This window comes from Oncorhynchus kisutch, unplaced genomic scaffold, assembly GCF_002021735.2.
Source record: "Oncorhynchus kisutch isolate 150728-3 unplaced genomic scaffold, Okis_V2 Okis01b-Okis20b_hom, whole genome shotgun sequence".
NCBI lineage: Eukaryota > Metazoa > Chordata > Actinopteri > Salmoniformes > Salmonidae > Oncorhynchus > Oncorhynchus kisutch.
Genome location: NW_022261978.1, coordinates 10100875 through 10380206, shown reverse-complemented (window position 1 = coordinate 10380206; position 279332 = coordinate 10100875). Strand labels below are relative to the sequence as shown.

At 42.6% G+C, this 279332-nt stretch overlaps 8 protein-coding genes, 109 non-coding genes and 1 pseudogene across 122 annotated transcripts; 71 read left to right on the top strand and 47 right to left on the bottom strand.

The window, feature by feature from the left end:
- Nucleotides 1–883: 883 nt before the first annotated feature.
- LOC116358940 (zinc finger protein 239-like) lies at nucleotides 884–4423 on the bottom strand. Its single transcript, XM_031811384.1, has 2 exons — nucleotides 3579–4423; nucleotides 884–1751 (listed from the first exon to the last, which is right to left on the bottom strand). The coding sequence occupies exons 1-2, from the start codon at nucleotides 4018–4020 to the stop codon at nucleotides 1030–1032; spliced, it is 1164 nt and encodes a 387-aa protein (XP_031667244.1). The 5' UTR covers nucleotides 4021–4423; the 3' UTR covers nucleotides 884–1029.
- A 2379-nt stretch (nucleotides 4424–6802) lies between these two features.
- On the bottom strand, nucleotides 6803–27725 carry LOC116358858 (zinc finger protein 260-like). 2 transcript variants are annotated; one of them, XM_031811109.1, is made up of 4 exons: nucleotides 26800–27725; nucleotides 25962–26209; nucleotides 25544–25697; nucleotides 6803–8162 (listed from the first exon to the last, which is right to left on the bottom strand). In XM_031811109.1, exons 1-4 carry the CDS (start codon nucleotides 27134–27136, stop codon nucleotides 7348–7350), a joined length of 1554 nt encoding a protein of 517 aa, XP_031666969.1. In that variant the 5' UTR covers nucleotides 27137–27725; the 3' UTR covers nucleotides 6803–7347. The 2 variants fall into 2 exon arrangements, with proteins under 2 accessions (XP_031666969.1, XP_031666968.1); XM_031811108.1 differs by having other exon boundaries at nucleotides 6803–8165; nucleotides 26800–27722.
- A 19351-nt stretch (nucleotides 27726–47076) lies between these two features.
- Nucleotides 47077–59637, bottom strand: LOC116358859 (zinc finger protein 2-like). Its single transcript, XM_031811110.1, has 2 exons — nucleotides 59458–59637; nucleotides 47077–49395 (listed from the first exon to the last, which is right to left on the bottom strand). Exons 1-2 carry the CDS (start codon nucleotides 59606–59608, stop codon nucleotides 48077–48079), a joined length of 1470 nt encoding a protein of 489 aa, XP_031666970.1. The 5' UTR covers nucleotides 59609–59637; the 3' UTR covers nucleotides 47077–48076.
- A 5568-nt stretch (nucleotides 59638–65205) lies between these two features.
- LOC116358856 (gastrula zinc finger protein XlCGF57.1-like) lies at nucleotides 65206–85608 on the top strand. The gene is made up of 4 exons (XM_031811106.1): nucleotides 65206–66006; nucleotides 66500–66747; nucleotides 67190–67349; nucleotides 84122–85608. The coding sequence occupies exons 1-4, from the start codon at nucleotides 65685–65687 to the stop codon at nucleotides 85096–85098; spliced, it is 1707 nt and encodes a 568-aa protein (XP_031666966.1). The 5' UTR covers nucleotides 65206–65684; the 3' UTR covers nucleotides 85099–85608.
- Nucleotides 85609–91790: 6182 nt separating this feature from the next.
- On the top strand, nucleotides 91791–131677 carry LOC109887566 (zinc finger protein 239-like). Of its 5 annotated transcripts, none has more exons than XM_031811118.1 (3): nucleotides 91802–92411; nucleotides 97909–98007; nucleotides 102577–102681. In XM_031811118.1, coding segments are annotated over exons 1-3 (489 nt in total). In that variant the 5' UTR covers nucleotides 91802–92023; the 3' UTR covers nucleotides 102579–102681. The 5 variants fall into 5 exon arrangements, with proteins under 5 accessions (XP_031666976.1, XP_031666978.1, XP_031666974.1 ...); XM_031811117.1 differs by lacking the exons at nucleotides 91802–92411; nucleotides 97909–98007; nucleotides 102577–102681 and adding exons at nucleotides 115080–115695; nucleotides 128938–129392; nucleotides 131099–131677; XM_031811116.1 differs by lacking the exon at nucleotides 97909–98007 and having other exon boundaries at nucleotides 91791–92411; nucleotides 102577–103781.
- Nucleotides 131678–134906: 3229 nt separating this feature from the next.
- Nucleotides 134907–143919, top strand: LOC109886050 (zinc finger protein 239-like). Its single transcript, XM_020477806.2, has 2 exons — nucleotides 134907–135454; nucleotides 141944–143919. The coding sequence occupies exons 1-2, from the start codon at nucleotides 135124–135126 to the stop codon at nucleotides 142765–142767; spliced, it is 1155 nt and encodes a 384-aa protein (XP_020333395.2). The 5' UTR covers nucleotides 134907–135123; the 3' UTR covers nucleotides 142768–143919.
- A 263-nt stretch (nucleotides 143920–144182) lies between these two features.
- LOC116358835 (zinc finger protein 501-like) lies at nucleotides 144183–149133 on the top strand. Its single transcript, XM_031811077.1, has 2 exons — nucleotides 144183–144212; nucleotides 146279–149133. Exons 1-2 carry the CDS (start codon nucleotides 144183–144185, stop codon nucleotides 147539–147541), a joined length of 1293 nt encoding a protein of 430 aa, XP_031666937.1. The 3' UTR covers nucleotides 147542–149133.
- Nucleotides 149134–152895: 3762 nt separating this feature from the next.
- On the top strand, nucleotides 152896–163030 carry LOC116358867 (gastrula zinc finger protein XlCGF17.1-like; annotated as a pseudogene).
- Nucleotides 163031–169011: 5981 nt separating this feature from the next.
- On the top strand, nucleotides 169012–181448 carry LOC109885787 (zinc finger protein 239-like). The gene is made up of 2 exons (XM_031811120.1): nucleotides 169012–169494; nucleotides 179146–181448. Exons 1-2 carry the CDS (start codon nucleotides 169137–169139, stop codon nucleotides 179916–179918), a joined length of 1131 nt encoding a protein of 376 aa, XP_031666980.1. The 5' UTR covers nucleotides 169012–169136; the 3' UTR covers nucleotides 179919–181448.
- A 3541-nt stretch (nucleotides 181449–184989) lies between these two features.
- Nucleotides 184990–185071, bottom strand: trnal-aag (transfer RNA leucine (anticodon AAG)). The gene has a single exon. It is a non-coding gene; the product is annotated as a tRNA-Leu (tRNA).
- Nucleotides 185072–185582: 511 nt separating this feature from the next.
- Nucleotides 185583–185664, top strand: trnal-uag (transfer RNA leucine (anticodon UAG)). Its single transcript has one exon. It is a non-coding gene; the product is annotated as a tRNA-Leu (tRNA).
- A 736-nt stretch (nucleotides 185665–186400) lies between these two features.
- trnal-aag (transfer RNA leucine (anticodon AAG)) lies at nucleotides 186401–186482 on the top strand. Its single transcript has one exon. It is a non-coding gene; the product is annotated as a tRNA-Leu (tRNA).
- A 738-nt stretch (nucleotides 186483–187220) lies between these two features.
- On the top strand, nucleotides 187221–187302 carry trnal-aag (transfer RNA leucine (anticodon AAG)). Its single transcript has one exon. It is a non-coding gene; the product is annotated as a tRNA-Leu (tRNA).
- Nucleotides 187303–188039: 737 nt separating this feature from the next.
- trnal-aag (transfer RNA leucine (anticodon AAG)) lies at nucleotides 188040–188121 on the top strand. The gene has a single exon. It is a non-coding gene; the product is annotated as a tRNA-Leu (tRNA).
- A 735-nt stretch (nucleotides 188122–188856) lies between these two features.
- trnal-aag (transfer RNA leucine (anticodon AAG)) lies at nucleotides 188857–188938 on the top strand. Its single transcript has one exon. It is a non-coding gene; the product is annotated as a tRNA-Leu (tRNA).
- Nucleotides 188939–189674: 736 nt separating this feature from the next.
- trnal-aag (transfer RNA leucine (anticodon AAG)) lies at nucleotides 189675–189756 on the top strand. Its single transcript has one exon. It is a non-coding gene; the product is annotated as a tRNA-Leu (tRNA).
- A 737-nt stretch (nucleotides 189757–190493) lies between these two features.
- Nucleotides 190494–190575, top strand: trnal-aag (transfer RNA leucine (anticodon AAG)). Its single transcript has one exon. It is a non-coding gene; the product is annotated as a tRNA-Leu (tRNA).
- A 734-nt stretch (nucleotides 190576–191309) lies between these two features.
- On the top strand, nucleotides 191310–191391 carry trnal-aag (transfer RNA leucine (anticodon AAG)). The gene has a single exon. It is a non-coding gene; the product is annotated as a tRNA-Leu (tRNA).
- Nucleotides 191392–192128: 737 nt separating this feature from the next.
- Nucleotides 192129–192210, top strand: trnal-aag (transfer RNA leucine (anticodon AAG)). The gene has a single exon. It is a non-coding gene; the product is annotated as a tRNA-Leu (tRNA).
- Nucleotides 192211–192945: 735 nt separating this feature from the next.
- trnal-aag (transfer RNA leucine (anticodon AAG)) lies at nucleotides 192946–193027 on the top strand. Its single transcript has one exon. It is a non-coding gene; the product is annotated as a tRNA-Leu (tRNA).
- Nucleotides 193028–193762: 735 nt separating this feature from the next.
- trnal-aag (transfer RNA leucine (anticodon AAG)) lies at nucleotides 193763–193844 on the top strand. The gene has a single exon. It is a non-coding gene; the product is annotated as a tRNA-Leu (tRNA).
- A 513-nt stretch (nucleotides 193845–194357) lies between these two features.
- Nucleotides 194358–194439, bottom strand: trnal-aag (transfer RNA leucine (anticodon AAG)). Its single transcript has one exon. It is a non-coding gene; the product is annotated as a tRNA-Leu (tRNA).
- A 736-nt stretch (nucleotides 194440–195175) lies between these two features.
- trnal-aag (transfer RNA leucine (anticodon AAG)) lies at nucleotides 195176–195257 on the bottom strand. Its single transcript has one exon. It is a non-coding gene; the product is annotated as a tRNA-Leu (tRNA).
- A 736-nt stretch (nucleotides 195258–195993) lies between these two features.
- Nucleotides 195994–196075, bottom strand: trnal-aag (transfer RNA leucine (anticodon AAG)). Its single transcript has one exon. It is a non-coding gene; the product is annotated as a tRNA-Leu (tRNA).
- A 736-nt stretch (nucleotides 196076–196811) lies between these two features.
- On the bottom strand, nucleotides 196812–196893 carry trnal-aag (transfer RNA leucine (anticodon AAG)). The gene has a single exon. It is a non-coding gene; the product is annotated as a tRNA-Leu (tRNA).
- A 736-nt stretch (nucleotides 196894–197629) lies between these two features.
- trnal-aag (transfer RNA leucine (anticodon AAG)) lies at nucleotides 197630–197711 on the bottom strand. The gene has a single exon. It is a non-coding gene; the product is annotated as a tRNA-Leu (tRNA).
- A 736-nt stretch (nucleotides 197712–198447) lies between these two features.
- Nucleotides 198448–198529, bottom strand: trnal-aag (transfer RNA leucine (anticodon AAG)). Its single transcript has one exon. It is a non-coding gene; the product is annotated as a tRNA-Leu (tRNA).
- A 736-nt stretch (nucleotides 198530–199265) lies between these two features.
- On the bottom strand, nucleotides 199266–199347 carry trnal-aag (transfer RNA leucine (anticodon AAG)). Its single transcript has one exon. It is a non-coding gene; the product is annotated as a tRNA-Leu (tRNA).
- A 736-nt stretch (nucleotides 199348–200083) lies between these two features.
- trnal-aag (transfer RNA leucine (anticodon AAG)) lies at nucleotides 200084–200165 on the bottom strand. The gene has a single exon. It is a non-coding gene; the product is annotated as a tRNA-Leu (tRNA).
- Nucleotides 200166–200901: 736 nt separating this feature from the next.
- trnal-aag (transfer RNA leucine (anticodon AAG)) lies at nucleotides 200902–200983 on the bottom strand. The gene has a single exon. It is a non-coding gene; the product is annotated as a tRNA-Leu (tRNA).
- A 736-nt stretch (nucleotides 200984–201719) lies between these two features.
- Nucleotides 201720–201801, bottom strand: trnal-aag (transfer RNA leucine (anticodon AAG)). The gene has a single exon. It is a non-coding gene; the product is annotated as a tRNA-Leu (tRNA).
- A 736-nt stretch (nucleotides 201802–202537) lies between these two features.
- On the bottom strand, nucleotides 202538–202619 carry trnal-aag (transfer RNA leucine (anticodon AAG)). Its single transcript has one exon. It is a non-coding gene; the product is annotated as a tRNA-Leu (tRNA).
- A 736-nt stretch (nucleotides 202620–203355) lies between these two features.
- On the bottom strand, nucleotides 203356–203437 carry trnal-aag (transfer RNA leucine (anticodon AAG)). The gene has a single exon. It is a non-coding gene; the product is annotated as a tRNA-Leu (tRNA).
- Nucleotides 203438–204173: 736 nt separating this feature from the next.
- On the bottom strand, nucleotides 204174–204255 carry trnal-aag (transfer RNA leucine (anticodon AAG)). The gene has a single exon. It is a non-coding gene; the product is annotated as a tRNA-Leu (tRNA).
- Nucleotides 204256–204990: 735 nt separating this feature from the next.
- trnal-aag (transfer RNA leucine (anticodon AAG)) lies at nucleotides 204991–205072 on the bottom strand. Its single transcript has one exon. It is a non-coding gene; the product is annotated as a tRNA-Leu (tRNA).
- Nucleotides 205073–205808: 736 nt separating this feature from the next.
- trnal-aag (transfer RNA leucine (anticodon AAG)) lies at nucleotides 205809–205890 on the bottom strand. Its single transcript has one exon. It is a non-coding gene; the product is annotated as a tRNA-Leu (tRNA).
- Nucleotides 205891–206626: 736 nt separating this feature from the next.
- Nucleotides 206627–206708, bottom strand: trnal-aag (transfer RNA leucine (anticodon AAG)). Its single transcript has one exon. It is a non-coding gene; the product is annotated as a tRNA-Leu (tRNA).
- A 735-nt stretch (nucleotides 206709–207443) lies between these two features.
- On the bottom strand, nucleotides 207444–207525 carry trnal-aag (transfer RNA leucine (anticodon AAG)). The gene has a single exon. It is a non-coding gene; the product is annotated as a tRNA-Leu (tRNA).
- A 735-nt stretch (nucleotides 207526–208260) lies between these two features.
- On the bottom strand, nucleotides 208261–208342 carry trnal-aag (transfer RNA leucine (anticodon AAG)). Its single transcript has one exon. It is a non-coding gene; the product is annotated as a tRNA-Leu (tRNA).
- Nucleotides 208343–209078: 736 nt separating this feature from the next.
- trnal-aag (transfer RNA leucine (anticodon AAG)) lies at nucleotides 209079–209160 on the bottom strand. Its single transcript has one exon. It is a non-coding gene; the product is annotated as a tRNA-Leu (tRNA).
- Nucleotides 209161–209896: 736 nt separating this feature from the next.
- On the bottom strand, nucleotides 209897–209978 carry trnal-aag (transfer RNA leucine (anticodon AAG)). The gene has a single exon. It is a non-coding gene; the product is annotated as a tRNA-Leu (tRNA).
- A 735-nt stretch (nucleotides 209979–210713) lies between these two features.
- trnal-aag (transfer RNA leucine (anticodon AAG)) lies at nucleotides 210714–210795 on the bottom strand. The gene has a single exon. It is a non-coding gene; the product is annotated as a tRNA-Leu (tRNA).
- Nucleotides 210796–211530: 735 nt separating this feature from the next.
- Nucleotides 211531–211612, bottom strand: trnal-aag (transfer RNA leucine (anticodon AAG)). The gene has a single exon. It is a non-coding gene; the product is annotated as a tRNA-Leu (tRNA).
- Nucleotides 211613–212349: 737 nt separating this feature from the next.
- Nucleotides 212350–212431, bottom strand: trnal-aag (transfer RNA leucine (anticodon AAG)). The gene has a single exon. It is a non-coding gene; the product is annotated as a tRNA-Leu (tRNA).
- A 735-nt stretch (nucleotides 212432–213166) lies between these two features.
- On the bottom strand, nucleotides 213167–213248 carry trnal-aag (transfer RNA leucine (anticodon AAG)). Its single transcript has one exon. It is a non-coding gene; the product is annotated as a tRNA-Leu (tRNA).
- A 736-nt stretch (nucleotides 213249–213984) lies between these two features.
- On the bottom strand, nucleotides 213985–214066 carry trnal-aag (transfer RNA leucine (anticodon AAG)). The gene has a single exon. It is a non-coding gene; the product is annotated as a tRNA-Leu (tRNA).
- A 735-nt stretch (nucleotides 214067–214801) lies between these two features.
- On the bottom strand, nucleotides 214802–214883 carry trnal-aag (transfer RNA leucine (anticodon AAG)). Its single transcript has one exon. It is a non-coding gene; the product is annotated as a tRNA-Leu (tRNA).
- Nucleotides 214884–215618: 735 nt separating this feature from the next.
- On the bottom strand, nucleotides 215619–215700 carry trnal-aag (transfer RNA leucine (anticodon AAG)). Its single transcript has one exon. It is a non-coding gene; the product is annotated as a tRNA-Leu (tRNA).
- A 735-nt stretch (nucleotides 215701–216435) lies between these two features.
- On the bottom strand, nucleotides 216436–216517 carry trnal-aag (transfer RNA leucine (anticodon AAG)). Its single transcript has one exon. It is a non-coding gene; the product is annotated as a tRNA-Leu (tRNA).
- Nucleotides 216518–217253: 736 nt separating this feature from the next.
- trnal-aag (transfer RNA leucine (anticodon AAG)) lies at nucleotides 217254–217335 on the bottom strand. The gene has a single exon. It is a non-coding gene; the product is annotated as a tRNA-Leu (tRNA).
- A 735-nt stretch (nucleotides 217336–218070) lies between these two features.
- Nucleotides 218071–218152, bottom strand: trnal-aag (transfer RNA leucine (anticodon AAG)). Its single transcript has one exon. It is a non-coding gene; the product is annotated as a tRNA-Leu (tRNA).
- Nucleotides 218153–218889: 737 nt separating this feature from the next.
- Nucleotides 218890–218971, bottom strand: trnal-aag (transfer RNA leucine (anticodon AAG)). The gene has a single exon. It is a non-coding gene; the product is annotated as a tRNA-Leu (tRNA).
- A 736-nt stretch (nucleotides 218972–219707) lies between these two features.
- On the bottom strand, nucleotides 219708–219789 carry trnal-aag (transfer RNA leucine (anticodon AAG)). The gene has a single exon. It is a non-coding gene; the product is annotated as a tRNA-Leu (tRNA).
- A 736-nt stretch (nucleotides 219790–220525) lies between these two features.
- On the bottom strand, nucleotides 220526–220607 carry trnal-aag (transfer RNA leucine (anticodon AAG)). The gene has a single exon. It is a non-coding gene; the product is annotated as a tRNA-Leu (tRNA).
- Nucleotides 220608–221343: 736 nt separating this feature from the next.
- On the bottom strand, nucleotides 221344–221425 carry trnal-uag (transfer RNA leucine (anticodon UAG)). Its single transcript has one exon. It is a non-coding gene; the product is annotated as a tRNA-Leu (tRNA).
- Nucleotides 221426–222160: 735 nt separating this feature from the next.
- trnal-uag (transfer RNA leucine (anticodon UAG)) lies at nucleotides 222161–222242 on the bottom strand. The gene has a single exon. It is a non-coding gene; the product is annotated as a tRNA-Leu (tRNA).
- A 1551-nt stretch (nucleotides 222243–223793) lies between these two features.
- Nucleotides 223794–223875, bottom strand: trnal-uag (transfer RNA leucine (anticodon UAG)). Its single transcript has one exon. It is a non-coding gene; the product is annotated as a tRNA-Leu (tRNA).
- Nucleotides 223876–224609: 734 nt separating this feature from the next.
- Nucleotides 224610–224691, bottom strand: trnal-uag (transfer RNA leucine (anticodon UAG)). The gene has a single exon. It is a non-coding gene; the product is annotated as a tRNA-Leu (tRNA).
- A 735-nt stretch (nucleotides 224692–225426) lies between these two features.
- trnal-uag (transfer RNA leucine (anticodon UAG)) lies at nucleotides 225427–225508 on the bottom strand. Its single transcript has one exon. It is a non-coding gene; the product is annotated as a tRNA-Leu (tRNA).
- A 735-nt stretch (nucleotides 225509–226243) lies between these two features.
- trnal-uag (transfer RNA leucine (anticodon UAG)) lies at nucleotides 226244–226325 on the bottom strand. The gene has a single exon. It is a non-coding gene; the product is annotated as a tRNA-Leu (tRNA).
- A 735-nt stretch (nucleotides 226326–227060) lies between these two features.
- On the bottom strand, nucleotides 227061–227142 carry trnal-uag (transfer RNA leucine (anticodon UAG)). Its single transcript has one exon. It is a non-coding gene; the product is annotated as a tRNA-Leu (tRNA).
- A 734-nt stretch (nucleotides 227143–227876) lies between these two features.
- trnal-uag (transfer RNA leucine (anticodon UAG)) lies at nucleotides 227877–227958 on the bottom strand. Its single transcript has one exon. It is a non-coding gene; the product is annotated as a tRNA-Leu (tRNA).
- Nucleotides 227959–228692: 734 nt separating this feature from the next.
- On the bottom strand, nucleotides 228693–228774 carry trnal-uag (transfer RNA leucine (anticodon UAG)). The gene has a single exon. It is a non-coding gene; the product is annotated as a tRNA-Leu (tRNA).
- A 734-nt stretch (nucleotides 228775–229508) lies between these two features.
- trnal-uag (transfer RNA leucine (anticodon UAG)) lies at nucleotides 229509–229592 on the bottom strand. The gene has a single exon. It is a non-coding gene; the product is annotated as a tRNA-Leu (tRNA).
- Nucleotides 229593–230357: 765 nt separating this feature from the next.
- Nucleotides 230358–230439, top strand: trnal-uag (transfer RNA leucine (anticodon UAG)). The gene has a single exon. It is a non-coding gene; the product is annotated as a tRNA-Leu (tRNA).
- A 735-nt stretch (nucleotides 230440–231174) lies between these two features.
- Nucleotides 231175–231256, top strand: trnal-uag (transfer RNA leucine (anticodon UAG)). The gene has a single exon. It is a non-coding gene; the product is annotated as a tRNA-Leu (tRNA).
- Nucleotides 231257–231991: 735 nt separating this feature from the next.
- Nucleotides 231992–232073, top strand: trnal-uag (transfer RNA leucine (anticodon UAG)). The gene has a single exon. It is a non-coding gene; the product is annotated as a tRNA-Leu (tRNA).
- Nucleotides 232074–232806: 733 nt separating this feature from the next.
- On the top strand, nucleotides 232807–232888 carry trnal-uag (transfer RNA leucine (anticodon UAG)). Its single transcript has one exon. It is a non-coding gene; the product is annotated as a tRNA-Leu (tRNA).
- Nucleotides 232889–233622: 734 nt separating this feature from the next.
- Nucleotides 233623–233704, top strand: trnal-uag (transfer RNA leucine (anticodon UAG)). The gene has a single exon. It is a non-coding gene; the product is annotated as a tRNA-Leu (tRNA).
- A 732-nt stretch (nucleotides 233705–234436) lies between these two features.
- Nucleotides 234437–234518, top strand: trnal-uag (transfer RNA leucine (anticodon UAG)). Its single transcript has one exon. It is a non-coding gene; the product is annotated as a tRNA-Leu (tRNA).
- A 732-nt stretch (nucleotides 234519–235250) lies between these two features.
- trnal-uag (transfer RNA leucine (anticodon UAG)) lies at nucleotides 235251–235332 on the top strand. The gene has a single exon. It is a non-coding gene; the product is annotated as a tRNA-Leu (tRNA).
- A 731-nt stretch (nucleotides 235333–236063) lies between these two features.
- On the top strand, nucleotides 236064–236145 carry trnal-uag (transfer RNA leucine (anticodon UAG)). Its single transcript has one exon. It is a non-coding gene; the product is annotated as a tRNA-Leu (tRNA).
- Nucleotides 236146–236879: 734 nt separating this feature from the next.
- On the top strand, nucleotides 236880–236961 carry trnal-uag (transfer RNA leucine (anticodon UAG)). Its single transcript has one exon. It is a non-coding gene; the product is annotated as a tRNA-Leu (tRNA).
- Nucleotides 236962–238509: 1548 nt separating this feature from the next.
- Nucleotides 238510–238591, top strand: trnal-uag (transfer RNA leucine (anticodon UAG)). Its single transcript has one exon. It is a non-coding gene; the product is annotated as a tRNA-Leu (tRNA).
- A 1550-nt stretch (nucleotides 238592–240141) lies between these two features.
- trnal-aag (transfer RNA leucine (anticodon AAG)) lies at nucleotides 240142–240223 on the top strand. Its single transcript has one exon. It is a non-coding gene; the product is annotated as a tRNA-Leu (tRNA).
- A 735-nt stretch (nucleotides 240224–240958) lies between these two features.
- trnal-uag (transfer RNA leucine (anticodon UAG)) lies at nucleotides 240959–241040 on the top strand. Its single transcript has one exon. It is a non-coding gene; the product is annotated as a tRNA-Leu (tRNA).
- A 735-nt stretch (nucleotides 241041–241775) lies between these two features.
- trnal-uag (transfer RNA leucine (anticodon UAG)) lies at nucleotides 241776–241857 on the top strand. The gene has a single exon. It is a non-coding gene; the product is annotated as a tRNA-Leu (tRNA).
- A 735-nt stretch (nucleotides 241858–242592) lies between these two features.
- Nucleotides 242593–242674, top strand: trnal-uag (transfer RNA leucine (anticodon UAG)). The gene has a single exon. It is a non-coding gene; the product is annotated as a tRNA-Leu (tRNA).
- Nucleotides 242675–243409: 735 nt separating this feature from the next.
- trnal-uag (transfer RNA leucine (anticodon UAG)) lies at nucleotides 243410–243491 on the top strand. Its single transcript has one exon. It is a non-coding gene; the product is annotated as a tRNA-Leu (tRNA).
- A 734-nt stretch (nucleotides 243492–244225) lies between these two features.
- trnal-uag (transfer RNA leucine (anticodon UAG)) lies at nucleotides 244226–244307 on the top strand. The gene has a single exon. It is a non-coding gene; the product is annotated as a tRNA-Leu (tRNA).
- Nucleotides 244308–245041: 734 nt separating this feature from the next.
- Nucleotides 245042–245123, top strand: trnal-uag (transfer RNA leucine (anticodon UAG)). Its single transcript has one exon. It is a non-coding gene; the product is annotated as a tRNA-Leu (tRNA).
- A 735-nt stretch (nucleotides 245124–245858) lies between these two features.
- Nucleotides 245859–245940, top strand: trnal-uag (transfer RNA leucine (anticodon UAG)). The gene has a single exon. It is a non-coding gene; the product is annotated as a tRNA-Leu (tRNA).
- Nucleotides 245941–247491: 1551 nt separating this feature from the next.
- trnal-uag (transfer RNA leucine (anticodon UAG)) lies at nucleotides 247492–247573 on the top strand. Its single transcript has one exon. It is a non-coding gene; the product is annotated as a tRNA-Leu (tRNA).
- Nucleotides 247574–248308: 735 nt separating this feature from the next.
- Nucleotides 248309–248390, top strand: trnal-uag (transfer RNA leucine (anticodon UAG)). The gene has a single exon. It is a non-coding gene; the product is annotated as a tRNA-Leu (tRNA).
- Nucleotides 248391–249125: 735 nt separating this feature from the next.
- Nucleotides 249126–249207, top strand: trnal-uag (transfer RNA leucine (anticodon UAG)). The gene has a single exon. It is a non-coding gene; the product is annotated as a tRNA-Leu (tRNA).
- Nucleotides 249208–249943: 736 nt separating this feature from the next.
- Nucleotides 249944–250025, top strand: trnal-uag (transfer RNA leucine (anticodon UAG)). The gene has a single exon. It is a non-coding gene; the product is annotated as a tRNA-Leu (tRNA).
- Nucleotides 250026–250760: 735 nt separating this feature from the next.
- On the top strand, nucleotides 250761–250842 carry trnal-uag (transfer RNA leucine (anticodon UAG)). Its single transcript has one exon. It is a non-coding gene; the product is annotated as a tRNA-Leu (tRNA).
- A 735-nt stretch (nucleotides 250843–251577) lies between these two features.
- On the top strand, nucleotides 251578–251659 carry trnal-uag (transfer RNA leucine (anticodon UAG)). Its single transcript has one exon. It is a non-coding gene; the product is annotated as a tRNA-Leu (tRNA).
- Nucleotides 251660–252394: 735 nt separating this feature from the next.
- trnal-uag (transfer RNA leucine (anticodon UAG)) lies at nucleotides 252395–252476 on the top strand. The gene has a single exon. It is a non-coding gene; the product is annotated as a tRNA-Leu (tRNA).
- Nucleotides 252477–253211: 735 nt separating this feature from the next.
- trnal-uag (transfer RNA leucine (anticodon UAG)) lies at nucleotides 253212–253293 on the top strand. Its single transcript has one exon. It is a non-coding gene; the product is annotated as a tRNA-Leu (tRNA).
- Nucleotides 253294–254028: 735 nt separating this feature from the next.
- trnal-uag (transfer RNA leucine (anticodon UAG)) lies at nucleotides 254029–254110 on the top strand. Its single transcript has one exon. It is a non-coding gene; the product is annotated as a tRNA-Leu (tRNA).
- Nucleotides 254111–254845: 735 nt separating this feature from the next.
- On the top strand, nucleotides 254846–254927 carry trnal-uag (transfer RNA leucine (anticodon UAG)). The gene has a single exon. It is a non-coding gene; the product is annotated as a tRNA-Leu (tRNA).
- A 734-nt stretch (nucleotides 254928–255661) lies between these two features.
- Nucleotides 255662–255743, top strand: trnal-uag (transfer RNA leucine (anticodon UAG)). The gene has a single exon. It is a non-coding gene; the product is annotated as a tRNA-Leu (tRNA).
- A 735-nt stretch (nucleotides 255744–256478) lies between these two features.
- On the top strand, nucleotides 256479–256560 carry trnal-uag (transfer RNA leucine (anticodon UAG)). Its single transcript has one exon. It is a non-coding gene; the product is annotated as a tRNA-Leu (tRNA).
- Nucleotides 256561–257295: 735 nt separating this feature from the next.
- Nucleotides 257296–257377, top strand: trnal-uag (transfer RNA leucine (anticodon UAG)). The gene has a single exon. It is a non-coding gene; the product is annotated as a tRNA-Leu (tRNA).
- A 735-nt stretch (nucleotides 257378–258112) lies between these two features.
- trnal-uag (transfer RNA leucine (anticodon UAG)) lies at nucleotides 258113–258194 on the top strand. Its single transcript has one exon. It is a non-coding gene; the product is annotated as a tRNA-Leu (tRNA).
- A 735-nt stretch (nucleotides 258195–258929) lies between these two features.
- Nucleotides 258930–259011, top strand: trnal-uag (transfer RNA leucine (anticodon UAG)). The gene has a single exon. It is a non-coding gene; the product is annotated as a tRNA-Leu (tRNA).
- A 735-nt stretch (nucleotides 259012–259746) lies between these two features.
- Nucleotides 259747–259828, top strand: trnal-uag (transfer RNA leucine (anticodon UAG)). The gene has a single exon. It is a non-coding gene; the product is annotated as a tRNA-Leu (tRNA).
- Nucleotides 259829–260563: 735 nt separating this feature from the next.
- trnal-uag (transfer RNA leucine (anticodon UAG)) lies at nucleotides 260564–260645 on the top strand. Its single transcript has one exon. It is a non-coding gene; the product is annotated as a tRNA-Leu (tRNA).
- Nucleotides 260646–261380: 735 nt separating this feature from the next.
- On the top strand, nucleotides 261381–261462 carry trnal-uag (transfer RNA leucine (anticodon UAG)). The gene has a single exon. It is a non-coding gene; the product is annotated as a tRNA-Leu (tRNA).
- Nucleotides 261463–262197: 735 nt separating this feature from the next.
- Nucleotides 262198–262279, top strand: trnal-uag (transfer RNA leucine (anticodon UAG)). Its single transcript has one exon. It is a non-coding gene; the product is annotated as a tRNA-Leu (tRNA).
- Nucleotides 262280–263013: 734 nt separating this feature from the next.
- trnal-uag (transfer RNA leucine (anticodon UAG)) lies at nucleotides 263014–263095 on the top strand. Its single transcript has one exon. It is a non-coding gene; the product is annotated as a tRNA-Leu (tRNA).
- Nucleotides 263096–263829: 734 nt separating this feature from the next.
- Nucleotides 263830–263911, top strand: trnal-uag (transfer RNA leucine (anticodon UAG)). Its single transcript has one exon. It is a non-coding gene; the product is annotated as a tRNA-Leu (tRNA).
- Nucleotides 263912–266278: 2367 nt separating this feature from the next.
- Nucleotides 266279–266360, top strand: trnal-aag (transfer RNA leucine (anticodon AAG)). The gene has a single exon. It is a non-coding gene; the product is annotated as a tRNA-Leu (tRNA).
- A 733-nt stretch (nucleotides 266361–267093) lies between these two features.
- On the top strand, nucleotides 267094–267175 carry trnal-aag (transfer RNA leucine (anticodon AAG)). Its single transcript has one exon. It is a non-coding gene; the product is annotated as a tRNA-Leu (tRNA).
- A 1551-nt stretch (nucleotides 267176–268726) lies between these two features.
- On the top strand, nucleotides 268727–268808 carry trnal-aag (transfer RNA leucine (anticodon AAG)). Its single transcript has one exon. It is a non-coding gene; the product is annotated as a tRNA-Leu (tRNA).
- Nucleotides 268809–269544: 736 nt separating this feature from the next.
- trnal-aag (transfer RNA leucine (anticodon AAG)) lies at nucleotides 269545–269626 on the top strand. The gene has a single exon. It is a non-coding gene; the product is annotated as a tRNA-Leu (tRNA).
- Nucleotides 269627–270362: 736 nt separating this feature from the next.
- trnal-aag (transfer RNA leucine (anticodon AAG)) lies at nucleotides 270363–270444 on the top strand. The gene has a single exon. It is a non-coding gene; the product is annotated as a tRNA-Leu (tRNA).
- A 734-nt stretch (nucleotides 270445–271178) lies between these two features.
- Nucleotides 271179–271260, top strand: trnal-aag (transfer RNA leucine (anticodon AAG)). The gene has a single exon. It is a non-coding gene; the product is annotated as a tRNA-Leu (tRNA).
- A 734-nt stretch (nucleotides 271261–271994) lies between these two features.
- On the top strand, nucleotides 271995–272076 carry trnal-aag (transfer RNA leucine (anticodon AAG)). Its single transcript has one exon. It is a non-coding gene; the product is annotated as a tRNA-Leu (tRNA).
- Nucleotides 272077–272813: 737 nt separating this feature from the next.
- Nucleotides 272814–272895, top strand: trnal-aag (transfer RNA leucine (anticodon AAG)). The gene has a single exon. It is a non-coding gene; the product is annotated as a tRNA-Leu (tRNA).
- A 737-nt stretch (nucleotides 272896–273632) lies between these two features.
- trnal-aag (transfer RNA leucine (anticodon AAG)) lies at nucleotides 273633–273714 on the top strand. The gene has a single exon. It is a non-coding gene; the product is annotated as a tRNA-Leu (tRNA).
- A 734-nt stretch (nucleotides 273715–274448) lies between these two features.
- On the top strand, nucleotides 274449–274530 carry trnal-aag (transfer RNA leucine (anticodon AAG)). Its single transcript has one exon. It is a non-coding gene; the product is annotated as a tRNA-Leu (tRNA).
- A 737-nt stretch (nucleotides 274531–275267) lies between these two features.
- Nucleotides 275268–275349, top strand: trnal-aag (transfer RNA leucine (anticodon AAG)). The gene has a single exon. It is a non-coding gene; the product is annotated as a tRNA-Leu (tRNA).
- Nucleotides 275350–276086: 737 nt separating this feature from the next.
- trnal-aag (transfer RNA leucine (anticodon AAG)) lies at nucleotides 276087–276168 on the top strand. Its single transcript has one exon. It is a non-coding gene; the product is annotated as a tRNA-Leu (tRNA).
- Nucleotides 276169–276902: 734 nt separating this feature from the next.
- On the top strand, nucleotides 276903–276984 carry trnal-aag (transfer RNA leucine (anticodon AAG)). Its single transcript has one exon. It is a non-coding gene; the product is annotated as a tRNA-Leu (tRNA).
- Nucleotides 276985–277718: 734 nt separating this feature from the next.
- On the top strand, nucleotides 277719–277800 carry trnal-aag (transfer RNA leucine (anticodon AAG)). The gene has a single exon. It is a non-coding gene; the product is annotated as a tRNA-Leu (tRNA).
- Nucleotides 277801–278537: 737 nt separating this feature from the next.
- trnal-aag (transfer RNA leucine (anticodon AAG)) lies at nucleotides 278538–278619 on the top strand. Its single transcript has one exon. It is a non-coding gene; the product is annotated as a tRNA-Leu (tRNA).
- Nucleotides 278620–279332: the final 713 nt, after the last annotated feature.

Genomic DNA, 279332 nt, shown 5'->3' with positions numbered 1-279332 from the left:
ATGTGTAGTGTGTTCTATGTGTTCTATGTGTAGTGTGTTCTATGTGTAGTGTATTCTATGTGTAGTGTGTTCTATGTGTAGTGTGTTCTATGTGTAGTGTGTTCTATGTGTTCTATGTGTAGTGTGTTCTATGTGTAGTGTGTTCTATGTGTTCTATGTGTAGTGTGTTCTATGTGTAGTGTGTTCTATGTGTAGTGTGTTCTATGTGTTCTATGTGTAGTGTGTTCTATGTGTAGTGTGTTCTATGTGTAGTGTGTTCTATGTGTTCTATGTGTAGTGTGTTCTATGTGTAGTGTGTTCTATGTGTAGTGTGTTCTATGTGTAGTGTGTTCTATGTGTTGTGTGTTCTATGTGTTCTATGTGTAGTGTGTTCTATGTGTAGTGTGTTCTATGTGTTCTATGTGTAGTGTGTTCTATGTGTAGTGTGTTCTATGTGTAGTGTGTTCTATGTGTTCTATGTGTAGTGTGTTCTATGTGTAGTGTGTTCTATGTGTAGTGTGTTCTATGTGTTGTGTGTTTAATGGGTTGTGTGTGTTCTGTTACCTGGTTAAATAAAGGTGAAATAAAAAAATAAAAACGTGTTAAATCCACTTCAATCAGTTTATATGATATGGAGGACACAGGTTAACGAAAACCTTTTAAACCTGGATTGTGTGTATGCTCCATTCAGAGGGCGAATGGGCAAGACAAAAGATGTAATTGCCTTTGAACTGGGTATAGTAGTAGGTGCCAGGCTGGGTTTTTCAAGCTCAACAGTATCCCATGCGTATCAAGAATGGCCCACTACCTAAAGTGCAGACATCCAGCCAACTTGACACAACTATGGGAAGCATTGGAGTCAACATAGGCCAGCATCCCTGTAGAAGGCTTTCAACACCGTTTAGTCCATGCCCCGATGAATGGAGGCTGTTCTGAGGGCAAAATGTGTGTGGGGGGGTGCAACTCAATATTAGGAAGGTGATACTAATGTTTGGTGTACTCAGTGTACAATATGATTTCATGTGGCTTGAAGAAAAAACACATTCTAAGTCAAAAACTCAAGTCGGAACACAGTCTCTCTATTCTCTCATGTGATTTCAGGTCCTCTGACCGGGAAAATGTCTTTCCGCAATGAGAGCAGTGGTATGTCTTCTCCTCCTCTTCCTTCCCCTCCTGTGTATTAGTATGTTTATCTCGATGTATTCTCACATGCAATTTCAGGTTCTTTGAACCAGTAAATCTCTTTCCACACTGGGAGCACTGGAAGGGCTTTTCTCCCGTGTGTATTCTCTCATGTGATTTCAGGTTCCCTAACTGGTTATAAGTCATTCCACATTGGGAGCATTGGTAAGGCTTCTCTCCGGAGTGTATTCTCTTGTGTGTTTTCAGGTACCCTAACGTAGTAAATCTCTTTCCACACTGAGAGCATTGGCAGGTCTTCCTCCCTGCTGTATGTATTTCTTCATGCTTATTCAGGTACCTTAACCAGGTAAAACTCTTTCCACACTTGGAACATTTAAACGGCCTTTCTGCAGTGTGTGTCCTCTCATGCTGTTTCAGGTTCCCTAACATGGTAAATCTCTTTCCACACTGGGAGCATGGGTAGGGCTTCTCCCCTGTGTGTGTTCTCTTATGGTGTCTAAGGTGCCCTAACCACCAAAAACTCTTTCCACATTGGGAGCAGTGATGTTGTCTCGCTGGTTTGGACGTCTCTGTGTCCGGTGACACTGAAGGACTCTTCCCGCTGTCAGAGTGAGAATCTGGTCTCTCTCCTGCCAAAGACAAACAGAGTATTTAGCTAAATACTAATCAGAGACCTGAATAAGACCTCCACATGATAAAACGGTCTTCCTATGAGGTTTAATCTAGACTAGATCCCTCAATAAAATACTGAGTATTTAGTTAAACAGAGACCTGAATGAAACCTCCACATGATAAAACTGTCTTCATATGAGGTTTAATCCAGACTGGTGAGGGCAGTTTTATTTATTTTTTAAAACTTGGTGGCCTATAAAATACAAATAATAACACCATTCTAGAACCTAGAATGGCCGATTGACCTTTGACCTCTGTTCTAGGACCACTACCCATGTTTTAGTACTTAGAAATGAAACTATTGTGAACCCGAAAACATTACTATATTGAAATTGTTACACGACTTGTCATTTAGAAGACTCTCTTATCAAAGATCAATTAGGGTTAAGTACCTTGCTCAAGGGCACATTGATATATTTTTCACCTAGTTGTCTTGGGGATTCGAACCAGCAACCTTTTGGTTACTAGCCCAACGCTCTTAACCTGAAGCGAATGATGGACAAGACTCTGTCCAGGACTCTATATTTAATGCTCCACTCCATCCACAGCGACTGATGGACAAGACTCTATCCAGGACTCTATATTTAATGCTCCACTCCATCCACAGCAACTGATGGACAAGACTCTATCCAGGACTCTATATTTAATGTTCCACTCCATCCACAGCAACTGATGGACAAGACTCTATCCAGGACTCTATATTTAATGCTCCACTCCATCCACAGCAACTGATGGACAAGACTCTATCCAGGACTCTATATTTAATGTTCCCCTCCATCCACAGCAACTGATGGACAAGACTCTATCCAGGACTCTATATTTAATGCTCCACTCCATCCACAGCAACTGATGGACAAGACTCTGTCCAGGACTCTACATGTATCAAACCCATTTTCCTGGTGGCCCCCCACTCGTTGCATCTTTAATAATCTCTACAGTTCCATCAATACTTTAACAATCTCTACAGTTCCATCAATACTTTAAACTATTTATTTGAAGTTTTTCTATACAGTTTAATATTTGTAGCTACTTCAGTAAATACCTGCAGTCAACTTGCGCAATGTTAGGAGATAAAACAGAACGCGTATCTCATGTCACCAGTCACATTATTTAACATTCTGAATCTTTAGCGTAGTTCCCCAGAACAGTTGAGCCGGTCACATTATTTTACATTCTGAATCTTTAGCGTAGTTCCCCAGAACAGTTGAGCCGGTCACATTATTTTACATTCTGAATCTTTAGCGTGCTGTGTATTGACAGGGGTCCCGTTTTATATATAGAATGATCAGGGACGTGCAACTATAGTGCAACACATTTGGTGGAAAAATAGCTTAATTTCTATCAGATGACAAAAGAAGTTCAATGCTATTTGGCTGGCAGCCACACAAGTAAATGAGCCTACACCTGCATTGCTTGCTGTTTGGGGTTTTAGGCTGGGTTTCTGTACAGCACTTTGCGATATCAGCTGATGTACGAAGGGCTATATAAATACATTTGATTTGGTTTAATAGATGAAACAACAGGGTCGTTCCATATGAATGAAGTGAGAACCAGTTTAATAGATTAAACAACAGGGTCGTTCCATATGAATGGGGTGAGAACCAGTTACATAGACTAAACAGCTGGGTCGTTCAGTAGAATGCCTGCCCCTTTAGGGTCGTTCCATATGAATGGGGTGAGAACAAGTTAAATAGACTAAACAGCTGGGTCGTTCAGTAGAATGCCCCTTTAAAACTACACTTTAATTCAACAACTGCATAGTTTGTGCCCCTGTTTTTACTTACTGGTGTCAATCAGATGTTCAGTCTCCTCCTCCTCTCCCAAGACATCTTCCTCTTTTATTGAGATATCCTCCTCTTCCACTCTAAAAGGTTCTTCCTCTCCTTTCACTAGAACTTCTTCTTCTTTCAATGTAATAGCCTCCTCCTCTTCCTCTATTATTTTGAAATCTTCTTCCTCCTCTTCTTCTTCTTTCACTGTGACTTCCTCCTCCTTCACTCTGAACACTGCATCCTCTTCTTCCTCTCCTTTCACTCTAATATCCTCCTCTTCTTCACCTTCCTCTCCTTTCACTATAATATCCTCCTCTTCTTCACCTTCGTCTCCTTTCACTCTAACATCCTCCTCTTCTTCTTCTTCTTTTACGATGATGTTCAGCCCCAGAGCTTCTTTCTCCGTCCAGCAGACCACTTCTTTAGAAGTGGTGGAGTAGCTTAGTGAACTCATGGTCGGGGACGTTAACTAGGTAGATAGAATTAACCTTAGGTTAGTTGCTAATGCTAACTTAGGAAGCCACCTACCCGACAAAACAACGTAACAGCTTCCTCTTCCTTCTCCTCTTTCACGGGAGCTTCTTTCTCCGTCCAGCAGACCTCCTCTTTAGAAGGTGGGGGAGTAACTTAGTGAGCTCATGGTCGGGGATGTTAGCTAGCTAGATAGCATTAGCTGTTTAGCGTTAGCTAAAATAGCTAGCTAACTATGTGGAATAAAACAGGTTAACACGTAGACATGTGCGTCTGTTTAAAAAACAAACAGTGTCTAATATACACAGAACGTGTCTCGAATTCGACCATTTCTAGCAAGTTGCCCAAGTTCACCCTTACCAGGCTTGTTGTGAACAAAAGAAGCGTACCGTCCGTCCACTGGTTTATACGTCACACAGCATCCCCCGACATAAAATACACACGTTGCCATCTGCTGACTGGAGTGGGTAATGCATATTTATATATTCACTATTCAACCACATCAAAGAATACATAGATTCGACCCATTTCAAATAAGCAAATGTGCTTTCCAAACATGGCAGAAGGCAATCTAAAACAATGTAGTTAGAAGCTCTGGTTGTGTGCTATCAACTAGTGTCTGTGATGAACTGGTAGTCTCTTCTTCAAATCACAAGCAGTTTCCTTTACACACTTTCCCATCCTCTGGGAATATATTACATATTGTTTTATTAGGTTTTCACCCAAATAAATTCAATTCAATGCTGAGTGATGGCGAGGCATAAATGTTAGGTCCAGTGTACATTTATGAATGTATCTGCAACATACAGTATGTCGTATCATATTACCTTGGTCTACCTTTATAAACGTTAGGTTCAGTGTAGATTTATGAATGAAGCATGGTGGTGGCAGCATCATGCTGTGGGGGTGTTCAATCCATGGTGTAGTCACCCTTACCAAAAGGTATTGCAGTAAGAGTGTATTATAACTGCAGTATGCAGCAAATAATGTATCCAAAATAACACCGTGGACTGTAATTACTGCAGTTTCCAAACGGCAACCTTTGTCAGGGCAGAACCACGTATTTAATTTGTGCTGCAATCTAAATGAAGGAATAGTTATCTTGCAAACTCAGCAGGCTGGTGTGAAGTAGGCATCTCTATTTTATTACATTATTACTTGTCATTCATGTGATCTTTGGTGTGCTTTATCAATGCACAAGCACCTTTTTCACCAATACTATAGATAAAATAGTTATTTATTCATACTCAAGTTTTACTGTGTGTGAAAACATGTAATGTGATCAGTATTTTATATTTAGAAAATTAACACAATTTGATTTATTAATATCAATCTTCCTCAAATTAAATGGGACAAGGACGCAATCTTTGCGAGAGGGAGGAAAACTGATTTTCATTCGTCCTCAACTCGCAGCTCAGACACATGATTCAGGATAAGTGGAGTTAGTCCTGAGTTAGCCTGCCCCAGACCAGGTTAGTCCTGAGTTAGCCTGCCCCAGACCAGGTTAGTCCTGAGTTAGCCTGCCCCAGCCCAGGTTAGTTCTGAAGGATTCCTTACAATAGAAATGTACCTGGCTTAAAGGTGAGCCACATTCGTGTGACTGGTTATCCCGAGTTGAACTCAGAGTTAACCACTAAGTTACCTCGCTAACTCCTCAAACCTAATTCATAGTATAGAGTTCAGGACTAATAACGCCAATATAACTGCATGTTTTACAGAATATGTATTTATTTATATTTTTATCGATTGAGATATAGCTTATATGTCTAGCTACTTCTGAAGCACATGCTGTGCCCTAGAAACGAGTTGATTAAAAATACCAAAAATATTGAGACAAATTAGTCATTTGTGTAATATTAGGTTTTTACACGATGTAAAAGCACCATTTCCTATTGAGATGCGGAACATAGAACACGGTCTCTTTCAGAACGTTTGTGACGACCAAGAGATCTGTCATTCATTCATTGCTATGATCTCCCGCAGAAGCTATCCCGTTTCCAGTCTTTCTGTGCCCCCAAATGTTTGAATGTACTAATAATGTTAACAGGTTGTTATCTACCTGGCTAATGAGGTAACAAACATGACTGAACAACCAACATGTAAAAGAAAATGGTTAACAGCCCGCGAGGAGTTTTAGAACAGCAAGCGACGTGGTTTATGAATGGAAACTGCGCCCCCCAATACGTGATAGGAATAACATTTTAAAAATCCTGTTTGGTTTAGAAATTAGCAGTAGTAATGGTGCTAGCACGACGCTAACGAAACTGTACCCAGGAAACAACAGCACAGCGAAGCTTTATCATTACAAAAATAATTTATCTGGGTGATATTCTTTTATAGGCGCACTGGTGCTCCTGAATTAAAATGCCAGGTCGCACAGGACGATATTAAGGAGCATTTGCAACTGAAACGGGGGGGGGGGGGGGGGGGGGGGGTATTTATTGTCTCATCTAGGGTGGTGGAACGCCAGGATCTGTCCTGTTTTCCTCTAGGCAGACTTAGACCTGAGTGGTATACAACAACAGCAGGATCGATGAGTTAGCCAGCTACCTTTTATTATTTTGAAAAGGGACGCTAGAAATGGGCATGGTCTGAAAAACGCATATCAAAGTTGAGATTTTTGAATGAACCAGAAAATCCATAGTTATTTCTGGTTCTTTATCAAAGTTAGATGGCTAGTCCTTATTGATCCTGCCTTGCAGTACACCCCTCTCAATATTAACATGTACATTATGAATAAATACTGTTGGAATTAGATTCGTATGTTTTTCTCACTCTGTACATTTGTTTATTTTTTCCACACACACAATGCAAACACAAGAGGAAATATATCACATGTAAATAGATAGCACTTGATTAACACACAGAGAAAATACACAAAGACAGAGTTCTAAAAAGTTCTAATTGATTTAAAAAGCATTACAACTGACCTACTCTATACTGAAACAGATAGACTCTATGTCCAATTCATGTTAAAACACATTGAGCTCACTTTGTACAGTTTGATTTCGTGTGGCATAAACAGTCAGTCAAAAATATGAGACGAGAAGTGTTGGAGCACTGTATGTGTTCACTCATTAATTAACTGATGTATTATTGTTAAATCTCTCTTTCCACACTGGGAGCAGCGGTAAGGTGTTTCCCCTGCGTCTGTTACCATCAGTTAATTAATGAGTTACGTTAAATCTCTCTTTCCACACTGGGAGCAGTGGTAAGGTGTTTCCCCTGTGTCTGTTACCTCGTGGTCTTTCAGGTTCCCTAACTAGGTAAATATCTTTCCAATATATATTTCTCTGCAATGTGTATTCTTTCAAGGCTTCTCCGCGGAGTGTGTCCTCTCATGTTTTTTCAGGTATCTTGACTGTGTGAAACTCTTTCCACACTGGGAACAGGGGTGAGGCTTCTCTTTTATGTGTGTCCACTCATGTGTTTTCAGGCCCCATAACTGGATAAAACTCTTTCCACACAGGGAGCAGTGGAAATGCTTCTCTCCTTTGTGTAATATCTTATGTTTTGTCAGGCCCCCTAACTGAGTAAAACTCTTCCCACACAGGGAGCAGTCGAAGGGCTTTTCTCCTGTGTGAATTCTCTCGTGTGCTTTCAGGTGCCCCAACCGGGTAAAACGCTTTCCACAATGTGAGCAGTGGAAGGGCTTTTCTCCTCTGTGCATGCTCTCATGTCCTTTCAGGCTTCCTAAATGGGTAAAACGCTTTCCACAAAGTGAGCAGTGGAAGGGCTTTTCTCCTGTGTGCATTCTCTCATGTTCTTTCAGGCTCCCTAATTGGGTAAAACTCTTTCCACAATCGGAGCAGCGGAAAGGCTTCTCTCCTCTGTGCCTTCTCTCATCCATTTGCAGGTGCCATAAACGGGTAAAACTCTTTCCACACTGGGAGCAGTGGAAAGGCTTTTCTCCCGTGTGTATCATCTCATGTCTTTTCAGGCTAAATAACCTGGTAAAACTCTTTCCACACTGGGAGCAGTGGTAAGTCTCCTCTCCTGCGTGTATTCCTTCATGCCTTTTCAAGGACCCTAACCGGGTAAAACTCTTTCCACACTGGGAGCAGTGGTGTCGTCTTACTGGTTTGGATGTCTCTGGCTCTGGTTCCTCTGAGTCTGGTCCTTCACCTGCTAAAGAAAAACAGTATGTGTATTTAAAAGAGAGACCTGAATGAAATCTCCACATGAAACAACTGTCTTCCTATGAGGTTAAATCCTAACCACATCCCTCAATAACCTGAGGCCAGTTTTCAAACAATTCTTACATTTAAAAAAGTCTTATAGCAGAGCACTATAACATAGAAATTGAGGACTATAGTATTTAAATCAATGTCATAAGCTGCATTTGATCCATTGGTAATACTGTTTTGTTGTTGGCCCACTCTTGATGGTAAACACATCTTACAATGTGGCTTTAAACGGATACTGCGAGATTTCTGGCAACTCATGTTAGCGCAATGACTGAAAGTCTACAGGTATGCTAGCGGATGCTAGTTAGCATTGTCCTGTGAAACTACCTCTAACTTCCTTCATAGTGCACGGCAGTCTACAGGTATGCTAGCGGATGCTAGTTAGCATTGTCCTGTGAAACTACCTCTAACTTCCTTCATAGTGCACGGCAGTCTACAGGTATGCTAGCGGATGCTAGTTAGCATTGTCCTGTGAAACTACCTCTAACTTCCTTCATAGTGCACGGCAGAGACAGACAAAATGGATCCACGAGTTCATCTGACATTGGGTCCAGTGCCTTCAGAAAGTATTCATAGCCCTTGACTTGTTCCACATGTTGTTGTGTTACAGCCTGAATGCAAAATGAATTAAATAAAACATTCTAATACATCCACACACACAATACCCCGTAATGACATCATAATTCCCCATAATGACATCACAATACCCCATAATGACATCACAATAGCCCATAATGACATCACAATAGCCCATAATGACATCACAATACCCCATAATGACAAAGTAAAAACGTGTTTTTAGACATTTTTGCACATTGATTGATAATGAAATACAGGAAATATCTAAATTTACATCATATTTCCCACCCCCGAGGCAATACATGTTAAAATCACCTTTGACAGCGATTACACCTGTGAGTTTTTCTGGGTAAGTCGGTCAAGTTGGTTGTTGATCATTGCTAAACAGCCATTTTAAAGTCTTACAACAGATTTTCAATCCGATTTAAGTCATAACTGTAACTACGCCACTCAGGAAGATTCAATGTCGTCTTGGTAAGCAACTCCAGTGTAGATTTTCTGAATGCTGGAAACATTTGGCTACTCGGTTTTGTTGTTTTTGATTAAAAAAAAAACCTAAGTTAGATTATAAATACTGGACTTGTTTTTTTGCATGGATTCTGCAAATATTTATTGTTCCGGAATCCTGCTTAAAGGGGAAGTTGACCCACAAACTCTTGTGGGTCCTTTATAACACGTGGCTGTTTGTCAGGATCCCAGACAGTTTTTAGGTACATTGTTTGAGTATTTAGAGCGTAATAATAAATACACAATGAGTAACGATAACATGGCTGTAAACACAGAGTACCAGTACTGAGTTGATGTGTAGGGGTACTAGGTAACAACATGGCTGTATACACAGAGTACCAGTACTGAGTTGATGTGTAGGGGTACTAGGTAATAACATGGCTGTAAACACAGAGTACCAGTACTGAGTTGATGTGTAGGGGTACTAGGTAATAACATGGCTGTAAACACAGAGTACCAGTACTGAGTTGATGTGTAGGGGTACTAGGTAATAACATGGCTGTATACACAGAGTACCAGTACTGAGTTGATGTGTAGGGGTACTAGGTAATAACATGGCTGTAAACACAGAGTACCAGTACTGAGTTGATGTGTAGTGGTACTAGGTAATAACATGGCTGTATACACAGAGTACCAGTACTGAGTTGATGTGTAGGGGTACTAGGTAATAACATGGCTGTATACACAGAGTACCAGTACTGAGTTGATGTGTAGGGGTACTAGGTAATAACATGGCTGTATACACAGAGTACCAGTACTGAGTTGATGTGTAGGGGTACTAGGTAATAACATGGCTGTAAACACAGAGTACCAGTACTGAGTTGATGTGTAGGGGTACTAGGTAATAACATGGCTGTAAACACAGAGTACCAGTACTGAGTTGATGTGTAGGGGTACTAGGTAATAACATGGCTGTAAACACAGAGTACCAGTACTGAGTTGATGTGTAGGGGTACGAGGTAATAACATGGCTGTATACACAGAGTACCAGTACTGAGTTGATGTGTAGGGGTACGAGCTAATAACATGGCTGTATACACAGAGTACCAGTACTGAGTTGATGTGTAGGGGTACTAGGTAATAACATGGCTGTAAACACAGAGTACCAGTACTGAGTTGATGTGTAGGGGTACTAGGTAATAACATGGCTGTAAACACAGAGTACCAGTACTGAGTTGATGTGTAGGGGTACTAGGTAATAACATGGCTGTAAACACAGAGTACCAGTACTGAGTTGATGTGTAGGGGTACTAGGTAATAACATGGCTGTAAACACAGAGTACCAGTACTGAGTTGATGTGTAGGGGTACTAGGTAATAACATGGCTGTATACACAGAGTACCAGTACTGAGTTGATGTGTAGGGGTACTAGGTAATAACATGGCTGTATACACAGAGTACCAGTACTGAGTTGATGTGTAGGGGTACTAGGTAATAACATGGCTGTAAACACAGAGTACCAGTACTGAGTTGATGTGTAGTGGTACTAGGTAATAACATGGCTGTATACACAGAGTACCAGTACTGAGTTGATGTGTAGGGGTACTAGGTAATAACATGGCTGTATACACAGAGTACCAGTACTGAGTTGATGTGTAGGGGTACTAGGTAATAACATGGCTGTATACACAGAGTACCAGTACTGAGTTGATGTGTAGGGGTACTAGGTAATAACATGGCTGTAAACACAGAGTACCAGTACTGAGTTGATGTGTAGGGGTACTAGGTAATAACATGGCTGTAAACACAGGGGTACCAGTACTGAGTTGATGTGTAGGGGTACTAGGTAATAACATGGCTGTATACACAGAGTACCAGTACTGAGTTGATGTGTAGGGGTACTAGGTAATAACATGGCTGTATACACAGAGTACCAGTAGTGAGTTGATGTGTAGGGGTACTAGGTAATAACATGGCTGTATACACAGAGTACCAGTACTGAGTTGATGTGTAGGGGTACTAGGTAATAACATGGCTGTAAACACAGAGTACCAGTACTGAGTTGATGTGTAGGGGTACTAGGTAATAACATGGCTGTAAACACAGAGTACCAGTACTGAGTTGATGTGTAGGGGTACGAGGTAATAACATGGCTGTATACACAGAGTACCAGTACTGAGTTGATGTGTAGGGGTACGAGCTAATAACATGGCTGTATACACAGAGTACCAGTACTGAGTTGATGTGTAGGGGTACTAGGTAATAACATGGCTGTAAACACAGAGTACCAGTACTGAGTTGATGTGTAGGGGTACTAGGTAATAACATGGCTGTAAACACAGAGTACCAGTACTGAGTTGATGTGTAGGGGTACTAGGTAATAACATGGCTGTATACACAGAGTACCAGTACTGAGTTGATGTGTAGGGGTACTAGGTAATAACATGGCTGTAAACACAGAGTACCAGTACTGAGTTGATGTGTAGGGGTACTAGGTAATAACATGGCTGTAAACACAGAGTACCAGTACTGAGTTGATGTGTAGGGGTACTAGGTAATAACATGGCTGTAAACACAGAGTACCAGTACTGAGTTGATGTGTAGGGGTACTAGGTAATAACATGGCTGTAAACACAGAGTACCAGTACTGAGTTGATGTGTAGGGGTACTAGGTAATAACATGGCTGTAAACACAGAGTACCAGTACTGAGTTGATGTGTAGGGGTACTAGGTAATAACATGGCTGTATACACAGAGTACCAGTACTGAGTTGATGTGTAGGGGTACTAGGTAATAACATGGCTGTATACACAGAGTACCAGTACTGAGTTGATGTGTAGGGGTACTAGGTAATAACATGGCTGTAAACACAGAGTACCAGTACTGAGTTGATGTGTAGGGGTACTAGGTAATAACATGGCTGTAAACACAGAGTACCAGTACTGAGTTGATGTGTAGGGGTACTAGGTAATAACATGGCTGTAAACACAGAGTACCAGTACTGAGTTGATGTGTAGGGGTACTAGGTAATAACATGGCTGTAAACACAGAGTACCAGTACTGAGTTGATGTGTAGGGGTACTAGGTAATAACATGGCTGTAAACACAGAGTACCAGTACTGAGTTGATGTGTAGGGGTACTAGGTAATAACATGGCTGTATACACAGAGTACCAGTACTGAGTTGATGTGTAGTGGTACTAGGTAATAACATGGCTGTAAACACAGAGTACCAGTACTGAGTTGATGTGTAGGGGTACTAGGTAATAACATGGCTGTATACACAGAGTACCAGTACTGAGTTGATGTGTAGGGGTACTAGGTAATAACATGGCTGTAAACACAGAGTACCAGTACTGAGTTGATGTGTAGGGGTACTAGGTAATAACATGGCTGTATACACAGAGTACCAGTACTGAGTTGATGTGTAGTGGTACTAGGTAATAACATGGCTGTATACACAGAGTACCAGTACTGAGTTGATGTGTAGGGGTACTAGGTAATAACATGGCTGTATACACAGAGTACCAGTACTGAGTTGATGTGTAGGGGTACTAGGTAATAACATGGCTGTATACACAGAGTACCAGTACTGAGTTGATGTGTAGGGGTACGAGCTAATAACATGGCTGTATACACAGAGTACCAGTACTGAGTTGATGTGTAGGGGTACTAGGTAATAACATGGCTGTATACACAGAGTACCAGTACTGAGTTGATGTGTAGGGGTACGAGGTAATAACATGGCTGTATACAAAGAGTACCAGTACTGAGTTGATGTGTAGGGGTACTAGGTAATAACATGGCTGTATACACAGAGTACCAGTACTGAGTTGATGTGTAGGGATACTGGGTAATAACATGGCTGTATACACAGAGTACCAGTACTGAGTTGATGTGTAGGGGTACTAGGTAATAACATGGCTGTATACACAGAGTACCAGTACTGAGTTGATGTGTAGGGGTACTAGGTAATAACATGGCTGTATACACAGAGTACCAGTACTGAGTTGATGTGTAGGGGTACTAGGTAATAACATGGCTGTATACACAGAGTACCAGTACTGAGTTGATGTGTAGGGGTACTAGGTAATAACATGGCTGTATACACAGAGTACCAGTACTGAGTTGATGTGTAGGGGTACTAGGTAATAACATGGCTGTATACACAGAGTACCAGTACTGAGTTGATGTGTAGGGGTACTAGGTAATAACATGGCTGTATACACAGAGTACCAGTACTGAGTTGATGTGTAGGGGTACTAGGTAATAACATGGCTGTATACACAGAGTACCAGTACTGAGTTGATGTGTAGGGGTACTAGGTAATAACATGGCTGTATACACAGAGTACCAGTACTGAGTTGATGTGTAGGGGTACTAGGTAACAACATGGCTGTATACACAGAGTACCAGTACTGAGTTGATGTGTAGGGGTACTAGGTAACAACATGGCTGTATACACAGAGTACCAGTACTGAGTTGATGTGTAGGGGTACTAGGTAATAACATGGCTGTATACACAGAGTACCAGTACTGAGTTGATGTGTAGGGGTACTAGGTAATAACATGGCTGTATACACAGAGTACCAGTACTGAGTTGATGTGTAGGGGTACTAGGTAATAACATGGCTGTATACACAGAGTACCAGTACTGAGTTGATGTGTAGGGGTACTAGGTAATAACATGGCTGTATACACAGAGTACCAGTACTGAGTTGATGTGTAGGGGTACGAGGTAATAACATGGCTGTATACACAGAGTACCAGTACTGAGTTGATGTGTAGGGGTACTAGGTAATAACATGGCTGTATACACAGAGTACCAGTACTGAGTTGATGTGTAGGGGTACGAGGTAGTTGATGTGTAGGGGTACTAGGTAATAACATGGCTGTATACACAGAGTACCAGTACTGAGTTGATGTGTAGGGGTACGAGCTAATAACATGGCTGTATACACAGAGTACCAGTACTGAGTTGATGTGTAGGGGTACTAGGTAATAACATGGCTGTAAACACAGAGTACCAGTACTGAGTTGATGTGTAGGGGTACTAGGTAATAACATGACTGTTTACACAGAGTACCAGTACTGAGTTGATGTGTAGGGGTACTAGGTAATAACATGGCTGTATACATAGAGTACCAGTACTGAGTTGATGTGTAGGGGTACTAGGTAATAACATGGCTGTATACACAGAGTACCAGTACTGAGTTGATGTGTAGGGGTACTAGGTAATAACATGGCTGTATACACAGAGTACCAGTACTGAGTTGATGTGTAGGGGTACGAGGTAATAACATGGTTGTTTACACAGAGTACCAGTACTGAGTTGATGTGTAGGGGTACTAGGTAATAACATGGCTGTATACACAGAGTACCAGTACTGAGTCCATGGTCTAACTAATGCTGTGAGTTGCTTAGTAACAGTAATTGTTTTATGTTTAATAATAACATTAAATTGTTAATAAAACAATTTAACTACAATGTTATTTCTTGAAAATGTTATTCGTATAAGACGCTATGAGCCTCAGCTTCCTGGAATCCAATGTAGCTGCTGTTGTGGTCGGGGTAGTTAGATAGAACTGCTGCCACCAAAAGCTGGTATGACCAGTCGTTGGCCTTGACCTAGATGTTCTCCCTTCAACATCCACTCCAGGGTGAGACACGTCGTTGTCCTTGACCTAGATGTTCTCCCTTCAACATCCACTCCAGGGTGAGACACGTCGTTGGCCTTGACCTAGATGTTCTCCCTTCAACATCCACTCCAGGGTGAGACACGTCGTTGGCCTTGACCTAGATGTTCTCCCCTCAACATCCACTCCAGGGTGAGACACGTCGTTGGCCTTGACCTAGATGTTCTCCCCTCAACATCCACTCCAGGGTGAGACACGTCGTTGGCCTTGACCTAGATGTTCTCCCCTCAACATCCACTCCAGGGTGAGACACGTCGTTGGCCTTGACCTAGATGTTCTCCCCTCAACATCCACTCCAGGGTGAGGACCCATCGTTGGCCTTGACCTAGATGTTCTCCCCTCAACATCCACTCCAGGGTGAGACACGTCGTTGGCCTTGACCTAGATGTTCTCCCCTCAACATCCACTCCAGGTTGAGGACACGTCGTTGGCCTTGACCTAGATGTTCTCCCCTCAACATCCACTCCAGGGTGAGACACGTCGTTGGCCTTGACCTAGATGTTCTCCCCTCAACATCCACTCCAGGGTGAGGACCAGTCGTTGGCCTTGACCTTGATGTTCTCCCCTCAACATCCACTCCAGGGTGAGGACCCATCGTTGGCCTTGACCTAGATGTTCTCCCCTCAACATCCACTCCAGGGTGAGGATCTACTGTTGGCCTTGACCTAGATGTTCTCCCCTCAACATCCACTCCAGGGCGAGGACCCATCGTTGGCCTTGACCTAGATGTTCTCCCCTCAACATCCACTCCAGGGTGAGGACCTACTGTTGGCCTTGACCTAGATGTTCTCCCCTCAACATCCACTTCAGGGTGAGACCCATCGTTGGCCTTGACCTAGATGTTCTCCCCTCAACATCCACTCCAGCGTGAGGACCCATCGTTGGCCTTGACCTAGATGTTCTCCCCTCAACATCCACTCCAGGGTGAGGACCTACTGTTGGCCTTGACCTAGATGTTCTCCCCTCAGCATCCACTCCAGGGTGAGACCCGTCGTTGGCCTTGACCTAGATGTTCTCCCCTCAGCATCCACTCCAGGGTGAGGACCTACTGTTGGCCTTGACCTAGATGTTCTCCCCTCAACATCCACTCCAGGTTGAGGACCCGTCGTTGGCCTTGACCTAGATGTTCTCCCCTCAACATCCACTTCAGGGTGAGACCCATCGTTGGCCTTGACCTAGATGTTCTCCCCTCAACATCCACTCCAGCGTGAGGACCCATCGTTGGCCTTGACCTAGATGTTCTCCCCTCAACATCCACTCCAGGGTGAGGACCTACTGTTGGCCTTGACCTAGATGTTCTCCCCTCAGCATCCACTCCAGGGTGAGACCCGTCGTTGGCCTTGACCTAGATGTTCTCCCCTCAGCATCCACTCCAGGGTGAGGACCTACTGTTGGCCTTGACCTAGATGTTCTCCCCTCAACATCCACTCCAGGTTGAGGACCCGTCGTTGGCCTTGACCTAGATGTTCTCCCCTCAACATCCACTCCAGGGCGAGGACCCGTCGTCAGTCTGATGTTCGACCTCCTCCATTATCGGAATAAACTGGTCCCATTGTCAACAGCAGGGACTTTCACTGTCTTTTGGTAGAGGTAGGCATCTCACTCAACTACACCACCAGTCCCCATGCGTTCTGTGTGGAGTAAAGGTGGTCTAGAGTTTGTTTTCCTCTGGTTGCACATTTAGCATGCTGGTAGAAATGAGGTCAAACTGATTTAAGTTTCCCTGCATTAAAGTCCCAGGCCACTAGGAGCACCACTTCTGGATGAGCTTTTTCCTGGTTTCTTATGACCTCATACAGTTTGTTGAGTGCAGTCTTAGTTCCAGCATCAGTCTGTGGTGGTAAATAGACATTGTTTTGTTTTGTTTGTTTTTTAAACTTTTAGCTTTGTCCGAGACAGTTTTAGAATTTTAGCTAACCCTAATTCTACTAACCTACCACGTTAATTACCCTAATTCTACTAACCTACCACGTTAATTACCCCAATTCTACTAACCTACCACGTTAATTACCCTAATTCTACTAACCTACCACGTTAATTACCCCAATTCTACTAACCTACCACGTTAATTACCCAAATTCTACTAACCTACCACGTTAATTACCCTAATTCTACTAACCTACCACGTTAATTACCCTAATTCTACTAACCTACCACGTTAATTACCCTAATTCTACTAACCTACCACGTTAATTACCCTAATTCTACTAACCTACCACGTTAATTACCCTAATTCTACTAACCTACCACGTTAATTACCCTAATTATACTAACCTACCACGTTAATTACCCAAATTCTACTAACCTACCACGTTAATTACCCTAATTCTACTAACCTACCACGTTAATTACCCTAATTATACTAACCTACCACGTTAATTACCCTAATTCTAAAACCAAAAATTCTACTAACCTACCACGTTAATTACCCTAACCTTAACCTAATTCTACTAACCTACCACGTTAATTATCCTAACCTTAACCTAATTCTACTAACCTGCCACGTTAATTATCCTAACCTTAACCTAATTCTACTAACCTGCTACATTAATTATCCCAATTCCTATTTTAAAGGTCCCTGATTTGAAATCAGTATTTCTGTTAATAATTATATATTTTTTTATTAATTCTTATCCACATGTGGTATCGACATTGTTACCTTCCCACAAGACAAACTGAAAATGTCTCTCACAAACAGGTGAACTCACAAAGAAACTCCCTGGGACAACCAAAACCAAACAGGTAGGGTTGTAGAAGAGGTTCTGAAAGACATCCTTTAAAGTTGACATGTAACTAGGAAATGTGCCCTAAACGATTCCCACCATGGATGCCCACTAAGGAGAGCCAAATGAAAAGACAAGCCCACACCAACTTAAGACAGGGAGTCAACAGAAAGCAGAGCTATAGGAAACAGGGAAGACAGGGAGTCAACAGGAAGCAGAGCTATAGGAAACAGGGAAGACAGGGAGTCAACAGGAAGCAGAGCTATAGGAAACAGGGAAGACAGGGAGTCAACAGGAAGCAGAGCTATAGGAAACAGGGAAGACAGGGAGTCAACAGGAAGCAGAGCTATAGGAAACAGGGAAGACAGGGAGTCAACAGGAAGCAGAGCTATAGGAAACAGGGAAGACAGGGAGTCAACAGGAAGCAGAGCTATAGGAAACAGGGAAGACAGGGAGTCAACAGGAAGCAGAGCTATAGGAAACAGGGAAGACAGGGAGTCAACAGGAAGCAGAGCTATAGGAAACAGGGAAGACAGGGAGTCAACAGGAAGCAGAGCTATAGGAAACAGGGCAGACAGGGAGTCAACAGGAAGCAGAGCTATAGGAAACAGGGCAGACAGGGAGTCAACAGGAAGCAGAGCTATAGGAAACAGGGAAGACAGGGAGTCAACAGGAAGCAGAGCTATAGGAAACAGGGAAGACAGGGAGTCAACAGGAAGCAGAGCTATAGGAAACAGGGAAGACAGGGAGTCAACAGGAAGCAGAGCTATAGGAAACAGGGAAGACAGGGAGTCAACAGGAAGCAGAGCTATAGGAAACAGGGAAGACAGGGAGTCAACAGGAAGCAGAGCTATAGGAAACAGGGAAGACAGGGAGTCAACAGGAAGCAGAGCTATAGGAAACAGGGAAGACAGGGAGTCAACAGGAAGCAGAGCTATAGGAAACAGGGAAGACACCGGATAAAAGGCTTGGGTTCACACTTAAACAGGGAGAACCAACAAGTCATTACTCTCTCAACATCTATCATGCCAACTGATGAACATGCCAGCAGGTCTTAAGGATCACCTGGGGCAGTACAGGTGAAACGCCTTCTGACGAGAGATGACAAGCCAGCACGGGTGAAACACCTGACTAACACCATTCAGTGCACAATTACTTTAGCAAAAAGCAGCTCGAGTAGTTTCAGAACTAATGAGCTGCTCTACAACAGTGACCACAGAACTAATGAGCTGCTCTACAACAGTGACCACAGAACTAATGAGCTGCTCTACAACACTGACCACAGAACTAATGAGCTGCTCTACAACACTGACCACAGAACTAATGAGCTGCTCTACAACACTGACCACAGAACTAATGAGCTGCTCTACAACAGTGACCACAGAACTAATGAGCTGCTATACAACAGTGAATACACTGACCACAGAACTAATGAGCTGCTGTACAACAGTGAATACACTGACCACAGAACTAATGAGCTGCTCTACAACACTGACCACAGAACTAATGAGCTGCTCTACAACAGTGACCACAGAACTAATGAGCTGCTCTACAACAGTGAATACACTGACCACAGAACTAATGAGCTGCTCTACAACAGTGAACACACTGACCACAGAACTAATGAGCTGCTCTACAACAGTGAATACACTGACCACAGAACTAATGAGCTGCTCTACAACAGTGAATACACTGACCACAGAACTAATGAGCTGCTCTACAACAGTGAATACACTGACCACAGAACTAATGAGCTGCTGTACAACAGTGAATACACTGACCACAGAACTAATGAGCTGCTCTACAACAGTGACCACAGAACTAATGAGCTGCTGTACAACAGTGAATACACTGACCACAGAACTAATGAGCTGCTCTACAACAGTGACCACAGAACTAATGAGCTGCTCTACAACAGTGAATACACTGACCACAGAACTAATGAGCTGCTGTACAACAGTGAATACACTGACCACAGAACTAATGAGCTGCTCTACAACAGTGACCACAGAACTAATGAGCTGCTGTACAACAGTGAATACACTGACAACAGAACTAATGAGCTGCTCTACAACAGTGAATACACTGACCACAGAACTAATGAGCTGCTGTACAACACTGACCACAGAACTAATGAGCTGCTCTACAACACTGACCACACTGACCACAGAACTAATGAGCTGCTCTACAACAGTGAACACAGAACTAATGAGCTGCTCTACAACAGTGAATACACTGACCACAGAACTAATGAGCTGCTCTACAACAGTGAATACACTGACCACAGAACTAATGAGCTGCTCTACAACAGTGACCACAGAACTAATGAGCTGCTCTACAACAGTGAATACACTGACCACAGAACTAATGAGCTGCTCTACAACAGTGAATACACTGACCACAGAACTAATGAGCTGCTCTACAACAGTGAATACACTGACCACAGAACTAATGAGCTGCTATACAACAGTGAATACACTGACCACAGAACTAATGAGCTGCTCTACAACAGTGACCACAGAACTAATGAGCTGCTGTACAACAGTGAATACACTGACCACAGAACTAATGAGCTGCTCTACAACAGTGAATACACTGACCACAGAACTAATGAGCTGCTCTACAACAGTGAATACACTGACCACAGAACTAATGAGCTGCTCTACAACACTGACCACACTGACCACAGAACTAATGAGCTGCTCTACAACAGTGAACACAGAACTAATGAGCTGCTGTACAACAGTGACCACAGAACTAATGAGCTGCTGTACAACAGTGAATACACTGACCACAGAACTAATGAGCTGCTCTACAACAGTGAATACACTGACCACAGAACGAATGAGCTGCTCTACAACAGTGAACACAGAACTAATGAGCTGCTGTACAACAGTGACCACAGAACTAATGAGCTGCTGTACAACAGTGAATACACTGACCACAGAACTAATGAGCTGCTCTACAACAGTGAATACACTGACCACAGAACTAATGAGCTGCTCTACAACAGTGAATACACTGACCACAGAACTAATGAGCTGCTCTACAACAGTGAATACACTGACCACAGAACTAATGAGCTGCTCTACAACAGTGAATACACTGACCACAGAACTAATGAGCTGCTCTACAACACTGACCACACTGACCACAGAACTAATGAGCTGCTCTACAACAGTGAACACAGAACTAATGAGCTGCTGTACAACAGTGACCACAGAACTAATGAGCTGCTGTACAACAGTGAATACACTGACCACAGAACTAATGAGCTGCTCTACAACAGTGAATACACTGACCACAGAACGAATGAGCTGCTCTACAACAGTGAACACAGAACTAATGAGCTGCTGTACAACAGTGACCACAGAACTAATGAGCTGCTGTACAACAGTGAATACACTGACCACAGAACTAATGAGCTGCTCTACAACAGTGAATACACTGACCACAGAACTAATGAGCTGCTCTACAACAGTGAATACACTGACCACAGAACTAATGAGCTGCTATACAACAGTGACCACAGAACTAATGAGCTGCTCTACAACAGTGAATACACTGACCACAGAACTAATGAGCTGCTCTACAACAGTGAATACACTGACCACAGAACTAATGAGCTGCTCTACAACAGTGACCACAGAACTAATGAGCTGCTCTACAACAGTGAATACACAGAACTAATGAGCTACTCTACAACAGTGAATACACTGACCACAGAACTAATGAGCTGCTCTACAACAGTAAATACACTGACCACAGAACTAATGAGCTGCTCTACAACAGTGAATACACTGACCACAGAACTAATGAGCTGCTATACAACACTGACCACAGAACTAATGAGCTGCTATACAACAGTGACCACAGAACTAATGAGCTGCTCTACAACAGTGAATACACTGACCACAGAACTAATGAGCTCCTCTACAACAGTGAATACACTGACCACAGAACTAATGAGCTGCTATACAACAGTGAATACACTGACCACAGAACTAATGAGCTGCTCTACAACAGTGACCACAGAACTAATGAGCTGCTCTACAACAGTGAATACACTGCCCACAGAACTAATGAGCTGCTATACAACAGTGAATACACTGACCACAGAACTAATGAGCTGCTCTACAACAGTGAATACACTGACCACAGAACTAATGAGCTGCTCTACAACAGTGAATACACTGATCACAGAACTAATGAGCTGCTATACAACAGTGAATACACTGACCACAGAACTAATGAGCTGCTCTACAACAGTGACCACAGAACTAATGAGCTGCTGTACAACAGTGAATACACTGACCACAGAACTAATGAGCTGCTCTACAACAGTGACCACAGAACTAATGAGCTGCTCTACAACAGTGAATACACTGACCACAGAACTAATGAGCTGCTGTACAACAGTGAATACACTGACCACAGAACTAATGAGCTGCTCTACAACAGTGACCACAGAACTAATGAGCTGCTGTACAACAGTGAATACACTGACAACAGAACTAATGAGCTGCTCTACAACAGTGAATACACTGACCACAGAACTAATGAGCTGCTGTACAACACTGACCACAGAACTAATGAGCTGCTCTACAACACTGACCACACTGACCACAGAACTAATGAGCTGCTCTACAACAGTGAACACAGAACTAATGAGCTGCTCTACAACAGTGAATACACTGACCACAGAACTAATGAGCTGCTCTACAACAGTGACCACAGAACTAATGAGCTGCTCTACAACAGTGAATACACAGAACTAATGAGCTACTCTACAACAGTGAATACACTGACCACAGAACTAATGAGCTGCTCTACAACAGTAAATACACTGACCACAGAACTAATGAGCTGCTCTACAACAGTGAATACACTGACCACAGAACTAATGAGCTGCTATACAACACTGACCACAGAACTAATGAGCTGCTATACAACAGTGACCACAGAACTAATGAGCTGCTCTACAACAGTGAATACACTGACCACAGAACTAATGAGCTCCTCTACAACAGTGAATACACTGACCACAGAACTAATGAGCTGCTATACAACAGTGAATACACTGACCACAGAACTAATGAGCTGCTCTACAACAGTGACCACAGAACTAATGAGCTGCTCTACAACAGTGAATACACTGCCCACAGAACTAATGAGCTGCTATACAACAGTGAATACACTGACCACAGAACTAATGAGCTGCTCTACAACAGTGAATACACTGACCACAGAACTAATGAGCTGCTCTACAACAGTGAATACACTGATCACAGAACTAATGAGCTGCTATACAACAGTGAATACACTGACCACAGAACTAATGAGCTGCTCTACAACAGTGACCACAGAACTAATGAGCTGCTGTACAACAGTGAATACACTGACCACAGAACTAATGAGCTGCTCTACAACAGTGACCACAGAACTAATGAGCTGCTCTACAACAGTGAATACACTGACCACAGAACTAATGAGCTGCTGTACAACAGTGAATACACTGACCACAGAACTAATGAGCTGCTCTACAACAGTGACCACAGAACTAATGAGCTGCTGTACAACAGTGAATACACTGACAACAGAACTAATGAGCTGCTCTACAACAGTGAATACACTGACCACAGAACTAATGAGCTGCTGTACAACACTGACCACAGAACTAATGAGCTGCTCTACAACACTGACCACACTGACCACAGAACTAATGAGCTGCTCTACAACAGTGAACACAGAACTAATGAGCTGCTCTACAACAGTGAATACACTGACCACAGAACTAATGAGCTGCTCTACAACAGTGAATACACTGACCACAGAACTAATGAGCTGCTCTACAACAGTGACCACAGAACTAATGAGCTGCTCTACAACAGTGAATACACTGACCACAGAACTAATGAGCTGCTCTACAACAGTGAATACACTGACCACAGAACTAATGAGCTGCTCTACAACAGTGAATACACTGACCACAGAACTAATGAGCTGCTATACAACAGTGAATACACTGACCACAGAACTAATGAGCTGCTCTACAACAGTGACCACAGAACTAATGAGCTGCTGTACAACAGTGAATACACTGACCACAGAACTAATGAGCTGCTCTACAACAGTGAATACACTGACCACAGAACTAATGAGCTGCTCTACAACAGTGAATACACTGACCACAGAACTAATGAGCTGCTCTACAACACTGACCACACTGACCACAGAACTAATGAGCTGCTCTACAACAGTGAACACAGAACTAATGAGCTGCTGTACAACAGTGACCACAGAACTAATGAGCTGCTGTACAACAGTGAATACACTGACCACAGAACTAATGAGCTGCTCTACAACAGTGAATACACTGACCACAGAACGAATGAGCTGCTCTACAACAGTGAACACAGAACTAATGAGCTGCTGTACAACAGTGACCACAGAACTAATGAGCTGCTGTACAACAGTGAATACACTGACCACAGAACTAATGAGCTGCTCTACAACAGTGAATACACTGACCACAGAACTAATGAGCTGCTCTACAACAGTGAATACACTGACCACAGAACTAATGAGCTGCTCTACAACAGTGAATACACTGACCACAGAACTAATGAGCTGCTCTACAACAGTGAATACACTGACCACAGAACTAATGAGCTGCTCTACAACACTGACCACACTGACCACAGAACTAATGAGCTGCTCTACAACAGTGAACACAGAACTAATGAGCTGCTGTACAACAGTGACCACAGAACTAATGAGCTGCTGTACAACAGTGAATACACTGACCACAGAACTAATGAGCTGCTCTACAACAGTGAATACACTGACCACAGAACGAATGAGCTGCTCTACAACAGTGAACACAGAACTAATGAGCTGCTGTACAACAGTGACCACAGAACTAATGAGCTGCTGTACAACAGTGAATACACTGACCACAGAACTAATGAGCTGCTCTACAACAGTGAATACACTGACCACAGAACTAATGAGCTGCTCTACAACAGTGAATACACTGACCACAGAACTAATGAGCTGCTATACAACAGTGACCACAGAACTAATGAGCTGCTCTACAACAGTGAATACACTGACCACAGAACTAATGAGCTGCTCTACAACAGTGAATACACTGACCACAGAACTAATGAGCTGCTCTACAACAGTGACCACAGAACTAATGAGCTGCTCTACAACAGTGAATACACAGAACTAATGAGCTACTCTACAACAGTGAATACACTGACCACAGAACTAATGAGCTGCTCTACAACAGTGAATACACTGACCACAGAACTAATGAGCTGCTCTACAACAGTGAATACACTGACCACAGAACTAATGAGCTGCTATACAACACTGACCACAGAACTAATGAGCTGCTATACAACAGTGACCACAGAACTAATGAGCTGCTCTACAACAGTGAATACACTGACCACAGAACTAATGAGCTCCTCTACAACAGTGAATACACTGACCACAGAACTAATGAGCTGCTATACAACAGTGAATACACTGACCACAGAACTAATGAGCTGCTCTACAACAGTGACCACAGAACTAATGAGCTGCTCTACAACAGTGAATACACTGCCCACAGAACTAATGAGCTGCTATACAACAGTGAATACACTGACCACAGAACTAATGAGCTGCTCTACAACAGTGAATACACTGACCACAGAACTAATGAGCTGCTCTACAACAGTGAATACACTGATCACAGAACTAATGAGCTGCTATACAACAGTGAATACACTGACCACAGAACTAATGAGCTGCTCTACAACACTGACCACAGAACTGTAACAGAAGCAGATTGTAGTCTCATCCACACACCACTGTTCTTACTTGAATCTCCCTCTTCTTCTCCTCTCACAGTTCCACGCAGACCCGGTGTTTTCCTGCAGTCGACCAGCCGCACAGACACACTCTTCAGACCCCACAGTAAGGCAACATTGGGAGAGGCACGACCTGGGGACTCTGGGAGACGGAAAGACATGTCCTGGAAACCACAAAAATAAACAATCAATTTAGGGTGGGAAACTCTCTCCTACCTTGATTCCTCTCGTTCTCTGGACCTCCTGCTATAAATGTTGTGGAGGAGAAAGTCCAATCAGAATCATCTGTATTTGCCAAAAAACATTTCACATATCAGTATTTGGATGAACCTCAAATGTTCTCCTCCAATGGATTTATAGAAGGAGGTCCAGGAATTAAGGAAGGAATGTTGAGAACCAGAATCACTTTGTGACTGGGATGTACTCACACCACTCCCCCTCTGCTCTGGGGTGTGGCTCTCTGGAGCTGACTCCGCCTTCAGCCTGTTGCTAGGAAACCAATCCTTGTCTTTCACGTCGCATTCTTTGTCGCAGTGAATAGCATCGTCGTCATCCCCACCAAACTGTCTGGGACTCACTGGTGTCACATTAGATTCTTCCTGTATCTTTCTGATGTCCTCCTTCACTGTAGAGCCCTGGGAGGGCCAGGAAACTGCATATTGCCTCGTTTTTGGATCTGTAAAAGGGAAGAGAGTTTGACTACCGGTAAAAACATAGGTTGTAGCTTTCTCCCTCATCTGATTCCAAACATACTACCAGTAAAAACATAGGTTGTAGCTTTCTCCCTCATCTGATTCCAAACATACTATTGGTAAAAACATAGGTTATAGCTTGCTCCCTCCTCTGATTCCAAACATATCACTTATCATCCTAGGACCTTCGGTCGGAGAGCAATAGACGAGCGAACTCGGAATACAAACTAAAGGAAAATAAACAAATACACTTTTTAAAAAGTAGTATTTTTGATATGAGGTCATTAGAATAAGCCCAATAATGACAACAACAACAACACGTCTTAATACGCTGTGATTAAAATCTTAACTCTAGTTTTTTGCTCCTTTAAGATTGCACCGGAGACATGTATGTGGGGTGTATTGAATGTTATAATGATTCAATTGGAGTTGATGCTTTAAATCAATGTTTTTTACTGGTTATTCAGTGTACCGACACACGTATATATATATATATATTTTTTTTATAATTTAAAATCACACACCAGTTCAACAACTGCATAGTTCTCCCCCTGTTTTTAAGACAATTACTCACCAGTGTTAACCGGATCTTCTGTCTCCTCCTCCTCTTTCACCCCAAAAGGTTTCTCTTCTTTCAATGTTATTGACTCCTCCTTCACTCCAAAAGGCTCTTCTTTCAATGTGATAGAGGAAGCCATCTCCTTTTTTATTCTGAAAGCTTCTACCTCTTCTTCCACTGTGACAGACTCTATCCCCTCTTCCTCCGTTTTAATTCGACAAGCGTCTTCCGTTCCTATCACTGTAATATCCTCCTCTTCTTCTTTAATGACAATGTTCATCCCCAGAGCTGCTTTCTCCGTCCAGCAGATCTCCTCTTCATTAGCAGGAGGAGAGTACCTTAGTGAGCTCATTGTCAGGGATGTTAGCTAGTTAGCATTAGCGACTACCCTAATGCTAGGCTCGGTAACACATGTGCAAATTTAGCAATCTAATCACGTTTACTTGAACTAGTAGATACGTTAAATGAACTGTGTTTAAATCAGCGAGATTCGTGTAGCTACACAAAAATGGCCTACAGAGCTTCAGTGTTTGTATTTCATGTTGGCTAACAAGCTACAGAGATGGTGTTGTTGAAGACGCGTCCAACGCAGTCGGTCGTCACAAGTTACCACAACCACAAAGTCATAAACCCCACCCATTCCCACAATTTATCTTCTTAAAATTAGATTTCAACCTTAACTCTAACCACATTGCTATCCTTATGCCGAACCCTAAATTAACACCAAAAAGAAAATGTTTGTTTAAAAAAAAAAAAATGTTTTCATTAATCTTTCGATTGGCCAATTTTTGACATTGTGGCTGTGGTAACTAGTGGAAACCCGTGTGTCCACTACATTATACGTCACGTGAGAAGCATCACCTGAAAGACTTCGCCATCTGCTGACTGGAGTGGCTAACGCAGTTTCTAAAAAGATTCACTATATAGTTTTTTTTCTTCTGGCAAACGATGTCATTACATATAATTCCAAATAAGGAAATGTGTCTTCCTCTTTTTGAACCTGTTGGACTGTATATGTTGAGGGTTTCCTTCATGTGTTCATCTCCCAGGCACTTGTAAGGACACAGATGACAGACAGGTAGGATCCAGTTGAGGTCGTTTAACGCTGATTCACATAGAGCATGAACAGTGCAGTGTATGGGCTAAGGCACTGAGTTCGAGGTGCTAAAGGAAACTCGACCCCCCCAAAAAACATCCGTGTCAAATGGTTTAGACCCTTTCTTCTTTAAGGTTGCTGCCCCTATCATCACCAAGCCCTATCTCTGACCTTTTAAACCTGTCTCCCCTCTCTGGGGAGGTTCCCATTGACGGGAAGGCAGATACAGTGGGTCCTTTATTTAAAGAGGGAGATCAAGCTGATCCTAACTGTTTACAGGCCTATTTTTAAATTTGCCCCGTTTGTCAAAAGTGTTGGAACAACTTGTCAATAATCAATTGACTGTCTTTCTTGATGTCTATAGTTACTCTCTGGTATGGAATCTGGTTTCCTCTCAGGTTATAGATGTGTCACTACAACTTAAAGGTTCTAAATGATGTCACCATTGCACTTGATTCTAAGCAATGTTGTGCTGCTATTTTTATTGACTTGGCCAAAGCTTTTGACACGATAGACCATTCCATTCTTCTGGGCCGGCTAAGGTGTATTGGTGTCTCTGAGGGGTCTTTGGTCTGGTTTGCTAACTACCTCTCTCAAAGAGTGTGGTGTATAAAGTCAGAAAATCTGCTGTCTCAGCAACTGCCTGTCACCAAGGGAGTACCCCAAGGCTCAATCCTAACCCCCACACTCTTCTCAACTTACATCAACAACATAGCTCAGGCATTAGGAAGCTCTCATCCATCCATTTATATGCAGATGATACAGTCTTATACTCAGCTGGCCCCTCCCTGGATTTTGTGTTAAATGCTCTACAACAAAGCTTTCTTAGTGTCCAACAAGCTTAATTTTAACCTTGTTCTGAACACTTCAAAAACAAAGGTGCATGTTCATTAATTGTTTTTGGTTCATTGAACAAGCATGGGAAACAGTGTTTAAACCCTTTACAATGAAGATCTGTGAAGTTATTTGGATTTTTACAAATGATCTTTGAAAGACAGGGTCCTGAAAAAGGGACATTTCTTTTTTTTGCTGAGTTTAGTAACCAAAAAAGTGTTAATACAAATCTAAATATATTTTATATTTGAGATTCTTCAAAGTTGCCACCCTTTGCACACACTTGGCTTGTGGATGATTCCCCAGTAGCTTGTGGAGGATTCCTCAGTAGCTTGTGGATGATTCCCCAGTAGCTTGTGGATGATTCCCCAGTAGCTTGTGGAGGATTCCTCAGTAGCTTGTGGAGGATTCCTCAGTAGCTTGTGGATGATTCCTCAGTAGCTTGTGGAGGATTCCCCGGTAGCTTGTGGATGATTCCCCAGTAGCTTGTGGAGGATTCCTCAGTAGCTTATGGATGATTCCCCAGTAGCTTGTGGATGATTCCCCAGTAGCTTGTGGAGGATTCCTCAGTAGCTTGTGGAGGATTCCTCAGTAGCTTGTGGAGGATTCCTCAGTAGCTTGTGGAGGATTCCTCGGTAGCTTGTGGAGGATTCCTCGGTAGCTTGTGGATGATTCCCCAGTAGCTTGTGGAGGATTCCTCAGTAGCTTATGGATGATTCCCCAGTAGCTTGTGGATGATTCCCCAGTAGCTTGTGGATGATTCCCCAGTAGCTTGTGGATGATTCCCCAGTAGCTTGTGGAGGATTCCCCAGTAGCTTGTGGAGGATTCCTCAGTAGCTTGTGGAGGATTCCTCAGTAGCTTGTGGATGATTCCCCAGTAGCTTGTGGATGATTCCCCAGTAGCTTGTGGATGATTCCCCAGTAGCTTGTGGAGGATTCCTCAGTAGCTTGTGGATGATTCCTCAGTAGCTTGTGGAGGATTCCTCAGTAACTTGTGGATGATTCCCCAGTAGCTTGTGGAGGATTCCTCAGTAGCTTGTGGAGGATTCCCCAGTAGCTTGTGGAGGATTCCTCAGTAGCTTATGGATGATTCCCCAGTAGCTTGTGGATGATTCCCCAGTAGCTTGTGGAGGATTCCCCAGTAGCTTGTGGAGGATTCCCCAGTAGCTTGTGGAGGATTCCTCAGTAGCTTGTGGAGGATTCCCCAGTAGCTTGTGGAGGATTCCTCAGTAGCTTATGGATGATTCCCCAGTAGCTTGTGGAGGATTCCCCAGTAGCTTGTGGAGGATTCCCCAGTAGCTTGTGGAGGATTCCCCAGTAGCTTGTGGAGGATTCCCCAGTAGCTTGTGGAGGATTCCCCAGTAGCTTGTGGATGATTCCCCAGTAGCTTGTGGAGGATTCCTCAGTAGCTTGTGGAGGATTCCTCAGTAGCTTGTGGAGGATTCCCCAGTAGCTTGTGGAGGATTCCTCAGTAGCTTGTGGAGGATTCCCCAGTAGCTTGTGGAGGATTTCCCAGTAGCTTGTGGATGATTCCCCAGTAGCTTGTGGAGGATTCCCCAATAGCTTCTCTTCTCTCCCTCTCTCCATCTGTCTCTCTCTATTGTCGAGAACTTTTCTGTAATTCAATATGATTTTTGTTTGTCTATCTTTTGTGTCTTTATCTACATGTTGATTTATGTTTACAACAAGCAGGAAGACATCAGAACAGGGCCGTTGTCTTGGTCGACATGTTTATCTATGTTTACAACAAGCAGGAAGACATCAGAACAGGGCCGTTGTCTTGGTCGACATGTTTATCTATGTTTACAACAAGCAGGAAGACATCAGAACAGGGCCGTTGTCTTGGTCGACATGTTTATCTATGTTTACAACAAGCAGGAAGACATCAGAACAGGGCCGTTGGGGAATAATAACAATGTACGGGATACATTTGTACTGTAGCGAATCCGTCTCTATAGTAATGCAAGGTCTCTTTCATCATCATGTGAAACGTCAACGTTACCATGGAAATGCTGGGATGTGTTTTTCTATGATGTTGATACGACACGGATTACAATCATCATCCTGAATATTAAGGCTACACTCCATGTTACACACACACAGACACTCAACCATGCAAACTGGCTGGGTTATTCTTTATTTCAGACATCACACATTATAGTCTTACTCTAATCCAGACATCGTACACACACAGACACTCAACCATGACACTCAACCATGCAAACTGGCTGGGTTATTCTTTATTTCAGACATCACACATTATAGTCTTACTCTAATCCAGACATCGTACACACACTCACTAAATCACATCCACGATCATACACATCAACCTACTCAGATCTACTAGACACAATATCTTGACTACATTTTCTAACATCCGTGGCATTGGCTCACAGGCAAACAGAACCAAACAAATGGCATTAGAACCTGTTTCTAATGACATTTGAAATCTCTATTTTTGACTGTCATAATACCTCTTATGGCAGTAACTTTACAAGCACTAATCATGGTCCATTTAGACTGAGAACAGTGTCTAGTTACAGTAAGGGCTACAATAAGTATAGCCGGTTAGAATTGTAACGGCTTAAGACATTATAGGAAAAGATCAGTCTTTATGCGGCTGAAAGAAAAGGAATATAACATATATTATTTACAGGAAACTCGATCTACATCCTGAGATGAAGCTGCGTGGGAAAAGGAAATGGGGTTGGTGAAAAATTTCTGTCATGGACAAAGGAACTCAAAAGGTGTGATGATATTAATTACCAATTAATTAAAAAAAATAATATGGACTCATTAGAAATAGTGGATATTTAGAGAATAAAAACCCCTGAAAGAATGCGATCAGCCCATTGTCTAATTGACCTTCACATAATTCTTATAGAATTTGCATGTGGACGGGGATATTGGACATTTTAATCAAAGTTTACTGGAAGAAAATTTATTATTTATTAAAATTTACATTTTAAACATTTTAATCCAATACCAATATTTACTGGATGACAATTTAATCTTAACTAAGACAAAATCATTTATAACTGAATATTTCCAGTACAATATAGGTTCAGCAAATCCCCTTATTGTTTGGGAGACCTTTAACTGTACCTTCAGAGGTCATTCAATATTCATCAATAATAAAAAAGCAGTTCCTGTCCGAAGAGACAAGACCAACAAGGGAAATCCATGAACTAATAGTACAGGTAGATGCTATAAAAACTACAGAGATACATGAACTAATAGTACAGGTAGATGCTATAAAAACTACAGAGATACATGAACTAATAGTACAGGTAGATGCTATAAAAACTACAGAGATACATGAACTAATAGTACAGGTAGATGCTATAAAAACTACAGAGATACATGAACTAATAGTACAGGAAGATGCTATAAAAACTACAGAGATACATGAACTAATAGTACAGGTAGATGCTATAAAAACTACAGAGATACATGAACTAATAGTACAGGTAGATGCTATAAAAACTACAGAGATACATGAACTAATAGTACAGGTAGATGCTATAAAAACTACAGAGATACATGAACTAATAGTACAGGTAGATGCTATAAAAACTACAGAGATACATGAACTAATAGTACAGGTAGATGCTATAAAAACTACAGAGATACATGAACTAATAGTACAGGTAGATGCTATAAAAACTACAGAGATACATGAACTAATAGTACAGGTAGATGCTATAAAAACTACAGAGATACATGAACTAATAGTACAGGTAGATGCTATAAAAACTACAGAGATACATGAACTAATAGTACAGGTAGATGCTATAAAAACTACAGAGATACATGAACTAATAGTACAGGTAGATGCTATAAAAACTACAGAGATACATGAACTAATAGTACAGGTAGATGCTATAAAAACTACAGAGATACATGAACTAATAGTACAGGTAGATGCTATAAAAACTACAGAGATACATGAACTAATAGTACAGGAAGATGCTATAAAAACTACAGAGATACATGAACTAATAGTACAGGTAGATGCTATAAAAACTACAGAGATACATTAACTAATAGTACAGGTAGATGCTATAAAAACTACAGAGATACATGAACTAATAGTACAGGTAGATGCTATAAAAACTACAGAGATACATGAACTAATAGTACAGGTAGATGCTATAAAAACTACAGAGATACATGAACTAATAGTACAGGTAGATGCTATAAAAACTACAGAGATACATGAACTAATAGTACAGGTAGATGCTATAAAAACTACAGAGATACATGAACTAATAGTACAGGTAGATGCTATACAAACTACAGAGATACATGAACTAATAGTACAGGTAGATGCTATACAAACTACAGAGATACATGAACTAATAGTACAGGTAGATGCTATAAAAACTACAGAGATACATGAACTAATAGTACAGGTAGATGCTATAAAACTACAGAGATACATGAACTAATAGTACAGGTAGATGCTATAAAAACTACAGAGATACATGAACTAATAGTACAGGTAGATGCTATAAAAACTACAGAGATACATGAACTAATAGTACAGGTAGATGCTATAAAAACTACAGAGATACATGAACTAATAGTACAGGTAGATGCTATAAAAACTACAGAGATACATGAACTAATAGTACAGGTAGATGCTATAAAAACTACAGAGATACATGAACTAATAGTACAGGTAGATGCTATAAAAACTACAGAGATACATGAACTAATACTACAGGTAGATGCTATAAAAACTACAGAGATACATGAACTAATACTACAGGTAGATGCTATAAAAACTACAGAGATACATGAACTAATAGTACAGGTAGATGCTATAAAAACTACAGAGATACATGGACTAATAGTACAGGTAGATGCTATAAAAACTACAGAGATACATGAACTAATAGTACAGGTAGATGCTATAAAAACTACAGAGATACATGAACTAATAGTACAGGTAGATGCTATAAAAACTACAGAGATACATGAACTAATAGTACAGGTAGATGCTATAAAAACTACAGAGATACATGAACTAATAGTACAGGTAGATGCTATAAAAACTACAGAGATACATGAACTAATAGTACAGGTAGATGCTATAAAACTACAGAGATACATGAACTAATAGTACAGGTAGATGCTATAAAAACTACAGAGATACATGAACTAATAGTACAGGTAGATGCTATAAAACTACAGAGATACATGAACTAATAGTACAGGTAGATGCTATAAAACTACAGAGATACATGAACTAATAGTACAGGTAGATGCTATAAAAACTACAGAGATACATGAACTAATAGTACAGGTAGATGCTATAAAAACTACAGAGATACATGAACTAATAGTACAGGTAGATGCTATAAAAACTACAGAGATACATGAACTAATAGTACAGGTAGATGCTATAAAAACTACAGAGATACATGAACTAATAGTACAGGTAGATGCTATAAAAACTACAGAGATACATGAACTAATAGTACAGGTAGATGCTATAAAAACTACAGAGATACATGAACTAATAGTACAGGTAGATGCTATAAAAACTACAGAGATACATGAACTAATAGTACAGGTAGATGCTATAAAAACTACAGAGATACATGAACTAATAGTACAGGTAGATGCTATAAAAACTACAGAGATACATGAACTAATAGTACAGGTAGATGCTATAAAAACTACAGAGATACATGAACTAATAGTACAGGTAGATGCTATAAAACTACAGAGATACATGAACTAATAGTACAGGTAGATGCTATAAAACTACAGAGATACATGAACTAATAGTACAGGTAGATGCTATAAAAACTACAGAGATACATGAACTAATAGTACAGGTAGATGCTATAAAACTACAGAGATACATGAACTAATAGTACAGGTAGATGCTATAAAAACTACAGAGATACATGAACTAATAGTACAGGTAGATGCTATAAAAACTACAGAGATACATGAACTAATAGTACAGGTAGATGCTATAAAAACTACAGAGATACATGAACTAATAGTACAGGTAGATGCTATAAAAACTACAGAGATACATGAACTAATAGTACAGGTAGATGCTATAAAAACTACAGAGATACATGAACTAATAGTACAGGTAGATGCTATAAAAACTACAGAGATACATGAACTAATAGTACAGGTAGATGCTATAAAAACTACAGAGATACATGAACTATAGTACAGGTAGATGCTATAAAAAACTACAGAGATACATGAACTAATAGTACAGGTAGATGCTATAAAACTACAGAGATACATGAACTAATAGTACAGGTAGATGCTATAAAAACTACAGAGATACATGAACTAATAGTACAGGTAGATGCTATAAAAACTACAGAGATACATGAACTAATAGTACAGGTAGATGCTATAAAAACTACAGAGATACATGAACTAATAGTACAGGTAGATGCTATAAAAACTACAGAGATACATGAACTAATAGTACAGGTAGATGCTATAAAAACTACAGAGATACATGAACTAATAGTACAGGTAGATGCTATAAAAACTACAGAGATACATGAACTAATAGTACAGGTAGATGCTATAAAAACTACAGAGATACATGAACTAATAGTACAGGTAGATGCTATAAAAACTACAGAGATACATGAACTAATAGTACAGGTAGATGCTATAAAAACTACAGAGATACATGAACTAATAGTACAGGTAGATGCTATAAAAACTACAGAGATACATGAACTAATAGTACAGGTAGATGCTATAAAACTACAGAGATACATGAACTAATAGTACAGGTAGATGCTATAAAAACTACAGAGATACATGAACTAATAGTACAGGTAGATGCTATAAAAACTACAGAGATACATGAACTAATAGTACAGGTAGATGCTATAAAAACTACAGAGATACATGAACTAATAGTACAGGTAGATGCTATAAAAACTACAGAGATACATGAACTAATAGTACAGGTAGATGCTATAAAAACTACAGAGATACATGAACTAATAGTACAGGTAGATGCTATAAAACTACAGAGATACATGAACTAATAGTACAGGTAGATGCTATAAAAACTACAGAGATACATGAACTAATAGTACAGGTAGATGCTATAAAAACTACAGAGATACATGAACTAATAGTACAGGTAGATGCTATAAAAACTACAGAGATACATGAACTAATAGTACAGGTAGATGCTATAAAAACTACAGAGATACATGAACTAATAGTACAGGTAGATGCTATAAAAACTACAGAGATACATGAACTAATAGTACAGGTAGATGCTATAAAAACTACAGAGATACATGAACTAATAGTACAGGTAGATGCTATAAAAACTACAGAGATACATGAACTAATAGTACAGGTAGATGCTATAAAAACTACAGAGATACATGAACTAATAGTACAGGTAGATGCTATAAAAACTACAGAGATACATGAACTAATAGTACAGGTAGATGCTATAAAAACTACAGAGATACATGAACTAATAGTACAGGTAGATGCTATAAAAACTACAGAGATACATGAACTAATAGTACAGGTAGATGCTATAAAAACTACAGAGATACATGAACTAATAGTACAGGTAGATGCTATAAAAACTACAGAGATACATGAACTAATAGTACAGGTAGATGCTATAAAAACTACAGAGATACATGAACTAATAGTACAGGTAGATGCTATAAAAACTACAGAGATACATGAACTAATAGTACAGGTAGATGCTATAAAAACTACAGAGATACATGAACTAATAGTACAGGTAGATGCTATAAAAACTACAGAGATACATGAACTAATAGTACAGGTAGATGCTATAAAAACTACAGAGATACATGAACTAATAGTACAGGTAGATGCTATAAAAACTACAGAGATACATGAACTAATAGTACAGGTAGATGCTATAAAAACTACAGAGATACATGAACTAATAGTACAGGTAGATGCTATAAAAACTACAGAGATACATGAACTAATAGTACAGGTAGATGCTATAAAAACTACAGAGATACATGAACTAATAGTACAGGTAGATGCTATAAAAACTACAGAGATACATGAACTAATAGTACAGGTAGATGCTATAAAAACTACAGAGATACATGAACTAATAGTACAGGTAGATGCTATAAAAACTACAGAGATACATGAACTAATAGTACAGGTAGATGCTATAAAAACTACAGAGATACATGAACTAATAGTACAGGTAGATGCTATAAAAACTACAGAGATACATGAACTAATAGTACAGGTAGATGCTATAAAAACTACAGAGATACATGAACTAATAGTACAGGTAGATGCTATAAAAACTACAGAGATACATGAACTAATAGTACAGGTAGATGCTATAAAACTACAGAGATACATGAACTAATAGTACAGGTAGATGCTATAAAAACTACAGAGATACATGAACTAATAGTACAGGTAGATGCTATAAAAACTACAGAGATACATGAACTAATAGTACAGGTAGATGCTATAAAAACTACAGAGATACATGAACTAATAGTACAGGTAGATGCTATAAAAACTACAGAGATACATGAACTAATAGTACAGGTAGATGCTATAAAAACTACAGAGATACATGAACTAATAGTACAGGTAGATGCTATAAAAACTACAGAGATACATGAACTAATAGTACAGGTAGATGCTATAAAAACTACAGAGATACATGAACTAATAGTACAGGTAGATGCTATAAAAACTACAGAGATACATGAACTAATAGTACAGGTAGATGCTATAAAAACTACAGAGATACATGAACTAATAGTACAGGTAGATGCTATAAAAACTACAGAGATACATGAACTAATAGTACAGGTAGATGCTATAAAAACTACAGAGATACATGAACTAATAGTACAGGTAGATGCTATAAAAACTACAGAGATACATGAACTAATAGTACAGGTAGATGCTATAAAAACTACAGAGATACATGAACTAATAGTACAGGTAGATGCTATAAAACTACAGAGATACATGAACTAATAGTACAGGTAGATGCTATAAAAACTACAGAGATACATGAACTAATAGTACAGGTAGATGCTATAAAAACTACAGAGATACATGAACTAATAGTACAGGTAGATGCTATAAAAACTACAGAGATACATGAACTAATAGTACAGGTAGATGCTATAAAAACTACAGAGATACATGAACTAATAGTACAGGTAGATGCTATAAAAACTACAGAGATACATGAACTAATAGTACAGGTAGATGCTATAAAAACTACAGAGATACATGAACTAATAGTACAGGTAGATGCTATAAAACTACAGAGATACATGAACTAATAGTACAGGTAGATGCTATAAAACTACAGAGATACATGAACTAATAGTACAGGTAGATGCTATAAAAACTACAGAGATACATGAACTAATAGTACAGGTAGATGCTATAAAAACTACAGAGATACATGAACTAATAGTACAGGTAGATGCTATAAAAACTACAGAGATACATGAACTAATAGTACAGGTAGATGCTATAAAAACTACAGAGATACATGAACTAATAGTACAGGTAGATGCTATAAAAACTACAGAGATACATGAACTAATAGTACAGGTAGATGCTATAAAAACTACAGAGATACATGAACTAATAGTACAGGTAGATGCTATAAAAACTACAGAGATACATGAACTAATAGTACAGGTAGATGCTATAAAAACTACAGAGATACATGAACTAATAGTACAGGTAGATGCTATAAAAACTACAGAGATACATGAACTAATAGTACAGGTAGATGCTATAAAAACTACAGAGATACATGAACTAATAGTACAGGTAGATGCTATAAAAACTACAGAGATACATGAACTAATAGTACAGGTAGATGCTATAAAAACTACAGAGATACATGAACTAATAGTACAGGTAGATGCTATAAAAACTACAGAGATACATGAACTAATAGTACAGGTAGATGCTATAAAAACTACAGAGATACATGAACTAATAGTACAGGTAGATGCTATAAAAACTACAGAGATACATGAACTAATAGTACAGGTAGATGCTATAAAAACTACAGAGATACATGAACTAATAGTACAGGTAGATGCTATAAAAACTACAGAGATACATGAACTAATAGTACAGGTAGATGCTATAAAAACTACAGAGATACATGAACTAATAGTACAGGTAGATGCTATAAAAACTACAGAGATACATGAACTAATAGTACAGGTAGATGCTATAAAAACTACAGAGATACATGAACTAATAGTACAGGTAGATGCTATAAAAACTACAGAGATACATGAACTAATAGTACAGGTAGATGCTATAAAAACTACAGAGATACATGAACTAATAGTACAGGTAGATGCTATAAAAACTACAGAGATACATGAACTAATAGTACAGGTAGATGCTATAAAAACTACAGAGATACATGAACTAATAGTACAGGTAGATGCTATAAAAACTACAGAGATACATGAACTAATAGTACAGGTAGATGCTATAAAAACTACAGAGATACATGAACTAATAGTACAGGTAGATGCTATAAAAACTACAGAGATACATGAACTAATAGTACAGGTAGATGCTATAAAAACTACAGAGATACATGAACTAATAGTACAGGTAGATGCTATAAAAACTACAGAGATACATGAACTAATAGTACAGGTAGATGCTATAAAAACTACAGAGATACATGAACTAATAGTACAGGTAGATGCTATAAAAACTACAGAGATACATGAACTAATAGTACAGGTAGATGCTATAAAAACTACAGAGATACATGAACTAATAGTACAGGTAGATGCTATAAAAACTACAGAGATACATGAACTAATAGTACAGGTAGATGCTATAAAACTACAGAGATACATGAACTAATAGTACAGGTAGATGCTATAAAAACTACAGAGATACATGAACTAATAGTACAGGTAGATGCTATAAAAACTACAGAGATACATGAACTAATAGTACAGGTAGATGCTATAAAAACTACAGAGATACATGAACTAATAGTACAGGTAGATGCTATAAAAACTACAGAGATACATGAACTAATAGTACAGGTAGATGCTATAAAAACTACAGAGATACATGAACTAATAGTACAGGTAGATGCTATAAAAACTACAGAGATACATGAACTAATAGTACAGGTAGATGCTATAAAAACTACAGAGATACATGAACTAATAGTACAGGTAGATGCTATAAAAACTACAGAGATACATGAACTAATAGTACAGGTAGATGCTATAAAAACTACAGAGATACATGAACTAATAGTACAGGTAGATGCTATAAAAACTACAGAGATACATGAACTAATAGTACAGGTAGATGCTATAAAAACTACAGAGATACATGAACTAATAGTACAGGTAGATGCCTATAAAAACTACAGAGATACATGAACTAATAGTACAGGTAGATGCTATAAAAACTACAGAGATACATGAACTAATAGTACAGGTAGATGCTATAAAAACTACAGAGATACATGAACTAATAGTACAGGTAGATGCTATAAAAACTACAGAGATACATGAACTAATAGTACAGGTAGATGCTATAAAAACTACAGAGATACATGAACTAATAGTACAGGTAGATGCTATAAAAACTACAGAGATACATGAACTAATAGTACAGGTAGATGCTATAAAAACTACAGAGATACATGAACTAATAGTACAGGTAGATGCTATAAAAACTACAGAGATACATGAACTAATAGTACAGGTAGATGCTATAAAAACTACAGAGATACATGAACTAATAGTACAGGTAGATGCTATAAAAACTACAGAGATACATGAACTAATAGTACAGGTAGATGCTATAAAAACTACAGAGATACATGAACTAATAGACAGGTAGTATGCTATAAAACTACAGAGATACAGAGATACATGAACTAATAGTACAGGTAGATGCTATAAAAACTACAGAGATACATGAACTAATAGTACAGGTAGATGCTATAAAAACTACAGAGATACATGAACTAATAGTACAGGTAGATGCTATAAAAACTACAGAGATACATGAACTAATAGTACAGGTAGATGCTATAAAAACTACAGAGATACATGAACTAATAGTACAGGAAGATGCTATAAAAACTACAGAGATACATGAACTAATAGTACAGGTAGATGCTATAAAAACTACAGAGATACATGAACTAATAGTACAGGTAGATGCTATAAAACTACAGAGATACATGAACTAATAGTACAGGTAGATGCTATAAAAACTACAGAGATACATGAACTAATAGTACAGGTAGATGCTATAAAAACTACAGAGATACATGAACTAATAGTACAGGTAGATGCTATAAAAACTACAGAGATACATGAACTATAGTACAGGAAGATGCTATAAAAACTACAGAGATACATGAACTAATAGTACAGGTAGATGCTATAAAAAACTACAGAGATACATGAACTAATAGTACAGGAAGATGCTATAAAAACTACAGAGATACATGAACTAATAGTACAGGTAGATGCTATAAAAACTACAGAGATACATGAACTAATAGTACAGGTAGATGCTATAAAAACTACAGAGATACATGGACTAATAGTACAGGTAGATGCTATAAAAACTACAGAGATACATGAACTAATAGTACAGGTAGATGCTATAAAAACTACAGAGATACATGAACTAATAGTACAGGTAGATGCTATAAAAACTACAGAGATACATGAACTAATAGTACAGGTAGATGCTATAAAAACTACAGAGATACATGAACTAATAGTACAGGTAGATGCTATAAAAACTACAGAGATACATGAACTAATAGTACAGGTAGATGCTATAAAAACTACAGAGATACATGAACTAATAGTACAGGTAGATGCTATAAAAACTACAGAGATACATGAACTAATAGTACAGGTAGATGCTATAAAAACTACAGAGATACATGAACTAATAGTACAGGTAGATGCTATAAAAACTACAGAGATACATGAACTAATAGTACAGGTAGATGCTATAAAAACTACAGAGATACATGAACTAATAGTACAGGTAGATGCTATAAAAACTACAGAGATACATGAACTAATAGTACAGGTAGATGCTATAAAAACTACAGAGATACATGAACTAATAGTACAGGTAGATGCTATAAAAACTACAGAGATACATGAACTAATAGTACAGGTAGATGCTATAAAAACTACAGAGATACATGAACTAATAGTACAGGTAGATGCTATAAAAACTACAGAGATACATGAACTAATAGTACAGGTAGATGCTATAAAAACTACAGAGATACATGAACTAATAGTACAGGTAGATGCTATAAAAACTACAGAGATACATGAACTAATAGTACAGGTAGATGCTATAAAACTACAGAGATACATGAACTAATAGTACAGGTAGATGCTATAAAAAACTACAGAGATACATGAACTAATAGTACAGGTAGATGCTATAAAAACTACAGAGATACATGAACTAATAGTACAGGTAGATGCTATAAAAACTACAGAGATACATGAACTAATAGTACAGGTAGATGCTATAAAAACTACAGAGATACATGAACTAATAGTACAGGTAGATGCTATAAAAACTACAGAGATACATGAACTAATAGTACAGGTAGATGCTATAAAAACTACAGAGATACATGAACTAATAGTACAGGTAGATGCTATAAAAACTACAGAGATACATGAACTAATAGTACAGGTAGATGCTATAAAAACTACAGAGATACATGAACTAATAGTACAGGTAGATGCTATAAAAACTACAGAGATACATGAACTAATAGTACAGGTAGATGCTATAAAAACTACAGAGATACATGAACTAATAGTACAGGTAGATGCTATAAAAACTACAGAGATACATGAACTAATAGTACAGGTAGATGCTATAAAAACTACAGAGATACATGAACTAATAGTACAGGTAGATGCTATAAAAACTACAGAGATACATGAACTAATAGTACAGGTAGATGCTATAAAAACTACAGAGATACATGAACTAATAGTACAGGTAGATGCTATAAAAACTACAGAGATACATGAACTAATAGTACAGGTAGATGCTATAAAAACTACAGAGATACATGAACTAATAGTACAGGTAGATGCTATAAAACTACAGAGATACATGAACTATAGTACAGGTAGATGCTATAAACTACAGAGATACATGAACTAATAGTACAGGTAGATGCTATAAAAACTACAGAGATACATGAACTAATAGTACAGGTAGATGCTATAAAAACTACAGAGATACATGAACTAATAGTACAGGTAGATGCTATAAAAACTACAGAGATACATGAACTAATAGATGTGTTATGCTATAAAAACTACAGAGATACATGAACTAATAGTACAGGTAGATGCTATAAAAACTACAGAGATACATGAACTAATAGTACAGGTAGATGCTATAAAAACTACAGAGATACATGAACTAATAGTACAGGTAGATGCTATAAAAACTACAGAGATACATGAACTAATAGTACAGGTAGATGCTATAAAAACTACAGAGATACATGAACTAATAGTACAGGAAGATGCTATAAAAACTACAGAGATACATGAACTAATAGTACAGGTAGATGCTATAAAAACTACAGAGATACATGAACTAATAGTACAGGTAGATGCTATAAAAACTACAGAGATACATGAACTAATAGTACAGGTAGATGCTATAAAAACTACAGAGATACATGAACTAATAGTACAGGTAGATGCTATAAAAACTACAGAGATACATGAACTAATAGTACAGGTAGATGCTATAAAAACTACAGAGATACATGAACTAATAGTACAGGAAGATGCTATAAAAACTACAGAGATACATGAACTAATAGTACAGGTAGATGCTATAAAAACTACAGAGATACATGAACTAATAGTACAGGTAGATGCTATAAAAACTACAGAGATACATGAACTAATAGTACAGGTAGATGCTATAAAAACTACAGAGATACATGAACTAATAGATGTGTTATGCTATAAAAACTACAGAGATACATGAACTAATAGCCCAAGGACGCCAGAGGACAAAAATCAGTTAACCACCTAACTGAGGATCTCAATCTAACCTTGCGCAATACCCTAGATGCAGTTGCACCCCTAAAAACAAAAAAAATGTCTCATAAGAAACTAGCTCCCTGGTACACAGAAAATACCCGAGCTCTGAAGCAAGCTTCCAGAAAATTGGAACGGAAATGGCGCCACACCAAACTGGAAGTCTTCCGACTAGCTTGGAAGGACGGTACCGTGCAGTACCGTAGAGCCCTTACTGCTGCTCGATCATCCTATTTTTCTAACTTAATTGAGGAAAATAAGAACAATCCGAAATTCCTTTTTAATACTGTCGCAAAGCTAACTAAAAAGCAGCATTCCCCAAGAGAGGATGACTTTCACTTTAGCAGTGATAAATTCATGAACTTCTTTGAGGAAAAGATTATGATTATTAGAAAGCAAATTACGGACTCCTCTTTAAACCTGCGTATTCCTCCAAACCTCAGTTGTCCTGAGTCTGCACAACTCTGCCAGGACCTAGGATCAAGAGAGACGCTCAAGTGTTTTAGTACTATATCTCTTGACACAATGATGAAAATAATCATGGCCTCTAAACCTTCAAGCTGCATACTGGACCCTATTCCAACTAAACTACTGAAAGAGCTGCTTCCTGTGCTTGGCCCTCCTATGTTGAACATAATAAACGGCTCTCTATCCACTGGATGTGTACCAAACTCACTAAAAGTGGCAGTAATAAAGCCTCTCTTGAAAAAGCCAAACCTTGATCCAGAAAATATAAAAAACTATCGGCCTATATCGAATCTTCCATTCCTCTCAAAAATTTTAGAGAAGGCTGTTGCGCAGCAACTCACTGCCTTCCTGAAGACAAACAATGTATACGAAATGCTTCAGTCTGGTTTTAGACCCCATCATAGCACTGAGACGGCACTTGTGAAGGTGGTAAATGACATTTTAATGGCATCGGACCGAGGCTCTGCATCTGTCCTCGTGCTCCTAGACCTTAGTGCTGCTTTTGATACCATCGATCACCACATTCTTTTGGAGAGATTGGAAACCCAAATTGGTCTACACGGACATGTTCTGGCCTGGTTTAGATCTTATCTGTCGGAAAGATATCAGTTTGTCTCTGTGAATGGTTTGTCCTCTGACAAATCAACTGTAAATTTCGGTGTTCCTCAAGGTTCCGTTTTAGGACCACTATTGTTTTCACTATATATTTTACCTCTTGGGGATGTTATTCGAAAACATAATGTAAACTTTCACTGCTATGCGGATGACACACAGCTGTACATTTCAATGAAACATGGTGAAGCCCCAAAATTGCCCTCGCTAGAAGCATGTGTTTCAGACATAAGGAAGTGGATGGCTGCAAACTTTCTACTATTAAACTCGGACAAAACAGAGATGCTTGTTCTAGGTCCCAAGAAACAAAGAGATCTTCTGTTGAATCTGACAATTAATCTTAATGGTTGTACAGTCGTCTCAAATAAAACTGTGAAGGACCTCGGCGTTACTCTGGACCCTGATCTCTCTTTTGAAGAACATATCAAGACCATTTCGAGGACAGCTTTTTTCCATCTACGTAACATTGCAAAAATCAGAAACTTTCTGTCCAAAAATGATGCAGAAAAATTAATCCATGCTTTTGTCACTTCTAGGTTAGACTACTGCAATGCTCTATTTTCCGGCTACCCGGATAAAGCACTAAATAAACTTCAGTTAGTGCTAAATACGGCTGCTAGAATCCTGACTAGAACCAAAAAATTTGATCATATTACTCCAGTGCTAGCCTCTCTACACTGGCTTCCTGTCAAAGCAAGGGCTGATTTCAAGGTTTTACTGCTAACCTACAAAGCATTACATGGGCTTGCTCCTACCTATCTCTCTGATTTGGTCCTGCCGTACATACCTATACGTACGCTACGGTCACAAGACGCAGGCCTCCTAATTGTCTCTAGAATTTCTAAGCAAACAGCTGGAGGCAGGGCTTTCTCCTATAGAGCTCCATTTTTATGGAACGGTCTGCCTACCCATGTCAGAGACGCAGACTCGGTCTCAACCTTTAAGTCTTTACTGAAGACTCATCTCTTCAGTGGGTCATATGATTGAGTGTAGTCTGGCCCAGGAGTGGGAAGGTGAACGGAAAGGCTCTGGAGCAACGAACCGCCCTTGCTGTCTCTGCCTGGCCGGTTCCCCTCTTTCCACTGGGATTCTCTGCCTCTAACCCTATTACAGGGGCTGAGTCACTGGCTTGCTGGGGCTCTCTCATGCCGTCCCTGGAGGGGGTGCGTCACCTGAGTGGGTTGATTCACTGTTGTGGTCATCCTGTCTGGGTTGGCGGCCCCCCCCCCCTTGGGTTCTTTGTGGGCTATACACAGCCTTGTCTCAGGATGGTAAGTTGGTGGTTGAAGATATCCCTCTAGTGGTGTGGGGGCTGTGCTTTGGCAAAGTTGTGCTTTGGCAAAGTGGGTGGGGTTATATCCTTCCTGTTTGGCCCTGTCCGGGGGTGTCCTCGGATGGGGCCACAGTGTCTCCTGACCCCTCCTGTCTCAGCCTCCAGTATTTATGCTGCAGTAGTTTATGTGTCGGGGGGCTGGGGTCAGTTTGTTATATCTGGAGTACTTCTCCTGTCCTATTCGGTGTCCTGTGTGAATCTAAGTGTGCGTTCTCTAATTCTCTCCTTCTCTCTTTCTCTCTCTCGGAGGACCTGAGCCCTAGGACCATGCCCCAGGACTACCTGACATGATGACTCCTTGCTGTCCCCAGTCCACCTGGCCATGCTGCTGTTCCAGTTTCAACTGACCTGAGCCCTAGGACCATGCCCCAGGACTACCTGACATGATGACTCCTTGCTGTCCCCAGTCTACCTGGCCATGCTGCTGCTCCAGTTTCAACTTCCACCTGACTGTGCTGCTGCTCTAGTTTCAACTGTTCTGCCTTATTATTATTCGACCATGCTGGTCATTTATGAACATTGAACATCTTGACCATGTTCTGTTATAATCTCCACCCGGCACAGCCAGAAGAGGACTGGCCACCCCACATAGCCTGGTTCCTCTCTAGGTTTCTTCCTAGGTATTGGCCTTTCTAGGGAGTTTTTCCTAGCCACCGTGCTTCTCCACCTGCATTGCTTGCTGTTTGGGGTTTTAGGCTGGGTTTCTGTACAGCACTTTGAGATATCAGCTGATGTACGAAGGGCTATATAAATAAATTTGATTTGATTTGATTTAGTACAGGTAGATGCTATAAAAACTACAGAGATACATGAACTAATAGTACAGGTAGATGCTATAAAAACTACAGGGGGACCAAGAGGCATGGAGAGGCAGCCTTTAGTTACTATACTGCCAGACTCTGGACTAGCCTGCCAGGGAATCTGAGGGGGACCAAGAGGCATGGAGAGGCAGCCTTTAGTTACTATACCGCCAGACTCTGGACTAGCCTGCCAGGGAACCTGAGGGGGACCAAGAGGCATGGAGAGGCAGCCTTTAGTTACTATACCGCCAGACTCTGGAATACCCTGCCAGAGAACCTGAGGGGGACCAAGAGGCATGGAGAGGCAGCCTTTAGTTACTATACCGCCAGCCTCTGGAATAGTATAGTATAGTCTGCCAGAGAACCTGAGGGGGACCAAAAGGCATGGACAGGCAGCCTTTTGTTACTATACCGCCAGCCTCTGGAATAGTATAGTATAGTCTGCCAGAGAACCTGAGGGGGACCAAGAGGCATGGAGAGGCAGCCTTTAGTTACTATACCGCCAGCCTCTGGTATAGTCTGCCAGAGAACCTGAGGGGGACCAAGAGGCATGGAGAGGCAGCCTTTAGTTACTATGCCCCCAGACTCTGGACTAGCCTGGCAGAGAACCTGAGGGGGACCAAGAGGCATGGAGAGGCAGCCTTTAGTTACTATACCCCCAGACTCTGGACTAGCCTGCCAGAAAACCTGAGGGGAGCTGAAACTGTGGACGTTTCTAAAAGAGATTTTAAAATACATTTTTAGCTTTTCTTTTCCTCAGGGTGCTTTTTAGTTGTGCTGTTTTTATTGTTAATGTTTAGTTTAAAAAAAAAATGATCTTATGTTTGTTGTGTCGTAAATATTTCAGTTTTTTTCCCCCATTATTTTTTTCCTGTGAAGCCCATTGTGTTCCATTCCATGTCTGAAAGGTGCTGTATAAATATAGTTTGGTTTGATGTGATTTTAGGTCATGTGACTGGGACAATGTATTTCCTCAATGGGACGAGGTTCTCCAACTGCGTTAAATTCTTTCCTCACTGGGACCAACTGTGTGGTTTATCCCCTGTGTGTGTAATTGTGCGTTTTCTTCCCCTGTATGTTTCCTTTTATGTAATTTTAGGTCATGTGATCGTGAATATCTCTTTCCACACAGGGCGCAATGGTAAAGCTTCTCCCCCGTGTGTGTCCTCTCATGCTCCTTCATGTTATCTAATGACCTAAAGAATTTTCCACAATGGGAACAGGGGTAAGGCTTCTCTCCAGAGTGTATTTTCTTATGTTTGTTCAGGTTCCCTAAATACAAAAAACACTTTCCACACTGGGAGCAACTATGTGGTTTTTCCCCTGTGTGTGTCAGCTCATGCGATTTTAGGTCATGTGATCGTAAGAAACTATTTCCACATTGAGAGCAATGGTAAGATTTCTCCCTTGTGTGTGTCCTCTGGTGCTTTTTTAGGTCCGATGATGTTGAAAATCTCTTTCCACAATTGGAGCAGTGGTAAGGCTTTTCTCCTGTATGTGTCCTCTCGTGTGTTTTAAGGTATAGTGACCTTGAAAATCTCTCTCCACACTGGGAGCAGTGGTAAGGCTTTTCTCCTGTGTGTTTCCTCTCATGCTCTTTTAGGTTCCCTAACTTGGTAAAATCCTTTCCACACAGGGCGCAATGGTAAGGTTTTTCCCCTGTGTGTGTCCTCTCATGCGCTTTCAGGTTATCGGAAGACCTAAAATTCTTTCCACAATGTGAACAGGGGTAAGGCTTCTCTCCAGAGTGTACTCTCTTATGTTTGTTCAGGTTCCCTATATGGGAAAAACTCTTTCCACACTGGGAGCATTCGTAAGGCTTTTCTCCTGTGTGTTTCCTCTCATGCTCTTTTAGGTTCCTTAACTTGGTAAAATCTTTTCCACAAAGGGAGCAATGGTAAGGTTTTTCCCCTGTGTGTGTCCTCTCATGCGCTTTCAGGTTATCTGAAGACCTAAAATTCTTTCCACAATGGGAACAGGGGTAAGGCTTCTCTCCAGAGTGTATTCGCTTATGTTTGTTCAGGTTCCCTAAATGGGAAAAAAGCTTTCCACACTGGGAACAATTGTGTGGTTTTTCCCCTGTGTGTGTCCTCTCATGTGATTTTAGGTCATGTGATCGTGAGAATCTATTTCCACACTGGGAGCATTGGAAGGGCTTTTCTCCAGTGTGTTTCCTTTCATGCTCTTTCAACTTCCATAACCACTTAAAACTCATATTACACTGGAAGCAGTGGTGTCGTCTCGCTGGCTTGGGTGTCTCAGGGTCTGGTTCCCCTGAAGGACTCTTCCTGCTGTCAGATGGAGAGACTGGTCTCTCTCCTGCCAAAGACAAACAAAGTATTTAGTTAAACAGAGAGACCTGAATGAAACCTCCATTATAAAACTGTTTTCCTATGAGGTTTAATCCAGACTAGAGCCCTCATTATGAAACACAAAATGTGGATCCTGGATGCTGATTGGTTGATAGCTGTTAGTTATTCACGTTAATCCCGGGTAATGGCTGTTAACAGTTCCATTTGAATCATTCCTACACATCCGCTGTCCCACAGCCCAGCCAGGCAATGTATCAACTAATCTCCACTGTCCCACAGCCCTGCCAGGCAATGTATCAACTAATCTCCACTGTCCCACAGCCCTGCCAGGCAATGTATCAACTAATCTCCACTGTTCCACAGCCCAGCCAGGAAATGTATCAACTAATCTCCACTGTCCCACAGCCCAGCCAGGCAATGTATCAACTAATCTCCACTGTCTCACAGCCCAGCCAGGCAATGTATCAACTCATCTCCACTGTCCCACAGCCCAGCCAGGCAATTCAAAACTAATCTCCACTGTCCCACAGCCCAGCCAGGCAATTCAAAACTAATCTCCACTGTCTCACAGCCCAGCCAGGAAATGTATCAACTCATCTCCACTGTCTCACAGCCCTGCCAGGCAATTCATCAACTAATCTCCACTGTCCCACAGCCCAGCCAGGCAATTCATCAACTAATCTCCACTGTCCCACAGCTCTCCCAGGAAATTCATCAACTAATCTCCACTGTCCCAAAGCCCAGCCAGGCAATTCATAAACTAATCTCCGCTGTCCCAAAGCCCAGCCAGGCAATTCATCAACTCATCTCCACTGTCTCACAGCCCAGCCAGGCAATTCATCAACTAATCTCCACTGTCCCACAGCCCAGCCAGGAAATTAATCAACTAATCTCCACTGTCCCACAGCCCAGCCAGGCAATTCATCAACTAATCTCCACTGTTCCACAGCCCAGCCAGGAAATGTATCAACTAATCTCCACTGTTCCACAGCCCAGCCAGGAAATGTATCAACTAATCTCCACTGTCCCACAGCCCAGCCAGGAAATGTATCAACTAATCTCCACTGTCCCACAGCCCAGCCAGGAAATGTATCAACTAATCTCCACTGTCCCACAGCCCTGCCAGGAAATGTATCAACTAATCTCCACTGTCCCACAGCCCAGCCAGGAAATGTATCAACTAATCTCCACTGTTCCACAGCCCAGCCAGGCAATTCATAAACTAATCTCCACTGTCCCACAGCCCTGCCAGGAAATTCATCAACTAATCTCCACTGTCCCAAAGCCCAGCCAGGCAATTCAAAACTAATCTCCACTGTACCACAGCCCTGCCAGGCAATTCATAAACTAATCTCCACTGTCCCACAGCCCAGCCAGGCAATTCATCAACTAATCTCCACTGTCCCACAGCCCTGCCAGGCAATTCAAAACTAATCTCCACTGTCCCACAGCCCTGCCAGGCAATTCATTAACTAATCTCCACTGTCCCACAGCCCAGCCAGGCAATTCATCAACTAATCTCCACTGTCCCACAGCCCTGCCAGGCAATTCAAAACTAATCTCCACTGTCCCACAGCCCTGCCAGGCAATTCATCAACTAATCTCCACTGTCCCACAGCCCTGCCAGGCAATTCAAAACTAATCTCCACTGTCCCACAGCCCTGCCAGGCAATTCATAAACTAATCTCCACTGTCCCACAGCCCTGCCAGGAAATGTATCAACTAATCTCCACTGTCCCACAGCCCTGCCAGGCAATTCATCAACTAATCTCCACTGTCCCACAGCCCTGCCAGGCAATTCAAAACTAATCTCCACTGTCCCACAGCCCAGCCAGGAAATGTATCAACTAATCTCCACTGTTCCACAGCCCAGCCAGGCAATTCATAAACTAATCTCCACTGTCCCACAGCCCTGCCAGGAAATTCATCAACTAATCTCCACTGTCCCAAAGCCCAGCCAGGCAATTCAAAACTAATCTCCACTGTACCACAGCCCTGCCAGGCAATTCATAAACTAATCTCCACTGTCCCACAGCCCAGCCAGGCAATTCATCAACTAATCTCCACTGTCCCACAGCCCAGCCAGGCAATTCATCAACTAATCTCCACTGTCCCACAGCCCTGCCAGGCAATTCAAAACTAATCTCCACTGTCCCACAGCCCTGCCAGGCAATTCAAAACTAATCTCCACTGTCCCACAGCCCTGCCAGGCAATTCATTAACTAATCTCCACTGTCCCACAGCCCAGTCAGGCAATTCATCAACTAATCTCCACTGTCCCACAGCCCTGCCAGGCAATTCAAAACTAATCTCCACTGTCCCACAGCCCAGCCAGGCAATTCATCAACTAATCTCCACTGTCCCACAGCCCTGCCAGGCAATTCAAAACTAATCTCCACTGTCCCACAGCCCTGCCAGGCAATTCATAAACTAATCTCCACTGTCCCACAGCCCTGCCAGGAAATGTATCAACTAATCTCCACTGTCCCACAGCCCTGCCAGGCAATTCATCAACTAATCTCCACTGTCCCACAGCCCTGCCAGGCAATTCAAAACTAATCTCCACTGTCCCACAGCCCTGCCAGGCAATTCATAAACTAATCTCCACTGTCCCACAGCCCTGCCAGGCAATTCATCAACTAATCTCCACTGTCCCACAGCCCTCCCAGGAAATTCATCAACTAATCTCCACTGTTCCACAGCCCTGCCAGGCAATTCATAAACTAATCTCCACTGTCCCACAGCCCTGCCAGGCAATTTATAAACTAATCTCCACTGTTCCACAGCCCAGCCAGGCAATTCATCAACTAATCTCCACTGTCCCACAGCCCTGCCAGGCAATTCAGAAACTATTATCCACTAGAAAGACTCATTGAGACATTATTACCCCATGCTTTACAGCCTAACATTTGGTTTGCAAATAGCAAGATTTTTTACAAATCCCGTCTTATGCCTCTCCAACCGTTACACATTTTGTACGCAAAAGAATATATACGTATAGAACATATTTTGGTGACTCGTTATTAAACAGCAATGTAACATGTTTATATATTTAGGTGTAATCTCTTAAAATTACTATAACGACACCTAGTGGCTAATTGTTGGTTTGCTACTAAAATGGTACATAAGGGGTTAAAATGGGGCTAGAATGGTACATAAGGGGTTAAGATGGGGCTAGAATGGTACATAAAGGGTTAAGATGGGGCTATAATGGTACATACATGGGTTAAGATGGGGTTAGAATGGTACATAAGGGGTTAAGATGGGGCTAGAATGGTACATACGGGGTTAAGATGGGACTAGAATGGTACATAAAGGGTTAAGATGGGGCTATAATTGTACATAAAGGGGTTAAGATGGGGGTTAGAATGGTACATAATGGTTAAGATGGGGTTATAAGGGTACATAAGGGGTTAAGGTGGGGCTAGAATGGTACATAAAGAGGTTAAGATGGGGCTAGAATGGTACATAAGTGTTTACCATCCTATAACAACTGGGACCGGTCTGTGTTTACCATCATTACCAACTGGGACCGGTCTGTGTTTACCATCATTACCAACTGGGACCGGTCTGTGTTTACCATCATTATCATTACCAACTGGGACCGGTCTGTGTTTACCATCATTTTCAACTGGGACCGGTCTGTGTTTACCATCATTACCAACTGGGACCGGTCTGTGTTTACCATCATTACCATTACCAACTGGGACCGGTCTGTGTTTACCATCATTATCAACTGGGACCGGTCTGTGTTTACCATCATTACCAACTGGGACCGGTCTGTGTTTACCATCATTACCAACTGGGACCGGTCTGTGTTTACCATCATTACCAACTGGGACCGGTCTGTGTTTATCATCATTATCAACTGGGACCGGTCTGTGTTTACCATCATTACCAACTGGGACCGGTCTGTGTTTACCATCATTACCAACTGGGACCGGTCTGTGTTTACCATCATTACCAACTGGGACCGGTCTGTGTTTACCATCATTACCAACTGGGACCGGTCTGTGTTTATCATCATTATCAACTGGGACCGGTCTGTGTTTACCATCATTATCAACTGGGACCGGTCTGTGTTTACCATCATTACCAACTGGGACCGGTCTGTGTTTACCATCATTACCAACTGGGACCGGTCTGTGTTTACCATCATTATCATTACCAACTGGGACCGGTCTGTGTTTACCATCATTATCAACTGGGACCGGTCTGTGTTAACCATCATTACCAACTGGGACCGGTCTGTGTTTACCATCATTACCAACTGGGACCGGTCTGTGTTTATCATCATTACCAACTGGGACCGGTCTGTGTTTACCATCATTACCAACTGGGACCGGTCTGTGTTTACCATCATTACCAACTGGGACCGGTCTGTGTTTATCATCATTATCAACTGGGACCGGTCTGTGTTTACCATCATTATCAACTGGGACCGGTCTGTGTTTACCATCATTACCAACTGGGACCGGTCTGTGTTTACCATCATTACCAACTGGGACCGGTCTGTGTTTATCATCATTACCAACTGGGACCGGTCTGTGTTTACCATCATTACCAACTGGGACCGGTCTGTGTTTATCATCATTACCAACTGGGACCGGTCTGTGTTTATCATCATTATCAACTGGGACCGGTCTGTGTTTACCATCATTACCAACTGGGACCGGTCTGTGTTTACCATCATTACCAACTGGGACCTGTCTGTGTTTACCATCATTATCATTATCAACTGGGACCGGTCTGTGTTTACCATCATTACCAACTGGGACCGGTCTGTGTTTACCATCCTATAACAACTGGGACCGGTCTGTGTTTACCATCATTACCAACTGGGACCGGTCTGTGTTTACCATCATTACCAACTGGGACCGGTCTGTGTTACCATCATTATCAACTGGGACCGGTCTGTGTTACCATCATTACCAACTGGGACCGGTCTGTGTTTACCATCATTACCAACTGGGACCGGTCTGTGTTACCCTCATTACCGGTCTGTGTTACCATCATTATCATTATCAACTGGGACCGGTCTGTGTTTACCATCATTACCAACTGGGACCGGTCTGTGTTTACCATCATTATCAACTGGGACCGGTCTGTGTTTACCATCATTACCAACTGGGACCGGTCTGTGTTTACCATCATTACCAACTGGGACCGGTCTGTGTTACCATCCTATAACAACTGGGACCGGTCTGTGTTTACCATCATTACCAACTGGGACCGGTCTGTGTTTACCATCATTACCAACTGGGACCGGTCTGTGTTTACCATCATTATCATTACCAACTGGGACCGGTCTGTGTTTACCATCATTCTCAACTGGGACCGGTCTGTGTTTACCATCATTACCAACTGGGACCGGTCTGTGTTTACCATCATTACCAACTGGGACCTGTCTGTGTTTACCATCATTATCATTACCAACTGGGACCGGTCTGTGTTTACCATCATTACCAACTGGGACCGGTCTGTGTTACCATCATTATCAACTGGGACCGGTCTGTGTTACCATCATTACCAACTGGGACCGGTCTGTGTTTACCATCATTACCAACTGGGACCGGTCTGTGTTACCCTCATTACCGGTCTGTGTTACCATCATTATCATTATCAACTGGGACCGGTCTGTGTTTACCATCATTACCAACTGGGACCGGTCTGTGTTTACCATCATTATCAACTGGGACCGGTCTGTGTTTACCATCATTACCAACTGGGACCGGTCTGTGTTTACCATCATTACCAACTGGGACCGGTCTGTGTTTACCATCATTACCAACTGGGACCGGTCTGTGTTTACCATCATTACCAACTGGGACCGGTCTGTGTTTACCATCATTATCATTACCAACTGGGACCGGTCTGTGTTTACCATCATTCTCAACTGGGACCGGTCTGTGTTTACCATCATTACCAACTGGGACCGGTCTGTGTTTACCATCATTACCAACTGGGACCTGTCTGTGTTTACCATCATTATCATTACCAACTGGGACCGGTCTGTGTTTACCATCATTACCAACTGGGACCGGTCTGTGTTTACCATCATTATCATTACCAACTGGGACCCGTCTGTGTTTACCATCATTATCATTACCAACTGGGACCGGTCTGTGTTTACCAGGATACACTGCTTTCTTTACCATTTAACAACAAAATAACTGCGCGACTAACTAACCTTTAAGTATAATGTGATATTGTTCAACCAATAAAATATATCTGAGACATTTTCTTGGACACACGGAGATGTGTTGAAACGTCCTTGTGAAGGTCTAAAGGAAGGGGGCTAATTAGAATATTGGGACGTTGTTTGAAGCCACTACAGCAACAACGTTGACATTTTGAAAGGTGATCTCTGCCCTGCCATAGGGAATGGACGTGACCACCACAGCAACAACGTTGACATTTTGAAAGGTGATCTCTGCCCTGCCATAGGGAATGGACGTGACCACCACAGCAACAACGTTGACATTTTGAAAGGTGATCTCTGCCCTGCCATAGGGAATGGAGGTGACCAGATGAGACAAACTTTTCTAAACCAGCCTGGTGAAATCAAGCATCTTGCAGGATTGTGAATATATTATTATATTATACAAAGAATATCAATAGAAAAAAAGTCTAAAACAACACATCTAGTTTGTTTAGTTTCATTCCAGCTGCAGAGGTTGATGTGAATATTAGCTCTAGTTGGCTAGCTAGCAAGGGAGAAGAATGTTCGACAGCCTGCATAGCAACCATTTCTGTTTAGAATGAACAACCAGTGTGATTGGCTAGACACTATAGAATGAACAACCAGTGTGATTGACTAGACGCTATAGAATGAACAACCAATGTGATTGGCTAGACACTATAGAATGAACAACCAGTGTGATTGGCTAGACACTATAGAATGAACAACCAGTGTGATTGGCCAGACACTATAGAATGAACAACCAGTGTGATTGGCCAGAAACTATAGAATGAACAACCAGTGTGATTGGCCAGAAACAATAGAATGAACAACCAGTGTGATTGGCCAGAAACAATAGAATGAACAACCAGTGTGATTGGCCAGAAACAATAGAATGAACAACCAGTGTGATTGGCCAGAAACAATAGAATGAACAACCAGTGTGATTGGCCAGAAACTATAGAATGAACAACCAGTGTGATTGGCCAGAAACAATAGAATGAACAACCAGTGTGATTGGCCAGAAACAATAGAATGAGCAACCAGTGTGATTGGCCAGAAACTATAGAATGAACAACCAGTGTGATTGGCCAGAAACTATAGAATGAACAGCCAGGGTTTTTGTCTCTTAACCTCAGAAATAGAACTAACGACTGGTTAGAGACATTTAGATATCAGAAAGAACATTTTAGTAGATATTTCGGTTGTTGTTATTGAATAGAGTATTGAATAGAATTTATTTGAAGTATATAGAATTGATATATAACTGCTTATTGTGTATAACATTGAATGGAAACAGAATATCCCTTTATTTTTCACGACTGACTTCAAGCTTTTAATGATTTATATTGTCATGTCATATAGCAATAACCCCCACCTGGCAGGTCTAAGGCCATAATGATTTATATTGTCATATAGCAATAACCCCCACCTGGCAGGTCTAAGGCCATAATGATTTATATTGTCATATAGCAATAACCCCCACCTGGCAGGTCTAAGTAATAATGATTTATATTGTCATATAGCAATAACCCCCACCTGGCAGGTCTAAGGCCATAATGATTTATATTGTCATATAGCAATAACCCCCACCTGGCAGGTCTAAGGCCATAATGATTTATATTGTCATATAGCAATAACCTCCACCTGGCAGGTCTAAGGCCATAATGATTTATATTGTCATATAGCAATAACCCCCACCTGGCAGGTCTAAGTACATAATGATTTATATTGTCATATAGCAATAACCCCCACCTGGCAGGTCTAAGGCCATAATGATTTATATTGTCATATAGCAATAACTCCCACCTGGCAGGTCTAAGTAATAATGATTTATATTGTCATATAGCAATAACCCCCACCTGGCAGGTCTAAGTACATAATGATTTATATTGTCATATAGCAATAACCCCCACCTGGCAGGTCTAAGGCCATAATGATTTATATTGTCATATAGCAATGACTTCCACCTGGCAGGTCTAAGGCCATAATGATTTATATTGTCATATAGCAATAACTCCCACCTGGCAGGTCTAAGGCCATAATGATTTATATTGTCATATAGCAATAACCCCCACCTGGCAGGTCTAAGGCCATAATGATTTATATTGTCATATAGCAATAACCCCCACCTGGCAGGTCTAAGTACATAATGATTTATATTGTCATATAGCAATAACCCCCACCTGGCAGGTCGAAGTCCATAATGATTTATATTGTCATATAGCAATAACCCCCACCTGGCAGGTCTAAGGCCATAATGATTTATATTGTCATATAGCAATAACCCCCACCTGGCAGGTCTAAGGCCATAATGATTTATATTGTCATATAGCAATAACTCCCACCTGGCAGGTCTAAGGCCATAATGATTTATATTGTCATATAGCAATAACCTCCACCTGGCAGGTCTAAGTAATAATGATTTATATTGTCATATAGCAATAACCCCCACCTGGCAGGTCTAAGGCCATAATGATTTATATTGTAATATAGCAATAACCCCCACCTGGCAGGTCTAAGGCCATAATGATTTATATTGTCATATAGCAATAACCTCCACCTGGCAGGTCTAAGTAATAATGATTTATATTGTCATATAGCAATAACCTCCACCTGGCAGGTCTAAGTAATAATGATTTATATTGTCATTTAGCAATAACCCCCACCTGGCAGGTCTATGTATATCATGATTTATATTGTCATGTCATATAGCAATAACTCCTACCTGGCAGGTCTAAGTAATAATGATTTATATTGTCATATAGCAATAACCCCCACCTGGCAGGTCTAAGTACATAATGATATATATTGTCATATAGCAATAACCCCCACCTGGCAGGTCTAAGTACATAATGATTTATATTGTCATATAGCAATAACTCCCACCTGGCAGGTCATAAAATGGACTGCTCTCAACAGCCTCTTTCCACACTCTACCAACCCAACAGATGAGTCTTGGACAGCCTCTTTCCACACTCTACCAACCCAACAGATGAGTCTTGGACAGCCTCTTTCCACACTCTACCAACCCAACAGATGAGTCTTGGACAGCCTCTTTCCACACTCTACCAACCCAACAGATGAGTCTTGGACAGCCTCTTTCCACACTCTACCAACCCAACAGATGAGTCTTGGACAGCCTCTTTCCACACTCTACCAACCCAACAGATGAGTCTTGGACAGCCTCTTTCCACACTCTACCAACCCAACAGATGAGTCTTGGACAGCCTCTTTCCACACTCTACCAACCCAACAGATGAGTCTTGGACAGCCTCTTTCCACACTCTACCAACCCAACAGATGAGTCTTGGACAGCCTCTTTCCACACTCTACCAACCCAACAGATGAGTCTTGGACAGCCTCTTTCCACACTCTACCAACCCAACAGATGAGTCTCCCAGTGGAGGCTCCTCAGGGGTCAGTAGGAGACGAATAAGTCCTCGTGCATAGAGTTGTATGTGTTGCTAAGCTTTGAAATCAATGGTTTCTGAAAGATTGATCCACGTGTGGGTCAAAATACTATTAAGGATTTGGGGATTTTAAATGACCTCTGTGGTAAAAAAAAAGAAAATGTAAATACATTTCACCCAGATCAAAATGATCCTTCATTGTTTTGATTCTGTCCTCTTCATCATTTGAAGTCAGACATTAGTTGATTTTTGCTGTGATGTCAAGCAAAGACACTGAGCAAAGCACTACAGAAAGAGATATTCACATGTTTACAAATGTTAACGTTTTGTTGGCCGTCCCCGTCTCCTTGTAGCTTTAACGATTCCTACAGTACAGAACTGTTAAAGTGTAGAACTTCAGTAAATGCCCCTTTAAAACCACACATCGGTTCAACAACTGCAGAGTTTGTACCCCCGTTTTTAAGATATTACTCACTGTTGTTAATCAGATCTCCTGTCTCCTCCTCCTCTTCTTCCAATGTGACAGTAATCTCCTCCACTTCCTTCATTTCAAAAACGTCTTCCTCTTCTTTCACTGTGACAGTCATCCCCTCTTTCTCTTCCTCTTCTTTCACTGTGACAGTCATCTCCCCCTCCTCCCCTGCATCCTCATCTTCCTCTTCTTCTTTTACTGTAACATCCTCCACCTCTTTCACTCTGAACGCGTCTTCATCTTCTGTCAATTTAACGTCTTTCTCTTCTTCTTTCACTGTAACAGCCTCAACCTCTGTTTCTTTTTTTACGGTGACATCCTCTTCTTCCTTCTCCTCTTTCACGACAATGTTCAGCCCCAGAGCTTCTTTCTCCGTCCAGCAGACCTCCTCTTTAGAAGTGGGGGACTCGTTTAGTGAGCTCATGGTTGGGATGTTAGCTAAATGTTAGCTAGTTAGCATTAGTGACTAGACTAGCACTACTGCTAATTTACTCAGCCAGTTAGCTAACAACAATGTAAATATAAAATTAAAGTGGGTAAATAACTAGTAGATACGACAAGTGTGTTTAAAACACCGTGGCTAATATACACCGAAAGCGTTTAAAGAGCTGCAATGTTTTCGTCTATGTTGGTTCAAAGCTACGGAGGTGAAAAACTCGCCATTGTTGTAGAAGCGTCCAGTCCATTAGAATATACGTCACACTGGCAGCATTGCCTGAAAAAAGGCACGTCGCCATCTGCTGGGTGGGAGGGTAACAGTCAAGGGAAATGTTTATTTTATTTTGAGACAAAAAGTAGGTTTTCATTTATTTCATTATATATATATATATATATATAAGCAGTCCAAACTGCTCCTACACGGTGTAACAGTACTGAGTAGGTCCAAACTGCTCCTACACGGTGTAACAGTACTGAGTAGGTCCAAACTGCTCCTTCACGGTGTAACAGTACTGAGTAGGTCCAAACTCTTCCTACACGGTGTAACAGTACTGAGTAGGTCCAAACTCTTCCTACAAGGTGTAACAGTACTGAGTAGGTCCAAACTGCTCCTACACGGTGTAACAGTACTGAGTAGGTCCAAACTGCTCCTACACAATGTAACAGTGCTGAGTAGGTCCAAACTGCTCCTACACGGTGTAACAGTACTGACTAGGTCCAAACTGCTCCTACACAGTGTAACAGTGCTGAGTAGGTCCAAACTGCTCCTACACGGTGTAACAGTACTGAGTACTGATACATCATGTAGATGTATATAATGAACAGACTAGGTCTATACTGCTCCTACATGGTGTAACAATACATCATGTAGATGTATATAATGAACAGACTAGGTCTATACTGCTCCTACACGGTGTAACAATACATCATGTAGATGTATATAATGAACAGACTAGGTCTATACTGCTCCTACATGGTGTAACAATACATCATGTAGATGTATATAATGAACAGACTAGGTCTATACTGCTCCTACATAGTGTAACAATACATCATGTAAACTCAGCAAAAAAAGAAACGTCCCTTTTTCAGGACCCTGTCTTTCAAAGATAATTTGTAAAAATCCAAATAACTTCACAGATCTTCATTGTAAAGGGTTTAAATACTGTTTCGCATGCTTCAATGCACCATAAACAATTGATGAACATGCACCTGTGGAACGGTCGTTAAGACACTAACAGCTTACAGACGGTAGGCAATTAAGGTCACAGTTATGAAAACTCAGGACACTAAAGAGGCCTTTCTATGGACTCTGAAAAACACCAAAAGAAAGATGCCCAGGGTCCCTGCTCATCTGCGTGAACGTGATTTAGGCATGCTGCAAGGAGGCATGAGGACTGCAGATGTGGCCAGGACAATAAATTGCAATGTCCGTATTGTGAGATGTCTAAGACAGGGAGACAGGACGGACAGCTGATCGTCCTCGCAGTGGCAGACCACGTGTAACAACACCTGCACAGGATCGGTACCTCCGAACATCACACCTGCGGGACAGGTACAGGATGGCAACAACAACTGCCCGAGTTACACCAGGAACACACAATCCCTCCATCAGTGCTCAGACTGTCCGCAATAGGCTGAGAGAGGCTGGACTGAGGGCTTGTAGGCCTGTTGAAAGGCAGGTCCTCACCAGACATCACCGGCAACAACGTCGCCTATGTGTTACACCGAGGCCTGTACTCTGGAGCGGGATCGATTTGGAGGTGGAGGGTCCGTCATGGTCTGGGGCGGTTTGTCACAGTGTCATCGGACTGAGCTTGTTGTCATTGCAGGCAATCTCAACGCTGTGCGTTACAGGGAAGACATCCTCCTCCCTCATGTGGTACCCTTCCTGCAGGCTCATCCTGACATGACCCTCCAGCATGACAATGCCAGCAGCCATACTGCTCGTTCTGTGCGTGATTTTCTGCAAGAGAGGAATGTCAGTGTTCTGCCATGGCCAGCGAAGAGCCCGGATCTCAATCGCATTGAGCACGTCTGGGACCTGTTGGATCAGAGGGTGAGGGCTAGGGCCATTTCCCCCAGAAATGTCTGGGAACTTGCAGGTGCCTTGGTGGAAGAGTGTAGTAACATCTCACAGAAAGAACTGGCAAATCTGGTGCAGTACATGAGGAGGAGATGCACTGCAGTACTTAATGCAGCTGGTGGCCATACCAGATACTGACTGATACTTTTGATTTTGACCCCCCCTTTGTTCAGGGACACATTATTCCACTTTTGTTAGTCAGGTCTGTGGAACTTGTTCAGTTTATGTCTCAGTTGTTGAATCTTGTCATGTTCATAGAAACACATTGAATAACTAATTTTAATAATTTTCTGAATGTGTTGAATAACACATTCATAAAAGTAGAAGCTGGCAAGATGGCAGCATTCGAGCAAAACTGAAAGCGCAAACCACCACTTGTAATCATGGCAAGGCGACTGGAAACGTGACCGAATACAAACAGTGCAGCTGTTCCCTCCGCTGTTCCCAAGGCAACCAAACAAGCAAAGGGTCAGTATAGAGACAAAGTAGAGTAGCAATTCAACGGCTCAAACACGAGACGTATGTGGCGGGGTCAATCACAGTCAATCACGGATTACAAAAAGAATACCAGCCCCGTCGCGGACATCGACGTCTTGCTCCCAGACAACTTCTTTGCTTTGAGGACAATACAGTGCCATTGACACGGCCCGCTACCAAAGCTTGTGGGCTCTCCTTCTCCGTGGCCAACGTAAGTAAAACATTTAAACGTGTTCACCCTCGCAAGGCTGCCGGCCCAGACGACATCCCTAGCCGCATCCTCAGATCATGCGCAGACCAGCAGGCTGGTGTGTTTACGGACATATTCAATCAATCCCTATCCCAGTCTGTTATCCCCACATGCTTCAAGATGGCCACTATTGTTCCTGTTCCCAAGAAAGCTAAGGTAACTGAACTAAATGACTATCGCCCCGTTGCACTCACTTCTGTCATCATGAAGTGCTTTGAGAGACTAGTCAAGGACCATATCACCTCCACCCTACCTGACACCCTAGACCCACACCAATTTGCTTACCGCCCCAATAGGTCCACTGACGATGCAATTGCCATCACACTGCCCTATCCCATCTGGACAAGAGGAATACCTATGTAAGAATGCTGTTCATTCATGTGGTCTGCACAACGCATCACCGGAGGTAAACTACCTGCCCTCCAGGACACCTACAGCACCCGATGTCACAGGAAGGCCAAAAATATCATCAAGGACAACAACCACCCGAGCCACTGCCTGTTCACCCCGCTATCATCCAGAAGGCGAGGTCAGTAAAGGTGCATCAAAGCTGGGACCGAGAGACTGAAAAACAGCTTCTATCTCAAGGCCATCAGACTGTTAAACAGCCATCACTAACATAGAGAGGCTGGTGTCAACAACAGTCTCTGGCCACTTCAATAAATGGACTTAATGAAGGTATCACTAGTCACTTTAAATAATGGCACTTTAATAATGTTTACATATCCTACATCACTCATCTCATATGTATATACTGCTCTATACCATCTGCTGCATCTTGCCTATGCCACACGGCCATCGCTCATCTCATATGTATATACTGCTCTATACCATCTGCTGCATCTTGCCTATGCCACACGGCCATCGCTCATCCATATATTTAAATGCACATATGCTTCTTAATTCCTTACATTTGTGTGTAAAAGGTAGTTGTTGTGAATTTGTTAGATATTACTACTTTTATTACTGCTTTTGGGCCAGTGCGGTTAGTATCTGCTGGGAATAGGGGGAGGGGAGGTTATGAAACAGAGAGCATTTATTAGTGCAAGCTATAATTGCATGGTTAGGCCACAAGCAGACAACAGTCAGTGAATGCTTTATTGCATGTGTTAATATGTTATTACACTAACCATGTGTATATGACCATTAACATCTGCTAACCATGTGTATGTGACCAATAACATCTGCTAACCATGTGTATGTGACCATTAACAGCTGCTAACCATGTGATATGTGACCATTAACAGCTGCTAACCATGTGCATGTGACCATTAACAGCTGCTAACCATGTGTATGTGACCAATAACATCTGCTAACCATGTGATATGTGACCATTAACAGCTGCTAACCATGTGTATGTGACCAATAACATCTGCTAACCATGTGTATATGACCAATAACATCTGCTAACCATGTGATATGTGACCATTAACATCTGCTAACCATGTGTATGTGACCAATAACATCTGCTAACCATGTGATATGTGACCATTAACAGCTGCTAACCATGTGTATGTGACCAATAACATCTGCTAACCATGTGATATGTGACCATTAACAGCTGCTAACCATGTGATATGTGACCATTAACAGCTGCTAACCATGTGTATGTGACCAATAACATCTGCTAACCATGTGTATATGACCAATAACATCTGCTAACCATGTGATATGTGACCATTAACAGCTGCTAACCATGTGTATGTGACCAATAACATCTGCTAACCATGTGATATGTGACCATTAACAGCTGCTAACCATGTGTATGTGACCAATAACAGCTGCTAACCATGTGTATGTGACCAATAACATCTGCTAACCATGTGATATGTGACCATTAACAGCTGCTAACCATGTGTATGTGACCAATAACATCTGCTAACCATGTGATATGTGACCATTAACAGCTGCTAACCATGTGTATGTGACCAATAACATCTGCTAACCATGTGTATGTGACCATTAACATCTGCTAACCATGTGTATGTGACCAATAACATCTGCTAACCATGTGTATGTGACCAATAACATCTGCTAACCATGTGATATGTGACCATTAACAGCTGCTAACCATGTGTATGTGACCAATAACATCTGCTAACCATGTGTATGTGACCATTAACATCTGCTAACCATGTGTATGTGACCAATAACATCTGCTAACCATGTGTATGTGACCAATAACATCTGCTAACCATGTGTATGTGACCAATAACATCTGTTAACCATGTGTATGTGACCAATAACATCTGCTAACCATGTGATATGTGACCATTAACATCTGCTAACCATGTGTATGTGACCAATAACATCTGCTAACCATGTGTATGTGACCAATAACATCTGCTAACCATGTGTATGTGACCAATAACCATGTGTATGATTAGATTTAGTGAATATTTTTAGAAACTGCGTTACTTCAGTCAGCAGATGACGAAGTGAGTTTTTCAGGTGATGCTTCTCGCGTGACGTATAATGCAGTGGACACACGGGTTTCCACTAGCTACCACAGCCACAATATCAAAATGGACGATATCGAAAAAAAATGAATGAAAACGAACATTTGCTTTTTGGTCTTAATTTAGGATTCGGCATAAGGGTGGCAATGTGGTTAAGGTTAAGGTTGAAATCAAATTTTAAGAAGATAAATTGTAAAAATGGGTGTTTTTTTTGTGGACTTTGTGGCGGCTGTGGTAACTAGTGACGACCGACTGCTGTGGACGCTTCTGGAACGACACGGTTCAACCGTCTCTGTAGCCTGTTAGCCGACAAGAAGTACAAACATTGAAGCTCTGTCGAACATGTTTGTGTAGCTACACAAATACCACCCCAGTGATTTAAACACAGTTCTGTTAACGTATCTACTAGCTCATTTAAACGTCATTTGCTTGTTATTACATAAGCAAATGTGTTACCGAGCCTAGTATTAGGCTAGTCGCTAATGCTAAGTAGCTAGCTAGCTAGCTAACATCCCTGACAATGAGCTCACTAAGATACTCTCCTCCTGCTAATGAAGAGGAGATCTGCTGGACGGAGAAAGCCGCTATGGGGATGAACATCGTCATTAAAGAAGAAGAGGAGGATATTACAGTGATAGGAACGGAAGAAGCTTGTCGAATTAAAGAGGAGGAAGGGATAAAGGCTGTCACAGTGAAAGAGGAAGAGGGGATAGAGGTTGTCATAGTGGAAGAAGAGGTAGAAGCTTTCAGAATGAAAGATGAGATAGAGGAGGATATCACATTGAAAGAAGAAGAACCTTTTGTGGTGAAAGAGGAGGAGACTGAAGATCTGATTAACACCAGTGAGTATTGTCTTAACAGGGGACACACTATGCAGTTGTTGAACCAGGGTGTGGTTTTAGGGGCAATCTACAGACCTCGTTAAAAAAAAGAGTACTTTCTTAAAAGTGGATTTATGTTTTTTTGTTTAGTTTGTATTCAGAGTTCGCTTGTGTAACAGTATAACTTTAGACCGTCCCCTCGCCCATACCCGGGCGCGAACCAGGGACCCTCTGCACACATCAACAACAGTCACCCACGAAGCAGCGTTATCCATCGCTACACAAAATCCGCGGGGGAACCACTACTTCAAGGTCTCAGAGCAAGTGACGTCACCGATTGAAACGCTATTTAGCGCGCACCGCTAACTAGGCTAGCCGTTTCACATCGGTTACACTTGTCTATTGCTCTCCGACAGAAGGTCCTAGGATGATAAGTGATATGTTTGGAATCAAATGAGGGAGCAAGCTACAACCTATGTTTTTACCTGTAGTCAAACTCTCTTCCCTTTTACAGATCCAAAAACGAGGCAATATGCAGTTTCCTGGCCCTCCCAGGGCTCTACAGTGAAGGAGGACATCAGAAAGATACAGGAAGAATCTAATGTGACACCCGTGAGTCCCAGACAGTTTGGTGGTGATGACGACGATGCTATTCACTGCGAGAAAGAATGCGACGTGAAAGACAATGATTGGTTTCCTAGCAACAGGCTGAAGGCGGAGTTGGCTCCAGAGAGCCACACCCATGAGCAGAAGGGGAGTGGTGTGAGTACATCCCAGTCACAAAGTGATTCTGGTTCTCAACATTCCTTCCTTAATTCCTGGACCTCCTCCTATAAATCCATTGGAGGAGAACATTTGAGGTTCATCCAAATACTGATATGTGAAATGTTTTTTGGCAAATACAGATGATTCTGATTGGACTTTCTCCTCCACAACATTTATAGCAGGAGGTCCAGAGAATTAGGAATGAAGGAGGGTGTGTTTCTGATCTGAGGTTCCTCCTCTTGGACTTTCTCCTGCACAACATTTATAGCAGGAGGTCCAGAGAATGAGGAATCAAGGAGGGTGTGTTTCTGATCTGAGGTTCCTCCTCTTGGACTTTCTCCTCCACAACATTTATAGCAGGAGGTCCAGAGAATGAGAGGAATCAAGGTAGGAGAGTGTTTCCCACCCTAAATTGATTGTTTATTTTTGTGGTTTCCAGGACATGTCTTTCCCTCTCCCAGATTCCCCAGGTCGTGCCTCTCCCACTGTTGCCTTACTGTGGGGTCTGAAGAGGGTGTCTGTGCGGCTGGTCGACTGCAGGAAAACACCGGGTCTGCGTGGAACTGTGAGAGGAGAAGAAGAGGGAGATTCAGATTCAAGTAAGAACAGTGGTGTGTGGATTAGACTACAATCTGCTTCTGTTACAGTTCTGTGGTCAGTGTTGTAGAGCAGCTCATTAGTTCTGTGGTCAGTGTGTTCACTGTTGTAGAGCAGCTCATTAGTTCTGTGGTCACTGTTGTAGAGCAGCTCATTAGTTCTGTGGTCAGTGTATTCACTGTTGTAGAGGAGCTCATTAGTTCTGTGGTCACTGTTGTAGAGCAGCTCATTAGTTGTGTGGTCACTGTTGTAGAGCAGCTCATTAGTTCTGTGGTCAGTGTGTTCACTGTTGTAGAGCAGCTCATTAGTTCTGTGGTCACTGTTGTAGAGTAGCTCACTAGTTCTGTGGTCACTGTTGTAGAGCAGCTCATTAGTTCTGTGGTCAGTGTATTCACTGTTGTAGAGCAGCTCATTAGTTCTGTGGTCAGTGTGTTCACTGTTGTACAGCAGCTCATTAGTTCTGTGGTCACTGTTGTAGAGCAGCTCATTAGTTCTGTGGTCACTGTTGTAGAGCAGCTCATTAGTTCTGTGGTCACTGTTGTAGAGCAGCTCATTAGTTCTGTGGTCAGTGTTGTAGAGGAGCCCATTAGTTCTGTGGTCAGTGTATTCACTGTTGTAGAGCAGCTCATTAGTTCTGTGGTCACTGTTGTAGAGCAGCTCATTAGTTCTGTGGTCAGTGTATTCACTGTTGTATAGCAGCTCATTAGTTCTGTGGTCACTGTTGTAGAGCAGCTCATTAGTTCTGTGGTCAGTGTATTCACTGTTGTATAGCAGCTCATTAGTTCTGTGGTCAGTGTGTTCACTGTTGTAGAGCAGCTCATTAGTTCTGTGGTCAGTGTATTCACTGTTGTAGAGCAGCTCATTAGTTCTGTGGTCAGTGTATTCACTGTTGTACAGCAGCTCATTAGTTCTGTGGTCAGTGTGTTCACTGTTGTACAGCAGCTCATTAGTTCTGTGGTCACTGTTGTAGAGCAGCTCATTAGTTCTGTGGTCACTGTTGTAGAGCAGCTCATTAGTTCTGTATTCACTGTTGTACAGCAGCTCATTAGTTCTGTGGTCAGTGTTGTAGAGGAGCTCATTAGTTCTGTGGTCAGTGTATTCACTGTTGTATAGCAGCTCATTAGTTCTGTGGTCAGTGTATTCACTGTTGTAGAGCAGCTCATTAGTTCTGTGGTCACTGTTGTAGAGCAGCTCATTAGTTCTGTGGTCAGTGTATTCACTGTTGTATAGCAGCTCATTAGTTCTGTGGTCAGTGTATTCACTGTTGTAGAGCAGCTCATTAGTTCTGTGGTCAGTGTATTCACTGTTGTAGAGCAGCTCATTAGTTCTGTGGTCAGTGTATTCACTGTTGTACAGCAGCTCATTAGTTCTGTGGTCAGTGTATTCACTGTTGTACAGCAGCTCATTAGTTCTGTGGTCAGTGTATTCACTGTTGTAGAGCAGCTCATTAGTTCTGTGGTCAGTGTATTCACTGTTGTACAGCAGCTCATTAGTTCTGTGGTCAGTGTATTCACTGTTGTAGAGCAGCTCATTAGTTCTGTGGTCAGTGTATTCACTGTTGTAGAGCAGCTCATTAGTTCTGTGGTCAGTGTTGTAGAGCAGCTCATTAGTTCTGTGGTCAGTGTATTCACTGTTGTATAGCAGCTCATTAGTTCTGTGGTCAGTGTATTCACTGTTGTAGAGCAGCTCATTAGTTCTGTGGTCACTGTTGTAGAGCAGCTCATTAGTTCTGTGGTCACTGTTGTAGAGCAGCTCATTAGTTCTGTGGTCACTGTTGTAGAGCAGCTCATTAGTTCTGTGGTCACTGTTGTAGAGCAGCTCATTAGTTCTGTGGTCAGTGTTCTGTGGTCACTGTTGTAGAGCAGCTCATTAGTTCTGTGGTCAGTGTTGTAGAGCAGCTCATTAGTTCTGTGGTCAGTGTTGTAGAGCAGCTCATTAGTTCTGTGGTCAGTGTGTTCACTGTTGTAGAGCAGCTCATTAGTTCTGTGGTCAGTGTATTCACTGTTGTACAGCAGCTCATTAGTTCTGTGGTCAGTGTATTCACTGTTGTAGAGCAGCTCATTAGTTCTGTGGTCAGTGTATTCACTGTTGTAGAGCAGCTCATTAGTTCTGTGGTCAGTGTATTATTCACTGTTGTAGAGCAGCTCATTAGTTCTGTGGTCAGTGTATTCACTGTTGTAGAGCAGCTCATTAGTTCTGTGGTCACTGTTGTAGAGCAGCTCATTAGTTCTGTGGTCACTGTTGTAGAGCAGCTCATTAGTTCTGTGGTCACTGTTGTAGAGCAGCTCATTAGTTCTGTGGTCACTGTTGTAGAGCAGCTCATTAGTTCTGTGGTCACTGTTGTAGAGCAGCTCATTAGTTCTGTGGTCACTGTTGTAGAGCAGCTCATTAGTTCTGTGGTCAGTGTATTCACTGTTGTAGAGCAGCTCATTAGTTCTGTGGTCACTGTTGTAGAGCAGCTCATTAGTTCTGTGGTCAGTGTTGTAGAGCAGCTCATTAGTTCTGTGGTCACTGTTGTAGAGCAGCTCATTAGTTCTGTGGTCAGTGTATTCACTGTTGTAGAGCAGCTCATTAGTTCTGTGGTCACTGTTGTAGAGCAGCTCATTAGTTCTGTGGTCACTGTTGTAGAGCAGCTCATTAGTTCTGTGGTCAGTGTATTCACTGTTGTAGAGCAGCTCATTAGTTCTGTGGTCACTGTTGTAGAGCAGCTCATTAGTTCTGTGGTCAGTGTATTCACTGTTGTAGAGCAGCTCATTAGTTCTGTGGTCAGTGTATTCACTGTTGTAGAGCAGCTCATTAGTTCTGTGGTCACTGTTATAGAGCAGCTCATTAGTTCTGTGGTCAGTGTATTCACTGTTGTAGAGCAGCTCATTAGTTCTGTGGTCAGTGTATTCACTGTTGTAGAGCAGCTCATTAGTTCTGTGGTCAGTGTATTCACTGTTGTAGAGCAGCTCATTAGTTCTGTGGTCACTGTTGTAGAGCAGCTCATTAGTTCTGTGGTCACTGTTGTAGAGCAGCTCATTAGTTCTGTGGTCAGTGTATTCACTGTTGTAGAGCAGCTCATTAGTTCTGTGGGCAGTGTATTCACTGTTGTAGAGCAGCTCATTAGTTCTGTGGGCAGTGTATTCACTGTTGTAGAGCAGCTCATTAGTTCTGTGGTCACTGTTGTAGAGCAGCTCATTAGTTCTGTGGTCAGTGTATTCACTGTTGTAGAGCAGCTCATTAGTTCTGTGGTCAGTGTATTCACTGTTGTACAGCAGCTCATTAGTTCTGTGGTCAGTGTATTCACTGTTGTACAGCAGCTCATTAGTTCTGTGGTCAGTGTATTCACTGTTGTAGAGCAGCTCATTAGTTCTGTGGTCAGTGTATTCACTGTTGTACAGCAGCTCATTAGTTCTGTGGTCAGTGTATTCACTGTTGTAGAGCAGCTCATTAGTTCTGTGGTCAGTGTGTTCACTGTTGTACAGCAGCTCATTAGTTCTGTGGTCACTGTTGTAGAGCAGCTCATTAGTTCTGTGGTCACTGTTGTAGAGCAGCTCATTAGTTCTGTGGTCACTGTTGTACAGCAGCTCATTAGTTCTGTGGTCAGTGTTGTAGAGGAGCTCATTAGTTCTGTGGTCAGTGTATTCACTGTTGTATAGCAGCTCATTAGTTCTGTGGTCAGTGTATTCACTGTTGTAGAGCAGCTCATTAGTTCTGTGGTCACTGTTGTAGAGCAGCTCATTAGTTCTGTGGTCAGTGTATTCACTGTTGTATAGCAGCTCATTAGTTCTGTGGTCAGTGTATTCACTGTTGTAGAGCAGCTCATTAGTTCTGTGGTCAGTGTATTCACTGTTGTAGAGCAGCTCATTAGTTCTGTGGTCAGTGTATTCACTGTTGTACAGCAGCTCATTAGTTCTGTGGTCAGTGTATTCACTGTTGTACAGCAGCTCATTAGTTCTGTGGTCAGTGTATTCACTGTTGTAGAGCAGCTCATTAGTTCTGTGGTCAGTGTATTCACTGTTGTACAGCAGCTCATTAGTTCTGTGGTCAGTGTATTCACTGTTGTAGAGCAGCTCATTAGTTATGTGGTCAGTGTATTAGAGCAGCTCATTAGTTCTGTGGTCAGTGTATTCACTGTTGTATAGCAGCTCATTAGTTCTGTGGTCAGTGTATTCACTGTTGTAGAGCAGCTCATTAGTTCTGTGGTCACTGTTGTAGAGCAGCTCATTAGTTCTGTGGTCACTGTTGTAGAGCAGCTCATTAGTTCTGTGGTCACTGTTGTAGAGCAGCTCATTAGTTCTGTGGTCACTGTTGTAGAGCAGCTCATTAGTTCTGTGGTCAGTGTTCTGTGGTCACTGTTGTAGAGCAGCTCATTAGTTCTGTGGTCAGTGTTGTAGAGCAGCTCATTAGTTCTGTGGTCAGTGTTGTAGAGCAGCTCATTAGTTCTGTGGTCAGTGTATTCACTGTTGTAGAGCAGCTCATTAGTTCTGTGGTCAGTGTATTCACTGTTGTAGAGCAGCTCATTAGTTCTGTGGTCAGTGTGTTCACTGTTGTAGAGCAGCTCATTAGTTCTGTGGTCAGTGTATTCACTGTTGTACAGCAGCTCATTAGTTCTGTGGTCAGTGTATTCACTGTTGTACAGCAGCTCATTAGTTCTGTGGTCAGTGTATTCACTGTTGTAGAGCAGCTCATTAGTTCTGTGGTCAGTGTATTATTCACTGTTGTAGAGCAGCTCATTAGTTCTGTGGTCAGTGTATTATTCACTGTTGTAGAGCAGCTCATTAGTTCTGTGGTCACTGTTGTAGAGCAGCTCATTAGTTCTGTGGTCACTGTTGTAGAGCAGCTCATTAGTTCTGTGGTCAGTGTATTCACTGTTGTAGAGCAGCTCATTAGTTCTGTGGTCAGTGTATTCACTGTTGTAGAGCAGCTCATTAGTTCTGTGGTCAGTGTATTCACTGTTGTAGAGCAGCTCATTAGTTCTGTGGTCAGTGTATTCACTGTTGTAGAGCAGCTCATTAGTTCTGTGGTCAGTGTATTCACTGTTGTAGAGCAGCTCATTAGTTCTGTGGTCAGTGTATTCACTGTTGTAGAGCAGCTCATTAGTTCTGTGGTCACTGTTGTAGAGCAGCTCATTAGTTCTGAAACTACTCGAGCTGCTTTTTGCTAAAGTAATTGTGCACTGAATGGTGTTAGTCAGGTGTTTCACCCGTGCTGGCTTGTCATCTCGCTAGTCAGGTGTTTCACCCGTGCTGGCTTGTCATCTCGCTAGTCAGGAGGTGTTTCACCCATGCTGGCTTGTCATCTCGCTAGTCAGGAGGTGTTTCACCCGTGCTGGCTTGTCAACTCGCTAGTCAGGAGGTGTTTCACCCATGCTGGCTTGTCATCTCGCTAGTCAGGAGGCGTTTCACCCGTGCTGGCTTGTCATCTCGCTAGTCAGAAGGTGTTTCACCCATGCTGGCTTGTCATCTCGCTAGTCAGGAGGCGTTTCACCCATGCTGGCTTGTCATCTCGCTAGTCAGGAGGCGTTTCACCCATGCTGGCTTGTCATCTCGCTAGTCAGAAGGTGTTTCTCCCGTGCTGGCTTGTCATCTTTCTAGTCAGAAGGTGTTTTTCCCGTGCGGTCTTGTCATCTCTCTAGTCAGAAGGTTTCTCCCGTGCGGTCTTGTCATCTCTCTAGTCAGAAGGTGTTTTTCCCGTGCGGTCTTGTCATCTCTCTAGTCAGAAGGTGTTTTTCCCGTGCGGTCTTGTCATCTCTCTAGTCAGAAGGTTTCTCCCGTGCGGTCTTGTCATCTCTCTAGTCAGAAGGTGTTTTTCCCGTGCGGTCTTGTCATCTCGCTAGTCAGAAGGTGTTTCTCCCGTGCGGTCTTGTCATCTCGCTAGTCAGAAGGTGTTTCTCCCGTGCGGTCTTGTCATCTTCTTAGTCAGAAGGTGTCTGCCTAGAGCGCTGTAGCGCATTAAGTGGAAACAAAGACTGTTCTCAGGGCAGGTCTGCCGGTTTTGACTAGCGTAAGTGACTTTTCGTAGCAGGTTAGTGCAAATAACGTGGTAGGTTAGTAGAATTAGGTTAAGGTCAGGATAATTAACGTGGTAGGTTAGTAGAATTAGGTTAAGGTTAGGATAATTAACGTGGTAGGTTAGTAGAATTAGGTTAAGGTTAGGATAATTAACGTGGTAGGTTAGTAGAATTAGGTTAGCTAAAAATGCTAAAACTGTCCCGATGCGACTTGGACATATCTAGCTACAACCAGGCCTGCCCTGAGAACAATCTTGGTTTCCACGACTACGATGCTGCCTCATGACACAGGGGAAGGATTGAGAGACGGTGCTTGAAGGAGAAACTGAGTTGAATCATTTTGTCCACTGTTTAAATGGATCTAAGCTAAATATATATACAGTGCATTCGAAAAGTATTCAGACCCCTCGACTTTTTCAAAATGTTTGTTACGTTACAGCCTTATTCTAAAATGTATTAAAATAAAATCTTCAATCTACACACAATACCCCATAATGACAAAGCGAAAACAACAAAAAAATAGAAATTTTTGCAAATGTTTTAGAAATATAAAACTGATATCACGTTTACATAACTTTTCAGACCCTTATTAACTCAGTACGTTGTTAAAGCACCCGTGGCAGCGATTACAGCCTCGAGTCTTCGTCGGTATGACGCTACAAGCTTGGCACACTTGTTTCTCACATTCCTCTCTGCAGATCCTCTCAAGCTCTGTCAGGTTGAATGGGGAGCGTCGCTGCACAGCTATTTTCAGGTTTCATCACCACGCTTCACCAAAGGGATGGTGGCAGGTTAACTATTTACCAAGAGTAAAACAAAACAACCATAATATCTATTTACCACCACAGACCGATGCTGGAACTAAGACTGCACTCAACAAACTGTATAAGGCCATAAGAAAACAAGAAAAAGCTCATCCAGAGGCGGCCCTCCTACCTCATTTCTACCAGCATGTTAAATGTGCAACCAGAGGGAAAAATTCTCTAGACCACCTTTACTCCACACAGAACGCACGGGGACTGGTGGTGTAGTTGAGTGAGATGCCTACCTCTACCAAAAGACAGTGAATGTCCCTGCTGTTGACAATGGGACCAGTTTATTCCGATATAATGGAGAAGGTAGAACATCAGACTGACGACGGGTCCTCACCCTGGAGTGGATGTTGAGGGGAGAACATCTAGGTCAAGGCCAACGATGGGTCCTCGCCCTGGAGTGGATGTTGAGGGGAGAACATCTAGGTCGAGGCCAACGACAGGTCCTCTCCCTGGAGTGGATGTTGAGGGTAGAACATCTAGGTCAAGGCCAACAGTAGGTCCTCACCCTGGAGTGGATGTTGAGGGGAGAACATCTAGGTCAAGGCCAACGACGGGTCCTCACCCTGGAGTGGATGTTGAGGGGAGAACATCTAGGTCAAGGCCAACGATGGGTCCTCACCCTGGAGTGGATGTTGAGGGGAGAACATCTAGGTCAAGGCCAACGACGGGTCCTCACCCTGGAGTGGATATTGAGGGGAGAACATATAGGTCAAGGCCAACGATGGGTCCTCACCCTGGAGTGGATGTTGAGGGGAGAACATCTAGGTCAAGGCCAACGATGGGTCCTCACCCTGGAGTGGATGTTGAGGGGAGAACATCTCGGTCAAGGCCAACGTTGGGTCCTCACCCTGGAGTGGATGTTAAGGGGAGAACATCTAGGTCAAGGCCAACGATGGGTCCTCACCCTGGAGTGGAGGTTGAGGGGAGAACATCTAGGTCGAGGCCAACGACGGGTCCTCACCCTGAAGTGGATGTTCAGGGGAGAACGTCTAGGTCAAGGCCAACGATGGGTCCTCACCCTGGAGTGGATGTTGAGGGGAGAACATCTAGGTCAAGGCCAACGATGGGTCCTCACCCTGGAGTGGATGTTGAGGGGAGAACATCTAGGTCAAGGCCAACGACGGGTCATCACAGCTTTTGGTGGCAGCAGTTATATCTAACTACCCCGACCCCAACAGCAGCTACATTGGATTCCAGGAAGCAGAGGCTCATAGCGTCTTATACGAATAACATTTTCAAGAAATAACATTGTAGTTAAAAAAAGTATTAACAAATGAATGTTATTATAAAACATGCAACAACATTTACAGTTACTAAGCAACTCAGCATTAGTTAGACCAGGGATTTACAAACATCTACCTAGAGAGCAACCATCTTGTAGATTTTCACTCCAACAGCTGGGCTTGATTAGGGTTGGATTGAGAACCTACAGGACGGTAGGTCTCTAGGTACAATGTTTGAGAACCTACAGAACGGTAGGTCTCTAGGTACAATGTTTGAGAACCTACAGGACGGTAGGTCTCTAGGTACAATGTTTGAGAACCTACAGGACGGTAGGTCTCTAGGTACAATGTTTGAGAACCTACAGGACGGTAGGTCTCTAGGTACATGTTAGAGGAATTCTAAATTCCTATATGTTTTATAGCCAAAATCAAATTCGCACTCTCTCTATTTCATAAATGAGTTGTAAATTCATTAATTATGCATGAAATAGATCGAGACCAGTCTTAAAAGTCAGGTAACAGCGTTTAATTCAAGAGAGTACTGCTACATACACATTTTACCACAGGTTATAAACTGAAAATGACGTCAGCGTTTTCCTAAATGTTCTATCTCTTCATACCACCGGTGGAGAGGCCCCATAGTTCTCGAGCCTCCTCTCCTAAACCCAAGATCAGTCAGTATAAATAAGCATTCTAGACAGTCTGGAGATAGTCCGTTCCTGCCACCTGGAGATAGTACATTCATTTGTACAAGGAACAGACTGTCATTGTTACTAAACTCCTGACTACATTATATACAATTGGGAATGGGAGAAAGAGAGAAAATTCATATATGTACAGTACATTATAGCATTTGGACTAGTCAGTTCTGATTGGAATGTATACATAATTAGTCATTTCAACCATCATTTCCTCCAACAGTACAATGTTTGAGAACCTACTGGTTGGTAGGTCTCTAGGTACAATGTTTGAGAACCGTGGGGTTTATGTAAAACGCAGGGAAGATCCCAATTGCATACTCTTTGTGTCCTCTCTCCTTCTCAGAACGCATTGGATGAGAAATCCAGAGGACCTCTGTCTCTCATCCAATGTGTGTTTTGAGAAGGAGATGAGCAAAGGCGACGTGAGGAGTATGTAATTGAGATCTTCCCACAGAATCCTCCTCATTACTCCATGTGCTGACTCATACCTGCGAGGCAGCCCAGTTCCAAAACTTCACCAGGTTGTTAAACAAGCCTCACTGGGCGCCAGATGAATTGAATCCCCTCATTGGACAGAACGGGTGTTCCCATTCAAGACGATGATGGGTGGACTGTCGGCCGTTGCGAGTGTACCCATTGGAGCAAAGCAGTAACTAAAAGCAGGAAGTGTTCCCATCAGTCTGTGCTGTGATTTGTTGAATCAACTCAACTGACATTACAAAAAAAACATTCCATTGCATGAGCCACATCCGTTAGCATCATCTGAATGAACATTCTACATTACCATGGAAATGATCGTATCACGTACGGCAAGAGGTGCCGATGTGTGATGTCTGGAACCAACAGGACCCTGAACAGCTTCCCCACCCCCCCGAGCCATAAGACTGATAAAGAGTTCACCAAATGGCTACCTGGACGATCTACATGAACTTTGACCCACATCAACATACGCTGCTGCTACTGATTCTCATCTGTCACTTTATTCCTAGTTATATGTACATATCTACCTCCATTACCCCGTACCCCTACACATCAACTCAGTTCTGGTACTCTGTGTATACAGCTATGTTATTACCTAGTACCCCTACACATCAACTACCTCGTACCCCTACACATTAACTCAATACTGGTACTCTGTGTATACAGCCATGTTATTACTTAGTACCCCTACACATCAACTCAGTACTGGTACTCTGTGTATACAGCCATGTTATTACCTAGTACCCCTACACATCAACTCAGTACTGGTACCCCTGTGTATACAGCCATGTTATTACCTAGTACCCCTACACATCAACTCAGTACTGGTACCCCTGTGTATACAGCCATGTTATTACCTAGTACCCCTACACATCAACTCAGTACTGGTACCCCTGTGTATACAGCCATGTTATTACCTAGTACCCCTACACATCAACTCAGTACTGGTACTCTGTGTATACAGCCATGTTATTACCTAGTACCCCTACACATCAACTCAGTACTGGTACCCCTGTGTATACAGCCATGTTATTACCTAGTACCCCTACACATCAACTCAGTACTGGTACACCTGTGTATACAGCCATGTTATTACCTAGTACCCCTACACATCAACTCAGTACTGGTACTCTGTGTATACAGCCATGTTATTACCTAGTACCCCTACACATCAACTCAGTACTGGTACTCTGTGTATACAGACATGTTATTACCTAGTACCCCTACACATCAACTACCTCGTACCCCTACACATCAACTCAGTACTGGTACCCCTGTGTATACAGCCATGTTGTTACCTAGTACCCCTACACATCAACTCAGTACTGGTACTCTGTATATACAGCCATGTTATTACCTAGTACCCCTACACATCAACTCAGTACTAGTACTCTGTGTAAACAACCATGTTATTACCTAGTACCCCTACACATCAACTCAGTACTAGTACTCTGTGTAAACAACCATGTTATTACCTAGTACCCCTACACATCAACTCAGTACTAGTACTCTGTGTAAACAGCCATGTTATTACCTAGTACCCCTACACATCAACTCAGTACTAGTACTCTGTGTAAACAGCCATGTTATTACCTAGTACCCCTACACATCAACTCAGTACTAGTACTCTGTGTAAACAGCCATGTTATTACCTAGTACCCCTACACATCAACTCAGTACTAGTACTCTGTGTAAACAACCATGTTATTACCTAGTACCCCTACACATCAACTCAGTACTAGTACTCTGTGTAAACAGCCATGTTATTACCTAGTACCCCTACACATCAACTCAGTACTAGTACTCTGTGTAAACAGCCATGACCCCTACACATCAACTCAGTACTGGTACTCTGTGTATACAGCCATGTTATTACCTAGTACCCCTACACATCAACTCAGTACTGGTACTCTGTGTATACAGCCATGTTATTACCTAGTACCCCTACACATCAACTCAGTACTAGTACTCTGTGTATACAGCCATGTTATTACCTAGTACCCCTACACATCAACTCAGTACTAGTACTCTGTGTATACAGCCATGTTATTACCTAGTACCCCTACACATCAACTCAGTACTAGTACTCTGTGTAAACAACCATGTTGTTACCTAGTACCCCTACACATCAACTCAGTACTAGTACTCTGTGTAAACAACCATGTTATTACCTAGTACCCCTACACATCAACTCAGTACTAGTACTCTGTGTAAACAACCATGTTATTACCTAGTACCCCTACACATCAACTCAGTACTAGTACTCTGTGTAAACAACCATGTTATTACCTAGTACCCCTACACATCAACTCAGTACTGGTACTCTGTGTATACAGCCATGTTATTACCTAGTACCCCTACACATCAACTCAGTACTGGTACCCCTGTGTATACAGCCATGTTATTACCTAGTACCCCTACACATCAACTCAGTACTAGTACTCTGTGTAAACAACCATGTTATTACCTAGTACCCCTACACATCAACTCAGTACTAGTACTCTGTGTATACAGCCATGTTATTACCTAGTACCCCTACACATCAACTCAGTACTGGTACTCTGTGTATACAGCCATGTTATTACCTAGTACCCCTACACATCAACTCAGTACTAGTACTCTGTGTAAACAACCATGTTATTACCTAGTACCCCTACACATCAACTCAGTACTAGTACTCTGTGTATACAGCCATGTTATTACCTAGTACCCCTACACATCAACTCAGTACTGGTACCCCTGTGTATACAGCCATGTTGTTACCTAGTACCCCTACACATCAACTCAGTACTGGTACTCTGTGTATACAGCCATGTTATTACCTAGTACCCCTACACATCAACTCAGTACTAGTACTCTGTGTATACAGCCATGTTGTTACCTAGTACCCCTACACATCAACTCAGTACTGGTACTCTGTGTATACAGCCATGTTGTTACCTAGTACCCCTACACATCAACTCAGTACTGGTACTCTGTGTATACAGCCATGTTGTCGTTACTCGTGTATTTATTATTACAGGTTTTACTTTATTTCTCTATTTTCTTTCTGTTCTCATTGTTGGGCCCGAAAGGAGGCATTTCACTGTTAATCTACACCTGTTGTTTATGAAGCATGTGACAATAAAACGTTGATTTGATGACAACACCAGGCAGCCATTGCAGGTGTTCCCAGGAGTTGACCAGTCAAACTGCCATGAGTTGACCAGGGTTAGAGGTTCTTCTATTCATTCTGATGTCTATGCTAATGAGTTGACCAGGGTTAGAGGTTATTCTATTCATTCTGATGTCTATGCTAATGAATTGACCAGGGTTAGAGGTTCTTCTATTCATTCTGATGTCTATGCTAATGAGTTGACCAGGGTTAGAGGTTCTTCTATTCATTCTGATGTCTATGCTAATGAGTTGACCAGGGTTAGAGGTTCTAATCCCATTCTATTCATTCTGATGTCTATGCTAATGAGTTGACCAGGGTTAGAGGTTTTTCTATTCATTCTGATGTCTATGCTAATGAGTTGACCAGGGTTAGAGGTTTTTCTATTCATTCTGATGTCTATGCTAATGAGTTGACCAAGGTTAGAGGTTCTTCTATTCATTCTGATGTCTATGCTAATGAGTTTGAACTTGCAACCTTCCGGTTACTAGTCCAACGCTCTAACCACTAGGCTACCCTGCCGCCCCGAGTTAGAAGTTATTCTATTCATTCTGATGTCTATGCTAATGAGTTGACCAGGGTTAGAGGTTCTAATCCCATTCTATTCATTCTGATGTCTATGCTAATGAGTTGACCAGGGTTAGAGGTTCTAATCCCATTCTATTCATTCTGATGTCTATGCTAATGAGTTGACCAGGGTTAGAGGTTATTCTATTCATTCTGATGTCTGGCCATGGTGTGCTGGTATGAAAACACCCCTGAGGGAGAGAATGGTGCTGCTCCAGATGGTCTGCATAGCATTCACACTGAACACAACCACCAATGATTGCATGCCATGTTTTTGATTCCACAACATCACACTGCCATTATTAGGCTAAAGGTAGTTGCAAAGTTAAGTTTAAAGTTTGGTAGATTTTTTTTCTTTCCACCGGGGTGATGTTGGGAGGTAGGTCTGGTGTCTCCCAGGGTGATGTTGGGTGGTAGGTCTGGTGTCTCCCGGGGTGATGTTGGGAGGTTGGTCTGGTGTCCCCCAGGGTGATGTTGGGTGGTAGGTCTGGTGTCCCCCGGGGCGATGTTGGGAGGTAGGTCTGGTGTCCCCCGGGGCGATGTTGGGAGGTAGGTTTGGTGTCCCCCAGGGTGATGTTGGGTGGTAGGTCTGGTGTCCCCCGGGGTGATGTTGGGAGGTAGGTCTGGTGTCCCCGGGGTGATGTTGGGTGGTATGTCTGGTGTCCCCCGGGGCAATATTGGGTGGTAGGTCTGGTGTCCCCCGGGACGATGTTGGGAGGTAGGTCTGGTGTCCACTGGGGTGATGTTTGGAGGTAGGTCTGGTGTCACCCGGGGCGTTGTTGGGAGGAAGGTCTGGTGTCACCCGGGGCGATGTTGGGAGGTAGGTCTGGTGTCACCCGGGGCGATGTTGGGAGGTAGGTCTGGTGTCCCCCGGGGTGATGTTGGGAGGTTGGTCTGGTGTCACCCGGGGTGATGTTGGGAGGTAGGTCTGGTGTCACCCGGGGCATTGTTGGGAGGTAGGTCTGGTGTCACCCACAGTCTGCAGGATCAATGGGGTCCTAGACAGCCTGCTGGACCAACGGGGTCCTAGACAGCCTGCTGGACCAACGGGGTCCTAGACAGCCTGCTGGACCAACGGGGTCCTAGACAGCCTGCTGGACCAATGGGGTCCTAGACAGCCTGCTGGACCAATGGGGTCCTAGACAGCCTGCTGGACCAATGGGGTTCTAGACAGCCTGCTGGACCAATGGGGTTCTAGACAGCCTGCTGGCCCAACGGGGTCCTAGACAGCCTGCTGGACCAACGGGGTTCTAGACAGCCTGCTGGCCCAACGGGGTCCTAGACAGCCTGCTGGCCCAACGGGGTCCTAGACAGCCTGCTGGACCAACGGGGTCCTAGACAGCCTGCTGGCCCAACGGGGTCCTAGACAGCCTGCTGGCCCAACGGGGTCCTAGACAGCCTGCTGGCCCAACGGGGTCCTAGACAGCCTGCTGGCCCAACGGGGTCCTAGACAGCCTGCAGGACCAATGGGGTCCTAGACAGCCTGCAGGACCAATGGGGTTCTAGACAGCCTGCTGGACCAATGGGGTCCTAGACAGCCCCCTGGACCAATGGGGTTCTAGACAGCCCCCTGGACCAATGGGGTTCTAGACAGCCTGCAGGACCAATGGGGTTCTAGACAGCCTGCTGGACCAATGGGGTTCTAGACAGCCTGCTGGACCAATGGGGTCCTAGACAGCCTGCTGGACCAATGGGGTCCTAGACAGCCTGCTGGACCAATGGGGTCCTAGACAGCCTGCTGGACCAATGGGGTCCTAGACAGCCTGCTGGACCAATGGGGTTCTAGACAGCCTGCTGGACCAATGGGGTTCTAGACAGCCTGCTGGACCAACGGGGTTCTAGACGGCCTGCTGGACCAACAGGGTTTTAAAGTTGGGGTTTTAAAGGGGTTCCAATGGGGTTCTAAAGATGTAACAGATTAACAAATCATACAGACATTAGTCCTCATTTGTCTTACCTTGCATCCTGCTGAACAATTATTTCAGGATGCACGAGTGGAGGAACTTTGGGTCCCAACTTTGAAAAGAGTGAAATGGATACAGTGATAGAAGATAAAATCAGGGTTCGTCAAATCAAATGTTATTGGTTGCAGACACACATTTAGCAGATTATTGTTTGAAATGCTTGTGTTTCTAGCTCCAACAGTGCAGTAGTGTCTAACTAAATGCTTGTGTTTCTAGCTCCAACAGTGCAGTAGTGTCTAACTAAATGCTTGTGTTTCTAGCTCCAACAGTGCAGTAGTGTCTAACTAAATGCTTGTGTTTCTAGCTCCAACAGTGAACTTCCCCTCCCCCTTAACATGTATTTTTGAATTTTACCCCCTTTTTCTCCTCAATTTCGTGGTATCCAATTGTTAGTAGTTACTATCTTGTCTCATCGCTACAACTCCCGTACGGGCTCGGGAGAGACGAAGGTTGAAAGCCATGCGTCCCCCGAAACACAACCCAACCAAGCCGCACTGCTTCTTTAACACAGCGCTCATCCAACCCGGAAGCCAGCCGCACCAATGTGTCGGAGGAAACACTGTGCACCTGGCGACCTGGTTAGCGTGCACTGCGCCCAGGCCCGCCACAGGAGTCACTAGTGCTCGATGAGACAAGGATATCCCTACCAGCCAAACCCTCCCCAACCCGGACAACGCTAGGGCAATTGTGCGTCGCCCCATGGACCCAGAGCCCTGGCTCGAACCCAGTCTCTGGGGGCACAGCTAGCACTGCGATGCAGCGCCACCCGGGAGGCCCCTTAACATGTATTTTTAACCTCACGCTGAATGTTAAGGAAGTCCCCAAGTTATGGAAATCTGATTTTGTGCTGCCTCTCCTGAATGGTGGAGATCTTTCGCTACTTGACAACTATCGACCGATATCAAAATCGTCTGTACTGTCAAAGGTCCTGGAGTCCTTATATAGTAGGCAGCTGAAGGCCTGCCTCCAAGAAAACAACATCTTAAATGGAATCAGGTTTTAGTTCTGGCCACAGCACACCGTTTCAGTAACATTGAAGGTTTTAAATGTCATCCATTGTGCTCTTGACAAGAAGTTACATTGTGTTGTCTGTCTTTATTGATTTGTTGAAGGCATTTGACACCGTGGACCATGCTGTGTTGGTGCAAAGGTTAAAAATGATATGGCTATTACTAGTCATGCTCTAGATTGGTTAATAAATAACCTATCAAATTGTACACCATGTGTAATGGCGGATGGTTGTAATGTGTAAGGGCGGATGGTTGAGTCCATAGAGTTTTGCTCAGGTGTTCCGCAAGGTTCTATTTTGGGCCCACTGTTCATTTTGTATATCAACAACATTGGGGATCATATTGAAACAGCGGATGTTCATTTTTTATGCAGATGATACTGTTCTTTATTCAAGTGGTAGTAGTTTAGCTTTTGAAAATGCCCAAAGAGCATTTAACACCATACAACAGAATCTGTATGATTTTTAAGCTGGTTCTGAATTCGGGTAAAACAAAATGCATGATATTTTCAAATGCCAGGCATGTTGCTAATCATGTCATCGCTACATTGGATGGACATACTATAGAGCAAGTCAGTGTACAAATATTTGGGTGTGTGGGTTAACTGCCTTGTCAGCTCGGGGATTCGATCTGGCAACCTTTCAGTTACTGGCCCATGTTATGTCAATGAGAAAAACCTGTATAAATAAAGGTTAAATAAAAAAAATATCTTAACAATTCAAAACAATAGCCAATGCTAACTAGCATCCGCTAACATACCTGTAGACTTCCAGTAATTTCACTAAAACGAGTTGACTGTCTTCATAGGAAGACGTTTATTTCATTCAGGTCTCTCTTTTAAATAAACACTATTTATTTTTGGCAGGTGAAAGAACAGACTCAGAGGAGCCAGAGATGTCCAACCCAGCAGGACAACACCACTGCTCCCACTGTGGAAAGAGTTTTTCCCGGTTAGGGTCCCTGAAAAGGCACGAGATGATACATACAGGAGAAAAGCCTTTCCACTGCTCCCAGTGTGGAAAGAGTTTTGCCATGTTATTTTGCCTGAAACGACATGAGATGATACACACAGGAGAAAAGCCATTCCACTGCTCCCAGTGCGGAAAGAGTTTTGCCCGGTTATGGCAGCTGAAAATGGATGAGAGAAGGCACAGAGGAGAGAAGCCTTTCCGCTGCTCCGATTGTGGAAAGAGTTTTACCCAGTTCGGGGGCCTGAAGGAACATGAGAGAATGCACACTGGAGAAAAGCCCTTCAACTGTTCCTTTTGTGGAAAGTGTTTTTCCCGGTTGAGGCACCTGAAAACACATGAGAGAATTCACACAGGAGAAAAGCCCTACCACTGCCCACATTGTGGAAAGAGTTTTACTCGGTCGGGACACCTGAAAGCACATGAGAGAATTCACACAGGAGAAAAGCCCTTCCACTGCTCCCTGTGCGGAAAGAGTTTTACTCAGTTAGGGGGCCTGACAAAACATAAGATATTACACAAAGGAGAGAAGCATTTCCACTGCTCCCTGTGTGGAAAGAGTTTTATCCAGTTATGGGGCCTGAAAACACATGAGTGGACACACATAAAAGAGAAGCCTCACCCCTGTTCCCAGTGTGAAAAGAGTTTTACCCGGTTGGGGCACCTGAAAACACACGAGAGAATTCACACAGAAGAAAAGCCCTTACACTGCTCCTTGTGTGGAAAGACTTTTATTCAGTTACTGGGCCTGAAAAGACATGAGTGGACGCACATAAAAGAGAAGCCTCACCCCTGTTCCCAGTGTTCAAAGAGTTTCACACAGTCAAGATACCTGAAAAAACATGAGCTAACACACTCCGCGGAGAAGCCTTGAAAGAATCCACATTGCAGAGAAATATATATTAGAAAGATATTTACCTAGTTAGGGAACCTGAAAGACCAGGAGGTAACAGACACAGGGGAAACACCTTACCACTGCTCTCAGTGTGGAAAGAGAGATTTAACGTAACTCATTAATTAACTGATGGTAACAGACACAGGGGAAGTACCTTACCACTGCTCTCAGTGTGGAAAGAGAGATGTAACGTAACTCAGTAATTAACTGATGTATTTAACACATACAGTGCTCCAACACTTGTCTCATATTTTTGACTGACTGTTTATGCCACACGAAATCAAATTGTAACAAAGTGAACTCAATGTTTTTTAACATGAATTGGACATAGAGTCTATCTGTTTCAGTATAGAGTAGGTCAGTTGTAATGCTTTTTAAATCAATTAGAACTTTTTAGAACTCTGTCTTTGTGTATTTTCTCTGTGTGTTAATCAAGTGCTATCTATTTACATGTGATATATTTCCTCTTGTGTTTGCATTGTGTATGTGTGTGTGTGTGAAAAAAATAAACAAATGTACAGACTGAGAAAAACGTACGAATCTAATTCCAACAGTATTTATTCATAATGTACATGTTAATATTGAGAGGGGTGTACTGCAAGGCAGGATCAATAAGGGATAGCCAATTAACTTGTATATAGAACCAGAAATAACTATGGATTTTCTGGTTCATTCAAAAATCGCAATTTAGATATGCGTTTTTCAGACCATGCACATTTCTAGCGTCCCTTTTCAGAATAATAAAAGGTATCTGGCTAACTCATCGATCCTGCTGTTGTTGTATACCACTCAGGTCTAAGTCTGCCTAGAGGAAAACAGGACAGATCTAGGAGAGACAAATACACACACACACACACCGTTCCACCACCCTAGGAGAGACAATAAATACCCCCCCCCCCCCCCGTTTCAGTCGCACATGCTCCTTAATATCGTCCTGTGCGACCTGGCATTTTAATTCAGGAGCACCAGTGCGCCTATAAAAAAATATCACCCAGATAAATACTTTTTGTAATGATAAAGCTTCGCTGTGCTGTTGTTTCCTGAGTACAGTTTCGTTAGCGTCGTCCTAGCACCATTACTACAGCGAAAACGGCTAATTTCTAAACCAAACAGGATTTAAAAGAATTCCTGTCACGTATTGGGTGCGCATTTTCCATTCATAAAACACGTCGCTTGCTGTTCTAAAACTCCTCGCGGGCTGTTAACCATTTTATTTTACATGTTGGTTGTTCAGTCATGTTTGTTACCTCATTAGCCAGGTAGATAACAACCTGTTAACTGTATTAATACATTCAAACATTTGGGGGCACAGAAAGACTGGAAACGGGATAGCTTCTTCAGGAGATCATAGCAATGAATGAATGACAGATCTCTTGGTCGTCACAAACGTTCTGAAAGAGACCGTGTTCTATGTTCCGCATCTCAATAGGAAATGGTGCTTTTACATCGTGTAAAAACCTAATATTACACAAATGACTAATTTGTCTCAATATTCTTTGTATTTTTAATAAAATAGTTTCTAGGGCACAGCATGTGCTTCAGAAGTAGCTAGACATCATATAAACTATATCTCAATCGATAAAAATAAAAAAATCTGTAAAACGTGCAGTTATATTGGCGTTATTCGTCCTGAACCCTATACTATGAATTAGGTTTGAGGAGTTAGCGAAGTATCTTAGTGGTTAACTCTGAGTTCAACTCGGGATAACCAGTCACACGAAGGTGGCTCACCTTTAAGCCAGGTACATTTATATTGTAAGGAATCCTTCAGAACTAACCTGGTCTGGGGCAGGCTAACTCAGGACTAACCTGGTCTGGGGCAGGCTAACTCAGGACTAACCTGGTCTGGGGCAGGCTAACTCAGGACTAACTCCATTTTTCCTGAATCAAGTGTCTGAGCTGCGAGTTGAGGACCAATGAAAATCTGATTTCCTCCCTCTCGCAAAGATTGCGTCATTGTCCCATTTAATTTGAGGAAGATTGATATAAATAATTAATAAATCAAATTGTGTTAATTTTTTAAACATTAAAATACTGATCACATTACATGTTTTCACACACAGTAAAACTAGAATATGAAAAAAATAACTATTTTATCGATAGGAGTGGTGAAAAAGGTGCTTGTGCATTGACAAAGCACAACAAAGATCACATTAATGGCAAGTAATAATGTAATAAATAAATATCCACCTTCACACCTTTATACAGTAAGCCTGAGTAGATCTAGCTTGCTTCATAGTATACCCCTCAGATCCTGACAAATGCTTAAAACAGTTTTGGGGGGTATTTAAGCTCTGAAGATCCATTCCCCAAGTTCATAAGTAGTCTTGAGCCTATTTACCAAAAAGAAGAAAAAAAAACATAGCGGGAAATACATACGTATTTCCTTCTACTCCGCTAGGATCAGATCGTCCAAAATGTACAAATACAAACTTGAAAAAAACGGATTATCATGACAATTTAGTCATGATAATTTAGTCATTTAGTCAATATTGTCCATTTACCTTTGACCTGTCCTGTTTTTGGTATGTCGTGTGATACATCAAAGCGCATATTTATTTGACAGGGCGCTATTTAGGCCAATGGATCAGAGATATGTTGTATACATACATATACTAGCCGGCAACCACCCGGTTCCTCCACCCTGCACCTTAGAGGCTGCTGCCCTATCTATTTACATGGACATGGAATCACTGGTCACATTGATAATGTTAAATACAGCGCCTTTGGAAAGTAGTCAGACCCTTTGACTCTTTCCACGTTTTGTTACGTCACAGCCATATTCTAAAATGTATTCAATTGTTCTTTCCCCCTCATGAATCTACACTCCATATCATAATGACATAGCAAAAACTAGGTTTTTGGAAATGTTTGCTAATTTATTACATTAACGTAAGTATTCATACCCTTTACTCGGTACTTTCAAATCAAATCAAATGTAATTGGTCACATACACGTGTTTAGCAGATGTTATTGTGGGTGTAGCGCAGTCTGAGGTCCTGAGCGCTCTGGAGCAGGTTTTCATCAAGGATCTCTCTGTACTTTGCTCCGTTCATCTTTGCCTCGATCCTGACTAGTCTCCCAGTACCTGCTGCTGATTAACACCCCACAGCATAATGCTGCCACCACCATGCTTCCCCATAGGGATGGTGCCAGGGTTTCCTCCAGATGTGACCTTTGACCTAGGTATCATCTTTGCCTCGATCCTGACTAGTCTCCCAGTACCTGCTGCTGATTAACACCCCACAGCATAATGCTGCCACCACCATGCTTCCCCATAGGGATGGTGCCAGGGTTTCCTCCAGATGTGACCTTTGACCTAGGTATCATCTTTGCCTCGATCCTGACTAGTCTCCCAGTACCTGCTGCTGATTAACACCCCACAGCATAATGCTGCCACCACCATGCTTCCCCATAGGGATGGTGCCAGGGTTTCCTCCAGATGTGACCTTTGACCTAGGTATCATCTTTGCCTCGATCCTGACTAGTCTCCCAGTACCTGCTGCTGATTAACACCCCACAGCATAATGCTGCCACCACCATGCTTCCCCATAGGGATGGTGCCAGGGTTTCCTCCCGATGTGTCCTTTGACCTAGGTAATATTATACGACATGTTACAGGTACACTGGACTTAACGTTTATAAAGGTAGACCAAGGTAATATGATATGACATAATTAACACCCCCACTGCATGATGCTGCCACCACCATGCTTCATTCATAAATGTACACTGAACCTAACATTTATAAAGGTAGACCAAGGTAATATGTTACGACATACTGTATGTTGCAGATACATTCATAAATGTACACTGGACTTAACATTTATGCCTCGACGTCACTCAGCTTTGAATTGAATTGAATTTATTTGGGTGAAAACCTAATACAACAATATGTAATATATTCCCAGAGGATGGCAAAGTATTAATTAAAGTGTGTAAAGGAAACTGCTTGTGATTTGAAGAAGAGACTACCAGTTCATCACAGACACTAGTTGATAGCACACAACCAGAGCTTCTAACTACATTGTTTTAGATTGCCTTCTGCCACGTTTGGAAAGCATATTTGCTTATTTGAAATGGGTCGAATCTATGTATTCTTTGGTGTGGTTGAATAGTGAATATATAAATATGCATTACCCACTCCAGTCAGCAGATGGCAACGTGTGTATTTTATGTCGGGGGATGCTGTGTGACGTATAAACCAGTGGACGGACGGTACGCTTCTTTTGTTCACAACAAGCCTGGTAAGGGTGAACTTGGGCAACTTGCTAGAAATGGTCGAATTCGAGACACGTTCTGTGTATATTAGACACTGTTTGTTTTTTAAACACACGCACATGTCTACGTGTTAACCTGTTTTATTCCACATAGTTAGCTAGCTATTTTAGCTAACGCTAAACAGCTAATGCTATCTAGCTAGCTAACATCCCCGACCATGAGCTTACTAAGTTACTCCACCACCTTCTAAAGAGGAGGTCTGCTGGACGGAGAATATGTAATATATTCCCAGAGGATGGCAAAGTATTAATTAAAGTGTGTAAAGGAAACTGCTTGTGATTTGAAGAAGAGACTACCAGTTCATCACAGACACTAGTTGATAGCGCACAACCAGAGCTTCTAACTACATTGTTTTAGATTGCCTTCTGACACGTTTGGAAAGCATATTTGCTTATTTGAAATGGGTCGAATCTATGTATCTACAGCTGAAGTCGGAAGGTTACATACACTTAGGTTGGAGTCATTAAAACTCGTTTTTCGAACCACTCCACAAATGTCTTGTTTAACAAACTATAGTTTTGGGAGGTCGGTTAGGACGTACACTAGCAACTCCTTGTGACAGGGCCGAGCACCTGCAAGCTCATTTTTACAAAAGTTGTTAACCAACAGATTATTTCACTTATAATTCACTGTATCACAATTCCAGTGGGTCAGAAGTTTACACACACTATGTTGACTGTGCCTTTAAACAGCTTGGAAAATTCCAGAAAAGGATGGCATGGCTTTAGAAGCTTCTGATAGGCTAACTGACATAATTTGTGTCAATTGGAGGTGTACCTGTGGATGTATTTCAAGGCCTACCTTCAAACTCAGTGACTCTCAAAAGAAATCAGCCAAGACCCCAGAAAAAATATTGTAGATGTCCACAAGTCTGGTTCATCCTTGGGAGCAATTTCCAAACGCCTGAAGTACCACGTTTGTCTGTACAAACAATAGTACGCAAGTATAAACACCATGGGACAAACGCAGCTGTCATACCGCTCAGGAAAGAGATGTGTTCTGTCTCCTAGAGATTAATGTACTTTGGTGCGAAAAGTGGAAATCAATCCCAGAACAACACCAAAGGACCTTGTGAAGATGCTGGAGGAAACCGGTACAAAAGTATCTATTTCCACAGTAAAACGAGTCCTATATCAAGTCCCATATTGACATTTAACTCTGTTCTTCGACTTGCAAGCCGAAGAACACCATCCCAACCATGAAGCATGGGGTTGGCAGTATCATGTTGTGGGGGTGCTTTGCTGCAGGAGGGACTGGTGCACTTCACAACATAGATGGCATCATGAGGGAGGAACATTTTGTGGATATATTAAAGCAACATCTCAAGACATCAGTCAGGAAGTTAAAGCTTGATTGCAAATGGGTCTTCCAAATGGACAATGACCCCAAGCATACTTCCAAAAGTTGTGGCAAAATGGCTTAAGGACAACAAAGTCAAGGTACTGGAGAGGCCATCACAAAGCCCTGACCTCAATCCCATAGAAAATTTGTTGGCAGAACTGAAAAAGCGTGTGCGAGCAAGGAGGCCTTACAAACCTGACTTACTTACACCAGCTCTGTCAGGAGGAATGGGTCAAAATTCACCCAACTTATTGTGGGAAGCCTGTGGAAGGCTACCCAAAATGTTTGACCCAAGTTAAACAATTTAAAGGCAATGCAACCGAATTCTAATTAAGTGTAATGTAAACTCCTGACCCACTGGGAATGTGATGAAAGAAATCAAAGCTGAAATAAATAATTCTCTCTACTATTATTCTGACATTTCACATTCTTAAAATAAAGTGGTGATCCTAACTGACCCAAGACAGGGGATTTTTACTAGGATTAAATGTCAGAAATTTTGAAAAACTGAATATAAATGTATTTGGCTAAGGCGTATGTAAACTTCCGACTTCAACTCTACATCTACATGATGTATTGTTACACCACGTAGGAGCAGTATAGACCTAGTCTGTTCATTATATACATGATGTATTGTTACACCATGTAGGAGCAGTATATACCTAGTCTGTTCATTATATACATCTACATGATGTATTGTTACACCATGTAGGAGCAGTATAGACCTAGCATGTTCATTATATACATCTACATTATGTATTGTTACACCGTGTAGGAGCAGTTTGGACCTACTCAGTACTGTTACACCGTGTAGGAGCAGTTTGGACCTACTCAGTACTGTTACACCGTGTAGGAGCAGTTTGGACCTACTCAGTACTGTTACACCGTGTGGGAGCAGTTTGGACTGCTTATATATATATATATATAATGAAAAAAATGAAAACCTACTTTTTGTCTTAAAATAAAATAAACATTTCCCTTGACTGTTACCCTCCCACCCAGCAGATGGCGATGTGCCTTTTTTTCAGGCAATGCTGCCAGTGTGACGTATAATCTAATGGACGGGACGCTTCTTCAAGAACGTCGAGTTATCCACCTCCGTAGCTTTTAGCCATCATAAGCGAAAACATTCAAGCTCTATAAACGCTTTCGGTGTATATTAGCCACGGTGCTTTAAACACACTTGTCGTATCTACTAGTTAGTTACCCAATTTAATATAATATTTACGTTGTTGTTAGCTAACTGGCTGAGTAAATTAGTAGTAGTGCTAGTCTAGTCACTAATGCTAACTAGCTATCTAGCTAACATCCCAACCATGAGCTCAGTAAACGACTCCTCACCTTCTGAAGAGGAGGTCTGCTGGACGGAGAAAGAAGCTCTGGGGCTGAACATTGTCGTGAAAGAGGAGAAGGAAGAAGAGGATGTCACCGTAAAAGTAGAGGGTGAGGCTGTTACAGTGAAAGAAGAAGAGAAAGACGTTAAATTGACAGAAGGTGAAGACTCGTTCAGAGTGAAAGAGGAGGAGGATGTCACAGTAAAAGAGGAGGAAGAGAAAGAGATGACTGTCACAGTGAAAGAAGAGGAAGACGTTTTTGGAATGAAGGAAGTGGGAGAGATTACTGTCACATTGGAAGAAGAAGAAGAGGAGACAGGAGATCTGATTAACAACAGTGAGTAATATCTTAAAAACGGGGGTACAAACTCTGCAGTTGTTGAACCGATGTGTGGTTTTAAAGGGGCATTTACTGAAGTTCTACACTTTAACAGTTCTGTACTGTAGGAATCTTTAAAGCTACAAGGAGACGGGGACGGCCAACAAAACGTTAATGGATCAAATGCTTCCTGTTAGATTTTTCACAACATTTGTAAACATGTGAATATCTCTTTCTGTAGTGCTTTGCTCAGAAAGAAATGAGCGAAAATCATCTTGTGTCTTACTTCAAATGATGTAGAGGACAGAATCAAGACAATGAAGGATCATTTTGATCTGGATGAAATGTATTTACATGTTTTTTTACCACAGAGGTTATTTAAAATCCTTAATAGTACTTTGACGTGCACCTGTGTATCATTCTAAGTAACATAATAAAAAATAATCCCCATCAGAATCTGTCAGTTTAAACTGGAGATATTGGGACGCAACATGGGCTGAGTCTCAATCCACCTCATCTAATCCACCTCATCTGCCTATGTTGGGCTGAGTCTCAATCCACCTCATCTAATCCACCTCATCTGCCTATGTTGGGCTGAGTCTCAATCCACCTCATCTAATCCACCTCATCTGCCTATGTTGGGCTGAGTCTCAATCCACCTCATCTAATCCACCTCATCTGCCTATGTTGGGCTGAGTCTCAATCCACCTCATCTGCCGATGTTGGGCTGAGTCTCAATCCACTTCATCTGCTGATGTTGGGCTGAGTCTCAATCCACTTCATCTGCTGATGTTGGGCTGAGTCTCAATCCACTTCATCTGCTGATGTTGGGCTGAGTCTCAATCCACTTCATCTGCCTATGTTGGGAAAAAAATATTGACTAAATAAACTAAAGTAAAAAAATAAAACAAAATATCAACAATAAAATAACAATAACGAGGCTATAAACAATGAGTACCGGTACAGAGTCAATGTGCTGGGGTCCAGGTTAGTATTGAGGCTATATACAGGGAGTACCGGTACCGAGTCAATGTGCTGGGGTACAGGTTAGTAATGAGGCTATAAACAATGAGTACCGGTACAGAGTCAATGTGCTGGGGTCCAGGTTAGTAATTGAGGCTATATACAGGGGGTACCGGTACCGAGTCAATGTGCTGGGGTCCAGGTTAGTATTGAGGCTATATACAGGGAGTACCGGTACCGAGTCAATGTTCTGGGGTACAGGTTAGTAATGAGGCTATATACAATGAGTACCGGTACTGAGTCAATGTGCTGGGGTACAGGTTAGGCGAGGTCATTGAGGTAATATGGACATGTAGGTAGGGGTAAAATGACTATGCATAGATAATAAACAGTAGCAGCTACGTAAAAAAAGACATCCTGAAAATGAATCTTCTCATTAAAACGTCTATAGCGTCCGAACGGTGTGGCCTTCAAAACTACAATGACCTTTACTATGGAACAGGAGACTCTTTTCTTCCATTTTGCTCTACGACCCCTTCATCTGGAGGTAACCCATACAAATGAATGGCGGTATGGAGAGATATATATATATATATTAAACCTTCACCTGGAGGTAACCCATACAAATGAATGGCGGTATGGAGGTATATATATAGATATTAAACCTTCATCTGAAGGTAACCCATACAAATGAATGGCAGTATGGAGATATATATATAGATATTAAACCTTCACCTGGAGGTAACCCATACAAATGAATGGCAGTATGGAGATATATATATAGATATTAAACCTTCACCTGGAGGTAACCCATACAAATGAATGGCAGTATGGAGATATATATAGATATTAAACCTTCACCTGGAGGTAACCCATACAAATGAATGGCAGTATGGAGATATATATAGATATTAAACCTTCATCTGGAGGTAACCCATATAAATGAGTGGAAGTATGGAGGTAGTTTTCTGCCAACAAAAATAAGGGATTAAATGTGTGTGTCCCCAAAAATATTTCCTGATCTTTCTTATATCTGCTAGATCTATAGGACAGACACTTCAAAACCTTATTCCTTATTAATCAACATTTTGACTGTTTCTTTTTGCCATTTATGAATGTGTTATTCAATGCATTTCTATGGGTAATAAAGGCCAAATTCAAAATGTAATCAAATAATGTTTAAATATAATTTTTATTTTGCGGGGGGGGACCTAAAGGGGTCTGACAATTCTAAATCTAATAGCTAAATGATCCATGACATCACAACCTTAAAACAATTCCATATGTTAGCACTCTACTCAACAAACTGGATGCAGTCTATCACAGTGCCATCCGTTTTGTCACCAAAGCCCCACCACTGCGACCTGTACACGCTCGTTGGCTGGCCCTCGCTTCATACTCGTCGCCAAACCCACTGGCTACAGGTCATCTACAAGTCTCTGCTGGGTAAAAGCCCCGCCCTATCTCAGCTCGCTGGTCACCATAGCAACACCCACTGGTAGCACATGCTCCAGCAGGTATATCTCACTGGTCACCCCCAAAGCCAATTCCTACATTGGTCGCCTTTCCTTCCAGTTCTCTGCTGCCACTGACTGGAACGAACTGCAAAAATCACTGAAGCTGGAGATTCCCATCTCCATCACTAGCTTTAAGAACCAGCTCACAGATCACTGCACCTGTTCGTAGCCCATCTGTAAATGGCCAATATATCTACCTCATCCCCATACTGTATTTATTTATTTTGCTCCTTTTGCACCACAGTATCTCTCCTTGCACATTAATCTTTTGCACATCTACCATTCTAATGTTTAATTGCCATATTGTAATTACTTCCCCACCATGGCAGTGGATGAATCAAATGACCTTAAATCTTTAAGACAGTGGATGAATCAAATGACCCTCCATCTTTAAGACAGTGGATGAACAGTGGATGAATCAAATGACCTTCCATCTTTAAGACAGTGGATGAATCAAATGACTCTCCATCGTTAAGATGGTGGATGAATCAAATTACTCTCCATTGTTAAGATGGTGGATGAATCAAATGACCCTCCATTGTTAAGACATCGTCATATGTACACTACCTGTCAAAGTTTTAGAACACCTACTCATTCAAGGGTTTTTCTTTATTTTGACTATTTTCTACATTGTAGAATAATAATGAAAACATCAAAACTATGAAATAACATATATATGGAATCATGTAGTAACCATGCATTCCAGGTGACCACCTCATGAAGCTGGTTGAGAGAATGCCAAGAGTGTGCAGCGCTGTCAAGGCAAAGGGTGGCTATTTAAAGAATCTCAAATATAAAATATATTTTGATTTGTTTAACACATTTGCTTTAGTTACTAACACCAAGCTGGAGAGGTCACAGTCAAACTGAAATGAATCATTGTTTATTAACACCAAGCTGGAGAGGTCACAGTCAAACTGAAATGAATCATTGTTTATTAACACCAAGCTGGAGAGGTCACAGTCAAACTGAAATGAATCATTGTTTATTAACACCAAGCTGGAGAGGTCACAGTCAAACTGAAATGAATCATTGTTTATTAACACCAAGCTGGAGAGGTCACAGTCAAACTGAAATGAATCATTGTTTATTAACACCAAGCTGGAGAGGTCACAGTCAAACTGAAATGAATCATTGTTTATTAACACCAAGCTGGAGAGGTCACAGTCAAACTGAAATGAATCATTGTTTATTAACACCAAGCTGGAGAGGTCACAGTCAAACTGAAATAAATAAAGTGCTGGTCTGCAGGGAGCTCCTCCGGGGCAGTCCTGTTAGATCTCTTATATAACTAACACAGACAAGTTATATTTGCATGATTTAGCTTATTCATCATTCACAGACCTTGAAACTGAGATATCCCTTTCGTTCTCAAAACAAGGGTCTGAGCGTATTGCCAAATTGCAGACACTGATAGTGAGGATTCGTTCAATCAGTCACTTACATGAACACATACATTGGTTATTAGAAAAGCACAAACAACATTTTCCGTCACAATAGCATCAGAGAGGAAGAAGTGAAGGGAGAGGTTTCACATCTCGTCAAAATATGCCCAATGCGTTTCTATCGGCTTATTTTGGACCTGAACTTGTCGGCTGCCTTCACGCCGTTGGGACAACTCCCATTGTTAGGGCAAAGACTTGAGAATCTTGTCATAATATACAGATCTCTGATAGTATTTTCTGTTGGTCACATCATTTTACTGTTTGGATTTTTCTTTTGACCGTTTGTTAACCGCTTAATGAGGGTTGGTTAGTCGGCATCAAAATTAATCTAAATTTGTATCCCTAGACAAAATATCTTTCTGATACAAAAATGGCTCTAACAATCATTTTTACATGAACACATCTGAAGTCAGTTTACCTGATGGCACTGATAAATGCAGAAATATTCACCTTTTCAAAATATTTCTTCTGCCACAGCTACTATGTTGTTTTTTTGTGAAGCATATTTGATTCTGAGTTCAGACAATACTGTTATGTGAAAACGACTTCTGAGATGCAAACATTAAGTTGTTTCCCCGGGGGGCTTGCTTGACTGGTGCACAGCCGGAACACAGAATAAGGTTTTTACATGTCCTGATAATGAACTTAACCCCTCATGTACCATTCTAGTTAACAACCCAACAATTGGCCACTAGCTGTCATTGTAGCAGGTAAAGGGAGATTACATATGAATAAATACATATTTTCCATACATTTCTATTGAATAATAAATCACCAGAATAAGTTCAATACGTATTTTCTTTTAAATACAAAATGCAGAGGGCAGAGAGGCGGATAGCAAAGGGTTTGAACAAGTCCCTTCTGTTACAAACCAAATATTTGACTAGAAGCATGGGGTAATAATGTCTAGATGCTTTTTTTCCGCCGTGGAGAGAATTTCCTGTCTGGGCTGTGGGACAGTGGAGATTAGTTGATTAATTTCCTGGGAGGGCTGTGGGACAGTGGAGATTAGTTGATGAATTTCCTGGGAGGGCTGTGGGACAGTGGAGATTAGTTGATGAATTTCCTGGGAGGGCTGTGGGACAGTGGAGATTAGTTGATGAATTTCCTGGGAGGGCTGTGGGACAGTGGAGATTAGTTTATGAATTGCCTGGCTGGGCTGTGGGACAGTGGAGATTAGTTTATGAATTTCCTGGGAGGGCTGTGGGACAGTGGAGATTAGTTTATGAATTGCCTGGCTGGGCTGTGGGACAGTGGAGATTAGTTTATGAATTTCCTGGGAGGGCTGTGGGACAGTGGAGATTAGTTGATACATTTCCTGGCTGGGCTGTGGGACAGTGGAGATTAGTTGATACATTGCCTGGCTGGGCTGTGGGACAGTGGATGTGTAGGAATGATTCAAATGGAACTGTTAACAGCCATTACCCGGGTAGTATTGGGACTAACTAACGGCTATTAACCAATCGGCATCAAAGATCCAAATGTACGGTTTATAATAAGTCTAGATTAAAACCTCATTGGAAGACAGTTTTATCATGTGGAGGTTTTATTCAGGTCTCTCTGTTTAACCAAATACTCTGTCTTTGGCAGGAGAGAGACCAGACTCTCACTCTGACAGCAGTAAGAGTGCTTCAGGGGAACCAGACCCAGAGACTCCCAAACCAGTGAGACGACTCGACTGCTCCCAGTGTAATAAGAGTTTTAAGTTGTCACGGTACCTTAAAATACATCAGAGGACACACACAAGGGAGAAACCTTTTCTCTGCTCCCAGTGTGGAAAGAGTTTTACCCAGTTATGGAGCCTGAACAAACATAATAGAATACACACAGGAGAAAAGCCTTACCGCTGTTCCCATTGTGGAAATAATTTTAGGTCGTCAGATAAGCTGAAGGAGCACGAGAGGACACACACAGGGGAGAGACCATACCATTGCTCCTTGTGTGGAAAGAGTTTTTCCCAGTTAGGAAGCCTGAAAGAGCATGAAAGGAAACACTCAGGAGAAAAGTCTTTCCAATGTTCCCAGTGTGGAAAGAGATTTTTACGATCACAGCAACTAAAATCACACGAGAGGATACACACAGGGGAGAAACCATACCACTGCACCCAGTGTGAAAAGAGTTTTACCCAGTTAGGGAGCCTGAACAAACATAATAGAATACACACAGGAGAAAAGCCTTATCCCTGTGCCTATTGTCCAAAGAGATTTTCAGGATCACAGGATCTAAAATCACACGAGAGGACACACACAGGGGAGAAACCATACCACTGCTCCCAGTGTGAAAAGAGTTTTACGCAGTCAGGGAGCCTGAACAAACATAATAGAATACACACAGGAGAAAAGCCTTACCCCTGTGCCCATTGTGGAAAGAGATTTTCACGATCACAGGACCTAAAATCACATGAGAGGACACACACAGGAGAAAAGCCTTACCCCTGTGCCCATTGTAGAAAGAGATTTTCACAATCACATGACCTAAAATCACATGAGCGAACACACACAGGAGAGATACCTTACCATTGCTCCCTGTGTGGAAATGATTTTTTCCATTTAGGAAGTCTGCGCAAACATAAGAAGAGAAAACACTCTGGCGATGTGTGTACCCATGTTCCCATTGCGTAATGAATATCAGGTTGTGAAATAAAAAATACATTTTCCCAGACAGAAGACCTGAAATCACATCATAGAATAGACAGGCTGTGTTCTGATGAGTCACTGTTCTGATGAGTCACTGTGTTCTGATGAGTCACTGTGTTCTGATGAGTCACTGTGTTCTGACTGATGTTTGACTGTTGTTTTATGCCACATTAAATCATATTGTTGATATTAAATCGTTCTCTAGAATAGAGGCCTGTTTTAGTGTCTGAGACAGGATGTCTAAAATCAGATTACAATTTTAAAATGTATTTTATTTTGATTCTACACTTTGATATGATGGATACATGTAAGAAACCTTACATGTTCATGATATGATTTGGATATTATAAAATGTCAATTATAAAATGGATGAATATTGTGTGTATTTCTTGATTCTGACCTTTAAAACCTCAGGAGGTTTAGTTGTTTGGTTTACAGCGTCTCAGTCTGAACATCAGGAGAGGTCTTCTGAGGGGGTGAATGGATGGCTGGAAGGTAGATGTCAGTCAGAACATCACTAGAGGTCTTCTGAGGGGGTGAATGGATGGATGGAAGGTAGATGTCAGTCAGAACATCACCAGAGGTCTTCTGAGTGGGTGAATGGATGGCTGGAAGGTCAATAACACAACATGTCAGTCAGAACATCACCAGAGGTCTTCTGAGTGGGTGAATGGATGGATGGAAGGTAGATGTCAGTCAGAACATCACTAGAGGTCTTCTGAGGTGGTGAATGGATGGATGGATGGAAGGTAGATGTCAGTCAGAACATCACCAGAGGTCTTCTGAGGTGGTGAATGGATGGATGGAAGGTAGATGTCAGTCAGAACATCACTAGAGGTCTTCTGAGGTGGTGAATGGATGGCTGGAAGGTAGATGTCAGTCAGAACATCACCAGAGGTCTTCTGAGGTGGTGAATGGATGGATGGAAGGTAGATAACATGTCAGTCAGAACATCACCAGAGGTCTTCTGAGTGGGTGGCTGTCAGAACATCACTAGAGGTCTTCTGGGGTGGTGAATGGATGGATGGATGGAAGGTAGATAACATGTCAGAACATCACCAGTGGTCTTCTGAGTTGTCTTCTACTTGAAAAATATGTTTTACTTAAGTTGTTTTATTGGCTACCTGTACCTTACTTTACTATTGATTTTCTTTGACAACTTTTACTCCACTACATTCCTAAAGAAAAATTATGTCATTTTTACTGCATACATTTTCCCCAAAAGTACTTGTTACATGATGAATGCTTAGCAGCAGGAACATTTTCCAATTCAAGCACATCAAGAGAACATCCCTGGTCATCCCTCCTGCCTCTTATCTGGCAGACTCACAAAACACAAATGCTTCATTTGTAAATGATGTCTGAGTGTTGAATTTAGCCCCTGGCTATCCGTAAATAAAAACAGATACAAATGAACATCATGTTGTCTGGTTTGCTAAATATTAGGAATTAGAAATTATTTATATTTTTACTTTTGAAACACAAGTATATTTTTGAAATTACATTTACTTTTGATACGTAAGTATATTTAAAACGATTATTTTACTCAAGTAGTATTTTACTGGGCGACTTATTAATAAGTTATCTTTACTTTTACTCAACTTTGACAATTGGGTACTTTTCCCACCACTGGCACGTAGTAGAAGCAAAGTAGCAGAACGTCCATTTGTGTTTACACCTGAAGGGATACCGGAAAAAACGTGATGTAGACAGAGGGGCGGGACTTCCGTTGCAAAACGCTCTCAATCTTCACAAGGAACGGGTGTCAATTTCCAGGTAGAAAAAAAAACTGCTTTGAATGACGAAGCGTATTACAAGAAGCCGCCCCTTTTGTAAGGAAAAACGACATTGCAACACTGCGATAAGCTCCTTCCGCCCTGTTTGCGTGTTGTCGGTAGACAACGAACTAGCTCCGTCGGTCGCGGCGCGCAAGACCAGAATGATGACCAGAATGATATAACGCTAAACCACCAAAGACACATCCCATTTCTGTTCTGTTCTGTTAGAAAATTGAGAGTTGGAGTTTGACTGTTTTTTTTGTGTGCCCAAAGCCTTTAAAGCTACATGAGTGTGTGTGTGTGGGAGGGGGCAACAAACATCTTTAAGTTCTTAGGTTTTTAGCTATAAGGGAAAACAGACTGACCTGATTGAAATCTCTATGATACCACGTCATTTAACCTATTATTACCACCAGCTCATGTCTGATTTCAGGACATTTGGGTGAAATCTATGGTTATATAGACCCCAGCCCCACAGGTTATTACAGGTTATATAGACCCCGGCCCCACAGGTTATTACAGGTTATATAGACACCAGCCCCACAGGTTTTTACAGGTTATATAGACCCCGGCCCCACAGGTTTTTACAGGTTATATAGACCCCGGCCCCACAGGTTTTTACAGGTTATATAGACCCCGGCCCCACAGGTTATTACAGGTTATATAGACCCCGGCCCCACAGGTTATTACAGGTTATATAGACCCCGGCCCCACAGGTTATTATAGGTTATATAGACACCAGCCCCACAGGTTTTTACAGGTTATATAGACCCCGGCCCCACAGGTTATTACAGGTTATATAGACCCCGGCCCCACAGGTTATTATAGGTTATATAGACACCAGCCCCACAGGTTTTTACAGGTTATATAGACCCCGGCCCCACAGGTTATTACAGGTTATATAGACCCCGGCCCCACAGGTTATTACAGGTTATATAGACACCAGGCCCACAGGTTATTACAGGTTATATTCTTAACCAAATGTTAAGCTAGTAGCCATGGGTTAATGATGTCCATATGCTGCTATGATTTTCTTCTCGTGGAGATTAGTTTATAAATGGCCTGGCTGAGCTGTGGGACAGTGGAGATTAGTTTATAAATGGCCTGGCTGGGCTGTGGGACAGTGGAGATTAGTTTATAAATGGCCTGGCTGGGCTGTGGGACAGTGGAGATTAGTTTATAAATGGCCTGGCTCGGCTGTGGGACAGTGGAGATTAGTTTATAAATGGCCTGGCTGGGCTGTGGGACAGTGGAGATTAGTTTATAAATGGCCTGGCTGGGCTGTGGGACAGTGGAGATTAGTTTATAAATGGCCTGGCTGGGCTGTGGGACAGTGGAGATTAGTTTATAAATGGCCTGGCTCGGCTGTGGGACAGTGGAGATTAGTTTATAAATGGCCTGGCTGGGCTGTGGGACAGTGGACATTAGTTTATAAATGGCCTGGCTAGGCTGTGGGACAGTGGAGATTAGTTTATAAATGGCCTGGCTGGGCTGTGGGACAGTGGAGATTAGTTTATACATGGCCTGGCTCGGCTGTGGGACAGTGGAGATTAGTTTATAAATGGCCTGGCTGGGCTGTGGGACAGTGGAGATTAGTTTGTAAATGGCCTGGCTGGGCTGTGGGACAGAGGATGTTTAGGGATAATTCAAATGGAACTGTTAACAGCTATTACCAGTGGATTATCGTGAATAACTAACAGCTACCAATCAATCAGCATCCACGATCCAAACGGCCCATTTTATAAAGAGGGATCTAGACTGGATTAAAGCTCATAGGGAGACAGTTTAAAAATGTGGTTTTATTCAGGTCTCTCTATTAAACAAAATACTCTTGTCTTTGACAGGAGAGAGACCAGACTCTCACTTTGACAGCGAAAAGAGTCCTTCATTGGAACCAGACCCAGAGACGCCCAAACCAGCGAAACAACATCACTGCTCTCAGTGTGGAAAGAGTTTTACCCATTTAGGGCATCTGAAATCACATGAGAGGAGGCACCCAGGAGAAAAGCCTTTCCACTGCTCCCAGTGTGGAAAGAGATTCTCCATGTCAAGTAACCTGAAAAAACACGAGAGAACACACTCAGTAGAGAAGCCTTTCCACTGTTCCCAGTGTGAAAAGAGCTTTACACAGTTAGGGCAACTGGAAAAACATAAAAGAATACACACTGGAGAGAAGCCCTACCTCTGCTCCCACTGTGGTAAGAGTTTTACCCAATCAGGTACCTTGAAATCACATGAGAGAACACACTCTGTAGAGAAGCCTTTCCAATGCTCTCAGTGTGGAAAGGCGTTTGCCCAATCAGGTACTCTGAAATCACATGAGAGAACACACACTGTAGAAAAGCCTTTCCAATGCGCTCAGTGTGGAAAGGGTTTTACCCAGATGGGGAGCCTGAAAAAGCATGATAGAACACACACAGGGCAGAAGCCTTTCCAATGCTCTCAGTGTGGAAAAGGTTTTACCCAGATAGGGAGCCTGAAAGGTCATGAAAGAACACAACACATACAGGGAAGAAGCCTTATCACTTCCCCCAGTGTGAAAATTATTGTAATTTATCCGGCTAGGGCACCTGAAAGAACATAATATAACACACACACACGGGAGAAGCCTTTCCAATGCTCCCAGTGTGGGAAGGGTTTTACCCAGAGAAACTTGCTGAAAAGCCATGAAAGAACACAGGGGAGTAGTGACGGGGAAGCCAAGAGTTTAGATTTTCCAGACAATTGTGTCAAAAATAGGTACATGACTCAATGCTTTGATCAACACAGTGTACACTATTGCCACCTGCTGGTCTGAAATAATTTAGAGCAGGCATATTATTGTAGAGGACGTCCCACGCCCCATAGCGTGCCCAGCGTTTTTGTCTTCTACCCAACCAATCAGGTGGAAACTATAAGCTTGCGATGTGTTTTTGTTTGTCACATGAAATCAAGAGAGTACAAAGCAGGACTCAAATATAAATGTTATATTTAAAAAAACATGAGCTGAATATGGAGTCCGTTTCCATGTATACACACGGTTATTAAATGGTCATTTTCTTCCTCTGTGTTTCCTGTCTGTGTGTGTCATTCCTCAAAGACTACAGAATATTGAGTCAGTTTCAACGTGATGCATTTACTCCATTGTTTCCATCGCTGGTCCTCTGATGATATGTATCTAACAGAGTGACTTTAATAGTCTGGTCACATCTAACAGAGTGACTTTACTAGTCTGGTCACATCTAACAGAGTGGCTTTAATAGTCTGGTCACATCTAACAGAGTGACTTTACTAGTCTGGTCACATCTAACAGAGTGGCTTTAATAGTCTGGTCACATCTAACAGAGTGACTTTACTAGTCTGGTCACATCTAACAGAGTGGCTTTACTAGTCAGGTCACATCTAACAGAGTGACTTTACTAGTCTGGTCACATCTAACAGAGTGACTTTACTAGTCTGGTCACATCTAACAGAGTGACTTTACTAGTCTGGTCACATCTAACAGAGTGGCTTTAATAGTATGGTCACATCTAACAGAGTGGCTTTAATAGTCTGGTCACATCTAACAGAGTGACTTTACTAGTCTGGTCACATCTAACAGAGTGACTTTACTAGTCTGGTCACATCTAACAGAGTGGCTTTAATAGTCTGGTCACATCTAACAGAGTGGCTTTAATAGTCTGGTCACATCTAACAGAGTGACTTTACTAGTCTGGTCACATCTAACAGAGTGACTTTACTAGTCTGGTCACATCTAACAGAGTGGCTTTAATAGTCTGGTCACATCTAACAGAGTGACTTTACTAGTCTGGTCACATCTAACAGAGTGACTTTACTAGTCTGGTCACATCTAACAGAGTGACTTTACTAGTCTGGTCACATCTAACAGAGTGGCTTTACTAGTCTGGTCACATCTAACAGAGTGACTTTACTAGTCTGGTCACATCTAACAGAGTGGCTTTAATAGTCTGGTCAGATCTAACAGAGTGACTTTACTAGTCTGGTCACATCTAACAGAGTGGCTTTAATAGTCTGGTCACATCTAACAGAGTGACTTTACTAGTCTGGTCACATCTAACATAGTGGCTTTACTAGTCAGGTCACATCTAACAGAGTGACTTTACTAGTCTGGTCACATCTAACAGAGTGACTTTACTAGTCTGGTCACATCTAACAGAGTGACTTTACTAGTCTGGTCACATCTAACAGAGTGACTTTACTAGTCTGGTCACATCTAACAGAGTGACTTTACTAGTCTGGTCACATCTAACAGAGTGGCTTTAATAGTATGGTCACATCTAACAGAGTGGCTTTAATAGTCTGGTCACATCTAACAGAGTGACTTTACTAGTCTGGTCACATCTAACAGAGTGACTTTACTAGTCTGGTCACATCTAACAGAGTGGCTTTAATAGTCTGGTCACATCTAACAGAGTGGCTTTAATAGTCTGGTCACATCTAACAGAGTGGCTTTAATAGTCTGGTCACATCTAACAGAGTGACTTTACTAGTCTGGTCACATCTAACAGAGTGACTTTACTAGTCTGGTCACATCTAACAGAGTGGCTTTAATAGTCTGGTCACATCTAACAGAGTGACTTTACTAGTCTGGTCACATCTAACAGAGTGACTTTACTAGTCTGGTCACATCTAACAGAGTGACTTTACTAGTCTGGTCACATCTAACAGAGTGGCTTTACTAGTCTGGTCACATCTAACAGAGTGACTTTACTAGTCTGGTCACATCTAACAGAGTGGCTTTAATAGTCTGGTCACATCTAACAGAGTGGCTTTAATAGTCTGGTCACATCTAACAGAGTGGCTTTACTAGTCAGGTCACATCTAACAGAGTGGCTTTAATAGTCTGGTCACATCTAACAGAGTGACTTTACTAGTCTGGTCACATCTAACAGAGTGACTTTACTAGTCTGGTCACATCTAACAGAGTGACTTTACTAGTCTGGTCACATCTAACAGAGTGGCTTTAATAGTCTGGTCACATCTAACAGAGTGACTTTACTAGTCTGGTCACATCTAACAGAGTGACTTTACTAGTCTGGTCACATCTAACAGAGTGACTTTACTAGTCTGGTCACATCTAACAGAGTGGCTTTACTAGTCTGGTCACATCTAACAGAGTGACTTTACTAGTCTGGTCACATCTAACAGAGTGGCTTTAATAGTCTGGTCACATCTAACAGAGTGGCTTTAATAGTCTGGTCACATCTAACAGAGTGGCTTTACTAGTCAGGTCACATCTAACAGAGTGGCTTTAATAGTCTGGTCACATCTAACAGAGTGACTTTACTAGTCTGGTCACATCTAACAGAGTGACTTTACTAGTCTGGTCACATCTAACAGAGTGACTTTACTAGTCTGGTCACATCTAACAGAGTGGCTTTACTAGTCTGGTCACATCTAACAGAGTTACTTTAATAGTCTGGTCACATCTAACAGAGTGGCTTTACTAGTCTGGTCACATCTAACAGAGTGGCTTTAATAGTCTGGTCACATCTAACAGAGTGACTACTAGTCTGGTCACATCTAACAGAGTTGCTTTACTAGTCTGGTCACATCTAACAGAGTTGCTTTACTAGTCTGGTCACATCTAACAGAGTGGCTTTACTAGTCTGGTCACATCTAACAGAGTGACTTTACTAGTCTGGTCACATCTAACAGAGTGGCTTTAATAGTATGGTCACATCTAACAGAGTGGCTTTAATAGTCTGGTCACATCTAACAGAGTGACTTTACTAGTCTGGTCACATCTAACAGAGTGACTTTACTAGTCTGGTCACATCTAACAGAGTGGCTTTAATAGTCTGGTCACATCTAACAGAGTGGCTTTAATAGTCTGGTCACATCTAACAGAGTGACTTTACTAGTCTGGTCACATCTAACAGAGTGACTTTACTAGTCTGGTCACATCTAACAGAGTGGCTTTAATAGTCTGGTCACATCTAACAGAGTGACTTTACTAGTCTGGTCACATCTAACAGAGTGACTTTACTAGTCTGGTCACATCTAACAGAGTGACTTTACTAGTCTGGTCACATCTAACAGAGTGGCTTTACTAGTCTGGTCACATCTAACAGAGTGACTTTACTAGTCTGGTCACATCTAACAGAGTGGCTTTAATAGTCTGGTCAGATCTAACAGAGTGACTTTACTAGTCTGGTCACATCTAACAGAGTGGCTTTAATAGTCTGGTCACATCTAACAGAGTGACTTTACTAGTCTGGTCACATCTAACATAGTGGCTTTACTAGTCAGGTCACATCTAACAGAGTGACTTTACTAGTCTGGTCACATCTAACAGAGTGACTTTACTAGTCTGGTCACATCTAACAGAGTGACTTTACTAGTCTGGTCACATCTAACAGAGTGACTTTACTAGTCTGGTCACATCTAACAGAGTGACTTTACTAGTCTGGTCACATCTAACAGAGTGGCTTTAATAGTATGGTCACATCTAACAGAGTGGCTTTAATAGTCTGGTCACATCTAACAGAGTGACTTTACTAGTCTGGTCACATCTAACAGAGTGACTTTACTAGTCTGGTCACATCTAACAGAGTGGCTTTAATAGTCTGGTCACATCTAACAGAGTGGCTTTAATAGTCTGGTCACATCTAACAGAGTGGCTTTAATAGTCTGGTCACATCTAACAGAGTGACTTTACTAGTCTGGTCACATCTAACAGAGTGACTTTACTAGTCTGGTCACATCTAACAGAGTGGCTTTAATAGTCTGGTCACATCTAACAGAGTGACTTTACTAGTCTGGTCACATCTAACAGAGTGACTTTACTAGTCTGGTCACATCTAACAGAGTGACTTTACTAGTCTGGTCACATCTAACAGAGTGGCTTTACTAGTCTGGTCACATCTAACAGAGTGACTTTACTAGTCTGGTCACATCTAACAGAGTGGCTTTAATAGTCTGGTCACATCTAACAGAGTGGCTTTAATAGTCTGGTCACATCTAACAGAGTGGCTTTACTAGTCAGGTCACATCTAACAGAGTGGCTTTAATAGTCTGGTCACATCTAACAGAGTGACTTTACTAGTCTGGTCACATCTAACAGAGTGACTTTACTAGTCTGGTCACATCTAACAGAGTGACTTTACTAGTCTGGTCACATCTAACAGAGTGGCTTTACTAGTCTGGTCACATCTAACAGAGTTACTTTAATAGTCTGGTCACATCTAACAGAGTGGCTTTACTAGTCTGGTCACATCTAACAGAGTGGCTTTAATAGTCTGGTCACATCTAACAGAGTGACTACTAGTCTGGTCACATCTAACAGAGTTGCTTTACTAGTCTGGTCACATCTAACAGAGTGGCTTTAATAGTCTGGTCACATCTAACAGAGTGGCTTTACTAGTCTGGTCACATCTAACAGAGTGGCTTTACTAGTCTGGTCACATCTAACAGAGTGACTTTACTAGTCTGGTCACATCTAACAGAGTGGCTTTACTAGTCTGGTCACATCTAACAGAGTTACTTTAATAGTCTGGTCACATCTAACAGAGTGGCTTTACTAGTCTGGTCACATCTAACAGAGTGGCTTTAATAGTCTGGTCACATCTAACAGAGTGACTACTAGTCTGGTCACATCTAACAGAGTTGCTTTACTAGTCTGGTCACATCTAACAGAGTGGCTTTAATAGTCTGGTCACATCTAACAGAGTGGCTTTACTAGTCTGGTCACATCTAACAGAGTGGCTTTACTAGTCTGGTCACATCTAACAGAGTGACTTTACTAGTCTGGTCACATCTATAACAGAGTGGCTCTAACAGAGTAACTTTACTAGTCTGGACACATCTAACAGAGTGACTTTACTAGTCTGGTCACATCTAACAGAGTGGCTTTACTAGTCTGGTCACATCTAACAGAGTGGCTTTACTAGTCTGGTCACATCTAACAGAGTGACTTTACTAGTCTGGTCACATCTAACAGAGTGACTTTACTAGTCTGGTCACATCTAACAGAGTGACTTTACTAGTCTGGTCACATCTAACAGAGCGGCTTTACAAGTCTGGTCACATCTAACAGAGTGGCTTTACTAGTCTGGTCACATCTAACAGAGTGACTTTACTAGTCTGGTCACATCTAACAGAGTGGCTTTACTAGTCTGGTCACATCTAACGGAGTTACTTTTCACATGAATTAAGCCACACAGAAAAAGCGCAGAGAACTCAGAATTCGGTATGGAATGTCGGTAAACTAAAGACAACACCATATATATTGCTCCATTACACTGACACTAACATCTCCCAAAGCGTCAAACCGAGGTGAAAATAAAAGTTGATCAACTCAAACAAACCGGCCATAATGTCAACCTGTGCATGAGAGGAAGCCACGGCTGCCAAGTAGCCTACGCCAACGTTTCTGCATAACGAAGGCTCTTTCTCATAGTAAAGTGCAACTTGATGGGCCTCCTGAGTGGCACAGCGGTCTAAGACACTGATCAGTGCTAGAGGCAATACTTCAGATCCGGGTTTGATCCCGGGGCTGTGTCGCAGCCGGCCGAGACCGGGAGACCCATGAGGTGGTGCACAATTTGCCCAGTATTGTCCGGGTTAGGGGAAGATTTGGCCGGCTGGGATGTCCTTGTCCCATCACGCTCTAGCGACTCCTTGTGGCGGCCGGGCGTATGCACGCTGGCTTCGGTTGCCTGCTGTACTGCGTTTCCTCCGACACATTGGTGCGGTTGGCTTCCAAGTTAAATGAGCAGTGTGTCAAGAAGCAGTGCGGCTTGGCGGGTCGTGTTTTGGAGGACGCATGGCTTTCGACCTTCGCCTCTCTCTCTGCACAGGAGTTGCAGTGATGGGAGAAGACTGTAACTACCAATTTGAAATAAAAGAGAAAATGGGATAATAAAAAAAAACTGGAACTGAATTATTTCGTAATAACGACATTGTCACGCCCTGACCTTAGTTATCTGACCTTTATTCTTTTGCTTAGGTCAGGGTGTGACTAGGGTGGGTATGTTTGTTTTGTCTAGGGGTTTCGTATTTCTAGAGATTTTGTATGTCTAGGTGGATTGTATGTCTATGGTGGCCTGAATTGGTTCCCAATTAGAGGCAGATGTTTATCATTGTCTCTGATTGGGGACCATATTTAGGTAGCCATTTTGCCTAGGGTTTTTGTGGGTTCTTGGTCTATGTTTAGTTACCTGTCTGCACTACGTATATTAGCTTCACGGTTCGTTTGGTTGTTTTGATAGTTTGTTCAGTGTTCTTTCTTTAATATAGTGCACCTCCAGGGTCCAGTACGCCCTGTTCCTGCTCCTCACACTCGCCCTGAGATGCGTGTCCCCAGCCCGGTACCACCAGTGCCGGTACCACGCACCAGGCCTACTGTGCACCTCGGCAGTCCAGAGCGTCCGGCGACAGTACCCAGTCCAGAGCGTCCGGCGACAGTACCCAGTCCAAAGCGTCTCGCGACAGTACCCAGTCCAGAGCGTCCGGCGACAGTACCCAGTCCAGAGCGTCCGGCGACAGTACCCAGTCCAGAGCGTCCGGCGACAGTACCCAGTCCAGAGCGTCCGGCGACAGTACCCAGTCCAGAGCGTCCGGCGACAGTACCCAGTCCAGAGCGTCCGGCGACAGTACCCAGTCCAGAGCGTCCGGCGACAGTACCCAGTCCAGAGCGTCCGGCGACATTACCCAGTCCAGAGCGTCCGGCGACATTACCCAGTCCAGAGCGTCCGGCGACAATCTGGATCCATATTTGCTCACGTGTGCTGCACCTATTATTTCTGGTGTAGTGACGCACATCTTTAATCAAACATTTGTCGTAGGAAAGATTCCTAAATCTTGGAAAATAGCTTTTGTTTAACCACTCCTCAAGGGAGGTGATGGTAGTGAGTTGGATAATTATCAGCCCATCTCTAAGCTCTCCTGTTTGGCTAAACGTCTAGAGTCACTGGTGAATAGGCAACTACAATCATTTTTAACTGTTAACAATACTCTTTCTAGTAATCAATCTGGCTTTAGACCTAAACACAGTACTTGTACGGCCACTGTACGTATTGTAAATGATATTACTAATGCCCTAGATAATAGAAAGTACTGTGCCGCCTTGTTCATGGATTTATCTAAAGCTTTTGACACTGTAGACCATGCGATACTTTTGGGTAAACTGTCGTCAATAGGACTGGGATTGGATGCCTGTCGTTGGTTTCATGACTATCTAAAGGATAGAAGTCCGTCTGTTAGAGTCGACGGCATCCAGTCGGAGCCATTGGAGTTGGTTAAAGGGGGTTCCACAAGGTTCTATACTTGGTCCATTACTGTTCACTCTCTACATAAACAATATCGGTGATGAGATAAGAAAGTGTCAAATTCATTTATATGCTGATGACACTGTCATGTAGTCTATCGCTTCAACGGCTGACCACGCCCATGATCACTATTGGAGACAGATTTGAAGATATTACAAGGGTCTTTCATACAGCTGAAACCTGTTTTAAATGCAAAGAAAACACATTTTGTGATTTTCAAATAGGTTCAAAGAGTTTGTTTAAAATACACCTGCACTTACGAGCTTGGTTCTCGAATTAATCAGGTCTCTGCATATAAATACTTAGTTTATCATCCAACCATATCCCTATCTATTAAAATGCATGTTGACGAACTTTGTAAACGGCTAAAAATCAAGCTAGTCTTCCTCGATAGAAACAGGACAGGTTTGTCCTCTACAAATAGAAGACAAATTGTGCAAGCTACTTTTATGTTATAGATTATGGGGATATTATTTACATGCACGCTACGGCATCAACACTTAAATCCCTGGATGCTACTTATCATTGCGCACTTAGGTTTATTACGGGTGCTAGCTACAGAACTCACCACTGTGTTTTATATCATAATGTGGGTTGGACTTCGCTGTCCGTGAGACGAGAACAACATGCTCTCGTGTTTGTCTATAAAGCATTTCTGAATGAGCTACCTTCTTATTTATCATCACTCATCAATATTAGAATTTGAATTTCTAAAACCAGGTCTCAAGCACGGATTCCACTTGAGGCCCATGTGATTTCCACAGAGTTGGGTATGGCTGCCTTTTCCTGTTACGCTCCTTGCCTATGGAATAGCCTGTAGACTAAACTTGAACCTAAGACTCTTGTCCCCCTGTTGCTCATTTTAAATATCTATTGGAGCATTTTTATTGTTGATTTGCTTGTAACTGTTTTGGGTAATGTTCTTGTGCTGTTAGTAGAATAACCTGTTACGGAAATAACCTGTTAGTAGAATAACCTGTTAGTAGAATAACCTGTTAGGGGAATAACCTGTTTGGGGAATAACCTGTTAGGGCAATAACCTGTTAGTAGAATAACCTGTTAGTGGAATAACCTGTTAGGGGAATAACCTGTTAGGGGAATAACCTGTTAGTAGAATAACCTGTTAGGGGAATAACCTGTTAGTAGAATAACCTGTTAGTGGAATAACCTGTTAGGGGAATAACCTGTTAGTAGAATAACCTGTTAGGGGAATAACCTGTTAGTGGAATAACCTGTTAGGGGAATAACCTGTTAGTAGAATAACCTGTTAGGGGAATAACCTGTTAGGGGAATAACCTGTTAGGGGAATAACCTGTTAGGGGAATAACCTGTTAGGGGAATAACCTGTTAGTAGAATAACCTGTTAGGGGAATAACCTGTTAGTAGAATAACCTGTTAGTAGAATAACCTGTTAGGGGAATAACCTGTTAGGGGAATAACCTGTTAGTGGAATAACCTGTTAGGGGAATAACCTGTTAGTAGAATAACCTGTTAGTAGAATAACCTGTTAGTAGAATAACCTGTTAGGGGAATAACCTGTTAGGGGAATAACCTGTTAGTAGAATAACCTGTTAGTAGAATAACCTGTTAGGGGAATAACCTGTTAGTAGAATAACCTGTTAGTAGAATAACCTGTTAGGGGAATAACCTGTTAGGGGAATAACCTGTTAGTAGAATAACCTGTTAGTAGAATAACCTGTTAGGGGAATAACCTGTTAGGGGAATAACCTGTTAGTAGAATAACCTGTTAGTAGAATAACCTGTTAGGGGAATAACCTGTTAGTAGAATAACCTGTTAGTGGAATAACCTGTTAGGGGAATAACCTGTTAGTAGAATAACCTGTTAGTAGAATAACCTGTTAGTGGAATAACCTGTTAGGGGAATAACCTGTTAGTGGAATAACCTGTTAGTAGAATAACCTGTTAGGGGAATAACCTGTTAGTAGAATAACCTGTTAGTAGAATAACCTGTTAGGGGAATAACCTGTTAGTAGAATAACCTGTTAGTAGAATAACCTGTTAGGGGAATAACCTGTTAGTAGAATAACCTGTTAGTAGAATAACCTGTTAGGGGAATAACCTGTTAGGGGAATAACCTGTTAGGGGAATAACCTGTTAGTGGAATAACCTGTTAGGGGAATAACCTGTTAGGAGAATAACCTGTTAGTAGAATAACCTGTTAGTAGAATAACCTGTTAGGGGAATAACCTGTTAGGGGAATAACCTGTTAGTAGAATAACCTGTTAGTAGAATAACCTGTTAGGGGAATAACCTGTTAGTAGAATAACCTGTTAGTAGAATAACCTGTTAGGGGAATAACCTGTTAGGGGAATAACCTGTTAGTAGAATAACCTGTTAGGGGAATAACCTGTTAGTAGAATAACCTGTTAGTAGAATAACCTGTTAGTAGAATAACCTGTTAGGGGAATAACCTGTTAGTGGAATAACCTGTTAGTAGAATAACCTGTTAGTAGAATAACCTGTTAGGGGAATAACCTGTTAGTAGAATAACCTGTTAGGGGAATAACCTGTTAGTAGAATAACCTGTTAGTAGAATAACCTGCGTGTAAATGAAATCTGTTGCTGTATTTTTTATTTGTTGTGTGTTGTCTGTGATCGTTTTGTTTGTCTTGTGTAGTTTCATAAACCTTGTACCTAAACTATATGTGTAAACATGTATAAGCAGGGCCCAGCTGTAAAGAGACCTTGGTCTCAGGCTGTGTAAACATGTATAAGCAGGGCCCAGCTGTAAAAGAGACCTTGGTCTCAGGCTGTGTAAACATGTATAAGCAGGGCCCAGCTGTAAAAGAGACCTTGGTCTCAGGCTGTGTAAACATGTATAAGCAGGGCCCAGCTGTAAAAGAGACCTTGGTCTCAGGCTGTGTAAACATGTATAAGCAGGGCCCAGCTGTAAAAGAGACCTTGGTCTCAGGCTGTGTAAACATGTATAAGCAGGGCCCAGCTGTAAAAGAGACCTTGGTCTCAGGCTGTGTAAACATGTATAAGCAGGGCCCAGCTGTAAAAGAGACCTTGGTCTCAGGCTGTGTAAACATGTATAAGCAGGGCCCAGCTGTAAAAGAGACCTTGGTCTCAGGCTGTGTAAACATGTATAAGCAGGGCCCAGCTGTAAAAGAGACCTTGGTCTCAGGCTGTGTAAACATGTATAAGCAGGGCCCAGCTGTAAAGAGACCTTGGTCTCAGGCTGTGTAAACATGTATAAGCAGGGCCCAGCTGTAAAAGAGACCTTGGTCTCAGGCTGTGTAAACATGTATAAGCAGGGCCCAGCTGTAAAAGAGACCTTGGTCTCAGGCTGTGTAAACATGTATAAGCAGGGCCCAGCTGTAAAAGAGACCTTGGTCTCAGGCTGTGTAAACATGTATAAGCAGGGCCCAGCTGTAAAAGAGACCTTGGTCTCAGGCTGTGTAAACATGTATAAGCAGGGCCCAGCTGTAAAAGAGACCTTGGTCTCAGGCTGTGTAAACATGTATAAGCAGGGCCCAGCTGTAAAAGAGACCTTGGTCTCAGGCTGTGTAAACATGTATAAGCAGGGCCCAGCTGTAAAAGAGACCTTGGTCTCAGGCTGTGTAAACATGTATAAGCAGGGCCCAGCTGTAAAAGAGACCTTGGTCTCAGGCTGTGTAAACATGTATAAGCAGGGCCCAGCTGTAAAAGAGACCTTGGTCTCAGGCTGTGTAAACATGTATAAGCAGGGCCCAGCTGTAAAAGAGACCTTGGTCTCAGGCTGTGTAAACATGTATAAGCAGGGCCCAGCTGTAAAAGAGACCTTGGTCTCAGGCTGTGTAAACATGTATAAGCAGGGCCCAGCTGTAAAAGAGACCTTGGTCTCAGGCTGTGTAAAGGTCTAAAAATAGAATACATAAAAAAAAAAAAAAAAAAATATTGGAGTGGCGGCGTACGCCACCGTACTTCTCTTTGTATGTCGCAATATAATATTACTATTTCATAAAAATAAACAAAAAAATTAACCTTTTTTTTTATTCTCTCAACTGCGTTATCCACTCCAGGCAGCAGATGGCGATGTGTGTATTTCAGGTGAAGCTACCATCGTGACGTATAATCTAGTGGACAGGACGCGTCTTCAACAACAACAGCTAGTCATCCACCTCGGCAGCTTGCTAGCTAACAGCTGAAACACTATATTTCTTGAGCCACTGTCGGTGTATTTGTGTTTGAAACACAAGTCTGTCGTATAGCTGGTTGCCGCATTTAATTTCATTTTACGCTGCTAGTAGTCAGCTAGCTGACTGGTTAAATCAGAAGTAGCACTTGGCTAATCATTAATGCTAACCAGCTAACGTTAGCTAACTAACATCCCGACCATGAGTTCACTAAGCTACTCTCCTGATAAAGAAGAGGTGGTCTGCTGGACGGAGAAAGAAGCTCTGGTGAAAGAGGAGGAGGGAGAGGAGGCTGTCACAGTTAAACAAGAAGTAGAGGATGAGGCTGTTACAGTTAAACAAGAAGAGAAAGACGTTACCGTGAAAGAAGAGGAAGAAGCTTTCGGAGTGAAGGAGGAGCAGCAGGCTGCAGTGTTTGGCGTGAAAGAGGAGGAGGGGGAGTTGACGGTCACAGTGGAAGAAGTGTTTGGAGTTAAGGAAGAAGGGGAGATTGCTGTCACATTGGATGAGGAAGAGGGAGAATTAGAGAAGACTGGAAATCTGATTAACACCAGTAAGTACCATCTTACAAATAGGGCCACAAATTCTGTAGTTGTTGAACTAATGTCTGTTTTTTAAAAGAGTATTCTACACTTGACTATGTTGTTTTGTATTGTAGGAATTGTTCAAGGTACAAAGAGTGGGGTCAACCAACCAAACGTTAATGGATTAAAAGTCTTCCCATTATATTACCTACACATACACAATTCATAAAATCAATATCAACAATCCGTCCCCCATTCCTGTAAAAAAAAAAAATCGGCTAGACAGGACAACCCCATAGTTCTAGTCAACTATATGGTTTCCAACAGAGGGCATTTGTATAAATCTTTCTACAGTGACTAATGAAAGTCTGCATTTTGCTTCCCTACATTGACTAAATGTAACGGATGGGAAATGGCTAGCTTGTTAGTGGTGGTGCGCGCTAAATAGCGTTTCAATCGGTGACGTCACTTGCGCTGAGACCTTGAAGTAGTGGTACCCCTTGCTCTGCAAGGTCCGTGGCTTTTGTGGATCGATGGGTAACGATGCTTCGTGGGTGACTGTTGTTGTTGTGTGCAGAGGGCCCCTGGTTCGCGCCCGGGTGGGGACGGACTAAAGTTATACTGTTACATAAACATGATTGACATGTTCCACTATTGTTGTCTTGCTAGGCACACGAGGTGTTGTCATGACAGCCGGGTTGGTTAACAACTTGTTACAATTGCCCCCAACGCAGTGTTAACATTGCCCTAAATCAAGCAGCCAAATTATGAAAACAACTAGTGATTTTAACTTTAGGATAGTATAAATTATACATGAACGATCTTTAACTAACTTTAACTAGCCTTGGGGTCATGTAGCAGCCAGACAAGTTAAACAATCATATACTCACTCTAACCAGCCTTGGGGTCCTGTAGAAGACAAACAAGTTAAACTATCATATACTCACTCTAACCAGCCTTGGGGTCATGTAGCAGCCAGACAAGTTAAACGATCATATACTCACTCTAACCAGCCTTGGGGTCCTGTAGCAGCCAGACAAGTTAAACGATCATATACTCACTCTAACCAGCCTTGGGGTCATGTAGCAGCCAGACAAGTTAAACGATCATATACTCACTCTAACCAGCCTTGGGGTCCTGTAGAAGCCAGACAAGTTAAACTATCATATACTAACTCTAACCAGCCTTGGGGTCCTGTAGCAGCCAGACAAGTTAAACGATCATATACTCACTCTAACCAGCCTTGGGGTCATGTAGCAGCCAGACAAGTTAAACGATCATATACTCACTCTAACCAGCCTTGGGGTCCTGTAGCAGCCAGACAAGTTAAACGATCATATACTCACTCTAACCAGCCTTGGGGTCATGTAGCAGCCAAACAAGTTAAACGATCATATACTCACTCTAACCAGCCTTGGGGTCTTGTAGCAGCCAGACAAGTTAAACGATCATATACTCACTCTAACCAGCCTTGGGGTCCTGTAGCAGCCAGACAAGTTAAACTATCATATACTCACTCTAACCAGCCTTGGGGTCATGTAGCAGCCAGACAAGTTAAACTATCATATACTCACTCTAACCAGCCTTGGGGTCATGTAGCAGCCAGACAAGTTAAACGATCATATACTCACTCTAACCAGCCTTGGGGTCCTGTAGAAGCCAGACTCACTCCTAACCAGCCTTGGGGTCCTGTAGCAGCCAGACTCACTCTAACCAGCCTTGGGGTCCTGTAGAAGCCAGACTCACTCTAACCAGCCTTGGGGTCCTGTAGAAGCCAGACTCACTCTAACCAGCCTTGGGGTCCTGTAGCAGCCAGACTCACTCTAACCAGCCTTGGGGTCCTGTAGCAGCCAGACTCACTCTAACCAGCCTTGGGGTCCTGTAGAAGCCAGACTCACTCTAACCAGCCTTGGGGTCCTGTAGAAGCCAGACTCACTCTAACCAGCCTTGGGGTCCTGTAGCAGCCAGACTCACTCTAACCAGCCTTGGGGTCCTGTAGCAGCCAGACTCACTCTAACCAGCCTTGGGGTCATGTAGCAGCCAGACTCACTCTAACCAGCCTTGGGGTCCTGTAGAAGCCAGACTCACTCTAACCAGCCTTGGGGTCCTGTAGCAGCCAGACTCACTCTAACCAGCCTTGGGGTCCTGTAGCAGCCAGACTCACTCTAACCAGCCTTGGGGTCCTGTAGCAGCCTCTAACCAGCCTTGGGGTCATGTAGCAGCCTCTAACCAGCCTTGGGGTCCTGTAGCAGCCTCTAACCAGCCTTGGGGTCCTGTAGAAGCCTCTAACCAGCCTTGGGGTCCTGTAGAAGCCTCTAACCAGCCTTGGGGTCCTGTAGAAGCCTCTAACCAGCCTTGGGGTCCTGTAGAAGCCTCTAACCAGCCTTGGGGTCCTGTAGCAGCCTCTAACCAGCCTTGGGGTCCTGTAGCAGCCTCTAACCAGCCTTGGGGTCCTGTAGAAGCCTCTAACCAGCCTTGGGGTCCTGTAGCAGCCTCTAACCAGCCTTGGGGTCCTGTAGCAGCCTCTAACCAGCCTTGGGGTCCTGTAGCAGCCTCTAACCAGCCTTGGGGTCCTGTAGCAGCCTCTAACCAGCCTTGGGGTCCTGTAGCAGCCTCTAACCAGCCTTGGGGTCATGTAGCAGCCTCTAACCAGCCTTGGGGTCCTGTAGCAGCCTCTAACCAGCCTTGGGGTCCTGTAGCAGCCTCTAACCAGCCCTGGGGTCCTGTAGCAGCCTCTAACCAGCCTTGGGGTCCTGTAGAAGCCTCTAACCAGCCTTGGGGTCCTGTAGCAGCCTCTAACCAGCCTTGGGGTCCTGTAGCAGCCTCTAACCAGCCTTGGGGTCCTGTAGCAGCCTCTAACCAGCCTTGGGGTCCTGTAGCAGCCTCTAACCAGCCTTGGGGTCCTGTAGCAGCCTCTAACCAGCCTTGGGGTCATGTAGAAGCCAGACAAGTTCTGAACAGATTTGGGCACCGTGATGTTTTGAGAGGAACTGAATGGCAAAAACAGGGCTGCTACTGTAAATATTGGTTATGTACATTTCTAGCAAAAGCATTACATATGTCTATGATAATTCATAAACATGAATGGTTTTGAAGTTAAGTACATTTATTTAGTTAAACATTTTCGGTGTTACTTTTGACCCCCACAGCGACTGTTACAATTGGCTCTGGCACGGGGGGGGGGGAATGTAAAGTCCAGACTTCTCGTACTGAAATCAATATTGTGATCTGGACCGCACAAACCTATAAATGGTATGAATGTTTATGAGACAGTTGTACGTTTGTTATACAAAACAATGACTTTGCCTAGTTCAAGTGTTTCTGAGAAATTTAGTAAAACATACCAAATCTCTGCTACTCATTAAAATCATGTTTTTAATGAAAACATGTAGGTAAACCTTTTTAAACATGTTTTATAAATGCAGTAAGGCACTCAAACCTGTGGATTATTTATTTATTTATTTACCTTTATTTAACCAGGTAGGCAAGTTGAGAACAAGTTCTCATTTACAATTGCGACCTGGCCAAGATAAAGCAAAGCAGTTCGACAGATAAAACGACACAGAGTTACACATGGAGTAAAAACAAACATACAGTCAATAATGCAGTATAAACAAGTCTATATACAATGTGAGCAAATGAGGTGAGAAGGGAGGTAAAGGCAAAAAAGGCCATGATGGCAAAGTAAATACAATATAGCAAGTAAAATACTGGAATGGTAGTTTTGCAATGGAAGAATGTGCAAAGTAGAAATAAAAAATAATGGGGTGCAAAGGAGCAAAATAAATAAATAAATAAAAATGAAATACAGTTGGGAAAGAGGTAGTTGTTTATGGTAGTTGATTATGGTGAATAACACACTAACAACAGCCCTTGTGCTATTCATGATCATTCACAAATTGACCTGCATTATTGTGTAAATTAAAGAACCTGAGGCTTTATATTATATACATATTATTTAAAAAACATGTTTTTATCCAGATCAAAATGATCCTTCCTCATCTTGATTCTTTCCTCTTCTTTCCTCTTCATCATTTGAAAAGAAACTGAAAGGCAACATTCCAACCAAATGTCCTGAATCAGACAGTTGGTGGTAATAATAAAGGCTGTTTAATTTTTAATTTTTTTTTATATATATATTTAACCAGGTATATAGAACACATAGAACACACAGAACACACAGAACACACAGAACACATAGAACACACAGAACACACAGAACACACTACACATAGAACACATAGAACACACTACACATAGAACACACTACACATAGAACACACAGAACACACTACACATAGAACACACAGAACACACTACACATAGAACACATAGAACACACTACACATAGAACACATAGAACACACTACACATAGAACACACAGAACACACTACACATAGAACACATAGAACACACAGAACACATTTTTCCCCCCATCTTTATTTAACCAGGTAGACTAGTTGAGAACAAATTCTCATTTACAACTGCGACCTGGCCAAGATAAAGCAAAGCAGTGTGACACAAACAACAACACAGAGTTACACATGGAATAAACAAACATACAGTCAATAATACAGTAGAAAAAGTCTATATACAGTGAGTGCAAATGAGTTAGGATAAGGGAGGTAAGGCAATAAATAGGTCATAGTGGCGAAATAATTACAATATAGCGATTAAACACTGGAGTGATAGATGTGCAGAAGATGAGTGTGCAAGTAGAGATACTGGGGTGCAAAGGAGCAAAATAAATCAAATAAATAACAGTATGGGGATGAGGTAGTTGGATGGGCTATTTACAGATGGGCTATGTACAGGTGCAGTGATCTGTGAGCTGCTCTGACAGCTGGTGCTTAAAGCTAGTGAGGGAGATATGAGTCTCCAGCTTCAGTGATTTTTGCAGTTCGTTCCAGTCATTGGCAGCAGAGAACTGGAAGGAAAGGTGGCAAAAAGAGGAACTGGCTTTGGGGACGACCTGCTGGAGCACATGCTATGGGTGGGTGCTGCTATGGTGACCAGTGAAATCTACCTGCTGGAGCGCATGCTATGGGTGGGTGCTGCTATGGTGACCAGTGAGATATACCTGCTGGAGCGCATGCTACGGGTGGGTGCTGCTATGGTGACCAGTGAGATATACCTGCTGGAGCGCGTGCTACGGGTGGGTGCTGCTATGGTGACCAGTGAAATCTACCTGCTGGAGTGCGTGCTACGGGTGGGTGCTGCTATGGTGACCAGTGAGATATACCTGCTGGAGCGCATGCTATGGGTGGGTGCTGCTATGGTGACCAGTGAGATATACCTGCTGGAGCGTGTGCTACGGGTGGGTGCTGCTATGGTGACCAGTGAGATATACCTGCTGGAGCGCATGCTATGGGTGGGTGCTGCTATGGTGACCAGTGAGATATACCTGCTGGAGCGCATGCTATGGGTGGGTGCTGCTATGGTGACCAGTGAAATCTACCTGCTGGAGCGCATGCTATGGGTGGGTGCTGCTATGGTGACCAGTGAAATCTACCTGCTGGAGCGCATGCTATGGGTGGGTGCTGCTATGGTGACCAGTGAGATATACCTGCTGGAGCGCGTGCTACGGGTGGGTGCTGCTTTGGGGGTGACCAGTGAAATCTACCTGCTGGAGCGCATGCTATGGGTGGGTGCTGCTATGGTGACCAGTGAAATCTACCTGCTGGAGCGCGTGCTACGGGTGGGTGCTGCTATGGTGACCAGTGAGATATACCTGCTGGAGTGCATGCTATGGGTGGTATGCTGCTATGGTGACCAGTGAAATCTACCTGCTGGAGCGCGTGCTACGGGTGGGTGCTGCTATGGTGACCAGTGAAATCTACCTGCTGGAGCGCATGCTACGGGTGGGTGCTGCTATGGTGACCAGTGAAATCTACCTGCTGGAGCGCGTGCTACGGGTGGGTGCTGCTATGGTGACCAGTGAGATATACCTGCTGGAGCGCATGCTATGGGTGGGTGCTGCTATGGTGACCAGTGAGATATACCTGCTGGAGCGCGTGCTACGGGTTGGTGCTGCTTTGGGGATGACCAGTGAAATCTACCTGCTGGAGCGCGTGCTACGGGTGGGTGCTGCTATGGTGACCAGTGAGATATACCTGCTGGAGCGCGTGCTACGGGTGGGTGCTGCTATGGTGACCAGTGAAATCTACCTGCTGGAGTGCGTGCTACGGGTGGGTGCTGCTATGGTGACCAGTGAGATATACCTGCTGGAGCGCGTGCTACGGGTGGGTGCGGCTTTGGTGACCAGTGAGATATACCTGCTGGAGCGCATGCTATGGGTGGGTGCTGCTATGGTGACCAGTGAGATATACCTGCTGGAGCGCGTGCTACGGGTTGGTGCTGCTTTGGGGATGACCAGTGAAATCTACCTGCTGGAGCGCGTGCTACGGGTGGGTGCTGCTATGGTGACCAGTGAGATATACCTGCTGGAGCGCGTGCTACGGGTGGGTGCTGCTATGGTGACCAGTGAAATCTACCTGCTGGAGTGCGTGCTACGGGTGGGTGCTGCTATGGTGACCAGTGAGATATACCTGCTGGAGCGCGTGCTACGGGTGGGTGCGGCTTTGGTGACCAGTGAGATATACCTGCTGGAGCGCATGCTATGGGTGGGTGCTGCTATGGTGACCAGTGAGATATACCTGCTGGAGCGCGTGCTACGGGTTGGTGCTGCTTTGGGGATGACCAGTGAAATCTACCTGCTGGAGCGCGTGCTACGGGTGGGTGCTGCTATGGTGACCAGTGAGATATACCTGCTGGAGCGCGTGCTACGGGTGGGTGCTGCTATGGTGACCAGTGAAATCTACCTGCTGGAGTGCGTGCTACGGGTGGGTGCTGCTATGGTGACCAGTGAGATATACCTGCTGGAGCGCGTGCTACGGGTGGGTGCTGCTATGGTGACCAGTGAAATCTACCTGCTGGAGTGCGTGCTACGGGTGGGTGCTGCTATGGTGACCAGTGAGATATACCTGCTGGAGCGCATGCTATGGGTGGGTGCTGCTATGGTGACCAGTGAGATATACCTGCTGGAGCGCGTGCTACGGGTGGGTGCTGCTATGGTGACCAGTGAGATATACCTGCTGGAGCGCATGCTATGGGTGGGTGCTGCTATGGTGACCAGTGAAATCTACCTGCTGGAGCGCATGCTATGGGTGGGTGCTGCTATGGTGACCAGTGAGATATACCTGCTGGAGCGCGTGCTACGGGTGGGTGCTGCTTTGGGGGTGACCAGTGAAATCTACCTGCTGGAGCGCATGCTATGGGTGGGTGCTGCTATGGTGACCAGTGAAATCTACCTGCTGGAGCGCGTGCTACGGGTGGGTGCTGCTATGGTGACCAGTGAGATATACCTGCTGGAGTGCATGCTATGGGTGGTATGCTGCTATGGTGACCAGTGAAATCTACCTGCTGGAGCGCGTGCTACGGGTGGGTGCTGCTATGGTGATCAGTGAAATCTACCTGCTGGAGCGCATGCTACGGGTGGGTGCTGCTATGGTGACCAGTGAAATCTACCTGCTGGAGCGCGTGCTACGGGTGGGTGCTGCTATGGTGACCAGTGAGATATACCTGCTGGAGCGCATGCTATGGGTGGGTGCTGCTATGGTGACCAGTGAGATATACCTGCTGGAGCGCGTGCTACGGGTGGGTGCTGCTATGGTGACCAGTGAGATATACCTGCTGGAGCGCGTACTACGGGTGGGTGCTGCTATGGTGACCAGTGAAATCTACCTGCTGGAGCGCGTGCTACGGGTGGGTGCTGCTTTGGTGACCAGTGAGATATACCTGCTGGAGCGCGTGCTACGGGTGGGTGCTGCTTTGGTGACCAGTGAGATATACCTGCTGGAGCGCGTGCTACGGGTGGGTGCTGCTTTGGTGACCAGTAAAATATACCTGCTGGAGTGCGTGCTATGGGTGGGTGCTGCTTTAGTGACCAGTGAGCTGAGGGGTCGTGAGACTCATTGAGGGGTTGATGATTAGTTGATATGTAGAATGTTGAGTAAAGACTCATTGAGGGGTTGATGATTCGTTGACATGTAGAATGTTGAGTAAAGACTCATTGAGGGGTGGACAGGACACTAGTCAATCTCCTGTTTCTGTAGTGAGGCAGCTTGATGTACCAGTACACCCCCTGGACAGGACACTAGTCAATCTCCTGTTTCTGTAGTGAGGCAGCTTGATGTACCAGTACACCCCCTGGACAGGACACTAGTCAATCTCCTGTTTCTGTAGTGAGGCAGCTTGATGTACCAGTACACCCCCTGGACAGGACACCAGTAACTGCAGTAGTAGTAGTGGTAGTAGTAGCTGTGGTAGCGGTAGTAGTCGTAGCTGCAGTAGTAGTGGTAGCAGTAGTTGGGGTAGCGGTAGTAGTAGTAGCTGCAGTAGTAGTCGTAGCTGCAGTGGTAGCTGTAGTAGTAGCAGTAGTGGTAGTAGTAGCTGTGGTAGCGGTAGTAGTCGTAGCTGCAGTAGTTGGGGTAACGGTAGTAGTAGTAGTAGCTGCAGTAATAGTCGTAGCTGTAGTGGTAGTAGTAGCTGTGGTAGCTGTAGTAGTAGTAGCTGCAGTAGTAGTGGTAGTAGTAGTAGTAGTGGTAGTAGTAGCTGCAGTAGTAGTAGCTGTGGTAGCGGTAGTAGTTGTAGCTGTGGTAGTAGTGGTAGCAGTAGTTGGGGTAGCGGTAGTAGCTGCAGTGGTAGCAGTAGTAGTCGTAGCTGCAGTAGTAGGTCTGGTAGCGGAAGCAGTAGTTGTGGTAGCGGTGGTATTGTTAGCAGTGGTAGCGGTAGTAGTGTTAGCAGTAGTTGTGGTAGCGGCAGTAGTGTTGGCAGTAGTGTTAGCAGTAGTTGTGGTAGCGGTATTAGTGTTAGCAGTGGTAGTAGTAGTGGTAGTGCGGAAGCAGTAGTAGCGGTGGTAGTGGTAATAGTGGTAGAGGTAATAGTGATAGCAGTAGTAGCGGTCGTAGTAGTGGTAGCAGCAGTAGTAGTAGTAGCAGCAGTAATGTTAGTAGCAGTAGCAATAGAAGTGGCAGTAGTAGTATTAGTAGTAGTAGCAGCAGTAATGTTAGTAGCAGTAGCAATAGAAGTGGCAGTAGTAGCACTAGTAGTAGCAGCAGTAATGGTAGTAGCAGTAACAATAGAAGTGTCAGTAGTAGTATTAGTCATAGCAGCAGTAGCGATAGCAGTAGTAGTAGTAGCAGTAGTAGCTGCAGTAGTTGTGGTAGCGGTAGTAGTGTTAGTAGTAGTTGTGGTATCGGTAGTTGTGGTAGCGGTAGTTGTGGTAGCGGTAGTAGTGTTAGCAGTAGTAGCTGCAGTAGCAGTGGTAGTGGAAGCAGTAGTTGTGGTAGTAGTAGTGGTAGTGCGGAAGCAGTAGTAGTGGTAGTAGTGGTAGTGCGGAAGCAGTAGCAGTGGTAGCGGAAGTAGTAGTGGTAGTAGTAGTAGTAGCAGTAGTTGTGGTAGTAGCGGTGGTGGTGGTAATAGTGATTGCAGTAGTAGTGGTGGTAGCAGTAGTAATGGTAGTAGCAGTAATAGTAGTAGTGGTAGGAGTAGTAGTGGCAGCAGTAATGTTTGTGGTAGTAGCAGCAGTGATGTTAGTAGTAGTAGTAGCAGCAGTAGTGGTAGTAGTAGCTGTAGTGGTGGTAGTAGTAGTAGCTGCAATAGTTGTGGTAGCGGTAGTAGTGTTAGTAGTAGTTGTGGTATTGGTAGTTGTGGTAGTTGTGGTAGCGGTAGTAGTGTTAGCAGTAGTAGCTGCAGTAGTAGTGGTAGTGCGGAAGCAGTAGTAGTGGTAGTGCGGAAGCAGTAGTAGTGGTAGTGCGGAAGCAGTAGTAGTGGTAGTGCGGAAGCAGTAGTAGTGGTAGCAGTGGTAGCGGAAGTAGTAGTAGTAGCGGTAGCAGTAGTAGTGGTAGTTGTGGTAGTAGCGGTGGTAGTGGTAATAGTGATTGCAGTAGTAGTGGTGGTAGCAGTAGTAATGGTAGTAGCAGTAATAGTAGTAGTGGTAGGAGTAGTAGTGGCAGCAGTAATGTTTGTGGTAGTAGCAGCAGTAATGTTTGTGGTAGCAGCAGTAGTAGTAGTAGCAGCAGTGATGTTAGTAGCAGTAGCAATAGAAGTGGCAGTATTAGTAGTAGTAGCAGCAGTAATGGTAGTAGCAGTAGTAGCACTAGTAGTTGAGTAGTAGCAGTAGTAGTTGTAGTAGTAGCTCTAGTAGTTGAGTAGTAGTACTTGTGGTAGTAGTAGTAGCACTAGTAGTTGAGTAGTAGTAGTAGTAGTAGCACTAGTAGTTGAGTAGTAGTAGTAGTGGTAGCAGTAATAGCAGCAATAGTAGTAGTAGTAGTAGTTGTGGTAGTAGTAGTAGCACTAGTAGTTGAGTAGTAGTGGTGGCAGTAATAGCAGCAATAATGGTAGTAGCAGCAGCAGCAATAGAAGTGGCAGTAGTAGCACTAGTAGTAGCAGCAGTAATGGTAGTAGCAGTAGCGATAGAAGTGGTAGTAGTAGCAGCAGTAATGGTAGTAGCAGTAGCAGTAGTAGCACTAGTAGTAGCAGCAGTAATGGTAGTAGCAGTAGCAGTAGTAGCACTAGTAGTAGCAGCAGTAATGGTAGTAGCAGTAGCGATAGAAGTGGTAGTAGTAGCAGCAGTAATGGTAGTAGCAGTAGCGATAGAAGTGGTAGTAGTAGCAGCAGTAATGGTAGTAGCAGTAGCGATAGAAGTGGTAGTAGTAGCAGCAGTAATGGTAGTAGCAGTAGCGATAGAAGTGGTATTAGTAGCAGCAGTAATGGTAGTAGCAGTAGCAGTAGTAGCACTAGTAGTAGCAGCAGTAATGGTAGTAGCAGTAGCAGTAGTAGCACTAGTAGTAGCAGCAGTAATGGTAGTAGCAGTAGCGATAGAAGTGGTAGTAGTAGCAGCAGTAATGGTAGTAGCAGTAGCGATAGAAGTGGTAGTAGTAGCAGCAGTAATGGTAGTAGCAGTAGCGATAGAAGTGGTAGTAGTAGCAGCAGTAATGGTAGTAGCAGTAGCGATAGAAGTGGTATTAGTAGCAGCAGTAATGGTAGTAGCAGTAGCAGTAGTAGCACTAGTAGTAGCAGCAGTAATGGTAGTAGCAGTAGCGATAGAAGTGGTAGTAGTAGTAGCAGCAGTAATGGTAGTAGCAGTAGCGATAGAAGTGGTAGTAGTAGCAGCAGTAATGTTAGTAGCAGTAGCGATAGAAGTGGTATTAGTAGCAGCAGTAATGGTAGTAGCAGCAGTAATGGTAGTAGCAGTAGCGATAGAAGTGGTAGTAGTAGCAGCAGTAATGGTAGTAGCAGTAGCAGTAGTAGCACTAGTAGTAGCAGCAGTAATGGTAGTAGCAGTAGCAGTAGTAGCACTAGTAGTAGCAGCAGTAATGGTAGTAGCAGTAGCAGTAGTAGCACTAGTAGTAGCAGCAGTAATGGTAGTAGCAGTAGCAGTAGTAGCACTAGTAGTAGCAGCAGTAATGGTAGTAGCAGTAGCAGTAGTAGCACTAGTAGTAGCAGCAGTAATGGTAGTAGCAGTAGCAGTAGTAGCACTAGTAGTAGCAGCAGTAATGGTAGTAGCAGTAGCAGTAGTAGCACTAGTAGTAGCAGCAGTAATGGTAGTAGCAGTAGCAGTAGTAGCACTAGTAGTAGCAGCAGTAATGGTAGTAGCAGTAGCAGTAGTAGCACTAATAGTAGCAGCAGTAATGGTAGTAGCAGTAGCAGTAGTAGCACTAGTAGTAGCAGCAGTAATGGTAGTAGCAGTAGCGATAGAAGTGGTAGTAGTAGCAGCAGTAATGGTAGTAGCAGTAGCAGTAGTAGCACTAGTAGTAGCAGCAGTAATGGTAGTAGCAGTAGCAGTAGTAGCACTAGTAGTAGCAGCAGTAATGGTAGTAGCAGTAGCAGTAGTAGCACTAGTAGTAGCAGCAGTAATGGTAGTAGCAGTAGCAGTAGTAGCACTAGTAGTAGCAGCAGTAATGGTAGTAGCAGTAGCAGTAGTAGCACTAGTAGTAGCAGCAGTAATGGTAGTAGCAGTAGCGATAGAAGTGGTAGTAGTAGCAGCAGTAATGGTAGTAGCAGTAGCAGTAGTAGCACTAGTAGTAGCAGCAGTAATGGTAGTAGCAGTAGCAGTAGTAGCACTAGTAGTAGCAGTAGCAGTAGTAGCACTAGTAGTAGCAGCAGTAATGGTAGTAGCAGTAGCAGTAGTAGCACTAGTAGTAGCAGCAGTAATGGTAGTAGCAGTAGCAGTAGTAGCACTAGTAGTAGCAGCAGTAATGGTAGTAGCAGTAGCAGTAGTAGCACTAGTAGTAGCAGCAGTAATGGTAGTAGCAGTAGCAGTAGTAGCACTAGTAGTAGCAGCAGTAATGGTAGTAGCAGTAGCAGTAGTAGCACTAGTAGTAGCAGCAGTAATGGTAGTAGCAGTAGCAGTAGTAGCACTAGTAGTAGCAGCAGTAATGGTAGTAGCAGTAGCGATAGAAGTGGTAGTAGTAGCAGCAGTAATGGTAGTAGCAGTAGCAGTAGTAGCACTAGTAGTAGCAGCAGTAATGGTAGTAGCAGTAGCAGTAGTAGCACTAGTAGTAGCAGCAGTAATGGTAGTAGCAGTAGCAGTAGTAGCACTAGTAGTAGCAGCAGTAATGGTAGTAGCAGTAGCAGTAGTAGCACTAGTAGTAGCAGCAGTAATGGTAGTAGCAGTAGCAGTAGTAGCACTAGTAGTAGCAGCAGTAATGGTAGTAGCAGAAGTATTCATAATCAACTTGAAACTTGATCCATTGAAGTGTTTTGAATTGTTAGGAGTCCACAAGGGAGGATGTTTAATGCTTCCATGCAACGGTCTCTTTCAGCCTGCTTATAAGTATCCTGTTACATTGCTGCTTGCAGCTATATTTATTATGCCGGAAATTGGAAATGATCTGAAAATCTTATCTCAAATGTTCTGACCTTCAGGTTATTGAGGGATCTAGTCTGGATTAAACGTCAAAGGCAGTAGGATTATAAATATCTGGTCACTTTCCCCAATTTTCCAAGATGCCCAGAATCCTTAGCGAATAAGCAGGAAATCCGGAATCCTCCAAACCAGGATTTCTGAAAAGCCTGGGAATTCTGGGAAATCAAACCTAATAGGAAGACAGTTTTGTCATGTGGAGGGTTCATTCAGGTCTCTGTTTAACTACATGCTCTGTATTTTATTGAGGGATCTAGTCTGGATTTAACCTCATGGGAAGAGTTTTATAATGTGGAGGTTTCATTCAGGTCTATATTTAACTAAATACCTTGTCTTTGGCAGGAGAGAGACCAGACTCTCACTCTGACAGCGGGAAGAGTCCTTCAGGGGAACCAGACCCAGAGACGCCCAAACCAGCAAGACAGCATCACTGCTCCCACTGTGGAAAGAGTTTTACCTGGTTAGGGTACCTAAAACAGCATGAGAGGACACACACAGGAGAAAAGCCTTTCCAATGTTCCCAGTGTGGAAAGAGTTTTACTGTGTTAGTCAACCTGAAAAGGCATGAAAAACTACACTCTGGAGAAAAGCCATTCCAATGTTCCCAGTGTGGAAAAAGTTTTACCCGGTTAGGACACTTAAAAGAGCATGAAAGGACACACACAGGAGAAAAGCCTTACCACTGCTCCCAATGCGAAAAGAGATTTTCACGATCAGGGGATCTAAAAAGTCATGAGAGGACACACACAGGAGAAAAGCCTTACCAATGTTCTCAGTGTGAGAAGAGTTTCACCCAGGTAGGGAACCTGAAAATACATAACAGAATACACTCTGGAGAGAAGCCGTACCATTGCTCCCAATGTGGAAAGAGTTTTACCTGGTTAGGGAGTCTGAATTCGCACGAGTGGACACACAGAGGAGAGATGCCTTACCACTGCTCCCAATGTGAAAAGCGTTTTAGCCAGTTGGAGCACCTGAAATCACACGAAAGAACACATTCAGGAGAGAAGCCTTTCCACTGCTCTCATTGTGGAAAAACATTTTCCCAGTCAGAGGACCTGAAATCCCATGAGAGAATAGAGAGGCTGTGTTCTGACTTATGTTTTTGACTGGAAATGTGTGTGTTTTGAAATCATATTGTTTATCTGAAACCTGACTGACATATTGTTTTTATATGAAACCAAAATAAGCCTACTCTTGTTTTTCTTCATCCCGAGACATGTTCAATGAAAAATATCTCTAAGTCTGGGTAGGCTGGGTGGGAGGTAACCCAATGGATATGTCTGGGTAGCCTTTTGACCTTTTATTAAAACAGGTTTGGCTTCATTGGTGGATAGATGATTGTAGATGCAAGGATGGTTTTCCTAGGTTATCGAAAGGAAACTGTGTCTGGAAACTGTGTCAAACAAGGCATATCTACATGGGCATTACATGAAATGCACTTCAACAAAGTCAACCAAATCTATATATATATATATATATATATATATATATATATATATATATATATATACACAATATGAATCAACACTTGGTAAGGTTTCTAGCAGTAAACGGGCTTTGAATATTATGTAGAACTCTTAATCAGAGGTGATAATAACAAAACTAAAGAGTTACACTTATTTGTATTGCTTTTAATCTTTTTAATGAATTTATCTTATTAACACTTTGTTCTAGCTAGCTATTTGTGTAGGTAGCTATCAAGTAAACGCAATGACCAAGAGTATGTGGACACCTGTTGTCAAACATCTCATTCCAAAATCATGGGCATTAATATGGAGTTGGTCCCCCCCTTTTGCTGCCGTAACAGCCTCCACTCTTCTGGGAAGGCTTTCCACTAGATGTTGGAACATTGCTGCTATATCAGCCTCCTCCACTCTTCTGGGAAGGCTTTCCACTAGATGTTGGAACATAGCTGCTATAACAGCCTCCTCCACTCTTCTGGGAAGGCTTTCCACTAGATGATGGAACATTGCTGCTATAACAGCCTCCTCCACTCTTCTGGGAAGGCTTTCCACTAGATGCTGGAACATAGCTGCTATAACAGCCTCCTCCACTCTTCTGGGAAGGCTTTCCACTAGATGTTTGAACATTGCTGCTGGGACTTGCTTCCATTCAGCCACGAGAACATTAGTGAGGTCGGACACTGATGTTGGTCGATTGGGCCTGGCTCGCAGTCGGCGTTTTCAATTTATCCCAATGGTGTTTCGATGGGGTTGAGGTCAGGGCTCTGTGCAGGCCAGTCAAGTTTTCCCACACCGATCTCAACCAACCATTTCTGTATGGGCCTCGCTTTGTGCATGGGAGCATTGTCATGCTGAAACAGGAAAGGGCCTTCCAAATACCTTGCCACAAAGATGGAAGCACAGAATCATCTAGAAAGTCATTGTATGCAGTGGCGTTAAGATTTCCTTTCACTGGAACTAAGGAGCCCGAACCATGAAAAACAGCCCCAGACCATTATTGCTCTACCACTAAACTTTGACTATATGTATTGGGACAGGTAACGTTCTCCTGGCATCCACCAAACCCAGACTCATCCGTCGGACTGCCAGATGGTGAAGCGTGAATCATCCCTCCAGAGAATGTGTTTCCACTGATCCAGAGTCTAATGGCGGTGAGCTTTACACCACTCCAGCCGACCATTGGCATTGCACATGGTGATTTTAGGCTTGTGTGCGACTACTCATCCATGGAAACCCATTTCATGAAGCTCCCGACGAACATTTCTTGACGTTGCTTCCCGGAGGCCGTTTGGAACTCGGTAGTGAGTGTTGCAAGCGAGGACAGAGGATTTTTACGCGCTACGTGCTTCAGTACTCCCCTACTACTTCGTGGCTGAGCCATTGTTGCTACAAGAAGTTTCCACTTCACAATAACAGCACTTACGGTTGACCGGGTCAGAAATTTGACAAACTGACTTGTTAGAAAGGTGGCATCCTATGACGGTGCCACATTGAATGTCACTGAGCTCTTCAGTAAGGCCAATGTTTGTCTATGGAGATTGCAAGGCTGTGTGCTTGATTTTTATACACCTGTCAACAATGGGTGTGGCTGAAATAAACAAATCCACTCATTTGAAGGTGTGTCCACATATTTTTTTTAAAGTATAGTGTACCTTGGCCACCACACTCATGTGATACTCACAGTCAATAACACATCTAGGGTTCCATGCTGGTCCATACTCACAGTCAATAACACATCTAGGGTTCCATGCTGGTCCATACTCACAGTCAATAACACATCTCTAGGGTTCCATGCTGGTCCATAGTCACAGTCAATAACACATCTAGGGTTCCATGCTGGTCCATACTCACAGTCAATAACACATCTCTAGGGTTCCATGCTGGTCCATAGTCACAGTCAATAACACATCTAGGGTTTCATGCTGGTCCATAGTCACAGTCAATAACACATCTAGGGTTCCATGCTGGTCCATACTCACAGTCAATAACACATCTAGGGTTCCATGCTGGTCCATAGTCACAGTCAATAACACATCTCTAGGGTTCCATGCTGGTCCATAGTCACAGTCAATAACACATCTAGGGTTTCATGCTGGTCCATAGTCACAGTCAATAACACATCTAGGGTTCCATGCTGGTCCATACTCACAGTCAATAACACATCTAGGGTTCCATGCTGGTCCATACTCACAGTCAATAACACATCTCTAGGGTTCCATGCTGGTCCATACTCACAGTCAATAACACATCTCTAGGGTTCCATGCTGGTCCATACTCACAGTCAATAACACATCTCTAGGGTTCCATGCTGGTCCATACTCACAGTCAATAACACATCTCTAGGGTTCCATGCTGGTCCATAGTCACAGTCAATAACACATCTAGGGTTTCATGCTGGTCCATAGTCACAGTCAATAACACATCTCTAGGGTTCCATGCTGGTCCATAGTCACAGTCAATAACACATCTCTATGGTTCCATGCTGGTCCATAGTCACAGTCAATAACACATCTCTAGGGTTCCATGCTGGTCCATAGTCACAGTCAATAACACATCTCTAGGGTTCCATGCTGGTCCATAGTCACAGTCATTAACACATCTCTAGGGTTCCATGCTGGTCCATAGTCACAGTCAATAACACATCTCTAGGGTTCCATGCTGGTCCATAGTCACAGTCAATAACACATCTAGGGTTTCATGCTGGTCCATAGTCACAGTCAATAACACATCTCTAGGGTTCCATGCTGGTCCATAGTCACAGTCAATAACACATCTCTATGGTTCCATGCTGGTCCATAGTCACAGTCAATAACACATCTCTAGGGTTCCATGCTGGTCCATAGTCACAGTCAATAACACATCTCTAGGGTTCCATGCTGGTCCATAGTCACAGTCAATAACACATCTCTAGGGTTCCATGCTGGTCCATAGTCACAGTCAATAACACATCTCTATGGTTCCATGCTGGTCCATAGTCACAGTCAATAACACATCTCTATGGTTCCATGCTGGTCCATAGTCACAGTCAATAACACATCTCTAGGGTTCCATGCTGGTCCATAGTCACAGTCAATAACACATCTCTATGGTTCCATGCTGGTCCATAGTCACAGTCAATAACACATCTCTATGGTTCCATGCTGGTCCATAGTCAGTCAATAACACATCTCTAGGGTTCCATGCTGGTCCATAGTCACAGTCAATAACACATCTCTAGGGTTCCATGCTGGTCCATAGTCACAGTCAATAACACATCTCTAGGGTTCCATGCTGGTCCATAGTCACAGTCAATAACACATCTCTAGGGTTCCATGCTGGTCCATAGTCACAGTCAATAACACATCTCTATGGTTCCATGCTGGTCCATAGTCACAGTCAATAACACATCTCTATGGTTCCATGCTGGTCCATAGTCACAGTCAATAACACATCTCTAGGGTTCCATACTGGTCCATAGTCACAGTCACTAACACATCTCTAGGGTTCCATACTGGTCCATACTCACAGTCAATAACACATCTCTAGGGTTCCATACTGGTCCATAGTCACAGTCACTAACACATCTCTAGGGTTCCATACTGGTCCATACTCACAGTCAATAACACATCTCTAGGGTTCCATACTGGTCCATACTCACAGTCAATAACACATCTCTAGGGTTCCATACTGGTCCATACTCACAGTCAATAACACATCTCTAGGGTTCCATAGTCACAGTCAATAACACATCTCTAGGGTTCCATGCTGGTTGGGTTGAGAGAGGACGAATGACTTTAGGCCGGGGGCATTTAAAGGGCTAGCCCCACCCCTTTCATGTTGAAGAGGTATCATAGCAGTGTATTAAAAACAAATAATAGTCTGTCATCAAGGCAAAAGGGATGAGTTGGACGGCAGAGTGAAGGAAAAGCAGCCAACAGGTGCTCAGCATATGTGGGAACTCCTTCAAGACAGTTGAAAAAGCCTTCCAGGTGAAGCTGGTTGAGAAAATACCAATAGTGTTCAAAGCTGTCATCAAGGCAAAGTGGTGGCTACTTTGAAGAATCTCAAATATAAAATACATTTCGATTGGTTTAACACTTTTTTTTGGTTACTACATGATTCCATATGTGTTATTTTATTGTTTTGATGTCTTCACTTTTATACAATGTAGAAAAGGGTCAAAAGAAAGAAACACCCTGGAATGAGCAGGTGTGTCAAAACTATTTGACTGGTTGTGTACATCTACATGATGTATTGTTACACCATGTAGGAGCAGTATAGACCTAGTCTGTTCATTAAATACATCTACATGATGTATTGTTACACCATGTAGGAGCAGTATAGACCTAGTCTGTTCATTATATACATCTACATGATGTATTGGTACACCATGTAGGAGCAGTATAGACCTAGTCTGTTCATTATATACATCTACATGATGTATTGTTACACCATGTAGGAGCAGTATAGACCTAGTCTGTTCATTATATACATGATGTATTGTTACACCATGTAGGAGCAGTATAGACCTAGTCTGTTCATTATATACATCTACATGATGTATTGTTACACCATGTAGGAGCAGTATGGACATATTTGTTAATTATAATATATGTTTAGGTGAATTAACATGAAATTATCTTAAATGCAGATGTGCAGTAGTCTATTTAAATTCTCACCCAATAAAAATCTGCACTAATGAATCAAAACAAGCTTCTCTTTGTACGTTTCCATATAATATTGACTTCTATAATAAACTTTTTGTCTGAAAATAAAATATTTTCCGTAACTGCGTTACCCACTCTAGTCAGCAGTTGGCGATGTTCGTTTTTCTCGCGATACTACTAGCGTGACGTATAATCTAGTTGACGGGGACGGGACACTTCAACAACAGTTATCCACCACTCCGAAATATTCAAGGTCTTTATAATATTTCGGTGTATATTAGCCATTGTGTTATAAACACACGTCTACCAGTTACCCTATTTAATTTCATATTTACGTTGTTCGCTAGCTGGTTGGTTAAATTTGCCTATCACTAGTCTAATCGCTAATGCTAACTAGCTAGCTAACTTCCTCGACCATGAGCGCACTAAGATACTGCCCCCATACTAAAGAGGAGGTCGGATGGACGGAAAACGGAGAAGAGAAGAAGGAAGAGGATGATGTCGCTGTTAAAATAGAAGTAGAGCATGGGGCTGTTACTGTGAAAGAAGAAGAGATGGACGTTAGAGTGAATGAAGACAAAGGAAAGTTCAGAGTGAAAGAGGAGGGGGATGTTACCAAAGATATTTATATCTGTGATGTAAAGGAAGAGGAGGAAGAGGAGGAGGATGCAGTTTTTGGAGTGGGGGGAGAGATAACTGTCACATTGAAAGAAGAAGAAGGGGAGACAGGAGATCTGATTAACACCAGTAAGTAAACAAAGTAAAGTTGGTTTCATTTCCAACATTAGAATATATTCACATTATATTAAATGCCTACTTTTACAACCTTTGATTTGCATTGATGTGTTGATTTGATAGAATCACATCAAGACGTTAAAACATGCATTTAAATCTCTGATCTGCAATAACTTTTTTCATGGGTTGTCATAGAAACCTCAGAACCAGTGCTAAATATTCTAAGCTGGTCTGGTCTACTTTCACAACCTTTGATTTGGGGAAAAAAAGTGAATCATTGATTTGATAGAAAGACATCAAATCATTAAAGGCATTTAAATCTATTTTATTAAAAAAGTTATTGTGGATAAGAGATGTAGCCCTTTCCATCACTCACAGCCCATATGTCATCCAGTTTATGGGTTGAAAATGGCAGATTTTGTCACGCTATACATGATGTCAGAGTTCAGCGGCTGTACAGTAACACGCTATACATGATGTCAGAGCTCAGTGGCTGTACAGTAACACACTATACATGATGTCAGAGCTCAGTTGCTGTACAGTAACACTATACATGACGTCAGAGCTCAGTGGCTGTACAGTAACACGCTATACATGATGTCAGAGCTCAGTGGCTGTACAGTAACACGCTACACATGACGTCAGAGCTCAGTTGCTGTACAGTAACACACTATACAAGATGTCAGAGCTCAGTGGCTGTACAGTAACACACTATACAAGATGTCAGAGCTCAGTGGCTGTACAGTAACACACTATACAAGATGTCAGAGCTCAGTGGCTGTACAGTAACACACTATACAAGATGTCAGAGCTCACTTTCTCTGCTGTGTGGGTTTCGACTGACAGCCATTATAAACTGCCCCCTCCCTCCTGCTAATGGGGCTACTTCTGCACATTAGTGGTTGTCTGAGTGGAATGCTGTAAATCAAGAGGAGTTGATGTGGTCTGAGTGGAATGCTGTAAATCAAGAGGAGTTGATGTCTGAGTGGAATGCTGTAAATCAAGAGGAGTGGATGTCTGAGTGGAATGCTGTAAATCAAGAGGAGTGGATGTCTGAGTGGAATGCTGTAAATCAAGAGGAGTCAATGCTGTCTGAAAGATGAGATGTTGAGGATTATAAGAAATACCGCGTTGATGTCATAGAACCAAACGACACAGCAGTGAGTCCAAATTGTTCACTTCACATCATTTACAATATCAAGGTTTATGAGACGTTTGATCCACAGTTACAACGATGGCATAATAATCCAATCAAATTGTATTGGTGACATACACATGGTTAGCAGATGTTAATGGTCACATACACATGGTTAGCAGATGTTATTGGTCACATACACATGGTTAGCAGATGTTAATGGTCACATACACATGGTTAGCAGTAAACATTCTTAAAGTGGCATTATTAAAGTGACTAATGTTCCATTTATTAAAGTGACCAATGATATCAAGTCTGTAGGTAGGCAGCCGCTTCTCTGTGCTCGTGATTGCTGTTTAACAGTCTGATGGCCTTGAGATAGAAGCTGTTTTTCAGACTCTCGGTCCCAGCTTTGATGCACCTGTCCTGATCTCACCTTCTGGATGATAGCGGGGTGAACAGGCAGTGGCTCGGGTGGTTGTTGTCCTTGATTATCTTTTTTTGCCTTCCTGTGACATCGGTTGTTGTAGGTATCCTGAAGGGCAGGTAGTTTGCCCCCAGTGATGCGTTGTGCAGACCGCACCACCCTCTGGAGAGCCCTGTGGTTGTGGACGGGTGCAGTTGAACCAGGAACACATCGACAACAGCCACCCTCAAAGCAGCGTTACCCATCACTCCACAAAAGCCGCAGGCCCTTGCAGAGCAAGGGGAACCACTACTCCAAGTCTCAAAGCGAGTGACGTTTAAAACGCTATTAGCGTACACCCCGCTAACTAGCTAGCCATTTCACATCGGTTACACCAGCCATTAGGCTGATAGGCTTGAAGTCATAAACAGCTCAATGTTTGAAGCATTGCGAAGAGCTGCTGGCAAAATGCACAAAAGTGCTGTTTGATTGAAATCTTACGAGCCTGCTGCTGCCTACCATCTCTCAGGCAGACTGCTCTATCAAATCATAGACTTAGTTATAACATGATAACACACAGAAATACGAGCCTTAGATCATTAATATGGTCGAAACGTTTATTCTTTCAGTTAAATATGGAACCGTTCCGTATTATCTGACGGGTGGCTTCCATCAGTCTAAATATTCCTGTTACATTGTAAATCCTTCAATGTTATGTCATAGTTACGTAAAATTCTGGCAAATTAGTTCGCCACGAGCCAGGCTGCCCAAACTGTTGCATATACCCTGACTCTCGCAAGAGAAGTGACACAATTTCACCTGGTTAATATTGCCTGCTAACCTGGATTGCTTTTAGCTAAATATGCAGGTTTAAAAATATATACTTCTGTGTATTGATTTTAAGAAAGGCATTGATGTTTATGTTTAGGGACAGTCGTGCAACGATTGTGCTTTTTTTCACAAATGCGCTTTTGTTAAATCATCCCCCATTTGGCGACGTTGGCTGTCTTTGTTAGGAAGAAATAGTCTTCACACAGTTCGCAACGAGCCAGGTGGCCCAAACTGCTGAATATACCCTGACTCTGTTGCAAGATAAGTGAAACAATTTCTCTAGTTAAAAGGAATTCATGTTAGCAGGCAATATTAACTAAATATGCAGGTTTAAAAATATATACTTGTGTATTGATTTTAAGAAAGTCATTGATGTTTATGGTTAGGTACACGTTGGAGCAACGACAGTACTTTTTCGCGAATGCGCACCGCATCGATTATATGCAACGCAGGACACTAGATAAACTAGTAATATCATCAACCATGTGTAGTTAACTAGTGATTATGATTGATTGTTTTTTATAAGATAAGTTTAATGCTAGCTAGTAACTTACCTTGGCTTCTTACTGCATTCGCGTAACAGGCAGGCTCCTCGTGGAGTGCAATGTGAGGCAGGTGGTTAGAGCATTGGACTAGTTAACCGTAAGGTTGCAAGATTTTGAATCCAACTAAACAAATCCAACTAAACAAATCCAACTAAATGATTCACTCGATTCCAGATGATGTTCAGGAGGTGTCTGATTAAGTTCTGATGCTGCAGGGTGTACAGGCCCTGTGTGTTGTAGTATATCTCAGCATAGCTCTCTGGCTGAGCTCCGGGGATTCTCTCAGCTGACTGTTCTGGATCTCTGTTGTAGTTCTGTTGGATGGGACCTGTGTGTTATATATCTCAGCATAGCTCTCTGGCTGAGATCCTGGGATTCTCTCAGCTGACTGTTCTGGATCTCTGTTGTAGTTCTGTTGGATGGGACCTGTGTGTTATATATCTCAGCATAGCTCTCTGGCTGAGCTCCGGGGATTCTCTCAGCTGACTGTTCTGGATCTCTGTTGTAGTTCTGTTGGATGGGACCTGTGTGTTATATATCTCAGCATAGCTCTCTGGCTGAGCTCCGGGGATTCTCTCAGCTGACTGTTCTGGATCTCTGGATGTCGTTCTGTTGGATGGGACCTGTGTGTTATATATCTCAGCATAGCTCTCTGGCTGAGCTCCGGGGATTCTCTCAGCTGACTGTTCTGGATCTCTGTTGTAGTTCTGTTGGATGGGACCTGTGTGTTATATATCTCAGCATAGCTCTCTGGCTGAGCTCCGGGGATTCTCTCAGCTGACTGTTCTGGATCTCTGGATGTCGTTCTGTTGGATGGGACCTGTGTGTTATATATCTCAGCATAGCTCTCTGGCTGAGCACCTGGGATTCTCTCAGCTGACTGTTCTGGATCTCTGGATGTCGTTCTGTTGGATGGGACCTGTGTGTTATATATCTCAGCATAGCTCTCTGGCTGAGCTCCGGGGATTCTCTCAGCTGACTGTTCTGGATCTCTGTTGTAGTTCTGTTGGATGGGACCTGTGTGTTATATATCTCAGCATAGCTCTCTGGCTGAGCTCCGGGGATTCTCTCAGCTGACTGTTCTGGATCTCTGGATGTAGTTCTGTTGGATGGGACCTGTGTGTTATATATCTCAGCATAGCTCTCTGGCTGAGCTCCGGGGATTCTCTCAGCTGACTGTTCTGGATCTCTGGATGTCGTTCTGTTGGATGGGACCTGTGTGTTATATATCTCAGCATAGCTCTCTGGCTGAGCACCTGGGATTCTCTCAGCTGACTGTTCTGGATCTCTGGATGTCGTTCTGTTGGATGGGACCTGTGTGTTGTAGTATATCTCAGCATAGCTCTCTGGCTGAGCTCCGGGGATTCTCTCAGCTGACTGTTCTGGATCTCTGGATGTCGTTCTGTTGGATGGGACCTGTGTGTTGTAGTATATCTCAGCATAGCTCTCTGGCTGAGCTCCGGGGATTCTCTCAGCTGACTGTTCTGGATCTCTGGATGTCGTTCTGTTGGATGGGACCTGTGTGTTATATATCTCAGCATAGCTCTCTGGCTGAGCTCCGGGGATTCTCTCAGCTGACTGTTCTGGATCTCTGTTGTAGTTCTGTTGGATGGGACCTGTGTGTTATATATCTCAGCATAGCTCTCTGGCTGAGATCCTGGGATTCTCTCAGCTGACTGTTCTGGATCTCTGTTGTAGTTCTGTTGGATGGGACCTGTGTGTTATATATCTCAGCATAGCTCTCTGGCTGAGCACCTGGGATTCTCTCAGCTGACTGTTCTGGATCTCTGGATGTCGTTCTGTTGGATGGGACCTGTGTGTTATATATCTCAGCATAGCTCTCTGGCTGAGATCCTGGGATTCTCTCAGCTGACTGTTCTGGATCTCTGGAGTATTTCTATATGAAGTATTTCTATATGGGGTATTTCTATATGGGGTATTCTATATGGAGTATTTCTATATGAAGTATTCTATATGGAGTATTTCTATATGGAGTGTTTCTATATGGAGTATTTCTATATGGAGTGTTTCTATATGGGGTATGGAGTGTTTCTATATGGAGTGTTTCTATATGGAGTATTTCTATATGGAGTATTTCTATATGGGGTATTTCTATATGGAGTATTTCTATATGGAGTATTTCTATATGGGGTATTTCTATATGGAGTATTTCTATATGGAGTATTTCTATATGGAGTATGGAGTATTTCTATATGGAGTATTTCTATATGGAGTATTTCTATATGGATCATTTATATATAGAGTATGGAGTATTTCTATATGTTGTATTTCTATATGGAATATGGAGTATTTCTATATGGGGTATTTCTATATGGAGTATTTCTATATGGAGTATTTCTATATGGAGTATTTCTATATGGAGTATTTCTATATGGAGTATTTCTATATGGAGTATTTCTATATGGAGTATTTCTATATGGGGTATGGAGTATTTCTATATGGAGTATTTCTATATGGAGTATTTCTATATGGAGTATTTCTATATGGAGTATTTCTATATGGAGTATTTCTATATGGAGTATTTCTATATGGGGTATTTCTATATGGGGTATTCTATATGGAGTATTTCTATATGGAGTATTTCTATATGGAATATGGAGTATTTCTATATGTTGTATTTCTATATGGAGTATGGAGTATTTCTATATGGGGTATTTCTATATGGAGTATTTCTATATTCCAAAATACATCTTTAATTCTCATTAATTTATAGATTAGATTAATATAAAGACTAAATATTAAGATAAAATAAGATTATAAATAGTACGTATTATTATAAATATCTCTTTCTAAAGTACCCTCCATTGTAATTACGTTTACATGTGAGAATTGTCAATCTGAGAAAACAATTATTTCACTTCCGCTGGTGTGGAATCGCTTATGCATTAAAGTGATGAAGTGTGATGGTTCCATACAACTGCCTCCTCATAAGTGTTCTTATGCATTAAAGTGATGAGGTGTGATGGTTCCATACAACTGCCTCCTCATAAGTGTTCTTATGCATTAAAGTGATGAGGTGTGATGGTTCCATACAACTGCCTCCTCATAAGTGTTCTTATGCATTAAAGTGATGAGGTGTGATGGTTCCATACAACTGCCTCCTCATACGTGTTCTTATGTATTAAAGTGATGAAGTGTGATGGTTCCATACAACTGCCTCCTCATACGTGTTCTTATGCATTAAAGTGATGAGGTGTGATGGTTCCATACAACTGCCTCCTCATAAGTGTTCTTATGCATTAAAGTGATGAAGTGTGATGGTTCCATACAACTGCCTCCTCATACGTGTTCTTATGCATTAAAGTGATGAGGTGTGATGGTTCCATACAACTGCCTCCTCATACGTGTTCTTATGTATTAAAGTGATGAGGTGTGATGGTTCCATACAACTGCCTCCTTATACGTGTTTTTGAAAATTATGGCCATTTTCTGAAACCTGACCTCAGGTTATTGGGGGGGGGGGAATCTAGTCTGGATTAAACCTCATAGGAAGACAGTTTTATCATGTGGAGGTTTCATTCAGGTCTCTCTATTTAACTAAAATAATCTGTTGTCTTTGACAGGAGAAAGACCACACTCTCACAACAGGAAGAGTCCATCAGGTGAACCAGACCCAGAGATGCCAAATCCAGCCAGACGACACCACTGCTCCCAGTGTGGAAAGCATTTTACCAAGTTACAGAACCTAAAACAGCATGAGAGGACACACAAAGGAGAAAAGCCCTTCCAATGCTCCCAGTGTGGAAAGGGTTTTAACCGGTTAGGGAGCCTGAAAGAACATACAATAATACACTCAGGAAAGAAGCCTCACCACTGCTCCCAGTGTGGAAAGAGTTTTAACCGGTTAGGGAACCTGAAAAAGCATGAGAGAATACATTCTGGAGTGAAGCCTTACCAGTGTTCCTATTGTGGAAAGAATTTTACTCAGTTAGAGAACCTGAAGGAACATGAAAGGACACATACAGGGGAGAAACCCCACCATTGCTCTCAGTGTGGAAAGGCTTTTACCACGTCACGAAACCTTAAAGAGCATAAGACAAAACACACAGGAGAAAAGCCTTTCCACTGCTCCCTGTGTGGAAAGAATTTTACCCATTTAGGGAACCTGAAGAAACATGAGAGAATACATTCTGGAGATAAACCGTACCCCTGTTCCCACTGTGGAAGGAGTTTTAGGTGGTTAGGAACCTTAAAGCAACATGAGAGAATACACACGGGAGAGAAGCCTTTCCAATGTTCCCAGTGTGGAAAGGGTTTTACCCAGTTAGGTAACCTAAAAGCTCATGAGAGGACACACTCAGGAGAAAAGCCTTTCCAATGTTCCCAGTGTGGAAAGAGTTTTACTGTGTTTGTGAGCCTAAAAGAGCATAAGAGAATACACACATGAGAGAAGCCCTACCACTGCTCCCACTGTGGCAAGAGTTTTAGGGGGTTAGGGAACCAGAAAAAACACGAGAGGACACACACAGGAGAAAAGCCTTACTAATTTTCTCAATGTGGAAAGAGTTATAACCAGTTAAGCACCTGAAAGCACCTGAAATAAAACATTTAGGTGTGAAGCCTTTCCACTGCTCCCATTTTAGTTCCAGGGCTATGATTTCCGCATATTTACAATTTCTGACATTTGGCCCATAGACTGGTCTGTAACTTGAAGAGGGTGGAGCTTTTGGTTCCGGTTTCGATCCCAGTTCTATCTCGTCTCTTAACACGTATGGATCCAGAACTTCATCAAGTGTTACCAACCCAGTAACTAACTCATGGATTTTGTTGCACTCGCTTTGTCTAAGGGGTGCTAAAGCCTAGCCACCGTGCTTCTACACCTGCATTGCTTGCTGTTTGGGGTTTTAGGCTGGGTTTCTGTACAGCACTTTGAGATATCAGCTGATGTATGAAGGGCTATATAAGAATGTATGCATTTATGTGAGAAATCAGTTCATGGACCTAGGTGTTGAATTCCCAGGGAGACGGCAACCTTACCTCGGTCCAGGACCTTGACCTCTTGACCTCTTCGTCGGCCAGTCCAAGACGACTATTATTTGTTTAGATGGTGACGAAACATATAAATATACCAAAATCATCATCAGCAAAGTCTTCATCAGCCTCACAATCATCATCCCCATGACAACCAAGGACAATGATAGCAGTTCCAGATCAGACTAGCCTACGTCCTCCTCTTCCCTGTGTTCAAAGGGCCGTACGGTTAAAGAAGTGTTTGTACCAGCTGGTCATGACAGTGGGAAGTCCATCCTGTCTGACCCTTTTTACACCAGGGGTTCTTAAACCTTGTTCAGCCTGGGACCCAAATTTTAAAAAAAATGCTGTGTTTTCCTGGGACCTAAGCTTATTAAAATATGCAACTATGTGTAAAATATTGGTTGATTTCATTGCCCTTTATGCCTAAAACAAATGTAATATAAACAAAAACATATAACAATGATATGAAATACCCATAAAAAGACTAATCATGTTTATTCTTTAAAAACAAATCTTACATATCTGGACCTATTGCTGTTCAAATACAATAAATAATTTTCATTCTGAACTGGGAGTAAACTGATTGATCACAGATGTAGAATAGAACACACACACACACACACAGGCTCAGTTTTTGATAGTGCAACCCTAAGTAACAGTACAGATGAAAAATGATCAGGCCTACCGTAAAACTTACTGTGGAAAGTATTGTTGAAAAAAAAAAAAGTATTCAGTAGGAACTGTTTCTGTTAAAATACAATCACTATTCGTATTATTCTGAACTGGAATAAACTGATCAAACCACACAGGTTGAAGTTTTCAACAAGGATGTCTATTCTGGACTCCGGTTTTGACAGGGCAACACGGAGGTCATGCTCAGCATTGAGTCACAGGAGAGGCCTTGGGGGGGGGGGGGGGGGGGGGGGCAGAAATGTGTACGTTCATGTGCCTTAATAACAGACTTGTATGCCATCTGTAAATACCAATACAATGGTTAAACTACGAGCCTAGTTGGTTTAGCCAACGGAAAAAGACAGGAACCTTCCCTCCTCTAGCCACGATTGGCTGAGATAAATGATGGGCTGGACATTCCCGAGAGATGAGTTTGGATTGGTCTGCCATGTAGCTTCTGTCTATAACATGAGCTGCTCACTATCTTTTTGAATGTTTCTTATTTCCTCTCATGTTATTCCACTGAGGCCGATACGTAAAGCTTAATAAAGAGCAGAGTTTATTATTACTTTCTCCATTGAAACAAAAGATCAGCTCAGATGTGCAAGTGCCTTTTGAAGTTGTGATAGTGGCAAAATATGTCATTAGGATGTAACGCTCATTGACACAGGCTGGTAGCAAAGCTAGCCAAAGATCAAGTGCTTTTTAAGTTGATAGTGGTTGTTAGGTTGAATGCTAACGCTCATTGACACAGGCTGGTAGCAAAGCTAGCCAAAGAGCAAGTGATTTTTAAGTTGTGATAGTGGTTGTTAGCTTGAATGCTAACGCTCATTGACATAGGCTGGTAGCAAAGCTAGCCAAAGAGCAAGTGCTTTTTAAGTTGATAGTGGTTGTTAGCTTGAATGCTAACGCTCATTGACATAGGCTGGTAGCAAAGCTAGCCAAAGAGCAAGTGCTTTTTAAGTTGTGATAGTGGTTGTTAGCTTGAATGCTAACGCTCATTGACATAGGCTGGTAGCAAAGCTAGCCAAAGAGCAAGTGCTTTTTAAGTTGTGATAGTGGTTGTTAGCTTGAATGCTAACGCTCATTGACATAGGCTGGTAGCAAAGCTAGCCAAAGAGCAAGTGCTTTTTAAGTTGTGATAGTGGTTGTTAGCTTGAATGCTAACGCTCATTGACATTGGTTAGCTTTTGCTACCAGCCTAAGAGCAAGTGTTGTTGTTTTTTAAGTATAAAGGAATTGATTTGCGACGATGAAACAAATATTATACTAAGCAGGACTTTCAAATGAACCTTACAATTGTAATTCAAAAGTAGTGTGAAATGGACTCATAAGCAACCTGGAAATGGAGGCCATTTTTGCTGGCAGCCTATGAGAACTCCCCTGAGATTTCCCCCCTGGGGAATTAGTGAATAGCAACGCAGAGGGCGGCAGGGTAGCCTAGTGGTTAGAGCTTTGGACTAGTAACCGGAAGGTTGCAAGTTCAAACCCCTGAGCTGACATGGTACAAATCTGTCGTTCTGCCCCTGAACAGGCAGTTAACCCACTGTTCCTAGGCCGTCATTGAAAATAAGAATTTGTTCTTAACTGACTTGCCTAGTGAAATAAAGGTTAAAAAAAAAAGAAAAAAAGATCTTAATGCTGCAATTTTTGTAATCACAAGAAAGGGCCTATGTTGGAGGGGCCTATATTGGTGACCAAGAGTCGTGTTGGAGAATAATCAGAATTAGTTGGTAACATAGGTAAGATGTTTTATATTCATCATATGTTTGTAAGTTACTTCTCATCAGAATGTTATTTTTGTATAATACTGTGGCGAGGTTGCAGTATCTGTTTTCTGTCAAGACAAAGTTGCTTGGGCCGGAGAGAGGGAAGAGGTCAAGCGTGGATCTCTTGGCTCCACAATGTCTGTGTCCCAGTCAAGGTGTCTCTGTGATCTAGAGCTCATATAATTAAAGATGGACTTTGTGATAACTAACTCTGACTTTGTGTTGTGGTTTGCTCTCATGATTTGGTAAATAGAGGAAATTTCCACGACAGTCGTCTGGCACACTGCTTAGGGTTTCAGCAACTTTAATAACTTATTTATAGTGTACACTATACTACTAATATAAAAAACAAGACAGAATATGGGCTGTTGTTGCTCACTTGACTGTTTCCAATAAGTTTATAAAAGCATTTAAACATTCATTACAGTTGTAAGTTGTTGTTCAACATCATGGGCATCACCTTTTAGCTAAAATAAACTGTAGATTTCTGCTGTTGTGGCCTTTAACCATCTGTCTGACTTCGTTGTTCACACAGGAGAGAGACATGACTATTGTGGATCCTCTGGGGAGCCTCAACAACATCATGAAGCTGACGATGCAGAGAAGAGTCTATCCACATCAGAACGGCTCAAACACCAGCAGAGACCCAGAGGGAAGAAACCTCACCACTGCTCTAACTGTGGGAAGAGTTACTCAAGATTAGATTCACTAAAAGTACACCAGAGAATTCACACTGGAGAGAAAACGAATAGCTGTTATCAATGTGGGAAGAGTTTTACTACATCTAGCCAGCTGACTATACACCAGAGAAAACACACGGGAGAGAAACCTTACCACTGCTCGGACTGTGGAAAGAGTTTTGCTGTCTCAGGATATTTACAATCACATCAGAGAACACACACAGGAGAGAAGCCTTATAGCTGTCATCAATGTGGGAAGAGTTTTGCTCACTCAAACACACTGATATCACACTTGAGAATACACACTGGAGAGAAATCTCATAGCTGCTCTCATTGTGGGAAGAGGTGCACATCTTTAGCAACCCTTAAAATACATCAGAGAATCCATACAGGAGAGAAACCTTATAGCTGCGCTGACTGTGGGAAGTGTTTTGGTTTGTCAGGACATTTAAAATTACACCAGAGAACACACACAGGAGATAAACCTTATAGGTGTGATCAATGTGGGAAGAATTTTAGTTACTCAGGTGGCCTGATAGTACATCAGAGAATCCATACAGGAGAGAAACCTTATAGCTGTGATCAATGTGGGAAGAGATTTGTTACATCTAATAGTCGTAATATACACCAAAGAACACACACTGGAGAGAAACCTTACCACTGCTCTGACTGCGGAAAGAGTTTTGTTTCGACAGGACATTTAAAAGTACACCAGACAACACACACAGGAGAGAAGCCTTATAGCTGTCATCATTGTAGCATGAGTTTCGTTACATCGGGCAGCCTGAAAAGACACCAGAGAACACACACAGGAGAGAAGCCTTATAGCTGTGATCAATGTGGGAAGAGTTTTGTTACATCTAGCTGTTGTACTATACACCAGAGAACACACACAGGAGAGAAACCTTATCACTGCTCTGACTGCGGAAAGCATTTTGTTTCATCGGGATGTTTAAAATCACACCAGAGAACACACACAGGAGAGAAGTGTCATAGCTGTGACCAATGTGACAAGAGATACTCTGATAAAAGATCTCTGATTAAACATCAGAAAATTCATACATGAAGTAGTTTTTTTAAATGAAATATCACAATGTTTAACATTGTAGTGTGAGTATTTTAATGAATGATGTCACAATGTAGAATGTTTAACATTGTAGTAGGAGTATTTTAATTAATGATGTCACAATGTAGAACCCTAAACGTTTGCCCCCTTTTCTATTGATTTCAGCGTGATATGGATATTAGCCTCATCAGGGGAAAACTCCAGGCTCTGAATTGAAAGAGTCCTATTTAATGTCATTAACAAAGAGTGATTGTCAAGTAAAGCGTGACACTTACATTGGCAACCCACTTAAATCAAAATGCACCACTTCAAACTGTAGCGAGCTGTTTTCTACTAATTGTCCAGTGATGTACACTTCATTCCCAGATTCCATGTGTTTTTTAAACTGTTCTAAACGTACGTGCAACCTCATCTCCCCCCTCTCGCCCCCATTGATTTCATAGCGATATGAATGATGACAAATAAGTGTTGCGTTTCTCTTCATTTTGGGGACCCCTACATTTAAATGCATCACTCCAAAGTGTAGCTGACTGTCTCCTACAGGTTGTTGTCTAACCAGTGAGGTAAAAGATATCTCCCATCTCCCATGTGTTTTTTAGTTGTGTTAGTTTCAACCGCATATGCAACCTGATTTCCCCCCTAATCATTATCAGTGATTTATTGCTAGTTGTTAAAACAGTGTTTTTGGTGCAGTTTAGAAGGTGCTCGTTGACATTTTTTTAAATTAATATGATTACTGTTGTGTTTGTGTCGATCGTACATTTCATGTTTAGGTTGTCAATATATCACAAACTGTTTCTGCATATTGGTTAGGACACGTTAAAACTGTTTTGACATTGGGCTCTCCCACCTAGCAAAATGACATTGAAAAGACATGAAGACTATGCCCGAGGTCCAAACTACGTTCGGTTTTGGTTGAAAGTTGAAAATATGTATTTTTCAGGTCCTTGTTTCAACGACTTGAAAACAACTTAATTCAACGTACTTGCAGCCTATACACATGGATGCAGTATATAAAAAATGGGTCGAACAATTTTTATGAACAATCATACATCACTTGATAGAATCATTTGTATGTTTAAGATAATGACTAAAGTATTCCACCCTGAAACCATATAATTGTATGAAAAGTATTCCACCCTGAAACCATATAATTGTATGAAATGTGTTAGAGTCATAATCCAATAATGTGTGTGACTAGACTTTTTAAGACTAGGCCATTGTGTTACTATTTCGCAATATGATCAGGGTATAGTTGAGACATTTCAAGGACAACTGAACTGTCGACTTGTGATAACGGTGAAACTAATAACTGGAAAGAGGCCTCCCCACCCTAGGGAGGAGAAAAAACTATTAGAAATGGCTAAGCTTGCAGAAGATGATGAAACATGTTGCAGAAGTGTGATAAACAATGTATGTGAACTTTGGAAAAATACAGCCCACCTAAAGAGAGGTGGAGTTTCTACTGATGTGAGTTAATGTGTGGGTGCTATAAAAATATTGTATTCTCATTTTGAAGACAGAGCGCTCTCTGAATAAAGGACTGAGCTATTACAGAATCTGAGACTTTGTCTACTTCTTTATTAACTGAAGCCTTTACAACCTTCGGGAAATAGACAAAGCTTTGAGTCGTAGTTGAATTCAACCATTGACATCATCTAGTGACATCACTCCAATATTTCTTTACAACATTCTAGTTCTCGATGTCTTTATTCCACTACTGAAGAAGTATGACTCAAATCACCTACTCATATTTTATTAATATAATATATAATATAAATATTATTCATATTTCAAACTTTCAGTCTGAAAATATATAAATGTTTAATAATTCCATTCCTCACCATTAATTAAGTGAATTATTACCAATACATGTTAACATTCAGTTTTGATAATTTATCATATTTACACTTCATGTAACATTTAGTAATCTTAATTATTTATGCAGCCAACTGACCATTTTTGGGGGTTCAAATTATATTGTTTACAATGAATGGAATAAAACAAGCTTTTCCTTAGAATGCTCATTAGTCTTTCCGTTTTTTTTGTTATTCTTTAGTTTTTTTATCCTTTGATTTCAATACAGTTTTATTTTTCCATGCTAGAATCTGTAACAAACAGAGTGGACTACGTTGTAGACTTTACCATTTGCCAAAGTTTGTTTACAAGGAGAGCAAGTTGAGTATTGAGTTGTTGCACACACTCATTTCACACAGTAGGCGTTACCTAACAAAAATATGCAAATAAATTCTAGAACGCACCAATAGGAACTCTCTTGCTCCTGCTTGGCTCTGCCCACTTCCTCGCTTGTTCTGCCCACTATGATTAATTTGCTTCCATTGGAAACGATAGAACAGAGCCTATCATTGGATTAGTTATAAAAAATATTTGGCCACACAGTCTGTGAAGAGCATGGGGTGTGGCGGACATTAGCCAGCTTGAATAAAGAATATACAAAGGGTATTTGGGCTGGGGGCGGGGATATGGGCGGGGCTGGGCTGGGGGCGGGATAGAGCTATCATATCACATTACAGAAGGATTAAGGGGCATACACACAGTTATCATTCTAACAGCTTTTTTTAATGAAATCTGTCCAAAATAAAATAGTTTTACTTATTTATATCGTAAGTAAAGAATCCAAGCAGTACATCTCTCCATAAGAGTGTAACATCTTCATAAAAGTGTTCAATTATAAATCTACTGATGTCTTACCACAGATTCCTTACATGAACACAATGCCAAAAAAAGATACAACACTGTTTCTGGGTGATCGTTACAAAAGGTACAATTGGAGTTGATGTTTTCCTTAAACTTCTTCATATAGTGGTTGTTAGGATAATATTTATGAATAATTTTAAAAAGAAACTTCCTTAATTTTGTTAATAAGTAGGTATGTGTGTAGCAACATCCAAACTTTTTCCCAACAGATGTGATCAATGAAACCTATTCTAATAAGGCATGACAAGGTATAGACACAACATCCTGTTGAAAGAAGGCTCGTAATAGCTCTATTGTTGTTGAATGGACTGACATGACAAGGTATAGACACAACATCCTGTTGAATGAAGGCTCGTATAGCTCTACTGTTGTTGAATGGACTGACATGACAAGGTATAGACACAACATCCTGTTGAAAGAAATCTCGTATAGCTCTATTGTTGTTGAATGGACTGACATGACAAGGTATAGACACAACATCCTGTTGAAAGAAGGCTCGTATAGCTCTACTGTTGTTGAATGGACTGACATGACAAGGTATAGACACAACATCCTGTTGAAAGAAGGCTCGTAATAGCTCTATTGTTGTTGAATGGACTGACATGACAAGGTATAGACACAACATCCTGTTGAATGAAGGCTCGTATAGCTCTACTGTTGTTGAATGGACTGACATGACAAGGTATAGACACAACATCCTGTTGAAAGAAATCTCGTATAGCTCTATTGTTGTTGAATGGACTGACATGACAAGGTATAGACACAACATCCTGTTGAAAGAAGGCTCGTATAGCTCTATTGTTGTTGAATGGACTGACATGACAAGGTATAGACACAACATCCTGTTGAAAGAAGGCTCGTATAGCTCTACTGTTGTTGAATGGACTGACATGACAAGGTATAGACACAACATCCTGTTGAAAGAAGGCTCGTATAGCTCTACTGTTGTTGAATGGACTGACATGACAAGGTATAGACACAACATCCTGTTGAAAGAAATCTCGTATAGCTCTATTGTTGTTGAATGGACTGACATGACAAGGTATAGACACAACATCCTGTTGAAAGAAGGCTCGTATAGCTCTATTGTTGTTGAATGGACTGACATGACAAGGTATAGACACAACATCCTGTTGAATGAAGGCTCGTATAGCTCTACTGTTGTTGAATGGACTGACATGACAAGGTATAGACACAACATCCTGTTGAAAGAAATCTCGTATAGCTCTATTGTTGTTGAATGGACTGACATGACAAGGTATAGACACAACATCCTGTTGAAAGAAGGCTCGTAATAGCTCTATTGTTGTTGAATGGACTGACATGACAAGGTATAGACACAACATCCTGTTGAAAGAAGGCTCGTATAGCTCTATTGTTGTTGAATGGACTGACATGACAAGGTATAGACACAACATCCTGTTGAAAGAAGGCTCGTATAGCTCTACTGTTGTTGAATGGACTGACATGACAAGGTATAGACACAACATCCTGTTGAATGAAGGCTCGTATAGCTCTACTGTTGTTGAATGGACTGACATGACAAGGTATAGACACAACATCCTGTTGAAAGAAATCTCGTATAGCTCTATTGTTGTTGAATGGACTGACATGACAAGGTATAGACACAACATCCTGTTGAAAGAAGGCTCGTATAGCTCTATTGTTGTTGAATGGACTGACATGACAAGGTATAGACACAACATCCTGTTGAAAGAAGGCTCGTATAGCTCTATTGTTGTTGAATGGACTGAAATAAAGACACATCTTTCCTACTGATGAGTCAACAGGGTTAATCGTAGGTAATATTCTAAAAACAAAGAAGTATTTTTATACAATATGTCCCGATTCTATATGTAATATCTGTGTGGAGAAAAAGTATGCTTATAAATTAAGGTCCATAACAAGAAAAGCTGCCGATATAAAGCAGAGAGTTTCACTGGAACTTTCTTTCAATATTATAATTGCAAACCAACATGAAGCATACAAACTTGGTAGGAAAGAGTAAATCAATATAACGTTGCGAAATATTGCATTTTACCCACACTGTTGTTACATTGGTGGGTAAAAACGAATGCTTCCTGACCGTTAACTTGTTGTCTGAAAATAAAATATACGTTTATCTCAACTGCGTTACCCACTCCAGTCAGCATATGGCGGTCTGAGACTTTAAGGCAATGCTGCTGGTGTGACGTATAATCTAGTGGACGGAACGCTTCTTTCAACAGCAGCAACAGTTCGCCAGACACCTCTGTAGCTTGATAGACAAAATAGACGAACCAATAAAGCTCTTTAGACGCATTCATATAGCCACTGTGTTTTAAACCCACTTCTGTCGTCTAGTTAGTAATCCCATTTAATTTAACATTTTTACGTTGTTATTAGTCAACTAGCGGGCTGGCTAAGTTAGCATTAGCCTAGCTAACATCCCCGACCATGAGTTCACTAAGCTACTCTCCTCCTGCTGAAGAAGAGGAGGTCTGCTGGACGGAGAAAGAAGCTCTCGTGAAAGAGGAGGAGGAAGAGAAGGTTGTTACAATACAAAAACAAGTAGATGATGAGGCTGTTACCGTGAAAGAAGAAGAGAAGGACGTTTCAGTGAAAGAAGAGGATGTTACTGTAAAAGAAGAGGAGGATGTTACTGTAAAAGAAGAGGAGGATATTACTGTAAAAAAAGAGGATGAAGACGCGTTCAGAGTGAAAGAGGAAGACGATGTTACAGTAAAAGAAGAGGAAGGTGCCGTTTTTGGAGTGAAATTGGAGGAGGAGGAGACTGTCTCATCGAAAAAGGAGGAAGAGGAGGAAACTGGATATCTGGGCCCGGTTCCCCAACGCCATCTTAAGGCATCCAGTATTGATGATGAAGTTAGCCGTGAGATGCTTTTGAGAAACCGTTCCCTGATTAACACTAGTAAGTACTGTCTTTAAAACAGAGGCGCAAACTCTGCAGTTGTTGAACTGATGTTTGGTGTTAATTAAAGGGGAAATCTGCCGTTGCTACATCCATATTGTTACTTTTAAATTATTAATTTATAGCCATTGATTCTTGAAGAATATAACACATGCCTCATGAGCTTAGTACAACTGTTGTACCCCATCAGAACCCCAAATAAGCTTTTTTACTCCAATGTTTAGAGACAATGTAAACCAACACTGTATAGCCTCAACATGGTTAAAACTATACTGTTGATATCATGGATGGTCAGTCCTTGCATCCATAGGTCTGTCTATGAATTTGAGTAGTTACATTTCTCCAGCCCCATCCATCATCTTATTACGAAAACAGTGGTGGAATTACAGCTTTGTTATTGTTTGAACTGCAGATTGGTTGATTGATGTGTGGCTTTTTTAAAGGGACAACCTAGGTTTTAAAAAGCAACAAAATGGCTGCCCAGAGACTTGGTTTGGTAAACGGCTTAGGGATGGAGAAATTGAACCACTCCCAAATTCATAGAGAAAGCTATTGTAGCAACCTTAACCCAAAACCTAGTGACCTCATCAAGAAGTTCAGACATCTTGGCATAACAGTTATAAAGTGTTGGCTTGATAGTTGCTGGACTCAGATTGGATTCCTGCTCAAGGCCTCCCCCTGAGTTGACTACACTATAAATACAAGGACTGGCCATCCAAGGTCAAAATGTTTTAACCAGATTGAGGCTCTACAGTGTTTGTTTACCAACAGTGGGGTTAAAGAAGTTTGTTTTGGTTTCTGATGGGGGAAATACAGTTGAAACATTTAAGGCATTTTATAAGTTCTATTCTTCAGGAATCAATAGCTATTATGATTTCATAATTATATAATGTCTGACCCCATTTAGTCGTCTGGTCGTTTTGTTCGGTCTAAAGGCTGTTGGTCAACCAAGATTTTTGTTTTTAGTCGAACAGTCGCAAATATATATACGTATGTACGTTCCGTCACTGTGGCGGCGATGTCGTCGATACATGAAGCCGTTGACGGATGTGGTAAACTCCTGAATGCCTCAGGATGAATCCCTGAACCTATTCCAGTCTGTGCTAATGAAACAGTCCTGTAGCTCAGCAACCGCTTCATCGGAACACTTCAGTATTGAGCTGGTACTTCCTGTTTTGACTTATAACTAGGAATCAGGAGGATAGAGTTATGTTCATATTCACCAGAGGGAGGGTGAGGGAGGGGCTTTGTATGTGTCTCTGTGAGTGGAGTAAAAGTGGTCTAGTTTTTCTTTCCCCACTAGTCCCCCCCCCCCCCCTGATCTTGTTCTGTCCTGTCGATGCTGAAAACCCAGCTAGATGATCTAGTGTTTCTTTTCCCTCTAGCCCCCCCCCCCTGATCTTGTGTTCTGTCCTGTCGATGCTGAAAACCCAGCTAGATGATCTAGTGTTTCTTTTCCCTCTAGCCCCCCCCCCTGATCTTATGTTCTGTCCCTTCGATGCTGAAAACCCAGCTAGATGATCTAGTGTTTCTTTTCCCTCTAGCCCCCCCCCCCCTGATCTTATGTTCTGTCCCTTCGATGCTGAAAACCCAGCTAGATGATCTAGTGTTTCTTTTCCCACTAGTCCCCCCCCCACCCCCTGATCTTATGTTCTGTCCCTTCGATGCTGAAAACCCAGCTAGATGATCTAGTGTTTCTTTTCCCTCTAGTCCCCCCCCTGATCTTGTGTTCTGTCCTGTCGATACAGAAAACCCAGCTAGATGTATATAACCCAGGTCCTTGTTCAGCCACTTGGAGAAGCATTGTATATTATAGTTGTTAATGTCCCGTTGATAGGAGAGTCTCAAATGGACCTCATCCAGTTTATTCTCCAGTGATTTGCCCATTCGCCAATAGAACTGAGTGTAGACAACGATTTATTCACTCTAGTCTCATCAGGGTGCCCCCCCCACCCCCGCGTCGGCCTCTACAGCGCCTTCTTCGAGTTTCAGGGATTTGGGCCTGGTTTCGGGAAAATCAATATGTCTTTTGCCTCTGACCCATTGAAGTAGAAGTCCTCGTCCAAATCAAGGCTAGTGAAAAAACTGTTCTAATGTCCAGAAGCTCTTTTCGGTCATAGGAAACATTATGTACAAAAAAAAAGTTATGATCAGCGTAAAGAAAATACACTAAATAGCAAAATTGGTCAGGAGTCCATAAAACATCTGCTTTCCATTCTTAATAACATTCTAAATAACATTCTTAATAACATTAGCATGAATTAGCCTACGTGAATAAGAAGCACAATATATTTTAATGGATGTGAGATAATTAACTTCTCTGTAATATAGTATAGCTTTGAAATCGTGACATTATGTACTTTCGAGGAAAATAGTCAGGTTTCTTGACTTTATTTTTTAGAAGGGATTTCGTGACTATTAGCTTAGCAACCACATGACACAGCATGACAACGTGAACTCGATTGGTCGACAGTCTGTAGGGACGGGCGTTAGATGTTTGGAACGTTTTGAAACGTTCTGAAAAAGTTTTTCCTCTTAAACATTTTTGTTTACTGGCATGTTAAATTTGGATCCCTTGGCACGTTTGTTTACTGGCATGTTAAATTTGGATCCCTTGACACGTTTGCTCTCAGTTAATCATGTGCTTGTGGATATTTCAATTCCTGCTGTTTTGTTGCGATCGGCTTTACGAGCTGTGCTGGCTGGAATTTTCGTGGAGTACCAGCGTTAGCCTACGTTGCTACCATCATGACGCCCAACGTTAAAGGGTTGGAGTAATGGAGAGAACAGTGTTAACACAAATATGTCTACAAGCATTTGTTACAGCAACAGGAATATAGCTTCAAGAGCCTTTGTCCAAATACTTACTGGTGGATTCAACTAACAAAAGAAGGGCTGATCTGACCAGAGAGGTCTAAGACCTTAAGAACAGTTTGCAGTTCTCCCAGGGAGAGGTGAAAGTCCTGAAAGAGACTTGCAGCAAGATGGCAACAAACTGTAAATCACAGTGAGATGACATCATCACTGTCTGGGAATTATTATTATTACAGATGACATCATCACTGCCTGAATGATTATTATTGTAGATGACATCATCACTGTCTGTGAATGATTATTATTATAGATGACATCATCACTGTCTGTGAATGATTATTATAGATGACATCATCACTGTCTGTGAATGATTATTATAGATGACATCATCACTGTCTGTGAATTATTATTATAGATGACATCATCACTGTCTGTGAATGATTATTATAGATGACTGGGGTAACAGACTATCTAGAGCGCATGACAAACACAAGGCCCGCAGGCCCAATCCGTCCCGTGACACATTTCTATACGGCCCGCGCAGTTATTTGGGTTGTCAATTCAGTTTGGCCTGATGCGCTGCACTACAAGTCCCACCAAGCACTGCCAACGTGCTGCACGCCAAACGTCAGTGGATTGCCACAGACACGCCCCTCTTCCCAGTTCCACACAGGAACCAGCCAGTGTGCTGTAACATATCACTAATGTCTACCAGACTGAAAGTTTAAACATGTTGTAGGCTTAACAATGAATAAACAAAACACTGAAAACTAAACTATTTTATTTAACACATATTAAACTCATTTTTTAGGCACCAAACAACTTCTACATACTGTAGACTTCCATTCATTTATTAGACTGATACCAAACTACCTTCAGACCAGTCTTGTCAGGTCTTCTGTAGGTGTTGATGAGAGACTCCTCCTCCTTTCCACAGAGGGGTCATATTAGTGTTGTAGTCACCAGACTCCTCCTTTCCACTGAGGGGTCATATTAGTGTTGGAGCCCAAACTGTTTGGACGCTACAAAGGTTTTTTTTTTCTTTCCATGAGAAGACTGATTTTTACAACACCGCTGATGAGGAAGGCTGATATCTGTAGCTCTGAGGAAGGCTGATATCTGTAGCTCTGACACCTTTCACCGCTGATGAGGAAGGCTGATATCTGTAGCTCTGAGGAAGGCTGATATCTGTAGCTCTGACACCTTTCACCGCTGATGAGGAAGGCTGATATCTGTAGCTCTGAGGAAGGCTGATATCTGTAGCTCTGCCACCTTTCACTGCTGATGAGGAAGGCTGATATCTGTAGCTCTGACACCTTTCACTGCTGATGAGGAAGGCTGATATCTGTAGCTCCAACATCTTTCACCGCTGATGAGGAAGGCTGATATCTGTAGCTCTGACACCTTTCACCGCTGATGAGGAAGGCTGATATCTGTAGCTCTGACACCTTTCACTGCTGATGAGGAAGGCTGATATCTGTAGCTCTGAGGAAGGCTGATATCTGTAGCTCTGCCACCTTTCACTGCTGATGAGGAAGGCTGATATCTGTTTCTGACACGTTTCACCACTGATGAGGAAGGCTGATATCTGTAGCTCTGACACCTTTCACCGCTGATGAGGAAGGCTGATATCTGTAGCTCTGACACCTTTCACCAGTGATGAGGAAGGCTGATATCTGTAGCTTTGACACCTTTCACTGCTGATGAGGAAGGCGGATATCTGTAGCTCTGTCACCTTTCACTATTGATGAGGAAGGCTGATATCTGTAGCTTTGACACCTTTCACTGCTGATGAGGAAGGCTGATATCTGTAGCTCTGTTACCTTTCACCGCTGATGAGGAAGGCTGATATCTGTAGCTCTGTCACCTTTCACCGCTGATGAGGAAGGCTGATATCTGTAGCTCTGACACCTTTCACCACTGATGAGGAAGGCTGATATCTGTAGCTCTGACACCTTTCACCGCTGATGAGGAAGGCTGATATCTGTAGCTCTGACACCTTTCACCGCTGATGAGGAAGGCTGATATCTGTAGCTCTGAGACCTTTCACCGCTGATGAGGAAGGCTGATATCTGTAGCTCTGACACCTTTCACCACTGATGAGGAAGGCTGATATCTGTAGCTCTGACACCTTTCACCGCTGATGAGGAAGGCTGATATCTGTAGCTCTGTCACCTTTCACCGCTGATGAGGAAGGCTGATCTCTGTAGCTCTGACACCTTTCACCACTGATGAGGAAGGCTGATATCTGTAGCCCTGACACCTTTCACCGCTGATGAGGAAGGCTGATATCTATCTCTGACACCTTTCACCGCTGATGAGGAAGGCTGATATCTGTAGCTCTGACACCTTTCACCGCTGATGAGGAAGGCTGATATCTGTAGCTCTGACACCTTTCACCGCTGATGAGGAAGGCTGATATCTGTAGCTCTGACACCTTTCTCCGCTGATGAGGAAGGCTGATATCTGTAGCTCTGCCACCTTTCACTGCTGATGAGGAAGGCTGATATCTGTAGCTCTGACACCTTTCACCAGTGATGAGGAAGGCTGATATCTGTAGCTTTGACACCTTTCACTGCTGATGAGGAAGGTGGATATCTGTAGCTCTGTCACCTTTCACTATTGATGAGGAAGGCTGATATCTGTAGCTTTGACACCTTTCACTGCTGATGAGGAAGGCTGATATCTGTAGCTCTGTTACCTTTCACCGCTGATGAGGAAGGCTGATATCTGTAGCTCTGTCACCTTTCACCGCTGATGAGGAAGGCTGATATCTGTAGCTCTGACACCTTTCACCACTGATGAGGAAGGCTGATATCTGTAGCTCTGACACCTTTCACCGCTGATGAGGAAGGCTGATATCTGTAGCTCTGTCACCTTTCACCGCTGATGATGAAGGCTGATATCTGTAGCTCTGACACCTTTCACCGCTGATGAGGAAGGCTGATATCTATCTCTGACACCTTTCACCGCTGATGAGGAAGGCTGATATCTGTAGCTCTGACACCTTTCACCGCTGATGAGGAAGGCTGATATCTGTAGCTCTGACACCTTTCACCGCTGATGAGGAAGGCTGATATCTGTAGCTCTGACACCTTTCTCCGCTGATGAGGAAGGCTGATATCTGTAGCTCTGACATCTTTCACCGCTGATGAGGAAGGCTGATATCTGTAGCTCTGACACCTTTCACCGCTGATGAGGAAGGCTGATATCTGTAGCTCTGTCACCTTTCACCGCTGATGAGGAAGGCTGATATCTGTAGCTCTGACACCTTTCACCACTGATGAGGAAGGCTGATATCTGTAGCTCTGACACCTTTCACCGCTGATGAGGAAGGCTGATATCTGTAGCTCTGACACCTTTCACCGCTGATGAGGAAGGCTGATATCTGTAGCTCTGTCACCTTTCACCGCTGATGAGGAAGGCTGATATCTGTAGCTCTGACACCTTTCACCGCTGATGAGGAAGGCTGATATCTGTAGCTCTGACACCTTTCACCGCTGATGAGGAAGGCTGATATCTGTAGCTCTGACACCTTTCACCACTGATGAGGAAGGCTGATATCTGTAGCTCTGACACCTTTCACCGCTGATGAGGAAGGCTGATATCTGTAGCTCTGACACCTTTCACCACTGATGAGGAAGGCTGATATCTGTAGCTCTGACACCTTTCACCGCTGATGAGGAAGGCTGATATCTGTAGCTCTGACACCTTTCACCACTGATGAGGAAGGCTGATATCTGTTTCTCTGACACCTTTCACCGCTGATGAGGAAGGCTGATATCTGTAGCTCTGTCACCTTTCACCGCTGATGAGGAAGGCTGATATCTGTATCTCTGACACCTTTCACCGCTGATGAGGAAGGCTGATATCTGTAGCTCTGACACCTTTCACCGCTGATGAGGAAGGCTGATATCTGTAGCTCTGACACCTTTCACCGCTGATGAGGAAGGCTGATATCTGTAGCTCTGACACCTTTCACCGCTGATGAGGAAGGCTGATATCTGTAGCTCTGACACCTTTCATCGCTGATGAGGAAGGCTGATATCTGTAGCTCTGATACCTTTCACCGCTGATGAGGAAGGCTGATATCTGTAGCTCTGACACCTTTCACCACTGATGAGGAAGGCTGATATCTGTAGCTCTGTCACCTTTCACCGCTGATGAGGAAGGCTGATATCTGTAGCTCTGACACCTTTCACCGCTGATGAGGAAGGCTGATATCTGTAGCTCTGACACCTTTCACAGCTGATGAGGAAGGCTGATATCTGTAGCTCTGTCACCTTTCACCGCTGATGAGGAAGGCTGATATCTGTAGCTCTGACAACTTTCACCGCTGATGAGGAAGGCTGATATCTGTAGCTCTGACACCTTTCACCGCTGATGAGGAAGGCTGATATCTGTAGCTCTGACACCTTTCACCGCTGATGAGGAAGGCTGATATCTGTAGCTCTGACACCTTTCACCGCTGATGAGGAAGGCTGATATCTGTAGCTCTGACACCTTTCACCGCTGATGAGGAAGGCTGATATCTGTAGCTCTGACACCTTTCACCGCTGATGAGGAAGGCTGATATCTGTAGCTCTGACACCTTTCACCGCTGATGAGGAAGGCTGATATCTGTAGCTCTGACACCTTTCACCGCTGATGAGGAAGGCTGATATCTGTAGCTCTGACACCTTTCACCGCTGATGAGGAAGGCTGATATCTGCAGCTCTGACACCTTTCACCGCTGATGAGGAAGGCTGATATCTGGAGGATGCAGTGGGATTGAGACACGGCCTATATACAAGATATCTGTAGCTTAGACAGACTGATTCTTATGGGGAATGTTGTGTTATACTAATTACATTTAAGTGGGTGTGTAGACGACAACTCTAAGGGGTTTTAACTTGTCTCCTCCCCCCTCATCTACACTGATTTGGACTGGATTTAACGAGTGACATCGATAAGGATCATGTCTTTAACCTGGATTCACCTGGTCAGTCTGTCATGGTGAGAGCAGGTGTTCATAATGTTTTGTACACTCAGTGTTATTACTTCTATATAAACTGTTCACCATCTGGGACCATTCAACAGCCTAGATTTACCAGGTCATTACTTTTTGGAGTTGATGATTTCTTGAGCCGCTAAGATATTTGGTTTTGATAGTTGCAAAATACCTATTTTGAATGCAGCAGTTGTTAGCTTGAATGCTAACGCTCATTGACATGCTGGTAGCAAAGCTAACCAAAGAGCATTTTACTGATTGAAGTTGAAGTGTTTTTTAAGTAGAAAGCAGCTGATTTGCAACGATGGCACAAACATTATATTAAGCATTCAAACGAGCCTTACAATTAGAATCTAAATTAGTGTGAAATGCACTCATAAGCAACCTGGAAATGGAGGACATTTTTGCTGTCAGCCTATGAGGACTCCCCTGAGTTTCCCCTCCATGAGGGTGAATTAGTGAATAGCGACATAGTTTAATGTGAGCTTCCTTGAGTAGCACTCCCAATATTGCTCAGAAAATGTGTGGTAATATACAGAATACATTGTGGAAAAACTAAAATCTTCGCTCCCCATTTTTGCTCCATGCAGATATACTACATCCATAACTAGTGGTTTTTGTATTAGCAGGGATGAGTTTCTGCAATCAAATTGTGTGTGCATCGCCCTCGTGTGGCAATTATAGCACAGAAAGGGGACTATATTCTAGCCTAGAGGGTTTTTTCCGATTTACTACTAAAGTGAAAAAAATAACACAAAATATGACTTTTGTTGATCACTGAGTGTCATATTAAGATAATTGTCAATTAAGTTTATCAAAGCATTTAAATATTCATTATAGATGTAAATTGTTGTACAACATCCTGGGCATCACCTTTTAGCTGAACGATACGGTGGATTTCTGCTGTTGTGGGCCTTTAACCATCTGTCTGACTTTGTTGTTCACGCAGGAGAGAGACATGACTATTGTGGGTCCTCTGGGGAGCCCCAGCAACATCATGAAGCTGATGAGGCAGAGAAGAGTCTCTCTACATCAGAAAACCTCAAGAAACACCAGCGGAAACACACAGGGAAGAAATCTCACCACTGCTCTGACTGCGGGAAGAGTTACTCAAGATTAGATTCACTAAAAGTACACCAGAGAATTCACACAGGCGATACAGCTCACTGCTCTGACTGTGGGAAGAAATTCACCTCTTCAGCAGACCTAAAAAGACATGAGAGAATCCATACAGGAGAGAAACCTTTTAGCTGTGATCAATGTGGGAAGAGATTTACGCACTCAAGCTGCCTGAAGGTACATCAGAGAACACACACTGGAGAGAAACCTTATAGCTGTGATCAATGTGAGAAGAGATTTGTCACATCTAGCCGTCTGACTATACACCAGAGAACACACACAGGAGAGAAACCTTATAGCTGTGAGCAATGTGGGAAACGTTTTAATGTTCGAAGCGGCCTGAAAACACACCAGACAACACACACAGGGGAGAAATCTTTTAGTTGCTCTGACTGCGGGAAGACCTTTTCAAAATTATATACATTACAATTACACCGGACAATTCACACTGGGGAGAAACTTTATAGATGTAATCAATGTAGGAAGAGTTTTAATCACTCTAGCTTGCTGAAGGTACATCAGAGAACACACACAGGAGAGAAATCTTTTATAGCTGTGATCAATGTGGGAAGAGATGTGGTACATCTAGCAGTCTGACTATACACCAGAGAACACACACAGGAGGCATATCGTACAATGTGGGAAAATGCTTATATCTAGCCATCGGACTGTTCACCAGCAGACACACGAGAGAACCCTTGTAACTGTAATCAATGTGGGAAGAGTTTTACTCAGCCAAACATCCTGATATCACACAGAGAACACAGGAGAGACACCTCGTAGCTGTGATCGATGTGGAAAGAGAGACACTGGTAAAGTATCTCTGATTAAACTTCAGAGAAAATACATATATGAAGGAGTTGTTTCATGACATCAATACGATAATGTCACAATGTAGAATGTTTTAACATTGTAGTAGGGAGTATTTTAATGATGTCATAATGTAGAATGTTTTAACATTGTAGTAGGAGTATTTTAATGATGTCATAATGTAGAATGTTTTAACATTGTAGTAGGGAGTATTTTAATGATGTCATAATGTAGAATGTTTTAACATTGTAGTATAAGAATTCTAATGATGTCACAATGTAGAACCCTAAACGTTTGTCTCCTGTTCTATTGATTTCAACATGATATGGATATTAGCCTCATCAGGGGGAAAATCCAGGCTCTGAAATGAAAGAGTACTATTTATGTGATTAACAAAAAGTGTTGCGTTACACTTATCTCATCGGTGATCCACTTGAATCAAAATGCAACACTTCAAAATGTAGCTAGCTATTTTCTACCAATTGTCCTCTAACCAGTGATGTACACATTATTCCCAGATTCCGTGTGGAGTTTGAGCTGTTCGTTTTAACGGGACGTGAAACCTCATCTCCGCCCTCTCGCGCAATTGATTTCAACTTGATATCGAAATGAGTGATGACAAAAAATGTGTTGCGTTTCTCTTCGTTTTAGCGACCCCTACATTTAAATGCACCACTCAAAAATGTAGCCGACTGTCTTCTGCAGGTTGTCCTCTAACCAGGGAGGTAAAATATATCTCCCATTTCCATGTGTTTTTTTATTTTTATAGTTGTGTTCGTTTTAACAGCACGTACAACCTGATTTCCCCCCTAAATCGATATCAGTGATTTATTGTTGTTTTTGGTGTAATCGTGTAACATTTAGTAATCATAATTATTTATGCAACTAACTGACATTTTTTTTGTTTACTAATAACAATGTAGTAAAACTATATTATATTTTGTGTTGGGTATTACATCCTATTCTTACTATTTTAATCAATGTCATGTCCTTAGAATGCTCATTAGTCTTTCAGTTTTTATTGTTTGTTGTGGTGTAAATATTTAGTGTCGTTTTTATTTTCATCGTTTTTATTTGTTTGTTTTTTCCTGTGAAGCGCATTGCGTTGCATCCATGTCTGAAATGTGCTGTATAAATAAAGCTTGATTTGAACATATTGTAAAACAAATTAACCCAATGACTGACCAATCAACAGACTCAATCAAAACCAATGATGAAATATGTGCAAAAGCAACACAAATCTTGGTCCATCTCAGTATGAAAAACTGTATCAATTCAGTATATCTTCCACTATGTCTAAATAGTACACGGTATGTCAGTTTACTATCTCTTTTCAACCAACCCAGTACATTCTTGTTGAACATTTTGAAATTGTAGTGTAATATAGAAATACTCATCAACTGGATGAGTCACCATTTAGTTTGGAATCCAACCATGAACTCACTCACTTTTGTACATCGCCTGGGTCCGTACAACTGACCTTATTTTAGCGCCCAAAAAACGTAATACTTCCAGATCAACTGTAATAGGAATACTACTGTAAAGCGGAACTTCTTCCCTTTACAACAAAATCAAAGAGGCGATCTCGACGCTGCCTGTTTTTGCATGATTTACGTAAGTGATGGAGCTTCGCCGGGCCTTTTTTAAAAATGGCAGGTTGGGAGCGAAGGCTACGAAGTGATCGTGAAAGGGGGAAATATGTTGTGTGAGGAAACAGTTTTTTTCACCCAATATGTCGAACTAATCAACTTTAAAATGTAAATAAAACAAGAAAGAGTTTATGTCTCATCATATACCTGTTTGAAGGTTTGTGTCGAATTTGAAGAGGAGTTTAGGGCTGCACTAACGTTAGCCTCACACGTGAACTGTGAGTGTCATGATGGCTCACAGTAATGACGCGCAAAATTAACCATTGATTGAATGAACTAAAGTTATTAATGAACTCACGAGTAATTAACTTACACTCACCATTGATTATGTATTGATAAGTAAATAAATAAATGCTGTTAAATGAACAATATTAATATAAAAATGGCCAATCGTTCTTAACACCAACTCACCTCTGTCCTCTCACTCCCAACCAAAAAATGCTCTTTCCATGACATATGCAATAACATTATGTTGGGTTACATGGAAATGTTATCCACGTCAACAGTGACAACTGGTGGTCGAGATTCAGGGCTCGTCACCCTGAACTTTCCAGCAGGATCCCAGACACCTTGGAACGGGCCAGGGTGTATGGGGCAACTCATGAGGCAATCGAAGGCTCGTAGACATTAAAGAAGCCCATCTTCAATAAGTACGGGTTTGACAAAAAGCCTTACCTCATCTTTAACTGTGATGAGACAGGGTTTGGGGACAAGCCCAAGTCCAAGGAGCGGGCGCTGGTGCAGAAGGGCAGAAAGCATATTTATCAGCAACAGAACACCACCAGGGAGCACATCACCCTGCATGCTTGCGTGAGTGCAGCGGGTGAGAGTATCCCCCCATTTATCATCTCCCCCCCGCCGCCTCCCCAGTACTGCCTCCTCCCTGGAGGGTCCCAAGGACAACCCTTTATGGAGTCTCCTCCAATGCTATATGGACAGGGAGCTCTTCATGAAGTGGCTGGCCTTCTTTGTGAAGTGGCTGGCCTTCTTTCTCCCAGCCGGGAGAACATGGTGGAGGTGGTGTTGCTGCCATCACACACCGCCCATGTTGATGCATCCAGCCGGGAGAACATGGTGGTGTTGCTGCCATCACACACCGCCCATGTTGATGCATCCAGCCGGGAGAACATGGTGGAGGTGGTGTTGCTGCCATCACACACCGCCCATGTTGATGCATGCATCCGCTGGACATCAGTGTCTTTGGCCCCCTGAAGTCGGTTTTCACCACCAACGCGGCCTGGGCCTGGTGAGAGGGATGTTGTTGTCGGCTAGAAACACTTCTCTGCCATGCTGCACCATGCCTACCCCAAGGCGGTGAGCAGTGAAAACATCATGGGTGGGTTCAGGAAGGCAGGGATTTTCCCCCTTGAACTGGAAGGCCTATGACCACACCCAGATGGTGAGGATCGCAGAGGCCCCCACAGCAGCGACAACCTCGACCCCCACAGCAGAGACAACCGCGACCCCCACAGCAGCGACAACCGCGACCCCCACCGCAGAGACAAACGCGACCCTCACCGCAGAGACATCCGCGACCCCCACCGCAGCGACAACCGCGACTCCCACAGCAGCGACAACCGCGACCCCCTGGCAGCTCCTACAGCAGGGAACACCGCAGTTCCAGCAGCATCAACCCCGTCTCCTGTGTGCTGTCCCACCTGCTAGCAGGTCTCCCCAACCCCGTCCCCTGTGTGCTGTCCCACCTGCTAGCAGGTCTCCTCAACCCCGTCCCCTGTGTGCTGTCCCACCTGCTAGCAGGTCTCCCCAACCCTGTCCCATGTGTTTGCTGTCCCACCTGCTAGCAGGTCTCCCCAACCCCGTCTCCTGTGTGCTGTCCCACCTGCTAGCAGGTCTCCCCAACCAACCCCCTGTTGACTGCAGCCATTGTCTCCGGGAGGCTGGCAAACGTCCTGATGCCTCCCATCTTGGCGAACAGGTTCGGCAGCAGCAGCCGACCGTGAGGCGCAGACTTCCCCTGCCAGCTCATATATCTTTATGTACATATTCTTTATCCTTTTACACTTGTGTGTATAAGGTAGTAGTTGTGGGATTGTTATGTTACTTTACTCGTTGGTTATTACCGCATTGTCGGAACTAGAAGCACAAGCACAAGCACAAGCACCCCCAACCCCGTCCCCTGTGTGCTGTCCCACCTGCTAGCAGGTCTCCTCAACCCCGTCCCCTGTGTGCTGTCCCACCTGCTAGCAGGTCTCCCCAACCCCGTCCCCTGTGTGCTGTCCCACCTGCTAGCAGGTCTCCTCAACCCCGTCCCCTGTGTGCTGTCCCACCTGCTAGCAGGTCTCCCCAACCCTGTCCCATGTGTTTGCTGTCCCACCTGCTAGCAGGTCTCCCCAACCCCGTCTCCTGTGTGCTGTCCCACCTGCCCCCTGTGTTTGCTGTCCCACCTGCTAGTAGGTCTCCCCAACCCCGTCTCCTGTGTGCTGTCCCACCTGCTAGCAGGTCTCCCCAACCAACCCCCTGTTGACTGCAGCCATTGTCTCCGGGAGGCTGGCAAACGTCCTGATGCCTCCCATCTTGGCGAACAGGTTCGGCAGCAGCAGCCGACCGTGAGGCGCAGACTTCCCCTGCCAGCTCATATATCTTTATGTACATATTTTTTATCCTTTTACACTTGTGTGTATAAGGTAGTAGTTGTGGGATTGTTATGTTACTTTACTCGTTGGTTATTACCGCATTGTCGGAACTAGAAGCACAAGCACTTCGCTAAACAAATGGAAAATGAAAAGTGGATCGGCTAAAAGGCTGGTGACGTCCACCGCCAAACGCCGCCCGAACAAGGAGAGGGACCGACTTCGTCCGAAGTCGTGACACATGGTCTGTAAGGCTGTAATTGCTACAAATTGAGTATTTTTTTGACAAAAGCTAAGTTTGAAGGACACAATTATTATTTAAATTCAAAATCTTTATTTATAAACTTGTCCATGCCTTGACTATATTTCCTATTCATTTTGCAACTCATTTCATGTATGTTTTCATGGAAAACAAGGACATTTCCAAGTGACCCCAAACTTTTGAACGGTAATGTGCATGCTATTCCACATTTATTTTTGGGTTATAATCATGTTATAATGCTCATGCACAAAACATTAGGAACACCTGCTCTTTCCATTACAACTGGTGAATCCAGTTGAAAGCTATTGATGTCACTTGTTAGGGGGGAGACAGGGTAAAGAAGCATTTTTAAGTCTTGAGGCAATTGAGGCATTGTAGAGGCAATTGAGGCATTGTAGAGGCAATTGAGGCATTGTATATGTGTGCCATTCAGAGGGTGAATGGGAAAGACAAAAGATTTACGTGCCTTTGAATGGGATATGGTAGTAAGTGCCTCGCTCACCAGTTTGAGTGTGTCAAGAACCAAAGGATATCAACCTCAGGTGAGCAAAAACTTGAGACTTCCTTAGATATCGTTCACCAACTGTTGTTTACAAATATACACAAGCCCCCGCCCTGTGTCTTACCAGAGGCTGCTGTTCTATCCTGCCGATAGAGTGTATAACCTGCCAGCTGTATGTTATTAATGTCGTCGTTCAGCCACGAGTCGGTGAAACATAGGATATTACCGTTTTTAATGTCCCGTTGGAAGGATATACGTGCTTTCTGTTTGTCCCATTTATTTTCCAGCGATTGAACGTTAACTAGCAGTACGGAGGGCAAAGGCAGATTAGCCACTCGTTGCCTGATCCTCACAAGGCACACCGATCTCTTTCCTTCTCAAGCGAATGATGAGGACGAGGGCCTGTTTGGGTGTTTGGAGTATATCCTTCCCGTCCGACTCATTAAAGAAAAACACTTCGTCCAATTTGAGGTGAGTAATCGCTGTTCTGATGTCCAGAAGCTCTTTTCGGTCATAAGAGACGGTAGCAGCAACATTATGTACAGAACAAGTTACGAACAACGCGATAAAACAAGTTACGAACAACGCGATAAAACAAACCAAATAGAACGGTCGGTTAAGAGACAGTAAAACAGCAGCCATCTCCTCTTGCGCCATCTTCCAATTTACAGCAATGCTTATCAACTGTACTGCAGGGATGGACACGTAAGACACAGAACATTGAGGTTGTGGTGGCAGCTGCAGAGAGGTATTTGGGTGTGCGAGACTTGACATCAGAAGAGTGTGTGTTAAGTGGTGATGTCCCATCCTTTCAGGCTGTTGGCCTGAGGTAGGGCTAAATAGATTTAAATAGTGGAGTAGGGTGGTGGGTTGTTTGTGATTGTAGGGTATTTGATTTATTTATTTATAAAACGAATCAAGCTAAGTATAAGGGAGTTATACTCCAGTCTAGTAGGTGGCGGTAATGCAACATTTATTGGATGCCAACTGCCGTTAAACCACATCGAAGAAGAAGAAGAAGAATCTAGTGGATCACGTGACACGGGACGCTTCTTCAACAACAACACGGCCACTGATTCATTCAGTCGCCACTCGGTAGTTAGGCAACGTAAAATCGAAACATTGAAGCTATTTAGACCATTTTTGTGTGTATTGATCTCGGTGTCGTTTGCTTGTTAAAATTGACACGTTTGTTAAGGTTGATTATACTGAGCCTAGGCACTAGGCTAATGCTAATTTTAGGTAGCCCAACCATGAACTCACAAATATACTCCCATCCTGCTAAAGAAGAGGGGGTCTCCTGGACGGAGAAAGAAGCTCTGGGTCTGAACATTGTCGTAAAAGAAGAGGAAGAGGAGAATATTACACTGAAAGAAGAGGAAGAAGCTTTCAGAATAAAACAGGAGGAAGAGGAGGCTATCACGTTGAAAGAAGAGGATGTTATAGTGAAAGAAGAGAAAGAACCTTTTGGAGTGAAAGAGGAAGATGAGGCTATCTCAATAAAAGAGAAGGAGGAAGATGTTTTGGGAGTGAAAAGGGAGGAGGTTGAAGCAGAGGAAGTGGAGGCTGGAGATCTGATTGACACTAGTGAGTATTGTCTTAAACACGGACACAAAACTCAGTTGTTGAATTAACGTATGGTTTTAAAGCCAAGGGGTGCCTTCCACCATAGTTTTACAATTAAAGATGTTGTTCAGTACTGTAGGAAGTGTTAAATTGGAAATCTGCGATTGGTACTTACATGTTTGGACTTTTAAATTAATGATACAGAGGCCTAGCCATTGATTCTTAGAGAATATAACTTAGAAATACCCCAAATGAGCTTAGTTCAACTGTTCTACCTCACCAGAACCCAAACTTGGTGTACTCCATTGTGTGTAAACAATGCAATTGTAAACTAACACTGTATAGCCTCAAAACGTGGTTGAAATGGTCATTTTGATCTCAGGCTGGATGGTCAGTCCTTGCATCCATGGCTCTGTCTATGAATTTGAGAGTGGTTACCTTTCTGCAAACTCATCCGTCAGTGACAGTGGTGGGGGAAAAGTACCCATTGTCATACTTGAGTAAAAGTAAAGATACCTTAAAGGAAAATTACTCAAGTAAAAGTGAAAGTATCCCAGTAAAATAAATTGAATAAAAGTCTTAAGTATATATATAAAAACCCAAATACTTTAAGTATCAAAAGTAAATGTCATTGCTAAAATATACTTAAGTATAAAATGTAAAAATTTAAATAATTTCACATTCCTAATATTAAGCAAACCACACGGCACAATTGTCAATTTAATGAATACATTTTTTGATAACCAGGGGCACAATCCAACAAACGAAGCATTTGTGTTTTAGTGAGTCCGCCAGATCAGAAGCAGTATGATAAGTGCGTGAATTGAACCAGTTTCCTGTCCTGCTAAGCATTCGTAATGTAACATGTTCATTTAAGCATCAGGAGTAAAAAAAGTACATTATTTTCTTTAGGAAATGTAGTGGAGTAAAAGTAGTAAAGTACAGATAGCCCAAAAAACGACTTAAGTATTACTTGAAAGTATGTTTTACTTACATACATTTCACTACTGCTCAGTGACGCTAAAACGTTTAATTTAGCCTCTATACTCCACCATTTTGGATTTGAGCTGCAATGTTTCATGAGGCGACAGTATAGAATACCCTCCAACCTTTTGTTGCAGGGTATTTATTCTTGTAAACAAGAATACAATGTGTTTCTACATGAATATGGATTCTACCAGGATTACGGATTATCATAAATTAATTGTGAATATTGACGACTAAGAAAGTTAGAGGCATAAACCTCAGACTCCCTCAGACATGCTAACCTCTCACCATTACAGAGGAATAAACCTCTCACCATTACAGAGGAATAAACCTCAGACCCCTAAGACATGCTAACCTCTCACCATTATAGAGGAATAAACCTCAGACCCCTAAGACATGCTAACCTCTCAACATTACAGAGGAATTAACCTCAGACCCCTAAGACATGCTAACTTCTCACCATTACAGAGGAATAAATCTCAGACCCCTAAGACATGCTAACCTCTCACCATTACAGAGGAATACACCTCAGACCCCCTAAGACATGCTAACCTCTGACCATTACAGAGGAATAAACCTCAGACCCCCTAAGACATGCTAACCTCTCACCATTACAGAGGAATAAACCTCAGACCCCTAAGACATGCTAACCTCTCACCATTACAGAGGAATACACCTCAGACCCCCTAAGACATGCTAACCTCTCACCATTACAGAGGAATAAACCTTTCACCATTACAGAGGAATAAACCTCAGACTCCCTAAGACATGCTAACCTCTCACCATTACCAATAACAGGGGAAATTAGTATTTTTGTGTGGTGTGATATTCATGCCTCTAACTTTCTCACTCATCATTATTCATGATTCATTCGTGATGATCCTTAACCATAGTAGCATCCACATGAATATAGAAGTGTTCAGAAACATATCCTATTCTTGTTTACAATAAAAAGTGACTCCAAAATGACACAATACATTATTTAACATTCATTTATATTAGGCACAACATAATCTAAAACACAACCAAAACAAATTTGTATCCGACAAGTTTGTTGAGTCACAAACTTGACGAGGACGTTTGCATGCTATGACTATGGCTAACTATAACTACTGACCCTGTATATAACTACTGACCCTGTATATAACTACTGACCCTGTATATAACTACTGACCCTGTATATAACTACTGACCCTGTATATAACTACTGACCCTGTATATAACTACTGACCCTGTATATAACTACTGATCCTGTATATAACTACTGACCCTGTATATAACTACTGACCCTGTATATAGCTACTGACCCTGTATATAGCTACTGATCCTGTATATAACTACTGACCCTGTATATAACTACTGACCCTGTATATAACTACTGACCCTGTATATAACTACTGACCCTGTATATAACTACTGACCCTGTATATAACTACTGACCCTGTATATAACTACTGACCCTGTATATAACTACTGACCCTGTATATAGCTACTGACCCTGTATATAACTACTGATCCTGTATATAGCTACTGACCCTGTATATAACTACTGGCCCTGTATATAACTACTGACCCTGTATATAACTACTGACCCTGTATATAACTACTGACCCTGTATATAACTACTGACCCTGTATATAACTACTGACCCTGTATATAACTACTGACCCTGTATATAACTACTGACCCTGTATATAGCTACTGACCCTGTATATAACTACTGACCCTGTATATAACTACTGACCCTGTATATAACTACTGACCCTGTATATAACTACTGATCCTGTATATAACTACTGACCCTGTATATAGCTACTGATCCTGTATATAACTACTGACCCTGTATATAACTACTGACCCTGTATATAACTACTGACCCTGTATATAACTACTGACCCTGTATATAACTACTGACCCTGTATATAACTACTGATCCTGTATATAACTACTGACCCTGTATATAACTACTGATCCTGTATATAACTACTGACCCTGTATATAACTACTGACCCTGTATATAACTACTGACCCTGTATATAACTACTGACCCTGTATATAACTACTGACCCTGTATATAACTACTGACCCTGTATATAACTACTGACCCTGTATATAACTACTGATCCTGTATATAACTACTGACCCTGTATATAACTACTGACCCTGTATATAACTACTGACCCTGTATATAACTACTGACCCTGTATATAACTACTGACCCTGTATATAACTACTGACCCTGTATATAACTACTGGCCCTGTATATAACTACTGACCCTGTATATAACTACTGACCCTGTATATAACTACTGATCCTGTATATAACTACTGACCCTGTATATAACTACTGACCCTGTATATAGCTACTGATCCTGTATATAGCTACTGACCCTGTATATAGCTACTGACCCTGTATATAACTACTGACCCTGTATATAGCTACTGACCCTGTATATAACTACTGACCCTGTATATAGCTACTGACCCTGTATATAACTACTGACCCTGTATATAACTACTGACCCTGTATATAGCTACTGACCCTGTATATAACTACTGGCCCTGTATATAACTACTGACCCTGTATATAACTACTGACCCTGTATATAACTACTGACCCTGTATATAACTACTGACCCTGTATATAACTACTGACCCTGTATATAGCTACTGATCCTGTATATAGCTACTGATCCTGTATATAACTACTGACCCTGTATATAACTACTGACCCTGTATATAACTACTGACCCTGTATATAACTACTGACCCTGTATATAACTACTGACCCTGTATATAACTACTGACCCTGTATATAGCTACTGATCCTGTATATAGCTACTGACCCTGTATATAACTACTGACCCTGTATATAACTACTGACCTGTATATAACTACTGACCCTGTATATAACTACTGACCCTGTATATAACTACTGACCCTGTATATAACTACTGACCCTGTATATAACTACTGACCCTGTATATAACTACTGACCCTGTATATAACTACTGACCCTGTATATAACTACTGACCCTGTATATAACTACTGACCCTGTATATAACTACTGACCCTGTATATAACTACTGACCCTGTATATAACTACTGACCCTGTATATAACTACTGACCCTGTATATAACTACTGACCCTGTATATACTACTGACCCTGTATATAGCTACTGACCCTGTATATAACTACTGACCCTGTATATAACTACTGACCCTGTATATAACTACTGACCCTGTATATAACTACTGACCCTGTATATAACTACTGACCCTGTATATAACTACTGACCCTGTATATAACTACTGACCCTGTATATAGCTACTGACCCTGTATATAACTACTGACCCTGTATATAACTACTGACCCTGTATATAACTACTGACCCTGTATATAACTACTGACCCTGTATATAACTACTGATCCTGTATATAGCTACTGATCCTGTATATAACTACTGACCCTGTATATAACTACTGATCCTGTATATAGCTACTGATCCTGTATATAACTACTGACCCTGTATATAACTACTGACCCTGTATATAACTACTGACCCTGTATATAACTACTGACCCTGTATATACTACTGACCCTGTATTTAACTACTGACCCTGTATATAACTACTGACCCTGTATATAACTACTGACCCTGTATATAACTACTGACCCTGTATTTAACTACTGACCCTGTATATAACTACTGATCCTGTATATAACTACTGACCCTGTATATAACTACTGACCCTGTATATAACTACTGACCCTGTATATAGCTACTGACCCTGTATATAGCTACTGACCCTGTATATAGCTACTGACCCTGTATATAGCTACTGACCCTGTATATAACTACTGACCCTGTATATAACTACTGACCCTGTATATAACTACTGACCCTGTATATAACTACTGACCCTGTATATAACTACTGATCCTGTATATAGCTACTGATCCTGTATATAACTACTGACCCTGTATATAACTACTGATCCTGTATATAGCTACTGATCCTGTATATAACTACTGACCCTGTATATAACTACTGACCCTGTATATAACTACTGACCCTGTATATAACTACTGACCCTGTATATAACTACTGACCCTGTATTTAACTACTGACCCTGTATATAACTACTGACCCTGTATATAACTACTGACCCTGTATATAACTACTGACCCTGTATATAACTACTGACCCTGTATATAACTACTGACCCTGTATATAGCTACTGACCCTGTATATAGCTACTGACCCTGTATATTGCTACTGACCCTGTATATAGCTACTGACCCTGTATATAACTACTGACCCTGTATATAACTACTGACCCTGTATATAGCTACTGATCCTGTATATAGCTACTGATCCTGTATATACTACTGACCCTGTATATAACTACTGACCCTGTATATAACTACTGACCCTGTAGATAACTACTGACCCTGTATATAACTACTGACCCTGTATATAGCTACTGATCCTGTATATAATACTGACCCTGTATATAACTACGGACCCTGTATATAACTACTGACCCTGTATATAACTACTGACCCTGTATATAACTACTACTAACTACTGACCCTGTATATAACTACTGACCCTGTAGATAACTACTGACCTGTATATACTGACCTGTATATAACTACTGAACCCTGTATATAACTACTGACCCTGTATATAACTACTGACCCTGTATATAACTACTGACCCTGTATATAACTACTGACCCTGTAGATAACTACTGACCCTGTATATAACTACTGACCTGTATATACTACTGACCCTGGTATATACTACTGACCCTGTAATATAACTACTGACCCTGTATATAACTACTGACCCTGTATATAACTACTGACCCTGTATATAAGCTACTGACCCTGTATATAACTACTTGACCCTGTATATAACTACTGACCCTGTAGATAACTACTGACCCTGTATATAATACTGACCTGTATAACTACTGACCCTGTATATAACTACTGACCCTGTATATAACTACTGACCCTGTATATAACTACTGACCCTGTATATAACTACTGACCCTGTATATAACTACTGACCCTGTATATAACTACTGACCCTGTATATAACTACTGACCCTGTATATAACTACTGACCCTGTATATAACTACTGACCCTGTATATAACTACTGACCCTGTATATAACTACTGACCCTGTATATAACTACTGACCCTGTATATAACTACTGACCCTGTATATAACTACTGACCCTGTATATAACTACTGACCCTGTATATAACTACTGACCCTGTATATAACTACTGACCCTGTATATACTACTGACCTGTATATAACTACTGATCCTGTATATAACTACTGACCCTGTATATAACTACTGATCCTGTATATAACTACTGACCCTGTATATAACTACTGACCTGTATAACTACTGACCCTGTATATAACTACTGACCCTGTATATAACTACTGACCCTGTATATAACTACTGACCCTGTATATAACTACTGATCCTGTATATAACTACTGACCCTGTATATAACTACTGATCCTGTATATAACTACTGATCCTGTATATAACTACTGACCCTGTATATAACTACTGACCCTGTATATAACTACTGACCCTGTATATAACTACTGATCCTGTATATAGCTACTGACCCTGTATATAACTACTGACCCTGTATATAGCTACTGACCCTGTATATAACTACTGACCCTGTATATAACTACTGACCCTGTATATAACTACTGACCCTGTATATAACTACTGACCCTGTATATAGCTACTGACCCTGTATATAGCTACTGACCCTGTATATAAATTCTATTTCAGTAATTGGAACACCCCCCCCCCCCCCTCCATACATACAGAGACCCATGGTCTTTGTTACAATCATAATATATACATGTGTGATTGCAGGTCTGCAGGATGAATGGTAATCACACTGTAATGTTAGATAACGGACTTGACGAGGACGTTTGCGTGGGACCAAACACTGCGCGTTTGACTACTCTGATACACGTACAGGCCTAAGTGAATTTGTCCAAGTACTCATGACACCTTTATAAATGGCGGAGACTAGACGCACATCGTGATTTAATTTCTAAATGGTAAAACCGATATGGTCATTTCCATGTGAGAGGCCCTGTGAGAGGCCCTGTGAGAGGCCCTGTGAGAGGCCCTGTGAGAGGCCCTGTGAGAGGCCCTGTGAGAGGCCCTGTGAGAGGCCCTGTGAGAGGCCCTGTGAGAGGCCCTGTGAGAGGCCCTGTGAGAGGCCCTGTGAGAGGCCCTGTGAGAGGCCCTGTGAGAGGCCCTGTGAGAGGCCCTGTGAGAGGCCCTGTGAGAAGCCCTGTGAGCACCAACGAGAAGTTCCTGTCAACGTGGGTATCAAATGAAAGCTAAAATATTGTATTCTCTTATTAAGGACTATATAAATGTCAACCATTTTCCATCCCTATACATTAGGAATAAGTATAAGGCAGTGATTTATTGTCAAACAGATGAAAAGGGGAACCTTAGAGAACCTTAGAGAACCCTAGAGGACCTCTGAGACCCCATAGAACGTATCAGAAATACATCAAAACACAATATTGAAGTAAAGGCCAACTGATATCAACACTTATATTTTGTTATATTATATATCTTTTTTCTGCCACTTTGAAATGGAATTGTTTGTGTTTTTTAAAACTATTTTGCAGATATGAAGCAAACAGTCAATCATCATATCAGACATATCAGTTTTATCTAATGTTTCTTCGTCAGATTTTTTAGCTTATCCTTGGTCTGGCTAGAATTAGTTGTTGATCTTGTTGTTGTGCATATAGGGAAATATAAGCCTACATTTTCATGGTTGTTTGATCAATAGGACTGTAAAGTTCCCAAATGTAAAGAGGACTCCCTTGGTGTTTCCATAGTTACAGAAATCCATTCAGTTGCATTTTGTGGCTTTTTGCCAAATGTGTTCTAATGATCTACAGTTGGAAACACACAGTCCAGTTCAAAGTGAATGATGTCAGGGCCCGTGTAGCAAATGACTCGTTTGTATAAAGATCTACTGTAGCTCTGATTGGCTATAGCGCACCGTGTAGACTCTGGGTCCTACCTGTAAACACACAGTCCAGTTCAAAGTGAATGATGTCAGGGCCCGTGTAGCAAATTACTCGTTTGTATAAAGATCGACTGTAGCTCTGATTGGCTATAGCGCACCGTGTAGACTCTGGGTCCTACCTGTAAACACACAGTCCAGTTCAAAGTGAATGATGTCAGGGCCCGTGTAGCAAATGACTCGTTTGTATAAAGATCTACTGTAGCTCTGATTGGCTATAGCGCACCGTGTAGACTCTGGGTCCTACCTGTAAACACACAGTCCAGTTCAAAGTGAATGATGTCAGGGCCCGTGTAGCAAATGACTCGTTTGTATAAAGATCGACTGTAGCTCTGATTGGCTATAGTGCACCGTGTAGACTCTGGGTCCTACCTGTAAACACACAGTCCAGTTCAAAGTGAATGATGTCAGGGCCTGTGTAGCAAATGACTCGTTTGTATAAAGATCGACTGATTGGCTATAGCGCACCGTGTAGACTCTGGGTCCTACCTGTAAACACACAGTCCAGTTCAAAGTGAATGATGTCAGGGCCCGTGTAGCAAATGACTCGTTTGTATAAAGATCTACTGTAGCTCTGATTGGCTATAGCGCACCGTGTAGACTCTGGGTCCTACCTGTAAACACACAGTCCAGTTCAAAGTGAATGATGTCAGGGCCCGTTTAGCAAATGGCTCGTTTGTATAAAGATCTACTGTAGCTCTGATTGGCTATAGCGCACCGTGTAGACTCTGGGTCCTACCTGTAAACACACAGTCCAGTTCAAAGTGAATGATGTCAGGGCCCGTTTAGCAAATGGCTCGTTTGTATAAAGATCTACTGTAGCTCTGATTGGCTATAGTGCACTTTGTAGACTCTGGGTCCTGAACGAGACAGATGTTTCTATTAGGTTTTTATTTACTGCAGAGTCTATTAACACACGGCCCCTTTCCCACTCTGTTTTTGCTATAGAATGTTCACATGCCTTAATATAGGTAATTCCCAAACATTCTAAGAATTTCGAATCACCATGTTGAAATTCTAAGAATTTATATAAACATTTTTGAAAATGACCAAATCTAAGTGTTCTCTTGTTAGAAATGGTAAAACAAAAAGTGTCATATTCTTCCTGGGGGGGGGGGTGGATATGAACAACTTTCAATGCAACGAAACAAAACACATTTTTGCAAGACTTATTAGTATGCAAAAAGAGGGATTTTGTTGTAGGCAAAATGCTGTTGTAATGACAGTCCAACAAGTCACTTTCTGAGCCCTACTTCCATTGGCAAACATGTATGGAAATTAAATAATAAAAAAGACATAAGTCATTAACAGAATAAAAAGAGTTCATATTTTAGGGTCAGTTTAAGTCTGCTCCTAATGGATAGTGAGGGCAAAATGTATCCCAACACATCTTACCGTTTGAGTTATATAAAAATTATTTGGATTTACCCTACAAGCACTTTGTCACGACAAGCTCTCTTTTATTGAGGGATCTAGTCTGGATTAAACCTCCATAGGAAGACAGTTTTATCATGTGAAGGTTTCATTCAGGTCTCTGTTTAACAAGATACTCTGTCTGTTTTTGGCAGGAGAGAAACCAGACTCTCACTCTGACAGCGGGAAGAGTCCTTCAGGGGAACCAGACCCAGTGACGCCCAAACCAGCAAGAAAACATCACTGTTCCCACTGTGGAAAGAGTTTTACCTGGTTAGGGTACCTAAAACGGCATGAGAGGACACACACAGGAGAAAAGCCTTTCCAATGTTCTCAGTGTGGAAAGAGTTTTACCGTGTTAGTTAACCTGAAAAGGCATGAGAGAATACACACTGGAGAAAAGCCTTACCAATGTTCCCAATGTGGAAAGAGTTTTACTCAGTTAGGGAACCTAAAACAGCATGAGTGGACACACACAGAAGAAAAGCCTTACCACTGCTTCCAATGTGAAAATAGATTTTCACGATCAGTGGACCTAAAAGCTCATGAGAGAACACACACAGGAGAAAAGCCTTTCCAATGTTCCCAGTGTGGAAAGAGTTTTACCGTGGTAGCTAACCTGAAAAGGCATGAGAGAATACACACTGGAGAAAAGCCATTCCAATGTTCCCATTGTGGAAAGAGTTTTACTCAGTTAGGGCACTTAAAAAAGCACAAGTGGACACATACAGGAGAAAAGCCTTATCACTGTTCCCACTGTGGAAAGAGATTTTCACGATCAGGGGACCTAAAAACTCACGAGACAACACACATAGGAGAAAAACCTTTCCACTGTTCCCAATGTGGAAAGAGTTATGTTAAGTCACAGTACCTAAAAGAGCATAAGAGAATACACACACAGGGGAAAAGCCTTACCCAATGTTCTTAGTGTGGTGACGGGATCTCTCAAATAGATGCTATGAAGATAGTTGAGAACAAAGCCTTATGTCCCTACAGTGGAGAGCGTTTTACCATGTTAGTTAACCTGAAAATACATGAAAGAATACGCTCTGGAGAAAAGCCTTTCCACTGCTCCTAATATGAAAATACTTTTGCCAGGTTAGGGAGTCTGAAGTCACATGAGTGGACTCAGAGAAGAGGAGCACTACTACTGGTCCTGCTGTGGAACATGTTTTAACCAGTCAGAGAAGAGGAGCACTACTACTGGTCCTGCTGTGGAACATGTTTTAACCAGTCAGAGAAGAGAAGCACTACCACTGGTCCCGCTGTGGAACATGTTTTAACCAGTCAGAGAAGAGGAGCACTACTACTGGTCCCGCTGTGGAACATGTTTTAACCAGTTAGAGAAGAGGAGCACTACCACTGGTCCCCCTGTGGAACATGTTTTAACCAGTCAGAGAAGAGAAGCACTACCACTGGTCCCGCTGTGGAACATGTTTTAACCAGTCAGAGAAGAGGAGCACTACTACTGGTCCCGCTGTGGAACATGTTTTAACCAGTTAGAGAAGAGGAGCACTACCACTGGTCCCGCTGTGGAACATGTTTTAACCAGTCAGAGAAGAGGAGCACTACCACTGGTCCCGCTGTGGAACATGTTTTAACCAGTCAGAGAAGAGGAGCACTACCACTGGTCCCGCTGTGGAACATGTTTTAACCAGTCAGAGAAGAGGAGCACTACCACTGGTCCCGCTGTGGAACATGTTTTAACCAGTCAGAGAAGAGGAGCACTACCACTGGTCCCCCTGTGGAACATGTTTTAACCAGTCAGAGAAGATGAAATCACACGAGAGAAGAGTCTGTGTTCTGTTTTTTGACTGAGAATTTGGGTTTTTGTTTATGCCACCTGAAATCAAATAGTTTATATGAAATCTTCCTTAAAGAAAGAAATAGGCCTACTTTAGTTTTTTTCCCTCTTGAGACATTAAAAAATAGCTCAAAGTCTGGCTAGGTTGGGTGGGAGGTAACCCAATGGGTATGTCTGGGTAGAATGGTGGGAGGTAACCCAATGGGTATGTCTGGGTAGAATGGTGGGAGGTAACCCAATGGGTATGTCTGGGTAGAATGGTGGGAGGTAGCCCAATGGGTATGTCTGGGTAGAATGTTGGGAGGTAACCCAATGGGTATGTCTGGGTAGAATGGTGGGAGGTAACCCAATGGGTATGTCTGGGTAGAATGTTGGGAGGTAACCCAATGGGTATGTCTGGGTAGAATGGTGGGAGGTAACCCAATGGGTATGTCTGGGTAGAATGGTGGGAGGTAGCCCAATGGGTATGTTTGGGTGAGAGGTAACACAATGGGTTTGTCTGGGTAAACAATATGACCTGGTGTATAGAACAGGATTACACAGTTCCCATTAGTTACTGGTGACATGACGTTGGCCTGGGGGTAGGTTTATGACAGTCATAAATACCTCTTCCCCCCTTTTTCCTCTCCCTACCCTACTGATGTGAAATTTGAAAACCCCTTGGTTAACATAGAGATTCTGGGAATATCAGTATGTGGGGGGAAATGAACTATATTCTGGTAATCTGACCAATTGAACATATGCAGTGGTACTTAATGAATATGATGTCAGTTCGGTTGTCATCTGAGACATTCTCATCAATGATAAGATGACATAAACTCTACAGTGGAAAGTCTACACATTGTAGTTATCGGATTCACATGGAATTGTCGTTCAATTTAAATGTTTGAATATAAAAATTATTGGTATAGCAAGGGAGAGGAGGGCGTGTTATTAAATGTAAATTTAGCTTCCAAATGAGAGATTTGGGTTTTCATAAGGTTAGGGCTCTGCTCAATCAGTGGCCCCGCCCATGTGAAGTGACATTGGTTATAAACTATGAAACACGCCCTCCTCTCCCTTCCTATATAAAGCCTTCATAAGGTTCATAAGGGCTCTGCTCAACCAGCGGCCCGCCCATGTGAAGTGACATTGGTTATAAACTATGAAACACGCCCTCCTCTCCCTTCCTATATAAAGCCTTCATAACGTTCATAAGTTTAGGGCTCTGCTCAACCAGCGGCCCGGCACCCCTGTGAAGGGAAATGTGTATAAAACATTTCAAACACGCCCTCCTCTCCCTTCCTGTATAAAGCCTTGATGACTAAATGTAACCTCCTGTTCCGAGGATGTGAGGACGACGGTCCGATGACAGAATGGTTCAGATAACGAAGCCACAGAACGAAGCCAACATCAGCGTGAGCTTTGGTTGCGAATGGTATGAACTTTGAACTCTTATTCACTACAGAAGTGATGCATACTAGCCGTTGAGTTAGCAACAGCAGCTGCAAACGAGGGTTAGGAAGGAACAGACAGAGTATCCCATCTATCACACAACGACGTTACTACAACGTAACCAATTGACCACCAGAGACATTCTTCAAAGTACTCGGTTTGGCAACACGGCCTTCCATGTACCACCAACCTACCGAAGCGCAGCTCAGAGTAAATATTTATTGCATTTTCCTTTTCCAAATGGGCGGTAATTTAGAATGCATAAAATACTGTATTTGCGATAGCACAGCTTCTCCACTCAAACCCAGCCCCTTTTCTTTTGTGTAACCAGCTGTCATATCTGTTCCGCCCGCTAGGGACGTAATTTGTAATCAAGGTATGATTAATTATGTGTACGTGTAATTCTGTGTGATTAGTTAGGTATTTAGTAAATAAATAATTAAACACAATTTTGTATTGCTGATTCAACTTGTTCGCCAGGGTTTGTGAAGATAACCAAGAATTTACAACTTTCAGATGAGACTTAATTAAGGTGAGGATTAATATTGACTGCTATTGATGTAAAATATTGCTAGGCCTTTAAGAGTTTATTCGGAAGATAACAGCTCTATAAATATTATTTTGTGGTGCCCTGACTCTCTAGTTAATTACATTTACATGATTAGCTCAATCAGGTAATATTAATTACGGATAAATTATTTTATAGAATAGCATGTCATATCACTTAATCCGGCATAGCCAAAGACACGACACTGGGTAAACAATATGCCAAGCAGTCAAATGCATTTTTTTACTGGACACTGATTAGGCCTTGTCCTGGACACTGATTAAGCCTAGTCCTGGACACTGATTAGGCCTTGTCCCGGACACTGATTAAGCCTTGTCCTGGACACTGATTAAGCCTTGTCCTGGACACTGATTATGCCTTGTCCTGGACACTGATTAAGCCTTGTCCTGGACACTGATTAAGCCTTGTCCTGGACACTGATTAAGCCTTGTCCTGGACACTGATTAGGCCTTGTCCTGGACACTGATTAGGCCATGTCCTGGACACTGATTAGGCCTTGTCCTGGACACTGATTAAGCCTTGTCCTGGACACTAATTAAGCCTTGTCCTGGACACTGATTAAGCCTTGTCCTGGACACTGATTAAGCCTTGTCCTGGACACTGATTAAGCCTTGTCCTGGACACTGATTAAGCCTTGTCCTGGACACTGATTAAGCCTTGTCCTGGACACTGATTAGGCCTTGTCCTGGACCTGAACAAACTTAATGGAAATTCTATATAGAACAGGCTTTTTAGTCTGGACTAGTATCTGTGTCCTGGAAACGGGCCCTTAATGTTTTATGTCTGCATGCCATTTAATGCATTCAAGTGAAATTACTATTATTACTATTATTATTAGTACTAATTATTATTACTAGTAATCATTACTAATTCTTAGGACATTTCATTTAACATCAGTGGTGTAAAGTACTCTAAGTAAATATACATTAAAGTATATTAGTACTACTATTAGTACATAGTACTACTTATGGAGTTTTTGGGGGGTATTTGAACTTTACTTGTCTGTTTATATTTTGGACAACTTTTACATTTACTTCACCACATTCCTAAAGAAAGTAATGTACTTTTTACTCCGTACATTTTCCCTGACACCCAAAAGTACTCTTTACATTTTGAATGCTTAGCAGGAAAATGGTCCAATTTACACACTTACCAAGAGAACATCCCTGGTCGTCGCTAATTCCTCTGATCTGGCGGACTCACTAAACACATTATTTTGTAAATTATATGAGTGTTGGCGTGTGCCCCTAGCTGTCCGTAAAATTTAAGAAACAAGAAAATGGTGCTGTCTGGTTTGCTTAAGGCGATGGACTGCACACGTGAGTTGGAACCTCATCCGTGCCACACAGCATTTGTACTTTTCTCGCTTGCATGGCCCGACATTAACGTAAAGACCCTGAAAAAATGCAGAATGTGTGAAAGTTCACACAAACAACCTCAATAAAGATGGAACTTATGGGATTTGAACCCACACCTCTGTCGAGACTGGAGCCTTAATCCAGTGCATAAGACCACTCGGCCACACTACCCAGCTCTGGGAATGCAATCACACTTTCTCCTCAGTACCTAGAGCGTCTGCACTCCCTCGTATCTTAGTCTTCTTTTTCATTTTCAAAGTACCCACTGTTAAAATGGACTGCTAGGTCGTCGCACAGCCCATCCCAACTTTCCTTTTTTCCAATCAAGGCTTTGACATGAACAACCACCGGTAGGAGGTGCAACTGCCATATTCAATATTCACACTTTCTCGTCAGTTACCTAGAGCGTCTGCACTTCGTTGTATTTTAGTCTTCTTTTTCATTTTCTTTAAATTCTTTATGTATCTCATGTTGCTCTTGCTTCCTTAATTTTTTAAAATTATCTTTAAAAAAATCTTAATTTAGCTCATGTTGCTCTTTCTTCCATTGTGTACACTGAAAATTAGTTTCAGATTTTATGTCTGAAGCAGATTGAATCTGAAAAACACGGCAGAAAATTTCAATAACAGACGTGGGAATGGATTCCCTTTATTTGTACGGTGTCCTTGGTGGCCTTGCAACTGCCACAGCGGGGGCACAGGACTTGGTGGCTGGTTGGTTAAGGCGATGGACACACAACATTGCTTCTTTTCTCACTTGCATGGGCGACATGAAAGTAAAAACCCTGAAATAAAGCAGAACATGTGATAGCTTGCGCAAACAAACTCAATAAAGATGGCAGTGGTGGGATTTGAACCCACACCTCCTTAGAGACTGGAGCCTTAATCCAGCGCCTTAGACCGCTCGACCACACTACCCAGCTCTGGTATATTATTCACACTTTCTCGTCAGTTACCTAGAGCGTCTGCACTCCCTTGTATTTAAGTCTTCTTTTTCATTTTTTCTTTAAAATCTTAATTTAACTCATGTTGCTCTTTCTTCCATTGTGTACACAGAAAATTTGTTTCTGCCTGTATGTCTGAAGCAGATTGAATTTGAAAAACACAGCAGATCATTTGAAAAACAGACGACCAAGCAGTCCATTTTAACAGTGGGTACTGTGGTCGAGCTGTCCAGAGAACTGGATTTAAGGACCCAGTCTTTCGGGAGGTGTCGGTTCAAAGTTCACCGCTGCAACTTTTTCTCAACAGAAAACTGTAATGTTTTGTAAGATTTTTAAAAAGAGAATCAAAAAATGATGAAGGACGCAAGAGCAACATGAGATACATAAAGATTTTAAAGAAGAAAATGAAAAAGAAGACTAAAATACAAGGGACTGCAGACGCTCTAGGTAACTGACGAGAAAATGTGAAAATCTTTCCGGAGCTGGGTAGTGTGGCCGAGTGGTCTAAGGCGCTGGATTTAGGCTCCAGTCTCTAAGGAGGCGTGGGTTCAAATCCCACCACTGCCATCTTTATTGAGTTTGTTTCCGCAAGCTATCACATGTTCTGCTTTATTTCAGGGATTTTACTTTCATGTCCCCCATGCAAGGGAGAAAAGAAGCAATGTTGTGTGTCACGGATGGGGTTCCAACTCAATAGTGTAGTCCATTGCCTTAACCAACCAGCCACCAAGTCAAGTGCTCTCACGGTGGCAGTTGCACCTCCTACCGGTGGTTCTTCATGTCAAATCCTTGATTGGAAAAAAGGAAAGTTGTGATGGTCTGTGTGATGACCAAGCAGTCCATTTTAACAATGGGTACTGTGGCCGAGCTGTCCAGAGAACTGGATTTAAGGATCCAGTCTTTCGGGAGGTGTCGCTTCAAAGTTCACCGCTGCAACTTTTTCTCAACAGAAAACTGTAATGTAATTTCAAACAAGGCCACCAAGGACACCGGACAAATAAAGGGAATCCAGCCTTAACCCAAATTCCCACGTCTGTTATTGCAATTATCTGCCTTGTTTTTCTAATTCAATCTGCTTCAGACATAAAACCAGAAACTAATTCTAAGTTTATACGATGGAAGAAAGAGCAACATCAGATAAATTAAGATTTTTAAAAAGAGAATAAAAAAAGATGAAGGACGCAAGAGCAACATGAGATATATAAAGATTTTAAAGTAGAAAATGAAAAAGAAGACTAAAATACAAGGAAGTGCAGACGCTCTAGGTAACTGACGAGAAAGTGTGAATACTTTGCCAGAGCTGGGTAGTGTGGCCGAGCGGTCTAAGGCGCTGGATTAAGGCTCCAGTCTCTAAGGAGGCGTGGGTTCAAATCCCACCACTGCCATCTTTATTGAGTTTGTTTGTGCAAGCTATCACATGTTCTCCTTTATTTCAGGGATTTTACTTTCATGTCCCCCATGCAAGGGAGAAAAGAAGCAATGTTGTGTGTCCCGGATGGGGTTCCGACTCAATAGTGTAGTCCATCGCCTTAACCAACCAGCCACCAAGTCCTGTGCCCCCGCGGTGGCAGTTGCACCTCCTACCGGTGGTTGTTCACGTCAAATCCTTGATTGGAAAAAAGGAAAGTTGTGATGGTCTGTGTGATGTCCAAGCAGTCCATTTTAACAATGGGTACTGTGGCCGAGCTGTCCAGAGAACTGGATTTAAGGACCCAGTCTTTCGGGAGGTGTCGCTTCAAAGTCCACCGCTGCAACTCTTTGTCAACAGAAAAATGTAATTTAATTTCAAACAAGGCCACCAAGGACACCGGACAAATAAAGGGAATCCAGCCTTTACCCAAATTCAAACGTCTGTTATTGCAATTATCTGCCGTGTTTTTCTAATTCAATCTGCTTCAGACATAAAAGCAGAAACTAATTCTAAGTTTATACGATGGAAGAAGGAGCAACATCAGATAAATTAAGATTTTTAAAAAGAGAATCAAAAAAAGATGAAGGACGCAAGAGCAACATGAGATACATAAAGATTTTCAAGAAGAAAATGAAAAAGAAGACTAAAATACAAGGAAGTGCAGACGCTCTAGGTAACTGACGAGGAAAGTGTGAATAATTTGCCAGAGCTGGGTAGTGTGGCCGAGCGGTCTAAGGCGCTGGATTAAGGCTCCAGTCTCTAAGGAGGCGTGGGTTCAAATCCCACCACTGCCATCTTTATTGAGTTTGTTTGTGCAAGCTATCACATGTTCTGCTTTATTTCAGGGATTTTACTTTCATGTCCCCCATGCAAGGGAGAAAAGAAGCAATGTTGTGTGTCCCGGATGGGGTTCCAACTCAATAGTGTAGTCCATTGCCTTAACCAACCAGCCACCAAGTCCTGTGCTCTCACGGTGGCAGTTGCACCTCCTACCGGTGGTTCTTCATGTCAAATCCTTGATTGGAAAAAAGGAAAGTTGTGATGGTCTGTGTGATGACCAAGCAGTCCATTTTAACAATGGGTACTGTGGCCGAGCTGTCCAGAGAACTGGATTTAAGGACCCAGTCTTTCGGGAGGTGTCGGTTCAAAGTCCACCGCTGCAACTTTTTCTCAACAGAAAACTGTAATGTAATTTCAAACAAGGCCACCAAGGACACCGGACAAATAAAGGGAATCCAGCCTTTACCCAAATTCCCACGTCTGTTATTGCAATTATCTGCCGTGTTTTTCTAATTCAATCTGCTTCAGACATAAAAGCAGAAACTAATTCTAAGTTTATACGATGGAAGAAAGAGCAACATCAGATAAATTAAGATTTTTAAAAAGAGAATCAAAAAAAGATGAAGGACGCAAGAGCAACATGAGATACATAAAGATTTTAAAGAAGAAAATGAAAAAGAAGACTAAAATACAAGGAAGTGCAGACGCTCTAGGTAACTGACGAGGAAGTGTGAATAATTTGCCAGAGCTGGGTAGTGTGGCCGAGCGGTCTAAGGCGCTGGATTAAGGCTCCAGTCTCTAAGGAGGCGTGGGTTCAAATCCCACCACTGCCATCTTTATTGAGTTTGTTTGTGCAAGCTATCACATGTTCTCCTTTATTTCAGGGATTTTACTTTCATGTCCCCCATGCAAGGGAGAAAAGAAGCAATGTTGTGTGTCCCGGATGGGGTTCCGACTCAATAGTGTAGTCCATCGCCTTAACCAACCAGCCACCAAGTCCTGTGCCCCCGCCGTGGCAGTTGCACCTCCTACCGGTGGTTGTTCACGTCAAATCCTTGATTGGAAAAAAGGAAAGTTGTGATGGTCTGTGTGATGTCCAAGCAGTCCATTTTAACAATGGGTACTGTGGCCGAGCTGTCCAGAGAACTGGATTTAAGGACCCAGTCTTTCGGGAGGTGTCGGTTCAAAGTTCACCGCTGCAACTTTTTCTCAACAGAAAACTGTAATGTAATTTCAAACAAGGCCACCAAGGACACCGGACAAATAAAGGGAATCCAGCCTTAACCCAAATTCCCACGTCTGTTATTGCAATTATCTGCCGTGTTTTTCTAATTCAATCTGCTTCAGACATAAAAGCAGAAACTAATTCTAAGTTTATACGATGGAAGAAAGAGCAACATCAGATAAATTAAGATTTTTAAAAAGAGAATCAAAAAAGATGAAGGACGCAAGAGCAACATGAGATACATAAAGATTTTAAAGTAGAAAATGAAAAAGAAGACTAAATACAAGGAAGTGCAGACGCTCTAGGTAACTGACGAGAAAGTGTGAATACTTTGCCAGAGCTGGGTAGTGTGGCCGAGCGGTCTAAGGCGCTGGATTAAGGCTCCAGTCTCTAAGGAGGCGTGGGTTCAAATCCCACCACTGCCATCTTTATTGAGTTTGTTTGTGCAAGCTATCACATGTTCTGCTTTATTTCAGGGATTTTACTTTCATGTCGCCCATGCAAGGGAGAAAAGAAGCAATGTTGTGTGTCCCGGATGGGGTTCCAACTCAATAGTGTAGTCCATCGCCTTAACCAACCAGCCACCAAGTCCTGTGCCCCCGCGGTGGCAGTTGCACCTCCTACCGGTGGTTGTTCACGTCAAATCCTTGATTGGAAAAAAGGAAAGTTGTGATGGTCTGTGTGATGACCAAGCAGTCCATTTTAACAATGGGTACTGTGGCCGAGCTGTCCAGAGAACTGGATTTAAGGACCCAGTCTTTCGGGAGGTGTCGGTTCAAAGTCCACCGCTGCAACTTTTTCTCAACAGAAAACTGTAATGTAATTTCAAACAAGGCCACCAAGGACACCGGACAAATAAAGGGAATCCAGCCTTTACCCAAATTCCACGTCTGTTATTGCAATTATCTGCCGTGTTTTTCTAATTCAATCTGCTTCAGACATAAAAGCAGAAACTAATTCTAAGTTTATACGATGGAAGAAAGAGCAACATCAGATAAATTAAGATTTTTAAAAAGAGAATCAAAAAAAGATGAAGGACGCAAGAGCAACATGAGATACATAAAGATTTTAAAGAAGAAAATGAAAAAGAAGACTAAAATACAAGGAAGTGCAGACGCTCTAGGTAACTGACGAGAAAGTGTGAATACTTTGCCAGAGCTGGGTAGTGTGGCCGAGCGGTCTAAGGCGCTGGATTAAGGCTCCAGTCTCTAAGGAGGCGTGGGTTCAAATCCCACCACTGCCATCTTTATTGAGTTTGTTTGCGCAAGCTATCACATGTTCTGCTTTATTTCAGGGTTTTTACTTTCATGTCGCCCATGCAAGGGAGAAAAGAAGCAATGTTGTGTGTCCCGGATGGGGTTCCAACTCAATAGTGTAGTCCATCGCCTTAACCAACCAGCCACCAAGTCCTGTGCCCCCGCGGTGGCAGTTGCACCTCCTACCGGTGGTTGTTCACGTCAAATCCTTGATTGGAAAAAAGGAAAGTTGTGATGGTCTGTGTGATGACCAAGCAGTCCATTTTAACAATGGGTACTGTGGCCGAGCTGTCCAGAGAACTGGATTTAAGGACCCAGTCTTTCGGGAGGTGTCGGTTCAAAGTTCACCGCTGCAACTTTTTCTCAACAGAAAACTGTAATGTAATTTCAAACAAGGCCACCAAGGACACCGGACAAATAAAGGGAATCCAGCCTTAACCCAAATTCCCACGTCTGTTATTGCAATTATCTGCCGTGTTTTTCTAATTCAATCTGCTTCAGACATAAAAGCAGAAACTAATTCTAAGTTTATACGATGGAAGAAAGAGCAACATCAGATAAATTAAGATTTTTAAAAAGAGAATCAAAAAAAGATGAAGGACGCAAGAGCAACATGAGATATATAAAGATTTTAAAGTAGAAAATGAAAAAGAAGACTAAAATACAAGGAAGTGCAGACGCTCTAGGTAACTGACGAGAAAGTGTGAATACTTTGCCAGAGCTGGGTAGTGTGGCCGAGCGGTCTAAGGCGCTGGATTAAGGCTCCAGTCTCTAAGGAGGCGTGGGTTCAAATCCCACCACTGCCATCTTTATTGAGTTTGTTTGCGCAAGCTATCACATGTTCTGCTTTATTTCAGGGTTTTTACTTTCATGTCGCCCATGCAAGGGAGAAAAGAAGCAATGTTGTGTGTCACGGATGGGGTTCCAACTCAATAGTGTAGTCCATCGCCTTAACCAACCAGCCACCAAGTCCTGTGCCCCACGGTGGCAGTTGCACCTCCTACCGGTGGTTGTTCATGTCAAATCCTTGATTGGAAAAAAGGAAAGTTGTGATGGTCTGTGTGATGACCAAGCAGTCCATTTTAACAATGGGTACTGTGGCCGAGCTGTCCAGAGAACTGGATTTAAGGACCCAGTCTTTCGGGAGGTGTCGGTTCAAAGTTCACCGCTGCAACTTTTTCTCAACAGAAAACTGTAATGTAATTTCAAACAAGGCCACCAAGGACACCGGACAAATAAAGGGAATCCAGCCTTACCCAAATTCCCACGTCTGTTATTGCAATTATCTGCCGTGTTTTTCTAATTCAATCTGCTTCAGACATAAAAGCAGAAACTAATTCTAAGTTTATACGATGGAAGAAAGAGCAACATCAGATAAATTAAGATTTTTAAAAAGAGAATAAAAAAAGATGAAGGACGCAAGAGCAACATGAGATATATAAAGATTTTAAAGTAGAAAATGAAAAAGAAGACTAAAATACAAGGAAGTGCAGACGCTCTAGGTAACTGACGAGAAAGTGTGAATACTTTGCCAGAGCTGGGTAGTGTGGCCGAGCGGTCTAAGGCGCTGGATTAAGGCTCCAGTCTCTAAGGAGGCGTGGGTTCAAATCCCACCACTGCCATCTTTATTGAGTTTGTTTGTGCAAGCTATCACATGTTCTGCTTTATTTCAGGGTTTTTACTTTCATGTCGCCCATGCAAGGGAGAAAAGAAGCAATGTTGTGTGTCCCGGATGGGGTTCCAACTCAATAGTGTAGTCCATCGCCTTAACCAACCAGCCACCAAGTCCTGTGCCCCCGCGGTGGCAGTTGCACCTCCTACCGGTGGTTGTTCACGTCAAATCCTTGATTGGAAAAAAGGAAAGTTGTGATGGTCTGTGTGATGACCAAGCAGTCCATTTTAACAATGGGTACTGTGGCCGAGCTGTCCAGAGAACTGGATTTAAGGACCCAGTCTTTCGGGAGGTGTCGGTTCAAAGTCCACCGCTGCAACTTTTTCTCAACAGAAAACTGTAATGTAATTTCAAACAAGGCCACCAAGGACACCGGACAAATAAAGGGAATCCAGCCTTTACCCAAATTCCCACGTCTGTTATTGCAATTATCTGCCGTGTTTTTCTAATTCAATCTGCTTCAGACATAAAAGCAGAAACTAATTCTAAGTTTATACGATGGAAGAAAGAGCAACATCAGATAAATTAAGATTTTTAAAAAGAGAATCAAAAAAAGATGAAGGACGCAAGAGCAACATGAGATACATAAAGATTTTAAAGAAGAAAATGAAAAAGAAGACTAAAATACAAGGAAGTGCAGACGCTCTAGGTAACTGACGAGAAAGTGTGAATACTTTGCCAGAGCTGGGTAGTGTGGCCGAGCGGTCTAAGGCGCTGGATTAAGGCTCCAGTCTCTAAGGAGGCGTGGGTTCAAATCCCACCACTGCCATCTTTATTGAGTTTGTTTGCGCAAGCTATCACATGTTCTGCTTTATTTCAGGGTTTTTACTTTCATGTCGCCCATGCAAGGGAGAAAAGAAGCAATGTTGTGTGTCCCGGATGGGGTTCCAACTCAATAGTGTAGTCCATCGCCTTAACCAACCAGCCACCAAGTCCTGTGCCCCCGCGGTGGCAGTTGCACCTCCTACCGGTGGTTGTTCACGTCAAATCCTTGATTGGAAAAAAGGAAAGTTGTGATGGTCTGTGTGATGACCAAGCAGTCCATTTTAACAATGGGTACTGTGGCCGAGCTGTCCAGAGAACTGGATTTAAGGACCCAGTCTTTCGGGAGGTGTCGGTTCAAAGTTCACCGCTGCAACTTTTTCTCAACAGAAAACTGTAATGTAATTTCAAACAAGGCCACCAAGGACACCGGACAAATAAAGGGAATCCAGCCTTACCCAAATTCCCACGTCTGTTATTGCAATTATCTGCCGTGTTTTTCTAATTCAATCTGCTTCAGACATAAAAGCAGAAACTAATTCTAAGTTTATACGATGGAAGAAAGAGCAACATCAGATAAATTAAGATTTTTAAAAAGAGAATAAAAAAAGATGAAGGACGCAAGAGCAACATGAGATATATAAAGATTTTAAAGTAGAAAATGAAAAAGAAGACTAAAATACAAGGAAGTGCAGACGCTCTAGGTAACTGACGAGAAAGTGTGAATACTTTGCCAGAGCTGGGTAGTGTGGCCGAGCGGTCTAAGGCGCTGGATTAAGGCTCCAGTCTCTAAGGAGGCGTGGGTTCAAATCCCACCACTGCCATCTTTATTGAGTTTGTTTGCGCAAGCTATCACATGTTCTGCTTTATTTCAGGGTTTTTACTTTCATGTCGCCCATGCAAGGGAGAAAAGAAGCAATGTTGTGTGTCCCGGATGGGGTTCCAACTCAATAGTGTAGTCCATCGCCTTAACCAACCAGCCACCAAGTCCTGTGCCCCCGCGGTGGCAGTTGCACCTCCTACCGGTGGTTGTTCACGTCAAATCCTTGATTGGAAAAAAGGAAAGTTGTGATGGTCTGTGTGATGACCAAGCAGTCCATTTTAACAATGGGTACTGTGGCCGAGCTGTCCAGAGAACTGGATTTAAGGACCCAGTCTTTCGGGAGGTGTCGGTTCAAAGTCCACCGCTGCAACTTTTTCTCAACAGAAAACTGTAATGTAATTTCAAACAAGGCCACCAAGGACACCGGACAAATAAAGGGAATCCAGCCTTACCCAAATTCCCACGTCTGTTATTGCAATTATCTGCCGTGTTTTTCTAATTCAATCTGCTTCAGACATAAAAGCAGAAACTAATTCTAAGTTTATACGATGGAAGAAAGAGCAACATCAGATAAATTAAGATTTTTAAAAAGAGAATAAAAAAAGATGAAGGACGCAAGAGCAACATGAGATATATAAAGATTTTAAAGTAGAAAATGAAAAAGAAGACTAAAATACAAGGAAGTGCAGACGCTCTAGGTAACTGACGAGAAAGTGTGAATACTTTGACAGAGCTGGGTAGTGTGGCCGAGCGGTCTAAGGCGCTGGATTAAGGCTCCAGTCTCTAAGGAGGCGTGGGTTCAAATCCCACCACTGCCATCTTTATTGAGTTTGTTTGCGCAAGCTATCACATGTTCTGCTTTATTTCAGGGTTTTTATTTTCATGTCGCCCATGCAAGGGAGAAAAGAAGCAATGTTGTGTGTCCCGGATGGGGTTCCAACTCATCTTATGAGTTTGTTTGCGCAAGCTTTGAACTTTGAACCGACAACTCCCGAAAGACTGGGTCCTTAAATCCAGTTCTCTGGACAGCTCGGCCACAGTACCCATTGTTAAAATGGACTGCTTGGTCATCACACAGACCATCACAACTTTCCTTTTTTCCAATCAAGGATTTGACGTGAACAACCACCGGTAGGAGGTGCAACTGCCATCGCGGGGGCACAGGACTTGGTGGCTGGTTGGTTAAGGCGATGGACTACACTATTGAGTTGGAACCCCATCCGGGACACACAACATTGCTTCTTTTCTCCCTTGCATGGGCGACATGAAAATAAAAACCCTGAAATAAAGGCAGAACATGTGATAGCTTGCGCAAACAAACTCAATAAAGATGGCAGTGGTGGGATTTGAACCCACGCCTCCTTAGAGACTGGAGCCTTAATCCAGCGCCTTAGACCGCTCGGCCACATTACCCAGCTCTGGCAAAGTATTCACACTTTCTCGTCAGTTACCTAGAGCGTCTGCACTTCCTTGTATTTTAGTCTTCTTTTTCATTTTCTACTTTAAAATCTTTATATATCTCATGTTGCTCTTGCGTCCTTCATCATTTTTTATTCTCTTTTTAAAAATCTTAATTTATCTGATGTTGCTCTTTCTTCCATCGTATAAACTTAGAATTAGTTTCTGCTTTTATGTCTGAAGCAGATTGAATTAGAAAAACACGGCAGATAATTGCAATAACAGACGTGGGAATTTGGGTTAAGGCTGGATTCCCTTTATTTGTCCGGTGTCCTTGGTGGCCTTGTTTGAAATTACATTACAGTTTTCTGTTGAGAAAAAGTTGCAGCGGTGAACTTTGAACCGACACCTCCCGAAAGACTGGGTCCTTAAATCCAGTTCTCTGGACAGCTCGGCCACAGTACCCATTGTTAAAATGGACTGCTTGGTCATCACACAGACCATCACAACTTTCCTTTTTTCCAATCAAGGATTTGACGTGAACAACCACCGGTAGGAGGTGCAACTGCCACCGCGGGGGCACAGGACTTGGTGGCTGGTTGGTTAAGGCGATGGACTACACTATTGAGTTGGAACCCCATCCGGGACACACAACATTGCTTCTTTTCTCCCTTGCATGGGCGACATGAAAATAAAAACCCTGAAATAAAGCAGAACATGTGATAGCTTGCGCAAACAAACTCAATAAAGATGGCAGTGGTGGGATTTGAACCCACGCCTCCTTAGAGACTGGAGCCTTAATCCAGCGCCTTAGACCGCTCGGCCACACTACCCAGCTCTGGCAAAGTATTCACACTTTCTCGTCAGTTACCTAGAGCGTCTGCACTTCCTTGTATTTTAGTCTTCTTTTTCATTTTCTACTTTAAAATCTTTATATATCTCATGTTGCTCTTGCGTCCTTCATCATTTTTTATTCTCTTTTTAAAAATCTTAATTTATCTGATGTTGCTCTTTCTTCCATCGTATAAACTTAGAATTAGTTTCTGCTTTTATGTCTGAAGCAGATTGAATTAGAAAAACACGGCAGATAATTGCAATAACAGACGTGGGAATTTGGGTTAAGGCTGATTTCCCTTTATTTGTCCGGTGTCCTTGGTGGCCTTGTTTGAAATTACATTACAGTTTTCTGTTGAGAAAAAGTTGCAGCGGTGAACTTTGAACCGACACCTCCCGAAAGACTGGGTCCTTAAATCCAGTTCTCTGGACAGCTCGGCCACAGTACCCATTGTTAAAATGGACTGCTTGGTCATCACACAGACCATCACAACTTTCCTTTTTTCCAATCAAGGATTTGACTTGAACAACCACCGGTAGGAGGTGCAACTGCCACCGCGGGGGCACAGGACTTGGTGGCTGGTTGGTTAAGGCGATGGACTACACTATTGAGTTGGAACCCCATCCGGGACACACAACATTGCTTCTTTTCTCCCTTGCATGGGCGACATGAAAATAAAAACCCTGAAATAAAGCAGAACATGTGATAGCTTGCGCAAACAAACTCAATAAAGATGGCAGTGGTGGGATTTGAACCCACGCCTCCTTAGAGACTGGAGCCTTAATCCAGCGCCTTAGACCGCTCGGCCACACTACCCAGCTCTGGCAAAGTATTCACACTTTCTCGTCAGTTACCTAGAGCGTCTGCACTTCCTTGTATTTTAGTCTTCTTTTTCATTTTCTACTTTAAAATCTTTATATATCTCATGTTGCTCTTGCGTCCTTCATCATTTTTTATTCTCTTTTTAAAAATCTTAATTTATCTGATGTTGCTCTTTCTTCCATCGTATAAACTTAGAATTAGTTTCTGCTTTTATGTCTGAAGCAGATTGAATTAGAAAAACACGGCAGATAATTGCAATAACAGACGTGGGAATTTGGGTTAAGGCTGGATTCCCTTTATTTGTCCGGTGTCCTTGGTGGCCTTGTTTGAAATTACATTACAGTTTTCTGTTGAGAAAAAGTTGCAGCGGTGAACTTTGAACCGACACCTCCCGAAAGACTGGGTCCTTAAATCCAGTTCTCTGGACAGCTCGGCCACAGTACCCATTGTTAAAATGGACTGCTTGGTCATCACACAGACCATCACAACTTTCCTTTTTTCCAATCAAGGATTTGACTTGAACAACCACCGGTAGGAGGTGCAACTGCCACCGCGGGGGCACAGGACTTGGTGGCTGGTTGGTTAAGGCGATGGACTACACTATTGAGTTGGAACCCCATCCGGGACACACAACATTGCTTCTTTTCTCCCTTGCATGGGCGACATGAAAATAAAAACCCTGAAATAAAGCAGAACATGTGATAGCTTGCGCAAACAAACTCAATAAAGATGGCAGTGGTGGGATTTGAACCCACGCCTCCTTAGAGACTGGAGCCTTAATCCAGCGCCTTAGACCGCTCGGCCACACTACCCAGCTCTGGCAAAGTATTCACACTTTCTCGTCAGTTACCTAGAGCGTCTGCACTTCCTTGTATTTTAGTCTTCTTTTTCATTTTCTACTTTAAAATCTTTATATATCTCATGTTGCTCTTGCGTCCTTCATCATTTTTTATTCTCTTTTTAAAAATCTTAATTTATCTGATGTTGCTCTTTCTTCCATCGTATAAACTTAGAATTAGTTTCTGCTTTTATGTCTGAAGCAGATTGAATTAGAAAAACACGGCAGATAATTGCAATAACAGACGTGGGAATTTGGGTTAAGGCTGATTTCCCTTTATTTGTCCGGTGTCCTTGGTGGCCTTGTTTGAAATTACATTACAGTTTTCTGTTGAGAAAAAGTTGCAGCGGTGAACTTTGAACCGACACCTCCCGAAAGACTGGGTCCTTAAATCCAGTTCTCTGGACAGCTCGGCCACAGTACCCATTGTTAAAATGGACTGCTTGGTCATCACACAGACCATCACAACTTTCCTTTTTTCCAATCAAGGATTTGACTTGAACAACCACCGGTAGGAGGTGCAACTGCCACCGCGGGGGCACAGGACTTGGTGGCTGGTTGGTTAAGGCGATGGACTACACTATTGAGTTGGAACCCCATCCGGGACACACAACATTGCTTCTTTTCTCCCTTGCATGGGCGACATGAAAATAAAAACCCTGAAATAAAGCAGAACATGTGATAGCTTGCGCAAACAAACTCAATAAAGATGGCAGTGGTGGGATTTGAACCCACGCCTCCTTAGAGACTGGAGCCTTAATCCAGCGCCTTAGACCGCTCGGCCACACTACCCAGCTCTGGCAAAGTATTCACACTTTCTCGTCAGTTACCTAGAGCGTCTGCACTTCCTTGTATTTTAGTCTTCTTTTTCATTTTCTACTTTAAAATCTTTATATATCTCATGTTGCTCTTGCGTCCTTCATCATTTTTTATTCTCTTTTTAAAAATCTTAATTTATCTGATGTTGCTCTTTCTTCCATCGTATAAACTTAGAATTAGTTTCTGCTTTTATGTCTGAAGCAGATTGAATTAGAAAAACACGGCAGATAATTGCAATAACAGACGTGGGAATTTGGGTTAAGGCTGGATTCCCTTTATTTGTCCGGTGTCCTTGGTGGCCTTGTTTGAAATTACATTACAGTTTTCTGTTGAGAAAAAGTTGCAGCGGTGAACTTTGAACCGACACCTCCCGAAAGACTGGGTCCTTAAATCCAGTTCTCTGGACAGCTCGGCCACAGTACCCATTGTTAAAATGGACTGCTTGGTCATCACACAGACCATCACAACTTTCCTTTTTTCCAATCAAGGATTTGACGTGAACAACCACCGGTAGGAGGTGCAACTGCCACCGCGGGGGCACAGGACTTGGTGGCTGGTTGGTTAAGGCGATGGACTACACTATTGAGTTGGAACCCCATCCGGGACACACAACATTGCTTCTTTTCTCCCTTGCATGGGCGACATGAAAATAAAAACCCTGAAATAAAGCAGAACATGTGATAGCTTGCGCAAACAAACTCAATAAAGATGGCAGTGGTGGGATTTGAACCCACGCCTCCTTAGAGACTGGAGCCTTAATCCAGCGCCTTAGACCGCTCGGCCACACTACCCAGCTCTGGCAAAGTATTCACACTTTCTCGTCAGTTACCTAGAGCGTCTGCACTTCCTTGTATTTTAGTCTTCTTTTTCATTTTCTACTTTAAAATCTTTATATATCTCATGTTGCTCTTGCGTCCTTCATCATTTTTTATTCTCTTTTTAAAAATCTTAATTTATCTGATGTTGCTCTTTCTTCCATCGTATAAACTTAGAATTAGTTTCTGCTTTTATGTCTGAAGCAGATTGAATTAGAAAAACACGGCAGATAATTGCAATAACAGACGTGGGAATTTGGGTTAAGGCTGGATTCCCTTTATTTGTCCGGTGTCCTTGGTGGCCTTGTTTGAAATTACATTACAGTTTTCTGTTGAGAAAAAGTTGCAGCGGTGAACTTTGAACCGACACCTCCCGAAAGACTGGGTCCTTAAATCCAGTTCTCTGGACAGCTCGGCCACAGTACCCATTGTTAAAATGGACTGCTTGGTCATCACACAGACCATCACAACTTTCCTTTTTTCCAATCAAGGATTTGACGTGAACAACCACCGGTAGGAGGTGCAACTGCCACCGCGGGGGCACAGGACTTGGTGGCTGGTTGGTTAAGGCGATGGACTACACTATTGAGTTGGAACCCCATCCGGGACACACAACATTGCTTCTTTTCTCCCTTGCATGGGCGACATGAAAATAAAAACCCTGAAATAAAGCAGAACATGTGATAGCTTGCGCAAACAAACTCAATAAAGATGGCAGTGGTGGGATTTGAACCCACGCCTCCTTAGAGACTGGAGCCTTAATCCAGCGCCTTAGACCGCTCGGCCACACTACCCAGCTCTGGCAAAGTATTCACACTTTCTCGTCAGTTACCTAGAGCGTCTGCACTTCCTTGTATTTTAGTCTTCTTTTTCATTTTCTACTTTAAAATCTTTATATATCTCATGTTGCTCTTGCGTCCTTCATCATTTTTTATTCTCTTTTTAAAAATCTTAATTTATCTGATGTTGCTCTTTCTTCCATCGTATAAACTTAGAATTAGTTTCTGCTTTTATGTCTGAAGCAGATTGAATTAGAAAAACACGGCAGATAATTGCAATAACAGACGTGGGAATTTGGGTTAAGGCTGGATTCCCTTTATTTGTCCGGTGTCCTTGGTGGCCTTGTTTGAAATTACATTACAGTTTTCTGTTGAGAAAAAGTTGCAGCGGTGAACTTTGAACCGACACCTCCCGAAAGACTGGGTCCTTAAATCCAGTTCTCTGGACAGCTCGGCCACAGTACCCATTGTTAAAATGGACTGCTTGGTCATCACACAGACCATCACAACTTTCCTTTTTTCCAATCAAGGATTTGACGTGAACAACCACCGGTAGGAGGTGCAACTGCCACCGCGGGGGCACAGGACTTGGTGGCTGGTTGGTTAAGGCGATGGACTACACTATTGAGTTGGAACCCCATCCGGGACACACAACATTGCTTCTTTTCTCCCTTGCATGGGCGACATGAAAATAAAAACCCTGAAATAAAGCAGAACATGTGATAGCTTGCGCAAACAAACTCAATAAAGATGGCAGTGGTGGGATTTGAACCCACGCCTCCTTAGAGACTGGAGCCTTAATCCAGCGCCTTAGACCGCTCGGCCACACTACCCAGCTCTGGCAAAGTATTCACACTTTCTCGTCAGTTACCTAGAGCGTCTGCACTTCCTTGTATTTTAGTCTTCTTTTTCATTTTCTACTTTAAAATCTTTATATATCTCATGTTGCTCTTGCGTCCTTCATCATTTTTTATTCTCTTTTTAAAAATCTTAATTTATCTGATGTTGCTCTTTCTTCCATCGTATAAACTTAGAATTAGTTTCTGCTTTTATGTCTGAAGCAGATTGAATTAGAAAAACACGGCAGATAATTGCAATAACAGACGTGGGAATTTGGGTTAAGGCTGGATTCCCTTTATTTGTCCGGTGTCCTTGGTGGCCTTGTTTGAAATTACATTACAGTTTTCTGTTGAGAAAAAGTTGCAGCGGTGAACTTTGAACCGACACCTCCCGAAAGACTGGGTCCTTAAATCCAGTTCTCTGGACAGCTCGGCCACAGTACCCATTGTTAAAATGGACTGCTTGGTCATCACACAGACCATCACAACTTTCCTTTTTTCCAATCAAGGATTTGACGTGAACAACCACCGGTAGGAGGTGCAACTGCCACCGCGGGGGCACAGGACTTGGTGGCTGGTTGGTTAAGGCGATGGACTACACTATTGAGTTGGAACCCCATCCGGGACACACAACATTGCTTCTTTTCTCCCTTGCATGGGCGACATGAAAATAAAAACCCTGAAATAAAGCAGAACATGTGATAGCTTGCGCAAACAAACTCAATAAAGATGGCAGTGGTGGGATTTGAACCCACGCCTCCTTAGAGACTGGAGCCTTAATCCAGCGCCTTAGACCGCTCGGCCACACTACCCAGCTCTGGCAAAGTATTCACACTTTCTCGTCAGTTACCTAGAGCGTCTGCACTTCCTTGTATTTTAGTCTTCTTTTTCATTTTCTACTTTAAAATCTTTATATATCTCATGTTGCTCTTGCGTCCTTCATCATTTTTTATTCTCTTTTTAAAAATCTTAATTTATCTGATGTTGCTCTTTCTTCCATCGTATAAACTTAGAATTAGTTTCTGCTTTTATGTCTGAAGCAGATTGAATTAGAAAAACACGGCAGATAATTGCAATAACAGACGTGGGAATTTGGGTTAAGGCTGGATTCCCTTTATTTGTCCGGTGTCCTTGGTGGCCTTGTTTGAAATTACATTACAGTTTTCTGTTGAGAAAAAGTTGCAGCGGTGAACTTTGAACCGACACCTCCCGAAAGACTGGGTCCTTAAATCCAGTTCTCTGGACAGCTCGGCCACAGTACCCATTGTTAAAATGGACTGCTTGGTCATCACACAGACCATCACAACTTTCCTTTTTTCCAATCAAGGATTTGACGTGAACAACCACCGGTAGGAGGTGCAACTGCCACCGCGGGGGCACAGGACTTGGTGGCTGGTTGGTTAAGGCGATGGACTACACTATTGAGTTGGAACCCCATCCGGGACACACAACATTGCTTCTTTTCTCCCTTGCATGGGCGACATGAAAATAAAAACCCTGAAATAAAGCAGAACATGTGATAGCTTGCGCAAACAAACTCAATAAAGATGGCAGTGGTGGGATTTGAACCCACGCCTCCTTAGAGACTGGAGCCTTAATCCAGCGCCTTAGACCGCTCGGCCACACTACCCAGCTCTGGCAAAGTATTCACACTTTCTCGTCAGTTACCTAGAGCGTCTGCACTTCCTTGTATTTTAGTCTTCTTTTTCATTTTCTACTTTAAAATCTTTATATATCTCATGTTGCTCTTGCGTCCTTCATCATTTTTTATTCTCTTTTTAAAAATCTTAATTTATCTGATGTTGCTCTTTCTTCCATCGTATAAACTTAGAATTAGTTTCTGCTTTTATGTCTGAAGCAGATTGAATTAGAAAAACACGGCAGATAATTGCAATAACAGACGTGGGAATTTGGGTTAAGGCTGGATTCCCTTTATTTGTCCGGTGTCCTTGGTGGCCTTGTTTGAAATTACATTACAGTTTTCTGTTGAGAAAAAGTTGCAGCGGTGAACTTTGAACCGACACCTCCCGAAAGACTGGGTCCTTAAATCCAGTTCTCTGGACAGCTCGGCCACAGTACCCATTGTTAAAATGGACTGCTTGGTCATCACACAGACCATCACAACTTTCCTTTTTTCCAATCAAGGATTTGACGTGAACAACCACCGGTAGGAGGTGCAACTGCCACCGCGGGGGCACAGGACTTGGTGGCTGGTTGGTTAAGGCGATGGACTACACTATTGAGTTGGAACCCCATCCGGGACACACAACATTGCTTCTTTTCTCCCTTGCATGGGCGACATGAAAATAAAAACCCTGAAATAAAGCAGAACATGTGATAGCTTGCGCAAACAAACTCAATAAAGATGGCAGTGGTGGGATTTGAACCCACGCCTCCTTAGAGACTGGAGCCTTAATCCAGCGCCTTAGACCGCTCGGCCACACTACCCAGCTCTGGCAAAGTATTCACACTTTCTCGTCAGTTACCTAGAGCGTCTGCACTTCCTTGTATTTTAGTCTTCTTTTTCATTTTCTACTTTAAAATCTTTATATATCTCATGTTGCTCTTGCGTCCTTCATCATTTTTTATTCTCTTTTTAAAAATCTTAATTTATCTGATGTTGCTCTTTCTTCCATCGTATAAACTTAGAATTAGTTTCTGCTTTTATGTCTGAAGCAGATTGAATTAGAAAAACACGGCAGATAATTGCAATAACAGACGTGGGAATTTGGGTTAAGGCTGGATTCCCTTTATTTGTCCGGTGTCCTTGGTGGCCTTGTTTGAAATTACATTACAGTTTTCTGTTGAGAAAAAGTTGCAGCGGTGAACTTTGAACCGACACCTCCCGAAAGACTGGGTCCTTAAATCCAGTTCTCTGGACAGCTCGGCCACAGTACCCATTGTTAAAATGGACTGCTTGGTCATCACACAGACCATCACAACTTTCCTTTTTTCCAATCAAGGATTTGACGTGAACAACCACCGGTAGGAGGTGCAACTGCCACCGCGGGGGCACAGGACTTGGTGGCTGGTTGGTTAAGGCGATGGACTACACTATTGAGTTGGAACCCCATCCGGGACACACAACATTGCTTCTTTTCTCCCTTGCATGGGCGACATGAAAATAAAAACCCTGAAATAAAGCAGAACATGTGATAGCTTGCGCAAACAAACTCAATAAAGATGGCAGTGGTGGGATTTGAACCCACGCCTCCTTAGAGACTGGAGCCTTAATCCAGCGCCTTAGACCGCTCGGCCACACTACCCAGCTCTGGCAAAGTATTCACACTTTCTCGTCAGTTACCTAGAGCGTCTGCACTTCCTTGTATTTTAGTCTTCTTTTTCATTTTCTACTTTAAAATCTTTATATATCTCATGTTGCTCTTGCGTCCTTCATCATTTTTTATTCTCTTTTTAAAAATCTTAATTTATCTGATGTTGCTCTTTCTTCCATCGTATAAACTTAGAATTAGTTTCTGCTTTTATGTCTGAAGCAGATTGAATTAGAAAAACACGGCAGATAATTGCAATAACAGACGTGGGAATTTGGGTTAAGGCTGGATTCCCTTTATTTGTCCGGTGTCCTTGGTGGCCTTGTTTGAAATTACATTACAGTTTTCTGTTGAGAAAAAGTTGCAGCGGTGAACTTTGAACCGACACCTCCCGAAAGACTGGGTCCTTAAATCCAGTTCTCTGGACAGCTCGGCCACAGTACCCATTGTTAAAATGGACTGCTTGGTCATCACACAGACCATCACAACTTTCCTTTTTTCCAATCAAGGATTTGACGTGAACAACCACCGGTAGGAGGTGCAACTGCCACCGCGGGGGCACAGGACTTGGTGGCTGGTTGGTTAAGGCGATGGACTACACTATTGAGTTGGAACCCCATCCGGGACACACAACATTGCTTCTTTTCTCCCTTGCATGGGCGACATGAAAATAAAAACCCTGAAATAAAGCAGAACATGTGATAGCTTGCGCAAACAAACTCAATAAAGATGGCAGTGGTGGGATTTGAACCCACGCCTCCTTAGAGACTGGAGCCTTAATCCAGCGCCTTAGACCGCTCGGCCACACTACCCAGCTCTGGCAAAGTATTCACACTTTCTCGTCAGTTACCTAGAGCGTCTGCACTTCCTTGTATTTTAGTCTTCTTTTTCATTTTCTACTTTAAAATCTTTATATATCTCATGTTGCTCTTGCGTCCTTCATCTTTTTTATTCTCTTTTTAAAAATCTTAATTTATCTGATGTTGCTCTTTCTTCCATCGTATAAACTTAGAATTAGTTTCTGCTTTTATGTCTGAAGCAGATTGAATTAGAAAAACACGGCAGATAATTGCAATAACAGACGTGGGAATTTGGGTTAAGGCTGGATTCCCTTTATTTGTCCGGTGTCCTTGGTGGCCTTGTTTGAAATTACATTACAGTTTTCTGTTGAGAAAAAGTTGCAGCGGTGAACTTTGAACCGACACCTCCCGAAAGACTGGGTCCTTAAATCCAGTTCTCTGGACAGCTCGGCCACAGTACCCATTGTTAAAATGGACTGCTTGGTCATCACACAGACCATCACAACTTTCCTTTTTTCCAATCAAGGATTTGACGTGAACAACCACCGGTAGGAGGTGCAACTGCCACCGCGGGGGCACAGGACTTGGTGGCTGGTTGGTTAAGGCGATGGACTACACTATTGAGTTGGAACCCCATCCGGGACACACAACATTGCTTCTTTTCTCCCTTGCATGGGCGACATGAAAATAAAAACCCTGAAATAAAGCAGAACATGTGATAGCTTGCGCAAACAAACTCAATAAAGATGGCAGTGGTGGGATTTGAACCCACGCCTCCTTAGAGACTGGAGCCTTAATCCAGCGCCTTAGACCGCTCGGCCACACTACCCAGCTCTGGCAAAGTATTCACACTTTCTCGTCAGTTACCTAGAGCGTCTGCACTTCCTTGTATTTTAGTCTTCTTTTTCATTTTCTACTTTAAAATCTTTATATATCTCATGTTGCTCTTGCGTCCTTCATCATTTTTTATTCTCTTTTTAAAAATCTTAATTTATCTGATGTTGCTCTTTCTTCCATCGTATAAACTTAGAATTAGTTTCTGCTTTTATGTCTGAAGCAGATTGAATTAGAAAAACACGGCAGATAATTGCAATAACAGACGTGGGAATTTGGGTTAAGGCTGGATTCCCTTTATTTGTCCGGTGTCCTTGGTGGCCTTGTTTGAAATTACATTACAGTTTTCTGTTGAGAAAAAGTTGCAGCGGTGAACTTTGAACCGACACCTCCCGAAAGACTGGGTCCTTAAATCCAGTTCTCTGGACAGCTCGGCCACAGTACCCATTGTTAAAATGGACTGCTTGGTCATCACACAGACCATCACAACTTTCCTTTTTTCCAATCAAGGATTTGACGTGAACAACCACCGGTAGGAGGTGCAACTGCCACCGCGGGGGCACAGGACTTGGTGGCTGGTTGGTTAAGGCGATGGACTACACTATTGAGTTGGAACCCCATCCGGGACACACAACATTGCTTCTTTTCTCCCTTGCATGGGCGACATGAAAATAAAAACCCTGAAATAAAGCAGAACATGTGATAGCTTGCGCAAACAAACTCAATAAAGATGGCAGTGGTGGGATTTGAACCCACGCCTCCTTAGAGACTGGAGCCTTAATCCAGCGCCTTAGACCGCTCGGCCACACTACCCAGCTCTGGCAAAGTATTCACACTTTCTCGTCAGTTACCTAGAGCGTCTGCACTTCCTTGTATTTTAGTCTTCTTTTTCATTTTCTACTTTAAAATCTTTATATATCTCATGTTGCTCTTGCGTCCTTCATCTTTTTTTATTCTCTTTTTAAAAATCTTAATTTATCTGATGTTGCTCTTTCTTCCATCGTATAAACTTAGAATTAGTTTCTGCTTTTATGTCTGAAGCAGATTGAATTAGAAAAACACGGCAGATAATTGCAATAACAGACGTGGGAATTTGGGTTAAGGCTGGATTCCCTTTATTTGTCCGGTGTCCTTGGTGGCCTTGTTTGAAATTACATTACAGTTTTCTGTTGAGAAAAAGTTGCAGCGGTGAACTTTGAACCGACACCTCCCGAAAGACTGGGTCCTTAAATCCAGTTCTCTGGACAGCTCGGCCACAGTACCCATTGTTAAAATGGACTGCTTGGTCATCACACAGACCATCACAACTTTCCTTTTTTCCAATCAAGGATTTGACGTGAACAACCACCGGTAGGAGGTGCAACTGCCACCGCGGGGGCACAGGACTTGGTGGCTGGTTGGTTAAGGCGATGGACTACACTATTGAGTTGGAACCCCATCCGGGACACACAACATTGCTTCTTTTCTCCCTTGCATGGGCGACATGAAAATAAAAACCCTGAAATAAAGCAGAACATGTGATAGCTTGCGCAAACAAACTCAATAAAGATGGCAGTGGTGGGATTTGAACCCACGCCTCCTTAGAGACTGGAGCCTTAATCCAGCGCCTTAGACCGCTCGGCCACACTACCCAGCTCTGGCAAAGTATTCACACTTTCTCGTCAGTTACCTAGAGCGTCTGCACTTCCTTGTATTTTAGTCTTCTTTTTCATTTTCTACTTTAAAATCTTTATATATCTCATGTTGCTCTTGCGTCCTTCATCTTTTTTATTCTCTTTTTAAAAATCTTAATTTATCTGATGTTGCTCTTTCTTCCATCGTATAAACTTAGAATTAGTTTCTGCTTTTATGTCTGAAGCAGATTGAATTAGAAAAACACGGCAGATAATTGCAATAACAGACGTGGGAATTTGGGTTAAGGCTGGATTCCCTTTATTTGTCCGGTGTCCTTGGTGGCCTTGTTTGAAATTACATTACAGTTTTCTGTTGAGAAAAAGTTGCAGCGGTGAACTTTGAACCGACACCTCCCGAAAGACTGGGTCCTTAAATCCAGTTCTCTGGACAGCTCGGCCACAGTACCCATTGTTAAAATGGACTGCTTGGTCATCACACAGACCATCACAACTTTCCTTTTTTCCAATCAAGGATTTGACGTGAACAACCACCGGTAGGAGGTGCAACTGCCACCGCGGGGGCACAGGACTTGGTGGCTGGTTGGTTAAGGCGATGGACTACACTATTGAGTTGGAACCCCATCCGGGACACACAACATTGCTTCTTTTCTCCCTTGCATGGGCGACATGAAAATAAAAACCCTGAAATAAAGCAGAACATGTGATAGCTTGCGCAAACAAACTCAATAAAGATGGCAGTGGTGGGATTTGAACCCACGCCTCCTTAGAGACTGGAGCCTTAATCCAGCGCCTTAGACCGCTCGGCCACACTACCCAGCTCTGGCAAAGTATTCACACTTTCTCGTCAGTTACCTAGAGCGTCTGCACTTCCTTGTATTTTAGTCTTCTTTTTCATTTTCTACTTTAAAATCTTTATATATCTCATGTTGCTCTTGCGTCCTTCATCTTTTTTATTCTCTTTTTAAAAATCTTAATTTATCTGATGTTGCTCTTTCTTCCATCGTATAAACTTAGAATTAGTTTCTGCTTTTATGTCTGAAGCAGATTGAATTAGAAAAACACGGCAGATAATTGCAATAACAGACGTGGGAATTTGGGTTAAGGCTGGATTCCCTTTATTTGTCCGGTGTCCTTGGTGGCCTTGTTTGAAATTACATTACAGTTTTCTGTTGAGAAAAAGTTGCAGCGGTGAACTTTGAACCGACACCTCCCGAAAGACTGGGTCCTTAAATCCAGTTCTCTGGACAGCTCGGCCACAGTACCCATTGTTAAAATGGACTGCTTGGTCATCACACAGACCATCACAACTTTCCTTTTTTCCAATCAAGGATTTGACGTGAACAACCACCGGTAGGAGGTGCAACTGCCACCGCGGGGGCACAGGACTTGGTGGCTGGTTGGTTAAGGCGATGGACTACACTATTGAGTTGGAACCCCATCCGGGACACACAACATTGCTTCTTTTCTCCCTTGCATGGGCGACATGAAAATAAAAACCCTGAAATAAAGCAGAACATGTGATAGCTTGCGCAAACAAACTCAATAAAGATGGCAGTGGTGGGATTTGAACCCACGCCTCCTTAGAGACTGGAGCCTTAATCCAGCGCCTTAGACCGCTCGGCCACACTACCCAGCTCTGGCAAAGTATTCACACTTTCTCGTCAGTTACCTAGAGCGTCTGCACTTCCTTGTATTTTAGTCTTCTTTTTCATTTTCTACTTTAAAATCTTTATATATCTCATGTTGCTCTTGCGTCCTTCATCATTTTTTATTCTCTTTTTAAAAATCTTAATTTATCTGATGTTGCTCTTTCTTCCATCGTATAAACTTAGAATTAGTTTCTGCTTTTATGTCTGAAGCAGATTGAATTAGAAAAACACGGCAGATAATTGCAATAACAGACGTGGGAATTTGGGTTAAGGCTGGATTCCCTTTATTTGTCCGGTGTCCTTGGTGGCCTTGTTTGAAATTACATTACAGTTTTCTGTTGAGAAAAAGTTGCAGCGGTGAACTTTGAACCGACACCTCCCGAAAGACTGGGTCCTTAAATCCAGTTCTCTGGACAGCTCGGCCACAGTACCCATTGTTAAAATGGACTGCTTGGTCATCACACAGACCATCACAACTTTCCTTTTTTCCAATCAAGGATTTGACGTGAACAACCACCGGTAGGAGGTGCAACTGCCACCGCGGGGGCACAGGACTTGGTGGCTGGTTGGTTAAGGCGATGGACTACACTATTGAGTTGGAACCCCATCCGGGACACACAACATTGCTTCTTTTCTCCCTTGCATGGGCGACATGAAAATAAAAACCCTGAAATAAAGCAGAACATGTGATAGCTTGCGCAAACAAACTCAATAAAGATGGCAGTGGTGGGATTTGAACCCACGCCTCCTTAGAGACTGGAGCCTTAATCCAGCGCCTTAGACCGCTCGGCCACACTACCCAGCTCTGGCAAAGTATTCACACTTTCTCGTCAGTTACCTAGAGCGTCTGCACTTCCTTGTATTTTAGTCTTCTTTTTCATTTTCTACTTTAAAATCTTTATATATCTCATGTTGCTCTTGCGTCCTTCATCATTTTTTATTCTCTTTTTAAAAATCTTAATTTATCTGATGTTGCTCTTTCTTCCATCGTATAAACTTAGAATTAGTTTCTGCTTTTATGTCTGAAGCAGATTGAATTAGAAAAACACGGCAGATAATTGCAATAACAGACGTGGGAATTTGGGTTAAGGCTGGATTCCCTTTATTTGTCCGGTGTCCTTGGTGGCCTTGTTTGAAATTACATTACAGTTTTCTGTTGAGAAAAAGTTGCAGCGGTGAACTTTGAACCGACACCTCCCGAAAGACTGGGTCCTTAAATCCAGTTCTCTGGACAGCTCGGCCACAGTACCCATTGTTAAAATGGACTGCTTGGTCATCACACAGACCATCACAACTTTCCTTTTTTCCAATCAAGGATTTGACGTGAACAACCACCGGTAGGAGGTGCAACTGCCACCGCGGGGGCACAGGACTTGGTGGCTGGTTGGTTAAGGCGATGGACTACACTATTGAGTTGGAACCCCATCCGGGACACACAACATTGCTTCTTTTCTCCCTTGCATGGGCGACATGAAAATAAAAACCCTGAAATAAAGCAGAACATGTGATAGCTTGCGCAAACAAACTCAATAAAGATGGCAGTGGTGGGATTTGAACCCACGCCTCCTTAGAGACTGGAGCCTTAATCCAGCGCCTTAGACCGCTCGGCCACACTACCCAGCTCTGGCAAAGTATTCACACTTTCTCGTCAGTTACCTAGAGCGTCTGCACTTCCTTGTATTTTAGTCTTCTTTTTCATTTTCTACTTTAAAATCTTTATATATCTCATGTTGCTCTTGCGTCCTTCATCTTTTTTATTCTCTTTTTAAAAATCTTAATTTATCTGATGTTGCTCTTTCTTCCATCGTATAAACTTAGAATTAGTTTCTGCTTTTATGTCTGAAGCAGATTGAATTAGAAAAACACGGCAGATAATTGCAATAACAGACGTGGGAATTTGGGTTAAGGCTGGATTCCCTTTATTTGTCCGGTGTCCTTGGTGGCCTTGTTTGAAATTACATTACAGTTTTCTGTTGAGAAAAAGTTGCAGCGGTGAACTTTGAACCGACACCTCCCGAAAGACTGGGTCCTTAAATCCAGTTCTCTGGACAGCTCGGCCACAGTACCCATTGTTAAAATGGACTGCTTGGTCATCACACAGACCATCACAACTTTCCTTTTTTCCAATCAAGGATTTGACGTGAACAACCACCGGTAGGAGGTGCAACTGCCACCGCGGGGGCACAGGACTTGGTGGCTGGTTGGTTAAGGCGATGGACTACACTATTGAGTTGGAACCCCATCCGGGACACACAACATTGCTTCTTTTCTCCCTTGCATGGGCGACATGAAAATAAAAACCCTGAAATAAAGCAGAACATGTGATAGCTTGCGCAAACAAACTCAATAAAGATGGCAGTGGTGGGATTTGAACCCACGCCTCCTTAGAGACTGGAGCCTTAATCCAGCGCCTTAGACCGCTCGGCCACACTACCCAGCTCTGGCAAAGTATTCACACTTTCTCGTCAGTTACCTAGAGCGTCTGCACTTCCTTGTATTTTAGTCTTCTTTTTCATTTTCTACTTTAAAATCTTTATATATCTCATGTTGCTCTTGCGTCCTTCATCATTTTTTATTCTCTTTTTAAAAATCTTAATTTATCTGATGTTGCTCTTTCTTCCATCGTATAAACTTAGAATTAGTTTCTGCTTTTATGTCTGAAGCAGATTGAATTAGAAAAACACGGCAGATAATTGCAATAACAGACGTGGGAATTTGGGTTAAGGCTGATTCCCTTTATTTGTCCGGTGTCCTTGGTGGCCTTGTTTGAAATTACATTACAGTTTTCTGTTGAGAAAAAGTTGCAGCGGTGAACTTTGAACCGACACCTCCCGAAAGACTGGGTCCTTAAATCCAGTTCTCTGGACAGCTCGGCCACAGTACCCATTGTTAAAATGGACTGCTTGGTCATCACACAGACCATCACAACTTTCCTTTTTTCCAATCAAGGATTTGACGTGAACAACCACCGGTAGGAGGTGCAACTGCCACCGCGGGGGCACAGGACTTGGTGGCTGGTTGGTTAAGGCGATGGACTACACTATTGAGTTGGAACCCCATCCGGGACACACAACATTGCTTCTTTTCTCCCTTGCATGGGCGACATGAAAATAAAAACCCTGAAATAAAGCAGAACATGTGATAGCTTGCGCAAACAAACTCAATAAAGATGGCAGTGGTGGGATTTGAACCCACGCCTCCTTAGAGACTGGAGCCTTAATCCAGCGCCTTAGACCGCTCGGCCACACTACCCAGCTCTGGCAAAGTATTCACACTTTCTCGTCAGTTACCTAGAGCGTCTGCACTTCCTTGTATTTTAGTCTTCTTTTTCATTTTCTACTTTAAAATCTTTATATATCTCATGTTGCTCTTGCAGTCCTTCATCATTTTTTATTCTCTTTTTAAAAATCTTAATTTATCTGATGTTGCTCTTTCTTCCATCGTATAAACTTAGAATTAGTTTCTGCTTTTATGTCTGAAGCAGATTGAATTAGAAAAACACGGCAGATAATTGCAATAACAGACGTGGGAATTTGGGTTAAGGCTGGATTCCCTTTATTTGTCCGGTGTCCTTGGTGGCCTTGTTTGAAATTACATTACAGTTTTCTGTTGAGAAAAAGTTGCAGCGGTGAACTTTGAACCGACACCTCCCGAAAGACTGGGTCCTTAAATCCAGTTCTCTGGACAGCTCGGCCACAGTACCCATTGTTAAAATGGACTGCTTGGTCATCACACAGACCATCACAACTTTCCTTTTTTCCAATCAAGGATTTGACGTGAACAACCACCGGTAGGAGGTGCAACTGCCACCGCGGGGGCACAGGACTTGGTGGCTGGTTGGTTAAGGCGATGGACTACACTATTGAGTTGGAACCCCATCCGGGACACACAACATTGCTTCTTTTCTCCCTTGCATGGGCGACATGAAAATAAAAACCCTGAAATAAAGCAGAACATGTGATAGCTTGCGCAAACAAACTCAATAAAGATGGCAGTGGTGGGATTTGAACCCACGCCTCCTTAGAGACTGGAGCCTTAATCCAGCGCCTTAGACCGCTCGGCCACACTACCCAGCTCTGGCAAAGTATTCACACTTTCTCGTCAGTTACCTAGAGCGTCTGCACTTCCTTGTATTTTAGTCTTCTTTTTCATTTTCTACTTTAAAATCTTTATATATCTCATGTTGCTCTTGCATCCTTCATCATTTTTTATTCTCTTTTTAAAAATCTTAATTTATCTGATGTTGCTCTTTCTTCCATCGTATAAACTTAGAATTAGTTTCTGCTTTTATGTCTGAAGCAGATTGAATTAGAAAAACACGGCAGATAATTGCAATAACAGACGTGGGAATTTGGGTTAAGGCTGATTCCCTTTATTTGTCCGGTGTCCTTGGTGGCCTTGTTTGAAATTACATTACAGTTTTCTGTTGAGAAAAAGTTGCAGCGGTGAACTTTGAACCGACACCTCCCGAAAGACTGGGTCCTTAAATCCAGTTCTCTGGACAGCTCGGCCACAGTACCCATTGTTAAAATGGACTGCTTGGTCATCACACAGACCATCACAACTTTCCTTTTTTCCAATCAAGGATTTGACTTGAACAACCACCGGTAGGAGGTGCAACTGCCACCGCGGGGGCACAGGACTTGGTGGCTGGTTGGTTAAGGCGATGGACTACACTATTGAGTTGGAACCCCATCCGGGACACACAACATTGCTTCTTTTCTCCCTTGCATGGGCGACATGAAAATAAAAACCCTGAAATAAAGCAGAACATGTGATAGCTTGCGCAAACAAACTCAATAAAGATGGCAGTGGTGGGATTTGAACCCACGCCTCCTTAGAGACTGGAGCCTTAATCCAGCGCCTTAGACCGCTCGGCCACACTACCCAGCTCTGGCAAAGTATTCACACTTTCTCGTCAGTTACCTAGAGCGTCTGCACTTCCTTGTATTTTAGTCTTCTTTTTCATTTTCTACTTTAAAATCTTTATATATCTCATGTTGCTCTTGCATCCTTCATCATTTTTTATTCTCTTTTTAAAAATCTTAATTTATCTGATGTTGCTCTTTCTTCCATCGTATAAACTTAGAATTAGTTTCTGCTTTTATGTCTGAAGCAGATTGAATTAGAAAAACACGGCAGATAATTGCAATAACAGACGTGGGAATTTGGGTTAAGGCTGATTTCCCTTTATTTGTCCGGTGTCCTTGGTGGCCTTGTTTGAAATTACATTACAGTTTTCTGTTGAGAAAAAGTTGCAGCGGTGAACTTTGAACCGACACCTCCCGAAAGACTGGGTCCTTAAATCCAGTTCTCTGGACAGCTCGGCCACAGTACCCATTGTTAAAATGGACTGCTTGGTCATCACACAGACCATCACAACTTTCCTTTTTTCCAATCAAGGATTTGACTTGAACAACCACCGGTAGGAGGTGCAACTGCCACCGCGGGGGCACAGGACTTGGTGGCTGGTTGGTTAAGGCGATGGACTACACTATTGAGTTGGAACCCCATCCGGGACACACAACATTGCTTCTTTTCTCCCTTGCATGGGCGACATGAAAATAAAAACCCTGAAATAAAGCAGAACATGTGATAGCTTGCGCAAACAAACTCAATAAAGATGGCAGTGGTGGGATTTGAACCCACGCCTCCTTAGAGACTGGAGCCTTAATCCAGCGCCTTAGACCGCTCGGCCACACTACCCAGCTCTGGCAAAGTATTCACACTTTCTCGTCAGTTACCTAGAGCGTCTGCACTTCCTTGTATTTTAGTCTTCTTTTTCATTTTCTACTTTAAAATCTTTATATATCTCATGTTGCTCTTGCATCCTTCATCATTTTTTATTCTCTTTTTAAAAATCTTAATTTATCTGATGTTGCTCTTTCTTCCATCGTATAAACTTAGAATTAGTTTCTGCTTTTATGTCTGAAGCAGATTGAATTAGAAAAACACGGCAGATAATTGCAATAACAGACGTGGGAATTTGGGTTAAGGCTGATTCCCTTTATTTGTCCGGTGTCCTTGGTGGCCTTGTTTGAAATTACATTACAGTTTTCTGTTGAGAAAAAGTTGCAGCGGTGAACTTTGAACCGACACCTCCCGAAAGACTGGGTCCTTAAATCCAGTTCTCTGGACAGCTCGGCCACAGTACCCATTGTTAAAATGGACTGCTTGGTCATCACACAGACCATCACAACTTTCCTTTTTTCCAATCAAGGATTTGACTTGAACAACCACCGGTAGGAGGTGCAACTGCCACCGCGGGGGCACAGGACTTGGTGGCTGGTTGGTTAAGGCGATGGACTACACTATTGAGTTGGAACCCCATCCGGGACACACAACATTGCTTCTTTTCTCCCTTGCATGGGCGACATGAAAATAAAAACCCTGAAATAAAGCAGAACATGTGATAGCTTGCGCAAACAAACTCAATAAAGATGGCAGTGGTGGGATTTGAACCCACGCCTCCTTAGAGACTGGAGCCTTAATCCAGCGCCTTAGACCGCTCGGCCACACTACCCAGCTCTGGCAAAGTATTCACACTTTCTCGTCAGTTACCTAGAGCGTCTGCACTTCCTTGTATTTTAGTCTTCTTTTTCATTTTCTACTTTAAAATCTTTATATATCTCATGTTGCTCTTGCATCCTTCATCATTTTTTATTCTCTTTTTAAAAATCTTAATTTATCTGATGTTGCTCTTTCTTCCATCGTATAAACTTAGAATTAGTTTCTGCTTTTATGTCTGAAGCAGATTGAATTAGAAAAACACGGCAGATAATTGCAATAACAGACGTGGGAATTTGGGTTAAGGCTGATTCCCTTTATTTGTCCGGTGTCCTTGGTGGCCTTGTTTGAAATTACATTACAGTTTTCTGTTGAGAAAAAGTTGCAGCGGTGAACTTTGAACCGACACCTCCCGAAAGACTGGGTCCTTAAATCCAGTTCTCTGGACAGCTCGGCCACAGTACCCATTGTTAAAATGGACTGCTTGGTCATCACACAGACCATCACAACTTTCCTTTTTTCCAATCAAGGATTTGACTTGAACAACCACCGGTAGGAGGTGCAACTGCCACCGCGGGGGCACAGGACTTGGTGGCTGGTTGGTTAAGGCGATGGACTACACTATTGAGTTGGAACCCCATCCGGGACACACAACATTGCTTCTTTTCTCCCTTGCATGGGCGACATGAAAATAAAAACCCTGAAATAAAGCAGAACATGTGATAGCTTGCGCAAACAAACTCAATAAAGATGGCAGTGGTGGGATTTGAACCCACGCCTCCTTAGAGACTGGAGCCTTAATCCAGCGCCTTAGACCGCTCGGCCACACTACCCAGCTCTGGCAAAGTATTCACACTTTCTCGTCAGTTACCTAGAGCGTCTGCACTTCCTTGTATTTTAGTCTTCTTTTTCATTTTCTACTTTAAAATCTTTATATATCTCATGTTGCTCTTGCATCCTTCATCATTTTTTATTCTCTTTTTAAAAATCTTAATTTATCTGATGTTGCTCTTTCTTCCATCGTATAAACTTAGAATTAGTTTCTGCTTTTATGTCTGAAGCAGATTGAATTAGAAAAACACGGCAGATAATTGCAATAACAGACGTGGGAATTTGGGTTAAGGCTGATTCCCTTTATTTGTCCGGTGTCCTTGGTGGCCTTGTTTGAAATTACATTACAGTTTTCTGTTGAGAAAAAGTTGCAGCGGTGAACTTTGAACCGACACCTCCCGAAAGACTGGGTCCTTAAATCCAGTTCTCTGGACAGCTCGGCCACAGTACCCATTGTTAAAATGGACTGCTTGGTCATCACACAGACCATCACAACTTTCCTTTTTTCCAATCAAGGATTTGACTTGAACAACCACCGGTAGGAGGTGCAACTGCCACCGCGGGGGCACAGGACTTGGTGGCTGGTTGGTTAAGGCGATGGACTACACTATTGAGTTGGAACCCCATCCGGGACACACAACATTGCTTCTTTTCTCCCTTGCATGGGCGACATGAAAATAAAAACCCTGAAATAAAGCAGAACATGTGATAGCTTGCGCAAACAAACTCAATAAAGATGGCAGTGGTGGGATTTGAACCCACGCCTCCTTAGAGACTGGAGCCTTAATCCAGCGCCTTAGACCGCTCGGCCACACTACCCAGCTCTGGCAAAGTATTCACACTTTCTCGTCAGTTACCTAGAGCGTCTGCACTTCCTTGTATTTTAGTCTTCTTTTTCATTTTCTACTTTAAAATCTTTATATATCTCATGTTGCTCTTGCATCCTTCATCATTTTTTATTCTCTTTTTAAAAATCTTAATTTATCTGATGTTGCTCTTTCTTCCATCGTATAAACTTAGAATTAGTTTCTGCTTTTATGTCTGAAGCAGATTGAATTAGAAAAACACGGCAGATAATTGCAATAACAGACGTGGGAATTTGGGTTAAGGCTGATTTCCCTTTATTTGTCCGGTGTCCTTGGTGGCCTTGTTTGAAATTACATTACAGTTTTCTGTTGAGAAAAAGTTGCAGCGGTGAACTTTGAACCGACACCTCCCGAAAGACTGGGTCCTTAAATCCAGTTCTCTGGACAGCTCGGCCACAGTACCCATTGTTAAAATGGACTGCTTGGTCATCACACAGACCATCACAACTTTCCTTTTTTCCAATCAAGGATTTGACTTGAACAACCACCGGTAGGAGGTGCAACTGCCACCGCGGGGGCACAGGACTTGGTGGCTGGTTGGTTAAGGCGATGGACTACACTATTGAGTTGGAACCCCATCCGGGACACACAACATTGCTTCTTTTCTCCCTTGCATGGGCGACATGAAAATAAAAACCCTGAAATAAAGCAGAACATGTGATAGCTTGCGCAAACAAACTCAATAAAGATGGCAGTGGTGGGATTTGAACCCACGCCTCCTTAGAGACTGGAGCCTTAATCCAGCGCCTTAGACCGCTCGGCCACACTACCCAGCTCTGGCAAAGTATTCACACTTTCTCGTCAGTTACCTAGAGCGTCTGCACTTCCTTGTATTTTAGTCTTCTTTTTCATTTTCTACTTTAAAATCTTTATATATCTCATGTTGCTCTTGCATCCTTCATCATTTTTTATTCTCTTTTTAAAAATCTTAATTTATCTGATGTTGCTCTTTCTTCCATCGTATAAACTTAGAATTAGTTTCTGCTTTTATGTCTGAAGCAGATTGAATTAGAAAAACACGGCAGATAATTGCAATAACAGACGTGGGAATTTGGGTTAAGGCTGATTCCCTTTATTTGTCCGGTGTCCTTGGTGGCCTTGTTTGAAATTACATTACAGTTTTCTGTTGAGAAAAAGTTGCAGCGGTGAACTTTGAACCGACACCTCCCGAAAGACTGGGTCCTTAAATCCAGTTCTCTGGACAGCTCGGCCACAGTACCCATTGTTAAAATGGACTGCTTGGTCATCACACAGACCATCACAACTTTCCTTTTTTCCAATCAAGGATTTGACTTGAACAACCACCGGTAGGAGGTGCAACTGCCACCGCGGGGGCACAGGACTTGGTGGCTGGTTGGTTAAGGCGATGGACTACACTATTGAGTTGGAACCCCATCCGGGACACACAACATTGCTTCTTTTCTCCCTTGCATGGGCGACATGAAAATAAAAACCCTGAAATAAAGCAGAACATGTGATAGCTTGCGCAAACAAACTCTATAAAGATGGCAGTGGTGGGATTTGAACCCACGCCTCCTTAGAGACTGGAGCCTTAATCCAGCGCCTTAGACCGCTCGGCCACACTACCCAGCTCTGGCAAAGTATTCACACTTTCTCGTCAGTTACCTAGAGCGTCTGCACTTCCTTGTATTTTAGTCTTCTTTTTCATTTTCTACTTTAAAATCTTTATATATCTCATGTTGCTCTTGCATCCTTCATCATTTTTTATTCTCTTTTTAAAAATCTTAATTTATCTGATGTTGCTCTTTCTTCCATCGTATAAACTTAGAATTAGTTTCTGCTTTTATGTCTGAAGCAGATTGAATTAGAAAAACACGGCAGATAATTGCAATAACAGACGTGGGAATTTGGGTTAAGGCTGATTTCCCTTTATTTGTCCGGTGTCCTTGGTGGCCTTGTTTGAAATTACATTACAGTTTTCTGTTGAGAAAAAGTTGCAGCGGTGAACTTTGAACCGACACCTCCCGAAAGACTGGGTCCTTAAATCCAGTTCTCTGGACAGCTCGGCCACAGTACCCATTGTTAAAATGGACTGCTTGGTCATCACACAGACCATCACAACTTTCCTTTTTTCCAATCAAGGATTTGACTTGAACAACCACCGGTAGGAGGTGCAACTGCCACCGCGGGGGCACAGGACTTGGTGGCTGGTTGGTTAAGGCGATGGACTACACTATTGAGTTGGAACCCCATCCGGGACACACAACATTGCTTCTTTTCTCCCTTGCATGGGCGACATGAAAATAAAAACCCTGAAATAAAGCAGAACATGCTGATAGCTTGCGCAAACAAACTCAATAAAGATGGCAGTGGTGGGATTTGAACCCACGCCTCCTTAGAGACTGGAGCCTTAATCCAGCGCCTTAGACCGCTCGGCCACACTACCCAGCTCTGGCAAAGTATTCACACTTTCTCGTCAGTTACCTAGAGCGTCTGCACTTCCTTGTATTTTAGTCTTCTTTTTCATTTTCTACTTTAAAATCTTTATATATCTCATGTTGCTCTTGCATCCTTCATCATTTTTTATTCTCTTTTTAAAAATCTTAATTTATCTGATGTTGCTCTTTCTTCCATCGTATAAACTTAGAATTAGTTTCTGCTTTTATGTCTGAAGCAGATTGAATTAGAAAAACACGGCAGATAATTGCAATAACAGACGTGGGAATTTGGGTTAAGGCTGATTTCCCTTTATTTGTCCGGTGTCCTTGGTGGCCTTGTTTGAAATTACATTACAGTTTTCTGTTGAGAAAAAGTTGCAGCGGTGAACTTTGAACCGACACCTCCCGAAAGACTGGGTCCTTAAATCCAGTTCTCTGGACAGCTCGGCCACAGTACCCATTGTTAAAATGGACTGCTTGGTCATCACACAGACCATCACAACTTTCCTTTTTTCCAATCAAGGATTTGACTTGAACAACCACCGGTAGGAGGTGCAACTGCCACCGCGGGGGCACAGGACTTGGTGGCTGGTTGGTTAAGGCGATGGACTACACTATTGAGTTGGAACCCCATCCGGGACACACAACATTGCTTCTTTTCTCCCTTGCATGGGCGACATGAAAATAAAAACCCTGAAATAAAGCAGAACATGCGATAGCTTGCGCAAACAAACTCAATAAAGATGGCAGTGGTGGGATTTGAACCCACGCCTCCTTAGAGACTGGAGCCTTAATCCAGCGCCTTAGACCGCTCGGCCACACTACCCAGCTCTGGCAAAGTATTCACACTTTCTCGTCAGTTACCTAGAGCGTCTGCACTTCCTTGTATTTTAGTCTTCTTTTTCATTTTCTACTTTAAAATCTTTATATATCTCATGTTGCTCTTGCATCCTTCATCATTTTTTATTCTCTTTTTAAAAATCTTAATTTATCTGATGTTGCTCTTTCTTCCATCGTATAAACTTAGAATTAGTTTCTGCTTTTATGTCTGAAGCAGATTGAATTAGAAAAACACGGCAGATAATTGCAATAACAGACGTGGGAATTAGGGTTAAGGCTGGATTCCCTTTATTTGTCCGGTGTCCTTGGTGGCCTTGTTTGAAATTACATTACAGTTTTCTGTTGAGAAAAAGTTGCAGCGGTGAACTTTGAACCGACACCTCCCGAAAGACTGGGTCCTTAAATCCAGTTCTCTGGACAGCTCGGCCACAGTACCCATTGTTAAAATGGACTGCTTGGTCATCACACAGACCATCACAACTTTCCTTTTTTCCAATCAAGGATTTGACTTGAACAACCACCGGTAGGAGGTGCAACTGCCACCGCGGGGGCACAGGACTTGGTGGCTGGTTGGTTAAGGCGATGGACTACACTATTGAGTTGGAACCCCATCCGGGACACACAACATTGCTTCTTTTCTCCCTTGCATGGGCGACATGAAAATAAAAACCCTGAAATAAAGCAGAACATGTGATAGCTTGCGCAAACAAACTCAATAAAGATGGCAGTGGTGGGATTTGAACCCACGCCTCCTTAGAGACTGGAGCCTTAATCCAGCGCCTTAGACCGCTCGGCCACACTACCCAGCTCTGGCTAAAGTATTCACACTTTCTCGTCAGTTACCTAGAGCGTCTGCACTTCCTTGTATTTTAGTCTTCTTTTTCATTTTCTTCTTTAAAATCTTTATGTATCTCATGTTGCTCTTGCGTCCTTCATCTTTTTTTGATTCTCTTTTTAAAAATCTTAATTTATCTGATGTTGCTCTTTCTTCCATCATATAAACTTACAATTAGTTTCTGCTTTTATGTCTGAAGCAGATTGAATTAGAAAAACACGGCAGATAATTGCAATAACAGACGTGGGAATTAGGGTAAAGGCTGGATTCCCTTTATTTGTCCGGTGTCCTTGGTGGCCTTTTTGAAATTACATTACAGTTTTCTGTTGAGAAAAAGTTGCAGCGGTGGACTTTGAACCGACACCTCCGAAAGACTGGGTCCTTAAATCCAGTTCTCTGGACAGCTCGGCCACAGTACCAACTGTTAAAATGGACTGCTGGGTCGTCGCACAGACCATCACAACTTTCCTTTTTTCCAATCAAGGATTTGACGTGAACAACCACCGGTAGGAGGTGCAACTGCCACCGCGGGGGCACAGGAATTGGTGGCTGGTTGGTTGAGGCGATGGACTACACTATTGAGTTGGAACCCCATCCGTGACACACAACATTGCTTCTATTCTCCCTTGCATGGGCGACATGAAAGTAAAAACCCTGAAATAAAGCAGAACATGTGATAGCTTGCGCAAACAAACTCAATAAAGATGGCAGTGGTGGGATTTGAACCCACGCCTCCTTAGAGACTGGAGCCTAAATCCAGCGCCTTAGACCGCTCGGCCACACTACCCAGCTCTGGCTAAATATTCACACTTTCTCGTCAGTTACCTAGAGCGTCTGCACTCCCTTGTATTTAAGTCTTCTTTTTCATTTTCTTCTTTAAAATCTTTATGTATCTCATGTTGCTCTTGCGTCCTTCATCTTTTTTTGATTCTCTTTTTAAAAATCTTAATTTATCTGATGTTGCTCTTTCTTCCATCATATAAACTTACAATTAGTTTCTGCTTTTATGTCTGAAGCAGATTGAATTAGAAAAACACGGCAGATAATTGCAATAACAGACGTGGGAATTAGGGTAAAGGCTGGATTCCCTTTATTTGTCCGGTGTCCTTGGTGGCCTTTTTGAAATTACATTACAGTTTTCTGTTGAGAAAAAGTTGCAGCGGTGGACTTTGAACCGACACCTCCGAAAGACTGGGTCCTTAAATCCAGTTCTCTGGACAGCTCGGCCACAGTACCAACTGTTAAAATGGACTGCTGGGTCGTCGCACAGACCATCACAACTTTCCTTTTTTCCAATCAAGGATTTGACGTGAACAACCACCGGTAGGAGGTGCAACTGCCACCGCGGGGGCACAGGAATTGGTGGCTGGTTGGTTGAGGCGATGGACTACACTATTGAGTTGGAACCCCATCCGTGACACACAACATTGCTTCTTTTCTCCCTTGCATGGGCGACATGAAAGTAAAAACCCTGAAATAAAGCAGAACATGTGATAGCTTGCGCAAACAAACTCAATAAAGATGGCAGTGGTGGGATTTGAACCCACGCCTCCTTAGAGACTGGAGCCTAAATCCAGCGCCTTAGACCGCTCGGCCACACTACCCAGCTCTGGCTAAATATTCACACTTTCTCGTCAGTTACCTAGAGCGTCTGCACTCCCTTGTATTTAAGTCTTCTTTTTCATTTTCTTCTTTAAAATCTTTATGTATCTCATGTTGCTCTTGCGTCCTTCATCTTTTTTTGATTCTCTTTTTAAAAATCTTAATTTATCTGATGTTGCTCTTTCTTCCATCATATAAACTTACAATTAGTTTCTGCTTTTATGTCTGAAGCAGATTGAATTAGAAAAACACGGCAGATAATTGCAATAACAGACGTGGGAATTAGGGTAAAGGCTGGATTCCCTTTATTTGTCCGGTGTCCTTGGTGGCCTTTTTGAAATTACATTACAGTTTTCTGTTGAGAAAAAGTTGCAGCGGTGGACTTTGAACCGACACCTCCGAAAGACTGGGTCCTTAAATCCAGTTCTCTGGACAGCTCGGCCACAGTACCAACTGTTAAAATGGACTGCTGGGTCGTCGCACAGACCATCACAACTTTCCTTTTTTCCAATCAAGGATTTGACGTGAACAACCACCGGTAGGAGGTGCAACTGCCACCGCGGGGGCACAGGAATTGGTGGCTGGTTGGTTGAGGCGATGGACTACACTATTGAGTTGGAACCCCATCCGTGACACACAACATTGCTTCTTTTCTCCCTTGCATGGGCGACATGAAAGTAAAAACCCTGAAATAAAGCAGAACATGTGATAGCTTGCGCAAACAAACTCAATAAAGATGGCAGTGGTGGGATTTGAACCCACGCCTCCTTAGAGACTGGAGCCTAATCCAGCGCCTTAGACCGCTCGGCCACACTACCCAGCTCTGGCTAAATATTCACACTTTCTCGTCAGTTACCTAGAGCGTCTGCACTCCCTTGTATTTAAGTCTTCTTTTTCATTTTCTTCTTTAAAATCTTTATGTATCTCATGTTGCTCTTGCGTCCTTCATCTTTTTTTGATTCTCTTTTTAAAAATCTTAATTTATCTGATGTTGCTCTTTCTTCCATCATATAAACTTACAATTAGTTTCTGCTTTTATGTCTGAAGCAGATTGAATTAGAAAAACACGGCAGATAATTGCAATAACAGACGTGGGAATTAGGGTAAAGGCTGGATTCCCTTTATTTGTCCGGTGTCCTTGGTGGCCTTTTTGAAATTACATTACAGTTTTCTGTTGAGAAAAAGTTGCAGCGGTGGACTTTGAACCGACACCTCCGAAAGACTGGGTCCTTAAATCCAGTTCTCTGGACAGCTCGGCCACAGTACCAACTGTTAAAATGGACTGCTGGGTCGTCGCACAGACCATCACAACTTTCCTTTTTTCCAATCAAGGATTTGACGTGAACAACCACCGGTAGGAGGTGCAACTGCCACCGCGGGGGCACAGGAATTGGTGGCTGGTTGGTTGAGGCGATGGACTACACTATTGAGTTGGAACCCCATCCGTGACACACAACATTGCTTCTTTTCTCCCTTGCATGGGCGACATGAAAGTAAAAACCCTGAAATAAAGCAGAACATGTGATAGCTTGCGCAAACAAACTCAATAAAGATGGCAGTGGTGGGATTTGAACCCACGCCTCCTTAGAGACTGGAGCCTAAATCCAGCGCCTTAGACCGCTCGGCCACACTACCCAGCTCTGGCTAAATATTCACACTTTCTCGTCAGTTACCTAGAGCGTCTGCACTCCCTTGTATTTAAGTCTTCTTTTTCATTTTCTTCTTTAAAATCTTTATGTATCTCATGTTGCTCTTGCGTCCTTCATCTTTTTTTGATTCTCTTTTTAAAAATCTTAATTTATCTGATGTTGCTCTTTCTTCCATCATATAAACTTACAATTAGTTTCTGCTTTTATGTCTGAAGCAGATTGAATTAGAAAAACACGGCAGATAATTGCAATAACAGACGTGGGAATTAGGGTAAAGGCTGGATTCCCTTTATTTGTCCGGTGTCCTTGGTGGCCTTTTTGAAATTACATTACAGTTTTCTGTTGAGAAAAAGTTGCAGCGGTGGACTTTGAACCGACACCTCCGAAAGACTGGGTCCTTAAATCCAGTTCTCTGGACAGCTCGGCCACAGTACCAACTGTTAAAATGGACTGCTGGGTCGTCGCACAGACCATCACAACTTTCCTTTTTTCCAATCAAGGATTTGACGTGAACAACCACCGGTAGGAGGTGCAACTGCCACCGCGGGGGCACAGGAATTGGTGGCTGGTTGGTTGAGGCGATGGACTACACTATTGAGTTGGAACCCCATCCGTGACACACAACATTGCTTCTTTCTCCCTTGCATGGGCGACATGAAAGTAAAAACCCTGAAATAAAGCAGAACATGTGATAGCTTGCGCAAACAAACTCAATAAAGATGGCAGTGGTGGGATTTGAACCCACGCCTCCTTAGAGACTGGAGCCTAAATCCAGCGCCTTAGACCGCTCGGCCACACTACCCAGCTCTGGCTAAATATTCACACTTTCTCGTCAGTTACCTAGAGCGTCTGCACTCCCTTGTATTTAAGTCTTCTTTTTCATTTTCTTCTTTAAAATCTTTATGTATCTCATGTTGCTCTTGCGTCCTTCATCTTTTTTTGATTCTCTTTTTAAAAATCTTAATTTATCTGATGTTGCTCTTTCTTCCATCATATAAACTTACAATTAGTTTCTGCTTTTATGTCTGAAGCAGATTGAATTAGAAAAACACGGCAGATAATTGCAATAACAGACGTGGGAATTAGGGTAAAGGCTGGATTCCCTTTATTTGTCCGGTGTCCTTGGTGGCCTTTTTGAAATTACATTACAGTTTTCTGTTGAGAAAAAGTTGCAGCGGTGGACTTTGAACCGACACCTCCGAAAGACTGGGTCCTTAAATCCAGTTCTCTGGACAGCTCGGCCACAGTACCAACTGTTAAAATGGACTGCTGGGTCGTCGCACAGACCATCACAACTTTCCTTTTTTCCAATCAAGGATTTGACGTGAACAACCACCGGTAGGAGGTGCAACTGCCACCGCGGGGGCACAGGAATTGGTGGCTGGTTGGTTGAGGCGATGGACTACACTATTGAGTTGGAACCCCATCCGTGACACACAACATTGCTTCTTTTCTCCCTTGCATGGGCGACATGAAAGTAAAAACCCTGAAATAAAGCAGAACATGTGATAGCTTGCGCAAACAAACTCAATAAAGATGGCAGTGGTGGGATTTGAACCCACGCCTCCTTAGAGACTGGAGCCTAAATCCAGCGCCTTAGACCGCTCGGCCACACTACCCAGCTCTGGCTAAATATTCACACTTTCTCGTCAGTTACCTAGAGCGTCTGCACTCCCTTGTATTTAAGTCTTCTTTTTCATTTTCTTCTTTAAAATCTTTATGTATCTCATGTTGCTCTTGCGTCCTTCATCTTTTTTTGATTCTCTTTTTAAAAATCTTAATTTATCTGATGTTGCTCTTTCTTCCATCATATAAACTTAGAATTAGTTTCTGCTTTTATGTCTGAAGCAGATTGAATTAGAAAAACACGGCAGATAATTGCAATAACAGACGTGGGAATTAGGGTAAAGGCTGGATTCCCTTTATTTGTCCGGTGTCCTTGGTGGCCTTTTTGAAATTACATTACAGTTTTCTGTTGAGAAAAAGTTGCAGCGGTGGACTTTGAACCGACACCTCCGAAAGACTGGGTCCTTAAATCCAGTTCTCTGGACAGCTCGGCCACAGTACCAACTGTTAAAATGGACTGCTGGGTCGTCGCACAGACCATCACAACTTTCCTTTTTTCCAATCAAGGATTTGACGTGAACAACCACCGGTAGGAGGTGCAACTGCCACCGCGGGGGCACAGGAATTGGTGGCTGGTTGGTTGAGGCGATGGACTACACTATTGAGTTGGAACCCCATCCGTGACACACAACATTGCTTCTTTTCTCCCTTGCATGGGCGACATGAAAGTAAAAACCCTGAAATAAAGCAGAACATGTGATAGCTTGCGCAAACAAACTCAATAAAGATGGCAGTGGTGGGATTTGAACCCACGCCTCCTTAGAGACTGGAGCCTAAATCCAGCGCCTTAGACCGCTCGGCCACACTACCCAGCTCTGGCTAAATATTCACACTTTCTCGTCAGTTACCTAGAGCGTCTGCACTCCCTTGTATTTAAGTCTTCTTTTTCATTTTCTTCTTTAAAATCTTTATGTATCTCATGTTGCTCTTGCGTCCTTCATCTTTTTTTGATTCTCTTTTTAAAAATCTTAATTTATCTGATGTTGCTCTTTCTTCCATCATATAAACTTAGAATTAGTTTCTGCTTTTATGTCTGAAGCAGATTGAATTAGAAAAACACGGCAGATAATTGCAATAACAGACGTGGGAATTAGGGTAAAGGCTGGATTCCCTTTATTTGTCCGGTGTCCTTGGTGGCCTTTTTGAAATTACATTACAGTTTTCTGTTGAGAAAAAGTTGCAGCGGTGGACTTTGAACCGACACCTCCGAAAGACTGGGTCCTTAAATCCAGTTCTCTGGACAGCTCGGCCACAGTACCAACTGTTAAAATGGACTGCTGGGTCGTCGCACAGACCATCACAACTTTCCTTTTTTCCAATCAAGGATTTGACATGAACAACCACCGGTAGGAGGTGCAACTGCCACCGCGGGGGCACAGGAATTGGTGGCTGGTTGGTTGAGGCGATGGACTACACTATTGAGTTGGAACCCCATCCGTGACACACAACATTGCTTCTTTTCTCCCTTGCATGGGCGACATGAAAGTAAAAACCCTGAAATAAAGCAGAACATGTGATAGCTTGCGCAAACAAACTCAATAAAGATGGCAGTGGTGGGATTTGAACCCACGCCTCCTTAGAGACTGGAGCCTAAATCCAGCGCCTTAGACCGCTCGGCCACACTACCCAGCTCTGGCTAAATATTCACACTTTCTCGTCAGTTACCTAGAGCGTCTGCACTCCCTTGTATTTAGTCTTCTTTTTCATTTTCTTCTTTAAAATCTTTATGTATCTCATGTTGCTCTTGCGTCCTTCATCTTTTTTTGATTCTCTTTTTAAAAATCTTAATTTATCTGATGTTGCTCTTTCTTCCATCATATAAACTTAGAATTAGTTTCTGCTTTTATGTCTGAAGCAGATTGAATTAGAAAAACACGGCAGATAATTGCAATAACAGACGTGGGAATTAGGGTAAAGGCTGGATTCCCTTTATTTGTCCGGTGTCCTTGGTGGCCTTTTTGAAATTACATTACAGTTTTCTGTTGAGAAAAAGTTGCAGCGGTGGACTTTGAACCGACACCTCCGAAAGACTGGGTCCTTAAATCCAGTTCTCTGGACAGCTCGGCCACAGTACCAACTGTTAAAATGGACTGCTGGGTCGTCGCACAGACCATCACAACTTTCCTTTTTTCCAATCAAGGATTTGACGTGAACAACCACCGGTAGGAGGTGCAACTGCCACCGCGGGGGCACAGGAATTGGTGGCTGGTTGGTTGAGGCGATGGACTACACTATTGAGTTGGAACCCCATCCGTGACACACAACATTGCTTCTTTTCTCCCTTGCATGGGCGACATGAAAGTAAAAACCCTGAAATAAAGCAGAACATGTGATAGCTTGCGCAAACAAACTCAATAAAGATGGCAGTGGTGGGATTTGAACCCACGCCTCCTTAGAGACTGGAGCCTAAATCCAGCGCCTTAGACCGCTCGGCCACACTACCCAGCTCTGGCTAAATATTCACACTTTCTCGTCAGTTACCTAGAGCGTCTGCACTCCCTTGTATTTAGTCTTCTTTTTCATTTTCTTCTTTAAAATCTTTATGTATCTCATGTTGCTCTTGCGTCCTTCATCTTTTTTTGATTCTCTTTTTAAAAATCTTAATTTATCTGATGTTGCTCTTTCTTCCATCGTATAAACTTAGAATTAGTTTCTGCTTTTATGTCTGAAGCAGATTGAATTAGAAAAACACGGCAGATAATTGCAATAACAGACGTGGGAATTAGGGTAAAGGCTGGATTCCCTTTATTTGTCCGGTGTCCTTGGTGGCCTTTTTGAAATTACATTACAGTTTTCTGTTGAGAAAAAGTTGCAGCGGTGGACTTTGAACCGACACCTCCGAAAGACTGGGTCCTTAAATCCAGTTCTCTGGACAGCTCGGCCACAGTACCCACTGTTAAAATGGACTGCTGGGTCGTCGCACAGACCATCACAACTTTCCTTTTTTCCAATCAAGGATTTGACATGAACAACCACCGGTAGGAGGTGCAACTGCCACCGCGGGGGCACAGGAATTGGTGGCTGGTTGGTTGAGGCGATGGACTACACTATTGAGTTGGAACCCCATCCGTGACACACAACATTGCTTCTTTTCTCCCTTGCATGGGCGACATGAAAGTAAAAACCCTGAAATAAAGCAGAACATGTGATAGCTTGCGCAAACAAACTCAATAAAGATGGCAGTGGTGGGATTTGAACCCACGCCTCCTTAGAGACTGGAGCCTAAATCCAGCGCCTTAGACCGCTCGGCCACACTACCCAGCTCTGGCTAAATATTCACACTTTCTCGTCAGTTACCTAGAGCGTCTGCACTCCCTTGTATTTAAGTCTTCTTTTTCATTTTCTTCTTTAAAATCTTTATGTATCTCATGTTGCTCTTGCGTCCTTCATCTTTTTTTGATTCTCTTTTTAAAAATCTTAATTTATCTGATGTTGCTCTTTCTTCCATCATATAAACTTAGAATTAGTTTCTGCTTTTATGTCTGAAGCAGATTGAATTAGAAAAACACGGCAGATAATTGCAATAACAGACGTGGGAATTAGGGTAAAGGCTGGATTCCCTTTATTTGTCCGGTGTCCTTGGTGGCCTTTTTGAAATTACATTACAGTTTTCTGTTGAGAAAAAGTTGCAGCGGTGGACTTTGAACCGACACCTCCGAAAGACTGGGTCCTTAAATCCAGTTCTCTGGACAGCTCGGCCACAGTACCAACTGTTAAAATGGACTGCTGGGTCGTCGCACAGACCATCACAACTTTCCTTTTTTCCAATCAAGGATTTGACATGAACAACCACCGGTAGGAGGTGCAACTGCCACCGCGGGGGCACAGGAATTGGTGGCTGGTTGGTTGAGGCGATGGACTACACTATTGAGTTGGAACCCCATCCGTGACACACAACATTGCTTCTTTTCTCCCTTGCATGGGCGACATGAAAGTAAAAACCCTGAAATAAAGCAGAACATGTGATAGCTTGCGCAAACAAACTCAAAAAGATGGCAGTGGTGGGATTTGAACCCACGCCTCCTTAGAGACTGGAGGCCTAAATCCAGCGCCTTAGACCGCTCGGCCCACACTACCCAGCTCTAAGAGCGTGGGTTCAAATCCACCACTGCCATCTTTTGAGTTTGTTTGCGCAAGCTATCACATGTTCTGCTTTATTTCAAGGTTTTTACTTTCATGTCGCCATGCAAGGGAAAAAGAAGCAATGTTGTGTGTCACGGATGGGGTTCCAACTCATAGTGTAGTCCATCGCCTCAACCAACCAGCCACCAATTCCTGTGCCCCCGCGGTGGCAGTTGCACCTCCTACGGTGGTTGTTCATGTCAAATCCTTGATTGGAAAAAAGGAAAGTTGTGATGGTTTGTGCGACGACCCAGCAGTCCATTTTAACAGTTGGTACTGTGGCCGAGCTGTCCAGAGAACTGGATTTAAGGACCCAGTCTTTCGGTGGTGTCGGTTCAAAGTCCACCGCTGCAACTTTTTCTCAACAGAAAACTGTAATGTAATTTCAAAAAGGCCACCAAGGACACCGGACAAATAAAGGGAATCCAGCCTTTACCCTAATTCCCACGTCTGTTATTGCAATTATCTGCCGTGTTTTTCTAATTCAATCTGCTTCAGACATAAAAGCAGAAACTAATTCTAAGTTTATACGATGGAAGAAAGAGCAACATCAGATAAATTAAGATTTTTAAAAAGAGAATCAAAAAAAGATGAAGGACGCAAGAGCAACATGAGATACATAAAGATTTTAAAGAAGAAAATGAAAAAGAAGACTAAATACAAGGGAGTGCAGACGCTCTAGGTAACTGACGAGAAAGTGTGAATATTTAGCCAGAGCTGGGTAGTGTGGCCGAGCGGTCTAAGGCGCTGGATTTAGGCTCCAGTCTCTAAGGAGGCGTGGGTTCAAATCCCACCACTGCCATCTTTATTGAGTTTGTTTGCGCAAGCTATCACATGTTCTGCTTTATTTCAGGGTTTTTACTTTCATGTCGCCCATGCAAGGGAGAAAAGAAGCAATGTTGTGTGTCACGGATGGGGTTCCAACTCAATAGTGTAGTCCATCGCCTCAACCAACCAGCCACCAATTCCTGTGCCCCCGCGGTGGCAGTTGCACCTCCTACCGGTGGTTGTTCATGTCAAATCCTTGATTGGAAAAAAGGAAAGTTGTGATGGTCTGTGCGACGACCCAGCAGTCCATTTTAACAGTTGGTACTGTGGCCGAGCTGTCCAGAGAACTGGATTTAAGGACCCAGTCTTTCGGAGGTGTCGGTTCAAAGTCCACCGCTGCAACTTTTTCTCAACAGAAAACTGTAATGTAATTTCAAAAAGGCCACCAAGGACACCGGACAAATAAAGGGAATCCAGCCTTTACCCTAATTCCCACGTCTGTTATTGCAATTATCTGCCGTGTTTTTCTAATTCAATCTGCTTCAGACATAAAAGCAGAAACTAATTCTAAGTTTATATGATGGAAGAAAGAGCAACATCAGATAAATTAAGATTTTTAAAAAGAGAATCAAAAAAAGATGAAGGACGCAAGAGCAACATGAGATACATAAAGATTTTAAAGAAGAAAATGAAAAAGAAGACTTAAATACAAGGGAGTGCAGACGCTCTAGGTAACTGACGAGAAAGTGTGAATATTTAGCCAGAGCTGGGTAGTGTGGCCGAGCGGTCTAAGGCGCTGGATTTAGGCTCCAGTCTCTAAGGAGGCGTGGGTTCAAATCCCACCACTGCCATCTTTATTGAGTTTGTTTGCGCAAGCTATCACATGTTCTGCTTTATTTCAGGGTTTTTACTTTCATGTCGCCCATGCAAGGGAGAAAAGAAGCAATGTTGTGTGTCACGGATGGGGTTCCAACTCAATAGTGTAGTCCATCGCCTCAACCAACCAGCCACCAATTCCTGTGCCCCCGCGGTGGCAGTTGCACCTCCTACCGGTGGTTGTTCACGTCAAATCCTTGATTGGAAAAAAGGAAAGTTGTGATGGTCTGTGCGACGACCCAGCAGTCCATTTTAACAGTTGGTACTGTGGCCGAGCTGTCCAGAGAACTGGATTTAAGGACCCAGTCTTTCGGAGGTGTCGGTTCAAAGTCCACCGCTGCAACTTTTTCTCAACAGAAAACTGTAATGTAATTTCAAAAAGGCCACCAAGGACACCGGACAAATAAAGGGAATCCAGCCTTTACCCTAATTCCCACGTCTGTTATTGCAATTATCTGCCGTGTTTTTCTAATTCAATCTGCTTCAGACATAAAAGCAGAAACTAATTCTAAGTTTATACGATGGAAGAAAGAGCAACATCAGATAAATTAAGATTTTTAAAAAGAGAATCAAAAAAAGATGAAGGACGCAAGAGCAACATGAGATACATAAAGATTTTAAAGAAGAAAATGAAAAAGAAGACTTAAATACAAGGGAGTGCAGACGCTCTAGGTAACTGACGAGAAAGTGTGAATATTTAGCCAGAGCTGGGTAGTGTGGCCGAGCGGTCTAAGGCGCTGGATTTAGGCTCCAGTCTCTAAGGAGGCGTGGGTTCAAATCCCACCACTGCCATCTTTATTGAGTTTGTTTGCGCAAGCTATCACATGTTCTGCTTTATTTCAGGGTTTTTACTTTCATGTCGCCCATGCAAGGGAGAAAAGAAGCAATGTTGTGTGTCACGGATGGGGTTCCAACTCAATAGTGTAGTCCATCGCCTCAACCAACCAGCCACCAATTCCTGTGCCCCCGCGGTGGCAGTTGCACCTCCTACCGGTGGTTGTTCACGTCAAATCCTTGATTGGAAAAAAGGAAAGTTGTGATGGTCTGTGCGACGACCAAGCAGTCCATTTTAACAGTGGGTACTGTGGCCGAGCTGTCCAGAGAACTGGATTTAAGGACCCAGTCTTTCGGAGGTGTCGGTTCAAAGTCCACCGCTGCAACTTTTTCTCAACAGAAAACTGTAATGTAATTTCAAAAAGGCCACCAAGGACACCGGACAAATAAAGGGAATCCAGCCTTTACCCTAATTCCCACGTCTGTTATTGCAATTATCTGCCGTGTTTTTCTAATTCAATCTGCTTCAGACATAAAAGCAGAAACTAATTCTAAGTTTATATGATGGAAGAAAGAGCAACATCAGATAAATTAAGATTTTTAAAAAGAGAATCAAAAAAAGATGAAGGACGCAAGAGCAACATGAGATACATAAAGATTTTAAAGAAGAAAATGAAAAAGAAGACTAAATACAAGGGAGTGCAGACGCTCTAGGTAACTGACGAGAAAGTGTGAATATTTGCCAGAGCTGGGTAGTGTGGCCGAGCGGTCTAAGGCGCTGGATTTAGGCTCCAGTCTCTAAGGAGGCGTGGGTTCAAATCCCACCACTGCCATCTTTATTGAGTTTGTTTGCGCAAGCTATCACATGTTCTGCTTTATTTCAGGGTTTTTACTTTCATGTCGCCCATGCAAGGGAGAAAAGAAGCAATGTTGTGTGTCACGGATGGGGTTCCAACTCAATAGTGTAGTCCATCGCCTAACCAACCAGCCACCAAGTCCTGTGCCCCCGCGGTGGCAGTTGCACCTCCTACCGGTGGTTGTTCACGTCAAATCCTTGATTGGAAAAAAGGAAAGTTGTGATGGTCTGTGCGACGACCAAGCAGTCCATTTTAACAGTGGGTACTGTGGCCGAGCTGTCCAGAGAACTGGATTTAAGGACCCAGTCTTTCGGAGGTGTCGGTTCAAAGTCCACCGCTGCAACTTTTTCTCAACAGAAAACTGTAATGTAATTTCAAAAAGGCCACCAAGGACACCGGACAAATAAAGGGAATCCAGCCTTTACCCTAATTCCCACGTCTGTTATTGCAATTATCTGCCGTGTTTTTCTAATTCAATCTGCTTCAGACATAAAAGCAGAAACTAATTCTAAGTTTATACGATGGAAGAAAGAGCAACATCAGATAAATTAAGATTTTTAAAAAGAGAATCAAAAAAAGATGAAGGACGCAAGAGCAACATGAGATACATAAAGATTTTAAAGAAGAAAATGAAAAAGAAGACTAAAATACAAGGGAGTGCAGACGCTCTAGGTAACTGACGAGAAAGTGTGAATACTTTGCCAGAGCTGGGTAGTGTGGCCGAGCGGTCTAAGGCGCTGGATTTAGGCTCCAGTCTCTAAGGAGGCGTGGGTTCAAATCCCACCACTGCCATCTTTATTGAGTTTGTTTGCGCAAGCTATCACATGTTCTGCTTTATTTCAGGGTTTTTACTTTCATGTCGCCCATGCAAGGGAGAAAAGAAGCAATGTTGTGTGTCCCGGATGGGGTTCCAACTCAATAGTGTAGTCCATCGCCTAACCAACCAGCCACCAAGTCCTGTGCCCCCGCGGTGGCAGTTGCACCTCCTACCGGTGGTTGTTCACGTCAAATCCTTGATTGGAAAAAAGGAAAGTTGTGATGGTCTGTGCGATGACCAAGCAGTCCATTTTAACAGTGGGTACTGTGGCCGAGCTGTCCAGAGAACTGGATTTAAGGACCCAGTCTTTCGGAGGTGTCGGTTCAAAGTCCACCGCTGCAACTTTTTCTCAACAGAAAACTGTAATGTAATTTCAAAAAGGCCACCAAGGACACCGGACAAATAAAGGGAATCCAGCCTTTACCCTAATTCCCACGTCTGTTATTGCAATTATCTGCCGTGTTTTTCTAATTCAATCTGCTTCAGACATAAAAGCAGAAACTAATTCTAAGTTTATACGATGGAAGAAAGAGCAACATCAGATAAATTAAGATTTTTAAAAAGAGAATCAAAAAAAGATGAAGGACGCAAGAGCAACATGAGATACATAAAGATTTTAAAGAAGAAAATGAAAAAGAAGACTAAATACAAGGGAGTGCAGACGCTCTAGGTAACTGACGAGAAAGTGTGAATATTTGCCAGAGCTGGGTAGTGTGGCCGAGCGGTCTAAGGCGCTGGATTTAGGCTCCAGTCTCTAAGGAGGCGTGGGTTCAAATCCCACCACTGCCATCTTTATTGAGTTTGTTTGCGCAAGCTATCACATGTTCTGCTTTATTTCAGGGTTTTTACTTTCATGTCGCCCATGCAAGGGAGAAAAGAAGCAATGTTGTGTGTCACGGATGGGGTTCCAACTCAATAGTGTAGTCCATCGCCTAACCAACCAGCCACCAAGTCCTGTGCCCCCGCGGTGGCAGTTGCACCTCCTACCGGTGGTTGTTCATGTCAAATCCTTGATTGGAAAAAAGGAAAGTTGTGATGGTCTGTGCGACGACCAAGCAGTCCATTTTAACAGTGGTACTGTGGCCGAGCTGTCCAGAGAACTGGATTTAAGGACCCAGTCTTTCGGAGGTGTCGGTTCAAAGTCCACCGCTGCAACTTTTTCTCAACAGAAAACTGTAATGTAATTTCAAAAAGGCCACCAAGGACACCGGACAAATAAAGGGAATCCAGCCTTTACCCTAATTCCCACGTCTGTTATTGCAATTATCTGCCGTGTTTTTCTAATTCAATCTGCTTCAGACATAAAAGCAGAAACTAATTCTAAGTTTATACGATGGAAGAAAGAGCAACATCAGATAAATTAAGATTTTTAAAAAGAGAATCAAAAAAGATGAAGGACGCAAGAGCAACATGAGATACATAAAGATTTTAAAGAAGAAAATGAAAAAGAAGACTAAATACAAGGGAGTGCAGACGCTCTAGGTAACTGACGAGAAAGTGTGAATACTTTAGCCAGAGCTGGGTAGTGTGGCCGAGCGGTCTAAGGCGCTGGATTTAGGCTCCAGTCTCTAAGGAGGCGTGGGTTCAAATCCCACCACTGCCATCTTTATTGAGTTTGTTTGCGCAAGCTATCACATGTTCTGCTTTATTTCAGGGTTTTTACTTTCATGTCGCCCATGCAAGGGAGAAAAGAAGCAATGTTGTGTGTCACGGATGGGGTTCCAACTCAATAGTGTAGTCCATCGCCTAACCAACCAGCCACCAAGTCCTGTGCCCCCGCGGTGGCAGTTGCACCTCCTACCGGTGGTTGTTCACGTCAAATCCTTGATTGGAAAAAAGGAAAGTTGTGATGGTCTGTGCGACGACCAAGCAGTCCATTTTAACAGTGGTACTGTGGCCGAGCTGTCCAGAGAACTGGATTTAAGGACCCAGTCTTTCGGAGGTGTCGGTTCAAAGTCCACCGCTGCAACTTTTTCTCAACAGAAAACTGTAATGTAATTTCAAAAAGGCCACCAAGGACACCGGACAAATAAAGGGAATCCAGCCTTTACCCTAATTCCCACGTCTGTTATTGCAATTATCTGCCGTGTTTTTCTAATTCAATCTGCTTCAGACATAAAAGCAGAAACTAATTCTAAGTTTATATGATGGAAGAAAGAGCAACATCAGATAAATTAAGATTTTTAAAAAGAGAATCAAAAAAAGATGAAGGACGCAAGAGCAACATGAGATACATAAAGATTTTAAAGAAGAAAATGAAAAAGAAGACTAAATACAAGGGAGTGCAGACGCTCTAGGTAACTGACGAGAAAGTGTGAATATTTGCCAGAGCTGGGTAGTGTGGCCGAGCGGTCTAAGGCGCTGGATTTAGGCTCCAGTCTCTAAGGAGGCGTGGGTTCAAATCCCACCACTGCCATCTTTATTGAGTTTGTTTGCGCAAGCTATCACATGTTCTGCTTTATTTCAGGGTTTTTACTTTCATGTCGCCCATGCAAGGGAGAAAAGAAGCAATGTTGTGTGTCACGGATGGGGTTCCAACTCAATAGTGTAGTCCATCGCCTAACCAACCAGCCACCAAGTCCTGTGCCCCCGCGGTGGCAGTTGCACCTCCTACCGGTGGTTGTTCACGTCAAATCCTTGATTGGAAAAAAGGAAAGTTGTGATGGTCTGTGCGATGACCAAGCAGTCCATTTTAACAGTGGGTACTGTGGCCGAGCTGTCCAGAGAACTGGATTTAAGGACCCAGTCTTTCGGAGGTGTCGGTTCAAAGTCCACCGCTGCAACTTTTTCTCAACAGAAAACTGTAATGTAATTTCAAAAAGGCCACCAAGGACACCGGACAAATAAAGGGAATCCAGCCTTTACCCTAATTCCCACGTCTGTTATTGCAATTATCTGCCGTGTTTTTCTAATTCAATCTGCTTCAGACATAAAAGCAGAAACTAATTCTAAGTTTATACGATGGAAGAAAGAGCAACATCAGATAAATTAAGATTTTTAAAAAGAGAATCAAAAAAAGATGAAGGACGCAAGAGCAACATGAGATACATAAAGATTTTAAAGAAGAAAATGAAAAAGAAGACTTAAATACAAGGGAGTGCAGACGCTCTAGGTAACTGACGAGAAAGTGTGAATATTTAGCCAGAGCTGGGTAGTGTGGCCGAGCGGTCTAAGGCGCTGGATTTAGGCTCCAGTCTCTAAGGAGGCGTGGGTTCAAATCCCACCACTGCCATCTTTATTGAGTTTGTTTGCGCAAGCTATCACATGTTCTGCTTTATTTCAGGGTTTTTACTTTCATGTCGCCCATGCAAGGGAGAAAAGAAGCAATGTTGTGTGTCACGGATGGGGTTCCAACTCAATAGTGTAGTCCATCGCCTCAACCAACCAGCCACCAAGTCCTGTGCCCCCGCGGTGGCAGTTGCACCTCCTACCGGTGGTTGTTCACGTCAAATCCTTGATTGGAAAAAAGGAAAGTTGTGATGGTCTGTGCGACGACCAAGCAGTCCATTTTAACAGTGGGTACTGTGGCCGAGCTGTCCAGAGAACTGGATTTAAGGACCCAGTCTTTCGGAGGTGTCGGTTCAAAGTCCACCGCTGCAACTTTTTCTCAACAGAAAACTGTAATGTAATTTCAAAAAGGCCACCAAGGACACCGGACAAATAAAGGGAATCCAGCCTTTACCCTAATTCCCACGTCTGTTATTGCAATTATCTGCCGTGTTTTTCTAATTCAATCTGCTTCAGACATAAAAGCAGAAACTAATTCTAAGTTTATACGATGGAAGAAAGAGCAACATCAGATAAATTAAGATTTTTAAAAAGAGAATCAAAAAAAGATGAAGGACGCAAGAGCAACATGAGATACATAAAGATTTTAAAGAAGAAAATGAAAAAGAAGACTAAATACAAGGGAGTGCAGACGCTCTAGGTAACTGACGAGAAAGTGTGAATACTTTGCCAGAGCTGGGTAGTGTGGCCGAGCGGTCTAAGGCGCTGGATTAGGCTCCAGTCTCTAAGGAGGCGTGGGTTCAAATCCCACCACTGCCATCTTTATTGAGTTTGTTTGCGCAAGCTATCACATGTTCTGCTTTATTTCAGGGTTTTTACTTTCATGTCGCCCATGCAAGGGAGAAAAGAAGCAATGTTGTGTGTCACGGATGGGGTTCCAACTCAATAGTGTAGTCCATCGCCTCAACCAACCAGCCACCAAGTCCTGTGCCCCCGCGGTGGCAGTTGCACCTCCTACCGGTGGTTGTTCATGTCAAATCCTTGATTGGAAAAAAGGAAAGTTGTGATGGTCTGTGCGACGACCAAGCAGTCCATTTTAACAGTGGGTACTGTGGCCGAGCTGTCCAGAGAACTGGATTTAAGGACCCAGTCTTTCGGAGGTGTCGGTTCAAAGTCCACCGCTGCAACTTTTTCTCAACAGAAAACTGTAATGTAATTTCAAAAAGGCCACCAAGGACACCGGACAAATAAAGGGAATCCAGCCTTTACCCTAATTCCCACGTCTGTTATTGCAATTATCTGCCGTGTTTTTCTAATTCAATCTGCTTCAGACATAAAAGCAGAAACTAATTCTAAGTTTATACGATGGAAGAAAGAGCAACATCAGATAAATTAAGATTTTTAAAAAGAGAATCAAAAAAAGATGAAGGACGCAAGAGCAACATGAGATACATAAAGATTTTAAAGAAGAAAATGAAAAAGAAGACTAAATACAAGGGAGTGCAGACGCTCTAGGTAACTGACGAGAAAGTGTGAATATTTGCCAGAGCTGGGTAGTGTGGCCGAGCGGTCTAAGGCGCTGGATTTAGGCTCCAGTCTCTAAGGAGGCGTGGGTTCAAATCCCACCACTGCCATCTTTATTGAGTTTGTTTGCGCAAGCTATCACATGTTCTGCTTTATTTCAGGGTTTTTACTTTCATGTCGCCCATGCAAGGGAGAAAAGAAGCAATGTTGTGTGTCACGGATGGGGTTCCAACTCAATAGTGTAGTCCATCGCCTCAACCAACCAGCCACCAAGTCCTGTGCCCCCGCGGTGGCAGTTGCACCTCCTACCGGTGGTTGTTCATGTCAAATCCTTGATTGGAAAAAAGGAAAGTTGTGATGGTCTGTGCGACGACCAAGCAGTCCATTTTAACAGTGGGTACTGTGGCCGAGCTGTCCAGAGAACTGGATTTAAGGACCCAGTCTTTCGGAGGTGTCGGTTCAAAGTCCACCGCTGCAACTTTTTCTCAACAGAAAACTGTAATGTAATTTCAAAAAGGCCACCAAGGACACCGGACAAATAAAGGGAATCCAGCCTTTACCCTAATTCCCACGTCTGTTATTGCAATTATCTGCCGTGTTTTTCTAATTCAATCTGCTTCAGACATAAAAGCAGAAACTAATTCTAAGTTTATACGATGGAAGAAAGAGCAACATCAGATAAATTAAGATTTTTAAAAAGAGAATCAAAAAAAGATGAAGGACGCAAGAGCAACATGAGATACATAAAGATTTTAAAGAAGAAAATGAAAAAGAAGACTAAATACAAGGGAGTGCAGACGCTCTAGGTAACTGACGAGAAAGTGTGAATACTTTGCCAGAGCTGGGTAGTGTGGCCGAGCGGTCTAAGGCGCTGGATTAGGCTCCAGTCTCTAAGGAGGCGTGGGTTCAAATCCCACCACTGCCATCTTTATTGAGTTTGTTTGCGCAAGCTATCACATGTTCTGCTTTATTTCAGGGTTTTTACTTTCATGTCGCCCATGCAAGGGAGAAAAGAAGCAATGTTGTGTGTCACGGATGGGGTTCCAACTCAATAGTGTAGTCCATCGCCTTAACCAACCAGCCACCAAGTCCTGTGCCCCCGCGGTGGCAGTTGCACCTCCTACCGGTGGTTGTTCATGTCAAATCCTTGATTGGAAAAAAGGAAAGTTGTGATGGTCTGTGTGATGACCAAGCAGTCCATTTTAACAATGGGTACTGTGGCCGAGCTGTCCAGAGAACTGGATTTAAGGACCCAGTCTTTCGGGAGGTGTCGGTTCAAAGTCACCGCTGCAACTTTTTCTCAACAGAAAACTGTAATGTAATTTCAAACAAGGCCACCAAGGACACCGGACAAATAAAGGGAATCCAGCCTTAACCCTAATTCCCACGTCTGTTATTGCAATTATCTGCCGTGTTTTTCTAATTCAATCTGCTTCAGACATAAAAGCAGAAACTAATTCTAAGTTTATACGATGGAAGAAAGAGCAACATCAGATAAATTAAGATTTTTAAAAAGAGAATCAAAAAAAGATGAAGGACGCAAGAGCAACATGAGATACATAAAGATTTTAAAGTAGAAAATGAAAAAGAAGACTAAATACAAGGAAGTGCAGACGCTCTAGGTAACTGACGAGAAAGTGTGAATACTTTGCCAGAGCTGGGTAGTGTGGCCGAGCGGTCTAAGGCGCTGGATTAAGGCTCCAGTCTCTAAGGAGGCGTGGGTTCAAATCCCACCACTGCCATCTTTATTGAGTTTGTTTGCGCAAGCTATCACATGTTCTGCTTTATTTCAGGGATTTTACTTTCATGTCGCCCATGCAAGGGAGAAAAGAAGCAATGTTGTGTGTCACGGATGGGGTTCCAACTCAATAGTGTAGTCCATCGCCTTAACCAACCAGCCACCAAGTCCTGTGCCCCCGCGGTGGCAGTTGCACCTCCTACCGGTGGTTGTTCACGTCAAATCCTTGATTGGAAAAAAGGAAAGTTGTGATGGTCTGTGTGATGACCAAGCAGTCCATTTTAACAATGGGTACTGTGGCCGAGCTGTCCAGAGAACTGGATTTAAGGACCCAGTCTTTCGGGAGGTGTCGGTTCAAAGTCCACCGCTGCAACTTTTTCTCAACAGAAAACTGTAATGTAATTTCAAAAAGGCCACCAAGGACACCGGACAAATAAAGGGAATCCAGCCTTTACCCTAATTCCCACGTCTGTTATTGCAATTATCTGCCGTGTTTTTCTAATTCAATCTGCTTCAGACATAAAAGCAGAAACTAATTCTAAGTTTATACGATGGAAGAAAGAGCAACATCAGATAAATTAAGATTTTTAAAAAGAGAATCAAAAAAAGATGAAGGACGCAAGAGCAACATGAGATACATAAAGATTTTAAAGAAGAAAATGAAAAAGAAGACTAAAATACAAGGAGTGCAGACGCTCTAGGTAACTGACGAGAAAGTGTGAATACTTTGCCAGAGCTGGGTAGTGTGGCCGAGCGGTCTAAGGCGCTGGATTTAGGCTCCAGTCTCTAAGGAGGCGTGGGTTCAAATCCCACCACTGCCATCTTTATTGAGTTTGTTTGCGCAAGCTATCACATGTTCTGCTTTATTTCAGGGTTTTTACTTTCATGTCGCCCATGCAAGGGAGAAAAGAAGCAATGTTGTGTGTCACGGATGGGGTTCCAACTCAATAGTGTAGTCCATCGCCTAACCAACCAGCCACCAAGTCCTGTGCCCCCGCGGTGGCAGTTGCACCTCCTACCGGTGGTTGTTCATGTCAAATCCTTGATTGGAAAAAAGGAAAGTTGTGATGGTCTGTGTGACGACCCAAGCAGTCCATTTTAACAGTTGGTACTGTGGCCGAGCTGTCCAGAGAACTGGATTTAAGGACCCAGTCTTTCGGGAGGTGTCGGTTCAAAGTCCACCGCTGCAACTTTTTCTCAACAGAAAACTGTAATGTAATTTCAAAAAGGCCACCAAGGACACCGGACAAATAAAGGGAATCCAGCCTTTACCCTAATTCCCACGTCTGTTATTGCAATTATCTGCCGTGTTTTTCTAATTCAATCTGCTTCAGACATAAAAGCAGAAACTAATTCTAAGTTTATACGATGGAAGAAAGAGCAACATCAGATAAATTAAGATTTTTAAAAAGAGAATCAAAAAAGATGAAGGACGCAAGAGCAACATGAGATACATAAAGATTTTAAAGAAGAAAATGAAAAAGAAGACTAAAATACAAGGAAGTGCAGACGCTCTAGGTAACTGACGAGAAAGTGTGAATATTTAGCCAGAGCTGGGTAGTGTGGCCGAGCGGTCTAAGGCGCTGGATTTAGGCTCCAGTCTCTAAGGAGGCGTGGGTTCAAATCCCACCACTGCCATCTTTATTGAGTTTGTTTGCGCAAGCTATCACATGTTCTGCTTTATTTCAGGGTTTTTACTTTCATGTCGCCCATGCAAGGGAGAATAGAAGCAATGTTGTGTGTCACGGATGGGGTTCCAACTCAATAGTGTAGTCCATCGCCTCAACCAACCAGCCACCAATTCCTGTGCCCCCGCGGTGGCAGTTGCACCTCCTACCGGTGGTTGTTCATGTCAAATCCTTGATTGGAAAAAAGGAAAGTTGTGATGGTCTGTGCGACGACCCAGCAGTCCATTTTAACAGTTGGTACTGTGGCCGAGCTGTCCAGAGAACTGGATTTAAGGACCCAGTCTTTCGGAGGTGTCGGTTCAAAGTCCACCGCTGCAACTTTTTCTCAACAGAAAACTGTAATGTAATTTCAAAAAGGCCACCAAGGACACCGGACAAATAAAGGGAATCCAGCCTTTACCCTAATTCCCACGTCTGTTATTGCAATTATCTGCCGTGTTTTTCTAATTCAATCTGCTTCAGACATAAAAGCAGAAACTAATTCTAAGTTTATACGATGGAAGAAAGAGCAACATCAGATAAATTAAGATTTTTAAAAAGAGAATCAAAAAAAGATGAAGGACGCAAGAGCAACATGAGATACATAAAGATTTTAAAGAAGAAAATGAAAAAGAAGACTAAAATACAAGGGAGTGCAGACGCTCTAGGTAACTGACGAGAAAGTGTGAATATTTAGCCAGAGCTGGGTAGTGTGGCCGAGCGGTCTAAGGCGCTGGATTTAGGCTCCAGTCTCTAAGGAGGCGTGGGTTCAAATCCCACCACTGCCATCTTTATTGAGTTTGTTTGCGCAAGCTATCACATGTTCTGCTTTATTTCAGGGTTTTTACTTTCATGTCGCCCATGCAAGGGAGAATAGAAGCAATGTTGTGTGTCACGGATGGGGTTCCAACTCAATAGTGTAGTCCATCGCCTCAACCAACCAGCCACCAATTCCTGTGCCCCCGCGGTGGCAGTTGCACCTCCTACCGGTGGTTGTTCATGTCAAATCCTTTATTGGAAAAAAGGAAAGTTGTGATGGTCTGTGCGACGACCCAGCAGTCCATTTTAACAGTTGGTACTGTGGCCGAGCTGTCCAGAGAACTGGATTTAAGGACCCAGTCTTTCGGAGGTGTCGGTTCAAAGTCCACCGCTGCAACTTTTTCTCAACAGAAAACTGTAATGTAATTTCAAAAAGGCCACCAAGGACACCGGACAAATAAAGGGAATCCAGCCTTTACCCTAATTCCCACGTCTGTTATTGCAATTATCTGCCGTGTTTTTCTAATTCAATCTGCTTCAGACATAAAAGCAGAAACTAATTCTAAGTTTATATGATGGAAGAAAGAGCAACATCAGATAAATTAAGATTTTTAAAAAGAGAATCAAAAAAAGATGAAGGACGCAAGAGCAACATGAGATACATAAAGATTTTAAAGAAGAAAATGAAAAAGAAGACTTAAATACAAGGGAGTGCAGACGCTCTAGGTAACTGACGAGAAAGTGTGAATATTTAGCCAGAGCTGGGTAGTGTGGCCGAGCGGTCTAAGGCGCTGGATTTAGGCTCCAGTCTCTAAGGAGGCGTGGGTTCAAATCCCACCACTGCCATCTTTATTGAGTTTGTTTGCGCAAGCTATCACATGTTCTGCTTTATTTCAGGGTTTTTACTTTCATGTCGCCCATGCAAGGGAGAATAGAAGCAATGTTGTGTGTCACGGATGGGGTTCCAACTCAATAGTGTAGTCCATCGCCTCAACCAACCAGCCACCAATTCCTGTGCCCCCGCGGTGGCAGTTGCACCTCCTACCGGTGGTTGTTCATGTCAAATCCTTGATTGGAAAAAAGGAAAGTTGTGATGGTCTGTGCGACGACCCAGCAGTCCATTTTAACAGTTGGTACTGTGGCCGAGCTGTCCAGAGAACTGGATTTAAGGACCCAGTCTTTCGGAGGTGTCGGTTCAAAGTCCACCGCTGCAACTTTTTCTCAACAGAAAACTGTAATGTAATTTCAAAAAGGCCACCAAGGACACCGGACAAATAAAGGGAATCCAGCCTTTACCCTAATTCCCACGTCTGTTATTGCAATTATCTGCCGTGTTTTTCTAATTCAATCTGCTTCAGACATAAAAGCAGAAACTAATTCTAAGTTTATATGATGGAAGAAAGAGCAACATCAGATAAATTAAGATTTTTAAAAAGAGAATCAAAAAAGATGAAGGACGCAAGAGCAACATGAGATACATAAAGATTTTAAAGAAGAAAATGAAAAAGAAGACTTAAATACAAGGGAGTGCAGACGCTCTAGGTAACTGACGAGAAAGTGTGAATATTTAGCCAGAGCTGGGTAGTGTGGCCGAGCGGTCTAAGGCGCTGGATTTAGGCTCCAGTCTCTAAGGAGGCGTGGGTTCAAATCCCACCACTGCCATCTTTATTGAGTTTGTTTGCGCAAGCTATCACATGTTCTGCTTTATTTCAGGGTTTTTACTTTCATGTCGCCCATGCAAGGGAGAATAGAAGCAATGTTGTGTGTCACGGATGGGGTTCCAACTCAATAGTGTAGTCCATCGCCTCAACCAACCAGCCACCAATTCCTGTGCCCCCGCGGTGGCAGTTGCACCTCCTACCGGTGGTTGTTCATGTCAAATCCTTGATTGGAAAAAAGGAAAGTTGTGATGGTCTGTGCGACGACCCAGCAGTCCATTTTAACAGTTGGTACTGTGGCCGAGCTGTCCAGAGAACTGGATTTAAGGACCCAGTCTTTCGGAGGTGTCGGTTCAAAGTCCACCGCTGCAACTTTTTCTCAACAGAAAACTGTAATGTAATTTCAAAAAGGCCACCAAGGACACCGGACAAATAAAGGGAATCCAGCCTTTACCCTAATTCCCACGTCTGTTATTGCAATTATCTGCCGTGTTTTTCTAATTCAATCTGCTTCAGACATAAAAGCAGAAACTAATTCTAAGTTTATACGATGGAAGAAAGAGCAACATCAGATAAATTAAGATTTTTAAAAAGAGAATCAAAAAAAGATGAAGGACGCAAGAGCAACATGAGATACATAAAGATTTTAAAGAAGAAAATGAAAAAGAAGACTAAATACAAGGGAGTGCAGACGCTCTAGGTAACTGACGAGAAAGTGTGAATATTTAGCCAGAGCTGGGTAGTGTGGCCGAGCGGTCTAAGGCGCTGGATTTAGGCTCCAGTCTCTAAGGAGGCGTGGGTTCAAATCCCACCACTGCCATCTTTATTGAGTTTGTTTGCGCAAGCTATCACATGTTCTGCTTTATTTCAGGGTTTTTACTTTCATGTCGCCCATGCAAGGGAGAATAGAAGCAATGTTGTGTGTCACGGATGGGGTTCCAACTCAATAGTGTAGTCCATCGCCTCAACCAACCAGCCACCAATTCCTGTGCCCCCGCGGTGGCAGTTGCACCTCCTACCGGTGGTTGTTCATGTCAAATCCTTGATTGGAAAAAAGGAAAGTTGTGATGGTCTGTGCGACGACCCAGCAGTCCATTTTAACAGTTGGTACTGTGGCCGAGCTGTCCAGAGAACTGGATTTAAGGACCCAGTCTTTCGGAGGTGTCGGTTCAAAGTCCACCGCTGCAACTTTTTCTCAACAGAAAACTGTAATGTAATTTCAAAAAGGCCACCAAGGACACCGGACAAATAAAGGGAATCCAGCCTTTACCCTAATTCCCACGTCTGTTATTGCAATTATCTGCCGTGTTTTTCTAATTCAATCTGCTTCAGACATAAAAGCAGAAACTAATTCTAAGTTTATATGATGGAAGAAAGAGCAACATCAGATAAATTAAGATTTTTAAAAAGAGAATCAAAAAAAGATGAAGGACGCAAGAGCAACATGAGATACATAAAGATTTTAAAGAAGAAAATGAAAAAGAAGACTTAAATACAAGGGAGTGCAGACGCTCTAGGTAACTGACGAGAAAGTGTGAATATTTAGCCAGAGCTGGGTAGTGTGGCCGAGCGGTCTAAGGCGCTGGATTTAGGCTCCAGTCTCTAAGGAGGCGTGGGTTCAAATCCCACCACTGCCATCTTTATTGAGTTTGTTTGCGCAAGCTATCACATGTTCTGCTTTATTTCAGGGTTTTTACTTTCATGTCGCCCATGCAAGGGAGAATAGAAGCAATGTTGTGTGTCACGGATGGGGTTCCAACTCAATAGTGTAGTCCATCGCCTCAACCAACCAGCCACCAATTCCTGTGCCCCCGCGGTGGCAGTTGCACCTCCTACCGGTGGTTGTTCACGTCAAATCCTTGATTGGAAAAAAGGAAAGTTGTGATGGTCTGTGCGACGACCCAGCAGTCCATTTTAACAGTTGGTACTGTGGCCGAGCTGTCCAGAGAACTGGATTTAAGGACCCAGTCTTTCGGAGGTGTCGGTTCAAAGTCCACCGCTGCAACTTTTTCTCAACAGAAAACTGTAATGTAATTTCAAAAAGGCCACCAAGGACACCGGACAAATAAAGGGAATCCAGCCTTTACCCTAATTCCCACGTCTGTTATTGCAATTATCTGCCGTGTTTTTCTAATTCAATCTGCTTCAGACATAAAAGCAGAAACTAATTGTAAGTTTATATGATGGAAGAAAGAGCAACATCAGATAAATTAAGATTTTTAAAAAGAGAATCAAAAAAAGATGAAGGACGCAAGAGCAACATGAGATACATAAAGATTTTAAAGAAGAAAATGAAAAAGAAGACTTAAATACAAGGGAGTGCAGACGCTCTAGGTAACTGACGAGAAAGTGTGAATATTTAGCCAGAGCTGGGTAGTGTGGCCGAGCGGTCTAAGGCGCTGGATTAGGCTCCAGTCTCTAAGGAGGCGTGGGTTCAAATCCCACCACTGCCATCTTTATTGAGTTTGTTTGCGCAAGCTATCACATGTTCTGCTTTATTTCAGGGTTTTTACTTTCATGTCGCCCATGCAAGGGAGAATAGAAGCAATGTTGTGTGTCACGGATGGGGTTCCAACTCAATAGTGTAGTCCATCGCCTCAACCAACCAGCCACCAATTCCTGTGCCCCCGCGGTGGCAGTTGCACCTCCTACCGGTGGTTGTTCATGTCAAATCCTTGATTGGAAAAAAGGAAAGTTGTGATGGTCTGTGCGACGACCCAGCAGTCCATTTTAACAGTTGGTACTGTGGCCGAGCTGTCCAGAGAACTGGATTTAAGGACCCAGTCTTTCGGAGGTGTCGGTTCAAAGTCCACCGCTGCAACTTTTTCTCAACAGAAAACTGTAATGTAATTTCAAAAAGGCCACCAAGGACACCGGACAAATAAAGGGAATCCAGCCTTTACCCTAATTCCCACGTCTGTTATTGCAATTATCTGCCGTGTTTTTCTAATTCAATCTGCTTCAGACATAAAAGCAGAAACTAATTGTAAGTTTATATGATGGAAGAAAGAGCAACATCAGATAAATTAAGATTTTTAAAAAGAGAATCAAAAAAAGATGAAGGACGCAAGAGCAACATGAGATACATAAAGATTTTAAAGAAGAAAATGAAAAAGAAGACTTAAATACAAGGGAGTGCAGACGCTCTAGGTAACTGACGAGAAAGTGTGAATATTTAGCCAGAGCTGGGTAGTGTGGCCGAGCGGTCTAAGGCGCTGGATTTAGGCTCCAGTCTCTAAGGAGGCGTGGGTTCAAATCCCACCACTGCCATCTTTATTGAGTTTGTTTGCGCAAGCTATCACATGTTCTGCTTTATTTCAGGGTTTTTACTTTCATGTCGCCCATGCAAGGGAGAATAGAAGCAATGTTGTGTGTCACGGATGGGGTTCCAACTCAATAGTGTAGTCCATCGCCTCAACCAACCAGCCACCAATTCCTGTGCCCCCGCGGTGGCAGTTGCACCTCCTACCGGTGGTTGTTCACGTCAAATCCTTGATTGGAAAAAAGGAAAGTTGTGATGGTCTGTGCGACGACCCAGCAGTCCATTTTAACAGTTGGTACTGTGGCCGAGCTGTCCAGAGAACTGGATTTAAGGACCCAGTCTTTCGGAGGTGTCGGTTCAAAGTCCACCGCTGCAACTTTTTCTCAACAGAAAACTGTAATGTAATTTCAAAAAGGCCACCAAGGACACCGGACAAATAAAGGGAATCCAGCCTTTACCCTAATTCCCACGTCTGTTATTGCAATTATCTGCCGTGTTTTTCTAATTCAATCTGCTTCAGACATAAAAGCAGAAACTAATTGTAAGTTTATATGATGGAAGAAAGAGCAACATCAGATAAATTAAGATTTTTAAAAAGAGAATCAAAAAAAGATGAAGGACGCAAGAGCAACATGAGATACATAAAGATTTTAAAGAAGAAAATGAAAAAGAAGACTTAAATACAAGGGAGTGCAGACGCTCTAGGTAACTGACGAGAAAGTGTGAATATTTAGCCAGAGCTGGGTAGTGTGGCCGAGCGGTCTAAGGCGCTGGATTTAGGCTCCAGTCTCTAAGGAGGCGTGGGTTCAAATCCCACCACTGCCATCTTTATTGAGTTTGTTTGCGCAAGCTATCACATGTTCTGCTTTATTTCAGGGTTTTTACTTTCATGTCGCCCATGCAAGGGAGAATAGAAGCAATGTTGTGTGTCACGGATGGGGTTCCAACTCAATAGTGTAGTCCATCGCCTCAACCAACCAGCCACCAATTCCTGTGCCCCCGCGGTGGCAGTTGCACCTCCTACCGGTGGTTGTTCACGTCAAATCCTTGATTGGAAAAAAGGAAAGTTGTGATGGTCTGTGCGACGACCCAGCAGTCCATTTTAACAGTTGGTACTGTGGCCGAGCTGTCCAGAGAACTGGATTTAAGGACCCAGTCTTTCGGAGGTGTCGGTTCAAAGTCCACCGCTGCAACTTTTTCTCAACAGAAAACTGTAATGTAATTTCAAAAAGGCCACCAAGGACACCGGACAAATAAAGGGAATCCAGCCTTTACCCTAATTCCCACGTCTGTTATTGCAATTATCTGCCGTGTTTTTCTAATTCAATCTGCTTCAGACATAAAAGCAGAAACTAATTGTAAGTTTATATGATGGAAGAAAGAGCAACATCAGATAAATTAAGATTTTTAAAAAGAGAATCAAAAAAAGATGAAGGACGCAAGAGCAACATGAGATACATAAAGATTTTAAAGAAGAAAATGAAAAAGAAGACTTAAATACAAGGGAGTGCAGACGCTCTAGGTAACTGACGAGAAAGTGTGAATATTTAGCCAGAGCTGGGTAGTGTGGCCGAGCGGTCTAAGGCGCTGGATTTAGGCTCCAGTCTCTAAGGAGGCGTGGGTTCAAATCCCACCACTGCCATCTTTATTGAGTTTGTTTGCGCAAGCTATCACATGTTCTGCTTTATTTCAGGGTTTTTACTTTCATGTCGCCCATGCAAGGGAGAATAGAAGCAATGTTGTGTGTCACGGATGGGGTTCCAACTCAATAGTGTAGTCCATCGCCTCAACCAACCAGCCACCAATTCCTGTGCCCCCGCGGTGGCAGTTGCACCTCCTACCGGTGGTTGTTCACTGTCAAATCCTTGATTGGAAAAAAGGAAAGTTGTGATGGTCTGTGCGACGACCCAGCAGTCCATTTTAACAGTTGGTACTGTGGCCGAGCTGTCCAGAGAACTGGATTTAAGGACCCAGTCTTTCGGAGGTGTCGGTTCAAAGTCCACCGCTGCAACTTTTTCTCAACAGAAAACTGTAATGTAATTTCAAAAAGGCCACCAAGGACACCGGACAAATAAAGGGAATCCAGCCTTTACCCTAATTCCCACGTCTGTTATTGCAATTATCTGCCGTGTTTTTCTAATTCAATCTGCTTCAGACATAAAAGCAGAAACTAATTCTAAGTTTATATGATGGAAGAAAGAGCAACATCAGATAAATTAAGATTTTTAAAAAGAGAATCAAAAAAAGATGAAGGACGCAAGAGCAACATGAGATACATAAAGATTTTAAAGAAGAAAATGAAAAAGAAGACTTAAATACAAGGGAGTGCAGACGCTCTAGGTAACTGACGAGAAAGTGTGAATATTTAGCCAGAGCTGGGTAGTGTGGCCGAGCGGTCTAAGGCGCTGGATTTAGGCTCCAGTCTCTAAGGAGGCGTGGGTTCAAATCCCACCACTGCCATCTTTATTGAGTTTGTTTGCGCAAGCTATCACATGTTCTGCTTTATTTCAGGGTTTTTACTTTCATGTCGCCCATGCAAGGGAGAATAGAAGCAATGTTGTGTGTCACGGATGGGGTTCCAACTCAATAGTGTAGTCCATCGCCTCAACCAACCAGCCACCAATTCCTGTGCCCCCGCGGTGGCAGTTGCACCTCCTACCGGTGGTTGTTCACGTCAAATCCTTGATTGGAAAAAAGGAAAGTTGTGATGGTCTGTGCGACGACCCAGCAGTCCATTTTAACAGTTGGTACTGTGGCCGAGCTGTCCAGAGAACTGGATTTAAGGACCCAGTCTTTCGGAGGTGTCGGTTCAAAGTCCACCGCTGCAACTTTTTCTCAACAGAAAACTGTAATGTAATTTCAAAAAGGCCACCAAGGACACCGGACAAATAAAGGGAATCCAGCCTTTACCCTAATTCCCACGTCTGTTATTGCAATTATCTGCCGTGTTTTTCTAATTCAATCTGCTTCAGACATAAAAGCAGAAACTAATTGTAAGTTTATATGATGGAAGAAAGAGCAACATCAGATAAATTAAGATTTTTAAAAAGAGAATCAAAAAAAGATGAAGGACGCAAGAGCAACATGAGATACATAAAGATTTTAAAGAAGAAAATGAAAAAGAAGACTTAAATACAAGGGAGTGCAGACGCTCTAGGTAACTGACGAGAAAGTGTGAATATTTAGCCAGAGCTGGGTAGTGTGGCCGAGCGGTCTAAGGCGCTGGATTTAGGCTCCAGTCTCTAAGGAGGCGTGGGTTCAAATCCCACCACTGCCATCTTTATTGAGTTTGTTTGCGCAAGCTATCACATGTTCTGCTTTATTTCAGGGTTTTTACTTTCATGTCGCCCATGCAAGGGAGAATAGAAGCAATGTTGTGTGTCACGGATGGGGTTCCAACTCAATAGTGTAGTCCATCGCCTCAACCAACCAGCCACCAATTCCTGTGCCCCCGCGGTGGCAGTTGCACCTCCTACCGGTGGTTGTTCACGTCAAATCCTTGATTGGAAAAAAGGAAAGTTGTGATGGTCTGTGCGACGACCCAGCAGTCCATTTTAACAGTTGGTACTGTGGCCGAGCTGTCCAGAGAACTGGATTTAAGGACCCAGTCTTTCGGAGGTGTCGGTTCAAAGTCCACCGCTGCAACTTTTTCTCAACAGAAAACTGTAATGTAATTTCAAAAAGGCCACCAAGGACACCGGACAAATAAAGGGAATCCAGCCTTTACCCTAATTCCCACGTCTGTTATTGCAATTATCTGCCGTGTTTTTCTAATTCAATCTGCTTCAGACATAAAAGCAGAAACTAATTGTAAGTTTATATGATGGAAGAAAGAGCAACATCAGATAAATTAAGATTTTTAAAAAGAGAATCAAAAAAAGATGAAGGACGCAAGAGCAACATGAGATACATAAAGATTTTAAAGAAGAAAATGAAAAAGAAGACTTAAATACAAGGGAGTGCAGACGCTCTAGGTAACTGACGAGAAAGTGTGAATATTTAGCCAGAGCTGGGTAGTGTGGCCGAGCGGTCTAAGGCGCTGGATTTAGGCTCCAGTCTCTAAGGAGGCGTGGGTTCAAATCCCACCACTGCCATCTTTATTGAGTTTGTTTGCGCAAGCTATCACATGTTCTGCTTTATTTCAGGGTTTTTACTTTCATGTCGCCCATGCAAGGGAGAATAGAAGCAATGTTGTGTGTCACGGATGGGGTTCCAACTCAATAGTGTAGTCCATCGCCTCAACCAACCAGCCACCAATTCCTGTGCCCCCGCGGTGGCAGTTGCACCTCCTACCGGTGGTTGTTCACGTCAAATCCTTGATTGGAAAAAAGGAAAGTTGTGATGGTCTGTGCGACGACCCAGCAGTCCATTTTAACAGTTGGTACTGTGGCCGAGCTGTCCAGAGAACTGGATTTAAGGACCCAGTCTTTCGGAGGTGTCGGTTCAAAGTCCACCGCTGCAACTTTTTCTCAACAGAAAACTGTAATGTAATTTCAAAAAGGCCACCAAGGACACCGGACAAATAAAGGGAATCCAGCCTTTACCCTAATTCCCACGTCTGTTATTGCAATTATCTGCCGTGTTTTTCTAATTCAATCTGCTTCAGACATAAAAGCAGAAACTAATTGTAAGTTTATATGATGGAAGAAAGAGCAACATCAGATAAATTAAGATTTTTAAAAAGAGAATCAAAAAAAGATGAAGGACGCAAGAGCAACATGAGATACATAAAGATTTTAAAGAAGAAAATGAAAAAGAAGACTTAAATACAAGGGAGTGCAGACGCTCTAGGTAACTGACGAGAAAGTGTGAATATTTAGCCAGAGCTGGGTAGTGTGGCCGAGCGGTCTAAGGCGCTGGATTTAGGCTCCAGTCTCTAAGGAGGCGTGGGTTCAAATCCCACCACTGCCATCTTTATTGAGTTTGTTTGCGCAAGCTATCACATGTTCTGCTTTATTTCAGGGTTTTTACTTTCATGTCGCCCATGCAAGGGAGAATAGAAGCAATGTTGTGTGTCACGGATGGGGTTCCAACTCAATAGTGTAGTCCATCGCCTCAACCAACCAGCCACCAATTCCTGTGCCCCCGCGGTGGCAGTTGCACCTCCTACCGGTGGTTGTTCATGTCAAATCCTTTATTGGAAAAAAGGAAAGTTGTGATGGTCTGTGCGACGACCCAGCAGTCCATTTTAACAGTTGGTACTGTGGCCGAGCTGTCCAGAGAACTGGATTTAAGGACCCAGTCTTTCGGAGGTGTCGGTTCAAAGTCCACCGCTGCAACTTTTTCTCAACAGAAAACTGTAATGTAATTTCAAAAAGGCCACCAAGGACACCGGACAAATAAAGGGAATCCAGCCTTTACCCTAATTCCCACGTCTGTTATTGCAATTATCTGCCGTGTTTTTCTAATTCAATCTGCTTCAGACATAAAAGCAGAAACTAATTGTAAGTTTATATGATGGAAGAAAGAGCAACATCAGATAAATTAAGATTTTTAAAAAGAGAATCAAAAAAAGATGAAGGACGCAAGAGCAACATGAGATACATAAAGATTTTAAAGAAGAAAATGAAAAAGAAGACTTAAATACAAGGGAGTGCAGACGCTCTAGGTAACTGACGAGAAAGTGTGAATATTTAGCCAGAGCTGGGTAGTGTGGCCGAGCGGTCTAAGGCGCTGGATTTAGGCTCCAGTCTCTAAGGAGGCGTGGGTTCAAATCCCACCACTGCCATCTTTATTGAGTTTGTTTGCGCAAGCTATCACATGTTCTGCTTTATTTCAGGGTTTTTACTTTCATGTCGCCCATGCAAGGGAGAATAGAAGCAATGTTGTGTGTCACGGATGGGGTTCCAACTCAATAGTGTAGTCCATCGCCTCAACCAACCAGCCACCAATTCCTGTGCCCCCGCGGTGGCAGTTGCACCTCCTACCGGTGGTTGTTCACGTCAAATCCTTGATTGGAAAAAAGGAAAGTTGTGATGGTCTGTGCGACGACCCAGCAGTCCATTTTAACAGTTGGTACTGTGGCCGAGCTGTCCAGAGAACTGGATTTAAGGACCCAGTCTTTCGGAGGTGTCGGTTCAAAGTCCACCGCTGCAACTTTTTCTCAACAGAAAACTGTAATGTAATTTCAAAAAGGCCACCAAGGACACCGGACAAATAAAGGGAATCCAGCCTTTACCCTAATTCCCACGTCTGTTATTGCAATTATCTGCCGTGTTTTTCTAATTCAATCTGCTTCAGACATAAAAGCAGAAACTAATTGTAAGTTTATATGATGGAAGAAAGAGCAACATCAGATAAATTAAGATTTTTAAAAAGAGAATCAAAAAAAGATGAAGGACGCAAGAGCAACATGAGATACATAAAGATTTTAAAGAAGAAAATGAAAAAGAAGACTTCAATACAAGGGAGTGCAGACGCTCTAGGTAACTGACGAGAAAGTGTGAATATTTAGCCAGAGCTGGGTAGTGTGGCCGAGCGGTCTAAGGCGCTGGATTTAGGCTCCAGTCTCTAAGGAGGCGTGGGTTCAAATCCCACCACTGCCATCTTTATTGAGTTTGTTTGCGCAAGCTATCACATGTTCTGCTTTATTTCAGGGTTTTTACTTTCATGTCGCCCATGCAAGGGAGAATAGAAGCAATGTTGTGTGTCACGGATGGGGTTCCAACTCAATAGTGTAGTCCATCGCCTCAACCAACCAGCCACCAATTCCTGTGCCCCCGCGGTGGCAGTTGCACCTCCTACCGGTGGTTGTTCACGTCAAATCCTTGATTGGAAAAAAGGAAAGTTGTGATGGTCTGTGCGACGACCCAGCAGTCCATTTTAACAGTTGGTACTGTGGCCGAGCTGTCCAGAGAACTGGATTTAAGGACCCAGTCTTTCGGAGGTGTCGGTTCAAAGTCCACCGCTGCAACTTTTTCTCAACAGAAAACTGTAATGTAATTTCAAAAAGGCCACCAAGGACACCGGACAAATAAAGGGAATCCAGCCTTTACCCTAATTCCCACGTCTGTTATTGCAATTATCTGCCGTGTTTTTCTAATTCAATCTGCTTCAGACATAAAAGCAGAAACTAATTGTAAGTTTATATGATGGAAGAAAGAGCAACATCAGATAAATTAAGATTTTTAAAAAGAGAATCAAAAAAAGATGAAGGACGCAAGAGCAACATGAGATACATAAAGATTTTAAAGAAGAAAATGAAAAAGAAGACTTAAATACAAGGGAGTGCAGACGCTCTAGGTAACTGACGAGAAAGTGTGAATATTTAGCCAGAGCTGGGTAGTGTGGCCGAGCGGTCTAAGGCGCTGGATTTAGGCTCCAGTCTCTAAGGAGGCGTGGGTTCAAATCCCACCACTGCCATCTTTATTGAGTTTGTTTGCGCAAGCTATCACATGTTCTGCTTTATTTCAGGGTTTTTACTTTCATGTCGCCCATGCAAGGGAGAATAGAAGCAATGTTGTGTGTCACGGATGGGGTTCCAACTCAATAGTGTAGTCCATCGCCTCAACCAACCAGCCACCAATTCCTGTGCCCCCGCGGTGGCAGTTGCACCTCCTACCGGTGGTTGTTCACGTCAAATCCTTGATTGGAAAAAAGGAAAGTTGTGATGGTCTGTGCGACGACCCAGCAGTCCATTTTAACAGTTGGTACTGTGGCCGAGCTGTCCAGAGAACTGGATTTAAGGACCCAGTCTTTCGGAGGTGTCGGTTCAAAGTCCACCGCTGCAACTTTTTCTCAACAGAAAACTGTAATGTAATTTCAAAAAGGCCACCAAGGACACCGGACAAATAAAGGGAATCCAGCCTTTACCCTAATTCCCACGTCTGTTATTGCAATTATCTGCCGTGTTTTTCTAATTCAATCTGCTTCAGACATAAAAGCAGAAACTAATTGTAAGTTTATATGATGGAAGAAAGAGCAACATCAGATAAATTAAGATTTTTAAAAAGAGAATCAAAAAAGATGAAGGACGCAAGAGCAACATGAGATACATAAAGATTTTAAAGAAGAAAATGAAAAAGAAGACTTCAATACAAGGGAGTGCAGACGCTCTAGGTAACTGACGAGAAAGTGTGAATATTTAGCCAGAGCTGGGTAGTGTGGCCGAGCGGTCTAAGGCGCTGGATTTAGGCTCCAGTCTCTAAGGAGGCGTGGGTTCAAATCCCACCACTGCCATCTTTATTGAGTTTGTTTGCGCAAGCTATCACATGTTCTGCTTTATTTCAGGGTTTTTACTTTCATGTCGCCCATGCAAGGGAGAATAGAAGCAATGTTGTGTGTCACGGATGGGGTTCCAACTCAATAGTGTAGTCCATCGCCTCAACCAACCAGCCACCAATTCCTGTGCCCCCGCGGTGGCAGTTGCACCTCCTACCGGTGGTTGTTCACGTCAAATCCTTGATTGGAAAAAAGGAAAGTTGTGATGGTCTGTGCGACGACCCAGCAGTCCATTTTAACAGTTGGTACTGTGGCCGAGCTGTCCAGAGAACTGGATTTAAGGACCCAGTCTTTCGGAGGTGTCGGTTCAAAGTCCACCGCTGCAACTTTTTCTCAACAGAAAACTGTAATGTAATTTCAAAAAGGCCACCAAGGACACCGGACAAATAAAGGGAATCCAGCCTTTACCCTAATTCCCACGTCTGTTATTGCAATTATCTGCCGTGTTTTTCTAATTCAATCTGCTTCAGACATAAAAGCAGAAACTAATTGTAAGTTTATATGATGGAAGAAAGAGCAACATCAGATAAATTAAGATTTTTAAAAAGAGAATCAAAAAAAGATGAAGGACGCAAGAGCAACATGAGATACATAAAGATTTTAAAGAAGAAAATGAAAAAGAAGACTTAAATACAAGGGAGTGCAGACGCTCTAGGTAACTGACGAGAAAGTGTGAATATTTAGCCAGAGCTGGGTAGTGTGGCCGAGCGGTCTAAGGCGCTGGATTTAGGCTCCAGTCTCTAAGGAGGCGTGGGTTCAAATCCCACCACTGCCATCTTTATTGAGTTTGTTTGCGCAAGCTATCACATGTTCTGCTTTATTTCAGGGTTTTTACTTTCATGTCGCCCATGCAAGGGAGAATAGAAGCAATGTTGTGTGTCACGGATGGGGTTCCAACTCAATAGTGTAGTCCATCGCCTCAACCAACCAGCCACCAATTCCTGTGCCCCCGCGGTGGCAGTTGCACCTCCTACCGGTGGTTGTTCATGTCAAATCCTTTATTGGAAAAAAGGAAAGTTGTGATGGTCTGTGCGACGACCCAGCAGTCCATTTTAACAGTTGGTACTGTGGCCGAGCTGTCCAGAGAACTGGATTTAAGGACCCAGTCTTTCGGAGGTGTCGGTTCAAAGTCCACCGCTGCAACTTTTTCTCAACAGAAAACTGTAATGTAATTTCAAAAAGGCCACCAAGGACACCGGACAAATAAAGGGAATCCAGCCTTTACCCTAATTCCCACGTCTGTTATTGCAATTATCTGCCGTGTTTTTCTAATTCAATCTGCTTCAGACATAAAAGCAGAAACTAATTGTAAGTTTATATGATGGAAGAAAGAGCAACATCAGATAAATTAAGATTTTTAAAAAGAGAATCAAAAAAAGATGAAGGACGCAAGAGCAACATGAGATACATAAAGATTTTAAAGAAGAAAATGAAAAAGAAGACTTAAATACAAGGGAGTGCAGACGCTCTAGGTAACTGACGAGAAAGTGTGAATATTTAGCCAGAGCTGGGTAGTGTGGCCGAGCGGTCTAAGGCGCTGGATTTAGGCTCCAGTCTCTAAGGAGGCGTGGGTTCAAATCCCACCACTGCCATCTTTATTGAGTTTGTTTGCGCAAGCTATCACATGTTCTGCTTTATTTCAGGGTTTTTACTTTCATGTCGCCCATGCAAGGGAGAATAGAAGCAATGTTGTGTGTCACGGATGGGGTTCCAACTCAATAGTGTAGTCCATCGCCTCAACCAACCAGCCACCAATTCCTGTGCCCCCGCGGTGGCAGTTGCACCTCCTACCGGTGGTTGTTCACGTCAAATCCTTGATTGGAAAAAAGGAAAGTTGTGATGGTCTGTGCGACGACCCAGCAGTCCATTTTAACAGTTGGTACTGTGGCCGAGCTGTCCAGAGAACTGGATTTAAGGACCCAGTCTTTCGGAGGTGTCGGTTCAAAGTCCACCGCTGCAACTTTTTCTCAACAGAAAACTGTAATGTAATTTCAAAAAGGCCACCAAGGACACCGGACAAATAAAGGGAATCCAGCCTTTACCCTAATTCCCACGTCTGTTATTGCAATTATCTGCCGTGTTTTTCTAATTCAATCTGCTTCAGACATAAAAGCAGAAACTAATTGTAAGTTTATATGATGGAAGAAAGAGCAACATCAGATAAATTAAGATTTTTAAAAAGAGAATCAAAAAAAGATGAAGGACGCAAGAGCAACATGAGATACATAAAGATTTTAAAGAAGAAAATGAAAAAGAAGACTTAAATACAAGGGAGTGCAGACGCTCTAGGTAACTGACGAGAAAGTGTGAATATTTAGCCAGAGCTGGGTAGTGTGGCCGAGCGGTCTAAGGCGCTGGATTTAGGCTCCAGTCTCTAAGGAGGCGTGGGTTCAAATCCCACCACTGCCATCTTTATTGAGTTTGTTTGCGCAAGCTATCACATGTTCTGCTTTATTTCAGGGTTTTTACTTTCATGTCGCCCATGCAAGGGAGAAAAGAAGCAATGTTGTGTGTCACGGATGGGGTTCCAACTCAATAGTGTAGTCCATCGCCTCAACCAACCAGCCACCAATTCCTGTGCCCCCGCGGTGGCAGTTGCACCTCCTACCGGTGGTTGTTCACGTCAAATCCTTGATTGGAAAAAAGGAAAGTTGTGATGGTCTGTGCGACGACCCAGCAGTCCATTTTAACAGTTGGTACTGTGGCCGAGCTGTCCAGAGAACTGGATTTAAGGACCCAGTCTTTCGGAGGTGTCGGTTCAAAGTCCACCGCTGCAACTTTTTCTCAACAGAAAACTGTAATGTAATTTCAAAAAGGCCACCAAGGACACCGGACAAATAAAGGGAATCCAGCCTTTACCCTAATTCCCACGTCTGTTATTGCAATTATCTGCCGTGTTTTTCTAATTCAATCTGCTTCAGACATAAAAGCAGAAACTAATTGTAAGTTTATATGATGGAAGAAAGAGCAACATCAGATAAATTAAGATTTTTAAAAAGAGAATCAAAAAAAGATGAAGGACGCAAGAGCAACATGAGATACATAAAGATTTTAAAGAAGAAAATGAAAAAGAAGACTTCAATACAAGGGAGTGCAGACGCTCTAGGTAACTGACGAGAAAGTGTGAATATTTAGCCAGAGCTGGGTAGTGTGGCCGAGCGGTCTAAGGCGCTGGATTTAGGCTCCAGTCTCTAAGGAGGCGTGGGTTCAAATCCCACCACTGCCATCTTTATTGAGTTTGTTTGCACAAGCTATCACATGTTCTGCTTTATTTCAGGGTTTTTACTTTCATGTCGCCCATGCAAGGGAGAATAGAAGCAATGTTGTGTGTCACGGATGGGGTTCCAACTCAATAGTGTAGTCCATCGCCTCAACCAACCAGCCACCAATTCCTGTGCCCCCGCGGTGGCAGTTGCACCTCCTACCGGTGGTTGTTCATGTCAAATCCTTTATTGGAAAAAAGGAAAGTTGTGATGGTTTGTGCGACGACCCAGCAGTCCATTTTAACAGTTGGTACTGTGGCCGAGCTGTCCAGAGAACTGGATTTAAGGACCCAGTCTTTCGGAGGTGTCGGTTCAAAGTCCACCGCTGCAACTTTTTCTCAACAGAAAACTGTAATGTAATTTCAAAAAGGCCACCAAGGACACCGGACAAATAAAGGGAATCCAGCCTTTACCCTAATTCCCACGTCTGTTATTGCAATTATCTGCCGTGTTTTTCTAATTCAATCTGCTTCAGACATAAAAGCAGAAACTAATTGTAAGTTTATATGATGGAAGAAAGAGCAACATCAGATAAATTAAGATTTTTAAAAAGAGAATCAAAAAAAGATGAAGGACGCAAGAGCAACATGAGATACATAAAGATTTTAAAGAAGAAAATGAAAAAGAAGACTTCAATACAAGGGAGTGCAGACGCTCTAGGTAACTGACGAGAAAGTGTGAATATTTAGCCAGAGCTGGGTAGTGTGGCCGAGCGGTCTAAGGCGCTGGATTTAGGCTCCAGTCTCTAAGGAGGCGTGGGTTCAAATCCCACCACTGCCATCTTTATTGAGTTTGTTTGCGCAAGCTATCACATGTTCTGCTTTATTTCAGGGTTTTTACTTTCATGTCGCCCATGCAAGGGAGAATAGAAGCAATGTTGTGTGTCACGGATGGGGTTCCAACTCAATAGTGTAGTCCATCGCCTCAACCAACCAGCCACCAATTCCTGTGCCCCCGCGGTGGCAGTTGCACCTCCTACCGGTGGTTGTTCACGTCAAATCCTTGATTGGAAAAAAGGAAAGTTGTGATGGTCTGTGCGACGACCCAGCAGTCCATTTTAACAGTTGGTACTGTGGCCGAGCTGTCCAGAGAACTGGATTTAAGGACCCAGTCTTTCGGAGGTGTCGGTTCAAAGTCCACCGCTGCAACTTTTTCTCAACAGAAAACTGTAATGTAATTTCAAAAAGGCCACCAAGGACACCGGACAAATAAAGGGAATCCAGCCTTTACCCTAATTCCCACGTCTGTTATTGCAATTATCTGCCGTGTTTTTCTAATTCAATCTGCTTCAGACATAAAAGCAGAAACTAATTGTAAGTTTATATGATGGAAGAAAGAGCAACATCAGATAAATTAAGATTTTTAAAAAGAGAATCAAAAAAAGATGAAGGACGCAAGAGCAACATGAGATACATAAAGATTTTAAAGAAGAAAATGAAAAAGAAGACTTAAATACAAGGGAGTGCAGACGCTCTAGGTAACTGACGAGAAAGTGTGAATATTTAGCCAGAGCTGGGTAGTGTGGCCGAGCGGTCTAAGGCGCTGGATTTAGGCTCCAGTCTCTAAGGAGGCGTGGGTTCAAATCCCACCACTGCCATCTTTATTGAGTTTGTTTGCGCAAGCTATCACATGTTCTGCTTTATTTCAGGGTTTTTACTTTCATGTCGCCCATGCAAGGGAGAATAGAAGCAATGTTGTGTGTCACGGATGGGGTTCCAACTCAATAGTGTAGTCCATCGCCTCAACCAACCAGCCACCAATTCCTGTGCCCCCGCGGTGGCAGTTGCACCTCCTACCGGTGGTTGTTCATGTCAAATCCTTTATTGGAAAAAAGGAAAGTTGTGATGGTCTGTGCGACGACCCAGCAGTCCATTTTAACAGTTGGTACTGTGGCCGAGCTGTCCAGAGAACTGGATTTAAGGACCCAGTCTTTCGGAGGTGTCGGTTCAAAGTCCACCGCTGCAACTTTTTCTCAACAGAAAACTGTAATGTAATTTCAAAAAGGCCACCAAGGACACCGGACAAATAAAGGGAATCCAGCCTTTACCCTAATTCCCACGTCTGTTATTGCAATTATCTGCCGTGTTTTTCTAATTCAATCTGCTTCAGACATAAAAGCAGAAACTAATTCTAAGTTTATATGATGGAAGAAAGAGCAACATCAGATAAATTAAGATTTTTAAAAAGAGAATCAAAAAAAGATGAAGGACGCAAGAGCAACATGAGATACATAAAGATTTTAAAGAAGAAAATGAAAAAGAAGACTTAAATACAAGGGAGTGCAGACGCTCTAGGTAACTGACGAGAAAGTGTGAATATTTAGCCAGAGCTGGGTAGTGTGGCCGAGCGGTCTAAGGCGCTGGATTTAGGCTCCAGTCTCTAAGGAGGCGTGGGTTCAAATCCCACCACTGCCATCTTTATTGAGTTTGTTTGCGCAAGCTATCACATGTTCTGCTTTATTTCAGGGTTTTTACTTTCATGTCGCCCATGCAAGGGAGAATAGAAGCAATGTTGTGTGTCACGGATGGGGTTCCAACTCAATAGTGTAGTCCATCGCCTCAACCAACCAGCCACCAATTCCTGTGCCCCCGCGGTGGCAGTTGCACCTCCTACCGGTGGTTGTTCATGTCAAATCCTTTATTGGAAAAAAGGAAAGTTGTGATGGTTTGTGCGACGACCCAGCAGTCCATTTTAACAGTTGGTACTGTGGCCGAGCTGTCCAGAGAACTGGATTTAAGGACCCAGTCTTTCGGAGGTGTCGGTTCAAAGTCCACCGCTGCAACTTTTTCTCAACAGAAAACTGTAATGTAATTTCAAAAAGGCCACCAAGGACACCGGACAAATAAAGGGAATCCAGCCTTTACCCTAATTCCCACGTCTGTTATTGCAATTATCTGCCGTGTTTTTCTAATTCAATCTGCTTCAGACATAAAAGCAGAAACTAATTGTAAGTTTATATGATGGAAGAAAGAGCAACATCAGATAAATTAAGATTTTTAAAAAGAGAATCAAAAAAAGATGAAGGACGCAAGAGCAACATGAGATACATAAAGATTTTAAAGAAGAAAATGAAAAAGAAGACTTAAATACAAGGGAGTGCAGACGCTCTAGGTAACTGACGAGAAAGTGTGAATATTTAGCCAGAGCTGGGTAGTGTGGCCGAGCGGTCTAAGGCGCTGGATTTAGGCTCCAGTCTCTAAGGAGGCGTGGGTTCAAATCCCACCACTGCCATCTTTATTGAGTTTGTTTGCGCAAGCTATCACATGTTCTGCTTTATTTCAGGGTTTTTACTTTCATGTCGCCCATGCAAGGGAGAATAGAAGCAATGTTGTGTGTCACGGATGGGGTTCCAACTCAATAGTGTAGTCCATCGCCTCAACCAACCAGCCACCAATTCCTGTGCCCCCGCGGTGGCAGTTGCACCTCCTACCGGTGGTTGTTCATGTCAAATCCTTTATTGGAAAAAAGGAAAGTTGTGATGGTCTGTGCGACGACCCAGCAGTCCATTTTAACAGTTGGTACTGTGGCCGAGCTGTCCAGAGAACTGGATTTAAGGACCCAGTCTTTCGGAGGTGTCGGTTCAAAGTCCACCGCTGCAACTTTTTCTCAACAGAAAACTGTAATGTAATTTCAAAAAGGCCACCAAGGACACCGGACAAATAAAGGGAATCCAGCCTTTACCCTAATTCCCACGTCTGTTATTGCAATTATCTGCCGTGTTTTTCTAATTCAATCTGCTTCAGACATAAAAGCAGAAACTAATTCTAAGTTTATACGATGGAAGAAAGAGCAACATCAGATAAATTAAGATTTTTAAAAAGAGAATCAAAAAAAGATGAAGGACGCAAGAGCAACATGAGATACATAAAGATTTTAAAGAAGAAAATGAAAAAGAAGACTAAATACAAGGGAGTGCAGACGCTCTAGGTAACTGACGAGAAAGTGTGAATATTTAGCCAGAGCTGGGTAGTGTGGCCGAGCGGTCTAAGGCGCTGGATTTAGGCTCCAGTCTCTAAGGAGGCGTGGGTTCAAATCCCACCACTGCCATCTTTATTGAGTTTGTTTGCGCAAGCTATCACATGTTCTGCTTTATTTCAGGGTTTTTACTTTCATGTCGCCCATGCAAGGGAGAATAGAAGCAATGTTGTGTGTCACGGATGGGGTTCCAACTCAATAGTGTAGTCCATCGCCTCAACCAACCAGCCACCAATTCCTGTGCCCCCGCGGTGGCAGTTGCACCTCCTACCGGTGGTTGTTCATGTCAAATCCTTTATTGGAAAAAAGGAAAGTTGTGATGGTCTGTGCGACGACCCAGCAGTCCATTTTAACAGTTGGTACTGTGGCCGAGCTGTCCAGAGAACTGGATTTAAGGACCCAGTCTTTCGGAGGTGTCGGTTCAAAGTCCACCGCTGCAACTTTTTCTCAACAGAAAACTGTAATGTAATTTCAAAAAGGCCACCAAGGACACCGGACAAATAAAGGGAATCCAGCCTTTACCCTAATTCCCACGTCTGTTATTGCAATTATCTGCCGTGTTTTTCTAATTCAATCTGCTTCAGACATAAAAGCAGAAACTAATTGTAAGTTTATATGATGGAAGAAAGAGCAACATCAGATAAATTAAGATTTTTAAAAAGAGAATCAAAAAAAGATGAAGGACGCAAGAGCAACATGAGATACATAAAGATTTTAAAGAAGAAAATGAAAAAGAAGACTAAATACAAGGGAGTGCAGACGCTCTAGGTAACTGACGAGAAAGTGTGAATATTTAGCCAGAGCTGGGTAGTGTGGCCGAGCGGTCTAAGGCGCTGGATTTAGGCTCCAGTCTCTAAGGAGGCGTGGGTTCAAATCCCACCACTGCCATCTTTATTGAGTTTGTTTGCGCAAGCTATCACATGTTCTGCTTTATTTCAGGGTTTTTACTTTCATGTCGCCCATGCAAGGGAGAATAGAAGCAATGTTGTGTGTCACGGATGGGGTTCCAACTCAATAGTGTAGTCCATCGCCTCAACCAACCAGCCACCAATTCCTGTGCCCCCGCGGTGGCAGTTGCACCTCCTACCGGTGGTTGTTCATGTCAAATCCTTGATTGGAAAAAAGGAAAGTTGTGATGGTCTGTGCGACGACCCAGCAGTCCATTTTAACAGTTGGTACTGTGGCCGAGCTGTCCAGAGAACTGGATTTAAGGACCCAGTCTTTCGGAGGTGTCGGTTCAAAGTCCACCGCTGCAACTTTTTCTCAACAGAAAACTGTAATGTAATTTCAAAAAGGCCACCAAGGACACCGGACAAATAAAGGGAATCCAGCCTTTACCCTAATTCCCACGTCTGTTATTGCAATTATCTGCCGTGTTTTTCTAATTCAATCTGCTTCAGACATAAAAGCAGAAACTAATTCTAAGTTTATACGATGGAAGAAAGAGCAACATCAGATAAATTAAGATTTTTAAAAAGAGAATCAAAAAAAGATGAAGGACGCAAGAGCAACATGAGATACATAAAGATTTTAAAGAAGAAAATGAAAAAGAAGACTTAAATACAAGGGAGTGCAGACGCTCTAGGTAACTGACGAGAAAGTGTGAATAATTTAGCCAGAGCTGGGTAGTGTGGCCGAGCGGTCTAAGGCGCTGGATTAGGCTCCAGTCTCTAAGGAGGCGTGGGTTCAAATCCCACCACTGCCATCTTTATTGAGTTTGTTTGCGCAAGCTATCACATGTTCTGCTTTATTTCAGGGTTTTTACTTTCATGTCGCCCATGCAAGGGAGAAAAGAAGCAATGTTGTGTGTCACGGATGGGGTTCCAACTCAATAGTGTAGTCCATCGCCTCAACCAACCAGCCACCAATTCCTGTGCCCCCGCGGTGGCAGTTGCACCTCCTACCGGTGGTTGTTCACGTCAAATCCTTGATTGGAAAAAAGGAAAGTTGTGATGGTCTGTGCGACGACCCAGCAGTCCATTTTAACAGTTGGTACTGTGGCCGAGCTGTCCAGAGAACTGGATTTAAGGACCCAGTCTTTCGGAGGTGTCGGTTCAAAGTCCACCGCTGCAACTTTTTCTCAACAGAAAACTGTAATGTAATTTCAAAAAGGCCACCAAGGACACCGGACAAATAAAGGGAATCCAGCCTTTACCCTAATTCCCACGTCTGTTATTGCAATTATCTGCCGTGTTTTTCTAATTCAATCTGCTTCAGACATAAAAGCAGAAACTAATTCTAAGTTTATATGATGGAAGAAAGAGCAACATCAGATAAATTAAGATTTTTAAAAAGAGAATCAAAAAAAGATGAAGGACGCAAGAGCAACATGAGATACATAAAGATTTTAAAGAAGAAAATGAAAAAGAAGACTAAATACAAGGGAGTGCAGACGCTCTAGGTAACTGACGAGAAAGTGTGAATATTTAGCCAGAGCTGGGTAGTGTGGCCGAGCGGTCTAAGGCGCTGGATTAGGCTCCAGTCTCTAAGGAGGCGTGGGTTCAAATCCCACCACTGCCATCTTTATTGAGTTTGTTTGCGCAAGCTATCACATGTTCTGCTTTATTTCAGGGTTTTTACTTTCATGTCGCCCATGCAAGGGAGAATAGAAGCAATGTTGTGTGTCACGGATGGGGTTCCAACTCAATAGTGTAGTCCATCGCCTCAACCAACCAGCCACCAATTCCTGTGCCCCCGCGGTGGCAGTTGCACCTCCTACCGGTGGTTGTTCATGTCAAATCCTTTATTGGAAAAAAGGAAAGTTGTGATGGTCTGTGCGACGACCCAGCAGTCCATTTTAACAGTTGGTACTGTGGCCGAGCTGTCCAGAGAACTGGATTTAAGGACCCAGTCTTTCGGAGGTGTCGGTTCAAAGTCCACCGCTGCAACTTTTTCTCAACAGAAAACTGTAATGTAATTTCAAAAAGGCCACCAAGGACACCGGACAAATAAAGGGAATCCAGCCTTTACCCTAATTCCCACGTCTGTTATTGCAATTATCTGCCGTGTTTTTCTAATTCAATCTGCTTCAGACATAAAAGCAGAAACTAATTCTAAGTTTATATGATGGAAGAAAGAGCAACATCAGATAAATTAAGATTTTTAAAAAGAGAATCAAAAAAAGATGAAGGACGCAAGAGCAACATGAGATACATAAAGATTTTAAAGAAGAAAATGAAAAAGAAGACTAAAATACAAGGGAGTGCAGACGCTCTAGGTAACTGACGAGAAAGTGTGAATAATTTACCAGAGCTGGGTAGTGTGGCCGAGCGGTCTAAGGCGCTGGATTAAGGCTCCAGTCTCTAAGGAGGCGTGGGTTCAAATCCCACCACTGCCATCTTTATTGAGTTTGTTTGCGCAAGCTATCACATGTTCTGCTTTATTTCAGGGTTTTTACTTTCATGTCGCCCATGCAAGGGAGAAAAGAAGCAATGTTGTGTGTCACGGATGGGGTTCCAACTCAATAGTGTAGTCCATCGCCTCAACCAACCAGCCACCAATTCCTGTGCCCCCGCGGTGGCAGTTGCACCTCCTACCGGTGGTTGTTCACGTCAAATCCTTGATTGGAAAAAAGGAAAGTTGTGATGGTCTGTGCGACGACCCAGCAGTCCATTTTAACAGTTGGTACTGTGGCCGAGCTGTCCAGAGAACTGGATTTAAGGACCCAGTCTTTCGGAGGTGTCGGTTCAAAGTCCACCGCTGCAACTTTTTCTCAACAGAAAACTGTAATGTAATTTCAAAAAGGCCACCAAGGACACCGGACAAATAAAGGGAATCCAGCCTTTACCCTAATTCCCACGTCTGTTATTGCAATTATCTGCCGTGTTTTTCTAATTCAATCTGCTTCAGACATAAAAGCAGAAACTAATTGTAAGTTTATATGATGGAAGAAAGAGCAACATCAGATAAATTAAGATTTTTAAAAAGAGAATCAAAAAAGATGAAGGACGCAAGAGCAACATGAGATACATAAAGATTTTAAAGAAGAAAATGAAAAAGAAGACTAAATACAAGGGAGTGCAGACGCTCTAGGTAACTGACGAGAAAGTGTGAATAATTTACCAGAGCTGGGTAGTGTGGCCGAGCGGTCTAAGGCGCTGGATTAAGGCTCCAGTCTCTAAGGAGGCGTGGGTTCAAATCCCACCACTGCCATCTTTATTGAGTTTGTTTGCGCAAGCTATCACATGTTCTGCTTTATTTCAGGGTTTTTACTTTCATGTCGCCCATGCAAGGGAGAAAAGAAGCAATGTTGTGTGTCACGGATGGGGTTCCAACTCAATAGTGTAGTCCATCGCCTCAACCAACCAGCCACCAATTCCTGTGCCCCCGCGGTGGCAGTTGCACCTCCTACCGGTGGTTGTTCACGTCAAATCCTTGATTGGAAAAAAGGAAAGTTGTGATGGTCTGTGCGACGACCCAGCAGTCCATTTTAACAGTTGGTACTGTGGCCGAGCTGTCCAGAGAACTGGATTTAAGGACCCAGTCTTTCGGAGGTGTCGGTTCAAAGTCCACCGCTGCAACTTTTTCTCAACAGAAAACTGTAATGTAATTTCAAAAAGGCCACCAAGGACACCGGACAAATAAAGGGAATCCAGCCTTTACCCTAATTCCCACGTCTGTTATTGCAATTATCTGCCGTGTTTTTCTAATTCAATCTGCTTCAGACATAAAAGCAGAAACTAATTGTAAGTTTATATGATGGAAGAAAGAGCAACATCAGATAAATTAAGATTTTTAAAAAGAGAATCAAAAAAAGATGAAGGACGCAAGAGCAACATGAGATACATAAAGATTTTAAAGAAGAAAATGAAAAAGAAGACTAAATACAAGGGAGTGCAGACGCTCTAGGTAACTGACGAGAAAGTGTGAATAATTTAGCCAGAGCTGGGTAGTGTGGCCGAGCGGTCTAAGGCGCTGGATTAGGCTCCAGTCTCTAAGGAGGCGTGGGTTCAAATCCCACCACTGCCATCTTTATTGAGTTTGTTTGCGCAAGCTATCACATGTTCTGCTTTATTTCAGGGTTTTTACTTTCATGTCGCCCATGCAAGGGAGAAAAGAAGCAATGTTGTGTGTCACGGATGGGGTTCCAACTCAATAGTGTAGTCCATCGCCTAACCAACCAGCCACCAAGTCCTGTGCCCCCACGGTGGCAGTTGCACCTCCTACCGGTGGTTGTTCATGTCAAATCCTTGATTGGAAAAAAGGAAAGTTGTGATGGTCTGTGTGATGACCCAGCAGTCCATTTTAACAATGGGTACTGTGGCCGAGCTGTCCAGAGAACTGGATTTAAGGACCCAGTCTTTCGGGAGGTGTCGGTTCAAAGTCCACCGCTGCAACTTTTTCTCAACAGAAAACTGTAATGTAATTTCAAACAAGGCCACCAAGGACACCGGACAAATAAAGGGAATCCAGCCTTTACCCTAATTCCCACGTCTGTTATTGCAATTATCTGCCGTGTTTTTCTAATTCAATCTGCTTCAGACATAAAAGCAGAAACTAATTCTAAGTTTATACGATGGAAGAAAGAGCAACATCAGATAAATTAAGATTTTTAAAAAGAGAATCAAAAAAGATGAAGGACGCAAGAGCAACATGAGATACATAAAGATTTTAAAGAAGAAAATGAAAAAGAAGACTAAAATACAAGGAAGTGCAGACGCTCTAGGTAACTGACGAGAAAGTGTGAATAATTTACCAGAGCTGGGTAGTGTGGCCGAGCGGTCTAAGGCGCTGGATTAAGGCTCCAGTCTCTAAGGAGGCGTGGGTTCAAATCCCACCACTGCCATCTTTATTGAGTTTGTTTGCGCAAGCTATCACATGTTCTGCTTTATTTCAGGGTTTTTACTTTCATGTCGCCCATGCAAGGGAGAAAAGAAGCAATGTTGTGTGTCCCGGATGGGGTTCCAACTCAATAGTGTAGTCCATCGCCTTAACCAACCAGCCACCAAGTCCTGTGCCCCCGCGGTGGCAGTTGCACCTCCTACCGGTGGTTGTTCACGTCAAATCCTTGATTGGAAAAAAGGAAAGTTGTGATGGTCTGTGTGATGACCAAGCAGTCCATTTTAACAATGGGTACTGTGGCCGAGCTGTCCAGAGAACTGGATTTAAGGACCCAGTCTTTCGGGAGGTGTCGGTTCAAAGTCCACCGCTGCAACTTTTTCTCAACAGAAAACTGTAATGTAATTTCAAACAAGGCCACCAAGGACACCGGACAAATAAAGGGAATCCAGCCTTGACCCAAATTCCCACGTCTGTTATTGCAATTATCTGCCGTGTTTTTCTAATTCAATCTGCTTCAGACATAAAAGCAGAAACTAATTGTAAGTTTATATGATGGAAGAAAGAGCAACATCAGATAAATTAAGATTTTTAAAAAGAGAATCAAAAAAGATGAAGGACGCAAGAGCAACATGAGATACATAAAGATTTTAAAGAAGAAAATGAAAAAGAAGACTAAAATACAAGGGAGTGCAGACGCTCTAGGTAACTGACGAGAAAGTGTGAATAATTTACCAGAGCTGGGTAGTGTGGCCGAGCGGTCTAAGGCGCTGGATTAAGGCTCCAGTCTCTAAGGAGGCGTGGGTTCAAATCCCACCACTGCCATCTTTATTGAGTTTGTTTGCGCAAGCTATCACATGTTCTGCTTTATTTCAGGGTTTTTACTTTCATGTCGCCCATGCAAGGGAGAAAAGAAGCAATGTTGTGTGTCACGGATGGGGTTCCAACTCAATAGTGTAGTCCATCGCCTTAACCAACCAGCCACCAAGTCCTGTGCCCCCGCGGTGGCAGTTGCACCTCCTACCGGTGGTTGTTCACGTCAAATCCTTGATTGGAAAAAAGGAAAGTTGTGATGGTCTGTGTGATGACCAAGCAGTCCATTTTAACAATGGGTACTGTGGCCGAGCTGTCCAGAGAACTGGATTTAAGGACCCAGTCTTTCGGGATGTGTCGGTTCAAAGTCCACCGCTGCAACTTTTTCTCAACAGAAAACTGTAATGTAATTTCAAACAAGGCCACCAAGGACACCGGACAAATAAAGGGAATCCAGCCTTGACCCAAATTCCCACGGCTGTTATTGCAATTATCTGCCGTGTTTTTCTAATTCAATCTGCTTCAGACATAAAAGCAGAAACTAATTGTAAGTGTATATGATGGAAGAAAGAGCAACATCAGATAAATTAAGATTTTTAAAAAGAGAATCAAAAAAGATGAGGGACGCAAGAGCAACATGAGATACATAAAGATTTTAAAGAAGAAAATGAAAAAGAAGACTAAAATACAAGGGAGTGCAGACGCTCTAGGTAACTGACGAGAAAGTGTGAATAATTTACCAGAGCTGGGTAGTGTGGCCGAGTGGTCTAAGGCGCTGGATTAAGGCTCCAGTCTCTAAGGAGGCGTGGGTTCAAATCCCACCACTGCCATCTTTATTGAGTTTGTTTGCGCAAGCTATCACATGTTCTGCTTTATTTCAGGGTTTTTACTTTCATGTCGCCCATGCAAGGGAGAAAAGAAGCAATGTTGTGTGTCACGGATGGGGTTCCAACTCAATAGTGTAGTCCATCGCCTCAACCAACCAGCCACCAATTCCTGTGCCCCCACGGTGGCAGTTGCACCTCCTACCGGTGGTTGTTCACGTCAAATCCTTGATTGGAAAAAAGGAATGTTGTGATGGTCTGCGCGACGACCCAGCAGTCCATTTTAACAGTTGGTACTGTGGCCGAGCTGTCCAGAGAACTGGATTTAAGGACCCAGTCTTTCGGAGGTGTCGGTTCAAAGTCCACGCTGCAACTTTCTCTCAACAGAAAACTGTAATGTAATTTCAAAAAGGCCACCAAGGACACCGGACAAATAATGGGAATCCAGACTTTACCCTAATTCCCACCTCTGTTATTGCAATTATCTGTCGTGTTTTTCTAATTCAATCTGCTTCATACATAAAAGCAGAAACTAATTCTAAGTTTATACGATGGAAGAAAGAGCAACATCAGATAAATTAAGATTTTTAAAAAGAGAATCAAAAAAAGATGAAGGACGCAAGAGCAACATGAGATACATAAAGATTTTAAAGAAGAAAATGAAAAAGAAGACTAAAATACAAGGGAGTGCAGACGCTCTAGGTAACTGACGAGAAAGTGTGAATAATTTACCAGAGCTGGGTAGTGTGGCCGAGTGGTCTAAGGCGCTGGATTAAGGCTCCAGTCTCTAAGGAGGCGTGGGTTCAAATCCCACCACTGCCATCTTTATTGAGTTTGTTTGCGCAAGCTATCACATGTTCTGCTTTATTTCAGGGTTTTTACTTTCATGTCGCCCATGCAAGGGAGAAAAGAAGCAATGTTGTGTGTCACGGATGGGGTTCCAACTCAATAGTGTAGTCCATCGCCTCAACCAACCAGCCACCAATTCCTGTGCCCCCACGGTGGCAGTTGCACCTCCTACCGGTGGTTGTTCACGTCAAATCCTTGATTGGAAAAAAGGAATGTTGTGATGGTCTGCGCGACGACCCAGCAGTCCATTTTAACAGTTGGTACTGTGGCCGAGCTGTCCAGAGAACTGGATTTAAGGACCCAGTCTTTCGGAGGTGTCGGTTCAAAGTCCACGCTGCAACTTTCTCTCAACAGAAAACTGTAATGTAATTTCAAAAAGGCCACCAAGGACACCGGACAAATAATGGGAATCCAGACTTTACCCTAATTCCCACCTCTGTTATTGCAATTATCTGTCGTGTTTTTCTAATTCAATCTGCTTCATACATAAAAGCAGAAACTAATTCTAAGTTTATACGATGGAAGAAAGAGCAACATCAGATAAATTAAGATTTTTAAAAAGAGAATCAAAAAAAGATGAAGGACGCAAGAGCAACATGAGATACATAAAGATTTTAAAGAAGAAAATGAAAAAGAAGACTAAAATACAAGGGAGTGCAGACGCTCTAGGTAACTGACGAGAAAGTGTGAATAATTTACCAGAGCTGGGTAGTGTGGCCGAGCGGTCTAAGGCGCTGGATTAAGGCTCCAGTCTCTAAGGAGGCGTGGGTTCAAATCCCACCACTGCCATCTTTATTGAGTTTGTTTGCGCAAGCTATCACATGTTCTGCTTTATTTCAGGGTTTTTACTTTCATGTCGCCCATGCAAGGGAGAAAAGAAGCAATGTTGTGTGTCCCGGATGGGGTTCTAACTCAATAGTGTAGTCCATCGCCTTAACCAACCAGCCACCAAGTCCTGTGCCCCCACGGTGGCAGTTGCACCTCCTACCGGTGGTTGTTCATGTCAAATCCTTGATTGGAAAAAAGGAAAGTTGTGATGGTCTGTGTGATGACCAAGCAGTCCATTTTAACAATGGGTACTGTGGCCGAGCTGTCCAGAGAACTGGATTTAAGGACCCAGTCTTTCGGGAGGTGTCGGTTCAAAGTCCACCGCTGCAACTTTTTCTCAACAGAAAACTGTAATGTAATTTCAAACAAGGCCACCAAGGACACCGGACAAATAAAGGGAATCCAGCCTTGACCCAAATTCCCACGGCTGTTATTGCAATTATCTGCCGTGTTTTTCTAATTCAATCTGCTTCAGACATAAAAGCAGAAACTAATTCTAAGTTTATACGATGGAAGAAAGAGCAACATCAGATAAATTAAGATTTTTAAAAAGAGAATCAAAAAAAGATGAAGGACGCAAGAGCAACATGAGATACATAAAGATTTTAAAGAAGAAAATGAAAAAGAAGACTAAAATACAAGGGAGTGCAGACGCTCTAGGTAACTGACGAGAAAGTGTGAATAATTTACCAGAGCTGGGTAGTGTGGCCGAGCAGTCTAAGGCGCTGGATTAAGGCTCCAGTCTCTAAGGAGGCGTGGGTTCAAATCCCACCACTGCCATCTTTATTGAGTTTGTTTGCGCAAGCTATCACATGTTCTGCTTTATTTCAGGGTTTTTACTTTCATGTCGCCCATGCAAGGGAGAAAAGAAGCAATGTTGTGTGTCCCGGATGGGGTTCTAACTCAATAGTGTAGTCCATCGCCTTAACCAACCAGCCACCAAGTCCTGTGCCCCCGCGGTGGCAGTTGCACCTCCTACCGGTGGTTGTTCACGTCAAATCCTTGATTGGAAAAAAGGAAAGTTGTGATGGTCTGTGTGATGACCAAGCAGTCCATTTTAACAATGGGTACTGTGGCCGAGCTGTCCAGAGAACTGGATTTAAGGACCCAGTCTTTCGGGATGTGTCGGTTCAAAGTCCACCGCTGCAACTTTTTCTCAACAGAAAACTGTAATGTAATTTCAAACAAGGCCACCAAGGACACCGGACAAATAAAGGGAATCCAGCCTTGACCCAAATTCCCACGGCTGTTATTGCAATTATCTGCCGTGTTTTTCTAATTCAATCTGCTTCAGACATAAAAGCAGAAACTAATTGTAAGTGTATATGATGGAAGAAAGAGCAACATCAGATAAATTAAGATTTTTAAAAAGAGAATCAAAAAAAGATGAGGGACGCAAGAGCAACATGAGATACATAAAGATTTTAAAGAAGAAAATGAAAAAGAAGACTAAAATACAAGGGAGTGCAGACGCTCTAGGTAACTGACGAGAAAGTGTGAATAATTTACCAGAGCTGGGTAGTGTGGCCGAGTGGTCTAAGGCGCTGGATTAAGGCTCCAGTCTCTAAGGAGGCGTGGGTTCAAATCCCACCACTGCCATCTTTATTGAGTTTGTTTGCGCAAGCTATCACATGTTCTGCTTTATTTCAGGGTTTTTACTTTCATGTCGCCCATGCAAGGGAGAAAAGAAGCAATGTTGTGTGTCACGGATGGGGTTCCAACTCAATAGTGTAGTCCATCGCCTCAACCAACCAGCCACCAATTCCTGTGCCCCCACGGTGGCAGTTGCACCTCCTACCGGTGGTTGTTCACGTCAAATCCTTGATTGGAAAAAAGGAATGTTGTGATGGTCTGCGCGACGACCCAGCAGTCCATTTTAACAGTTGGTACTGTGGCCGAGCTGTCCAGAGAACTGGATTTAAGGACCCAGTCTTTCGGAGGTGTCGGTTCAAAGTCCACGCTGCAACTTTCTCTCAACAGAAAACTGTAATGTAATTTCAAAAAGGCCACCAAGGACACCGGACAAATAATGGGAATCCAGACTTTACCCTAATTCCCACCTCTGTTATTGCAATTATCTGTCGTGTTTTTCTAATTCAATCTGCTTCATACATAAAAGCAGAAACTAATTCTAAGTTTATACGATGGAAGAAAGAGCAACATCAGATAAATTAAGATTTTTAAAAAGAGAATCAAAAAAAGATGAAGGACGCAAGAGCAACATGAGATACATAAAGATTTTAAAGAAGAAAATGAAAAAGAAGACTAAAATACAAGGGAGTGCAGACGCTCTAGGTAACTGACGAGAAAGTGTGAATAATTTACCAGAGCTGGGTAGTGTGGCCGAGCAGTCTAAGGCGCTGGATTAAGGCTCCAGTCTCTAAGGAGGCGTGGGTTCAAATCCCACCACTGCCATCTTTATTGAGTTTGTTTGCGCAAGCTATCACATGTTCTGCTTTATTTCAGGGTTTTTACTTTCATGTCGCCCATGCAAGGGAGAAAAGAAGCAATGTTGTGTGTCCCGGATGGGGTTCTAACTCAATAGTGTAGTCCATCGCCTTAACCAACCAGCCACCAAGTCCTGTGCCCCCGCGGTGGCAGTTGCACCTCCTACCGGTGGTTGTTCACGTCAAATCCTTGATTGGAAAAAAGGAAAGTTGTGATGGTCTGTGTGATGACCAAGCAGTCCATTTTAACAATGGGTACTGTGGCCGAGCTGTCCAGAGAACTGGATTTAAGGACCCAGTCTTTCGGGATGTGTCGGTTCAAAGTCCACCGCTGCAACTTTTTCTCAACAGAAAACTGTAATGTAATTTCAAACAAGGCCACCAAGGACACCGGACAAATAAAGGGAATCCAGCCTTGACCCAAATTCCCACGGCTGTTATTGCAATTATCTGCCGTGTTTTTCTAATTCAATCTGCTTCAGACATAAAAGCAGAAACTAATTGTAAGTGTATATGATGGAAGAAAGAGCAACATCAGATAAATTAAGATTTTTAAAAAGAGAATCAAAAAAAGATGAGGGACGCAAGAGCAACATGAGATACATAAAGATTTTAAAGAAGAAAATGAAAAAGAAGACTAAAATACAAGGGAGTGCAGACGCTCTAGGTAACTGACGAGAAAGTGTGAATAATTTACCAGAGCTGGGTAGTGTGGCCGAGTGGTCTAAGGCGCTGGATTAAGGCTCCAGTCTCTAAGGAGGCGTGGGTTCAAATCCCACCACTGCCATCTTTATTGAGTTTGTTTGCGCAAGCTATCACATGTTCTGCTTTATTTCAGGGTTTTTACTTTCATGTCGCCCATGCAAGGGAGAAAAGAAGCAATGTTGTGTGTCACGGATGGGGTTCCAACTCAATAGTGTAGTCCATCGCCTTAACCAACCAGCCACCAAGTCCTGTGCCCCCGCGGTGGCAGTTGCACCTCCTACCGGTGGTTGTTCACGTCAAATCCTTGATTGGAAAAAAGGAAAGTTGTGATGGTCTGTGTGATGACCAAGCAGTCCATTTTAACAATGGGTACTGTGGCCGAGCTGTCCAGAGAACTGGATTTAAGGACCCAGTCTTTCGGGATGTGTCGGTTCAAAGTCCACCGCTGCAACTTTTTCTCAACAGAAAACTGTAATGTAATTTCAAACAAGGCCACCAAGGACACCGGACAAATAAAGGGAATCCAGCCTTGACCCAAATTCCCACGGCTGTTATTGCAATTATCTGCCGTGTTTTTCTAATTCAATCTGCTTCAGACATAAAAGCAGAAACTAATTGTAAGTGTATATGATGGAAGAAAGAGCAACATCAGATAAATTAAGATTTTTAAAAAGAGAATCAAAAAAAGATGAGGGACGCAAGAGCAACATGAGATACATAAAGATTTTAAAGAAGAAAATGAAAAAGAAGACTAAAATACAAGGGAGTGCAGACGCTCTAGGTAACTGACGAGAAAGTGTGAATAATTTACCAGAGCTGGGTAGTGTGGCCGAGTGGTCTAAGGCGCTGGATTAAGGCTCCAGTCTCTAAGGAGGCGTGGGTTCAAATCCCACCACTGCCATCTTTATTGAGTTTGTTTGCGCAAGCTATCACATGTTCTGCTTTATTTCAGGGTTTTTACTTTCATGTCGCCCATGCAAGGGAGAAAAGAAGCAATGTTGTGTGTCACGGATGGGGTTCCAACTCAATAGTGTAGTCCATCGCCTCAACCAACCAGCCACCAATTCCTGTGCCCCCACGGTGGCAGTTGCACCTCCTACCGGTGGTTGTTCACGTCAAATCCTTGATTGGAAAAAAGGAATGTTGTGATGGTCTGCGCGACGACCCAGCAGTCCATTTTAACAGTTGGTACTGTGGCCGAGCTGTCCAGAGAACTGGATTTAAGGACCCAGTCTTTCGGAGGTGTCGGTTCAAAGTCCACGCTGCAACTTTCTCTCAACAGAAAACTGTAATGTAATTTCAAAAAGGCCACCAAGGACACCGGACAAATAATGGGAATCCAGACTTTACCCTAATTCCCACCTCTGTTATTGCAATTATCTGTCGTGTTTTTCTAATTCAATCTGCTTCATACATAAAAGCAGAAACTAATTCTAAGTTTATACGATGGAAGAAAGAGCAACATCAGATAAATTAAGATTTTTAAAAAGAGAATCAAAAAAAGATGAAGGACGCAAGAGCAACATGAGATACATAAAGATTTTAAAGAAGAAAATGAAAAAGAAGACTAAAATACAAGGGAGTGCAGACGCTCTAGGTAACTGACGAGAAAGTGTGAATAATTTACCAGAGCTGGGTAGTGTGGCCGAGTGGTCTAAGGCGCTGGATTAAGGCTCCAGTCTCTAAGGAGGCGTGGGTTCAAATCCCACCACTGCCATCTTTATTGAGTTTGTTTGCGCAAGCTATCACATGTTCTGCTTTATTTCAGGGTTTTTACTTTCATGTCGCCCATGCAAGGGAGAAAAGAAGCAATGTTGTGTGTCACGGATGGGGTTCCAACTCAATAGTGTAGTCCATCGCCTCAACCAACCAGCCACCAATTCCTGTGCCCCCACGGTGGCAGTTGCACCTCCTACCGGTGGTTGTTCACGTCAAATCCTTGATTGGAAAAAAGGAATGTTGTGATGGTCTGCGCGACGACCCAGCAGTCCATTTTAACAGTTGGTACTGTGGCCGAGCTGTCCAGAGAACTGGATTTAAGGACCCAGTCTTTCGGAGGTGTCGGTTCAAAGTCCACGCTGCAACTTTCTCTCAACAGAAAACTGTAATGTAATTTCAAAAAGGCCACCAAGGACACCGGACAAATAATGGGAATCCAGACTTTACCCTAATTCCCACCTCTGTTATTGCAATTATCTGTCGTGTTTTTCTAATTCAATCTGCTTCATACATAAAAGCAGAAACTAATTCTAAGTTTATACGATGGAAGAAAGAGCAACATCAGATAAATTAAGATTTTTAAAAAGAGAATCAAAAAAAGATGAAGGACGCAAGAGCAACATGAGATACATAAAGATTTTAAAGAAGAAAATGAAAAAGAAGACTAAAATACAAGGGAGTGCAGACGCTCTAGGTAACTGACGAGAAAGTGTGAATAATTTACCAGAGCTGGGTAGTGTGGCCGAGCGGTCTAAGGCGCTGGATTAAGGCTCCAGTCTCTAAGGAGGCGTGGGTTCAAATCCCACCACTGCCATCTTTATTGAGTTTGTTTGCGCAAGCTATCACATGTTCTGCTTTATTTCAGGGTTTTTACTTTCATGTCGCCCATGCAAGGGAGAAAAGAAGCAATGTTGTGTGTCCCGGATGGGGTTCTAACTCAATAGTGTAGTCCATCGCCTTAACCAACCAGCCACCAAGTCCTGTGCCCCCACGGTGGCAGTTGCACCTCCTACCGGTGGTTGTTCATGTCAAATCCTTGATTGGAAAAAAGGAAAGTTGTGATGGTCTGTGTGATGACCAAGCAGTCCATTTTAACAATGGGTACTGTGGCCGAGCTGTCCAGAGAACTGGATTTAAGGACCCAGTCTTTCGGGAGGTGTCGGTTCAAAGTCCACCGCTGCAACTTTTTCTCAACAGAAAACTGTAATGTAATTTCAAACAAGGCCACCAAGGACACCGGACAAATAAAGGGAATCCAGCCTTGACCCAAATTCCCACGGCTGTTATTGCAATTATCTGCCGTGTTTTTCTAATTCAATCTGCTTCAGACATAAAAGCAGAAACTAATTCTAAGTTTATACGATGGAAGAAAGAGCAACATCAGATAAATTAAGATTTTTAAAAAGAGAATCAAAAAAAGATGAAGGACGCAAGAGCAACATGAGATACATAAAGATTTTAAAGAAGAAAATGAAAAAGAAGACTAAAATACAAGGGAGTGCAGACGCTCTAGGTAACTGACGAGAAAGTGTGAATAATTTACCAGAGCTGGGTAGTGTGGCCGAGCAGTCTAAGGCGCTGGATTAAGGCTCCAGTCTCTAAGGAGGCGTGGGTTCAAATCCCACCACTGCCATCTTTATTGAGTTTGTTTGCGCAAGCTATCACATGTTCTGCTTTATTTCAGGGTTTTTACTTTCATGTCGCCCATGCAAGGGAGAAAAGAAGCAATGTTGTGTGTCCCGGATGGGGTTCTAACTCAATAGTGTAGTCCATCGCCTTAACCAACCAGCCACCAAGTCCTGTGCCCCCGCGGTGGCAGTTGCACCTCCTACCGGTGGTTGTTCACGTCAAATCCTTGATTGGAAAAAAGGAAAGTTGTGATGGTCTGTGTGATGACCAAGCAGTCCATTTTAACAATGGGTACTGTGGCCGAGCTGTCCAGAGAACTGGATTTAAGGACCCAGTCTTTCGGGATGTGTCGGTTCAAAGTCCACCGCTGCAACTTTTTCTCAACAGAAAACTGTAATGTAATTTCAAACAAGGCCACCAAGGACACCGGACAAATAAAGGGAATCCAGCCTTGACCCAAATTCCCACGGCTGTTATTGCAATTATCTGCCGTGTTTTTCTAATTCAATCTGCTTCAGACATAAAAGCAGAAACTAATTGTAAGTGTATATGATGGAAGAAAGAGCAACATCAGATAAATTAAGATTTTTAAAAAGAGAATCAAAAAAAGATGAGGGACGCAAGAGCAACATGAGATACATAAAGATTTTAAAGAAGAAAATGAAAAAGAAGACTAAAATACAAGGGAGTGCAGACGCTCTAGGTAACTGACGAGAA

Coding starts and splice junctions, on each gene's coding strand:
- LOC109886050 (XM_020477806.2), top strand. CDS start 135,124: ATGAGCGCACTAAGATACTGCCCCCATACTAAAGAGGAGGTCGGATGG. Junction 135,455..141,943: donor AGGAGATCTGATTAACACCA/GTAAGTAAACAA, acceptor TGTCTTTGACAG/GAGAAAGACCACACTCTCAC.
- LOC116358856 (XM_031811106.1), top strand. CDS start 65,685: ATGAGCTCACTAAGATACTCTCCTCCTGCTAATGAAGAGGAGATCTGC. Junction 66,007..66,499: donor TGAAGATCTGATTAACACCA/GTGAGTATTGTC, acceptor TCCCTTTTACAG/ATCCAAAAACGAGGCAATAT. Junction 67,350..84,121: donor AGAGGGAGATTCAGATTCAA/GTAAGAACAGTG, acceptor TATTTTTGGCAG/GTGAAAGAACAGACTCAGAG.
- LOC109885787 (XM_031811120.1), top strand. CDS start 169,137: ATGCTAATTTTAGGTAGCCCAACCATGAACTCACAAATATACTCCCAT. Junction 169,495..179,145: donor TGGAGATCTGATTGACACTA/GTGAGTATTGTC, acceptor TGTTTTTGGCAG/GAGAGAAACCAGACTCTCAC.
- LOC116358940 (XM_031811384.1), bottom strand. CDS start 4,020: ATGAGTTCACTAAGCTACTCCACCACTTCTAAAGAAGTGGTCTGCTGG. Junction 1,752..3,578: donor TGAACATCTGATTGACACCA/GTAAGTAAAAAC, acceptor TGTCTTTGGCAG/GAGAGAGACCAGATTCTCAC.
- LOC116358835 (XM_031811077.1), top strand. CDS start 144,183: ATGTCTATTCTGGACTCCGGTTTTGACAGG. Junction 144,213..146,278: donor TGGACTCCGGTTTTGACAGG/GCAACACGGAGG, acceptor AATAAACTGTAG/ATTTCTGCTGTTGTGGCCTT.
- LOC109887566 (XM_031811114.1), top strand. CDS start 92,024: ATGCTAACTAGCTATCTAGCTAACATCCCAACCATGAGCTCAGTAAAC. Junction 92,412..97,908: donor AGGAGATCTGATTAACAACA/GTGAGTAATATC, acceptor TGTCTTTGGCAG/GAGAGAGACCAGACTCTCAC.
- LOC116358859 (XM_031811110.1), bottom strand. CDS start 59,608: ATGACTGTCACAGTGAAAGAAGAGGAAGAGAAAGAGGGGATGACTGTC. Junction 49,396..59,457: donor AGGAGATCTGATTAACAACA/GTGAGTAATATC, acceptor TGTCTTTGGCAG/GAGAGAGACCAGTCTCTCCA.
- LOC116358858 (XM_031811108.1), bottom strand. CDS start 27,136: ATGAGCTCACTAAGGTACTCTCCTCCTGCTAATGAAGAGGAGATCTGC. Junction 25,698..25,961: donor CAGAGCAGAGGGGGAGTGGT/GTGAGTACATCC, acceptor TGTGGTTTCCAG/GACATGTCTTTCCGTCTCCC. Junction 8,166..25,543: donor AGAAGAAGAGGGAGATTCAA/GTAAGAACAGTG, acceptor GTTTTTCTTTAG/CAGGTGAAGGACCAGACTCA.